General features: G+C 40.3%; 4 protein-coding genes and 2 long non-coding RNA genes across 28 annotated transcripts; 4 read left to right on the top strand and 2 right to left on the bottom strand.

The window, feature by feature from the left end:
- The first annotated feature begins 11697 nt into the window (after window positions 1–11697).
- On the top strand, window positions 11698–48090 carry CREM (cAMP responsive element modulator). 16 transcript variants are annotated; one of them, XM_041122204.1, is made up of 9 exons: window positions 11698–11855; window positions 16844–16956; window positions 17557–17737; window positions 25360–25506; window positions 29422–29513; window positions 29656–29801; window positions 36344–36532; window positions 45120–45276; window positions 46130–46996. In XM_041122204.1, the coding sequence occupies exons 2-9, from the start codon at window positions 16916–16918 to the stop codon at window positions 46329–46331; spliced, it is 1155 nt and encodes a 384-aa protein (XP_040978138.1). In that variant the 5' UTR covers window positions 11698–11855; window positions 16844–16915; the 3' UTR covers window positions 46332–46996. The 16 variants fall into 16 exon arrangements, with proteins under 16 accessions (XP_040978138.1, XP_040978142.1, XP_029864163.1 ...); XM_041122208.1 differs by having other exon boundaries at window positions 11699–11855; window positions 17614–17737; XM_041122207.1 differs by lacking the exon at window positions 46130–46996 and adding an exon at window positions 47371–48090 and having other exon boundaries at window positions 11701–11855.
- An 18914-nt stretch (window positions 48091–67004) lies between these two features.
- LOC115338911 lies at window positions 67005–75090 on the bottom strand. The gene is made up of 2 exons (XR_003922564.2): window positions 74963–75090; window positions 67005–71232 (listed from the first exon to the last, which is right to left on the bottom strand). It is a non-coding gene; the product is annotated as an uncharacterized LOC115338911 (long non-coding RNA).
- Window positions 75091–75801: 711 nt separating this feature from the next.
- On the top strand, window positions 75802–209929 carry CCNY (cyclin Y). 5 transcript variants are annotated; one of them, XM_030007958.2, is made up of 11 exons: window positions 75802–76371; window positions 157290–157364; window positions 162035–162046; window positions 163196–163230; window positions 174194–174294; window positions 177851–177886; window positions 181815–181872; window positions 181973–182092; window positions 196024–196190; window positions 200841–201003; window positions 206918–209929. In XM_030007958.2, exons 1-11 carry the CDS (start codon window positions 76218–76220, stop codon window positions 207032–207034), a joined length of 1038 nt encoding a protein of 345 aa, XP_029863818.1. In that variant the 5' UTR covers window positions 75802–76217; the 3' UTR covers window positions 207035–209929. The 5 variants fall into 5 exon arrangements, with proteins under 5 accessions (XP_029863818.1, XP_029863819.1, XP_029863820.1 ...); XM_030007959.2 differs by having other exon boundaries at window positions 75803–76371; window positions 162038–162046; XM_030007960.2 differs by lacking the exon at window positions 162035–162046 and having other exon boundaries at window positions 75808–76371.
- A 21026-nt stretch (window positions 209930–230955) lies between these two features.
- On the top strand, window positions 230956–238463 carry GJD4 (gap junction protein delta 4). The gene is made up of 3 exons (XM_030009532.2): window positions 230956–231544; window positions 231768–231903; window positions 235348–238463. Exons 2-3 carry the CDS (start codon window positions 231840–231842, stop codon window positions 236529–236531), a joined length of 1248 nt encoding a protein of 415 aa, XP_029865392.1. The 5' UTR covers window positions 230956–231544; window positions 231768–231839; the 3' UTR covers window positions 236532–238463.
- A 16222-nt stretch (window positions 238464–254685) lies between these two features.
- Window positions 254686–258242, bottom strand: FZD8 (frizzled class receptor 8). The gene is given in 2 exon segments (XM_030010353.2): window positions 254686–256785; window positions 256787–258242. Coding segments are annotated over 2 exon segments (2055 nt in total). The 5' UTR covers window positions 257390–258242; the 3' UTR covers window positions 254686–255333.
- A 3568-nt stretch (window positions 258243–261810) lies between these two features.
- On the top strand, window positions 261811–275858 carry LOC115339577. Of its 4 annotated transcripts, none has more exons than XR_005932106.1 (4): window positions 261811–262495; window positions 266327–267082; window positions 267434–272439; window positions 272544–275858. It is a non-coding gene; the product is annotated as an uncharacterized LOC115339577 (long non-coding RNA). The 4 variants fall into 4 exon arrangements; XR_003922763.2 differs by having other exon boundaries at window positions 267434–267499; window positions 269408–275858; XR_005932105.1 differs by having other exon boundaries at window positions 266327–266576; window positions 267002–267082; window positions 267434–275858.
- Window positions 275859–288358: the final 12500 nt, after the last annotated feature.

A 288358-nucleotide genomic window follows, 5' to 3' on the forward strand; every position in this document is an offset into this window, starting at 1 on the left:
AAAGATAGCTATCCAACTTTGTTCCTGTCAAAGTGGAATAGAGTCTACCATTTCATCTTTTAAAATTTGAATTTCAAATTTAAAAAGAATTGGCGGCAGGTTTTCTGGAAGTGCCTAAGTGACATAGAAAAATTAACAAGGGCGAATGGAATGTCAAGGATACGCATGCTTCTACAGCGTTTCACTGAAAAATTAAAAGCATGTTAATGTGGAAAGTGTTACATAAAACCTATGCATGTTAAGGAGGTTTTCCAGAAATGTCTCTGCATTAATATTTATGTTTTATTAAAGCTAAAAAAAGGATCCATTTAGAGTATCTAGTATAAGTATCTACAGAGACACAGTTTTCTGGAAAACAGACATTTATTTCAGAAAGCTCTCCATTGTTCAAATTACTCAAAACTCATGTCAAAATAACTGCTTTTCCTGTTTTCAAATCAAGCCCTTGCACATTTAATTTCCAGTGCTTACAGCTTTTTCATTAAGCCTTAATAATTTTGTCTGTTTTTTAATTAGTTTTATTAACTCCTTCTAGACATGTTAAACACCATTTCAACTTTCTTTATTTTCAACCTAAACCCATTTTTTTAATATATTTTGCTGGTTTAACTCTCTTCTGTTTGCTGGGGGAGGGGGTTGTAACTTTCAGTTTTTGATTGCTTGGGTTTTTTTGGGGGTTTTTTTTTGCAAGTGTTAGATTGTACCTGTGGAACTTTCTCCTTTTTGTAGGACTGAAGGCTTTTCTTTTAGTGGTAGCATTAGCAACAAGCTTGTACAATTAAACTCTTAGGAGTTACGATATATTCTGGCACAATTACACTATTTAATCATTCTGTGCAAATGTATCAATTGTACAAGATCATATTAGGTATCACAAGTTAGACGGCAGTTAATGAAAAGCATCCTTATCTGTACACTGCCCAAACTTTACACAGCACATACTTTCTAAATTTCTGTTGTATGAGGAATTATTGTCCTGAGTTAACTGTTGCGAACTGGGAAGATACGGGAAGAAATGTATTTTCAAATCTAATAATTTTGGGTGTTCAGCATGGGAGAATCACGTGCTGATTTTCTGAGATGACGAATAGTCACAGTTTCCATAGACTTTACGTTAGGTACCAAATCCTTACCTCTTCTGCAAACTCTGTTCTGGAAGACTGCAGCTGAGGAACTACGATTAGGGAAACACAATTAGGAGGAACATGAACATTCATTATTGCTTTTTATGTAAGGTATTTAAAAATTGTTCACAGATTTAAATTTATTTAGGAAATAAGAATTTCTAAGTCCCAAAACTTTGTAAAATCTGGATACGTTTTTCATGAAGTTTCTTTGTCAAGACTGGCCAGAGCATTACTGCCTGAAAATAAACAGTGGGGTATTGCAGGAGTCCAAGATGAGCAAGCTGTGAACTCTACTGCGTGTGCTGCTGAAGTCATCCTGTCACTCCCACAGTGCTGCCTGCATACCCCAAAGAACAAGGAGGTTCTACAGTCCATTAAGAAATAATTCTAATGTATCCACTCAGAACAAGACTAAAACTTGTGTGTATGCACCAATGCTTTACATGAGTGGATACATGATTTATGCATCAGTGAGTTTAATTCAGTGTTAACTCTGCAGTGGGGCTGCTCCTACTTGCTGGAACCCAGATGTTGATCAGGGGAATTAAGCCTGCTGTGCAGACATCCCTAAGAACACTGGCTAAGAAAGTTGCCATTTGACAAAGCTTAATCAATTAATGGAGTGTTCAGCAACCTTAGCCACGTCCTGCCACGTTTCTTGATGACAGCAAATGTCCAGACCTACTTTTAATCCTGCTTAACCTGGTCTCAGTGTTATCTTTTGGCATCTGCAGCTAGTAAAGTCACAGATGGGTGACACAGATGGAAACTGGAAGTTGTCGTAGGATGGTCCTATGGAGAAGTCAACTTCTCAGTAAATTCCTATCAATTCTTTATCAATTGTTGTTTACAGTAGTGAGCTACACAGGTTAATTTGTAGTACATGCATACACCACCTTAAAACTTTGCCACCACGTATACAAATTTAACGTTTCTATGATTACATCTGCTATCAAGTCTGTTCATCGTTCTAACCAGTACTGCAATATTTCCTGAAATCCCCCTGTTGTTTGTGTGCATTTGTTTTCTCTTATCTGATACCTCTGTTTCTCTGTTTGTATTAACTTGTTTTCTTCTCTCTTATATAATAAATTCTTTTGGCAGGAGCTGTCTATTTTGTTTATGTTTATGCTACATCTAACACTGTATTAGTCTGGTCCAAAATTAGGAATCCCACAGGCCTATGATAATACAAACACTCTACAAAATACGCCACTATATGACCTACTGCTTTATTTAAAAGCTGTTTTACAGACTGCAATCGGAACTGACAGTAAATAGCCCACATTCACCACCACCACCATTTCATTTGCAGATGCCTTCCATATTACTATCTGCTCTTTTTGCCTCTGATTTCAAATCCCATTTTTACAGTAACAGATCCTTTAGTCTTTTTCATGTAGAAAAAGAGAATATTTGCTCAATTCTGAGCAAGTTACCTGTCTCTCCTTCCCTTGCAACCACATTCTTTATTTTTTGCACAAGGTTTATGCTGGATTATTCATCGTATATTCATGTTATATTAAATTTTCACTAAATGAGCTACTCGGTCTGCAGTATTGGTGCAGATAATAATATTAAAATAATTTTAAAATAATTTTTTTTTCTAAAAACAAGATAAATGACAGCAGGAATAAACCTTTATTTCATTACAGCTATTTTTAATCTAGACTTCTGTTGTGTCCATTTGTCTTTCACGTGGTGACGTACAAAATACAAGCATAAATTGAGCGTACCTTTTGTGATTATAAAAATACACAGTAATGAAGTATTAATCTTATAGCTTTCATTTTTTTAAGGTTATGAAGAATTTTAAATGTGTGGTTATTTTACCTTAAACCCCTTTAATGCTCGACAAGAAACGGAAGCTCACTGCAATCATGTCCACTAGATGGCAGTGCTGAATATATAAAAAAATAGCAGTTTACGAGTTTAAACTTGCGCAACCTACACTAACAAGATCTACGTCTTTTTCTTCATGAAATAGGAAAATAAACAGAAGTTGAGCTCTCCCAAACAACATTTATTAGTTAGCCATCAACTGCTTAGTTCAACTCCCAGATTTGTTCTGTCCTTCCTCAGGACCTGAGGTTACTTGAAAAAAATTCACAAATGTCATTTTTTCCTTCATAATTAAAAAGGGGCACCAACTTATTTTCATGTCATTGTAGCTAAACAGTTAAATTATCAGTATGTATGAGCAACCCTAGATAATTTTCTTTTCCTATATTTTTTGCCAAAAAATTATTGCTAAAAGAAATTGTTCTGTAACATTATTGACAAGTAAAATCGCGTATTTAGAACTTGTATGTGAAGATCAGTGAGTTGTAAAACTTTTATAATGCAGTAACTCTGAATCCAAATGATTCTACTCAGAGGACTTTTCAGCTTTAAAATAGCTTTATATGTGAGGTATCAAAATAGTAAAAGCTTTTGGAGCTTTCATTTGTTCCATTACAAGGTTGTATATCCTTCCTGTTCAGTGAGTGTATCAAATGCAGGTAGCTCAGGTACTTACTTTTATGGGCTGGGTGGAATTAGATATAATAATTTACTAACAAACAAGTAATCCAGCATTTCAGAGGTTTCAGTGTTCCTATTTACCACATTGCTAATCTAAGCAAACTTGGAAAAAGAATAAAAGAGCTTCTAATGAAGCTTTTATACAACTTTTTTTCTGACTTGCTGAAAACGGAGGACTCCTGGCTGAGTCATTACCTGGCTGGGTTTAAATTAATTATCAGGATTTTGCTTTCAGTGTTTTAATTTGAATATGAAACTACCCCTGAAGCTTAGTATAGTAGTAATAAGCTATTGTTTGCAGTTTTCATGCTTTAGCTTGTATGCATAAAATCCCAAAGATATTAGGTGTTATAAAAGTGCGGTAAGAGAGTTGAGTACACAGAACTGTTAAAACATTATATATCATCTCTGTCTGCTGCATCAGGAAAATGAAAGAGCCACGAGAGGGCACTGTATGCAATAGAAGGAAAGTCAGCAAGTTCCAGAGTATTTTACCTCTACCCATTCACGATTAAGAAATACATTTGTTTACGCTATCAGCAGTGACCCAAACAAAACACTACAACCAGGCCAGTATTATTCTAAACTCCCCTCCTTCTCCTTTAACTCAGAAATTGTGTAATTGCCTTCAGAAAGTGATTCAACCCCCTTTTTTAGCAATATGACCACTTTTTTTTTTATAAAAGCTGCATAGATCATATGCACCCTAGTAAAATCATATTAAAAATCACATAAAAATAATCCTTACAAGGAGATGCTTGTAACACAATGAAAAAGTATTGCTCAACTGATACTGTGAGAGGAAGGATGCTGCTTTTTTTTTTGCTAGGCACAATGTTTTAGAGAACAGTGTCATGCAAATCTTGAGTGGTTCTACCACTATACTAAAAATGTAAACCCCAGCATACTGCTCTTTGACATCTGTGCTGGGGTATGTATAAATACACATAGGTGGAAGAAAAACATTTGAACTCCGTGATTGCACAACCCTTAGTGATGATGAATCTTAGACAATACAACTTAGCTTTGAGACAAGGTTGAATTTGCAGAGCTGTTGTTTCCAGGAAAAAAAAAAAAAAAAAAAAAGGAAAAAAGAGCAAGTCATATCTGTCTTCACTAAAATATAAGAAACATCTAGTGCCCATTTCTAAAACATCATTTTCCAAATTAAACTAGACATCATTCTGAGAGATTCCTCAGGTTTTTCTGAGAAAGTATTTTACAAATATATGTATTTGTCTCTCAAATAGTTTAGTGAAACACATTTTTCATATTTAATGGAGACTGAAACCTCCTGTAATGTGCAAAAGTGGTAGATAAACAGAATGAGAAAAAACATTTCATAAATAAGCCAGCTGGCAAAATAGCATCATCACGGAGCTAGACTAGTTGAGCTAGCATTTGATAGAAGAGATTTCCTCTTCAGAGAAAATATGTTGCTTTAGCCATTTATATGTATTACTGGTAGATTAAGAACTAACAGCTCTTGATAAGAAAAAAATACAAAAGCTCTGTCACATAAACTACACTGTGAATAGCCTGATAATCTTCTGTTATACTGAATACTCTTCCATTTAATTATTTTTCACTTGTATCTCTTTCTTCTCTTTATAGCTCCCAGACACATTTAGTTTGCATCTAGTGAGGTCCATTTATTCAGTTGCTTTTGCTTTTTGTTTTTTAGTCTTTAGTCTTGCTCTTCACCGTCATTTACAGCCATCTACCACCAACAAAAAAAATCTGCTCCCCCATCAAAAACAACCTACAGTTGGCTAGAAAATCTAGTCTACAGCCAGACTGTTAACCAAATGCAAACTCTTCTTAGTATTTTTTTCTTATTTACAGTGCATATTTTCAAATGAATATGAGACTTTATATGCGTTTGTCTTTTACTGCATTATCTGAATGGTTGATGTCACTCACCTTTGTGTGAGGTAGTTTCTCAGTGTCTTATTAGTGCCTGGCACATTACTGCATTGTCTTACCTTGCTTTACAGGATCAATCTTTTGCAAAGTGTGACCATATGCAAACAACTTGTGGTATGCACATTCCCGTGGTACAGTATATTCACATTTAGCTACCTGAGCCTTTCTAAACCTTTCAGGAAAGTTTTCACACTGGCAAATACTGTTTTCTGTGTACTTTTAACACAGCCTGTTCAAAAGACTTTCAATAGTAGAGTTTTATGTATTTAAATTTTAAATAGAACTCAAGCAGTTGTTTGGAAAGTGACTTCAGTTAATATCTATGTTGTACCTACAAAATAATGTTTTATACAAACCTTATACTTTTCAGCAAAGAAGCTCAAGGATCTCTAAAAACAGTAATAAATTGTAAATGGTTAAGAATACTGTGAAGTACGTATTATGTTCATGGTATGAGGAAACTATTACCTAGAGAAAGTTCATTTTTCAGCAGAGGAAATGAGAAAATTTCATGTAATAGATCTCAGTTGCCATCCTTTTTTTCTGCTGCAGCAGAAATACCATCATGCATATATCTTGAACTCACCAGTCAATCCTTTAAACATTTCAGCCACCTTACCCTGTTACCAAGTCAGAATATTATGTTTCCACTATAATCATTTCTCTCATGAAATGAGTAAGCAAAAAATGAGTACACAGGAATTCATAGAATGTCAAGTTATTTGCCAAACTATGGATTTCACCATTTTTTTTATTCATTCTGGCTCCAGTGTGCAGGGAAACAACAGTGCTGGAGACCTGACCTAGGAACAGTAGATGAGAAAACAGACACTGTGAATCGTGTCAATTCTCCTTCTCATAAAGCTTTTCTTACAAACACCACACCAAATATCTAACTACACATTCACAAATCATTTTAGTTGTTTGTGTTGTTGTTCAAGCAGTGATTACTAACGTGACCACATTTTAGCTGCTAGTGTACTCTGGTTTACTTTGGCATGTTTTGGTGCATCAGTAAGTACCCCTCCTTTCAAACTACAGGACATACCGGAGAGTAGTGTACCACTTGTGATTCCTGTTTAGTATTTATAAAATCAGATTTCTGATTACAAATCCTAAAAAAGTAAAAAAAAAAACCAAAAAAACCCAAAAAAAACCCCACAAACAAACCACATTGAAATGTTGTATTTCGGACTGTACATCTGTGCTTTGGGGTGTAAAATATTCTAGCATTACTGCAAGTTATTATCCAAAATAAAATCATTACAAACCCAAGAAAATCAAAGTAATAATATCTTAAAAAATGGAACTGGATTAGTACTTGATACTCCCTTCAACAACAATAAACTCCATGCCTTCCAAATAAAGAAATCCTGTTGTTTACATGATGCAAGGCAGTGTAGATCTAGCTGAGGTACTGCAAAGCCTCACAGCTGTTAGGCCAGACTTCTCGCTAAGCCGTACCTGGGACTCCTCAAGGCTATTGCTTCCTGTGCTTCTGGTTTCTGCAACCTACAAAAGTCAAGGCAGTACCTTAGCACAGCACTAATTTAGGCAGTATCAATTTTCAGAGGTTCCAGTGATGGGTGGTAGCAAAAAATAAAGAGCAAAAGGATCAGTAATTTGCTCTTATACTACTCATACAGTCACTCAGTCTTACTTCCATCTTAACATAGTTTAGGAAGGCTAAATAACTAATAACTAAATAACTAAATAGCTAAATAACTAAATACTTATAATCCTTAAAATACAGATGTATAATGCTTTTTTAAAACCTGTATATATTTGGGGAAAAAAATTACAAAGCTTTTACCTTTTACAATATTGTTCAATATTTGCCTTTTAAGGGTGTGCCATTTCTGTTTCTATTTGTAAGCCAAGAGAAATGCATATTTTTCTTGCATTGCTAGCAGTTTATAAAAAAGAACAGGTAAAATAAATGATTAGTCTTATATTTTATATTCATTACAGTATTTTGTATTTTATACTCATTACAGTGTACTTCTTGCCTAATCTGTTCTCTGTTTCAGACAGATCAGCATTCTATTGCAGCATGAGGGTATTGGTTACTTCTGACTTTCATCACACTTTCAAAATACGTTGTGAAAACAGTGGCTGTGTGTTGACTGCACTTTCCTGTGAGCACTCTATGAGTTCTGCACTTGTCCTTCTATCCCTTTAGAGGCAATGAAAGAGTAGAAGTAGGGTTATTTAATGACCAGCTAAAACTTGAGTGGTCTGCGAAGAGATCTGTGGTGCAATTATTTTATGGTAATTCAGTCACTTCCACGTTCATATACGCAATAAGGAATTAATTTATGACCTGTAACAATAATTATAAACATGCAATCTTTAAGGATACAAAGGTGTAGGCATCAAATACCAGACTGCATAAGTGAAGAAAAACAGAATGGTTTAGAAAAGCCTAACAGTGAGCTTCATTAAGTGTTACGTGAGACTACATTTACTGGACATCTTTTAGCTAAGCATCCAGTGGGAATTATTTCTGGCACAATAAACTACCTATAAGTTATAATTTTCTTCATATAAATAACACTTAGGGCATTTCAGACATAATTTGAATAAAGGTTTTTCTTGAACCTAGAAGTTATATTTCATCATTCCTAAATGTTTAGGATGTGTAGGTGTGGAATGGGCTGGAAAGAGATATATGTAACACACCAAATGGCTCTAGGATGAAAAGAAATCACAGAAAAAACATTTAAACACCAGTCAAGATAGCAATACTGGGATCATTTCTATAATGCATCATCAAAGCAAAATTATTAAATATCAGTATTATTTCAAATAGAATGCCAGCCTATTTTTCTGTCAGTCTAACCTATATTATCTTCAAATGTCTGGATTCTAATTAAAAAGAAATTTACAAACATATAAGTTGCATCTCCCTTTTTCTGTCTTTACTTATGCCATGGCAATCCATGAACTTCTTTACAAGAAGGTGTTTCATAAGATTATAACTGAAATGCACCAAGTTCTTTCAACCCTATTCCTTTAAAAATCTTTTTAAAAGGTAGCTGTGAAGACCTAATACGTAAAAACAGTTGTCTGAAGATTACATAGATGGCATTCATATTGATGTAATAGGCATTGGTGAAGTATTTATGTTCTCTGCAAAGAGTATCATGTTTCTTTCGGTGCCAGTGCCAACTGACTTTGCTCCAACTCCCTGCTCGTATATTACCCCTCCCTCGGTTGAGGTAGTACTTCTCTCTGTGTGATGGTGCAGTGGACCAGACTTAAGAATTGATCCAGGTTGAAAGAAACTTTCTTTCTGGATATGTTCTATCTAACTCAAATTACTTTCCCAGACAGGGTTCTGGGCTGCCCAAGCAGTGCTACCAATGTAACTGAGCAGCTGGGAATGAGACGCCAGAGGCAACTGGGGCTGCTTAAATTGATATTGCTCTTCCAGTTACACTTTTAACTTCTCTTTACAGAAGTTCTGACTTTGCCCACCAAAGCCAAAAAACAATTAAACAGCAACTGCTACTGAATTGTTGATACTTCCTTAAATCTGCAGGACATAGCATCAGGTTGGACATTTCAGGTTAGAGAGAAAAGATGACCCAGGTAGTCATTCTGATGGCAGCAAAGTGCCCGGATTTCAAATTTATGTTCAGAACCTTCTTATGTAAATTATGACAATCATAAAGAATCCTGACTTGTGCAGTCTTCTTATGGATTGCTTTGGGTCTTAGCATTTGAAATTAAATTGGTTCATATCAGGGATTAATACCAATTTAATTACAATCATTTAACTTAAAGTGATGCACTTTTGTAGCAAAGGTCGTTCTGGCCACAGCTAACAAATACAGTGCCCCAACCCTGCCACAGTAAGAATGCAACACTTCCTCTTCATTGCCCTTCTCTTCCAGCGCACCAACCTCAGTAAGCCATATCAAGAACTGAAGCAGGTTAGTCGTTCATCTTTATACCACTGAGGACTAACTCCCCTTGGCAGTTCACCCACTCCTCTGATACACTTCATTAAAATATCAGAGAGAAGAGGTATAAATAGTAATAAATTCTTAGGTAAACATTTCAAAGCTGCTTATAACTTACTTGAAAACTAATAGAAAATAACTACTTTTCCAAATCCACACTGTAAGAGTTCCATGGAAATTCTCAGCTTGTTTATGAATAACTGACTCCAGTGGTTTCCATTATTTAACACACTCATTCGAAATTTCTTCCTGTTTGTAATCAGACTTCTACTCTCAAAAATATTTTTGAGGTGCTACTAGTATCACAACAGGTACTCTTGGCTTCTTAAGTATACTGAGCAAAGACGGAATTTCTTCCAAAGGCTTCAGCAGAGTTATTCTCAGTAGTTTTACACTTGCTGGCTCATCTGATTCTCTTATTATTCTATCAAATATTTTCTAACTGACCAGAGGTTTTCTAGTAAAACACATCTTTTGATGAATGAGCATAACGATATTGTACCTAGTGGGTTACCTGTCAAACCAGAAGGTTATTAATCATGGGAAGAGAAACTCCTATTTAAAAGCCTGAAAAGACACGTGAAATATATGCAACAAATAAAAGGAGGGAAACAGAACTCAAAACAGGAAGGGGGTGGTATTCAATATTTCAACAAAGGAAATGTAGGATGAAAACTGAAAAGTTGCATAAGCAATAGGGGCATTAAAATTTTTGTATTCTTTGCACTGGACTGTGATTTTGATACCTGTGTCAAATAACTTCTGTGAGGAAAATTAACAAACCTAAATGCTTAAAGGCAAAAACCTTTGCAAATAAATATAATTCATCTTTCATGAAGTCAGAGGTAAGAGTTATTTGACTTTTTTTAAACACAGGAAAGCAATACTTAGGTTCTCTTCACTCCAGGAATAAGGCTGAATATTTGACCTGTACAGACATACTACCAATCCTGACACACACATCCTCCAATTCTTCAATCACAATGAGTCATGTGAAATTAACTTAGGTTTTTCATTCTTATTTAGCACACTATTGAATAGTTTCTCACAGAAAAAAAAACTACATAAAAATGGGTAAATATATTATGCAACTTCAGAATACGAGTGATGTATAGACATGTAATTGAAAATGTACTTTAGTAGTCATCCCTTCTGACACTACTTTGTAAAATACTGAACAGCAGTAAGACATAGGATGTTAAAACTCCTCTAGCAACCGAGTTCAGGGCCCAAGAATTTATGGCGCTTTACTATTATTAAAACTGAGAATACGGGCCTTACTCTTCCTGGAACAAGAAACGCTCAAACACACAGCACAAACCAAACATGACTCATGACATTTGAACGTATCCTGTGGCAGCGGGCAGGGAAACACGCACGTAGCTCCCGTTCGTTATCTGCCGGCAGCTGCCGATTTATTTGGCCGAACAAATGCCAAACACGATGCCATACTTCAAAAGGAAAAATACGCACAATTAGGAACAGCTGATGTGAGGGATGTGTTTTTCAGTAAACAGAAGAATTTAAAAACAAGCTGCGGGCACTAGCTCGGCGGGCTGGCTGTCCCACCGGCCGGCTGCCTGCCGGTCCCCCAGCAAGCTTCCTTGTACCTCACCACTCCGGCACCGCCGAGGGGACAACCAGCGCTTTGTGCGGCGACCCCGCTCCCGGGGGACGGCTCGGGGAGAGCGCCAGCGCCAGTCCCGCCTCGGCTGGGCTCTGCGGGGAGGCCGCTCCGCCGAGGCCCAGACCACCACCGCCCTTATCGGCGGAGCCCGGCCGGCCGACGGCGAGAGCGGCCGAGCACCGCGCCCCGGCTATCGCGCACCTCGAGTGCGAACCCCGTCCGGGGAGCGAGGCCAACCCCCGGCCGCCGCTGAGGACACCCCGTCCCGAACCGCAGCAACCCGGCGCCGCCGGCCGTAGCCCGGCTCCACACGACCTGCGCGCCGAGCCATCGCCCCCCCGCCCCCCCCCCCGGCAGTGGTGAGGCCCGCCCCTCCCCCACACCTGCCGGCTCGTCCCGCCCCCTCCGCCCCCAGCCAATGACAGGCGCTGCCGGCAGCCCCGCGGCGGCGGTTGGCCGGCGCGCCGGCCGTTGGGCGCCCCGTAGCCAGTCGGCGGCGCCGCCTAAGCCCCGGCTCCTCCTCCTTCCGCGGCCGCTGGGGCTGGGAGTCGCCGCAGACGCCATTTCCTCAGCGCCCCCGCGGCGGCGCGGCTGCATCAGCGCTGACGTGAGGCCGACGCGCGGCTGCGCCCGGCCCAATCCCCCCCACCCCCTGTGACGGGGGCAGCACGTACAGGGCGGCGGGTGAGTGCGGGAGGGGGCGGGGACACGTGTGCGCGCAGCCCGACCCCCTGCGGGCCGGGAGCGGGGGAGCGCGGAGGGCAGCGGCCGGCCCTGGCAGCGCGGAGGGGAGGGCAGGGCAGGGCAGGGCAGGGGGGCGCTGTGCCGCTCGGCTCAGCCCCTGCCGCCGGGAGCGCGCAGGAGGGGGCGGAGGCGCGTCCCCGCCGGCGGCCGGGAGCGCGCCTCGCTCAGGGAGGGCCGCGCAGGGCTCGCCCGCCCGGCACGGCACGGCTCTGTCGGGCGGCCCCGAGGCGTCTCGGCAGCCCGGCAAGGGGGGCGTGCGGAGCGCCCTGCGCCGTTACAGCCCGGGGGCCGAGGTGCCCGCCGGGCCCTGGCGCGCTGCGGCTCGGGCCCTTCCTCCGGAGCGAGGCTTGGGAGGGAGATCGGCGCGACTCGCCTGTCGGCCGTGCGGCGAGGGAGCAGCGCGCCTTCTCCCGGCAGTCGGAGGGCCCCGGGACGGCAGGGCCCTGGGGCCTCCGGGGTGCTGCCCCCGCTGCCGGCGGGGTGCCCTGGCGGAGGGGACAGCGCTGGCCGTGGGGGGTAGGCCGTGGTGCCTGGTGGTTTTTCCCACTTGGTCCGGTAGGCCTGATTGCATCCTTGCGCACAGGGTTTTCCGAGCTGGGACGGGACAACAGGTGGGAGAGGAGCACGGTGGGCTTCGTGAGTCCTAGGTTTTGCTTAAAAGTTTGAGGGTTTTGTCTGCCTCCACCACTGCCATGAATGACAGCATGTGGCTTGGTGCTGAGTGGTGCCGCATGTTAAATGGTTCCGCAGATACCGATCCTTAAATTATCCTCTTACCTGTTCAGGGACTGGTTGGACTCTTCTTCTAAACGGGGACCATGTGTCCTCTTCACAGCAGACTCAGCACTGTCTTGTCTGGGTTATTGAGGTGGCAGATGCAGAGTGACGGGTAGTATGCTTGTGCTTACAGTAATGGCAGGTTGAGTTTTTAAGGCTTTTTTTTGAGGATTTTGTTAAGATAGCCTAGGAAGAAAAAGGTTGGGGAAGAAAACGAGGAAATGCATTAGAGTTTAGGAGACACAAGAAACTTAGTATCCTGCTGATACTGAAAACTTAATGGAAAGATTACACTTTCAGGATCTGGTTTGTTGCACTGTTACTCATTTTACCTGGCTGAATGCTGTGACCACCTTGCCACCCGGTGTGCTTCACAAAGCAGCGTACTAAAACAGATTATAAACTTGAAAACACAATGCTCTTCTGAAACTAGTGCATTCTGAGTGTTTCCACACTCACCGTGGGGTCATCAATAAATGCAAAATAGGTGTTTGTAAATTCACATCCTTGCTTTCTAGTAACTTCCCTGTGCATAAAAGCCTTCAAAGAGATTTGGAGCAAGGGCTGAAACTTATTTCTTAACCCCTTACAATTTCCTTTGTAATAAGCCACCTTTGTAAACAGTCTCTGATGTATAAAGTATTGTTGAAATAAAGAAGTTGTCTTTAAAATGTCTCTGGGTATTTAATTAGACAGTCACACATTTCCAGTTATGCAAAATGCTGTAGCAATTTGCTTATGCAGTTTAATTTCACCATTAAATATTTATATTAATATTCAGTGATGTAATTGTAAACCAAACAGCAGTATTAGGGGGGAGTGAAAGAATTTTTCGTGCTCTTTGTTACACAAGAGCACATCTTGATAGGGATGCTATCCTTCACCTTTTACCCATGCACAAAAATATAAAAGGTTCACACCTTTAGCTGTAAATGACTTCCAGTTTTCTAGGTCACCTGGGGAATGTTTTCCTTTAGCTGATGCTGTCAATATTGTCCTATCAGGGGTGCTGCTGCTTTCAGCTGAAGAACCTTTTGATTTGCACTGTATGCATCTTCTTAATCAGTGTTTACCTGCTACTGACTTACTGTATATTAGTCTTAGTGACTATAGTAAACAGGTGCTAATATATATTGAAATGTTACTAGCTAGTTAGCAGTTAAACCTCCTGCTAGATCCTGAAGATTTCTTTGCTGTTTTGTAGGAAGAAGCGGGTATCTTTGCCTACATTATGCAAAGCCATTTTTTGCCCCTTTTTATGGGAGGGGAGAGGTATAACTTGTTCATTAATTTAAAAATCCAGACTAATATTTAAAATTACTGTTTAGCAGTGGTAAGAAACCAAAGTGAAAAATGTAAGAAATGAATGTATTAATACTGAATATAAGATTAAAGCTTGTATATAATTAAACATATAGTGAAGAAAAACATTATATAACTTTAAACAGGACCTATGACTGTATACTTTATAACTGCTTGGTTTTCCTTTAAAATAGGAAGAAGGTAATGAAAACTTTAAAGTCTGATGTGTACTCCTACTGATGCACGGTTATAAAGGATTTAAGTGCTTGGCAAATGATTTTCTTTTTTCTTACTTTGAAACTTAAAAGCAATAAATATGTTAGAATTTCATTGCAGTGTAGACTGATTGAGTGTGATACACGTGGAAACTGTTTATGTTGGTAGTTTCTGGGTCGGATTAATAACTGTTTCTTACCACAGTTCATATTACTGATGTTTTAGAAAAAAAACATAGTTATGATTTTGCCCTGTATTTTTCTGTATACTTATTAAAAAGTTTGATGTATTCATGGTAAAATGATATGTGAGATAATACAGGAAATATAAAACCTTTACAACTCAGGTTATAGGAATCTGATTGTTTGAGAGTGCACTAAAGACAGTGATAACCTGGACTGGACTGTGAAATTCAGGAGTTCCTTAGCATGCATGGCCTTGAGCTCTGCACAAGCCCACATGAAGTGACATGGCTCTCCCTGTGTGGCTATACCACTTCTAACGCTGTGGGCTCAGATGACTGCAACTGACCTTCAGCTGCAAATTTAGTAATCCCCTGTGGTTAGGTCTACAGAAGATTCATAATCTTGTAAAGTGTCTGAATTATGATACTAGTGTGCTACATTTTGTCTTTAGTCATCTTTCTCATTGAAGTTTTATGCCAAGATGACTAGTGTATCTTTTAAAATTACTTATGCCCTTTGTTACTTTTGTTTCAGTTTTATAGACTATAGTAATGTACTAGAATTACCAGGTTGTCAAAAATAAGTGGATTTTAGCTTATCTAGAAAGTGTATTTTGCTGTGTTCTGGGGTAACAGTTGCATTTTATGGCAGTCAAAAAAAAAAAAAAGCTAATTAAAAGCAGTATACAAATTTTCAGATGTTACTCCACTTTGCTAAAGATTTAAAATAGGCAATCATTTGCGTTGAGTCGGAATATACACAATTATAGATGGAAAAATCTATTTAAATTCTTGAGTTTTTCCTGTATGTCATATTTGTCATTTCACTGGCATGTATAAAAGTTGCTGTTGTTTTTTTAATTTAATATAGATAATCTAAAAAATACAGTCCTTTGTACTGTATTTCATAAAATACTAGGAATAACTTTTTGTTAGATTTTCTGCTGCACTCATGTTCTTTTCATAGCTATTTGCTAACTCAAGTACTGGAGCACAGCAGATGAAAAGATTTTGGGAGAAAAATCAAGTTAGTAAAAATAAATAGATTTTCTTATAGTATTCTGCAGTCTGTGAGGAATTAAGCTAAAATTTAGAAACTAAATCCTATTTTTTACAACATGAAGAATGGTTCTTTCCAGGTAAAATTTCTGTGGAATGCATTCAGTAGGAGAAAAAAAAAAAAACAACCTTGGGTTTTTTTTCCAGCAGTAGGTTATCTGTGACAGGTGGCTTTGGATAAGAAAATACTTCAGGGCCTGTATAAAGTGAATTAATTCTGACTATATTCCCATCTTTAGGAAGAGATTGCGATGAATATGTTGCCAGTACCTATGCATCATTTAATCTTCCTTGGTGTGTGAGCTGTTCTGAAGCTTATGGAGGCATTCTTACATGAACCAGATAGAGCCTTCATGTTTGAGACTCTATGGATGGTCCTAGTTTACTAAGGAGGAACATTTCCCCCCCCCCCCCCTCTACTTTTTTATTGTCATATTGAATGCATATATAAAACCAGAATGATTTGGTAAGATAAACATCTTGTATGGAATATTATGGTGGAAAGCTTGGTGAAAACATTCTCCCCAGGGCTGCTCAACTTTGGTGAATTTCAGTAGATTTTTAATCAGATTGTATCTAGAGAAAAAGGTAATTAGTGGTAACTAACAAGACAGGAATGTAGAACGATTTTAGGTGTAAAATATCTCCTTACAAATCTAATCTGAACTGATGCTGCCATAGAGTATGTAACCTCTGTTGGCAGAAATACTGTTAACCCATAAAATCTTGAATTGTGTACAGCTTTGCTACCACTAGCTATAGTACTGTTAAGTCTGGTCAGTAGAATACCATTGGAGGAATATAAGCTAGGAATATGCTTCTCTGCATCATTTGACTGGATTCCTTTTCATATTTTCATGCCTTTATTCTAGGCAGAAAAGGTGATTTTTTAAAACAAAACTTGTTTTCCTCAAAGATTGTGGAATATTCTGTAAAATAGTGCCGCAAAAGGAGTTGGGTTTACATTTAATTTGATTTAACATAGTTAACTTTTAACATGCGAGACTAAATTCTGGAGCCACGGAGTCAGGCACGTAGCAGACTTCCTTCCTCATCTCTTCCATCTCTCAATGTAAGACTTGGGAAGAAACTGCAGTAACTATCAGCCAGTTGAAATAGTTGAACTTTCAGTTCAGACAGGCTTGCCATCCCCTAGTTATGGTAGCTGAACCCGAGGAAGCGAGATTTGCTGCCTCTTAAATCCCACAACTATATCACGTCTTCCTTTTGCGGCCTCTATTCCTTGTGTAAGTAAGGTGTAGGTGGGAGCGTGCCTGCAAGGCATCCTGCCTTCCTCTGCCAGACCCTATCCTGTCTCTGTTCTGTTTGTAAACTGACCTGTTGCCATGGCAATGTTTGTGACATCACCTGTTCAATGTTGCACCTTCAGTGCAGGGTTTGGTAGGAGAGAAAGGGAGCCGAAGAGAATCAAGCTCTTGTTTTAAAACACACACCTTCCGTTATGACTAAGTGTGCCAAGAAATATGGAAAAGCAACTGTCAGGTAATTGCATTTTTATATAGCAGATATATTTGGAAGCTTTCTCTATGGAGTTTAAACTCATAGTTTAAATTGAGGGTCAGGGACTTGCTTATTCTTCTATGAAACTTACCCTACTTTTAAACCTGCAAAACGAGAAGAATAGTTGTGAGTCTTGAGCCGCAAGTAGTTTACAGACAATTCAAGCATAGATCCCAGTCGGGGGTCGGTATCTCAGAAGGTTCGAGAGGGCTGTAGCAGCACATGGCTGGTCAGCTTGAGCCTTGTCTGGTGGGAGACGTGAGGCATAAGGGACCTGCTGCAGACAGTGCTGGTGGGCTGCTCCGGAACGCTGTGCTCCCAGCCCCACTGTCAACACTGCATGGGACCCTGGGACTCTGTGCTTGTCCCTCCCCTGAGAAACATTTCCAGAACTGCCCCTCCTTGCAGCTTTCCAAAGTACTTGTTTTAGAGCTCCTAGCTATATGAATGAATATTTTAATATGGGGGAACAGGAAGAAAGGACTTCAGTTAATCTGATAGTTTTGAGAGAAATCCATTCATTTTCTGTTAGTTGTCTGCTCCAAATATAAAATAGTCTGGAATTGCTTTTTTTTTCCCTAGGTGCCTGATATACCTCCCTGTACTGCATTATTTAGATGTGTATGTATTTACTTTTAGACAGATGACCATGGACATGGTTGAATCCCAACAGGATGACAGTGCAGTGGATTCTGTGCCAGAGGGAGATGCTGGTCACCTTCAGAATCAGCCAGGCCAAAGTCAGATTTCCCCAGGATCTGAGGTAAGTTGAAATGTGGAAAGATGAGAAGAATCAATAAAGTGATATTCAGAACTGCTGTGATTTTTTTAAATTATCAATTTGTATGGAGTTCTCATGTTCTATAAGTCTTGTTATTAAATAGGAAAAATATAGCAAAGGTATACTGAAAACTGCCTGTGGTGTTGAATAAAGGGATAGTACAACATCAGGTCTGTTTAAAGGTAACACTTTTAGGAGAACAGGCTTTTCAGAGTGATCAGTAGGCACATTTTGGTTTATTTTATTTTTTTCTTCCCACTTTTCCAAGATGATTATGTTTGTTATGGAGATGGGAATAGGGTCTTAAAGAATTGAGGTGGCCACAAGATCAAACATAGTTAAAACGTGTGTGTATCTTGAAGATGTCCTGTATAACAAAAATGAAAAATTAATAAAAATAACCATGGCTCTTTCCTAGTTCCAGTTGTTGTACAGAATGTGTTTTTTCTTCTTGCAAGTACGTTTTTAATGTATGCTTGTTTTGTTTCATCCCTGTGCATCCGGTGACAGTGTCTGGAGTTGTAATGTATATTTTTAGATGTTCTGTATGGTAGTAGTACCTGGATTCTTCTTTGGTAGTTAATGGATAAAAGATGGCATAGTAATAATGCTCAAACGTTAAAAATATGCACTGAAACATTCAGCACTTGAGAGAAACAAGCACTTGAGTTCTTGCCAGTACTAAGATTTATAGCTTTGGGAAGCTGTATAGACCCGTTAGAAGGATCTTCAAAAAGTCTTTGTGAAATAAAGGAACTGATTTTAAAAAAACATCTTACAGAATTTCTTCATCATCGGAAGTTAGAAGTTACTCGGTAAGATTTGATGCCATGTATTTGGTATGTTAGATACTTGATTTACATGATAGGTGTATTTTCAAGACTGTATGCACCTGCCTTTTGTCAGGTCTTCAGGCACAAAGTAGACTGCAAAATATTTATGAAAGCTTATTTGTTGGTTTTGTTACCTATGGCATTTGTTGTGGGTTTGATATGTGCAGCATGGGGAATACTGTTTGGTTGGGTTTTTTTTCTTTAAGAATGGAGCATGAAACAAAAAATTTTATTTGGTTTGCTGTGCTGATGTCATCCCCTCATTTCTTCTTTCTTTGATAGTTCAGTTCAAATTTTGTGTTTTAACTTCATAGGGCGATTTATGTGTAAAATCTATGGGCTTGTGCAATAGTTTCTGAAGAAAATACCTGTGAATTCTGCCACTTGGGATTTTTAATGTTGATCTGGAGACAAAGCTGTCACTAATGCTGTAGGAGGGCTGCTGCCAGGTCCCCAGGGAAAACACTTTTTATGTTTATCTGCCTATAATGCTTGAGTACTGTGTGTGAAGGTTCAGCCATACTGGGCATGGGCCTCAGGTCTTTCAGTTAAAACTAGTAACTCTGAAGTACTGATGGATCTTGGTCAGTTAGCACTAAAATGAAACACATGCACTTCAGTTTGAAGGCTCAGGATAACAGTCTGGAGTTTACATCTGGGAATCCCTCTTTTTGGTAAGACGGCCCAGAGAGCTGGCCTGGACCTGTCGGAGCTGCTCGGTGCTCATAGCTGGAGTCGATGTCCCTCCCCTGGGCCGTGCAGAAAAGCAGAGTTGATGCAGTTGTGCCACTCTGTGAAAAACAGTGAAGCCGAGAGGCCTCCAGCGGACAGGCCTGTCACCTCAGCCGCCTGGCAGTGCCGCGGGCCTGGCTGGCCGCTGCCCGAGGCCTGCCGGCCGTGCCACCACCCTCCCTGCCTGGGGCAGCTGGGAGTCCGCGCCCACCCCCTTGGCGCCTTGAGGCTGAACTGCCACAGCATTTCTTTTGGAAAAACAGGCCCTGACAGAAAGCTTATTGCTGAGAGGCCTTGTTGTGACATTTCTTTGGCTTAAGATGAGGAGGACTTTCTTAGCTTATGTTCCTACCTGGCCGGCTCAGAAGGTGAGACCCTTTGTCATGGTGAGGGTTAGAGGCGGACGTTGAGACGTTAACCCCTGCGCGAGGCAGGGACCTCTTGTGGGACATCTCCCGTCTGCTTTTGCTGGTATGGGATGGGAAACTTGGGGTGTTTCTGAGGAATTCGTGGCTGTGCTGCTGGTCCAGCGTCTCTGTATTTTGACTGTTACAGAAGGGCACAGATAGCTCCTTCTCCCTCATTGGCCTCTGGAGGAGTGCAGTTAAGACAACCACTTAAAGTGACTGAAATGTACCTTGTGCCAACTTCCAGTCATCTCTCCTACTAATTTTCTTGCAAATGTGCAGAAATATGAGAAAAGAATGACTTGGTTCTTACCAAGAGCTAAAATGCCTGGTCACTGAAACTAAGGGCTCCTTTTCAGACATCTCTGTGGGTTTTTTTGTTTGCTTTTCTTAGCCAAACATTTGTTCAACCTTGGTTTTGTTCAGTCAGAAGTAAAGCATTTTAATACACTATCTTTTAATACTCAATTCGTAGTTTTCTGTGTATTATCAAAGAATCACAGAATGGTTCAGTTTGACAGGGACCTCTTGAGATCATCTTGTCCAACCCTCCTGCACAAGCAGGGTCAGCCAGAGCAGGTTGCCCAGCACTCTGTCCAGTTGGGTTGTGAGTATCTCCAAGGATGAAGTCTTTACAACTGCTCTGGGCTCCTGTGCCAGTATTTGACTGCCCTCACAGTAAAAAAGGTGGGGTTTTTTTTAATGTTCAGATAGATTTTCATGGTTTTTAATTTGCTCTTTTTTTTGTTTAATTATGACTTTGGCCAGGGAATGACTAGCAAAATGCTGAGGGATACAACTGCATGGGAGGTGGGGTTTTTGCGGGTTTGTTTTTCCTTCCTCTGGAGTTCAGGCTTTTTAAAGAAATACCTGCCATTTAGTTTTAAAAAGGTGGACCAGGTATTCAATAAGATGATAATCTCTAGAGGGCAGAAATTGTTTTGGGCTGAAGCATTCTTAATGTCTTCCCCTGTTGGGAGGGAGCGGATACATTAAGAATGTCTGGGCTGGAGCACTATAGTGTGATGGGATAACCTCCAATGCTAAGTAGGACCTATTATACATTATTAATAGAGATAAGATAGTGTCTTGTCTTTTTTTTTTTTTTTTTTTTTTTTTCTTTTCCTCCTAGCTTGTGTAATAGATATTGCTATATACTCCTGCAATTTTCTGGTGATGAAAGTAAAATTACTTTTTTTGCAAAAGCGAAAATTAGTAAATTAGAAACTAGCAAAAATGAGATACATCTTTCATCCATTGAGGCAAAATTGACAATTTCTATCTTGAAAGGGTTGTTTTTTAAATAAAATTAATTAAGCTAGAATAAGATCACGTTTATAGCGTTTCTTGCATCACTCACTTTCAGCCAGTTAATGAATTGACAAGGTATAGTTTTGGTGATCCAGCCACCGAAAGAATTAGGTAAGAAAATACTAATTTGTAAAAATTTGGGTGGTTGTCTTTAGAAGCTGTTAGAGGTGTACAGAACACCTGTACAGAAGCTTGATGCCTTTCTTCAGGGAAGAACAAAGGCGCAAGGTGGAAAACTTCTCAACCTGTTTTGAGATGGGCTCCATGGATTCTGTCTCACATGCACAGATCTTATATTAATACATATAGGGCTGTTCTTAAAAGGAAGTTAATTTGGATTGAAATATTCTGATAATGTTGACAATTGTCAAACTTGTATCTTGGAACAGTTATATCTGCATTTGGCATTCAAAGAGAAAATAAATGTTCCTTTTGCATGATTTCTAGAGGCCATGTTTCATTCTTTGTTGTCCTGTGCTCAGCTACACTAAATATAACTACAAAAATGTAAGAGGAATGTACTGAGACCTTTTTCAGATTTGACAAAATACTTTCAGTTGTGGGGTTTTTTTTCTTTAATCCTACATCTTTGATGGGTTCTTCTTTGAATCACTTTTTGTGAATTTTGTCATGTTCTGTCTATCAGTAGAGCTGTCTGCTGTCTTGATCTGAGATACAATCTGTTGGACTTCTTGGTGCTGGTCCTGAACTTGACATGGGTCAGGATTTATAATGGGAGAACTGCTGTCAGAGAGAGCAGGGGGGCGGTTCTGGAGCCTGGAGTGCATAGCCATTGTAAGCTGGGACTGCTCAGGTTTAGCACTTAAGGTGTATTCTCCTTGTGGGCTCTCAGCATCAAGCTTTGTGTTAAATCTTGCTCCCAACAGATTAAGCCCTGTAGAAGTTTGCCAGGCTGTTGTAAATATGGCTCTAAAACCAGCCTGCCACATGGAAGTCCAGGATATTTAGCAAAGTTGATGTTAGAACATTATAAACCTGTAGCCTTGTCACCATTTTGTGCTTCCTCAAGGGTATGCGGTCACCAAATGGCTGAAATCAGTCTAACCTTGTCTTCCTTAAAACTATGTGCTGCTTTTTTGGCATTAGCTTTGGCATTGACCAGAACTTCACTGTCTTTAGCTTTTCCTTATAGAGGCTGCTTGGTGCCTAAGTGTGGTGAGTCCTTTGCTCTTCTGTTAGGTGAATCCAGAATGGGTTTGCCTTGTTTTTTTCCTTTTCCAGAAGTACTTTTCACTTTACTTCTGAAAACCTTGTAGTGTTCAGATTCTACAGCAGGGACAGAAATCAGATGGAGCTGTGCACTGCGTACTTCATATCAGCGATGTTTGAGGTATGAGGGGTTGAATGTAAATGTAACGCTGTAGTACTACGTAGGGAAAAGTTATCTGACCTTGGGTGATGAGAGTGCATACATCCACAGTATAACTGTTCAGATGGACAAAGCATCTTGAAGTCAGATAACTGATGAGTAACCTCTTTCTCTGAAAGAATGTGTGCCTCAGTATGAAGATAGTTCATAATCTTTTTTTGCTGCCTACTTTTCTCTCCCCTCTTGGAAGAGGGAGCACTTACACTTCTAAACACGAAGTATGGAACCATACTGCTATGACAGAATGCATTGTTGATATTTGTTGAAGCTATTAGACTTGACTGTTGCATACCTAAGAGGATAGAATCCAAAATGACATAACAGCATCTTTGCTATTGCCAGGGACATAACCCTTAGACTGTTTAACCAGCTGCTTAATGTGTTAGGCTTCCCTTCACCTTCTTTGTTCCTGAGTTGCTTCTGTGGATTGTTTTCAGTTGTTGTGCCAGACAGCCCTTGAAGTAATGATGTTAGAGGTAGCATTGCTCATCATTGATGTCAGAAAGTGATTTTTTTGCCAAGTCTGTTTCAGTCAGTATTTATGCATGATCGCGTCAAAAGGTTCTAGTTTTTCAGTTAACACAGGAATTTTCAATTTGAAAACAATGCAAAGGGAAATGTGAATCAAAATTGGTTTAATAATTTCTAATATTTATAAAAGAGATGCAGAATATGAAGTTGGAAAGATATTTTTTTCAGTGTTAGTTATGGAAAACAAACCTAATACAAAAGAATCACAGACGTTTTAAAGTAAAGTTCATACATTACACATTGTGTAACCTTCAGATATTTGTGGAAACTTGGCAAATAGTGATCAAATCAAATTGAGTTGTTTAAAATAGGTATAAACAAACAAAGAATTCACTTTTGGTTTGATCCAGTTTTATCTGAGTTAATGGGAACAAAACAGTTTCTGTTGCAGTATTGTAAACTTTAGTCTAAAAGAGTATTAGCTGAGTGAGGTTGTCTCTTTTTTTTGTGTGTGTGGTCATACTGAACAAGGAGCTTTTAAATTCATGTAGTGTTTTTTAATCTTGAGTACTGGATTACTTCCTGATTGTGTGTGCCTGACCCATTGTGTACTAAAAACAAACTCATAAACTGTTCACCTTGTACTGTTTTGTGAGCATTGTGCTCAGAAAGTTCTTTCTGATAGAGTATTGTATCAGATTGCAGCTCTCACAAAGATAGCAGTAAATCAAAAGGTTTGGTGAAATTCTCTTTGTAATGTTTTGAAAAGTTAGCATGCTTTGTGAACATTTAGACTGTTCCATGCTCTTTCCTTGAAGCTTGGGTTTAGGATGATGTCAGCTTTGACACAAAATAGATCATACTCTTCAGATCTTCGAGACTTTCTAGATCTCAATCTCAAATACCTACTTCTGATGATAATGTTTGTTTTATACATTGGGAAGAAAGTTTGTATGTCCTATTTACGTATTGCCATTTAATGCCCTTTAAGGAATGATTGTTTCCATTTCGGGGTTAGAAGTGCCCTCAATTGTTCTATTTCCTGAACAGTGGTTCAGTTTCCTATAACAATTGAACAATTACATAGTGAATGTTGACAAGATCCTGTCTCTGTTTGCTGGAAACATTGTTTCTTCAAAATAATTCCAAGAAACCTTCAATGTGAATACAGAAAAATACAAAAATTTCTGTAACTTTTTTTTTTAATTCAGCATTCATCATATTTTTCTTCTCACTGTCATCTATTTTACCTTTACTGCTCATACCAGATACCTTTTGGGGCTGAGAACCAAGCTAGCAAGGGAATAATACCTGAATTTTAGATACGAGTCTGGGTTTATTCTTGTACATGCAGAATGTAGCAATAAGTTTTTTCAATGCAGTTTACTTACAAAAACACAATACCTCATTTTATTGTATGATTTATGTTTGTCGTTCTCTTCCGAGTTTAGAGCTGTTTCATCACACAGAACTTGAGAATCAATCATAGTGTTTTCCCTTTGCTTCAGTATTTGTTTCTGTTAATAGACTTAACAGTTATAGCATAAATACTGAACTATTTCTTAGCCCATAGGTATTTGTTTCTTAATCCATTCATCCTCAGTACTGATGGTTGAGAGCCAAGGGCTGGGGAAAGCTGTGTGTGCTCTAAAATGTCATCAGAAAAGGGATCAGGTTATTCCTAAACAGAACACTTTCTTCAGCTGTGCTAGGCTTAAAGAAGATACAGCTGTTCTTTATTATTCTTGTTGTATCGAAGCACTGATACACTTCAACTATATTTTTCTTGATGTATATATATATATATTAAAAGAGGATTTATTAAACTAAAGCAGTTTACAAATCCATGTATGGCTTTATTTAACAAATTTTTTTTTTTTGCTATATGAAAAGTTCTTGCATCTCTTGAGACAGCTATCTGAAAAGCAGAAGTTCAAACTAAACTTCTTGCCCAACAAAGCAAGACCAAAGCAGTTCTGGACTCTTTTTTTTTTTTTTTTTTTTTTTTTTTTTTTTTTTTTTTTTTCCTGAGTAAGAACATTCTGCCCTGGATGTTGTTGCAGCAACATACCACTTCAGTGAATATTGATATTTTTTTGTTACATTTTTAGGTTCTTCCTAACCTTCATGCTAATGACAGTAGATTTAGTGTGTGATGGCTTAGGGTTGTTTTTAATTGAGAACAAAACATGAAGTCTCCAGAGAGGGGGGGGGGGGGGGGAAAACCCAAACCCACAGATTTGCAATTTGATAGGGGACAGTTTTAAGCTTTCCATACCATTTGGAAAGATACACACCAAACTCTTACTAGTAAAACTAGTTTATTTCTGTGTGTGATAATTACACACATCTAAGCTATTTTAGATATGGAATCAAAACCAGTTTCTTTTAGTATCACTTAACGCATCTGCTGACATCTTAAGGCATGTTACTTAAACATGATGATTGTAATTTTTGCAGGTTTCTGTAGCTGCATCAAGTGCTGGAAGAGGATCTCCAGCTGTAACTCTAGTGCAGTTGCCTTCTGGTCAAACTGCTCATGTCAAGGGTGTAATTCAAGCCATACAGCCCTCAGTCATTCAGTCACCACACATGCAAGCTGTTCAGGTTAGCTTTTTTTATTGTTACATTTCCATGAATATTTGGTGCCTTGTAACTCTTCCCCCAAACCCCATCTTCAGTTTCTCTTCATTCCTACCAGTGCTGCAAGATTTACTCACATGGTGCAGGAAATGGGGAGGGAGGGGAAAGTGGCAAACTGCCAACCAGTAGCAGCTCTACAAGCATTGTGTAGTGATTCCTTAATGCTTCCTGTTTATCTTTTAAGAAATTGTGTCTTGGAACCCTGAACTTGCACAACAGCAAATTTGTGTAATAACGTGGCCTTACTTTCGTGTATCTTGCAGTTTTTCTGTTTTGTTAAATTCTATGAACATCATGTTTCTAATGAGACTATGAACTCATAAATTTGCAATTATCTCATACCGTATTTTTGGAGAGCATCTGGATGTAATGGAAGTAAACATGTTGTAGTCAAATGATTCCTTGTTCTTTTTAGCAGGCCCTGTTAGAGCATCTGGTATTGCTTTTTGTTGGTGTGGATATGTAAAGACCAAAAATAAGGGCAGCCTCAAAATAAACATTTATTTTGCAAATCTTCACATGTTTAAAGTTGCTGATGTTGGAAAACAGGGACCGGTGCAAAATGCTTAAGAGTTTTCAGAGCTTTTAAATAGTGAAAAAGACAATAGAGAATGAACTTGCAGTGTTTTGAAAATGACTTGGCCTCCCATTGGTGTTTTTCTTGTAGCTAGGAATGCCTTTCCCCTAGTTTTCTTAAAATCTGATTGTGAAATGTCAAAAAGCAATGAATTGCTTTTTGCAAATAGAATTGGTATCTCTGGTAGGAGAGGCTATATACCTGCTATGTGTAAACTGTTTTACCTGCAGTCATTGAAACATGTTAAGGAAAAGACATGTGTTGTCAGTCTTCTTGAGAAGCCACCTTTAATGTTTGAGACTTATTAGTAGCTTTCAGGTATAATAAATTAAAAGACATATGTAAGTCTGATTTATCTTGGAAATTAGGGAAAAAAATAAAACCTTGGCCAGATATGGAATATTTTCTTTGTAAACAAAAGGTATAGTTGATGGGACCTGGTAAGGTTTTGAAATTCTAGATCACTATTGAAGCAGGTGCAGTAGATGTCAAGAGACTTGGGTTTCATCAAACCTGAAGTAAAATCAGAGTATTCAAAATAAATAACGTTTTTTATGGAATTCTTTCTAACTGTAATTTACCAGAGTGAACTTTATCAGCTAAGCATATTACAATTGTTCCCAGTTTCTGTCACTGCTTTTTTTCAAGCCAGTATAGTCAGGACATACATGCAAAAATAGAGGACTTGCTCCAAAGCTCAGAAGCACGAATTTCTTTGGAATCTCTTGCCAGCTGCTGCTGTGTCATCTTAGGGGAGTGGAAGTTGATTATTTGTTGTATTGAGTGAACTCTGGCTGTCTTCCCTTTCCCAAAGGAGTACAGACAGGAAAGCTGTGTCCTGATTAATACTGACTAGTTCCAGGGTTTTGCTTTGGTTTCATTTGAGCATGCTAATGGCAAATAAGGTGACTCTACAAGAAAGGCTTGAACATGCTGTAGAAGACTCCATTACAGAGGTGGTTCAGCCCTTTTGTGATCCTCTTAAGTACTTTATCCTGCTACCTGGCATTTCCTCCAGATCATTTAGCTTTCACTTGGTATCCTATCTCTGCCAGACAGTGGGGAACTTGGGAAATTATATCAGTTTACTTTAACCAAAAAAAAAAAAAAAAAAAAAAAAAAAGTGTGCCTAAGGTTGATGTTAACGTTTGCATGACCTTTTCCTCAAACACCTGCAGCTTTAAAATAGAAGGGGTTCAAAATTTTTTCTTGTGGTGCTGTTGCTTTTTGGATGAAAAAATGCTTATCTATATCACGTTCACTACTGTTTTGTTCATGCTGTTTTATTTGTAGGAAGATTTGAAGTTCAGATTGTTATTTGACTCTTCTACTTGCTCCCCACTCTGTAATGTATCTGGTATTGGCAAACTAACATGAGCCCGAAGTTAAATTTTTTCAAACGCAGAGTGGTGTGGTAAAGTTGAAGTCTGAATGACGTCCAGGAAAAAATGACAATGGTTTTCACTGGTTAGCATTGTGAACATGGTTGCTTGCTATTAGAACAAACTGAAACATTAAATTTATTTCTTTGTCTTGATGAAAATTAGAACTTTTGAAATTTCTTGCAGAAAATTTCCTCTTCCACATGAAAATGTTTCAATTGTCTTGTGTCTTCCCCAAGTACAGCTGTTCCTGACTTCTTCAGCTACCTTCACAAACTAGGGGTGGCTACTGGTAACCTTTAGTGGAATGGGAAGGTTTAAAGGCACTAAGGTCTTGTTTTCATAGTGTTTGTCCTGGGACAAATAGATTTTTAATTTCTTTTTTCCCTCTTGCAGAATGAGAGTTCTCTTTTGAGGTAGGATGCCCAGGCTTTTGGCTGTGTAATACTGTCTTAGTTTTGAAGGTTTATGCCAGAGGCTTGAAACGTGATCCACAAGCAGATCGCTGTAGGGCACTGGAGAGAAATGCCTTTCAGCAGATCTCTTTGCTGGTCAGCATTGGTCCATTCTGCAGAAGGATGAATACAAACTTCCTGAAGGCTTTGTATCTCTGCCAGTCAGCTCTGAAATCTGGTTTGGAGCTATTACATCTTTAGACATGCAGAAGTACCTCTTGTTATTTCTATGTGGTCTTTTGGTTTTTTAGTTAGGCAGGCATAGAGTTTTAATGATGTTTTTACACAGAACTGGAATGTAATAAAATAAGAGACAATTTCATTCTGCAATAACCTGTACTTCTTTAAAGGTGTAGTTTTATAGGTTTGAGTTGGGGTGACCCAGGCGCATAAATTTCCAGAACCTTCCAGCAGTCATCGTCTGTTGGGGTCATGCAGGTTTTGTTTCTGGAACCGAGCACTCGGGCCTGGCAGCCACATTAGTTCTAGAGCTGTTCCTTGTCTTCCCTGAGCTGCAGGGAAGCCTCCAGTGCACCCAGGTCAAACACTTGAGCTTTCTAGTCACTTAACTCACGTTGGTTCGGTGTTAACTTAACATAGTGCTTAGTCTGAAACTGCAGTCTGGTCTGTCTTTATGTAAAAAGGTTGTTTTCCACACTAACTTTACTGCGCTGTTTCAGTTTGGAAATCTTATGCGCCAATAGCTCTGAGTAGTTAAACGAATCCAGAAAATAGCATGTTTTTCTTGTTCAATAATCACTTTCAGTTCTGTGTAATAAGATAGTTGCTGGTAAAGAGTGTGGCATTTGCATTAAGGCTGCGGGCCTTAATGTCATCTTGGGTAATTTTAAGAGAAAAAGAGCCTGTGAAAATACTACTAATAAAGGTCTGAGAAAATAAGACGTTGTGGACTTGTCAGAGATTTCCAACACTCACACAGTATTGCTAAGCAATGTATTTGTATTTATGAATATGTGTTGGTAAGTGTAATAAATGTGTATATTTAAATAAACTTATTATCTAAGTAGCTTTGGTGTGGTTGTGAAGAGGCTTTTGTATTGTATACTGTTATTTAAGGTGCATTAGTGCAGTATTCTGTATTTTAAATGTTTAATTTCATTTTAAAAGCTAATTAAATTGTATAACATTTTTATATTTAAGGAAATCTTCTGTCTTCAGTACTTTTTCTAGGTGTCATTCACAGAAAAGTAACGTGGATTATTTTGATTTTTTTTTTTTTTTCCCTTTTTCAAATGGAAGATGTCATCTAAGTGGCTATGTGTTGCTAACCTCATAATTTGTAATTTGCTTTGGAAGAGAAGTCCAAGATCACATGATTAGTGATAAATAAGTGCACAAACTTCCTGTATGCAAATATGGAAGGAATTTTTAAAAATAATCTTCTACTCTGTTGCTATCTTTTTTTTTAATGAAGTTATGAATTTCAGAAACTTTGCTATTACAGGTAGCATCGATTGCAGATGAATCTGCTGAATCAGAAGGGATAATTGATTGTCAAAAACGTAGGGAAATACTTTCAAGAAGGCCTTCATACCGGTAAGGACTTTTTATTTTGGTTTTGCTGGTTTTTAAAGGCAGCTGATATATTACAGAAAAACTGTCTGATAAAAGCCAGTGACTTAGTTTTCTCATGGATATGGAATTTCAAATATATAAAATTATTTACATTCTCTTTTAGAAAAATTTTGAATGAACTCTCATCAGATGCTCCTGCAGTACCGAAGATTGAAGAAGAAGAAAAGTCAGAAGATGAAGGAGCGCCTTCTGGAATTTCTGCAATGGCCATGCCAACCAGCCTGTATCATACTAACACAGGGCAATACAGTATGTTTGCAAAGATACTGTGTAATGTTGCAGAACATATATAGGAACAACTTTGTTTCTAAGAGTTCCATAATGAAGTAGAGATGTTGGATTTTGGTGAAGAATGAGAGCTTCTGTACTTCTAAACAATTTCAATTTTTATATTTAATTTTTCCTAACATAGGCATTATAGACTTTTAGTCTGTTTCTTGTAATGTTTGTTGGTTGCTAGATTTAGTCTTTCTAGAACTCCTGTGAATTAAAAAAGTGGAGGTGAAGCTCAGGTGAAATGAAAGATGTTTGCACTTTTATGTGAATGTTCAGTGTTATAAATCATTGCAGTTGCAAATTACTGTGATTTGCTGTGTATTAGTGCTATTCATTACGTGAAATGACAATTAGTTTGACTTTCTTAAAGTGTAAGGTTGGAGTATGAAATTATTTCTCTGAATTTTCTTTCTTAAAAGAACTATGTCTCTTCTTCTCCAATTGTAAAGTATGGATACTTTAACTGCAGAATTAACCTAAATCGTGGTATCCAACATTTGATACTTCATCCAAATGCAAGTTAAAAGTTAGATTCACAGTTCTGTTCTATGGATTTGGTTGGTGGTTTTTTTATTCCTGCATTTATGTTGAAAATGTTGCATAACTTGTTCCCCATAGCTTCTTTGTGCTTAATCATGTATCATCCAAGGTATGACTTTCTAATAACTTTTTTTTCAATTATGTATTGGATAAAGCTTCATTCCTACAGGTTTTTTTTTCATGTCTTTTCATGTGTAGACACACTGAAATGCAGGTATTTTTCCTTCGATATAATGACAGGAAAATTGCAAAAGAAATGTGGCGTTTTTTTCCTGAAACAAGAGAACAGAGGAAGTCTATTAAAACGTTGCAATGGCATATAAGAGAGGATAGAATGGCTCTCTACTTGTATTCTGGTCACCCTTAGAATTCTTCAGTTATTTTTAATTTATGCAACTAAAGTAATTATCAACTCTGAGAAAGCAGAATCTGCCTATAATATTATCTACCCCTTCAGCATAGAAAGTAATTATGCTTGGGCTCCTAACCTGCTTTTCTTAACCTTTTTGTAAGGTACAGACATAAATAAATGTCTGCTTTATGATGTCCAGCATCTGAAGTGCTCTTTTCTGTGGACTTGTGGTCATGTTAAATTACAGTTATCCAGTACAGAATCTGGCAGGTATTGTTGACAAAATTAAATTATTTTCTTCAGCTTTTGAATTATATTTTTGGGTTGGCTTATGTTTAGTTAAAAAAAAAAAAATATATGCAGTTTCAAAGCTTAAAAAGAAGTGCTATAGTGTCTGTACTATGTTCTAGTGAGCCTTCAAACCTTTAGGATTTCTAAGAAATTAGGAGTTTAGGTTTCTTAATCATAGATTCCTCTAGGAAACCAGAGTTGTACTTTTACTAGTAATGACTTGCAGGAGATGATTCTTAATTGAGGATGTTTTAATCTGAACATAGCTATAAATCATAGTGACAGGCAAGTGTATAAAAGAAGAATGAAACTCACAGTTTTTCCTTTCTTATTCAATCAAACATTTACTTCTGAAAAATCAAGCAACAGAAAGCATCACCAACAATGTGCTTGAATTAACAGAGTCCACAAAAATTAATTAAATCTCATTTAGTTTAAACTTGGCTTTTGCATGAGCCAAGCATAGAACATTTCTGTTTTATGCTGCTTTTTCTTTGAATAAGTTATAGTCATAACCTAAAACATGTGCTGTATATTTAAGTTAACTTAACTTGTTAAATAGGTTCTCGGCCATAATGAGGCATTGCTTCAGGATGCAATGTCAGCCTTCATGGACTCTCCTGATTCTGGCTCAAAAACTTTATTTTGAGAGCTTTGTCTTCCTGGAAATGGTTTTTCTTTCCCAACTTTTTAGTTCATTAATTTGAATCCCCCCCACCAGTTTAACTTTGTAAGCTAAAATATCACACATCTTTTGCTTCAGTGAAGTCTGTGTGTTGTCTCTAATTCTGTTTAGGAAAAATTGGTATGAAGTGGTAGCAATGATGGTCATCTCCTTGTAGTAGAGGGAGTCTTAATTTGAAATTTACCAAAGAGAGCTTGACTGTTGACTTCTAGTCCTTAGACATATAAGGCACAGATCTGCAGCATTTCTGAGCAGCTGTCCTGTTGGCTGCCTGTGATCCTCAGAAACTGCTGTTAGCTAAAACCGGGAACACTGTGTGGGAATGCAGCATATCCTGTATTGATTTCAGTCTGGATGTGATGCAAAAGGTAACTACATGTATCTATTTTATCTTCACGTTTCCTGTCAATAGGTCTTTACTTCTGCTTATCATTATTGTATCTGAGTACTCCTGTCTTCTTGGCCAGCATTGGTTGCATGGGTTCTCTTGTGCAGGCATCCAGCAGTTTATGCATTAAGGTTGTACAGTGTCCATGGCAATGAAGAACTGGTCCTGCAGTGTCACTACAGCCATCTGTACTGTGCCCTGGTTTAAAACAGATATTATACATTACTACATTTACTGGTTCCTTATTTTCTCTACTGTTCTCTCTATTCCTGCATAGGAAAGGCAGTTTAGTTGAAAAGATAATTTTGACTGTATGTTGGTGTCTGGACATCTGGGATGACTATTTTTGGAAGAACTTGATAAGTAAACTTTTCTGTAAAACAAATATATCTATATTTTTTTTTTTTCTATTAGCAGTAGCGATGGCTGTTCTTTGCTTACTTTTTAGCAGCCAAAACAGTACGTTGCCATGGTTTCCAAATATCTTTTTCCTCAGAGGTTCTTGGCTTTGGCTTCTGGAAGCAGACAGACTGACAGGCATGACCAGCTAGATAAAATCTCTTTCCCAGTTACCTCCATCAACACATGTGTTATCTTTCTGTAGGGGAATGGATAGTTTTGCATAAGGCAGTGTCTTGCGTATGAGCCTAGTAGCCTGATCTGACTGCAAACCTGCTCTGTGGCTGTAGTTCTGTCATGTTGGTTATTGAATACTGAAAAAAAAATTGGTTTGCCTCACCTGTGGTGGTGGTCTAACCATGCAAGAGTTGTTTGTTCAGTTGGAGTGTGTGAATCAACTGCCCTCCACCCCCCCCTCCCTTTATCTACTTGTGCATATCATGATGTTCTGTCTGAAACGATACAGGGGAAATGAAAATTCCTAGTTCTTTTGCCATCTGTTTGGGTTGCTTGCTGTCTTAGGACAGGTTTTTAACAATTGGAGAATTAAGAAATCTTTTGGGAAAGACAAACTTTAGTTGCTCTTCCCAGTTTTGGAAGGGAGGGAAAGATCTGATTTTTCTGGATTAGAGCTGTTGGTCATACTCAGAGAATGGTATTAGTATCATCTTCAGTCCTAGCTAGAAGAGAAGATGCCGCTTACATCCATTCACCTGCATGGTGTACAACTGAAGGGACTGCTCAGGAAAGTCCTGTACTCTTCATAGAAGGCCCAGTTTTCAGTAGAGCTCCTGTGCAGTGTGCACAGAGTCTGTGCAGTGGTTGAGATCAGGACAGTGAATGGGGTAGGGGCAGCGTGTTGTTCTGGTAATATGTCAGGAATCAATCCTGTAAGGGAGATGGTTACTGGAGGTAATTCACTCTTGTTTATCAAGTACTGGATTGTGATCTGAATGAATAATCGCAGGACAGCTGTGACATAATTGTTTACCCAGGCTCACTGTGGAGCCAAGAACTTTGTATGATTCTATGCTGATGTTTTACTGCTCAGGAACCCAAACTGACTGCTTTTTATGTGGTATGGTACTGTGATGGTGTAGACATACCATTTTTGGTGCTAACTGTGTGGGAGGCAGAATTCAGCTGTGTATAACTTCTCTGGGAGGTAGAGGTGACAAATCTTGCTGGGAAGCTTGCATGCTTCTGGGAACCTGCTCTTGTCCTGGATCTCATGAATAATAGAGGAGACGATTCATTTTTCTAGCTTCTCTCTCTTCCACCCTGCCCCAAAATGGGGTACTTTCTGCTTTGGAGGCCAGACTGAAACATCACCTTGCTCTTTTTTTTTTTTTTTTTTTTTTTTTCCTTCCCCTCCCTTAATGCCTTATGGAGCCTGTGTGCAGCACCCAGGTAGTTCCTACCTTACATATTGCGCATTCTGAGGGTAGGACTGGAGGTCCATGCTGAACCCTGTTTCTAGTATTGCAAATAGGGCTCTATGCTTCATTCAGCATGAGAGGAATTCCCCATTTTCCCCAAAAAGAAGCTAATTTAGCTGCTGGGATTTGGCAATTTTGGTAGCTACTACACTCTGAAAAAATTAGCTGATCTTCTAGTAGATAGTTACTGTTGTCTAATTTTACTAATAACAGTCTACTAACTAGCTGTTAATATCTCAGTGCTCTTTGAAGTGTTATTATCTGATGTTGTACTTTCAAGATAACCTACTACTGTCAGGACAGAACATTTGAAATCAACTGTCTCCAAAATTCACATGGGCATCCAACAAGTCATGTATTCAGATAAGCAGAGCTGAACCTTCAAGAATGTCATCAAAGATTGTGAATCTGACCGTGAAATCAGAGGAATTGGCAATCCTGAATCTGTACTTATATATGACTTTTGTGCCATCTCAGACCACTTCAAATACAATGACAATGACTGTAACTTAAATATCTTTAGGGGGAGAAAGAAGTTTGTTACTTCTTGGGAATTGGGTTCTCATCTAAAAGTTCCAGGAGTATTGTAATTAGCATAAGAGACATGGATTTGATGGGTGGACCACTCGGTGTATAAGGAATTGGCTAGGTGGTCACACTCAAAGAGTTGCAGTCAACGGCTCAATATCCAGTTAGAGACCAGTGATGAGTGGTGTCCCTCAGGGGTCTGTATTGGGACCAGTATTTTTTAACATCTTTGTCAGCAACATGGAGAGTGCACCCTCAGAAAGTTTACCGATGACACCAAGCTGTGTGGTGCAGTCAACACGCTGGAGGGAAGGGGTGCCATCCAGAGGGATCTTGACAGGTTTGAGAGGTGTGCCTGTGCAAACCTCATGAAGTTCAACAAGGCCGGGTGCAAGGTCCTGCACATGGGTTGGGGCAATTCCAAGCACAAATACAGGTTGAGTGATGAGTGGATAGAAGGCAGCCCTGCAGAGAAGGACTTAGGGGTGTTGGTTGACGAGAAGCTCAACATCACCCAGCAATGTATGCTTGCAGCCCAGAAAGGCAACCATATCCTGGGCCACATCAAAAGAAGCATGACCAGCAGGTTGACAGAGGTGATTCTGCCCCTCTACTCTGGTCTTGTAAGACCCCACCTGGAGTACTGTGTTCAGCTCTGGGGCACCCAACATAAGAAAGACACGGACGTGTTGGATTGAGTGCAGAGGAGGGCCACGAAGATGATGAGGGCCGGCTGGAACACCTACCCTATGAGGACAGGCTGAGAGAGTTGGGCTTGTTTAGCCTAGAGAAGAGAAGTCTCTAGGCAGACCTTACAGTGGCCTTCCAATGCTTAAAGGGGGCCTACAGGAAAGGTGTGGAGGCACTCTTTATCAGGGACTGTAACAACAGGATGAGAGATAATGGTTTTAAACTGAAAGGGGGTAGATTTAGATTAGATGTAAGGAAGAAGTTCTTCATTGTGAGAGTGGTGAGGCACTGGAACAGGTTGCCCAGAAAGGCTGTGGATGCCCCGTTCCTGGAAGTGTTCAAGGCCAGGTTGGATGGGGCTTTGAGCAACCTGGTCTAGTGGAAGGTGTCCCTGCCCATGGCAGGGGGGTTGGAACTAGGTGATCTTTAAGGTCCCTTCCAACCCAAACCATTCCATGATATTTCTGCTCTTAGCAAAGACAATGCTAATTTCAAAAGGAATATACAATTAATAACCTCTCTAGGGAATTTGATTTTTGTCTAAATATTAAATTATGGTGAGGAACGCTATGATTTTTTTAATGGGGAAAGTATATTTGCATTTTTCATATTGCTGATTACATGGAGGGGGAGGGGGGAAACTTTGTTCTGTTTCTCTTTTTATGTAAGTATTGGACTCTTTACAGCTTTGTAGAACTTGGAAAAACATTGCTGGGCTCGACTTTCTCTCACACTAAGGAAAGGATTGTGAGTGTCAGAAGACTTGGTCTTCCTTTGTCAGATGTCCTGTTTTTTGTTTTGCGGGAGTTCATAAACATAGCTTTTTTCTGTTTTTTTTTTTAATAACTTTTTTACATTAGTGTTTAAAACAACAATGATTCTGTATGGCTAGGAGCTACTATTTTTCCTTTTATCTTGTATGAAAACTATTTTAGAAGAGTTAATATTTCTGGAAACATAGAGATAAAACGTGTGGAACACTGCTTTTTATCTGTTATACACATGGCATGTACTACACAACAGGCTTTATATTTGTGGAAACCAGTATTAACATTATGTGAGTTTTATTGTACAGTTGATCTTTAAGCAAGGAGAGGACCATGTCCTATCAGACAATGTTTATTTTGAAAAGGGAGATATGCTTTTTAACATGTGTTGTATCTCTTTCTATTGCCTAACTTTTCTTTTTCTTTTTATGTTTAGTTACTATAACTCAAGGTGGTACAATCCAGATTTCTAATCCAGCCTCTGATGGTGTCCATGGACTACAGACATTAGCAATGACAAATTCAGGAACTCCTCAGCCAGGTGCTACCATTGTGCAATATGCAGGACAATCACCTGATGGCACACAACAGTTTTTTGTTCCCGGAAGCCAAGTTGTTGTTCAAGGTATATTTTTATTAGTCTACTGCATCTTAGTTTTTTCATATAAAACAAATTTTTTAAAGGCTTTTTATATTGTGTTGACATTATTGTACTATTAAATAAAATATTTACGTACAAGATGAACGACAGTCTTAGGAGGAGACTCAGTTTCTCTGCTCAGTAAAGCAGCTACTTCTTTTGATTAAAAAAGTTATGAGGAGGAAATAACAGTATAAAATCACTTTCTGCTTTGAATTCTTTTGTCTAAACTTTGAGAGATATGTTTAATTGCAGTAAAGGTGCTGTTACAGATTGACATGAGATGCTGAGGGTGCCTCTCTTTTAATATATTAAAATTAATTTGTTTTTTTTCAGCAGTTAATCAATCTTAATAAAATAGAAGTTCTGAAGTTCTTTGGATATGTTTAGGGCAGAATTTCCTTGCAACTTATGACTCTTGTAGTTATTAGAAAGGAGATCCTTTACTGAAGCTGGTTTTCTCACAGAAGAACACTTTGTAGGTCCTATAAAATGCACATATAGGAATTGAACTGTGAATGGTGAACTCTTGAACCTTACTGTAGTTCATGCAGGATTTTTTTTATCCTTGCACTGTTCCCAGCCTTTTGGAAATGCTGAAGGAGATTGAGAACCAAAGGTATCTTGGATTCTCATCAATACCAGGGAAAGTAGGGTTGGGATTTTGGTTATGCTGAGGAAAACCTTTGAAAAATGGGGAAGAGATTTCTGTATGGAGAGATTAAATTAATGGCTGCCATGGAGGATACAGGGAATTTATTCTCCCCATTTTTTTTTTATCTGTACAGAGAAGTAGGGGGGAAGGGCTGTATGAATGCTCTATTAGGCCAAAACAGCTATCTGAAATAAACCATGAGAAGAGCTAGGAAGACTTTAAATGTGTATTCATGGAGTGGATGAGAGTCATTGACTAAACGTAGACACAGATATCGGAGATAGTTGGTGAAGTCCAGGTTGAGGTGCTTTTTTTGCCCTAATATGGATGTTTGAAATAAGTTCTCTCTTTAAGTGGCTGTTTCTCTCCCTTTGCTGTAAAGGAAGCCCAGGATGTAAATAAAGCTAATAGCCTGTAGATATCTGAACTTGTTGAAACAATGCTAAATAATCATACCAAATTTGAATTCTTCCATTGCCTCTGGTTAATTCTTTGCATACATTGTCCTCCCAAGACTTTTCAGAAGCATTTCAAGGAAGCTCTAAGACTATAATATGAAAAACCCATAGGCAAAATGTTAGTTTTCATCATGCAGAGAGTACTGTTACAACTTCCTTAAATATTACGAATACATTCTTAGCAAACCCTTAACACCCAAATTTGGCTGTCCCCAAACAAATTTCCCACCCTGGTAGTGCATGTTTTCTGATAATGAGTCTAATATGTTTTCTATACACATGCGTACACATCCCTTAATTGGAGGACTTCTCTGTCTTTCTAGGTTGACTGTAGTATTTTGTATGTATTGCTTTGATTCTTCAGAGCTTTGGGGTGGAGGGGGTGGGGGCAGAGAGAGTAGCTTCTCAGTTGTTTCTTAAAACCTCCCCAGTCTGTGAAGAAGCACAGAATGTAGGGATTGTGTCTGGCAGCATTTCAGTCCTTGGGAATTTCATTTGACTGGCTTCCCTTTACAGACTCTTCATTATAGGGTTGTCCTCTGATGAGGCTGTCCTCTAATCTCCCTATTCAGTCTCAGTGATGGGCTTGACTACTTGATGGTATAGCCCATTAAGTGTCTTGCCTGTGATGAAAACTTTCAAAATGGATTCAGAAACAGTTACTGAATACCTGCTATACCCTGTTTCTGGAAGCTTCTAGATACTTTTAACTAAATTGATTTGTTTTCTGTCCATGCTCAGAGAAGTTGACTTCTTGGAATTCTCTGTTCCTTTGGCCCAAACAAAGTCCATTGCTTTAGTGATGCTCATAGCTGTTGACACAAGAAAAATGCTACATAACATATACAGGGAAAAATACAAAGGGAATAGTGAGTGAGCATAAACTCAGAGATGATGAGAAGATAAAAGGTTTCAACTTATTATACATGCTATTGATACTGGAAGATCTTAAAAAAAAAAAAAAATCTTTCATAAAAAGAGTATATAAAAAGAATATGAGAGCACCTGAAGATGTTTATGGTAATACAGATCTCTGATAACAATTGCATATCATCAACAAACCTGAGTTATTCAGGATGAAGCAAGACAATGCAATTAGTTGGATATACAAGTGTCTAATATGTCCTTACTATATGTCATCTTGCCTATGCTAGAAAGTCTGTAGGAATATAGTTTATAAACATTTGTCATTTACATACAGTTTGTAGCTGACTATTCAGCTAATACTGTTATAGCACAGATTATAATAGGAAACCAACATTCTGCTTGGTAATCTTTCCACTTTTCTATATTTTTATAATGATTTTGGGTAGACAGCGTATGTATTATATTTGTAATAATCATAGAAGTAAAAGAAAGAAAAAAAAAATACAACAAATATCAGTCCTAGGGCAGAAAATTCTGTTTCGGAATCTTTCAGATGGCATATGTATTTATATTTTTTTTCTAAAGTATTTGTTGATGAATTTCGTGTAAGAATGGGTGGCATCACATAAACCCTGTGCTTGGTATTTTTTGATAACATGTGATGGGGAAGAAGGATTAATATAAAAGGTGTTGATCCAACTGAGTGATATTTCATTTGCTACAAGTTTAGATTCATAGGCCAAATAAGAGGCAGTTCTGCTGTCCTAACAGTTTCCTAATACAGGTTAAGGGGTTTTTTTGCTAGCTGAAGCAAAAGGAACTGTTTAAATTTTAGTGAAAATGAGTGTAGAGAAGTTGTATCAAAAATCATTCTGTTAGGTTCTATGTGTGTTTTCATAATATGGTCAGTGATATTTGAGATCTGTGGCTTGAATTTCTTGTGTGCTTCAGTTCTGACCTTTTATTCATATGATCCTGAAGTGGCCCTGTAATCACAGGGCGCTCCTTTTTCGCGTTGATGCTTCCATTATTGTTGTCCTTGGCATAGTTTCACAGTTGACGAATTACCAGTCTGAATTTGTTTATTACAAAGGCCTTAGAAGTTTGCTATGCCCTACATACAGACCACTGCCTGGACTGTTGGTCTGAAACTAATTTCATTTAAATTGATGTAAATAAGGAGTGACTGTGTTAGAGCTGAGATTTTTTTAGTTAGTTTTAAAAAATAACAAAGCCAACCAGTTCTCTTGGACTTATTTTGAAAAAGGAGGGAATGGGGGAGAGGTATCCCTTACCCAGAGTTACTGTTTTGTCTGTTACACCATCTGGAATCACTAGCTTTAGGTTGACTTACTTTGTTGGAGCTTTCTTCAATCTTTTCTGAAGCTTTTAACTGAAATTGAGTGGGTTGTGGGTTCCCCACCCAAAGCAAGGAGCTTTAGCCTTTCATTTACCTATTTGTTATAGCTTACTAAGCTTTCCTGTCTTGCATGTCTGCCTGACAAGAGTTCTCTGCCTCTTAGTGGAACTGCTCCAATCAAAACAATTGCATGTCTTTTTAAAATTTCCCTATTTTCTATCCAATCATGACTTTATCGTTCAGATTCATTCATGTATTCTAGAGCCACGTTTTAATTTCTGTCAGTCAGTGCTGTGAATTTTCAAGTCTTGCTTTACAGCCAGCTTTGTGGTGAGTGTTTTCTGTAGCTTTATGAATAATTCAGGGAAAAAGAACAAAGCTAGGCTTATAGAAATATGGAGGGGAAAAAAAAAAAGGTTTACTGGAAAAGGAGTTCTTTGGGTTGCAGTTTCAGTGAGCTGTTCCAGTGACAGAGCATATTAATGACAGTGGTAAGCAAGTGAGGTCACTGTGATGTCAGTGCTGTTGCTTGTAATCCTGCACATGCTTGCTAGTTTGGAACAGTTCATGCTGAGCTCTGGTAGAGGAACAGGAGAACTGTGTGTGCAGAAGCTGATCATGGCTGTAACAGGAGATGAAACAGGTAAAAATTTTGTTAGTCTTTTTACATGATATTTTTGGATGTCTAAGCAGTGTTTAGTTTGTATTTGTGACATTTTCTTTTGAACCTGTTGCTGTAACTCTTTCATCTTTCAAAACTGGTACAAATACCTTCTGGTTATATCTAGTCACTGTAGGATTTCAGGGCAATTTTAACAGTTTCATTTGGGGGAAAACAAATCACTGTTAGTACATGAGTTCTTGCATAGATTCAGTTAACTAGTCTTTACTATTTGTTGCAGGATTTTGCTGAAAAATCCACCACTCTTGTTTTAAATTCTTCTTTATTGTGGATATAGTAATTTATGCTACTATGTTTATAATTCTTTATTTTGTAACAATGACACTGCTTTTTTGTTTAGCAATAAACACTTCAGGTTATATGGCTAAAATAGGCTTAAGCATAGCTGTAAGAGAAAGGTGTGCATTGTTTCAGTAGTGCAAATAAACCCTATGCTTTCATTATTAAAGAAAATACTGAATGCGAACAAATTTGAGAGCAATAATTTTAAGTATTGTTAATGCCTGCTTGTTTTCTCCTCCACTGTTAAAATGGTCTGTTCCTCAGCTAATTGAGTTCAAAAGGCTGACGTCATTAGATTTCCTGGAATCGTGTTGCAGTAGGGAACTGGAAAAGTTAAACTCCAAACAAGATACACATTGACGTCAGCTCCAAGTCATGCTGCGATTTAGTCAGTTCCTTTCTGCTTCGTCAATTGCCTCCGGCAGATCTGTAATGTTAACCAGTTCGCAGCCAGTACCTACGTGCTGCTGCTCATTGCTGGTACATATTGTTTCATTAATCCAAAGATAAGTATCTTCTCCAAGTCGACGTTTTGGGGTTTTTTATGCTCAAAGGGATAATGATTCATGCCTTGTTTAGCCAGTTTAGTGGTGAAGTTAAAAATCCTTTGATAATCTAGTCCCATCATTATGACTCACAGAAGGGGAGAATAGACATACTGATACATAGCATGCACCAGGCTTTTTTTCCTCCTGGATAGTCACTGAAAGAACTCAAGTGCGGGGATGCTCTCTAGTGTTCAGCAAGTTACTTTTTCCAAGAGCCTGCTTATACAAGGTGGTTGACATTTTGCTTTATTTTTTTTCAATTTCTCAAAGCTTAATTTACAAGGTTAGTTGAACTCTTCTGAATGTGGTTTGGTGTTTTTTTTTCTGGTTGGGTGTTTGTTTGTTTGTCTTCCTGTTAATAATTTCCTTTTTGCAAGTCTCAACTCAAAGCTTCAGGTTTTCAGTGACTTTTTACTCCCTTGCAATTTTAAGGAGGGGGAAAAAAAAAAAAAAAAAAAGATGACCTGGGGCAATGTGTTAGGGAAATACACCATGTCCAGGTTTGTTGCTTTGATAACAGTCTCAGTCCTATGTATGTTATGCTCAGTATGGTATGTGAGGACTGACTTTAAACCTCCATGGAGTTTCATTAGAAACAGCCACAGAGGTTTGTCAGTCTGGATCAAGGTGTGTGGGATTTTTGTCTCAGATGCTGAAATGGAAAGTACTCTTCTCTGTAATATGTAGATACATTGCTAGACTTAAACTATGAGTTTTTTCAAGGGTATTTTATCCCCTCTGCTTAAAGCCTGTTTCATCTTTCCTAATATCTTTTTCAGGGAAAACACTATTTTTTTGTAACTTTTTGAGATATTATACACAAAAATTTGCAGACTTTGAAATAATTGATTTGCAATAATGCATCATAAAGCACCTAATGTATCATAAAGCACAACTAAAAGATACTTTGTCAATGCTATGCCTTTTTTTTTTTTTTTTTTTTTTTTTTTTTTTTAACTGAGGTGTCTGTGTTTACAAGGTCTATACCACCAAAATGGTTGTTTATTGCTGTTGCCACCCTGGTAGGTTTGTAAGTGAGCCAACTGTTAGGCAGGGACAGACACTACTGGAACCTGGTCAAACTATTCATGCAACATGTTACTTACAGTGGTGTTTGCTGATCCCAGCTGAGATAGGGACTTGCTTTTGTTAAGCCATGTTGCAGGTACATTGTCACACTGAGTCCTCTTAACAACAGCAGCAGTAAGTCCTGTTAGCTAACATCTGAGTGTAAATCAAAGACAACAAAGTAGTTGGTCTTGCCAGGCTGAGGTGACCTGGGTTATGGGTCTTTCCCCATGACTTGATCTACAAAATCGTTCACTTGGATTTCTAATTAACTGTACCTAATGCAAACTAAGATAACATCTGTTTTTTACCTAGTGATGAGATAGAAAAAGTTAGCTCTTACCATAGAGTCCATAAAATGTATGTAATATGGCCAGCATAAAGGTGAGCCTGAAGAGGTTCTAAAATTCCATTTTTATAAATAGTGAGCTGAAGTATCATCCCATTGACATAACTGGGACTGCTAAGAGGTGTGGAGAACTTAAAAAAAGTGTTAAGTAATTCTCTTGTAGATGTACAAGATAATCAAGCCCTGTGTACATGGTGGCTGCCTGTTAGTGCTCACAGGGCTGTTCTGGGCTGATTCCTCTCTCCCTCCCCCATCCCCAGGGGATTATCCAACCCAGGTCAGTTCACTGGTCCAGTTCATCTTGTAATTCCACAAACACTTTTACCCGCAGGACTGAGAGAGGGGGGAGGTGCAAAGTGTTTAAGCTGATAATGATTTCAGGACATGGCTGTGGAATTGTAGTCTAAACACAGCTCGATCCTATTTTTTGTATTTAATTAGTGAAGCATTAATTTAGGAATAATAGTAATTTTTTTATTAAGTTTAGGTTTAGGGTTTGGTTTTTTCCCCTTGTAGTTGACTGATGTCTCTTTACTGCTTTACCTGCCAGCCTCCCCAAAGTGTTTTTGTCTACGTTTTATTTTTCCAAGTTGTCCTGGTTTTGGCTAGGATAGAGTTAATTTTCTTTCTAGTAGCTGGTATAGTGCTGTTTTAGATTTAGGATGAAAATAACGTTGTTAACATGCTGATGTTTTTAGTTGTTGCTGAGCAGTGCTTACACAGTGTCAAGGCCTTTTCTGCTTCTCAGACCACCCCACCAGCGAGGAGGCTGGGGGGGCACAAGGAGTTGGGAGGGGACACAGCTGGGACAGCTGACCCCCACTGACCAAAGGGATATCCCAGACCATATGACGTCATGCTCAGCATATAAACTAGGGGGAAAGCTGGCCAGGGGGCCACTGCTCGGGAACTGGCTGGGCATCGGTATGTTGGTGGTGAGAAATTGTTTTTCATTTGTATCACTTGGTTTTCTTGGGTTTTATTTCTCCCTCTTTTTGTTATTTTCCTTTTCATTACAATTTATTATTATTATTTTCTTTAAATTATTAAACTGTTCTTATCTCAACCTACAAGTTTTCTTAAATTTACCCTTCTGCTTCTTTCCCCCGTCCCACTGGGGTGGGGGAGTGAGCTAGCAGCTGTGTGGTGCTTAGTTGCCAGCTGGGGTTAAATCACAACAAAAGTAAAGTTTTCCATTATTTGAATATTGCTTTGAAAAATTAAAGTATAAATTAATTATAACATAACAGCTTCTGAAATTTCATGTTTTATATTCAATTGCTTTAATGAAAAAATTTAAAGTTTTGTTCTGTGATAATATAAAATATTTATGGAAAGGGATAGGTAAATACTTTCTTATAATTTGAAGAGGGATACTTTTTTTTTATTCTTGGGGGGGGGGGGGGTTGTTTTGGTTTGGTTTTTTTTCCCCTATGTCAGACAAGACACAAGTACTTAGGACTTTAAAGTTGGGGTACATCTTGTAGGAACAAAGTTCCTCAGAAATACAGAAATGAGGTGAGGCTATCAGAAAGGTATCAGTTCCCAGTAACATGTCAGATTTCAGATCTGTGTTTAGCTTGGGGAGAGCTCAAAACTGGTAGGCTCAGGAGCTGAATCTGAACTTTTGCATTCCGGTTTACTGTGTAGCTACACCGCTTCCTGTGCAACTGCCACTACATCCTCTTGCCCTGCTAATGCTGCAGCATCCTATTTGTGGTCCTCTTGCTCAAGGAACATACTCCTATTCACCATGAGCACTTAGCTGTTCCTTTTCATTTTGACAACAGCAGCTCTCGCTGGTTTTCCAAGGGTTGCCAAACTGCTGCTCTAAAGGGAGGAGAAGCAGTAAGGCTGGTACTGTTGCTATTGCAGGGAAGGAGAAAGTTGACTTCTGAAGCAAATTGATTCCTGAAACCTCTGTTAGAGGACAGGGCTAGCATAAACCTCAGTGGCTGCAACAGCAGGACCATCTTTTCATGGGACTATGCAAACAGGAAATGTGTGGATGCTCTGACAGTGTTTCTCAAACAGCTCTCCCTATGTTGTCTTAAGAGTCATGTGGAAGCTTTCACAGGCTTCAGTCTGGCTGGCTGGTGGGGCCACATGCTAGAACAATTTAGATAACTTATTTTACAGTGTGGAAATAAATGCTAGTAAGATAACAAATTTAGCTGTGACATTACAGGCCTTTGAAATATTTTATGTAGCAGGGATCCTGGAGACATCTGTTATTTCCAGAGAGAGTTTTGCATAGTTCTTTTTTTTTTTTTTTTTTTTTTAAATATGATTCTTTTATACAGCTGCCACTGGAGACATGCCAGCTTACCAGATTCGAACTCCCACTACTACCTTACCTCAGGGAGTAGTAATGGCAGCCTCACCAGGGACTTTGCATAGCCCTCAGCAACTGGCAGAAGAGGCAACACGCAAGAGAGAGCTGAGACTTCTGAAAAATAGGTAAGACTATATAACAATTAATAGTCAGTATTACAAAAAAACCCCAAAACATTCTAATGAAGTTTTCTTCTTAAGGTCATGAGCACTGCCTGTGATTGACGAAGGGAAGGCAAGAAATTCTTTGTCAGTCATCCCATGTCCTTATAGCCTTGAGTAGTGGCTGTTAACTCTGGAAAGTTGGAGTTGACCTTACCACTATGGATTTTTAGTTCTAAAATATTATGGTAATTCAGAAATCAGTATTAGTGTTGTCCCTTTCTGATAATTTTTGTTATGATCTGGAGGTATACTTACTGTTGAATTTTTATCCCCCCCCTCCCCTGACAGTAAAATGACCAGGATGGGTTTGTTAATTTTGAAACATCCCAGCAAAGAATTGTTTGGAAAAATATCTGAGGATCTCATTAGCAGCTGTCCATTAATGATGCTGTGAAGAAGACTTATTCTAGGATGGAATGATAATTACAGACTTTACTAAATACGTGGCTACTGGGATAAGTTATTGTGCAGTGCCCCTGTCATTTTGTGAGGCATATTGTGTGAGATGGCTGTATGTTTTTAATTAGTTGGCATGGACTTGACTGTATGCTGTAAATGCTAGTGTTTCTCTGTGCATTATTCTTGCTATTCTTAGGGGACTCTTTCTTTTTTTAAAATGCGTAGCCACTGCTATCAATGGCAGTTAGATTAATGGAAGAAATAGTCTGCTGTGCAGATGTCTAATACATTGAATAGCCACTTGCCTTATGATTGAATTCATGGTATTGCTTTGCTCTCATGCCTGTCCTTTATTTTAAATTACTCACGAGGATTGCTGCATTGTTGTGCCTCCTTTTGTTTCCTCTCTCTTCAGTTTTAAAACTAGCATCTATGCTATCTCTCATACAACTTGTGGGAAAGTTACACTCTCACAATTGGACAATTTATCATGTTCCAAGATGTTAAAGAAATGGACTCCCAGTACTTCTAAAACTTCTGGAATTGAATGCTTGTTCAGTCACATGCTTCTGAAGATACTACCCAAAGTGTTTAGCTTCAATATAACAGAATTCTGAGCAGAGCTACAAGAATGGCTCCAGACTGCCATTTGCCAGCAACAAAACCCCCAGATACCCGTGGCTGAAATGTGCCCAGGTGGACAGTTCTAAAATGCTAATAAATTGTATTTGTTTGGGCTTAGATTTTACTGTAGATTGTTACATTTAGGTAAAAAATTACAGCAGGTTGTAAGCTTGAAATCTAGCTTTTTATCTGAAGAGAGTAGTGTTATGTTTGTATTTTCTGAAAGTAAATTCTTTGGGTTTGGTTTTAAGATTTTGATTGCAGAAGATAACACTCCTGATAAACACACAAAATGGAATGTGACTGGAAGAAGAAATGCTGCTTTCAGTGTAAATGTTTAGTACAATTCAAGTCATTATCATTTACTCACTGTTTTTCTTAGTTCCTCTGTGTATTAATTCCATCTTTGTATTTGTTGATGCTGAATTTGTTTCAAGTTCTAGTTGAATTGTATTTTCACCATATTACTGCTTATGGCTGTTATCTGCTGTTCTGTTTGTGTAATGCAACAGTTGTTCGTGGTGGTTGTTGTTGTTATTGTGGAACCGCAGGGATTGCAGGTAATTTCATTTATCCAGTCTTTGCCATATTGTGGCTGTTCCTGTAGTCATTTGCCTTGTATTGGTTCCAGGGAAGCTGCCAGAGAATGTCGCAGAAAGAAGAAAGAATATGTCAAATGTCTTGAAAATCGTGTGGCTGTGCTTGAAAACCAAAACAAGACTCTCATTGAGGAACTCAAGGCCCTCAAAGATCTTTATTGTCATAAAGCAGAATAACTGTCTTTCATTTGGACCTCGTTTATTATGAACTTTAATCAAGGCATGAGAGGAAGCAATTCTACAGATTGCCATATGAACTTGAGAAAGAGACACTTGAGGCCCTTGTGGAACCCAGTTTTGCTTAGTGTTTTCAGACTGATTTGGGAGATATTCCAAAATTTGGAATTCTGTCATAGTCTCCATACTCTGCTGAGCTTTCTAATGGCATGCAAATGGCTTTTTTGTTTGCACTTTTTACTTCTGCTTTTTGCAGGGAAGCTGCTAAAGAATGTCGACGTCGGAAGAAAGAATACATAAAATGTCTGGAGAGTCGTGTTGCAGTGCTAGAAGTTCAGAACAAGAAACTTATAGAGGAGCTTGAAACCCTAAAAGACATTTGCTCTTCCAAAACAGATTAGTAAAAATATTTATTATACTGTGAACTGACTAAAATATGTCCAGTTGCTTTATAAGGCAATACATAGCCGACATGAATTATGGCTTTCTCTTTGTGTCATTTATATTATTTTCCAACTCCTAACATTCCTGAAATGCTTTCCTGCTTTTTGTCAATTCATAGCTCTAATTTCAGGTTTTTCATGCTCCTCTCCTCCATCTCCCAAGGAGCCAAATGTTAAAAATATGTAACAAAGTAAAAAAGCGCGTAATTTCTAAGAGCTGTTTCTTTGCCATATATTTACATACTACTTTTTACATGTTACTGAGTGTCCTGCACATACAAAATATTTTACAGTTGTTTTAGATTAATCATAAAGATAATGCATCCAGTAATACAAGAAAATCAAACAACCCAAGGTATCTCAGGAAAGAGTTTATAAAAGAATGTTATGATTACATGTATGTACTAGCATACTAGTCTACAGATGATTTTATGGCATATTTTTATATTAGTTGCTTTGTGGAAAAAAGTATTGTATTGCTGTCACTGAGTGCCATGGTTAAAGATAGTTTTTAATAGAACCATGTTGTTTAACCTGTGTAGTGTCTGATTTCCTTTAAACACCTGGTTATTTGAGATGCTGTAAAACCCATGAGTATCTGGAAGAGGACAAAGGAAAAAAGCCTACCTAAACTTGTGACGTGATGCTAAGTGTATTGTAAATACCTGAAAGAAGCTGTCTGTTATATGGCTGCTATTTACTTAAAACTTTTGTAGTCTGTAGAATATTTGACTTATTAGAGGTCTATATGTAACAATTCAGTTTTGCATCCTGAATACTTCATGTTCTGGATTCTGGACAGTTGTAGGCAGTTGCCTAAGGTGAAGGCTGATGGTGTAGTTCTTTTCACACTTTTTGCAAAGTACTGAGAGGAAGTAAAGGTGACTTAAAGAAGGAAGCTTTCCAATAAACAGTGACCATCTGCTGATTCACAGGGTTCTGGAATAGCCTATAGGTGAGAACTGAAGATTTTTAAAATAAACCCATGCTTAAACCAGATTACAGTTCTGGTAAATGCAGTACGTGCCAACTTTCCATTGTGCTTTGAAAGAAAAATAGTGCTTATGCAAAATTGCTTCTGGGTATTTCTTTAATTCAGGAATGATCTAATTGTTTGTTGGCCAGTAGAGTCTATGAGCAGAGTATTTGGGAGCTTTGCTGTAACCAGCAGCACCATTGCCTTACTGATGTGGTAGGAAGAAAGGCTTAGTTCCTACTTAATTGGCTTTACTGGAGGGAGTGTGTGTGTGTGAAGGCAGGGAGGGATGGAATCATACCATTACTAAAGTCACTGAGACTTCTTCACTTAATTTAAACTGAATTCACATTTAACCCAGTCTTTAACATTGTTGGGGTGGGGTGGGGGTGTGTGTCTTTTTTTAAAAAAAATCTGGTTTTCTTTTAGCTTTCCCAAATTACTTGAAATACACAGGATGACTTTCTCAAATCTTTTGAAAATCCCGCTAGGTACCTAAGTGAGGCCATTTGTAAGAAGAGGTATTATCTGTCACTTTCTACAGCCACATCGGTTGATTTAAAAAGGAAACGGGCTGCCTTTTCATTCTACAGGCTCTGCTGCAGGTCTGAAACAAAAGTAAAGTAAACTTTGAAGTATCTGTTTCACTGTGGAAATACATCTTAAGAGCTAAAGTCAGCAGAAGTCAAAGGTTCTGTTAAAGTTGGACAGGATATGTACAGTCTGCAGGTCTACGTTGCAGCCTCTAGACTGCAACAAAAGTGTCCAGCGAATTGTTTGTTGTGGCTCTGTCACTAGGATATGTTTTCTGTTACAGGTAGGCATTGCTCCTGACTCTCAAGGGATTTGGAAACTTAAGTGGAAAGAAACTTGGGTGCATGGTGGATGTCCCTCCAGTGAAAACTTCTCTTTCTTCCCGATAGTATCTGGTACTAACTGTAGTTAGAAATTTGATAGGAGGAATCCTTGTCTGTTCCACATCTGTGTAGTCTACAGTCATTTCTTTGCTAATACTTTTTAAACATTTGATTAATGTTTATTTTTTATTTAAATAATTATTTGGGGGGTAGGGGGGAGTTTGTTAGTAATGGGAGCTAAACCCAAGTACTCTTGGCGTGTGTTTGGTCATTCTGGAAGACTCCATTTGATCTGTTTATCTGAATCAGAGAAAAGTATCCTGCTTCAGAAGAGTCAGCTGCACAAAACCTGCCTCATTTAGACTAAGACTAGGGAAAAAAAAGTTTATGACATATTATTCTTCCATTGTCAGTAGTTCAGTTTGGTATAGGATCGATTTTGACAGAATTCGCAACACACGTTTCTCTATTTTACAGTGAGAATGAGTTTGTTGGTGAATAAGAACTTTTAAGATTTATGCTCGGTAAATTAGAACCAAGATGCATCTTGTGGTGAAGGAAATAACTTATTTGAAAATGAGCAAAGGCAGGTCTGCACAAATGCCAAGAATCTGTTGTCAAATTACTGCTGCAAAAATTACAACTTAAAACAATAAATCCAGTTCTGAATTGGTTTGAGATATGTACATTGAAAACTTTGTTTCATCTCAAGCAAGTTTCTCACAAAGATTTGAAGGAAAAGTCAGTGTACCACTGGGGTTTGTCAGAGAAATAATAGCAAAATACTGTTGTGAGATGGGACTGCTGGAGCCTGTGTCTCTGTTCAAGCAGTATATAAAAGGATTAAAGTGATAGATAGGATATATGCTAGGATATACAAATTAGTTTAGATTATAAAGGAAAATAAATCATATTAAGTCTTCCTTCAGTTTATTTTTTCTCTTTAAAGTGTCAATATAGCCCTCAAGTTTTAGATTAGTTCTGGGACTCATTTTATTCTACGTCAGTGTTATGTTTCTGAATGTATGTCAGCACTAGAATCCAGAGTAGATGCACACGTGCTATGAATGAGAAGAGAATTTTTCTTTCAACTTGCTGTCCATCAAGCTTGCATTTGTGCATGTAAGTCCTGTGCTTGCTAGTGCTCCTCTCCAAGGGCAGAAAAAGTGAAAATGGCTGGAACTATTCATTGTTACTTCTTACTCTTCATGGAAGAAAATTTGACTGGGGTCTGAATTCATAGCTGCCAGAGTTCTTGGGAGGTGACACTAACACATTTTTTGAGCTGTGCTGCCTAACAGTCCGGGCGAAACTGCCTATGCTTGTATAATGGCACCCATGTTCTGGATACCAGGCCAAGAAAAGGTCAGTTTATAGTGTTTGTGTTGAACTTAGGGTAAATCTTACGGTTTTTATCAAAATCAGTTACCGATCTTTTTCCTGAGGATACATTTTGATGGGAAAGAGGAAACTGCTTTCTGCATTTTGTCTGCCTCTCCACTTTGTGACCACTTTTGGTTCATCCAAAGGCCAAACAGTGTGTTTGCAGAGAATTACCAAGTGGATCAGACACTGAGCTCAAATTATTTTCTTTAGTGATAATGGCTGGAAAAGCTGTCCCTTTGAGTTTCTTCATGTCTCATTCTTTGTGTAAATGATAGATCCATCCCTTTTCCTAAAAGTATTACCATCTAAAATTGAACAGTGCAAGCATGCAAATTAACTGTTGACTTTTTGTGAAAGGTCTGTGATGTGGCTGTTAGTCACATACCTGAGGAAACACAGTATCTGTGGCTCTTGTGGTTTATGTGAGTACCGGGACTTGCCCTCTGTCCTCATTTTACTACTTCAGTTCTCAGTTGAACCAGGCTTTGGGTTCAGTACTCTTTCCAAAGAACTTCTTGACCACAAGACCAAACCCCACCTTCTGTCTTGTAGCATATGTGTGGTGTTAGTTTTAATGCCTTTTCCCACAATTTGATGCTGTTTCTACTCTCAGAGGCTGCTAAGAATGTACAAATAGCAACTGAAGAGATGTTCAATCTTAATTATCTGACTCAATGGCCGTCACTCTCTCATTTGACGAGGCTGGGAAGCACCTACTTCTTTAATAAAAACATAGCTCTGAGCTTTAGATACCAATATAATTTCCACAGGAATCTGATTCCAGTTCAGATTTGTGAAGCAGAATGCATAGTGTGGCACAGGAGAAAGGCCTTTCGAACACAGTATTATTCTTAGTACAGAAACATTAAATGAATCTGAGTTTGTTTATTACAGGAGAATTTGAGCACTGCCCAAGCTTTGATTTATCAGAACCAGGAATTTCATTTTTTTCAGTACCAGAAAAAAAGGCTGAAATAACTGTGATTTTTCTTTCTGTAAGAAAACCACATCCCTATGGTACGAAACTCTTTTCCCTTGCTGAAACCACACAACTGGTTGCAAATTTCTTTGAGACAGATAGCTAGAGGACCTGCCTTTATGGGAAGGTGTACACAAGACTGCCTGGATGGTTTTTTTTTTTTTTTCCCAAATAGAATTTCATGTAGCTCAGGGGAAATGGTCTCTTGAAAAACCGTCTTCACTCTCCTAGGGTTATGGGCAATAAGGACTGCAATAGTCAGCTTCCTCTTAAGGTACAGCTTTGAGTCATAGCTGTTTTCTTCCCCATCTGAATGGAGTGGGGAGCAGAGTTATAAAGAGAAATATCTAGGCTATCCAGGCAGAGCTGTCTCTTGACTGTCTAAAACAGCCTCAGCTGTTGTGACCTGGGAAAAAGGGGATTAAAATAAGTATATTGTGTGAGTAGGTGTGGGCTTGGTTTCTTGGGGGCGTGTGGGGGTGTGATTGTTAGTTCCCATGGATTTTTCTGTTTGCGAGAATAATTGTAGATTTTTCTGCCTGCACTGATACCGTCCTAAGGAGTGCAAGCTCTATTGTCTTCCACTTGGTTCTCCCGGGTTTTCCTTCCATTCTTATCAAATAATTGCTGATCTGTACTGTTATCCTGCAAACATTGCTGTAATAGCTAAATCCAGTGTGATCTTTTTCTGAATGAACTATCACTTCAAAGAAAACAAAGGGGTCTGCTCAGCTTCTGGTTTGGATTGACTCATTTTGCCCACAGTTTTTTTTTTTCCTGTTTTATCCACTTGGTGTTGTGTGTGTGGGTGTGTACTTGACAAGAATGTATTGAATGGTGGGCTATTAAGCAGCTGATAGAAGTAGCTGCATTTTGGTTGTCAGCATTCCTGTATAAAATATTGTCTTCTGGGGAGTGGGTTTAATTTGGTTGGGTTTTTTTTTTTTTTTTAAGGCACTATAAGGCTCTTCTGGATGAGGGATAACAATGTTTTCATTATTCTGACAAAAGTTGCATTAGTTGTAGTATTTGCTTGATTTAAAAACTGAAGAAAATGAGTTAGTTAATTTCTAGGGCAGTTTGATAGTATCTCATGCCGACTGGCAATGGCAGGTAGCAAAAATCAGTTTCTTCTTCTTCTGTCTCTAATGAATCTTTTCTAGTCCATTTTCTCAGGTTTCTGTTTTTTCCTGCTTCTGAGATAGAGCTTCCTTCTTGCAACTTGCTTGTTAGATGTAGTTATGCAGCAGAACCTGTGCATATGCACAAAGTCTTGAAGAGAAATAGGGTAATGTGAGAGTTGAATGCTGTGTGTAGACTAAGGAAAAAAATAACTTCACTGTATTATGTGTGACTTGAATGGAAAAAACAGTGAAGGAAGTGTCTTTGTTACGGTAACTGCTGAGGTTTTTCCTCTCCTTTAATAGCCGTATCAGTGGAATTGGGTGTGATTAATACATCTTGTGAATGGAATTATAACTATAAAAATGTCACAATTCAGAAATCTGGTTACCTAGCCAAGTCATTGTTTTTGTTTTGTGGTTTCAAAAATATAATTTCCAAATGGCCTTGAATGAGGCTTTTAATGGTCTTATTTTCATGATTTTTTTTTTTTTTTTTTTTTTTTTTTTTTACACGTGGTTGTGCTCATACCAGGCAAAAGCTGCAGCAGAGTTGCTTAAAAAGACCAGTCTGGACCATAGGGTCTGCTTCTTCTAAAGTAGTTCTCTTAAAGATTTTTTTTTTTAATAATTTTTTTTATTTCAGCAAAGTATTTATAATGTCTCTAGCTTTCATTAATTCTTACGGAAGTGAGAGAAATGCAAACACATTTTTAAGTTTAATGCACACTGAAGTATTTTCCTTGATGAAATTCTAGACTCTCAAAGATCCTGGTTGTATGAACTAAAGGCTTTCAGAACTTTGTCAGCTGCCATACAAACAAGAAAATGTTCAACTCCTTACACACCTGTGAGGACAGGATGAAAAGCATTAATGTTTCAAAATTGCTTCCAGTTTCTGTTACTGTATCTTGTGTAAATTGTCACCTATAGCTGTCTCCCTCATGCTAACAGATCTGTTCCGTACATCCTGTGTCCTTTCTCATAGATGTTCATTTTCTTGAAATATTAATCTCGTTTCCTGTGAAAAGACAGTTAGGCACTCATGTCTGTGTCTGGTTTCTTCTAGTATGTTTTGAACCTGAGGATCAATTTCAATTAAAGTTGATAGATGTGCCAAAGATCTCTCAAAAGTTCGTGAAAATAGGTGGTTACCAAAGAAGGCATGGACTTACTAAAGGAAAAGCTGCATTGTAAGCTTTGTTAGAGATAAGAAAACTTACTTGGAATTCTCTCTTGTTAGATTCCAGAGAATTAATTCACTGATTACAGGTGAACCATAGAAAATGAGTTGTCATGGTTTAACCCCAGCCAGCAACTAAGCACCACGCAGCCGCTCGCTCCCTTCCCAGCGGGATGGGGGAGAGAATCAAAAAATAAAAAAGTAAAACTCGTGGGTTGAGATAAGAACAGTTTAATAGAACAGAGAGGAAGAAACTAATGATAATAACAACAATAATAAAATGACAGTAATAATAATAGGATTGGAATATACAAAACAAGCGATGTACAATGCAATTGCTCACCACTCGCTAACTGATGCCCAGTTAGTTCCTGAGCAGTGATCCCCCCAGGCCACATCCCCCCAGTTTATATACTGGGCATGACGTCACATGGTATGGAATATTCCTTTGGCCAGTTTGGGTCAGCTGCCCTGGCTGTGTCCCCTCCGAACTTCTTGTGCCCTTCCAGCCTTCTCACTGGCCGGGCATCAGAAGCTGAAAAATCCTTGACTTAGTCTGAACACTACTTAGCAACAACTGAAAACATCAGTGTGTTGTCGACATTATTCTCATACTGAATCCAAGGTATAACACTATATCAGCTACTAGAAAGAAAATTAACTCTATCCTAGCCGAAACCAGGACAAAGTTTTCATTAGTTTTATTGCTGACAACTGTGGTTTTGGGGGGATGTTCAAATTTCTATGGAATACACCATATTTATTTAAAAGGACAACGTGTTTAGAGCCAAAGTGTATTTTATTAAAAAGCTTAAATACCTTGCAGACCTAAGCTGTTGGGTCTGAAGTTGTTGTCTGCCTCTTCACTAAGCTAATAGTAGTTGACTAAAGGGCAATGGAAGGTACCCTGATAAAATACTTGCTGGATGCTGTCCCAGATTTAAAGTTACTGACAATTTTGCACACTTCAGCTAGGCAAATAAGTTAAAAATAGAGTGGTTTTGAAATAATACACTTTTTACAAGAAAAAATACCCACTGCCTTTACTGTTGCATTGTAGAGCGTAGAGTAGAGCGTCTGGTAGTTCACTAAATAAATTTGAAATGTTAGCCATTTCTGACCTTTTGGGTTAAGTTCCAAACAAAAAGACATGGATTTTTTCCAGCTGTTTTAGAGTGACACCTTGTGGAGTATAAATGTCTACACTTTGTTTCCAAACTGATTAAGCAGCCAAAGGATATTACAGAAGTAGAGAATTTCTTCTGTCCCGGGGCATGGGTGGTAGGGGAGATGGGAGGTGGGATGTTCTGTGGCTATTGAGAACACAGACTCATTTTTCCTGCTATCCTGTGTTAACATGTAGGTGGTAATAAAAGTGATTTATAATTTGATAGCCTTCTAACAGGAAAGAAAAATCGTATTGACAAATTTTCATTTTATAGAGTCTTCCTGACTTGTAGTCCCATTTAGTGAAAGACAAAATGAGAATATACTTAATCTTGATTTATATACATTCTAATAATCATAGGATGTTATCTAAATACTTAAAAAATGAGATTACAAATACTGCTATTGAAGTACAGGTCACAAAAATGAAATATAATAAAAAACTTAAGTATCTTTTGAAACAATGGTGTGAAGGGAAAAGGAAATAATGCAATTTTAATCCAGGCATATGGAGATATCGTTTTGGAAATGGGGGGGATAAAAAGTGGGAATACAGAAAACAGGAACAGATAAAGTCACAGTGATGAAGAAAATCCATTCTTCAGGCTAGATATATTTCACTTTTCTAATAAATGGCTCACTTCTGCATTACAACCATGAATATATAGTATTATGTCCAATGGTCACATCTACAAGTGGCTGTCTGTATGCATACATTGTACAGGAATGTGTAGTGTAATGTTTTTCCATAGCTCCTGTGAAGCCTGAACTGAGCACCTAAACAGAATTTGGTTTTCCTCATTCAAGAGAATTAGCCAAATACATGAGATGTGATCTCAAGATCTAGAAGAACAAATGAATTTCCACATGGTAAGTTAATGGGCCTGTTCTATGAAAAATGAAGAGAGACATGGTTTCAGAATTGTTATTGAGTAAGAGATTTATTTAAATATTTATATAATTTAATTAACAGTTAAATTAGTTATTATTACCATGCAATTTCCAGTCATAAATGTAATGGTAACTTGGTCACAGTTTAAAGCTGTTCTTAAAAGTTTGTGTTGTAACGGAGACAGTCTAAAGAGGGTCAGTATCCACTTTCGCTGTAGTGTATGACTGCAAAGCGTATGAAGTTGATTTGCTGTCCCAGCTGTTTTCAACATAGCTGGTTTGGCCAATGTTAGATCTAGTTGTGTGTCTCTTCCCGGACTGGAGCATTCCTAAGGTTAGAAACATTATGCTCAAACAACATTTAACATTAGCTCTTGCTGTTTGAGTAGATCAGTTGGCTTCATGGACAAAGCCCTTCTGTTTCCAGTGCGCTCCCCTGCCTCCCCTTTCTAGAATGAAAGAAATAAATACTACATTTCTTTAGCCAGTATTTTAGCCCTGGAAATGCTTAAGTCTTCTGCTTGGTCTCCTGCATCTGCCATTAGTGCTGTGGGGATCAGAAATGGGTTTTCCCTCATAACACAGCTGAGCTCTTTTCTTTTATTAACAGCAGAGGTCTCACTGTCCAACTTGAAAACATATGCGGGGAGAGGAGGAACAAGTGCAAACACGCACTGCAATATCTGCAGGCCTCAGGTCAGAGCCATCTCATAGTGGCACATTTGTACCAGATCTCCTTAAATGACTGACAACAGGAACCTCTGCTTTCTACTGGATATTTGCCCAAAACCAAGTATAAGGGAACTTGGACAAGTTATTCTTATTTCTGCAACTAACACTTTCTGTAAACTCCTTTTAGTTTGTTTTTGAAAGTCTCTTGGAGTGATGGCTCTTGTAGCAGAGTTTGACCTAGCTGCCTCTAGGTAACAATGTTCAAGTCTGAATTTTTCTCTAGAACAGTTGTCAACTTCCACCTTTAGCAATGGAACTTGTTACTCTTTCTCATACATGCTTCACACTAAGGCAATGGCTACAGAGATGTCAAAGAGCTTTTTCGAGTGTTCTAAGGTAAAATTAAAAAGCATATGCTCAAATTTGAAGGTAGGAAAAGCTTCCTCCCTGCAAGAAGGGCACCCCCATAGTAAAATTGTTAAAGCTGTGCTCTAAAGTTTCGTAACAGACTTTAAATCTGGTCAAAGGGTTTCCTCATCTACTCCTCTGCAAAGGTTTTTAAAATACGAAATTTCAGCTGTATGGCCAGTCTAAAGAGTCTGAAAGAATCAGTTTAGATTATGTAAAAAAATCTGATTCCAATGCCTACCTCTGCTGAAATTCTAAGAAAATAAACCTAGCGCTTACATGGGTTTATTATGCACTGCATAAAGACTATATTTAGGACAGAGGAAAACATGATTAACAGTGTCAACATAAACTCAATTTTTGGTTAGGATACGGGGCAATTTTATCTGTCTGAATTAGTCTTGGAAAAAATCTTCATATACAGAAAAAATGGACTGATGTATAAGGATTTATGCAATTGCACAAGAGAAATTGTGTATAGATCAAACAGAAAATACGAGTCAATTAGTGTCCCTTACAAACAGGCACAATGGTTAAGTATGTAGGTCACTTTTTAGAGATTAGTTATCTGGGATCTTGGACAGATGCCCAGTAAAGTGAAACACACTTAATGGAATTGCTGATATAAATATAATCCTATTAAAATAAAACATTAACTTTGCAGTAATATAGAGAAGTGGTATAACAACAGCAGCACGGTTTTAAAATACATACTTGATAAGGAAATAAACCTATCCAATGAATAAATTCTCTCATAAGCACAATGACTATATACATTTTAAATGTCATTAAAGATTATACTCCTGATTAATTTATCTGCTTTATCTTTAGCAATATAATGCAAGATGAAAGATATTCCAGAATACTGGGAATGTAGCTGATACATGACCAGGTGATACTTGGTATGTGACATTTAGCCCAAATCGGCAGGTTTTGTTTGCTCATGTCAATAATTGTAGTGGAAAGCCTAGCTGGACCTGGCAGCAGCTTTTCCATGTGAACCAACAGACGCTATACTAAAGTTGTCTTTTTTTTTTTTTTTTTTTTTTTTAAAGCCACTTGTCTAAGCACACCCCTCACCCCCAGCCCTAAAACAACCAACCAGCCCTTTCCCAACAACAAAAAAAACCCAAACCCAGTAGGTACCTGAGGCAAAATGAAGAGGTTTACTGGGACAAAGGGGATGGAAAAAATAGTAATGCCTACTGTCTTAGCCAAGTATTCAGTAGGAGTGGTACAAAATGAGTCTGGAGTGCTATGCCTCGTTCTCCTTCAGCACTTGTGAAGCTGAATATGTCCAATGATGAGAGATGCAGAACTGCCTGAAGAACAGAGTGCTTCACATCTGGAACTTGAACTGCAGATTTACTTGTGCCTCATCACTGTGGGGGCTCTAGAGGGGGTGTCACTTTAAAGAGCATCCCATGTTGATGGTACCCAAGAGAACTACAATGGCATTTGTGAACCTATTGTAGGAAATAGTATTACCTTAAGGGCCAGATGTTAGATCGTACAGTGAATTCTGGCACGTCTAAACTCTAGATGTCTGGTCCTGAGTATGATAACTGGGTCTCTCAATGTGCACAAGCTCTCTACACAATACATGACTAATTATGTTAAAATTTGGAAATCTTTATAGGAGTAGACATGGAGAGTCCAAGACTTCTTTCTCCAGACTCTTGGACAAGTTTGTTAATTGTTCGAAGTAATTTTTGTCTTATCTAACAATGGTAATCGAAGACCTAGCTATTCCTCTCTGGTCTAATTCTCTATTTCAGTGGGATAGCAGGCAGGATTTCCACAGCGCAGTCCATGGCTCTCTGAGGATGGAATTATTTGCCCTTGATGAAGTCCTTTTCCTTCCACTGAACATACAAGCAGTTCAGAGAAGAGCTAGGAAGAGAGGGCTAACTTTTCAGTAGCTAAAGTTAGTCAAGATACACCCAACACCAAGGTTATAAATTCCTGACCTTTCTCAAGACAGATCAACTTTTATCTTGAAGAAAAAATTCTGAGAGGAACAGTTATGGTAAGGAAGTGGAGATTGTATTATCAGAACAATGATGTACAGATGGCAGATCCTGACTAGTGTGGTAGTTAAAGACTCTTTCCATGAGAGGTAAGGTTGAATGTTCCGGGGCAGAGGAGGACTTGAATGCAGGTCCCAGGCATCTGTGAGAGTGATACTGATTCTGTGCCACAGAAGAGACTCCATAAACATCCCGGGTGTGGATTATGTCATTTTAAAGGGTAGTAACAGCTTTGTTGGCTCCATATGTCAAGCTTGATCTGAAAGCATGAAGTAGGTTTTGCAGCTTTGAAGCTAATTGAAATCTCTAACGGTATCAGGCCTGCATTCTGGATTCTGGTTAGGTTGAGTGTAAGCAGCCCTATGAGGACTGAAAAAATTGTAGCTGTTAACAGGAGCAAAACTGTAGTCATGTCAGGAGCTCTTAAGAACTGAGATATCCAAGTTCATGCATATCCCATTTTAGACAGCAAAACCTTTCTTTACATCTGATCTTGTTGCAGTATGTTTAGTCAAGTATATCATCATGTTCTCATTAATTTTTCTACCGTGGTGAATGTGGATATAAATACTTTGGTAAGTCTAAAGCACAAAGATATCCGTGACCATTAAATACTAGATAACGATTTATTTTATTTCTCTTTCTCTTCCTTATCAGCTAGCATATTTTACCCTATTTAGCATAACCCGTGGTTTAGTAAAAACTTAATTATTTATGAGTAGCTTCTAACTTTTTGAATGTATCCTGTAAATATCCATAAAACATTTCTAGAGTTGAACAATTGCATAAGAATACAAACAAGGCTTAAACTAATTTGTGACTCTGCAACTCTTGGGAATGAGTGAAATGTGCATTTGGAATTGAAAATACCTAATCCCAGGAGAAGATTCTAAAGTGTTGTCAAGCTATTTTGTTAAAATGTATTGGATTTTTGTCAATAATTAATTGCCAGCAATGGTATGTAAATGAGAATTCACTGTTACCTGTGAAACAGTCTCACAATAAAAACCCTAAACTCTTCACAAGAATTTTTTTTTTTTTTTGTCAGGGAGGAAGGTTTAAAATTGAACATTGTACAATGTACAAATTGTATATTGCAGTAAAGTTCCTCAACCCATATCTCTAGTCTAACCTAGATAGTTATTTAGTTTATGTGGATTCCAGATGTCAACTTGAAAAGTTATGTTATTCAGATGAACAACATAAATTAATAATCAGTGCAGATCTGAAAATGTTTGAAGTTATTTTTGTCTTCATTTGCAGTACCACTTGCCACTGATGCTGGCAGCTTTAGGACATGTGTGATTATTTCTCTGTGCAGACAGAAACCTATTTGTTATCCTGTATTTAAGCGTATGCTTTCAGTCTTGCCCGTACCTCACAAAAAATTCTTGACTTAGAGCTGAGTTAGGGATCTTGCTTCTACAATTCTGTATGCCTACGACCTATTCAATCCCATCTGGAATCCAGTGGTTGTTTTATGGTCTTGCAGTTTCTGTGCATTATCCTCTGCACCTCACCATTCTGTTTACTTATATAATCTGGCAGATTGGAATGAAATTGATTTGCATTAGTAGGTAGGATATCAAAGTCTTTTAATTGGTGATGCCCAGTACATATGGATACAGAAATACAGATCAGCTTGTTGAAGTAAGACTGTTACGGAAGTTTTCCCTAAAAATGGGTGTTATTTTGGTCCATATAGTTAAATTACAAACATAATAGGGTCCAATACATATCTGCAGTAACTATAGGATGTCAGGATACTCAGTAAGATCAATAGTGGAGGTAACAGTGGTGTGAAGAGTTACAAAACTGAGGTCCTTAGTTGCCAGAGATGGGTATGTACACTCCTTCTCACTCTGAAAATCCTACAGAGTCCGAGTTAGTCTCTACTGGCAACCTATCAGCACCTCAATATTTTCTTCAGCAGTGTTTTTACTTTTATTATGTAAAGGAAATTGGTTAGTGACAAAGGCAGCTGCCTCCTGCTATGGCTGGCTAAAAATACTTGGTTTGTGATGGAATAATGTTTCATATCCTTTCTTAAAAAAACCAAACCCCCACCCACCCAAAACCAACCAAAAAACCCAACAAACAAACAACAACAAAAACACCACACAAGAAACCAAACATACAATGCCAGTGAAGGCTTCTGACTTGACAGCCCAGGTATATGAAACCCGAGAATGGATATAACGACATTAAACTTTCCTGTGATACCTTCCATTGGCCTCTTTTCACCTGAAGAGACCAGCGGTGTGATGAAGATGCCATCTGCTTTATGGCTTTTCATAAAAATGAACTCTGGAAAGTATAAAATGAGGTGAAGAGGGTACTCTTTTGTTGGAAACTGGCTTGATACCATGAATGCTATTTAACTTGCATCCGATGTCCGTAATGCAGGAAGTGAAGGCGTGTGGTTACAGTGCCTGCTCTGTTATAACAATGCCTACATTCCACTTGGATATATAGTGAAAGAATAGGGCTGTGCAATTAAGATGCATTTCAAAATAAGAGATTGAGCAGAACAGAATATCTTGTGTGCACTTGCTGTGCTACATTCATTAAATGCTGGGAATTGAAGCAAAAGCTTAGTGTAAATGTGTACTTGATAATGCTTAGTTAATGGCATACATGCATCTCTCAGTGTGATGTTTACTTATGTGATTTCAGAATCTCAAATCTGTGAACCTGTAACCTAATTCCTATTCTTACTATATCCAACAAGTTCCTGGATGGATCACGAATAATCTCTAAACGCTACACCAGTAGTGAAATCCTGATGCTTTAGTTTGTTGCCTAAGCTTCCTGTACAATGCGTAGGGATGATAGTCTTGCAAAGAAAATTCTCTAAATCGCATTGGAGTTCTGCTGAGTTTGGTGGCTAGTGAAGGCAGCACTTCTTTATGTGCAGAAGCTGGAGCTGAAAATGGTGTTCTACTGTTAGTCCCACATCTTATATATGTATATCACATGAAAAATGCTAATCCAAGTTGTGCAACGCTTCTCTGTTCCAGGTCTTATTAGAGAGCTGGGGTTTGTGTTTATTCAGGCCAAGTGTTTGAATCCACTTGTTCTACGGTCAGGTTAGGTTTTGTACCACCAGAGTCTGAGGGCTTGCATTCTATCCCTTATTTGTAAAAAATGCATTTTTGTTTTGTAGGAGAGTGACTCAATTGTGTTTCCTTTGACTTTGTGCTGGTTTTGGCTGGGACAGAGTTAATTTTCTTCATAGTAGCTAGTATGGGGCTATGTTTTGGATCTGTGCTGGAAACTGTTGATAACACAGAGATGTTTTCATTACTGCTGAGCAGTGGTCACACAGAGCCAAGGCCTTTTCTGCTTCTCACCCCACCCCACCAGCGAGGAGGCTGGGGGGGCACAAGGAGTTGGGAGGGGACACAGCTGGGACAGCTGACCCCCACTGACCAAAGGGATACCCCAGACCATATGGCGTCACGCTCAGCATGTAAAGCTGGGGGAAGAAGGAGGAAGGGGGGACGTTCGGAGTGATGGCGTTTGTCTTCCCAAGTCACCGTTACGGGTGATGGAGCCCTGCTTTCCTGGGGATGGCTGAACACCTGCCTGCCCATGGGAAGCAGTGAATGAATTCCTTGTTTTGCTTTGCTTGTGTTCACAGCTTTTGCTTTACCTATTAAACTGTCTTTATCTCAGCCCACGAGTTTTCTCACTTTTGCTCTTCCGATTCTCTCCCCCATCCCACTGTGAGGGGAGTGAGTGAGTGGCTGCGTGGGGCTTAGTTGCCACCTGGGGTTAAACCATGACAGATTTCATAGCTAATTACACAAATGAGGCAAGGTTCACTTCTAATGTGAACCTTGTATTCCCCAGAGATCTCCCCTAGAAACTGGATGAAGACTGGGGTGGTGGACTCCTGTGCATACACAAGGATGGGGGTATGCCTGTGTTGGGAATTATGTCCCAATTATGTTGGCCAACCTGTGCCTTAGGCAGCATCCAAGTTCTGCAGCAGAAGCTTGACTGTGAAGGCAGGAATTGTTTTTTTATTAAGTTACATTTATATATTCCAAAATTGCACTGTGGATGGACAATTTTGTTGTAACTTTTTTTTCTAAATAATATTTTTTACTCTATTTTTCTTAGTCTTTATAATTTTTCATGTGCATATAGGTATGGTAACCAAGACAGCCACTACTCAGCACTGTATATGTACTATGGGTGAGAGAAGCTTCAAAGATGTGAATGATACTAAGATAAATAAAATAGAGGTACGAAAGCGGGCCTGTTTCCCACCCATGTAAAATGAAAAGAATAACTGGAATGCCTTGACAGAGAGAAGAAAGTAGGGTTTCCCAGATCTCACGGGCAAGAAGAAGCAAGTATACTTGGTATACACACCTGTGAATGCTGTGAGTATACAATGCTTTGAAACTTTTTAGGAAATGTGAAAAATCAATGCCTGTAGAGTTGATAGGTAGATGACATGGACAATGCAGTAGTGCAATCTGGACATATCTGGGTCTAGAAATCTTGGACAAAATCTGAAAGACCTTGACCTCTGCCCATAAAAATATTTCCAGAGCAAGTCCCAGATGTGCAAGTATGTTTGTAAATAAAAGCATTAATGAGATACTTGAGACAATACAGAAGTATCCTTATCTCAGAAATGCCCAGAAGTAAAACTGCCTACTCTTAACCTAGACTTCCAGAACTGAAGGATTAATTTTTCTCTTCTTTCAGTTGGAATTCAGTAAACTTGGAGACAACTGCAAGGAAGCTAAGGTTTAATTCTTCCAGGCTATACTTGTTCTACAAGTGTGTGAAAATTATTTTTCTAGGACTCTCATGCCAACGCTTCTCATAAAAATAATACTGTATAATCTGAAAGGCGTTAGTAAGAACTGAGAGTGCTTTGCATTTGTAGGCCTTTCCTCAAAGGGTAGATAATCTCAAATTTATTATAATTGGTTATATCCTGATGTAATATATTTTTGTTGTTTTTGTGTAGGGAGCAGCTAGATAATGTGGTTCTCAATCTTCTCTATTGCATCACCTCCTCTAACACTCAAGTAGATTGCTAGAAGTCAAGACTAGCATGACATCACAGCTTTGGAAGTAGAATCCAATAGCTTGCAATTTCCACATGTCTAACCGATAGTAAGCTGGAGTGGGTGGGTGATTGATTGTGCAGTAGCTGTTAATATTTTCTTTCTCAGAAGTGGCATGAAAAGAGATTAAGTTTCACTTCATTACATCGCCTCTTATTTTCAGCTGAACTTTTTTCTGTTGTCAAAAATATGTAACTCCTTCTCTGACAGAACATTACGATTCTAATTTTCCTTCAGCACAGCAGAAAGCATTGCACCTTTTACTTAAAAATACATTTCCAAAATTACACAAGCAGAGGTCCAGCAGCTCTGCTTGTGAAATGAGGTAATTCAGAATTATGATTTCCAGCATGACAAGTAAAGATAAGAGGATTAACAAAAAGCCAGTGCTTGTTTCAATATCCATATTGTATATTTCTGATTCTTAGTCTGCTCAGCAATGCTGTCTGATGTTCCAGGTTCTTGAAGTGGAAGCAAATGATATAACCAATATAGAGAGAACAGCACGGTGGACGATTTCAAATAAACTGCTGAAGCTACAGTTGTCTGGCACTAAATTCACTTGATTAAAAGTCAAATTCACTTGATTAAAAATACTGTCCTGCTTTTATTTCAGCAACTTACTTAGAAAAGGCATTGAAATGTCCTGGAAAAGGAAATGGCAGTGTAGGAGTAGTAATAAAATGAGAGGATTGATGAGAATACATTTGCTCTCAGACATGATTCCCAAATTTAGGCTGCTGTCTCAGTCACTTAAGCTCCTCAAGTGAGACCATGACCCAGAAAAAACAGTCCTATCTTTCCCCAGTTGCGTATTTCCACTGCTTCTCTTGAGCTAGTAATAACGTTGACACAGCTACAGGGTAAGCTGAGTTAGAAACTGGCAGAAAACTGTTTTGGCTGATTTAGCTTCAACCAGAACAGGCTCCTGATGTAGCTTCCTATAGGGCCACACAAATAATAACATTGGCAGAGGGGAACAGACATGATCATGCATATGAGAGATCAGGACAGCCAGTTTTATAACAGTGAACACTTATGATTTAGAGTGAATTTCAGATAGTGTATTTTGGCTTTTGGGGGAGGTCAGTGTAAAGGTTAGGAAACTCCATCACTGGGGGCAGCTAAAGTTCCCAACTCGCATGTGTGTGCAAGAGGAAATAACATGCAATGGTTTTCCTTCTTCTGGTTATGTACTATGCTTTGTCCCAGGGAAAGGAAAGAGGGACAGTTTTGTGTATTTTGTTGTTTGCCATTTTGAAATAATTTGTGTACCATTAGTAGGATCTAGAAGTTCTGTATCTTGGAAATGTCTGTTGTAGGGTGAGATTTTCAATGGTGCAAATGAAAGTTAGGCCTTTGGTTCTTGTTTACTTTCACTGGAAAGGAGGCATTTACCTCCAAAGTTCAGGGTGGCAAATCTCCCTTCTGAAATGACCCTCTTAGAAACATGCAAGTGGTGCTGTCATTGGGCCCGAGTGATTTGATGCAGTGTCAGTGGAAATACACTCTTTACAACGTGACCTATTGTCGTGGTTTCAGCCCAGCCGGTAACAAAGGACCACGCAGCCGCTCGCTCACTCCTCCCGCCCCACTCCGGTGCGATAGGGAGGAGACGGAGGAGAGAAAAGAAAAAAAAAAAACCAAACCCTGGAATCTCGAGGGTTCAGATAAGGGCAGTTTACTGGGACAACACAAAAAAAAAAGGTTACAACAACAACAACGGTACTAATGAAAGAGTATACAAAAAGAGCGATGCACAGTGCAACTGCTCACCACCCAGAACCCAATGCTCAGCCTGTTCCCAAGCTACGATTCCTCAACCCCCCCCGCCAGCTCCCCAGTTATATACTGAGCATGATGGCACATGGTATGGAATAGCTCCTTGGCTAGTGCAGGTCACCTGCCCCGGCTATGCCCCCCCACCTCCCGGGTTCCTGTAAAAAATTAACTCTATCCCAGCTGAACCCAGGACACCTATCCTCTATGAAAAAAAAGGAATGTTCTTGATAGCTATGGACTTGCTAAAATGAGCAGTGATTGGTAGAGTGAGGATGAAGGAGCGATTAGGCTAAGGCTTCGAGTTGTTGGGACTCTCCCTATGACTGACCCTACCATTCAGTTTTTATTCTACAGGGAACCCTGACACATTTACTGCTTTGATGGCATCTGCAGATTTGCACACGAAGTTTAAACATGTGTAAAAGCAGGATATTTGGGGGAGTGAGTGCTTGCAGTGAGACAGTTAACTTGGTGGTTGTATTTCTGTTTCTTCCAGTGGTTGCTTCTGGGGAGTTTTGTTCTCCAAACCTGGTTTTGGTTTTGTTTTTTCTTTTCTTTTTTTTTTTAACTCTTGCCGACAGGATTGTGCATGATTAAGGTTATAGATCAAACTCAAAGAGTCTGTGAGCCCTAACACTCTAGATGAATGGTAGAAAATGTATTTTGCATTACTTTCATGTATAATTTTTTCTCCTTTTGTTGGCTACACTGTGGCCAGCAGCATGATTAATCCTAAACGCTTTACCAACACTTATTTGATGAGAAATATTAGCCACCACCAAGACACATATTTTAGCTATGTAGGCTGTCCCATACCAGCTGTGAATTCTTAACATATCTCAGTCTGAACAACTGGGAAAATTATGAAACTGGTTAACAGACTCAGAGAAAATACTGTATTATCATGATGGATAAACCACTGTATTTAAACAATGAGATGTATCTTTAGCAACTTTATTATGGACAAAGACAACGAAGGTTGAGGTTAGAGACTTTGTATAACTTGAATACGTTAATAAAGTCCAAAGGCTGGATTTCATCGGCTTTAAAGCTTTAAGGGGTAACTGTGAACATCTGACGTGAATTGCCTAAGCATGCCAAAGAAAGAATTTTGCTTTGTAATCTTGTACCAAATTTTGCAATTCATGTAATTCACCCAGTGTTAGAAATTATTTTAACTTAGAGATTGCAGAAACAAAAAAAAGTCTTTTTTTATTATGCTTTTGCTATTTATTGGAAAGATCTTGCTGCTGTTTTAGAAGTTTTATAATAAAATTTGAAGAAAACATGCATATGCTTATAGACAGATATTCTGTCCTGTATTATACAAGATACCTTTCTGTTTTGAAAAATGAATTTGAGGAGGCCTGTCTTCTCAGTTTGGAGCCAAGTGTATCTAGGAGGGTTGCAATTTATAGTCATATGTTGTAATATGCTTTTATGTTATTTATTAGAACTTAATTGTCAAAATATGTGGCAGTTCAAAGTCCCTGGAATGTAAAAATCTAAATCCTGTGTCTCTAAATCCTTTCCAGTTAAGTAGCTTTAAAGTAAAGGGACACTCATCACCAAATTAGTCAGTGTGTTTGAAGTGTCACACTCCTGAGTGCAACAAAATTATGCTACAATAAACCTGGCGATGCAGTGAACTGGGCTTAAGAAAATACCTGTTCTAATGCACATATTTTATCTCCTGTAGCGCTCCTGAAGGGGCATTTTATGAGTGACAGAGGTCTATCAGGAGAGGACACTTTGGTAAAGTGTTAGCTGAAGAGTTCCAGCAGTGCAGGGCAGCATTAACTTAGAAGGAAAAAACAACAAGCTAGATCCTTATTTGAGACAAAAATGTCTTTGTTAATTATATTCTTTTCAATTTGAAGTATAATTCAAATTGACTAGATTCTTCCCAATGTTAGTCAGCAGAAATTGCTGTGCTGAGTTCCCTGTTTAACCACACATTGCTAGATGCAGTGGCAGATCACAAGGCCTTCTGGCTGGCCAGCTGCCAAAATTCCAGACCTGCCACAAGGACTGCAGGATAGTGAAAATATATAGTAATTTCCTCATTAAGAGTTTAGATTCCCTGATTTTTATTTTTATTAAAAAGTAGCTTTAAATGGGTCATTTTGCCTTTTGATTACTTAGAATAATTGCACAATAGTATTAATGTATTTTTATTACTTGTACTTCTTGGTTTCATTTTCATGTTTGCTAGGACACTCTATTCTTTACTGTACCATATGGTCCTGCTTCTTCATCTGCTTTAGTTCTTGTCACTTTTAACCGTGTGAAATGGATTCACAGACATCCAGTGGGAAGTGTTTGTAGGTCAGTGACTAATTTTCCCAGGCCCATTTTGCAAACTCTGGTGATTTATACCAAGTCCTTTTATAGAGAATAGATGACTTTTTTTAACCTATGAACTTACTATTCTCACGTTGGCATTTCTTCTATCAACTGATGTATTTGCTTGTTGAGTGATGATGACAGCAAAGTTAATAAGCTACACAAGTGGCAAAATGCATTACAACAGCCAAGAATTTGTTTCACATGTAATGACAGGTACAGGCACTGTCTGCATCGAGCAATGTTAGCGTGCACATCATAAGTACCATGATAGGATAGCATATCTACAATTACAGAGTAATCTAGCTATTTTATTTATTTGATCCCCTTTCCTGTAACCCATGAACAACTTGCTGTTTTAAAGATTTTAGTCTTAAAAATACCCTTTCATATAGTGAGATTATATTATTCCCATTTCACTGAAAGGGATCTGAGAAACAGGAACGAAGGGGTTTTCAAAAGTCTCGCACAGTCTGCAGCGGAGCAGAAAACTGAATTTTGGTTCTGTGACTGCGTGCAAATCAGTGGGTGGTTATTCTCAAAAATAAAGCAAGCAGTAATACTATCTCTGTGATTATGTAATTTAAAACATAGTAAATGAACAAGAAGAAAGAGTTCAAGCTTTCCCTTCAGATGACTTACAATGTGTCTGACTGAAGGCTTGCTGAGAGCAACTGAAGGAAAAAAGCGAGCTTCACCTGGTCAAAGGCTAAAGCCTTCTCTTCCTTTTTTTGCCAAAATAGAGGAAACTGATTCTAACAATCGTGCCACCTTTTGCTGTATTTGAGGGGAAATTTTTAAATGTTCATACGAGACCCTCAATTTTAATTCTGTAGGCTTGCTTATGTCCTGGGTACTTTTTCATTGAGAGGGAAAGGACTTTGGAAATCATACAAAGAGGTTAATGTTTTTAGTAATTTTGTAGGCCAGCCTTTCTACTCAAAGGACATTGATATCAATGCCCATTGATAGTGGATGGAATTCACTGTTCAAATAGAAAACAAAGAAAAACTTTTGGCCCATCTAGGTGCATAGTTTTCAATCTTACATTATTTTTCAAAGGAAAGGGTACTGCTTAATACAATATAGGACCTGAGGAAGCGGAACAAAATCTTTAAGAAGCACGCACTCAAAATTATATATCTGCTGTTCATTTGTTAAGTGCATTAATTAATTTTTGCTTCTCTACCTCTAAGATCCATATTTCCATTTTCTGTATTTTGCAGGCATATACACAGGGGATTTGTCTTGAGAAGGGTGATTTTTGGCCTCTCTGCAATTCTAAATGAGTTCCTACAGGTATTTACAATTGTAATACCTTGCTAAAAATCAACAAGGTTCATGCCTGGACACTTCTCTGTTGAAAACTTGGACACTACAGGAGCTTTAATTTTCATACTGAGAATTTCCTCACTTTTTCATTTCACCTCTTGATTTGAAAATTAACTGAGGAAAGTCTATTTTCACTCAACATAGATGTTAATACTTAGCAGAACTTTACTCAGTTTGAGAATGTGTTTCACAGGAACAGTTCTTGAAATGAGTCTGTACAGTTCACCATATTTATCTTGATTCCCTGTCTCTGAAACCTTTAATTTCTTCAAATCTATTCTTTAAACAAAGCCCTCTATTATTACGGTTAAAAAGGCTGGTGTTCCAGGGAGCTGTAGGCTGAAGTACTAAACTTCCCTCATGCTCTTCTTCATACAGAGGGCTCAGCCTGAGCAAATGTATGTAGAGACATGTGCTTTTCTGGTGAGCTATGTTTCTGAATACTTGAATCCCTTGCATATTAACCTATATTAGCTCATATTACAGGACTTGTAAGCTCACACTACACATAAATGTTTCTACTGCGAGCTGCCATGACTGCTACTCAAAATTGCTAGGTATTGAGAGTTGGGTGAAAGTGGTTTATTTTATTTTCTTAAGATGAATTTGAGAGAAAACAGTTCTGTCTGAACATGCTCTCCCATACTGCTGGGCCTGGTTCAGATCTCATTCTTAGTGTAAATTAGAACTAGCTTCATTGAAACTAAAGAAGTTATACTTGCCTAGACTTGTATGAAATCAGAGGAGATTAACAGATAGCTCTTTATAGAATGGGACCTTTCACAAGCAGAAAGGACTAAAACACAGTAGGCTCTTATTCATACTCCATATAGACTCTCTAGCTGGCAAAGTGCTTTGTGGCAGCACTGCCTGTTTTTACACATTATTTTGTTTTGTTTAGTTAGGGTTTTCTCTACAAGGGCTTTTATTGTTCAAGAGGGGGCACTCCCACCCTTGCTCGTAGTCATCAAGCCATACTATTAGGTAATTATTGCTCCTTACGTGCCAAGATCTCGGACCAAGAAAAGGCAGCCAATCCTGATATGGGAAGACACACACTGGCACAAAAAAACTAACTAGGGAGACAATGAAGGGAGAAAAACAGAGAGAGAGACTGTATGGGATTGTGCTCTATCTGCCTACGACAGTAGCATCAGGGGCAATGTTGGTTTTCCCCAGTAGCTTTCCAATATAGTTACTCCATTCACTGATGAATTAAAGAGTATGTGAAACTGTGCCAAAGCTAATCCAATCAAATTCCACCCAGCTGGTTAAATCCAATTGCCTGTGCCTTCCTCCACAATGCAAGAGCATCCATGGTACAATTTGCTGAAGTGACTCCTCCCCTCCCAATTCTCATTGCAGATCTGTGCTGTATGGGTGATCTTCCCTCATATGCATAATACGTGGGTTTCTGGCTGCTTCCAAGTGCAGATCGTATCTTGTTCCATCCTTGAAGAAATAAAAAGAAAATATTATGAACAGTTATATTTATATATTTTAATATTCCAGCATAGTTGTTCTTGAAGTGCTTCACCTAAAACAATTAACAATCTTTCCCTAGTTGAGTGGAAACTGCCTCTTTGTGCAGTGATTTCAAGCTGGTCAATAATAGAGCAATAATAAAAATTATAATAATATCAGATACACTTATCTGGGCTATGTACATTTAGGGAAGTATTCTAACACCTGCTCTCCAGTGTATCACCTTCATTCTTGAATCACCTATTTACTCCTTCAAAAGAAATCTTGATTTACTCTTCACGTGTTTCTCTCTGATTCAAATAAGGTACTTGATTTCTGAGGAACAAGAGTGCCATTCACCAAAGGACTAACTTCACTGATACCACTTGAGTATTTTTAAGCTAGGTAACTCTAAGCAATAACTCCCGTCTCTTAAACACTTCTCGTTAGGTCTTGATGTCTTTCCTGTGAACAGTAGCTGCAGCTATCTGCTAAGTACCACGGAAACCTCCAAGTATCTGCTCTGATGCTCTGATGACAGCACAATGGTTGGGGTAGGGATGGAAAGGGCTTCAGATAACTTGTGACAAGTCTGAAAGGGTGGGTTTTGGCAAGCACTGGATTTCTCCCTCCAAGAAAGAGAAGACTGCCTTAATCCTAGAAGAATCAACACCTTAAGCAAAGGGGAAATCTGCCACAGCAGCAGTCCATTCAGATCCATAGGGGTGGGAATCTAAGACATGACCCACGAATGCATTCTCTCAAGGAGCACAATGAAAGGCTTTGCCATACGGGTTGGGTCAGAATCAAGTATGATGCATTCTGAACTTGCCTGGAGGAAGAAAGTCTTTTACTGCTACTGAATTTAGGGTTGTAACAGTAAACATAAGTAATAACAAATAGAATTATCAGAGGGATAATAATTAACATTCCTCAGGTGTGTTCATCGCTGTGGTTTTAGTTGATTTGGAATTTAATATTATAGTCAGAAGAAATTTAGCTATTACAGTCAACAGAGTTTAGGGTATGATTCAGTTCACCAGCCAGATCACTTTTTACATAGGCATGTTCATGTTAAGCTTTTGCTTAAACTCCACACAACGATTAGCTCTGTGATAAATTTGACAATATGGCATTTTAGAGTGAATGTATGCCCAAATTGCCAGTAGGACTCTTATTAAACATTAGATGGCGGTGTGGGGAAGGTATTGTGTGACACAAATTTCTCACACTGTATTTGAAAGATGAGCAGAATCAAAAGATCTGGTTGTCATCAATCTTAAGGATTTTTTGTAAAACCTGTGCTTCCCATATTGTTTATTTTGCAAGAAGAAAGCAGTTTTGGATTAAATAATATTTATCATTTTTATCTACTCAAAATAGATAAAAATCTTATCTAAGCAAAACAGTGACCTACATCTGCTGGCTTGAAACACAGATTTTTCGATAATGTTCCAGGAAGATTTCAAGCACAAAATTTAATGGGTCACATCATTAATATTTAACCTGTTAAAATTCATTGTCTTCCATATAGTGGAGATGCTACAGATTCAAAAGTATCTTTGTGCAGGGACAAGCCCTTTATAAACAGATGTACCTCAGCGTTGACCAGTCTTGAAAGCCTTAGCCTTAGGTTAAGGAGGTTTATGGTGTTCCTCCACTGATGCATGAAGTTGCTCAGGAGAGCAAACTTCTTAAAATACATAATTTTAAACCTCAAGAACAGAATGATCTCTGATCAAAGAAAGGCACAAATGATCTTCTTGTGACATACATGACATCTAAGCATGTCAATAAGGTACAGTGAACTGTTCTTGCTGTACCAATATTTATCAAATAATACAACTACATTTGCATTACACTCTTGATATAGCTGAAATAATCATAATTGAAAACCAAACATGCTTTCCTGACATAGGTTTCACCTATGTACTTTTCTCAGCTCTTAGATACCAGCAGGAGACCATTACCCTAGAGCAGCGTTCCTTTTCTTTGACTTTAAATATGTATTGTAGCACCTTTGTCATTATAATGTACTTCAGCAAGCTCTTAGGGTGAGAGGAGGAGGAATAAAGGTATATGAAAAATTCAGAACAAAAGACTGGAAGTAAGAAAATAGGTAGCTACAGGGTGATTACATGGTCACAACTGATGATCACAAGTTTTAAATACTTTATATTTAAAACCATTTTAAATGTTTACTTTTAGAATACTAGTTTTAAATATAGACCAAAGTGTAAATCATTCCTTCTTAATGAAGAAAATATGTCTTTCTGAGCTCTGCTTATCTTAGAGAAGCAGACTTTGAAATTAACCTATCTCCATCATTATGTCGTTGCCTGTTTTGTTTCAAAGCTTATGAAAATTGTGGAATAAGCATAAATTGCAAAATCTGACTAAGGATTTGCTACAATAGATTTAGCGCTGTTAAAGAGTTTCTAAATAATTAGAGGTTTTGAAATGTTTCCTGCATGCCTAAAAAATTTAGTGGGATTGCTACAGCAAGGCATGGCAACACAACAGCTTCCCAGTTAACGTTATCCAAGTGTGTACTTACGAGTCAATGGCACTGGCTCCCTAGGAGTAGTCATGTTGGGAGACTACAGGTCAAAAAAGCCAGAAATGGCTAAGTGTCCCTGATTCCTACAGGAAGGTAGAATTTAACAGGGCAGGGCAGGTCAGAAAGCCATGGCAGGCAGGCAGACAGATAATTCTTCCACAGAGGTGGCTCTAGCTCTGTTGAGGTCCTCCTGTGAGATGTGGTAAGCTAGGTATTTCAGTAACGTTTTATTATTCTATTGTATCTATGCCAAGATGATTTGATTCTTACAAAATTGTGTTTGAAATTTTCTGATTGCTGCTTATGCCCATTTGAGATTTAATCAACCCTGCCGACAAGAGCCCAGTTGATGCCCAGGCCTGGTCTGATCAGAAGAGCGGGCTGCGAGCAGGCTCAGCTGGCAGCCGAAGGGCTCGAAGGACAAGCCCGTGGTGCCCTCAGCAAGCAACGACCTGCCTGGTGGTGGACAGCGCTAGTGTTAGTGTGACATCCTACAAGGTAACATTTCTAAACCAGAGCGCCAGCAAGTATTTAATCTCCTTTTGTTCGGATGCCGGCTACTGAAGACACTAATACACAAAAGATGCTAAACGTATTCTTACTCATCTTGAGTTACTCAAACACAAAGGGACAACGTAACTCACAAACCGCTGCCCATCCATGCTTTGGGGGTGGTGGTGGTGTGTGTCTTAGTTACAGAAAACATCCTCAAAATAATTTTTTTTTTAAAAAAACAATGTTCTTTTTCTTTCTTGTTGTTTCTTTGTACCCCACGAGGGTACGTTTGCATCAAATAAACATTCAAAGATAGCTGAAAATTAAAAATGAATTTTTCTTTGCAATGAGTGGTCTGAAGAAAAACGTAGGATGAAAACTCAGAAGTCTTTCATGTCATCATCTGACTTGAGCGGATCTTGTGAAAACATCAGGTATCACGAGATGCCTGGTGGAATAACAAGTAATGGTTCCCCGGACACGGGGCTGTAAGTCAAAGCATTTTTTATAAACACACATATGTGTTTTTCTGTTATCAAGTTATCAGGGTAACCATTCAACTGCCATGACTCAAACCTCCAGTAGTCACAATATTTGCTTAGATTACAGAGACTGTAGAAATGAAAAAAAAAAACCCTAATGAAAAACACGCATGATCCCCACCTTTAGCATTAGACAGATACCAAAAAAGCGGCTCTGAAGATGGGGAAAGCGGTACGCAGGGGCACGTTACCCGCCCTCCCTCCTCCTCTGACACCGCCAGTCTAAAGGAGAGCTTAACAGCAAGTTCTCAAAGAATCTGTGCATTCGCCACCGAGCTAAGAGACGCGGGTGTAAATTTCCTTCGGGTAGCTGCGTGCAGGCTTCTCGGCCGCGGGGCTGGCGGGCGGTGGGTCCGGCCACCGTGCTGTTCGGGCCTAGATCGGGGGCGAAACCGCGACCAGGCCGGCCGCCACGCAGGCTTCCCGCGGGGATGCGGAAAGGCGGCCGGGGGTTTCCCGAGGCACGGCTCCCCGCCGGGCCAGCACCACCCCGGGGGCACCGGCCGGTGCGGTTCCCGGCCCTGCGCCTCCTCCCCCTCGGAGAGGGAAGCGCCCAGCCAGGCAGCAGCCGCTGCCGCGACCCCCTCGCCTCCCCCAGCCCACACCGCGCCTTCCTCTCGGACTGCGTAAAAATACAGCTGTCCGATTGCGCGCAGGGCGACCGGGGACGCCCAGAGCAGGAGGACCGGCTTCCCGCCGCCTTCCCGCCGGCGGGCCGCAGCCCCCTCAGCGCGGCGGGCGACCCAACGGCCAGCGCGCCGGGCGCCCCCCGGGGGGGGGGGGGCCGCTGCTGAAGGCGGGCTCCGCCGGCCGCCGGGGCAGCCCCCTCCGCCCAGCCGGGCAGCGCCGCGTCCCCCCGATCCCCCGTCCCACGCCCCCCCAGCCCCGGAGCTCTCGCAGCCCGCCCGGCGGGAGGCGTCACCGCCCGCTTGAACCGGAACCGGTTAGCGGGGGCCGCCCGGGGCGGCTGCTGCTGCTGCGGCTGCCGCTGCTGCCGCGGAGGCTGCGGCGCTGCCGCGTGGGTGCGTGCGTGGAGCGGGCCCGGCGGCTGCGCGGGGGCGGGGGAGGAGCGCGGCGGCCCCGCCGCCGGCGATGGGGCTGTGCTTCGGCGGGCCCTGCGCTGCCTGCCCGCGGAGGAGGGCTTAGCTGCCGCAGCCCACGCCGGCGGGCCGCGCTGCGGGGCTGCCTCCGCGGATGAGCCGCCGGGGGGATCCGCCGGCGAGTGCAGCCGCAGGGCGCCGCAGCCGCCGCCTCTTCCCCCGCCGCTCCCCCTCGCCGCCGCCGCCGCTGCCGCCCATGGCTTCCCGCCGCCCCTGCTGACCGGCCGCCCCTCGCCTCCTCCCGAGCCGGGCCGGGGCCGGGGCCGGGCCGAGAAGATGGGGAACACCACCTCCTGCTGCGTCTCCTCCAGCCCCAAGCTGCGCAGGAATGCCCACTCCCGGCTGGAGTCCTACCGCCCCGAGGCCGAGCTGAGCCGGGAGGACACGGGCTGCAACCTGCAGCACATCAGCGACCGGGAGAACATCGACGGTGAGGGCGGCCCGGCGAGAGCCCCCGCTTCCCTTCCCCTCCTTTCCTCCTCCTCCCTGCGGCGGGGCCACGGCTCTGCCCCGGGCGGCTCCCCCCGCGGGTGGGGCCGGTCGGTCCCGCCGCCCCGCCCGGGCGCTGAGCCCGCCGCCCTGACGCCCTGCCCGGTCTTGGTCCCCACGGCCGCCCCTGTGGGGCTCACGGGGCGGTCGCCGTGCATCTGCGCGGGGCTCAGCCTCCGGAGCCGCTCCTTTCCCCGGGGAGAGGTGCGCGGGGTCCTTCCAGCCGGGGCCGGCTGGCGTCCCCCGCCGCATCCTCTGGCAAGGCGCAGCCCTCTGGTCCCGGGTCTGCGCGGCCCCAGACCCTTCTCCCCCCCCCCCCAGGGTGGCGAGAGGCGGCACTACGGACAGCCGCCCGCAGCGGGGGGGGTCCGGCGGGCTCCGGCACCGGCCTCTCTCGGGGCTGGGTTCCGGCGCAGGGAAGCGTTCTGCTCCGTCCCTGTTGCTCGCAGGGCTGGGCAGCGCAGTCCCCGCGGTACCGAGCCAGCGTCACCTGCCGCCGTGTCACCTGCCAGGCCTCTGCGGGGCTGGGGCTTCAAAGGACGAACCCAGGCAGCGGTGAAAGTGGGAGAAGTGTTTCCCCTGACAGCCCTCTCTTCCAGTGACTTTTTCTTCCCCCGTGGCTGCCGCGATGAGGCAGCGCTCTGCGAAATCACGAGTACCTCCTTTCCCTCTCCCTCTCTTTCTCTGCAGTGGTGTTCCGAAAAGCCGTATTCCGCTTGGTTTGGTGACGACTGAACGTGCTGCTGTTTTGGCTGACCAGGATACAGCTTAATTTTAAAGATGTGGTTTAACGTGTATGTGTAATTGAGGTTTTGATTAGCTGAAGTATTTAGTCCTAAAAGTTTACTTGGTAAAAGGTCAGCTATCTCATGGATTAGTTTACGTGAACTGCCTTTGGTAGAAAGCCAGAAAGAGTGACTTTGGCGCGCTTCAATTCGCCTTCCACATCTTTTTGGTAGCTTATTCGATGGCCATTTTATTGCAGAGTTTTATGTTAAGTCAGTTCTTTGACACTGGCAAAGTTATGAAGCCCATAGAAGCAGATGGGTTCCCCCTCTGGTTAAGATTATTTCTTTTAACGAGATACATTCTGGAAATATGAATGTTTTTCAACTGTCTTCGCTACATGCGGCTGCAGAATTGGAGCATAACATGATCAGTAGGTGGAAAAAAATACATAATGGTCTGGTCTGAGAAAGCCAGGGAGATGAAAGAACCAATTGTTGATCTATGAATGATTAATTCTTCCAGCACCAGGGTTGTCCAGCATAGCAGCATGCAGCTCTCTCTGATGGTACGGATTTCTCCATCTATATCAACACAGAGTTTTTGGTCAGAGATGTGCGGGTTTTGTGCCTTCTTCTTGACGTAGTTTTTTTTCAGGATGGGAAGAAGGGCATAGGTGGAAATAGTAAGTGCATGTGTGCTTGTTAAAATGCGCATGTAATGCAGATAAATTCCTGCATCTTGGGTAGTTACTTGCAAAAAAAAAAAAAATCTTTATTGGTCGTTTCATTTGTTGGATCAAGGCACGTGTGTATTCTGTCTCTCTTCTCCTTTAAACTGTGGCATGTTTCAAGCCTAGAGTTGTAACCTGTTGTTAGAACACAGAGAATACCTTTTGTATTATTTGTTTTTAAATTTTGTTGGTTTTGATCTGGGACTATTGTCAGTGCAGTGTCACATTTTCAAATGGGCAAGCTGTCTTTAATTCTGAAAAAGAGCAAACAATTTTGGCTTCCCTTTCTGTGCCTTACTGTAGTCTTGCCCCTTTTTATGGCTAGAGTCTGAGAAATAAGTTTTCACTGGGGAGACTGATGGACAATAAATGTGTGTACACACAAAACAACTGGAGATACTTTGGGTAAAGCAGCTTTTTGAAGCGTGCTTTGTTGCAGGTCTGTTACCCTGGAGTCATATTCACTGAAGGTCTTTTGGTGAAAGATGATAGGCTGATTACTAAATGTAATGAGATGATACTGTGTTTTTCAAATTTTATTTCCTATTAGACTAGCTGTTATGTTTTTGTTGTTGGATTGTTTGACGTTGTACGGCATACAGATGTTTACAGATGAGACACTGGGGTGGGAAAAAACTTCACAATAGAGAACTCTAATGATATTTTTATCATATTACAATGATGTTCTTTACAATGAAAGAACAATAGTCTGGTTATCTGTGTCGTGAAGAGAAAATGCTGGGTATTGATTCCTTAGTGTTCCTGCAGGTCGTAAAGTATTTCCAAGAGTTTCTCAAATTGGTAGTGGTGCCAAATGTACTTTTTTTTTCTTTCTTTTTTTTTTAAATAAGTGATACCAAAGACTGATACACTGAAAAAAAACTTTTTTGACACTTCAAATTTATGTTTCTTGCTGTTCTTCAAGCTTGCCCTTCCATCCAGCTCAGTACATGTGGCAGTGACAGCCAGGCTCCCAAAGCGCAAATTTGTGTCCCTAGCAAGCAATTACCTTGTGAGTGGTACTTTCGGGGACTGTGACAAATGACGACATGCAGTGTCTGAGTTAATGTGTTTCATGTGGAGGTTGCTCTCATGCTTATATTCATGGAAATTCATGAAACATTTTATTTTTTGAAGTGGGTGAAGCTTCTTGAATAAAACAAGAACTTCTGGAACCTTTAGATCGGCTGTGGGCTGCTTAAGGTTTTAAGAGATGAGTGGTTTTCACAGTTGCAGACCTCGTTTCTGGCAGGATGAGAAGGAGAAAGAAAAATAGGGAGGGATGTCAAACCTTTGAGTGATTTAACTGGAAGTTTTAGTATTTGTAGAACTGTTTGACATTTGCCAGTCTTATATACTTCATAAGGAAACATTTGTCAAATCTGCCTTCAAGATCGTGCCTTTGAATTGTCTCCTATAATTCAAGTACAATACCCAATCCAGTAGCAGTTTTTCAAAGAATGGTTGTAGGAATTCTGCTTCAGTAGGAATGGGTTTTATAGCAAGATTTTACCTCTATGTCATTGGTACCTTGTCAGAAAATCCCAATTTCTCTAATATTTTACAACTGTTTATAAGGTGGTATCTGAAAGAGAAAGGAATTTTGAAAGAGATTTGATTAGGAGGAATTTATCAAATGACTTATTCTGGAGAAAGATAATGGTGAATTTCTCTTTCTTCCTTTTTCCTCCCCCCCCAAATTTCTAAGAAGGTAATGGATTTCTATAAAAATCCACACATATGCAAAATTGCCTCTCTGAATATTATGCAGTCACCAGAATGCTTTTTTTTTCCTTTTTTTTTCTTTTTTATTTTGTTTGTGCAGGCTCATGATAAAGAAGAACACCTGACAGATTTTTACTTCTGTTTTTTTTGAGAAAGAGCAAGAGAATAATTGTAACATACAGAGGTTACCGTCTGTTTTTGATGATTTATTGCTAAGGGGGAGCTTCAACATTTTTCAGTGCTTCACATTTAAAAATTTACTTTAAGAAAATTATGGCAGTGGATTCAAGACTTGCAGATTCCTGGCTCTATCTGTTTGTCATCAAGACATTTTTTTACAGCAGCGTTAATTGCAACAATAAGTAAAAATGGTAGAAACCTTAACGTATCAGATTCTGTATCTCATTTGCATATAAACTTTTGTCTGTGCAAGCCGTGTAAGCATCTCGGTGTATGCATTGTTTAAATCCTGGCTAGCTGGACTGACCATAGTCTGGACTCCACTTACTCTTTATTTACATCAGCAGGTCACACAGTCAGACCCACTGTTGGTTTAACTTGAGAAAAAGCAGTGTGTGGTGATGTGCTCAAATGTGATTGTTTGAAGCATGATTTCTGTAGTAAGCTTTTCAAGTATGGAGCTGTAGGGAGGGGGTGAAGGGTTGTCTTACCACAGATATGATGGCATGAGGCAAAGCTGATACCCTATAATGAAATTGGCCAAAAGGCTGTTCTTGAAATAGAGACTAGATGGAGAGTTCCTAGGCTATTTGAAGGAAAGACAGTTCTTAATGATTAGCCCCTCTCCTGTCTCATCCTCCATCCCCCCCATCGCCCCCAGCCCCACAAAATTCAGATTTTCTTCTCCCCTCTTTGTAAACTCCTGCTAATGTCACTAGGTCATTTTTCATTGCTAGCTCAGATAATGTCATCCTGTGCAACTGTGCATCACTGATCAACCTCTTCAGCCCTTTTCATGATGGGCCAATCATGTTAATTTTTTGCTGCATAATGTACAGGCTCCTAAGAATGGACTGCTTTTTAAAAAGCCATTTATTTGTTCATTTACATATTTTTTTCCCCACCTTCTTGAAACTGGCACATAGGAGTCTCTGAAATGAGATTAGTTAGTATTTGTGTATATCTGTCTACTGCATTTTATAAGAATTATGAGATTTTAGCAAAATACAGGAAAGTTTTAAAATGTCTGCCCCACATACCTCATGAAATTTTGCTGAAAGGGAATACTGGTGTTTTCAAGAGCTAGGGCATGATGGGTTGCACGTTGTGAAGGAACTGACCTACATTCACAAAAGTCAAGATACAAGCACTTCAGAAGCAAATTAAAGATCTAATATGTTGCACACAGACATTCCTGCTAACACCTGGATCATAAAAGGATAGCCATTCTTTAAAAAAAAGAAAATAGTCTCTTTCAAAAATTTTCTTGTTCCCTTAGCCAGAATCCCTGCACAGAGGTGATCTATATGCTTTTCACTACTGTTGTTTGCGTTACCTACCTAAGCATTTGTCAGAGGACACGTATCAAGGTACCACTGCAATCTTGTGCATCAAAAAATTAAAAATGGAGCCTGCTGTGGCCTGCATCACTGAACTTAGCCCTATACTGCATGCTGCTAGTGATGCATACCTCACAGCTTTCTTTTTTATTTCCGCTATCAGCTTCATCTGTTTATTCTGTGCTGTGCCCTGTTTCTCAGAGGCACCATCATGTTGTACAAAGCCTTCCTAAAACCTCACTTTCACATTGTTCACATCAAATCACTAAATTTACACCCTTTATGAAGTCAGTATTTTTATATTTAGCTGTAGAAGCTTTCAGGTGCACACATGCTAAGACTAATCATATTTGAACTTACTTCTAACGAATTTTATTGGTGTACTGCCATCTGATTAAGAATTTTTTGAAAGTGAGTTAAACAAGATCAGTGGTCTTGGCTGCTGAATTGGTACTCGGAACAGAATGACAAGACTTAAAATTATAGGTCTCTGAAAATGGAAGGTCTACTGTATTTTGAGGTAGGTTTTTTCCCTTAGATTTTACATGTAATAGGAATAATATGTTTAAAAGGAATGAAGACCTCTCCACTGTGTGGTCATAGCTCTTTTACCTAATTTTATGTGCATACTGAAGGTTTTTCAGACTTTCAGGGTATGTTTACTACGTCTTCAGGCCTTGCTCAAGGACGGATGGTACAAAAGGCAGTCCTGAAGTTTGGCACCCACATGGTGGGACAGCATTTTCTGAAACGAGGTGCTGTTTGCTGTGCACATATAGCAACTTACTGACACTGTGAATGCCTTTTTCTAGCTGCTCTCTGTATCATGAGGTTGGAAGAAGAATAAGTGAGCAGTGCCTAGCGCTACCTAATAGCTGCCCTTGTCCTGCCAGCCAGCTGCAGATCAGGCATAGTCTAAATAACTTCCTTGTTTAATATCTTTGCCAGAATATGAAGTACACTTTACAAACTGAAAATATAAACAATGTATAGGCTTTCTCTGAGCTTTCTATGTAGAAATGGATCGGCATTACTTTTGCTTCTTTACTTTTCCTTTGAACTGGGATAACTAGAGCTTTTAAAATCTATTAATTTTCTATGTGCATTCTGACATATGGAGTGATCTTTTTTACTTCATCCTGCAGAATATTTAATATATGTGTGTGATGGGTTGACCCTGGCTGATTGCCAGGTGCCCACCAAAGCCGTTCTATCACTCCCCCTCCTCAGCTGGACAGGGGAGAGAAAATATAACAAAGAGCTTGTGGGTCGAGATAAGGACAGGAGAGATATCACTCATCACTTACCGTCACGGGCAAAACAGACTCAACTTAGGGAAATTAACTCACTTTATTACAAATCAACCAGAGTAGGGTAATGAGAAATAAAACCGAATCTCAGAACACCTTCCCTCCACCCCTCCCTTCTTCCCGGGCACAACTTCACTCCCGGCTTCTCTACCAACCCCCCCAGCGGCACAGGGGGACGGGGATGGGGTTTACGGTCAGTTCATCACACGTTGTTTTCTGCCGCTTCATCCTCCTCAGGGGGAGGACTCATCACACTCTTCCCTGCTCCAACGTGGGGTCCCACCCACGGGAGACAGTCCTCCACGAACTTCTCCAACGTGGGCCCTTCCCACGGGCTGCAGTTCTTCACGAACTGCTCCAGCATGGGTCCTTTCCACGGTGTGCAGTCCTTCAGGCACAGACTGCTCCAGCGTGGGTCCCCCACGGGGTCACAAGTCCTGCCAGAAAACCTGCTCCGTGGGCTCCTCTCTCCACAGATCCGCAGGTCCTGCCAGGAACCTGCTCCAGCGCAGGGTTCCCACGGTGTCACAGCCTCCTTCGGGAAACCCACCTGCTCCGGCGTGGGGTCCTCCACGGGCTACAGGTGGATATCTGCTCCACCGTGGACCTCCATGGACTGCAGGGGGACAGCCTGCCTCACCATGGTCTTCACCACGGGCCGCAGGGGAATCTCTGCTCCGGCGCCTGGAGCATCTCCTCCCCTCCTTCTGCACTGACCTTGGTGTCCGCAGAGTTGTTTCTCTTACATGTTCTCACTCCTCTCTCCGGCTGCCGAATCTGCCTGTCCCAACTTTTTTTTCCTTCTTAAAAATGTTATCACAGAGGCGTTACCACTATCGCTGATTGGCTCGGCCTTGGCCGGCGGCAGGTCCATCTTAGAGCCGGCTGGTATTGGCTCTCTCTCGAACACAGGGGAAACTTCCAGCAACTTCTTACAGAAGCCACCCCTGTAACCCCCCCCGCTACCAAAACCTTGCCAGCAAAACCAATACATTCCACCCCTCGCCTCTGTGAATCACATTTTTAAGAACTATCATTAAAATCTACATTCATCACACAAAATCTTCACTCACATCAACAAAAAGAATTCCCACACCGAAATCAGAATAATATCATCACAAAACCGACAAAAGGTGAGCAATTTACACACAATCCACCCCTCGTCCCTTCACCACAATTACAACAATAAAATTCCCCACTCGTCATGCAGCTCTTAACTCTCTAGCTGCGTTCAGTCCATGTTTTGCCCGTAACCTCTCTCAGTTACTATCCTTATCTCGAATTCCTCACACTGCCCGCATTCTCCACCAAAAAGACTGTGATGGGTTGACCCTGGCTGATTGCCAGGTGCCCACCAAAGCCGTTCTATCACTCCCCCTCCTCAGCTGGACAGGGGAGAGAAAATATAACAAAGAGCTTGTGGGTCGAGATAAGGACAGGAGAGATATCACTCATCACTTACCGTCACGGGCAAAACAGACTCAACTTAGGGAAATTAACTCACTTTATTACAAATCAACCAGAGTAGGGTAATGAGAAATAAAACCGAATCTCAGAACACCTTCCCTCCACCCCTCCCTTCTTCCCGGGCACAACTTCACTCCCGGCTTCTCTACCAACCCCCCCAGCGGCACAGGGGGACGGGGATGGGGTTTACGGTCAGTTCATCACACGTTGTTTTCTGCCGCTTCATCCTCCTCAGGGGGAGGACTCATCACACTCTTCCCTGCTCCAACGTGGGGTCCCACCCACGGGAGACAGTCCTCCACGAACTTCTCCAACGTGGGCCCTTCCCACGGGCTGCAGTTCTTCACGAACTGCTCCAGCATGGGTCCTTTCCACGGTGTGCAGTCCTTCAGGAGCACACTGCTCCAGCGTGGGTCCCCCACGGGGTCACAAGTCCTGCCAGAAAACCTGCTCCGTGGGCTCCTCTCTCCACAGATCCGCAGGTCCTGCCAGGAACCTGCTCCAGCGCAGGGTTCCCACGGTGTCACAGCCTCCTTCGGGAAACCCACCTGCTCCGGCGTGGGGTCCTCCACGGGCTACAGGTGGATATCTGCTCCACCGTGGACCTCCATGGACTGCAGGGGGACAGCCTGCCTCACCATGGTCTTCACCACGGGCCGCAGGGGAATCTCTGCTCCGGCGCCTGGAGCATCTCCTCCCCCTCCTTCTTCACTGACCTGGGTGTCCGCAGGGTTGTTTCTCTTACATGTTCTCACTCCTCTCTCCGGCTGCCGAATCTGCCTGTCCCAACTTTTTTTTCCTTCTTAAAAATGTTATCACAGAGGCGTTACCACTATCGCTGATTGGCTCGGCCTTGGCCGGCGGCAGGTCCATCTTAGAGCCGGCTGGTATTGGCTCTCTCTCGAACACAGGGGAAACTTCCAGCAACTTCTTACAGAAGCCACCCCTGTAACCCCCCCCGCTACCAAAACCTTGCCAGCAAAACCAATACAATGTGCTATACATCTCTGAAAAGTATGTGACGAGCTAGTAAATGTTAATAAACTTTTTAAATTTAGCAATTTGTTATTTAGATAGAATACTCCCAGCAGTATGCTTAGGTGGTGCCTTCAATGAGTAGTTACCACTTCCTCCCTATCTTCCGTAACAGTTTTGTTTCCTTACAATCCAACTTTAAAAGCAAATATTCCAGAATTGCTGAAATGTACCCTTGGGATTTTCATGTTTACCAAGCTGAAACTTTTTGCAGAAGTTGACCAAAATTCAGAGATGGTTTGACTGACCTCAACTTAAACTGCTGCTTGTGTAGACCCCAGATGTCATCATAAGCCATGCCCCCAGCCAGTCCAGTTTGAGCATCAGCAGCTTCTGAGCTTCTTCTGGGAGGACTAGCTTAAATTTAGAGTGCTCACTAGCCTGAACTAGATGGAGAAAGAGTGCAGCAGCAGCAGCAGCAGCAGTATTGTCTTGAAGACTAGTCCTCAGCTAGTATAGAAGCTGGCCAAGGAGCTGTGATTGGCGTTACTGAGAAATTACTAGTGAAAGCTGGTTGGAGAATTTGCATGAAAACCTTTTTTTTTTTTTTTTTTTTTTCCTCCTTATTTTCCTTTTGTTTTTTTGTTTCCTTTCTCACCATGCTTGTAACATTTTAGGCCTGCAAACTCTAAAGGGTTTATTAGACCGACTATCATTCAGCTAAGACAAGTTTCTCAGATCAGCAAGAGTGTACGTTTTCCAGTAACTGGTGTTATTTCTTTGCAAAATAATTCTATTTCTGTTAAGTCAGGCCAATGTTGTAACCATTTTGCTGAAATATCTTTGCTGTGCTCTCATAGATGCAGTTTGCACTGCAGAAGTTGTGCTCTTGTCCTATAGCTTATGATGGTTTGAACAAAATTTATTGATAAAAGCAATGTTTTTGTCACTGTGAGTGGCACTTTATTACTATCTTTGTTGGTGCAAAAATGTTGCAGAAAACTCTAATATTTGAACGCTAAGACAAGTTTATGGAGTAGAGCTAATCCTAAGATTAAAAGTGTATTGTCATCTACCTCGTGTAACACTTCTGACATTCTTCTCCACTGTGCTTCTTAGAGGGGAAGAGCATCTGCACTGGTACCTGCATGATATCCTTCTCACTTTGCAAGGAGAATTTTATTTTTAAAAGAAAAACAACCCAGCTTTAGTTAAAAAAAATTGTATCTCAGGCTTTTTGCTTGCTTGTTTCTTTGTCTGCAAAATTATTCTTATACTCCTGTGGCAGAGGTCCAGAAGAAATCAGATGGGAAGTGAAAAGATTTAGTTTCAACAGAATGGAAACCAATATGAGACTGTGTTGAAATTTTAAAAGCTTCTTTTCTTTGCTGTATTTGTATTTCATTAAGAGTGGGAATTGATGAGTTATTCCTGAACCCAAAAGTTGGATTGTAAGGAGACAAAACTGTTACAGAAGATATAGAGGAAGTGGTAACCACTCCAGGTTTTTATAAAGCCAGGCTACCAAAAATGTCATGATAAGGTGCATTGTTACTAAATGAAGATGTGAGACTGGTGGTACAGGGATCCTTTTCTAGATTTGGAGCAAAATTAGTGGATTATTGGTGTACTTAAAATTGTTTCCTGTATGCATTATATTCCAGCACATTAGTATTCTGGGAAATGGTACCTTTTTGTTGCTGTGTTGTTATTTGTGTTATGACATCTTACTGAATGTTTCCAACTGATAAAGAAACTTATTACCATCTTTGTTCCTGGAAAGAATGTGTTGATTTCAGATATTGAAAGTAATACTGCATGAGAAAGAAGCTGTACTTGATCAGCAAAGATATTTTGAAATACTATCCTACACTTTGTCGCTTCTATGTGAACTCTCTAAGGAGAGGTAGTTTAGGAATTGTGAGTATATGTGAGGATGTACATGTGAAATGACTGGCAGCAGTTATGCCTCTGTGTTGTAGTTATTTAGGGTTTTTTTAGTGTTTATGAATAGTTCTATTTTACACCTAAATATACTGTGGTTTCTTTCTCCTCTTTTCTGACCTTCCTAAGGAAGGAGACTGCATTAGTCGAAGATCCAAAGTTTGGGAATCGTAACTGGTCCTGAACAAGGCAGGACATGCTTCCCTGCTTCGGCTGAAAGAAACTTTCAGGTTGTGGTCAGTGAGCTCTACAAGCAGTAATTACATGTCTGAACTGCTTTGTGAGCTGTGTTATTTTGTAAAATGATACAAGTGATGTAAAGACCTTGAAGAAGGCCTTTCAGCATTTGAAATTAATTAGAGCTCTTGATTCCTAGGCTGATGTTCAGAGTTTTAGATCTCATCTGTTTTTGTAGCTTGAAAAAAGTTGTCTGTATGTTATAGTATCATATATACAGTATATTCAGTAAGCTGTAGTCTCTATTAATTTGGTGTCTGTCCCCCCCACTTCCTCCTCCTCAAAGAATTCTGTTAAAATAACCAGTGTGAAATACAGGTTAGAAGAAGAAAAAGTTATGACTGAGAACATGCAGATAATTGTAATAGAAATTTTTATTTCTAGACAGTTGGTTTGGTCGTTATAGGATTGCAGTCTCCTGTGTGTCTGGGAGATAGTATCACAGCTGTTATGAATCAGGATCTTTATAATCTATTCTGATACCTGTTTGTTTTGTTTGCTTTTCATTTTGGAGGACTTGAAAGGACTCGTTTTGGTTTTATTAATTAAGTTTATGAAACTATATAACTGAAATCAACAGAGATAAAATTAATAATGGTAAGTCCAGTTATTGCAGAATGTTTTGCCTAACCATTCAGCGCATTATTCTACTGTGTCTGTACTTAGGAAAAAACCCACAGTTTCAGATCTTATTAGAAATAATTTTATTTCTAGTTGCTAACACAGTTTCAACTACAGCTATAGGCAGGATCTTAAACTTATTGGATCCCCAAACTCAGTAAAGTCTCTGGAGGATGCTCTTGCTTTCATTTGAAATTCTCTGCCATTATCACTATTAAAATAGGGAATGTGATTAACCTCGACATAGTTGTTCAGATATATGGTTTGAAATTCTAGTATTTCAAATATTAAATAGTCATCAGTGAATAGATTTATCTGTATTTGGAATGAACATTTACTGAAAAGGGATTCTGAAATGAAGATACAGGAGTTTTCTTCTGATTAGTGTTTTGGTATTTCTTGCTATGGGGTCATATGTAGTAGATTTGAAGTTCAGACATTAAAATAAACATCAAGATACAATCCAGCTTCACGACTGAATGACAGGATTTTTTATATGTGCCCCTACTATAAGCTATGTGTCAGTCCCGCCTGATGATGTGTTCATAGGGAGCTATGAACACATAGCTCTCAGTGGCACTTTGTTCTCAAAGCTTTTTGTTGTGACTGTTCCTACCTGGCAGAAATCCATATGCATTTTATTCAGTCAGTCAGTGGAGGTGGAAGGGGTGTGAAGAGTTTGGAAATGCAATTTTATTTCAAGCTTTCAAATCATGCTTCCTGCAGCTAAATGTCCTCCTCCTTTTTTGGATAATTCATTTGAGATGGTAAGTGTCTCGTATATTGCATTGACAGTATACAGTTATCCTCTCTGTGTCCAACACAGAAAGAAAGAAGTTGGAACTGTAATTTTACTGAGCCATATGTGTACTTTTTCAGGGGTTGAGGTAGGAGAAGGGTTCCTCTTGCTGAGGTGGTCCTGGAGATCCAGTCTGTGATAAAAATAATATGCAGTAGGAGGGATCTAACTGGTTGTTTTGTGGAGAAAAACAAACCAATACTGCCTTTGAAAGCTAAAGCAAACAAAAACAATATTTAAAATTCCATATATAAGCAGTGATGTAAATTCTACATCTAGGAACTTGTTTCCCCTTGGCAAAATGGATATTTAAGTGAAAGGGACGTTGCCAAGTTAAATTTAACTGGAAATGAATGTTTTGTGAAAAGTAAGCTCTTGACCTTAAGTCACATTTCTTTAAAAAATGTTATAGTAAACAGTTATTTTTATAACAAGTATTTGAATCACAGTTTATGCAATCCAAACACTGAAGCTTTATGTTACTACATGAGAACCTGAACTTACATTGAACAACTGATCTTATATTTTCACATATCTGGTTATGTGGGGTTTTTTTGTTGTTTTTTTTTCTTCTTTTCCTTACTGCATGCTTTAATTTTTGAATATAAATTTGCAGTTCAGCAGCAGTGAAGTTATGCATGGGCGTGGGCAGAAAAGGAGAAGAGATCTTAAGGGAGCCATCAATAGTTCTTTTGTCTCAATGATTTTGTGTGGATTATCTCAAAATGGGTTCACACGGATATCAATGTATTTGTTATTCTAGAAAAAAATTGTGTATTAGTACTGGCTCATACACAGTGGTTATTCAAGTGAAGTATGGTACTTTTTGAGATTGTGACTTCTGCCAAGTATTGGATGCTAAAGAAAAGGTAGTCGCTCACTGTGGGCAAGCCACTGCATGATGGAACTGGCACGTGCAGTGAGGTCCTGGGCATGCCACTGATGTCTCTGTTTCCTTCTGTTCCTGGTGGCCACGGTTAGCTGAGGGCCTCTTCTGTTACTGGGTTGCTAGATAACTGTCTGATGTAAACCCAGCATGGCAGTTGTCCTTGGGATATTTGTGAGCTTCAGGAATCTCTGGAAGTGAAGGCTAGACCTCCTGGCTTTGTTGGAAATACAGGCTAGGGTTAGGTAGCAGACTCTTCCCCTCTCGGTCCAACTTTTTTGCGTGTGTGTGTTCTTGAATGAAATATTTGTACCTCAGATATTATATGTAACAAATGTTTTGGAAAATAGTATTTTTAAAGTAAAATGTTATTTTCTCTTTTTTTGTCATGTTGCCAGTATAATGTTAAAACTAGCTTTCAGCTGAAAGATACTGCTTTTTGATCATTGCCCTCCTCCATACCTGTAGCTTTAGCAAGATTGTCTGAGTTTTATCTCCTCCCCCCCCCCTTTTTTGTGTGTATCTCTGTCGTAGCCTGCCTTACTTGCCTCCTGCCTGTGCTTCTCAGCCCAACCTTTTCTACCCACAACATACAGAAGTTCCTGTCTCTGATCTCATCACCTCTTATTTGATCCCTTACATTTTGCTGTGCTTTTTGAGTGGTGAGAAGTACACAATACATAGTATATTCTAGAGCAGGGTCTGTGTGATGACTCCAGAATGGCGTCATAGCTTTCAGTGTTAATTTCAAACTCCTGTTCTAGATTACATCATGTTTGCATGTCAACATTTGCTGCACATTGCTAGTTTCCTACCCCTTCTGCATGTTTTACAGTCAAGCAAATAAAATAATCCTTGTTCTCTCAGATCTGTGTGATAGTTATCCACATGTTGCTAAGATTTCTGTATTTCCCCCCTGTGTCTTTGGACTTTTAAGTAGCATTGAACGTGTTTTTTGATCTCTGTAATTTTCTTAATGAGTTCTGGAAATGTGTGCTTTATGATGAATTTATGTTCTGAATTACAGTTTGGGATTACAAATAAACTGTGGTGCATGAGTTGTAATTCTTTAAACAGGTTCTGAGGCTGTGTAGGTTTTTTCTTTTTAAAGGGTAGTGGAATGCATATGCACTGCTTTCTTCTAAATAAAAGGCTGAAAAGAGATTTAGTTAGTAGCAATGTTAAGATTTGCAATTCGTGGAAGAAATTTCTTGGTAATCACCATCTCTGTAATTGGTAGTCTGCCTGTGCTTCAATGTGTCCAGCTGTATGTAAATCTTCTCTAACTACATATTTTTGCATTTCTTTCCTCATGTAAATGAGGAATCTCCTTGGTTTCTATCTGGGGACTGTCAAGGTTTAACCCCAGCCAACCCCAGGCGACAACTAAGCCCCACGCAGCCGCTCGCTCACTCTCCCCCCGCCGGCCCCGCTGCGCGGTGGGGTGGGGGAGAGAATCAGAAGAGCAAAAGTGAGAAAACTTGTGGGTTGAGATAATGACAGTTTAATAGGGAAAGCAAAAGCCGCACGCGCAAGCAAAGCAAAACAAGGAATTCATTCACTGCTTCCCATGGGCAGGCAGGTGTTCAGCCATCTCCAGGAAAGCAGGGCTCCATCACCCATAACGGTGACTTGGGAAGACAAACGCCATCACTCCGAACATCCCCCCTTCCTTCTCCTTCCCCCAGCTTTACATGCTGAGCGTGACGCCATATGGTCTGGGGCATCCCTTTGGTCAGTGGGGGTCAGCTGTCCCAGCTGTGTCCCCTCCCAACTCCTTGTGCCCCCCCAGCCTCCTCGCTGGTGGGTTGGGGTGAGAAGCAGAAAAGGCCTTGGCTCTGTGTGTGAGCACTGCTCAGCAGTAAGGAAAACATCTCGGCATTATCAACACTGTTTTCAGCACAGATCCAAAACATAGCCCCATACTAGCTACTATGAAGAAAATTAACTCTATCCCAGCCAAAACCACCAGGGACTCAAATCTGATTAATTTGGCATCGCCTAATTGAAAGGCAGGATCTGTTGCTGAAATAGGTTTTTCCTTCTATTGCGGGAGTGGGAATGTGTGACTCCTGGGCTCAGAGGCGGCTGATGGGGCTGGCAACTGGCCTGTTCTGGTCGCGGTTACCTGGCAAACCAGGTGGCAAACCCTGGGGTTAGCAGGGCAAGAGGGGCTGTCACGCTGTCACTGTTGGGTTGCTGGTGTCTGGCTGCACGTTCAGCCTGGCCAGACTGTCCGGCGGGGGAACGGTGGGACCAAGAGCGAGTTTTCACCTCCCATTTGTGGCCCATGTCTGGTACTCTTCCTTCCCTTGGTTTTGTTGGTCTGTGGCTCTCGTCCATGTGAAGGTTTTACTTTGTGGCTCTGTAGGTCAGAAAGGCTCTCCAGCCCTGTTGTCTACTTCTTCTCTTAAAAATTGTTTTCAGAAAGTTGCTTAAATGGTCGTGAGCACTTCCTGTGCTCTACTTGCTGGCCATGCCATCATCTCCACAAGCAGCTCCTTCAGTCTAATCATGCTGCGCTAATCAAACCTGTAGGGAATGTCACATGTTGAGTCAGCACACTGCCAAATGTTGCTGTAGCTGTATGACTTGACTTGTCTTATTTATGTGACAAAAATGATAGGAGGTACCTAGACCTCAAGAGAATGTGCTGACTTGCTTGAACCGTTGTCAGTTCTTACATGGGGGTTTTAATCCTGTTTTTCATCGAGGCAAAATAGTTTTGATGCAGGTGTACCAGAAATAAGCTGTTAAAGGTAACCTGTCAAATAAGGCAGGGGGCGGGGGGGGACATAACTTCTGATATGACTGCTTTGGCAAGGGTGCAGCAGTATATAATTAAGTGTTGAGAAGCTTCAGTTCAGCAGTGCACATAAACTGTATACTCAAGTCCATTGCTAGCTGTAAAGCACTGATATTTGCAATGATATTAAAGCATCTGAGCTTGTTGTTATCTTGCAGTTAAGTCCTATGATGAGTTTGCTAAACAGGGCCTGAGTGAGAATAACAGTTGTTAAAATAATTCAGAACCTGGAGCTTGCTCTTACAAGATGCTTAGCATGCAGGTGTCGGTTCAGGAAAGCACTTGTTGAGACAGGATATTGCATCTGATCTATAAATAGTCCCGTTAACTTCCTACTGCTTGCTACAGTTCTCTTTCCTCAGGTAACTCAGGTAGGTGGGGTTTTTTTAATATCTGTTAGAAAATAATAGGAAAGTATGTGCTGATAAAGTTTTATTGTTGATGTCTTCTAGAGGGTTGGTAATATCTAGCTGTAATCTGGAAAATAATTTGACCCAGGAGCCTGTTTGATCTCTGGAAAGATCTCTGCAGCATCTTTCAAGTAAGAGTCTTGACAGTATTTACTTAGTGTTTGGAGGGAAACTCAAGACTTCGTTCAAAAAAGCAGTTGTGTGTCATTGCTAAATGGCATTACCTCTGTCTGTCTTGCTGTCTGCATCTCATTTCTTTGTTCACCCACTATATTTTCATTGGATCCTTCTCTTTTGTCTTCTGTTTATCTTCTTTTGTCTTCTGTTTTGTAGCGGGTTTATTGTTTTGCAACGAGTAAGCTTTCTTATCCTAGCAGGCTGAAGTTACTATCCAGGACTGGGTCATGATAGCATTTTTTGATCCCATAAATAAACTCCTGGTTGGTATATTTCCTTAATGGAGCTTAAAGCAGATGGGAGGAAAAAGTCACAGTTTCCTTGTGATAATATATAGTAGTTGGCCCAAGGCAAATGCCTATGTATCTTAAATAAATAGCTAATACATTGGTAGTTACCGTTAATTATTTCCATTAGCTTCATTCCTTTGATTAAAAGGGATCATTATCATCTCCATGGTGGTACATTGACCTAGTAAACAAGGCAGAATCAGAAATTACTTGCAAATGAAGGTTGTTATGATGAACAACACTCTTTATGTGTTCATGCCCCTGCTTACTAATATAATATATTAATAATGGGTGACTTACTGTGTTTTCAAGCTCAGACAGCAGTAATGTCCTCAGCTCTCTGTTTACCAGAAAGATGGAACTAAACAAAAAGGATTGATGAGAAATAACAGTAGGCATTTTTCAAGCAAACCAATCTCCATTTCAACAAGTCATATTTGTGAGCGAATTAAAAGCCCTTGAAACAGATTAGAAGACATACGGTGAATGGGTAGGGAAATACTGTTTTATTAAGTGGTGCTACAGACTGTAGTAGGAATTTCAGCATCTCTAAATTGCTCGCTTAAATACCCTTCTCTCAGCTCTAAAACTCGCGTAGGGTTACATACTAATCTGTTGTAAATAAGCTTAACTGAACTCAGTGGAATAACATTTAAGAAAATTTATCTCTCTATTTTCCAAGGTGATGTATCAATGCAGCTCTTAAAGTTAAATCCAAGTTTTGGGAGTTCCTTCAGCGTGTGTCAGTTTTCTGAGGACTGTAAGAAAAAGAGAGGTTTTCTGCCAGTTTAGACCAAGTAAAAAGTTAATCTAGTTCTTGTAGTAAAATTGCTTCCTTGAATAATGCTGTAAGATTTATGGAATAGATTTGGTTTTAGTTGTGGGGTTGGTAGGGTTGTTTGTTTGTTTGGGGTTGTTTTGTGTGTTTGTGTGTGTGTGTGTGTATTTATGTATGTATATACAAAAAACCCCACAACTAAAACCTTTCTGTAACGAAAATCATGGCTTCTGTGTGAATGTAGAAACCATTGGGACATAGGTTTCTGCCAGGAACATGTAAATCAAATAGAGCTGATAACAGCGAAAGACTTTACTAATTTCTTTACGCCTCTGTACACTGTACAATAGGTCATCTTGACTTTTATTGTTTGTTCTCAAAAAAAAAAAAAAAAAGTTGAAAAATAACCTTCCTGTTTGCAGTCAGAAACTAGGTATCCTTCTGGGTTTTGGTCCTTAGCTCATGGCTCACATAGGAGTTTTTTATTCTCACCAGTCCTGGCTGAAAACTTTTCTTCTGTGCTTACTGTTAAGGTGTGAAGGACATGTACTGAGAAGTAAGTGCCTTACTTGCAAGGTGAACAGCATGTGGTATGCTTGTTAGGGTGGTTGGTTGGTACGTATGTAAGACAAGATCAGCTCCTGTGGAAGATGAATTTAGCATTAAATGATACATTTGACTTGCTGTTTTCTTTGAGTGAGATTCAGCACTGTCTCTACTTAGTTTAATTTATAGTTGCCTTGACAGTAGTTACAACCTTGAGCTATGGAAATCCTTTCTCATCTTTCCAATCCCCTTGTGGGTTTTAGCAAAGGACAGATTTTTTTCCTGTCTCAAATATTTTCTCTGTGAAAGTGTATTTAAAAGGTAGCTGACCAACTGCTCTTCTGTCTCCCTGTCTTCCTTCAGACTAAGGATCTGTTACTACCTACATTATTTTGTGATGAGTATTTGCTGTGTATATAGTATGCTAAGATATTCACTGTATAAGACTGACTTTCAGAAAGGCAAACCACTTGATTATTCTGTAAGGTTAAAAAACAAATGCAAAATAAGCCTTTACTAAATTTTATCTCCTTCCAAAAAGTGCCTTACATGTTTGTTTTCAAGTGTTGTATTGGCATGTAGCAGAGAATTTGAGAAATCCCACAGTTGGTCAAGCCAATGTCTCTGACAGCAGTGGCTGCTCAGAGAGTGTGCATAGAAACATCTGCACTGTGCTATATTAGAAGAAGAGCCTTACACAACTGAAGAATACCTGTAAACATGTAAAAGATGGAGACAAGAAATAGAACTGTCTTTGGATGTGACCTTATTTTTAAAGGAAGGGTAGTACTAGCCTTAAAAAAATTAATAAAAAATTACATTGCTTGTTTATAAACTGCTGTATTAGATTTGGATTGCTTCTTCTGGTACAGGAAAGTAAGTTTGTCCATGGGATTGTTTTGGAGTACAATCCTGTATTTCCCAGGCATTAGGACACATGCTAGGTTCCTACAGAAATACGCTGGTACGTGAGCAGCAGACACCCTTAGATATTTGGCACTTTAATTTAGCTGGGCCTAGGCTGCATTGAGGGTCTATGAGCACACTATGACAAGTTTTCAGAGTCAACTAGAATGTTGAAAAACACTAATTATTTTTTATTGGCTTAATTTTTTTCTTAACAAAAAATGTAATTCTGGAAGACAATTATCACATACTGATAAGTTTTATAAGGACATGCAAATCAGTTTAGATTTTCAATGCAAAATATGATTTTAGTGCTTGTGCAGTAAAATTGCATGCCCTTACAGACTGATGTTTGCTTTTGGCCTTAAAGGGAAGAGCAAGGGGTTGACTTTCTCAGAGTCAGCTATGGAAATGGCATAGGCTTTCCAAAACCAAGTTATTAGTTTATTTCAGTCCTGGCCCCCTAATTTCTGGGGGAGCTATAGGTCAGCCTTATGGTGTCTGCAGTTCTTTTTTTGCATAGAATGCTGGGGGTGATTTGGGTATTACATGGCCTATAAATACTGTTTGGTGGGAATGCAGTGAAACCATCAGCTGTGCTTCATAGTTTGGGTTTTCCTTGCCTAATAGCAGTGTGCGAAGGGTAAAAGAAACTAGAAACATGAAACTTCTGTTAACAGATTTTTGCTGCTCTGCGTATTGGAGAGCATTGTTAGCACACTGAGAAGAAAACTGGATTTATATCAGGGAATGCATTGCTACTGGTGGATAAAAGGAAGTGTTTTCCTCTAGAAAAAGGTGTCTTCCAGAATATACCGCACTTGATTATATAGGCAGCTTTAGTAATTGCAAAAATTATGTACTTGAAAAGTAAGTAAAATTCAGAGGTAAAACTAAAGCTGAGGACTAGCCACGTGGTGAAAGTGGATGGCATATTGAATCTGGTGGTGCCTTAAACAATATATTAGGGGGAAAAAATTTCTAACATTCCCCCCCACCCTCCCCACCTCATACTGCATTTATTTACAAGATAGATATTCAAAGAGGAAGCAATATTGCAATTTGAGACCGCAGTCAAGTGTTCATGCATTTGTGGTGTTATTGTTTCAGTTCCCTTTCATTTCCAATGAACAGAAGAACCTTTTCAAAGATTGCATTTCACAAAAGATTATTGTTCAGAATACTCAGTTTAGTATAGTCAACAGGTGACATTCTAGACCATAATTTTTACGTATTTTATTTAAAGCCTATCCAGAACACTGATGAAGAAAATACTTTTACTTTGACCTTCTACCCCAGCAACTTTGGGCTGGTTAAAACAAAGAAAATGCTTAATTTCTCTACGTGTCTATTAGCATATCTTGATTTGAAGTCTAATGAGGAACTGAACAGATAAAACCTACAAAATGTTACTCTGTCAGTACTTTTGAAACTGCCCCTTATCGAGCTCAAATTCTGAGGTTTTAAATCTTGTCCATTTTTAATACAGCTTCTATCACCATTTTAAAGCCCTCACCAGTCATTTATGAAATTGGAGTAAGGTTCTACATTGTCTGATGCTAGTTTACAAAGTCTGGATATGAAAGTAAATAGACAGAAAGTGATATTATTCTGTCATCTCTCTGTTACTGCTTTCTGTTACCTACTTCTAGCCACTGCCTGTGACTTCACTGGTGTCTCAGATGCTCCTTTCTGCTTGTTTCCTGAAAGTAAAAGTTTTATACACACGTAATAAACAACCCTTTGGCATTCTGCAGTTTCTTGTATTTAAAGATAAGAGAAAACCAGCTGATAAGTGCCTCCAGTGCAAGTGTACAGTGTGACATGGAATATTATATGCAAAATGGGCATTTTAGCAGAGTATCCCCTGCGCAGTGTTGTTCTCTCAGTTGCATTCTGTATCTTACATTCATTAGATATGTTCAGCAGCGGTAGCTGTGTCAGGGCAAGGTACAGCAAACACATGTTGTGTTTCTGCTCGGAGGTGGCTATATTTAATTGGTGGGTGAACAGTCAGGGTTCATTACCAGCTTTAATCCTGCTATTGTTTTTTAACTGGAAATTGTTCAGTGATGGGCACTGAAACTCCAGAAAGGCAGATGGAAAGGCAGCAGAAGGCTTTTACATTTAACAAAATGAAAGTCTTTGCTTTGGCATTTACTATCTCAGTTCTTTCTTCTGTTTTAACTTTGTCGTTAGGGAGTGGAAGAATGTTGCTCTAATCAAAAATAATTGCAAGCAGGTGTTAATATTGTTAATTCTGGTTTGTGTTTATCCTTTCAACTGTATCTGCTAACCAAGATGCATAAGCATTTTCTTTGTGAGGCTGCTTTTCTGTCATTTTGATAAGATTAAGTTAGCTGTTAGTAAGTAATTCCAGTTTTATTTGTATTGCCATTGAAATATTCTTTATGCATTCATTACAGATTTTCATGCTTAAAAGAAAATTTTCTGTTATTCACGAACACTGCTTATTTTCTGATTCAGTTGGGACTTCCTTACCTCATGCTGATTGATGTGTAGAAATCCCTATAGACCACTGAAGAATTCTCTACTTTCTAGATGACTTTTCTTGCTTTTTCCTTGTTCTGAATAGTTAAATATTCTGGTTTTGAAACAAATATATTTTCAGAAGCTTCTTGTTACAGTGGAAATCCTACCAATTTACCTCCAGTGTTTTCTATTTCAAGTGATCCTCTTGACTATTTTCTGCTCTTCTCTTTTCTCTGTTGCTACGTGAAAAATGTCCTTTTGCATAGGGTAAATTCACTGTTTGCTGATGTGCTCAGCTATGTTATAATATGCTTGTTCTTAATTTATTTTAAATTTGAATAATCCTTCTAGTAAGAATGACAATTCCCTCATCCACCTATTTGCATATAAATGTATATATACTTAAAATCATGGAGAATGGTTTGGGACTTCTGATTGTTTATACACTGCAGGATATCGAGAACTGAAGGATACATGCAAAACATAGGAAAGTGGTGCAGAAGCCAAAAATACTGTTGTGGAGATTCTAAGCAAATACAGTGTCTCTGTCCCTCTCTCTCTTTCCCTTCCTCTCTGTTTATGTATTACCCATTTCTTATTAAATGCTTGATATAGAAAGTTAACATGGATGAATATTTACAAAATAGATGAATCACCTTGAAATGTAAGTGTGCTGGAAAGTGAGATGAACAATGTTTAAATGTCATATTAAGAAACTGATCCAAACGAAGAAATAAATATTTTTATTTTAATTTTGATTAAAGAATTGATGCCTAATCATGCAAATTAACTTTTTTACAACTATGAATCTGCTATTTTCATTATCATAATTTTGATGTGATTAGTAATCTGAAATTAAAACTTTTTAAAATAGTTTCATTATATTTCAAGTTTAGAATGGGGACCTCTCACACAGTTAGGAGAGGCCAGGTACGTGTGCCATTTGTAATAAGTGCTAAATCAGACTAATGGGGGTCTCCTTTTTTCAAATAGAGTTTTGTCATTTTCTTCTGTTGTGCTTCTTAGTTCATTAAGTAGATGTCCACAAAGAGAGGAATCAAAATCTCCCTGTAACGAGTGCAACTCAGTATATCAGCGAGAACAATACAAGTCTGTATTATTCTCAGAAGTTGGAGACAACCCGTTATCTTAAGAGACATGCTTATTTTTCAGTTTAAGTAACTTGCTGGGATGGCACTGTGAAATTAAGGTGCAGGCACTCAATCTTTAAAACCTCTGTTATAGCATTTGAGTGTGTGAAAGATTTGACCGGGTTATTTTCCTGTCCCCTTTGAAGCAAGCAAATGATTCAGTAGGCTTCAAGCATGTAATTGAATGGCCTTTTTTCCAAGGAATTTCAGGTATGTTCTTTTTAGGGAAACACTTAGCAAATCACATCTGTATGCCTTAGCATTTAAGTATTTAAAATACTAGTTTTGTATTGATTAACAATATTGCTGGAAAGTATTTTTCCCATCACAAAGAAGCGGAGTTTCTCTTTTTCTCTTTAGGGCTGCTTTAGCCCCTTGCTTGATGCTGTAATGCAGAGATTGTTCATTTCCTAGCAAAACAGAAGTCAGAACAGAGTTGCAAGTGTGTTGAGAGCAAAAAAGCTTCAGGGTTGACCCTGGTCTCTGTGGACACATTAATCCCTTGGAAGGAATATCTTTGTGTGTTTTGTCTAGCTCTAATCTTTGCTTCTGTGGTGGAGAAACTTAACCCCCGAGTAATGAAGTTCTTTAACAGATTATTTTCCTTCACTAAATTAATTTATTTACAGACTTTTAAACATTCTGAATTCTTGAAAGTCCCAAATTCTGATGCTAATTCCAGATAAACCAGTGACACCTGTGCTCATTTATCTCAACACTGTAATCGCTTTTAAGGGCTTGAATTTTCCTTTTCAGTCTGCAGGCTCATGTCAGTGTCTCCTTTCACAGCCACTCATGTGTGCACTGAAGTTGATCGCTGATTTCATCTGAGGCCATGGCAGGCTGAAGCCCGATGGGTTTTATCTGTCTGCCATAGTAGGCGAAATTCTGGTATAATCATTTTACATTTGTATTCTAAAAATACTGTGCCAGTCAGTCATTTTATGTGGAACCAATACAAATAACCAATAAGTAACCAATACAAAACCATAATTTTAAAATAAAGTTTCTTGTGCAGCTGATACAAAGCTGCCATGTAAGTACTGGACTTCAGAAATGTGTGAAAGACTTCAAATTTTATAGTATTTGTGAAATGACTATGGTGTTTATCAAGCAGTGGTACTGTGGGGCATAAAAGGTACAGCACGCTTTGGTTTTGCCTTGGAGAGTGCTTGGCAGATTCAGGTTGTGTATTTGTTCCCGGAGTTTTACGAGGCGAATGAGACAGTGGGCCTGGAGTCTGCTGCTCCATGGAGAATTCCCTGCCCCAAACCCAGTAGGATAGAAACACAGCAAATTTGCATCGCCTCTCTCTGTGTTGGTCCTACTTCTTGGAGATGTAAGGGTCTTTTAGTCCCTAGAAGTATGAGCAATCAGAGCTGGCCTTAAGATCTTAGCAGAATGGAAAGAGAACTCTGGCATGCTCTAGGACAGAAATTGGATAGCCGTTCCTTACTTTGCAGTCGAAAGCTCCTTTAGTTTGTCTGTGAAGTCACTGTGTTGCTGTTGTAGGAAAAGAGCAATTATTTTCTGCCCCCCCCCTCCGAATGTTGAGTTATTGTTTCTTCCCTTTTGGGAATCAGTTGGGGGTGGACTTGAAGTGGAGACACTGTGAAGGTTCGCCTTTAGGGTTCCCCATATTTGAGTCTTTATCAGAAAGGAACTATATAGGTTCTAAAGTTCATGTAAAACAAGAGCAAATCCTAAACCAGTTATGTCTTTTCAGAAAGGTGAATGGATAACCAGTAGAGGCTGTATTTTATGTTGTAAAGCAATACCCTTGTCTAACAGAGGGTGAATAAATAATTTCTAACAGGTATACAGTTTCCTGATAGAGAGGAATTGCAGTGTCCTGCTTAGGGGCAAAAGTAGATACCAACCATTAAAATATATGGCAGATACGATAACCAAAGTGTTAAAAATTCTTAAAACATTACATTAGGTTTGGGTTTTTTTTATTTGTTCTTTTTTTTTTCTGTTTTTTTGTTTTGTTTTGTGAGATGTAAAAACAAACAGAGGGATCCTAAAACCTTAGTATGTGGCTGGCCTCTGAATGAGTAGTGTGTGTGCTTTTTCTTAAGAGGAGATCTGTTTTGCATTTAGTCATCTATGTTTGTTTTCCGTGTGTTAGAGAAGTATTTTCAGAGGCCTTTTCCAGAACTATGTAACACCTGCAATTTTTTTCCCCAGAACAATAAATACTGTTTAAGATAAGCAGCGAACTGAATTTGGAGTTCCTGTAATCTCCAATCTGACTTGTGGAGTTAGCTTGTTTCATGCCAGAACTTGTTTAATTCTGAGATACTTCAGGAGTAGGACCCCATTAATCTTTCAGTTTCAACATCAATGAAATTTTAAATGGTTGGTTTGATCATGCATATATTATGGCATGTTACACACTGAGAGGGCTGAAAACTGCCATTAGAGAATTCACTATGAGAAGGAGGTTTTTGAAGTAATTCTTGTTACGGCTGAGACTGCTGCAAAATAGACCTGAGTTTAGCTGGCACTAAATGGAAATGTTGGAGCTCTGTAACAATCTGTTTTTCAGCTTTGTGCAAATAAGCATGGGCAACTACTGAACGAGTGGCAAGAAGACTGTCTCAATCACAAACCTCTTGCACAAGTGTAATATTTTGTCTTACCTGATAGTAATGAATTTAATGTTGCTTTTACTTAATCTTCCTAACACTTATCTTCTGATTTGAGGGTTTTAACTTATTTTTGTACTTTTCTTGGTCATTGATTTGCGGACATCAGAGGTGCATAACTCATGCCTGTCAAGTTACATCAGGCCTGACAGGACAGTTCATATTCACTTGTGGTTTGCCTTTGGCTGCCCTCTTTTTCTGAGGACTTTGCAAAGTCCCTGCAAGATTTTGACCTGTTTAAATATGTAGTGGTTAAGGCCACGTGAGTTGTGTGTGCTCTTGAGTTCCTCAGGGTGTTCCTATATATAGGAACATTTTGCTGCAGCTGGGTAGAGAAATAGGAAATACTGTATGTGTCCTCAGTGATTTGAAACTGAGATTTTGTTACACACCTGATGCTTAAAATCAAATTATGTTGCTCTAACATATTTATTTACTCATTGAGTTGTGCTCAAAATTAAGAACATTTAATATTCTCTGAACTAATTTGGTTGACGAGAGTTCTTTCTCCTTTTTTTCACTGAAGTAAAAAAACTCACCCTGATTCTTTTGCTGTTGCATTGATATGTAACCAATGCACTGGAAATACCTTTAAATTCTGATTCTGAATCACATTTATATTGTAATGTTTTAGTTTACATTATTTTCCCCCAGTCATTCTGTCTTCTGGAAACAGAAGTGCTACATAATTGGACTTCAGGAGTCATCCAATGAAGAACTCCGTGCAGCTTATTCTTTAAATTTGACAAGGTGGTTATAATTTTCAAGAATGAGCAATTTGAAGCTAGGATCTGTTTCCCATAGGCTGGTAATGTTGGGAGGAAAGTGACCCAATTCCAGCCTCTTTGTTGAATATATATTTCCTACATGTGTATATCACTAGGGAAGAATAATTTAAACTTACTTTCTGGTTGCAGAAATGTTTATCTTCTTTCTGTAAATTAGTTTAGCTTTTTACTAAATTACTTTGAATAGGCTTCCTCGTTCTCTCCCCTGTCCCCAAATAACCCCTCTTCCAAATTTAGTGCATTTTAACTTCCTTTTTTATATCAAGGTTTGTAAGAAATAATATTCATTTCAATGCTACAGTGGCAGTTGTATTTTAACTTATGGGTCATGCTTCCCTTGGCTGAGCACTTTGTGATGGGAAAGAAAACCTTTGTGTTTGTGCCTGGCTGATCAAGCGTGCTTAACCGAAGTGGACCCGTAGCCTGAGCAAGCCATGTTCTTCTCCTGTTTCTTAGGGATGTGCTCAGAGCTGATGCAAACCTGGGAGACTTCTGTTATGGGCTAACTTTTGGTAACATCATAAGAATATATCAGGTGCCCAGTGGCATGTTACGTACGCTTTGAAGGTTGTAAATGTATTGTGTTTTCATGGGGGAAGGTGTCTTGTAAGTGGGAAGACGTTTGCCAAAAGGAAGCATTTGTCTGGAGAGCTCCCCTGCTCCAGCAAGTTTGTTCAGATGTCTGACCCTTTTTGCCTGCAAATGGTCACCCTTCCCAGTGTTTGTGCTTCCCTGTGTTGAAGTTTGTTTTTCTTTTGGGTTGAAATAAAGCCAAGTGTTGATTTGGCCTTGGCTGTCTTTTTGTTAGAAGTTTTTTTGAATTTGTCCTCTCCTCTGGTTTTTGTATACAATTTCAGCAGTAGTATGATGTTGGAGGAAAAAGAGAAAAACAAAACATTTCTTGCATTTTTGTCTGAAAGATTACAGCTTGGATTCCTGTATCTGAAGCACCCATCTCTCCTTGGCCTTCTCTTTTGTCCTTTGGTTCTCTGGTTAAACTGTTGACAATGGATGAAGAACTTTTTCCTCCTGTATCAGGGTAGCTTGACAAAATAGAGGAACAGAAATGAAAAAACTAAAATTTTACCATTTTCTAGTATGATAAAGTTGAAAACAAAGGAGGAATAAATTTATACTAAGCAGTGGAAGTGAAGGACTTACATCCTTATAGATGACGTAAGATAACTTACTGATAAGCAGAGAAGTATGCCTGTAGCTTGAGGGCTGTATATAGCGTAATTCAACATATATACATTTTTCAATGGATGCCAACTAGTGTAAATCACTGTCACACAACATCCAAAGTAGAATGTTTAATGTGTAATACATAAAGCAGGGTCTTCTGTTTCTTGCTTTGTCATACCTAAAGCAGTCTTTGGGATAATTTTGGTTCAAGCATGGCCCCACTGCATGCAGACGTTCTCCCGTGGGCCAACTACTTTTTATTTTTCGTGGCTAAACCACAAAGTGTGTGGTAAACTGAACTATTATCTTGGTTTCCTTCATACTTAGAGAAATGTACTGTGAATATTTTACTGCATAAAAAGTAGCCTGCAAATTAAGAGATGTGTTGGCTCCCCAAACCTTTCCTGTTCCCTGAAAACAGCCCTCAAATGGGAAGTGTCTTGTAGCATTGTGTTTAAATCCTGTCTGGTAAATAGTGATTTCTATAAATCACTACAAATGTGAATGTCTCCTGCCCCATCTTGAGTGTGAAAACGGAACAAACTTGAAGTCTTGTTGTTTATCGTGCTGTCTGAGATGGAATGAAAAATGTTAAAAGCAAGTCAAAGCCTTGTAACTGCAGTCACAGAGATAATGGCAAGTATTCATAGCTTGTTGCAATATTTTTCCTTCTGACAGGAGTTTTGGTATTTACTCTTAAATTCCTGCTGCTTTCCCGTATGAAGTTTAACTGAAATGGCATTAATTATGACACTAGATAATAAACATCCTGAAGGCAAGGAGGTGGTTGTTCTCCATTCCTTAAACCAATGCAGATGGAGACCTTCTCTACGGCCGTTAGCTGTGCTGTAAAGTTGTCGGTGCTTTGTTTTTCCTATCGCCAGTCTTGTTCAGAGAAACACAATTTCTTCTCACGCGTCCTACCAGGAAGTCAGCTGGTCCAGATTAAATGACATGAGTTTTAGTGGCGTTTGGAGGGACCTGGGCCAAGACCACCACGCTTACTCTATTTTAGACTTTAAAGTAGACTCTCAAAAGTGAAATATCTTTCAACCCACACAGCTCCAGCCATATGGATCAATACCATTGGGCTTTTTGATTATTGAGTTAATCCAGAGGAGCTAATTCCAATTATTTTTCTCTTTCAAATGGCTGACCACTTTGTTTCTGTACTCAGGATTGCAAAGTGAGTACTGACATGTTTTCACATCACCGACTGTTCTTCATACTTGAAGGTGCTTTTATAACATTTACTTCCGTAAACTTAGAATTTGGTGTTAGTAACTCAAAGTTACCTAAGGTGGGTATATGCTCTTTAGTGACCTCTTCCTTTTTGTATTCCTCAGCAGCAAATACGGTAAGTACAGAGTGTTAGTGTCCTTCAGAAAAATAGAAAACCTATTGTATGTTTTAAAATCTCCCATGAGTTACATATATATAATGAATGGTTTAATTCAATTTTTTTTTTGTAACAAGAGTCTTCCCTCTCCTCCTCCTGTTTTAATTCCTTCTTTTCCACAAGTTTCTGTTGTTGTCAGATCCTGTATTTGTTTTTAGTGTTGCTTTTGCTTGTATATGAGAGAAGCCAGTTTGGAATCTTGTCATATAAATTGAGATTGATGCTCTCAGGGCCAAGTGCTTGAAATTAATCTTTTAAATAAAAGAAGCCCAGTTATTAACGGTGTGCTGAGTGTACGTTGTTTCTGTGGAAGCTGCATATGACCAGTATGTTATCCCTCTTTGATTTAGGATACTAATCTTGGGAAAGTATTCAACTTTGAAGTGGCTTGTTATGTTTATGTTTTAATGATACTGAACAGTAAACATATTTTTGTTCTGATTTTTAAAATGCTATAAAATTTTTTAAATACTACAAAGGCTATGCTTTTAAGTCATTTAAAGCGCTCTCTGTGATGAAGCCTTTAATCGTTTCCCTTACTTTTACCTAGATTTGATAATGAATCTCTGGGGTGTTTGGTGGAATCTGCTTAAATGTTAATGTGCAGCAGCAGTAATATATGTAAACTTTTACAAATGATAATTTGTGGGCTAAGTCAGGGAAGTGTAGACACCTGCTTCTGCTGAATGGGACCAGGATGTCACCTCCTGTTCTTAGTCGGCTGTTTCTTTGTGTCAGGTGGCTGTTAATGTCTTTGGTAAGTGGTCTGCCTTCAAGATTGCAACATAAATAACTCCATTAAGACAAAGGGAGGAATAGAATTACAGCATCTTCCGTCTATTCAGAGTAACATAATTTGGCTGTTACAGTTCTTTCTTAATGTACAGTCAACTAGGAAAGTCTCCTAATGCCCTCTGCAGCCTGGGAATTTTATCTCCTGTCCTTTCTCATGATAGATTAATGGAAATAGGCTTTCCAAGAGCTGTGAAACAGATGTCAAAAATGCAGCTAAGAACAGTGACAAACTCTGCCTTTTGTGTTTCTTGTTATCGTTGGATCTCAGCATGGTTTCAAATCGGGATGAAAGAAACCACGTCAATATAACAATTCCTTTTGCTCGTGGTGGGTGTTTATTGTAAGTGTTGCCTTCAGAATATTTTTGGTACGTTCAGAAATATGTCTGTTAGAACAGCAGGAGAGAGCTGGTTTGGGTGCGTAGCTGCAGTGCGCTGAGGGAGTCTCTTGCCTTACAATTGCTAATGTGCATGGTAGTGTATAAAAAACCAAAGTGTTGCCTGCAGTTCTCCAGCCTTCCTTTCTCCTTGACTCTGTGGAAATGAAAAAAGTTTTGGGATCTTTTTAAAAGAAATTAGTTCTAAATTAGCTTACACTTGTAACGTTTATTCAAAGCTGTCATATACAAAAACCTGAAGATAGAGCTCAGATCTTAAGGGATTTGTTAGTCTGGGAGTTTGCAGTTTGGAAAACATATGCAAAGTTAAAAAAGTACACTGCAAGTTTGTCTCACTATTAGAGGACACTTTTTCCTTACATCCTCTTCGGTCTAGTTTGTTCTTTACATATTATTCTGAAGCTAATGTTTTTAGGGCTTGGGGAAGAGGAAAATATCCATCACCACACAAAGGCTGTGAAATAAAAACAGCCTTAAAAAGTATTCATAAAGTGTGTTCTGTTATGAATAGCCTGAATTTGTACAGTGTCTTGATTTGTGGAACATTTACATATACATTACAGTTATGGGCTAGATCATTGAAAGATATTTTTATCCTTAGAGTCAATATTTAGTGTCTTGTTTCTTTTAATAGTATTAGAATGGGTGAGTTGTTATACTGCAGTATATCTAAATAGAGAATTCCTGCAGTTGCTCAGTTGCTTTATTATGTTCCAGCTAAAAACAGCTCCATTATAAATTCATTTCTTGCCATGACTCTGTTCTCATTTACAAATTTTTTTCTTTATTTTTAATTAAGATGCAAGTTTTTCTGAGCCTATACAGTTTGAGTGGCATTTTTGCTATTTGTATCAGTCTGAGCAGGCACAGGCTTTAAGGTAGTGTTATGTTTGATGGAGATTAGATTGATATTAATTTACCAAGAAGAAAAAAAATGCTACAGAATTTACCACCCATGTTGACTCTCCGTAGCCTTTAACTGAAACAGAACGATGCTACAAATAGGTTTGCAAAGATTTTCAGAGAGCCTGCAGATAAATATTGGATTATTAAACAGGTTGTTACTTGTGTCATGGAAGTCAGTGGCTGTAGTCCTATATTGGTACTAAGGGATGTGCCCTGTTTCTCCAAATAAAATAAAACAAAACAAAACATGAGTTTGAATTTATAGTATAAAGGATTTTTTTATATCCATTACTTGAAATTTTTTTTTTAAATTAGTTTCTAAATTCCTACCTTAAGAAATAAGGTTTTGAATGCATGTGGCACAGTGAAATATGTCAGTGGTGAGTACATGGGAAGGAACCTCCTGAAAGTGTCTGCTGACTTCTTACTGTTGTATTTCTAAAATCATAGAACCAGAGAATCATAGAATGGTTTGGGTTGGAAGGGACCTTAAAGATCATCTAGTTGCAGCCCCCCTGCCTTGGGCAGGGACACCTTCCACTAGACCAGGTTGCTCAAAGCCCCATCCAACCTGGCCTTGAACACTTCCAGGGATGGGGCATCCGCAACCTCTTCCAGTGCCTCACCACCCTCACAGTGAAGAATTCCTTCCTTCTATCTAGTCTAAATCTACCCTCTTTCAGTTAAAAGCCATTACCCCTGGTCCTATCACTACATGCCCTTGTAAAAAGTTCCTCTCCAGCTAGAAAGCTAGAAGGGCCCCCTTTAGATACTGGAAGGCTGCTATAAGGTCATCCCGAAGCCTTCTCTTCTCCAGGCTGAACAACCCCAACTCTCTCAGCCTGTCTTCATAGGAGAGGTGCTTCAGCTCTCTGATCATCTTCGTGGCCCTCCTCTGGACTCGCTCCAACAGGTCCATGTCCTTCTTATGTTGAGGGCCCCAGAGCTGAACGCAGTACTCCAGGTGGGGTCTCATGAGAGTGGAGTAGAGGGGAAGAATCACCTCCGTTGACCTGCTTGTCACGCTTCTTTTGATGTGGCCCAGGATACGGTTGGCTTTCTCCACTGCAAGTGCACGTTGCTGGCTCATATTCAGTTTTTCATCCACCAATACCCCCAAGTCCTTCTCCTCAGGGCTGCTCTCAATCCACTCATCGCCCAGCCTGTATTTGTGCTTGGGATCGCCCCAACCCATGTGCAGGACCTTGCACTTGGCCTTCTTGAACTTCATGAGGTTTGCACAGGCCCACCTCTCAAACCTGTCAAGGTCCCTTTGGATGGTATCCCTTCCCTCCAGCATGTCTACTGCACCACACAGCTTGGTGTCATCAGCAAACTTGCTGAGGGTGCACTCAATCCCACTGTCCATGTCGTTAAATAGCACTAGTCCCAGTACTGACCCCTGAAGAACGCCATTCATCACTGCTCTCCCCTTGGACCTTGAGCTGTTGACCACAACTCTTTGAGTGCGACCATCCAGCCAATTCCTTATCCACCGAGTGGTCCATCTGTCAAATCCATGTCTCTCCAATTTAGAGACAAGGATGTCATGTGGGACAGCATTAAATGCTTTGCACAAGTCCAGGTAGATGATGTCCATTGCTCTTCCCTTGTCCACCAATGCAGTAACCCCATCGTAGAAGGCCACCAGATTTGTCTGGCATGATTTGCCCTTAGTGAACCCGTGTTAGCTGTCACCAATCACCTCCTTATTTTCCATGGGCTTTAGCATAGTTTCTGGAAGGATCTGCTCCATGATCTTTCTGGGCACAGAGGTGAGACTGGCTGGCCTGTAGTTCCCCAAGTCTTCCTTTTTTCCCTTTTTAAAAATGGGGATTATGTTCCCCCTTTCCAGACAGGAACTGGAAGTCCGGTGGGAACTTCCCCAGACTGCCACAACTTCTCAAATATGATGGGTAGTGGCTTAGCCACTTCATCCGCCAGTTCCCTCAGGACCTGCGGATACATCTCATCAGGTCCCATGGACTTGCGCACCTTCAGGGTCCTTAGATGGTCTCACACCTGATCTTCGGTGGGCAGTTCTTCATTCTCCCAGTCCCTGCCTTTGTCTTCTGCAACTTGGGCAGTGTGGCTGGAGCACTTGCCGATGAAGACTGAGGCAAAAAAGTTGTTGAGTACCTCAGCCTTCCCCATGTCCCGGGTAAATAGGTCTCCCATTTCCTTCTGGAGAGGGCCCACATTTTCCCTAGTCTTCCTTTTATCACAGACATACCTATAGAAGCTTTTCTTGTTGTCCTTGATGTCCCTGGCCAGATTTAATTCTATCAGGGCTTTAGCTTTCCTAACCTGATCCCTAGCTGCTCAGACAATTTCTCTGTATTCCTCCCAGGCTACCTGTCCTTGCTTCCCTGCTTTGTAGGCTTCCTTTCCGTGTTTGAGTTTGTCCAGGAGCTCCTTATTCATCCATGAAGGCCTCCTGGTGTTTTTGCCTGACTTCTTCTTTGTTGGGACGCATCGCTCCTGAGCTTGGATGAAGTGATCCTTGAATATTAACCAGCTTTCTTGGGCCCCTCTTCCCTCCGGAGCTTTATCCCATGGTACTCTACCAAACAGGTCCCTGAAGAGGCCAAAGTCTGCTCTCCTGAAGTCCAGGGTGAAGAGCTTGCTGTGCACCCTCCTCGCTGCCCTAAGGATCTTGAACTCCACCATTTCATGCTCACTGCAGGCAAGGCTGCCCTTGAGCTTCACATTCCCCATCAGCCCCTCCTTGTTGCTGAGAACAAAGTCCAGCATAGCACCTCTCCTCGTTGGTTCCTCTATCACTTGGAGAAGGAATTTATCATTAGCACATTCCAGGAACCTCCTGGATTCTTATGCCCTGCTGTGTTGTCCCTCCAACAGATATCAGGGTGGTTGAAATCCCCCATGAGGACCAGGGCTTGTGAAAATACAAAAAAAATCTTGAAGCCTGGATATAGGACCCAGCCCTGCTTAATCTTTCCTGTCAGGGATTTGACATAGAGGTGACTCGCTGGAAATTATTTAATGATTCACTGTTGCAATGCCAATGGCTCATGTATTTTGAGGTGCTTTTTCTTCAGGCATCCCATACCATGTGGCAGGCTCATATGTTTTGAGGCAGTGTAGGAAATCCCTCCATCAGCTGAGAGGTCAGAAATGCCTATGTTGTCTCCAGGTATACTGCTGTAACATGCAGTTGCAATTACAGTACAGAAAAATACTTCTAAGTTCACATTACTTGATGGAGAAAGATTTTGTGGAAACACTGTGTTCAGGTGAGTCCAGAGCAAGAATCTTGCTCAGATAGAATGATTTATTTTGGTACTGTGCAAATACTAGCATGTATCCTCATATATTCCCTTTTTTCTTTGTTGTAGCAAACTGAAACTGAAGAAAGTGTTTCCCCTTAAGACATATTTGGAGACATTCAGCTTTTTAATTTGAACACTTAGAAGAATCACCATATCAATAAATAAATTGTTAAAGGTTAATTATTCTCACAGTTAAATCTAAGTTTTATCAATATGTGTTTGTCACTGCTTCCAGCTGTTAGGTTTTACTATGGCTTTAATAACACATTATATTACATCTGCTATGTACTTATGTGCCCCTGCAATTTCCACTTAATTTTTTTCTTTTCTGAAGAATTTAGTGCCCATCAAAATACTGCTGTCAGTGGTTCTCAGGCACTGTGCTTTCTCACATACCAACTCTGACTGGTATATGTAATCATTACCAGAGTGGTAAATTATATTTTTATTTCCTAGTCTTTTATTCCATTAAACAATCAGTAATCGGTTTTAAATGCAATCAGTAATCTTCTCCATCCAGCCCATTTATTCAGCTGCTGGTTTTCCCCACTCTTCCAGAAGGAGCTGGCTGTCTTCTGCTCTTTTTCTGTCCTCTTTGTGCGCTGCTCTGATGGTAATAGAGGGAGGTTGTCTGTCACATAGCCTCTGGGACGCAATTTAGCCACGGTAAGGCTTGTCTGCACTGCAGCTCGTGGCAGCCTGCGCTTCGCGTCGGTGCACTACGTCTGCCAGATGTGCCATAAACCAACAAAACCTGCGAGAGCCTCGACGGCAAGAAGCCAGACCAATTTATTACTTTCTAGTTCTTACGTAAAGGGAGCCGGGGACGGTTTTCTAGAAGAACGCTTGTCAGCGTCTTCGGAGGGCTCGTGGGGACGAGTGGAAAGCCGTGCGCGGGGCGCGGGCGCGAGCGGCGGCGGGAGGGAGCAGCCCGCGTGCTGCCGGCACGGCTGCCGCACGGCACGGCTGGGAGGGCCGGCGCTGCGCCGAGAGGTTCGCCTTTTGGTGTCCGAGTCCTGTTTGCCGTGCGGAGAACTGTCGTCTGCCAGGAAACGCCTCGCTCCACGCGTGGTGCGCCTTCGGCAGCGGGGTCTGCTCGGCAGCCGTGGGGCAGCGGTCAGGGCGCGAAGGGCTGCGGCTCGCCGTGCCTTGGGGAGCCGTGGGCTCGGTTCAAGCAGTAAACGCCAACGTTTCAAATGACTTGGTAAGGCAAGCTGCCAAAGATAAGCTGGGGGTCAGTCGTACCTCTCAAGAACGCCTGAAGCCATCCCCGGTGTTTCCCGTTTGCTCCATTTTCAGCAGCAGTCAGGGTGTCGGGGCGCGCGAGGACGCCGCGCAGCGCGTTTCCTCTGCTGTGTTCTGCACGCCCGTGCTCCGCGGTCCCGAGCGGGGAGTACGGGGGCAGCGGGCTCTTCCTCTGATGTTACGCGTTCACATGGTTGGGAAGAAGTCCAGGCGTTCGGATCTGTTTCCTGACAAATTGCCCAGCGGGGAAGTTTGGTATTTTAACAGTGTTTCTGCCTTGGTCTGGAGGGAGGTTGTATTTTAACTGCACTTCTGATCAGGTGGGAATTATTGCACAATTAAATGCAGCGATATTGACGTTACACAGGTTTTAAAAAAAGGAATAAAAAAGTTGAAGACACATGCAATGCTAATTTGGCCTTATTTTTTAATTTTCTCGGGTGTAGGGTTTTTTTGTTTGTTATTTGTTTGAGATGCTTTCTTTTTTTTATTTTTTATTTCCTAATGAACTTTGGTATATGAAGAGTATGCAGCATAGACAAGCTCAAAGCTTCTTGCTTTTCCTAACCCTGTACAAGCTTATAGTAAGCTTCGATAGAGCTTTGGGATTAATTAGTCTTCTTCAAGAAAAACTTAGCTATGCTTATTACACTAGGTTTGAATTTTGCACTGAGGTTTCATTTTAATAAGGTGAGTGAGGTGTAGGAGGAAAACATCTCTGACGTCTGTCCCAGCTATGTTTTCTGTAAATACAGTTTTTACAACAGGGCTAAGCTGTAGATCAAGGCAATATGCAAGTTGGATCCGCTGTATCAGCTATATCTTTTTCATTTAAAAAAAGAATTTAAACAAAAGCTATGTTTTTCTTGGAAGTTAAAGCAAACTTCTGCATTCTGAACATGCTTTCATTTTTCTGTTTAATTTTGATAGTTTTTAAGTGTCTTTGTTGGCTGTATATTGATTTTACTTTGGAAGACCACGGTACATAAATAAATGATGCTTCACTGTTCTGTGATTCTGTGATCTCTCTAATATGATGCTAATTTGTGGCCCACGACGATGCTGTTTTTAAGATGTACATTAACTGCAAATGGCGGTTGGTAATTGTGTTTTCTGTTACTTTCCTTGCAAATGTCACCTGAATTGGGGGTGCTTTCTTCTGATTTCTTGGTGTCACCGTTTGTTGCACTGCAGATGAGAAGGGTGAGGAATACTACCCCTCTCACGCTGTGAATTTCTGTCCTGCTTTGTTGAGTATGCCTGAGACTAAGGAAGTACTTAATTTTTGATAAATGTTTGTCTCCTCTTCTGAAAATGTTAGACCCTAATACATAGTGTTCTAGCAGCAGTTCCCTTTCTGGTAAAGATAGATAAAATGGGCAGTGATTCCTGAGGAGGACAAAAGCTATCGTAAATTCCATTAAGACCTGAACAAATGCTTCTAAGGGTTCTTGGAAATGAAAAAAAAAAAGAAATAAAAATCCCCCATTACTTACCATATGGCATTGTTTTAGATCTTGCTGGGAGGTCTTAACTGTTTTATTTCAATGATTTTTATAACGCCTCACTTCAGATGTTTTTTCACATTAATAGCTGGCTAAGGAAAGGATGGACCTTTATCTGCTTTAGGATATATAGACTTTAGATTTTAGCTTTAATGGGATTCACAGCAAGAATTCAAAATAGCTTTCCTTCTCAGCTTTGTTGCTGGAAGCAGGGGGACTCTTCATCTGGGTAAGCAATAGTTGATTTCTCTCTCTCTCTCTCTCTCCCCCCCCCCCCCCCCCCCCCCAATAAACTGTGGATTGGTGTGAGAGTATTTTAAGAAAAATTCAGGGTCTAAGTCTTCAAATTTTTTTTTTTTTTTTTTTAAAGTGGGATGACTTATATGGAGAATAGTTGACATCAGGAATGGTTGACAGCCTCTGGTGGTTGAAGTTTATCTAAAAGGATGAGAGATCAAAATGGCTTTTGTAGAATTACTACCTGCTAATTGTCTACTTTGCATGGTTTTGGATTATATATGATATACAGCCTAATATTAGCTTTTTTACAAGAACTGCTAATAAAGAGGGGTTTGGTTTTTTTCCCCAAACTTCTCCAGTTCAGGATGTTAAATCTTTCAGGCACTGGTATGCTTATCATCTTCTTAAAGTTTCCCCCCCAACATCTTTCTCCAGCTTTCCCTCTGCACACATCTTCTATAACTTAAATAGTGTTAGGAATTGTCCTCACGATTTTTTGGGGCTCATTGTAGGAGGAAATGAATTCCTGCAAATAACCACATAACTATATGCCTTAATGGTACAGGAAGTATTGTGGGATGTTATTTCAGAGTCTGAGAAGACACTACACTAATTGTTGCATTGTTTGCTTTTAGATTGATTGGTCCTGTGAAATGTAGACAATGTGATCGGGGATGGGGAGTTGTGGGGTGGGTTGAGTGGGCGTGATTTGTTCTTAGGTGACATTTAGTATAATTTCTTTTTTGTTCAGGGAAGAAGTCTTTGCTTCCATAACACAGATGCATATCAAAGCACCATTCTTGTTAGAAGTATACTTATGGTATTCTTGACTCACTGGAGATTTTTTTTTTTGTTGGATTTTTTTTTAATAAAATATTTAGCAGTGTAGATATATAATACATTTTTTACTTTGCAGTGTTGATAAATCTGCCACTGACTCTTTTGAATAATTTACTTTCTCCATAAGTGTAACTTTTTTATTTAGTTTATAGAGTTTATTTGGTAGAAATACTTGCACAGTAAGATACTTTTGAACATGATTAAACTTGAAAAAATAAATCCAATGGCATATTAGATGCACTCTTTTATTATATGAGGAAAATATTTCTTACAGTTCCTCCCCTACTATCACACCTGCTTTTATTATTGTAATTTATCAATTTCTGTAATGCAGTTTCATGATTCAAAGTGTTATGGAGTTACACTCTGTCAGTAGGGATCTCTTTACCTCAATCACTGCCAGCTACTGCAAGCCTTTTCCTAGGTGAAAAATACTAGCCATTGCATGAACACCAGTAATGAAGCAGTTTAAAGGTTTGGGTGGCTGTACCATGGGCTTCTAAGGTTGTGTGACTGGAATTTTTAGCCTAATGCTAAATCTGTGCTTCTGTCTATGTCTAGTAACAAATTATATTATAATCCTCATTGGCCACCATCTTAGACCTAGCTTTAATGCAGAAGCTTGTGTGGGTGAAAGCTTGATTTTGAAAATTAATTTAAGTGGGCTTGACCACTACAAAATGAGACCAAATAAACAGTATATTACTTGCTTATGTCTTGGGACTAAAATCTGTATTTACTTCCCTAGCAAGCTTCATGCTTCCTGCTTCTTCAGGCCTGGATTATTTGAGCTCCTAGTGTGTACAGCATTAATGTGTCTGCTTTTGTATCTTGTGTTGGGAGAAGCTATTTGCCAACACCAAAATACGGGCTTGTGGTTGAATCGATTTCTCTTAGCAGAGGTTCCACTTAGCATGTTGTGTTTCCTAATGCTTTGGGGTTGATGCTATTTATAGTTAGTGACGGATGAAAGAGACAGAGATTACAGTTAGTGGGAATCTTTCTGATGTAATAGTACACAACAGCGTTGTTATAGCCATCCTTTTGTGGTGTCCTGTCTGCTCTGTAAAAGAGCCATAGCCTTTTATAGCGGCTTTACATCGGACCCTGACATCTGCTCATCAAGTCTCAATCTGTGAATATGGCCATTGTATTTGTTTTAGGCCACCAAGAATATTAAGTCACCTAAGTAATCCTAATGTGGAGATTTTATCTATTTTAGCTGGGTTACACAAAATCTTGAATAAGCCTTCGTCCTAAGGAAGCTGCTTTTCTTTTAAAATACTGAATTGTGGAGAAAAACCAACCTGAGGCAACCAAATATGCCAGCATCACATCTCATAGACCAGGATGATTCTTCAAAACACTCAGTGTTCTTCTTTAAATTTCCATATGCCTTTAATGAGATCTTTAAACCATCTTTAAAACTGGTAAGGTTGTGTGGCTTCCTGTGCTTCAGAATAAAGTATAGGTAAGTATATGAACATTGTATTTGTTTTTGTAAGATAAAGCTTTGTTCTGTATTCTACAGTCTGATTATCTTCCCCTTCTGAAAGGATTATTCAGGTAACTAATCTTCCTTTCCTTCTCCCTCCTCCAAAATGAATCTAATACTGGGTGGAATGGACAGTGTAATGGGCTGCCCGTGCATCCTGGGACTTGAACTCACTTTTCTCACTGTCTAGTTGCTATTATTCCTATTCTAAAGAAAGAACAAGAATTGGAGGGTTGGAAACATATACTTATTTGGTTATGGAATCTGCTACTCTAAAGAAAATTGACCTAATAGCAAGATAACTGTATTAAATCCTTGATATTTAGAAATAATTATTTACAGTGGAAACAATTGAAATAATCTTTTTTTTTTTCTCTTTGCAATACCTTTTTGGGGCAGTTAAGTTCAAAGTTATTAATTTGTTTGTATTTATGTTCTAATTTTATGTTTCTAATTATTTTCATTATCAGTTTCTCCCTAAGTCACTTTTTGAACTTGTGCTTTCCCCAAAGCAACTGTGATTTTTACTTGACATCCATAAATAAATATTTTATATATTAATTATGGGCCAGTTCCATTAGCTTTTCTGTATTCTTGGTAATTTGGCAGTGGTATTGATGGTTAGCTTCAGCACACTGCCAATGGATAAAGTGGACCTGGGGGCCCCTGAACTTATCTGAACTTGCATAATTTTTCTTGTGAACTGCTGCTTTCTGTGCTTTAATGAAAGTATTTATAGGTGAAGTCTTGTTGCAAAAAACTCATGGAAAAAGAACAAAGTGAGAGGACTCAGTGGGTTTCGTGAACGTTTACTTCTGTCCTTCAGTTGTCAAGAAAATGTTGTTGTTAATGGACAGAGGAGTGGGCTGTACAGTAGCGTGTTGTGCGTACGTAATGCCTTGCGTTGGAGCCAGCGTGTGCTGGCACGCACTGCTTTATTCATCTGGCTTTGGCAGCAGTGGCGGAAGGGGTGTTGTACGTTCTCCAGTAATGGGGTTTGGGGTTTTGGGTGTGGGTTTGTTGGGGTTTTGGGGTTTTTTTTGGTTTTGGTTTTTTTTTTGGCCTCCAGCTCCTCTCTGGAGAGAGGTGCGCCTGTTGTGGGTTTCCAACAACTATTTCCTATAAATACGTGAAAAATGTTTTGTGCAATCAGTGGCCTTTTTATAGCTGCTCTTCATTCTCTGGCTGTGACAAAAACCTGCCAATCTGTTTTGGCTTTGTTTTGTCATTTGTCCCCATATCTTCTGAGTCTTCTTGAAAAATTAATTAAATGGTTTCGATAGAATTGGATAGTCTGTGCCTTGGGGTTATGGATTTGGGGTGCTAGAGATGATGTATATGTTTCCCTTCAGCGTGGGTTCCTTGTAGGAGAAGTGTGTGTTTGTCTAGGGAGATGTCCTCCTGGAGAGGCTGTGTTTGGGCACTGCCGCAGAAGGTGCTCTGCTTCAGCAAGAAGCTACACAATTTGATAACTAACTGTGCTGGTAGAATGAGACAAAACACTGAGGTTCCCTTTCGATGCCAATTATTATTTGAAAATTTTTAAACAAAACAAAAAAAAACCCAACACCCAAAAACCCCCCAAAACCAAACCACCCACAGTGTTTTTGCCATTGTTGTTCTGAAGTCTTCGAGTCTATTTATCTTCATTTCCACCAGCAGAAGACCACAGATGGAAGTGTTCCTGTAGGGAGGGCAGCACAAAGCCTCTGAAACATCAGTCTCCAATTGCCTGTCTGTGCTCACATCTCCCAGCAGTTCCAGAAGGGGTGTCTGTGATCTGACCCCCCCCCCCCCCCCCCCTTTTTTTTCCCTGACTGCTTTTCCCTTATATCTGTATGTGTGGACTGTTCTTTCTGTCTACATTCTCTGTTTTTTCACTGGTGCTTCCTGCTCTGTGGAGCAGGGCTCAGCAGAGCTGGCTGGAGAGAACCGTGTGGGTGTTGGCTCTCTGCAGCTTCTGGCCAGAAATACTTTTTGAAACGTTTGCTTTCTGCCGCATTACGGGTTCGCTTCCCTTGGGCATTTTTCCATTATTAGAATGTTAATGGGAAACAGTTCATGTCCTTTCCTGGTGAAATTGGTGTATCTGGAAGCTATACATGTCTTTCCTTCTCCAGGTTTTAATAATAAAAGATTTAAACTCTCTTATACTGTGCTGCTCAACAAAATTTTCTGTGCTGCCTTTCTCTGCTTTTCCTTAGATTTCCCATTGCTACCGTTTGCTCCTTTGTTTTGGTAACGTAGCTCCATTTAAGAAAGAAAGTGATCTCTCCTACCAGTAGCCCCAGACATTTTCATCTACCTTTCTTTCCTTGAGAAAGGGATCTTTAATTTTGCATGAAGATTATTCCTAAAATAAGCACCACATTTCTGCGGATGAATTTGTTTGATTTCTTGCTATCACTATTAATTCTACTTGCGTAAGATGTGAAATGGCATGTTGTAGTTTTGTTCTTCTGTTTTGTTACATTTTATAATTTCAGCTGTGCAAGGCTCAATATTTTACTTTAAAAATCTATCAAGAGAATGTTCTGTATCGCATCTGTCTTATTCTTATATTCAGAGGTGCTTTTCTTCTTATTCCGAGTCTCTTAAGTAGAGGAAAATTACCTTAAATAAGTATCTCTGACAAAGGTCTTGTGCCTGTTTGCTTTATGCAAGCTGTAGCATCCTATAGAATGGGCCATGGTGCTTGTCAGGTGGCAGAGGCCTATAGAGGTTCAGTGATACTTAAGATGAGATGTATTTAAAAAAAAAAAAAGCTTCTGCTCATAGGAAGGAAAATGATAGAGTTAGAACAAGAGGAATTGCTGGTGGGGAAGTCTTGCTTTTTCCTCAGTTTGCCTCATCGAAGCAAGGGTTTGTCCTAGGAGTTTGTGCCTGCTGTATGAAGTGCATGTTACATATACCTTAGGTCTGGTTTGATTTTTGCCTTCTATTTGGTCAGTATAGATCTAACCAAAGTCAGTGCGTCCTGCAAAGTACTGCAGAGGGACAGGTCTATTTAGTAATTTTAAATTTGTTGTCTCCCTTTTTGCATCTGGTATGAGTTGTTTCCTTCCTGTCTTTTAAAATCAGTGTCTAATCTGTGTGTAAGTATATTCCATTTTCAGCTGAAAAACTTTCAAAGTCCCTTTTGACATCGTGAAATAACTGAGCTAATTAAATTTGTTTTCTCCCAACTTCAGAGGCACTCTTAGCTCATTAGGGATATTTTTCAGTGGTTTAACATAGTGGTTCATTTTGCTCTCTTACCTGTTTTAAGCAGCCAGCATACAGAGTGTGCATTTGGAGTAACATTGGTTCTTATGTCCGTAGAAGAGCATGTTTTGTGGTTCAGCAGTTAGTGTCGGAAGAATAACGAATTTGCCATTTCAAGTATAAGCGAAGCTTGGTATAAAGACTAAGTTAAAAGAGTAGATTAAATGAGATAAAACCACTTTTTTGTTTGTTTAATGCAGCAGTAGAAATGATTTTTAAAAAAATGCTTCAAAAAGGACTTGCCTGAACTTCAGTACACTCAAAGCTTGAGCCTCCAAAGATGAGCTCTCTAAAGCAGTAAATTTGTCCCCTCTGTTCAAGTTTTTCACTACTGGGTGACCACTGAGAGCAGGCAAGCCTGGCTTTAGTAAGGAAGACTAAAGATTAAAGCAATTAGTGACATGTGCAAAGTAGTAACAGAAGATGGATAGAATTAAGTCAGAGCAGTATAAACCAAAAATATTAATAGAAACTGTTTTTTTAACATGGTCTGCAAAATGCCTTCTCTCAAGGCTTCTGTTTTTCAAGTCCAGGACTATGTTTATTGTAACTTATCTTCATGAAGTGTTTTGTGAGATGAAGTTTTTAGCTCTGTGTATGCTGTCACTGAAGTGTTTTGTCACCCCAAGCGGAGAGGTAACATTATTTAATCTTAGCAGGTTGCCTTGCTGCTCTGGAAGGTAAAAAGTTGAATTGAAATTGCTGAAAAACGTATTTGGTTCTGCAAAATAGTATTCTGTGTCAGGTGGAAATCCCTGCAGAACTAGGTAACCTTTTGATCAATTTATTAAAATGTCATTGGGCACCATTCAAGGCAAACTACAACAGTAACCTAGCTTATTACAGTAGTGGATACTAGCTTAGAGCATCATATTTTCATTTTCTTAAGGTAGGCTACTGCCTTTATCCAGTATTTGCTCTCCCATTCTGACTTTCATCTGCCCTGTGAGGGGTTTTCCTTGCCTTTTTCCCTGCCTTCACCCTCTTTTTGTGGAAGTTCCCAGCTGCGGCTATGCACCCGTGCATGCCCGTCTGCAGCGTGCGGGGTGGTGGAGTGGTGTTGACGGGGGGTCCCTACCCGTCCTTCTGGGTTTGTGTACGGGCTGTGTCTGTAATCCGGTTGGCAGACCGATTGCTGGTTTATGGACCTTGCTGAACGTGCACGTTTTTCCTTCTCTAAGTAGAAGTCTGGTTTGATTTCAGCGTGTGGGCCCCAGGGTGTCCTCCTGCGGTTGGCAGTAGGAGGTGCTGCTGGTGCCCGTCTCTGCCTGCGGGACCGGGACCGGGACCGGGACTGGGACCAGCCCCAGTGGCTGGGTGGCACAGCCGGGTTGGTAGTTCCCTGGGGGGCATTAGTCTTCTGCTGAGCTTCCTTCCTGTTGTAGGGAGTATTTATTGCAGGCCAAGTCTGCGTGTGTGCTGCCTCCTATTTAAATAAAAATGCAATTTTAAATGTCTTTTAAATCATTTTGCCGGATTGCAACTCCCTCCAGAAGCAGAGACTAAGAGTGGCTTATGGAAGGGTCTTCTGCACCCGGTGCTGTTGAAGGGAATGGTTAAAACCGCCTTGCTAGGCATGAGAAGAAGGACTGGGATATTTCCTTTGCCTTATTTGGCATGATAACCTGTTAATGGATTTAATTTGTCTGCCAACAAGCTGTTATACAGTGACATTTTTAGTTTTCTTTATTTCCTGAGCAGTATGTGTTCTGGATACACTTGAGTCTGGGTCCAGGTTTACAGTGCCTTGAACTTCTGTGGGATATTTGGGTCTGAGGTTTCCAGCTCGTGTTTTCTTTTTGCGGTTTTCCACCAGGGAAGCTGTCCAGGTGAGGTCTAGTGGTGAAAAGCGGTTTGGGAAGGCATCATGTGAGCTGACATGCTGTTTGTATGCCTTTCGAGGACAGTTATGTAAAATCCCTAAATGAGCAGGCATGACTTCGCACGCAGCCTTTTGCAGCCCAGGAGGAAGAATGTAGAATAAAGATGGATCTTAGGCTTCTGGAGGTACATTATAAAATACATAAATATACCTCTAGCAAAAAAATAGCAGAGGCACTCGAGCTGTCAGCTCTTCATCACAGTCACAGGGTCACTTTCGGGCTTGCTCTGAGTTTTTCCCACTGGCCCATGATGGATTCCACCTCTCTACATAGGCGAATACCTGTGGGACAGCACTGTCACTCACTCGCCACCTCTTGTCAGTGACCTGGTAGCAGGGGTGACAGTTCAGGGTAGCCGCTCTGTGATAGGAATGTTCAATCTGTCCAGAACTGGCCTGACATGGAGGGCTAATTTCATGGCTACTTCTGCGATCCTTTTGGTAGGGATGCTTTGCTCTTGTAGTTCCCTGTGCCACTCCATTTTAACCCTTCTGCTGAGTAAACAGGCTTCTTTGCTGTATATATGGCATAGTAGTGGTCCTGCTGGTATTAATGCTCTAGTTTCATCAAAGCAGCTGGCCAGCCACTACAGAGCTAAGAATTGGGACTGAATGTGAATGAAAGCCAAATCTTTATTTCCCTCATAAATGGGACCCCCTCCCCCCCCAACAACCCAACCAAAAAACCCCAAGCTTTTATTTTTAGAGGAAAGTCTGTAAAGGCTGGATTTTGGGGGGTTTGTTTGTTTGTTTGTTTTCTTTATAGCCAAAGTTTTGCCCTATTTAGTGCAAAAATGCAGTTGACATTTATGTGCCTGAACATATTTTTTTAAACTTATTATTTTGAAACCAATGGCAGGTAGATCTCCAGCTTTTATGCCTGTATTACACACCATAATGCAAAACTTGCCCATCCCTTGGCCAGCAACATGAGAGATTCATAGGACAAAAATGGTTTAGAACAGTAATTCTTCTTACAGGTCTGAAGCTTCCGTCTTTTAATACAGTGTTAAACATTGTTTCATCCACTCTTCCGTATACAGAAGGCAATTATCATATTGTGTTGAGCTCAAAATTCATAACTGTCTCTTAAAAATAAATTGTGGAAAATATCCTTGCAAGACATCATCAGGCCTGAATTCATCCCACCTAATGAGGTTGCACGAGTGCTTCTGTCATCCCTAGTGTTATTTATTTTTATTTTATTTATTTTTATTTTTTTCTTTTTTTTTTTATTTTATTTTTTTTCTTATGTTATTGTCCTAGTTTCAGCTGGGATAGAGTTAACTGTCTTCCTAGTAGCTGGTACCGTGCTATGTTTTGAGTTCAGTATGTGAAGAATGTTGATAACACTGATGTTTTCAGTTGTTGCTAAGTAGTGTTTAGTCTAAAGTCAAGGATTTTTCAGCTTCTCATGCCCAGCCAGCGAGAAAGCTGGAGGGGCACAAGAAGTTGGCACAGGACACAGCCAGGGCAGCTGACCCAAACTGGCCGACAGGGTATTCCATACCATGTGACGTCCCATCTAGTATAGGAACTGGGAAGTGCGGGGGGGAATCGCCGCTTGGGGACTAGCTGGGTGCTGGTCGGCGGGTGGTGAGCAGTTGCACTGCGCATCATTTGTACATTCCAATCCTTTCATTATTGCTGTTGTCATTTTATTAGTGTTATCATTATCATTATTAGTTTCTTCTTTTCTGTTCTATTAAACTGTTCTTATCTCAACCCGTGGGTTTTCCTTCTTTTTCCCAATTTTCTCCCCCATCCCACTGGGTGGGGGTGAAGTGAGTGAGCGGCTGCGTGGTGCTTAGTTGCTGGCTGGGGTTAAACCACGACAGTTATTTGTTTTTAAATGCACCTCTGTCTTGTTCAGAGAAGTTTTCTCACCTTCCTTTATAATGGTTAGCAAACATTTCAGTCTGCAGAACCTTTGCCCTTTTTATCGGTAACAAAGAATTATGTGGCATCTACATATATCTCTTAAAAATTTAACTACTAATTTAATAACAAAAATTGCCTTACAAAGATGGGTACCTTTTCTAATAAAGGTATTGTGACCCACTGTAGTCATTTGGAGGAATGTCAGTGTAGTCTTAAAGAGAAAATAGTATTTGAACTATGTATTTCAGTATTGCAGTGGTTATTTCATCAGGGTTAGTAGGGTCTGTCTGCAGCAGAGCTTTAAACTTCGCTAAGGTGTTTTTTCTTCTTTCTTCATAGTAATGTTTAACAAGCTTCTGTAAATGTTTTGGGGTTTTTTTTGTTTGTTTTTTTTTTTTTTACTAGCAAACACATTACAGAGTAGTTGTGAGTTCATAGATGGCATGTGCGGTGCTTACTTCCCTTGTGGTAAACATGGATGATGCACGTGTTAGCATGCAGAAGAGATGGCAAAAGACTCATCCCCAAGACTTGTGTTTCTTAATTTTTTTTTCTGAGTGAAGATTTTGGCGTTATATGATACAGCTGTAATATTCTGCCCAAGCATAAGTTTTAATTCTGCATATGTTTTGTGGTACAGAACAGGAGAAAGTTTTTGGAGCTTTGTAATAACCTTAGGCCTGTCATAATTCAGGGCTGAGTGTTACTTGCCCTACAATTAGTTTAGAATCCTCGTAGGTGTAACACTGTACTGTTTTCTTTCCCAAAGCAATTAGTTGTTGAGTACATGCCTTTTCAAATGTGCCCCTGATGAGTTCACAGGCTGTCTGCTGTGTCCATGTGATTCTGTCTTGTTTGTACCCGTCATTTGTGCACAAAGCAGAGAAGAAATCGGTAACAGAATGTGGGACCTGCAGGATTTTTCTCCGCCTGCATTTATGTGGCAATTTATTTTTTTTTCCACCTTCTGTTCAGTGTGTTCCAGTACTGAAGAAGAAAGTCTTTGGAGACTTAAATAGAACAAAGCTTTTTTGTCAGAAGATCCTACAGTGATAGATGCCTTAGAAATGTAGGTAGGTATTCTGCAAAAGTACCTATCACTCAGAAAACCATTTAGTTCTGCTCATTCGGTGGTGTATAAACACCCTTAATTTAGCCTGATGTTTAGGCTTGCATCTTGAATATAGAACACTGGGAAATACTATTGCTTCATCCTAGCACTAAGAAAATTGGGAGGCTTCTAATAAGATGACAAAATAGCAGCGAGTTGATAACTGACAAACTTTTGGACAGGAGAAAAGATCTAGTGCTTTGGTGTTTGACATCATTTGTAACTTGAGTGATGCCTGTGGAGGTGAAAGCCTACATCTGCCTGCTCTTTTATTTATTTCTTCTCTCTTTTGTCTGCCTCTTTTTTCACTTTCCCCTGAAATTTTTAATGCTAGTATCTACAAGATGAAAGTCTTGGTGTAAGTGGGCAGTGTATCTGATTGTGTATAGCAGCTCCCATCTGTAGGCTCAGATATGTAGGGAGGAGAAAGGCACATGAAACGTTTCCTGAACCATCTGTGTGAAGTTCTTACCAAGCCAGGAGACCAATAATAAAATTTATATTATCGGGTTGTAGTCATTTTGATGCCTGTCTCCATTTGTGTGAGATTTATGAATTATATAAAGTATATATGCATAATATACACACTCTTAAATCAGATATGCAGCATACCATCATATTTTGTAAATGAAACATCCTTGTGTCCCTTTCTTTCTCATATATATATATATTTATTTTTATTTTTTAAATGTACTCATGCACTTTTGTTTGAGTTACGGTGCAGAACATGTGAAAGGGATACACACATTTGGTGGGTGCGTGCTCCTAACTTGCCAGGTATCCATGGTAAGAGTGCAGGCAGTGTGGGAAAACTGGGAGCTTGCTAGAGAAATCAGAGACAGGGAGGAGGCGAGGATCAGTCAGATCTGCTGGGAAGAAAAGCAAAGATGCTGCCAGTTGTCTAGGAGGAATAAAACCATCTGAAGGGCGGTGAGCATGGGGAGATCGGAGAAGCTGCAGACCACGTGTGAGAGAGAACAATACGCTTAGAAAAGTGGAGAGCAAATCCCATTTCCAGCCCCACACTATTTCAGTTCTAAACACGCTTTTAAAAATTTATGCGCTGTCTTTTTGCCGTTCTACAAGCACACCGAAAGAATGTAGTAGTTTAACTGCATGTTAATGGATTTTTTTGGTGTTGGTGTGGGTTTTTTCAGGTAATTCTTCTCCAAATGGAGTCAATTTCTGTTTTGTATCTCCATGCTGAAATGTGCAGAGAATAACACATAGGCGTTAGATTAATCTCTGTCAGCTGTGCAAGGAGGCTGAGGTGATTAGCCCGTAATTTAGGCTTTATTTAGCAAGGTCGGTTGAGTGTGAGCCAAGCAAAGGGATATTTTTCTTTGGGGGGAAAATTAGTGATATTTAAGTGCAATTTAGTATTATAGTGTGTTCTCTGTTCTCATGCATGTTCTTACTGTTCTCATGCAAACCCCTTTAATCTTCCATTTTTCTAGGCCACAACCCTCCTTTAAGCTGCTTTATGCTTTCAGCACACTTCCCCTACACAGCAATCTTCTATTTTAGCAACTGCATCTCTTTTATTGAAAACATAAATGTAGCATGGCCTTTCCTCATGAAAGAATTGATAAGGCTTCCCTTGTGCCACCCAGCTTCGGCACCTATGTGTCTCTCCAAAGTTACAGATGCTCCTGTCTTTCAGGGTCAATCATGGTGTGCTGGGTCATCCCTCCTTCACCCTGGCCATTTTTGGCTACCTGAAGCCATGTGGCCCTTGTAGTAAAGGCATTGCCTGTAGACTGAGTGAGCACGTCAGTGCCTAAGAAATCATTGCCACTTCACCTCTTGCATACTGTGACTGTTCCTGCCATTCTTCTCAGCGTTGAAGTTTATTTCAGACTCTGATTTTGGTGCTGGAATAATGGAGATCCAGGTAGCTCAGCTGCTGTAGAGTGGGCAGGTGCTGATGCAGCCCCTTCATGTTTGTTCATTGCTACATGTATTTCTGGATGGATGGAAGTGGGTAAAGAAAACATAGGAAGTAAGTGAACCTAGTGAAGAAACAACTAATGAATGCTCAATGTTGATGTTAGAGGAGTAGAGAGAAGTAAAGTTGTCTCCAGTTTCTCTTCTGCTAAAGAAGAGGAAAGAGAGAAAATGTAGTAAACATAAAAACAAAGCCCTGCGGCAAGAGAAGTAAATACAGAAGAGGGAGAAGATAAATAACATAACTTCGAAAAAATACATCGGGAGGGGAAAAAATGGAACTCTGTGACTACAGGGCAGGAAACCTAAATTCAGGAAAAGAGAAGACGTATGAATAGACATGCTAGATGTTGCTGTAACATTAGAGTTTGTTGTGGAAGAAAATAGAACATCTGGAAGGAGAAGGAATATTAGCACCAGGGACAGATTAATTGGAGTAGACACATGGTGGTGTGACTTCCTAGTTGATGATACAAAAGGAATTTATGGTGGTAACCAGCAATAAGGCCACTGACACAGAGGAAAACCGGATGCCGTTAGTTAAGTTCTCTCGTCTTTGCTTCTCATTGTACCTGGAGATTTTGTTAAGACAGATCATTTTTATGTCCTTGTTCCTACAGGATATGAGAATAAACACATAACTGCTGTTCAGAATGAACATTTGTATTAAATAGCCTAATGCAGTTTACCTCAATTTTTTTAATTTGATCTGAACGTAATTTAGCCTTCATCATAAAATTATTAGTGCAAAGGGACATGTTGTAAATATTGTGAGGAGCACTTTGGATCATTTTAATCAGGGATGGATAACTCCCATTAAACAATTGAGCTAATCTTCCTGCCAAGACAGAGTGTAGCATGCTTTATGCAGATGTATATATGGCGTTTCATGAGCAGCAAGTTTAACGAAGTCTCTCTCTCTCTCTTCCCCCTGCCCTTTCCTTCTTTCGTTAATAGGTGCTAGTTACTTGTACCCTGTGCTGCTGTGCCCCATCTTCCTCCCATTTTCCTATCTCTTTGATTGGACACGAGTGCTGTCCCTGGGCTGGAGGTGGCAGGGTGATGGCCAGCCACCCCCCCTTGGAGTGAACCATCATTCCCTCCTGCCTTTTAACAAGGTCTTTAATACACTGCCTTTCCTACACCTGCCTGCCAGCTTTCCCAAAATATTCAGGCAGGTTGTACGTTTTGAGATATTTAGCCTTTTATCAAAATTTGTTGAAGTTGGTTGTGGGTTCAGAAAATATTAGGAGAGAGAGCTGAGTGTTAACACAGTTGCATACGCCTGATTTCCTTAGGAAGTTAGCTAAAAATAGTATTATGCTTTAATATTTATCTACAAGCCAAGAAGCTGACATCATCTATTGTCTGTGAGCCCTGTTTGCGGACAACAAAAATAAGCAAGTATGGCACTTTTCTGTGTGTCAATTTAGAAAAGAGATAGCTGAAATTTCCTAACCTAGGTACTAAGACTCTGAGTACTTTCATACTTAGTATTTTACCCAAATACATCCTATCTTTTCTTGCCTTTTTTGCCCTTCTTTCTTATTTTTCCTTTTTTTTTCCCTTTCTTTCTCTTTTTAATAGATGATAACTGTTTTGATATAGTTGACTACCTACGATGTGATTTGTATAGTAAAAATATGTTAATGCATGATCTGTATGTGCAGAAATTATGTGAGAACTGATTTAAATACATACCCAATTAGAACCACATCTAGAATATAGTAAACCAGCTTGCATAGTGAAATTGTTGCATATATAAAATACCCTGTTGACATTATTTTATATTTTGGTATGCTGCTTGGGCCTTTGTATTACTTTGCCAAGTGGCCTGAGTTTCACTAAGTTTTGATGAAAGTCTCCCTACGGCAGCCAGTTTTAGCAGCATAATAATAATGAAAACTCTGTCTGCAGGAGCTCATACCTCTCCCTGTTTGTGTTGCCCAAATCCAGAGCCTCTTTATGTGTATGTACATGCTTTATTGCCAAGATGGATGAAGACAGTTGCTGTTCGAGCAACGGCTCTCATACAAATGCTTAGATTTCCCTGTAATTAGGCTATATTGTCTAATATCCTCTATTAAATACCTGCTAGTTCACAAACAGTGGGAAAATTGGTCTCTTCAAGGGCAGCTCTACTAGTGTGAAATGTAGCACTTACTGGCACAAGCAATAACAAATTATTGTGTCATAGACAGATTTGTAATTCGAGTACATATTTTTATGCCCTGAATATTACTTGCGTTTGTTGTTCCAATTTTCCTCTGTTGTCAGTGTCTTTTTAGATGATTGTAAAAAAACATTTTTAAAATAGCCACATATTTGGGGTTTAAGTTTTAAAAGAAGGCTGCTTTTTACCAATTTGATAATAGCGTTTTGTGATTTGAAGTGTCATTCCACATTGAAATCTGCAGAAATAATAGCACCTGTTTTCTCAGAAGAACAACTTAGTTGTTTATTAGGTCACTCTTCTGATGTCAGTCTTTTTCTTATAAATTCTAGCTGCTATTAATAAAGCTTAACTGTAAGCATAGGACAAATCAGTTTTAGCTGTTTAACCCCATTACAGGCAACATTTCTAATTTGATTAGAAATATTTGCAGTAGAACTGGAAGATGCATTTAAAGCCCTGCATGTTGCTGTTCAATCTGGCACTCACCACAAAGATGCAAAACAGAATAGTAATGATCTTGGTAGGCTTACAGGTGTGTTTACACTGTGTAATATTAGCAACGTAGCAGGCTCTGCTGTGCTGAGTGGATGGGATGCTAACATAGTCATAAGGCCCCTGGAGATGAGGTTGAACAATCCTGCATCTGCCTAAAATATTCTATGTATGTAAGCACAATTTTTAGTGGGAACAAAACTCACAGGGAAACAAGCGCTGCTTGATATTTAATGAAGAACTGGAGATTAATGAGACCAACAGCTTAGCTACTTTATTTACTTGGTAAACACACAGTAGTATAAGAGCCCACACATTAACGGATTTGAAAATACAGCATTAAAAACTGTTCTGACAGCTTCATGGTTTTTGTTTTGTTGCACACCAAATGACACTGGGCAAACATTTGCCTGTCTCAGTTGATGCTAAGACCTGATTTACTTAGTGTTTATTCAGAATAAGGATCTGTGTAGTTACTAGCATAGTATGTTTTATCATTTACAAAAAAGTAGTTCACAGACTTTTTAAAGGACTCTGTCATTTATTGGATGCCTGGGAAGCTGACAGCCAAATAGCTTTTATTGTGATGTTCTACCCTCAAATTCTAGAGCAGGAACCATTCCTTCTCTTGAACATCTTATTGCAGCGGACAATAAAAAATATATATTTATCTCCTAATTCTTACCTTCTGGAGAGAATAAATAGATAATCTAGAATGAAATAAAATTTAAAACTTCTTTCAGGGTTGCACTTGTAATGAAAGATCTCGAATTCACAGTAACTATTAGACAAATTATTTAAATTATTTGTTAGTAGTATAGGCTCCATTTTTTTCATAATGCAGTGGGGAAATAATTAGTTATTTATTTTCATTTTGGACTAAGAGTTTTTTATTTCAGGTGGATACTAGAAGAAGTTGCTCAGCCAGAAAAACAAAAGAGAAGAACCTGCTTTTAAAATTATATAGTGGTCAGTTATGAAGCACAGTTCCTGTTCCTCTAAATTTTTTGTGTAAAGCAAATACAGTATAACATTTCTTGAACATGTTATGAAGCAGATGGGCAGTGGGCATTCTCTGTATGAATTGTGTTATAAATTGTGCTTTCAAAGAATATTAAGATCCCCAAATTGAACAGTTGAAAAATAGGAAATGTGAGGAGTTAAAGCTGCCTTTCAAACCTAATTCATCTTGCTATTCCCCTCTTGTTATGCAAATTCCAGAACCACGGGCTCTTTCCTGCCTTATTCAATAGCACTGGTCACATAACGACAGCTTTTCAGTGTCTTTTTCATCCATTGTTCACTTTGTGGGCCCAGGTCTTCTAGTCTTCAAATCTTCCGAGGTACCTTACACAGTGGTCACAAGTGTTTTTCCTGGTCTTTCAGGAGTTTTATCAGGTTTATCCTTACACTGCAGAGTTGATACACAAAGTAGTTCTGGAAAGGCCTGCTAATTTAGTGCTCATTTTTAAGTGCCTAGGTACTAATTTTTCCAGGTACTAAGCATGATGTAGCTAGTGGTTCATGTTCTTAGTAAAGCTGCCATTGTTGGTTGAGGGTTGTAACTCTTGATTCCTCTGACAGTCTTTTAATCAGACCATAGGACGAGTTGCACATGCAGAATATGAGGAACGTGCAGCTGAGGATTGCCTCTGTAAAGTTTGGGGTTTGCCTAGCAGCAAACGAGCACTGCCTGGAGGCAGAGGAACCATTTTTTTCCGCCATCATGAGAGACTGGTTTCTCTTCTTACAGTCCACCGCACACCTGGTTTTCTGTGATGAGAGGAAGAGATCCTTCAAATAACTGTTATCTTCATCCAGCGCTGCAGATTTGTTCCTACAGCTGGCGTATTTTGTGCATTGTGTCTAGTGCCCCTGTAACCACTGGGGAGAGGGAAGTTTATGCTTGCGGTAAGTAAAGGCCGTCAAAATGAAGGAGGCCTGATTAAAGTTGCACATAGACCAGACTGTTTTGGCTGAACTTCCCAAAGTGTGAGAACTGTGCTGAAAGCTTTCTGATCACTTAAGTTTTCCAAAGTTGTAAGTAATAGGTCAAAGTCTGCATACTGGAAACATAAGCTGATCAGCTGAAAGTGATGGGGAGGCTACTAGCCTAGCCAAATATAAATTTTTCAGAATACAATACATACAAAAATTCATACATAAAACAATACCTTGTGTATTGATTTCAGTTGTGAGACCGTACCTTCAGTTGAACGAGTGGTGAAAGTTCCCTTAGTGCAACAAATGGGAGATGCCAGGATATCTCAAGATATTTAGGGTAATAATTTAGCATATAATAATTGGGATGTTTCAGGATAATAGAAATCAACTGGGAGCTCATGCTACATACTTTACACCTTTCACTTGTAGTGTCACATGCCAATTATTTCTAATCCCATTACTGTACATTTTCTTGGCTCCCTTCAGGGAGAGGAGCCTGTTGTGCCATGTGTCCTGATCTGCAAATGCACAGAAGAACCACTTGAGGACAACCTCAGAGAGGTAGTTCATGAAATCCCCCTTGTCTGTGGCGTGGGAGTTAACGCCTGAATTCTTGAGAATCACATGCGAGTGGTGAGTTGTGTATTAACCATCCCAACTCCAAAATGCCTTTCCTGTCAACTGTCAACAAGCAGACCAAGCAGACCAACCATTAATTCTGTAGTCACAGAATGACAGAGTTTGGCTATGTTGGACTTTCCTCTGGCCTGGTAAGAATTAGTTTCTAGGTTCCTTCTCTTAATATATCATATAAAGAAAATAGTAATTTCAGTATGGGAATATGGGGAAGCGTGATAGGAAGTAGGTAAAGAAATGGTGAAGGGAAAGCAGAATGGAAAGGAGCATTTCTGAGTTTTGGACATGCCCCTAGTGCAGAACCTGGTTTTAGTAACAAAAGCATTCATAAGAAAGTTACACTCAGCAGTGTAATATCCCTTCTTGATAGTGTCCCTATTGTGGAACAGAAGTCTTGACTGGGGTGGTGTAGACCTCTAAGTGATGACCTCTTCAGACTTCATTAGCATATCATTGCCCCTGACCGGCACGTTTGAGAGCAAAATTTGCTGTACCGCATCCATGCCATCAGTCTGCCAGCTTGGGAACCCTTCTTCCACAGCATTGGCTTAGTACTTCAGGGTTCAGAGCGAAACGAATAAATGGTCTTCTCGCTAGAATATCTGACAAGTCAAGGGGAACGCTCTCCTGAATTTATGTCCTGTAGCACGGCGCTTACATTTCCAGCATAGCATTTGTAACTGAATGGTATCAGCCTTCAGAGTATTCCATCCACCTGAGCTGTGCTGCATTATGTACTTTAAATAGAAAATATGTCCATGTAGTGATTATGTCATGCATTAGGAGGATAAATTGTGTTTGAAATTTTGTTACAGTAGCAGATATTAAATGTGATTGTGAAATGACCCTTACAGGCTGTATAAAATGACAAACTGACTTTTTTCTTTTTTGACCAGTGTTATTAGTAGAGTGTGCTAATACTTACTCAGAACAAACACAGACTATATCTGGAGACATCTCAGATAATACTATAGGTATTTCTGTTTCTAAAGGCAAAAAGGATCCAGGTTCTCTCTCTATAAAATGTGGGGAAAATTAAAAAATAAAATTAATAAATTCCTTTAATGTATCAACTATATCTCCCATTTTAGAACAGAACTTTGTATTGTATTACACTCTTTTGAAGAAATGTATGTGGTTTGGCTGAGTCTGATGTGCTCTACCAGTAGCGTTTACTTTATTATGGAATACCAAAAAAAATACAGTTTGCCCTGCTTTATGCAAAGCATATTAAGGCACTAAAAATATTCTTAATATTCATTACGAGTTTACGTTGCCTTAAAATATTTTAGCAATAAGGAGAAAAAAAATATGAGTTTTTATTAAAAATATTTTTAAGTCAAGCTGTTAAAGTTTAACTCTCCTATGGAGATAAAAATTACAGAGAGAATAGTGACATATTGTATCTCTGTGTAATCTAGAAAGTTGTTTCAGCTTATGTGTTCAAGGAGTATTTTCCTCGTTTGTCATGAAGGAAAAAGTGTTGCTGCCTGCCTTACAGTTAAAAGTAGAAGGGTAACAGCTAAAAGAAACAAAAGAACCAAGCTACTTTTAAAGCAGCCAAACCAGCTGACTGACTTTTTATTAATTATGCATGAAGAATACATTCATGTGAAGGCCTTCATTGTCTGAAGTGTCAGACTTCCTGCTATTTCAAAATGAAATATAATAAACCTCTTGGTGAAAAGTTTCTATTTATATACATTCAAGCTCCAGAAAGGATGATTGTGGTAAGTAAGACTCAGTATCTTTTTGAATGCCTGATTTGTTATTTTTCTGAAATCTGGTGTGTAATTGTTTTCCCTGATGTACTTTTAGTCTTTTGATCTTCCAACTAATCAACCAAATCTGTATAAACCTGGAATGACTGTGCTGAGATTGTTATTTAGGGTAAAATTTTTCCCCGGTGGCCAAAGGCTTTTTTTTGTTCTCTATTAAAAACAGACAACCAACCTCACTACAAGAAAGTGAAATCGTATTGTGTTTTTTGTGTTATGTCAAAAAGACTTTGTCCATTAGAATGGTAATTTGCAAGACTTTTTCCTCTCATTTTTGTCATACCTTATTTCTTTATTAGCATCTTCAACATTTTTACTTCTTTTAATCCTGAAAATAATTAGGTTTATTCAGCTTTGTTAGATCTATCTGTCACCATATTGTGTAAAAAAAGGTCAAGGAAGAAAGGATAGAAGGGAGGAAGGGAGGGAATGTTGATGGACCTCCAGGTTTACCCCTTTCCTCAGTGACTGACTGTTCTAATTGCTAAGTTACCTGTAAATTCTACTGTCTTGGTCCTCTGATACTACTTCTGTGGTGCCCAATTTGCTGTCTTTCACTGTCTAAAATGGGAGGGGAGAGAAACAAAAAGGGTGAGAATTGGTCAAGTAATGCTTTCTTTGAATTTGCGTTCCGGATTCCAAGGTTGCATTTTCTTAGAAGCAGAGCTACAGGATGCAAGATTTTCTCAGCCTTCCTGAAAAAAAGGGGAAGTTTTAATTTTCATGGCACTGAGTAGACGCATGGCAATCTTTAAATGTAGTGAGACGTGTAGTGAGAGTCGTTGGCAGAGCTGAGAGGATGACTCAGGAGTAGTCCAATGCTCTGTCCCGTGGGGAGTCTTTCTATCTTTGCGTTGCTGTTCGACCTACCAGAGAGTGGGCCAAGAGCAAAGCTTTTAATTGAATCAGGAGAATGGGCAACATTTTTTCATTTGCATTTTCAGTCATTGCAGCCTATTACCAGCTATCAGGATGATGCTAAAAATCAATTATTAGAGAAATGCTTGATGAGAGGTACAAATGAACCTCTCTTTTCTCTCTTTTTCCCTTTTCCTTCACATGTTCCAGTTAGTCTCCGCTCCCTGTTGATTTTGTTCCTCCTGCTGTTTCTGTACATTGCAGGCACTTGTTGTCTAATTTTTCTCTTGAGCTGTCTTTGCATGCTCCTTGTGAAAAATAAAACAGAATGGAGAAAGCCCTTTCCGTGCCTTTTTTTTTTCTTTCTTTTTAATTTAATATGCTGTTGTTCCTCAGAGCTAATAGACTTGTGGGAATTCAAGCAAGATTAAAAAGAGAACACCTAACAGAAAGACTATGTCATTTTTAATTGAAGAATCTTCCTGAACTAACTCCAAGATCTAAAGATAGTCCCATTAAAAAAACCCCAAAGAGTAAGGACCATCTTTCACCAATACTTAAAGGGTCTAAAACATTTTGGCGAGGAAAAAAATAAACACAGATCAAGGTACCAAAGCTGGAAAGTGAGAGAGCCAAATATTCCTATTTGCTTTCAGTAATGATTGGTGACATCTCCCTATGAAATAATAAATTCACAACATATGTTTTTGTGATTTAAAAATAGAACTATTTGCCAGTCTGCTGACATAGTCATTCATGCCATTGATCATTGTAGATTAAAAATAACTGCCTGTTCTCTAGCCAGTGTTATAGTATGGCAGAGTGATAGTAGAATATCAGTTCATTTGATGCAAATTAAAATTAACAGGAAATTTAACTGTGCAGTACTAGTTGTAATGCATGATAAATTTCAAAGGTGCAGTACAAGAAATGAGGTTCTAAATGGCAAGCTTCACTTTATATTTTCAACTGTTTATTAATGGAAACTTGATTTTGGAGCAGTTTTGCAGCAAAATGTCTTTTCTGGTAGCAACCGTAGATAGCGGTATAAATGTTTGAATATGCTTTTCTGTGGTAGTTCTGAAGAAGGGTGTTGTGATCATTGAAGCTGTGTTGCAATGAGCTTCTTCAAAGCTTGAACAAAGTGTAGAAGGGAGTAATAAAAAAATTGGATGCTATTTTGAGTAAGACTGTATCTTAATCCTTATTCAAATAAGAAGATAGGAAACTTGGATTTAGCTTCATGTTTTACATTTTCAGTTTTCTAAGGGAGAATAGGTTGAAACTGGTTTATGTAGTAATTCTTTTTGTTGACCAGAGAAGAAAGGTCTACAGGTTACATAAGCAACTGTACAGTTTAATCTTTAATTTTTTACATAGATTAATCTTTATATTTCTGTTAGAAGATACTAAATGATATTTTTTTAATTTACATGAGAATAAGGTTCCCTAAACTATATGTATCACTAACAATATGCACACGACTTCGGAATGATAAGCTGTCTGATGTATAGCAAAGATAACTACTAGTGATATTTCATGCTGTCTTTCGAGGTGTCAGTAGGGATAGTTGTGCTGGATAAAAATAAAAATATATACTTGAAACACTGTGGTAACACATAACTCACTTTTAAATGCGGTGTATGTCAGGCTCTATTTGCAAGGGGTTTAGGATTTAAAAGAAATGCACAAAACCAGTTAAAACTGTCTTACTGGATAAAGTAGCCCATATAGTAAGAATGGCAAGAAAGGGAAGGTATTAATGTATTTCTTAAACGAACTTGTTAAGGAGGAAGATGTAGCAACTACTGTTGTACTATTTCTAGTCTCTTTATCCTTTTGAATTTTAGAACTAATGATTTCATCTCTACTGGTTTTATTCATACAGTAAGCAAAAATAGAATTTGACTTCTTCACTCAGTTACATTATTGAAAATAGCTGGTGCGCTTGCAGAAGAAGCCATTGTTGACACAAATTGGTTGAACATTTGGCCAGCAACTTGGATCAATCGAACCTTTTTAAAGCATCGGTTGAAAATGTAAGGGAAAACTTAAGCAAACACCCTGAGGCCTAAGCCTAGGACAGACAAAGCTTCCAAGTTATTTAATGGTTAGTTTTTAGAAAGGGAAAATTTTAATTTAAATACCTTCCTTTTTACCCTTACTTCCTCTCCCATTCATCTTGCATAGATTTATGCCTCAGCTTTGACTGAGAACAGCAGGACAGGAGTTTATTGTGGAACAGACCTTTGGCAGTCAGAGGAGACTGTAGGATAATATTATTCACAGGCTTTTAGAAATGGAAGTATGAAATTTGTCCTCACCAAACACCAGTCCCTGGCTGTAGAGCTGTATTAACAGCTGCATTTCTAGACTTCTATCTAGCACTGGACAGGAGTAGTTTTATGTTTTGCTTAGATTTTTTTCCTTTCTAGTCTCATTCGCACCTCACCTTGAATTTGTAGGAGGATCATGGACCTTTTTTCTGAGTCTGTTCTTTGCAGGAGGTCTTTGTGAGGGCCTGTGCTACAGCCTCCCATCTTGCAAGCAGCCCTTTTGCAGAACCATGAGTGCTTCCCCACAGCAGCTGAGTAGAAATTCCTGGAGAAACCTCCAGGATGCAGCTGCTAGTGTAACGTACACTGAATTTGTTCCAAATACAGTCATCTGCTGTTGTTTGGCACCCTCTGACCATCTTGAAAATGTATTTTCTGCCAACTTGTAACTGTTGACGGGTTTATTTTTCTCAGGTTTTTCCCCTATACAATTATGTCTGAAGTTGAGGCATGGGGACTTGCAAAGTGCACATGTTCCTCTTTTCAATACAGAGAGTGGAATCTTCTGGCTAAGATTCTCTAGCCCATCGTGGTCTAGACAGTGTTTAGAGAGACATTCTCCAAATGTTTTGTTAGCTAGTAAGAGGTGATCAGAAAAAACATTCAAAGCCTGGCAGCATTGGAAACTATTGTGAAAGGATGTACTAGAGCACATGCTTGGATGGAATGGGACATGCATAAGCGGGGAGAATAGTAAAATAAGTGTTTGGCTGAAGCAATAGGGTAGCAAGTGATGGATGATCACCAGCTGCTACTAATTAGACAAACTTAGTTGTACTTGGAGATGGGGTAATTACCATATCGGTTGGAGAAGGGGTTACTTTTGATGACTTGGATAAGATCATCCTTTTTCAATTTTTTGTTTGGTTTAGTGAAGACCAAGTAATAATGGTACAGCCTGGATTACTGTTAAGTGTCATTTATGTAAATTGACAGTATTAGCTGTCTTAAGGCTTCTGCACCTCATTTGCTGATGTGTTCATTTGAAATTTTTTAAAACTTTTGTTGAGAGTTTTGTTCAACAGAAAAGCATACATCTTAAGGAAAATTAATATGCAATCAATCATCTGTCTGTAAATGGTGAAATTCATAATGCTGCAGAGGTTATACATAGCTGGCAAAAACTTGCATTCACATGCTTTTTTTCATTCCAGGGAATATGAAGTTGGCTTTAAAAATGCTGTTGGTGGTGCTAATTTTTTTTTTTTTCTTGGAGAAATCCAATAAGAAAAATTGATGTTGGTACAAGAAAGGGAGGTAAATAAAGATATTTTGCAAGCTCCTGTTCTGTTCTAATAATTCCTTTTTTTTCTGTTGCTTATTGCTTTCTGTAGTGGATTGAAGGGAACGATTTTCCACATGATTGTATACGTGTTACTGTATGACAGTTGGAGACATAGTAATTTATTACAGAACGGATATGAAATTTTTCTAGTGACGAGAAGTGGGAGGGAGAGCATAGAGAAAGATTTTCCTATGATGGTTAAAAATAATTAGAAAAATTTGCTTGGGAGAAACTGTTTCAGCAGAACTTTCTTACAGCTATTTTGAGAGACCAGCTTCTCTTCTCTTTGCTAGAATGTTTGTTAAGGTCACCTTGGAGTTGGAAGTGAACAAAGTGGTGGCTTGGAAGAGATGCCCTCTGTTAATAAAAATATGATTCTTCTGACACTAACGTGACAAACTCAGAACAAAAGTGCAAAAAATAGTTTATGGCTTATCAGAAGAAAAAGGTGTAATCCTGTTAGATTTTCAGGGAAATATGGAACAGTTTTCTGCTGTGTTCAGGTCTCACAAGTTTAAAAAAATGGGAGTAGGCCAGCATGGACTGCCTGTATAGTTACTGAAACCATGAAAGTAGCTCTTTGCAGAGTGTCAGCAAAATAGAAAGTGGAAATTTACTCATGTAATGATGGATACACCCAATGGCAGAAATGCAGAAATTTATAGTGTCCTATCTTTTCTGGAGCTTATCTGACTGATCAGATTTGTGGAGCTGACACCGATCTATTTGAACATTCCTCAGCCTGCTCCCAGTCTCAGGGTCTCAGCAGTGCTGGGACATCTGCTATGCTTTCTGTGTCTCAGTACGCCACGGTATTGTTTCTTTCTTGGCATGTCTGAAAGATTTCCTGGTTTTAGGCTTATTGTTACCCTGTCACAAAATGGAGCTTTACATCTGACTGCCTTAGCCTCTCAGATCTGTGCCAACTTCCAGGGTATTTGGGGGCTTAAACACTACAGCGTCCCAGATCTCCATCCATATTGGCTTTCTGGGGCATCCACTGCATGTATAGATGTGTGCTATGTGTCACCCTGTACTTTTAAAGTATTTCAGGACATCATTGCTGTTTACTTAGTAATATAAAATACACACAGATCAGGCAAAAGTGTATACGCTCTGCTCTGTTTCCTCTTCTGGAACACTGTTTCGGCTCAGGAGGAAGACCCAGGATTCTTTTGTAAGAGCACCCATGTTCATCCCTTCATCTCGAACCTGCCCAAAGCCTGCCTGTGTCAGCTCTGTCCTCATGCCTTATTTGATATCTTCCAGTCCCCAGGCTCATTTTCTTAGACAGCTAAGAAAAGTAGCTTTTTCAGCCATTCTCATTAGTCCTTCAAATATTTGGTTTAAGCGCAGATGTTTTAGTCAGCCATCTTAATTTGGTGGGTACATGCTAAGGTCCTCTTTAGAAAGGGTAGACTAAGGCACTCCAAGATACAGCAGCTTTCTTAGTAGCAACTTCTTAAAATCTGAAAGTTTTCATAAGCTCCATGTAAACTCTTACCCTGAATCATTATACATGGCTATTGATTTGAAATTAATTTGTGTTGCTTTAGTGCAGACAGTCTCTTACAGACTGCTCGATGAGCCTTGAGGTGCTATGTGGCATACTTGCAGCAAGAAACAACCATTCTTCTAAAAGGTTTAGAATTGTGAGTGAGTCAATACACCAAGGTTAGTAATCCAGGAGAATTACTTATGCAAATTCACATAGTAAATTTGTGGCAGAGTTGAATGCTTACCCTGAATCTCAGGAGTCCCAGCCTTTTGCCTCAACTGTAACACCAACATTCCCTTTATCGTGCGGAAGAAAAGGCAATGCCAGAAATACTGGTAGCTGATGGCCTGCGGGTGCCGTGGAATACAATGTATATACCCAAAGCCAGCGCCTGAAGCACATGGCAAACCTTTGAGATGGGTGTCTCAAAAACTGCTTCTGTTTCTTCAGTCATCCTGGTATTTTGAAGAAATTAAGTACTGTGAACTTGCAGAATATATTTCCATATTCAATTGATCAAAATAATTTAGGGCATCTGTTGTCAGCATTGGTGAAAAGTGACTAAAATCTTAAAATGACTTCAGGAATAGATTAGTTATTTTCCACTTATTTATATGGGAGCAAATTGGTGTCCAGTTGTGGAATTTTCATCTACACATCTCAAAGAAGAAATATAAGGTAAAAACCATCAAAATTAAAAACACTCATAAAGTGATTTTCAGTATGCAGATATAATCGTATCGAAGACAAATAATTTTTTGCTTTTGAAGTCAGACAGATTGGAGACAGCATCAAGTTTTAAAGGCTGAAAAAGAGAAAACAAAGATGATGCTAATGATTTTTCAAAGGCTGATACCTTTCAGCTAGGTTCACCTTGCTAGTACTTGTGCTGTAAAAACATGTCAAGTTGAACCTTGTTTTTTCAGTTCTGTGAGTCTCCAAATAGAATAATTGGAACTTTCCTTAACATTGCAAAAATGAATTTTAAAGCATTTTTCTGTGGTGTTTTTGAAAATCTTAGCCTGTTGCTGGTAAATGAAAACAGACTGACTTCATTGATACCTGGAAGACTTCTAGTTGCCTTAAGGCCAAGGCACACTGAAGAGTGATAGATAAAGGGAACAGAAAGACCTGCCTAGCACTGCTGTCACTGGAACTACTGATGTGTTACGTGCCTGAGTGTTTATTGAAAAAAGGCTAAGGTTCAGTCAGTCCACAGATTCTCAGAAAAAGCTGCCAACAACAGTGACGTCAATGTCAATTCTGGTGGCTGTATTTTACAGTGACTGATCTGCTGGTATTTGGACTGAAACCACTGAGGTTATTGGATAGTATAAATTGGTGTAAATCCATTAACTTCTTTGGAGCTCTTCTCATTTACGACAGGACCAAGGCCAGGTTATTGAATAGATGTCCTGTGTATTTTTAATTTTTTTATTTTACCCTCTTGCCTGTGTGGCTTTTGGGTTTTTGGTAATGTTTTAGATGATATAGAGCGAAGGAACTCGGTTGTGATTTCAGCTACATGGATGTGTACTTTGGAAAAACATGCTGTTGAGCTTTTGAATGCATAAAAAGTGTCAGGTTTTCAGGCAAGCCTCCAAATCCCTCCCACATATCTGGAGATTATATAATCAAATCCTGTGTGTGTTTCATGTTGCTAGGACAAAGTACAAACAGCAAAGTGAAATTAATTCTTCTTCTTATATAAAAGGAAGCTGTGAGCTGCCAGATTTTGCAGCATTATTACAGCAAAAGTAGCAGGGAATTTTTGTGGAGTGTGGTGAGGATGAAGTACAGATTGGATCCAAAGTGAACACAGGCAGTAGGTGAAACTGGTCGGTCAAGTCATTTTTCTGCTCAACTAGGATGCGAATGAGGGGCTGGCAGAGAAAGACAGCTCTGTTGTCTTTTTGCAGGTGGTCAGAGGCCAGTTGGATCTTCACATCGTAAGACAACATTGTACCTTCACACATTTTTGAAGAAATTTAAGGCAGTGAGGGAACATTTAAACATCATAGTTTCAGAGGATCTTTTTGTTTACTTGTTTTGTTACGTTCCATTTGTGATTTGTCTCTCTAGCTGGCAATGGTCATGATTTACAGTGTGGGAAATCTGTATTTTAAAAAGTGTGTGTCAGAATGAAAATGCTACATTGAACATTTCTCTGCATCCAAAACCTGTTAATTTTTAGAAATGTGCATGTGTGGTATTTTGAAAAATATTGACAAAAAATAACTCCACCAAGGTCTTGGAGTGTATAAAAAGCAGTAGCAGTTTTGATCTGTGGTTACTGAAATGTTAAAAGTTTCTCTGGCTCTCGCTGAGCAGTGATGTGCTTCTGGTGTGACAGGCAGCCTGGTGTAGGCACTTCGGTGGACTCAGGATTCAGTCCCTCCGTACAGCCAAGGCTTTTTCAAAACCTCACTTCATTGTACAAATGTGTTATAAGCTATGTGTTGAGTAACATGTTTAATAAATATCAGTCAAAAGTGTTCAACAAAAGCTGTTAGATGCTAACTCATGAGCTATTGCTTTGCCATCCCGTGGTTTGGTTGTTTCCCCTGCCTGTTTCTGAGTAGGCTTTCGCATTTTAGGTATTTTCTTTTACTAGCTGTTGCAGCTTTTCTTTTCCCTTTGCTTTACACAGTATTGCCTGTCCAGTATAGTACCTCTTTTTCTTCCCATTCCTGATTTTATGTTTCTCTTCTTTAGTTTATTTCATACGCTGTTTTCCTGTTTCTCTTGCTATTCCACATATCTGAAGCATCTGCCCGCTGCAAAATGTAGGGACCGTAATAAGCAAAGCAACCCAGATGAAAGCTGAAATCCCTCTTGTGTTCCTTTCACAGATAGCAAGGGCCTACAAAATCCATTAATTAATAATGTTTAATCCATTTTCCAAGAGGCATGTGGAAGAAAACAAAACACCAAACCCAAAACCTAAAGCCTCTGTTTCTCTCTACCCAAAAGTACTGTAAATTTTTCCTGCAGAACTAGCAACTCTAGTCATTGTTTTACAAATCAGAGATGTATGGTTTTTAATATGTGGCTTCAGTCTAGATGTATACCAGTAGGAAAAAGAAGGTTAAGGACCAATTCTTCCTGGGATGGTCCAGATCCTTAGGCAATTTTCAGTGGATCGACATGTATGTAGTGTTAGATGGGACATGAGCATTATTCCAACCAGAAAAACTGCAACACAGCAATCCACTGAGCTGAGAGTTAACTGGAGCAGTAGCATGGCCCGTAGCAGATGAATAATTGGGCCCTTACTGAAAGTTTGGTTTGGACTTGTGTCACTTCTGACTCATCTGTATTTTGGTACCTGTGGTTGATGGACAAGGCATGCAGTACCTCCCTTTCCCACTGCTTTCCAGAACATCAGGTACCAGAAAGATAAATGCATGTCTGGTTGTGCTCTCTGATGATGAAAGTCCATATGCTGCAATAAATCTGATGCTGGAAAGTTGACAAAACTGCAGCAGTGGAGAAAAGTTAGTTAATGTTAAACTACTAGGCAATGGCAGCTTTTCTCCTTGCTTAAAAAGTACATGCTGGTCTAGTAAATTCCCTGCTTTGGATTTAGTTAATTCAGATATTTTAGTAGCTCTCAAAGACCAAGGACCTATTTGGTTTATTTTAAGCTGTTTAATATGCCAGTGTATCAGATTACAATATAACAGGATTTTAATGTGGGCAGTGTTGGTTATACCAGAGTTCTGCCTAGCCCTTTCTCCTGTGTCCTGCAGGAGCCAATGCCAGAATATAAAACAGAGAAAGATAACAATATTTCTTCAGAATACTTAGTTGCCCTAAAATTGCACCCTGGGAACTTCCTGAGCAGTTACTATGTACTTTGCAATTCTTAGTGAATTTGTCTTCGAAGAACCTGTCTAATCCCTTTTGAACTGTTTTAAACCATAGGAACTTCAGCATTATGTAGAAAGTAGTTCGACAGCGTTAATGTTGCTGAAGAGCCTCCTCCGTTTGCGTGGTTTGAATCTGTCTGTACTAGTTGCATTTGTTCCTAATTCCTACAACATATTTCCTAAGTGGGAATATTCAAAGCTTATAATTTTGAAGATGAATTTAGAATTGTTTTTGCTATGTGCCCCAGTTTTTTGCATTTATCTACATCTGCCATTTTGTTGACCAGTAACTAAGACATTCTTCATGACTGATGCTAGTTTGCTGTGTTATATCCTATCCTCTGCAAACTTTGCCATCTTACTAAATTCACTTCATGGTTTTGAATGTGTCGAAAAATGACCATTTCATCCTGTGCTTCATTTCCCATCTTTTAAGCAATTTGTGCCTGGCCTTTCTGAGCACTGAATGTTTGTTTAGTTTCAGAAGCAGGTGACCTTGTTAAAGCCTTTTGGAAGTCCTGGCACGCCTTATCTACCAGATTTCGCTTACACAAATGTTTGTTATTCCTTTAAGGAACTTCAGAAAGTCTGAGAGACATAACATCCCATTACAAAAACCTGCTCGACCTTCCCTCTGAGTATCCAGGTACTTTAAATATCAGGACACTCTTGTTAAAAACAGGTTCTTCAGAAGAATAAGACCTTCAGGTAAATACCACATGTTAATTTTATGTGGTGATTCCTGAATGTATGAAATTGTTTGGGTTTTTTTTTCACTTTTAAAGGGCAGTCAGAGTTTGATTGGATATCTGCTTCTGTACGTACAACACTTGCCAGTAAAACCTCTCCTGTGATGTCAACTGTCTGTCACATTTTAATGAAAAAACCTCTAATGAGATTGGAAGTGAGGAACTGCCGTCCTGAGTGAAATGACTCACTGTATTTAATTTTTTATTGGCAGATTAGACATAGGCCTTCCAATTGGAAAATTTCACGTCTGCTTAGCAATTGTTTAAACGTTTAATCTATGGTGTGACTAAATGCATTCCCGACAAGACTACAAATTGCTAATGGAGTGGTTATTCTTCCCTGTCAGTAGATTCCCTCAGTAGATTTTCTTGGAGGAGACAATGAAATAATTCTGATTAGCGTACTGCATTAGGTATTATCTTTTCTGATTTAATATATTGTTTTTCTGATTCTCTTTTGTCATAGCAACTCTGAAAGCAGTATTGTAGACTGACATGACGTGATTTTAACTGTTCTGTGGTCGCAGTTCACTGTTGTTGCTTTCAGTGTATCTACCTAATGGGTTGAGCACAGGTCTGAATTTAGCAATGAATATTTGAAAGTGTTGAGCAATTTAGGGCAAAGAAAACTCAAAGGAATTGAACTTGGTGAGTTAAATGAGCGTTTCTCTGCCAGACAGTAATACGAAGTGTTTGTCCAAAACTGTTACATTACATATGGTCTGACGTTTGCATGTGTCTTTCCAGTAGCCTTGGTACATGGAACAATTCCCATAGTCTGGAAATAAGCTACTGCTTAATAAATAAGCAGCACATAGTGTCATGTGAATTATTAGAAGCAGACTATAGCAAACTATGACTGGGTTAGTGTAGTGCTTTATTTTCTGTATATTTTGAATTAATTCCCTGGTACCTTTGTCAAGAAATGTATCAGGAAAGGTAAGGGGAGTCCTAACGTGTCCATCTCTGACATGCCTGAGGAGCAGCAGAGACCAAACTGTCTGATGATACTACTTGGCACTTTAGGTCCTCTGCTGAATCTGGTCTGAGACTACAGCTTCTCAGGGCAGCAGGTTTTCCTAAGAAAAGGATCCAGATGTTCAAGCAAGCTTAATGTGTACTCATGGTTTTGAGAAAAGGCTTAGAAGATTAAGGAAGAAAAACTTATTCTGGAACTTTCAAGATTAGACAGAATTGAGGAAATCTACTTTGCCTTTCGCAGTTTTCTTATATATGACCATACGCTATTTTTCAATAGGACTCCTGCCTCATCCTGTCCCAAGAATGAACTGGTCCAAGTAATGCATCGGACAGTGCAGTGAAGGAGAGATTGTCTGTAGGAATCCAGACTGATTTGTTGGTAAAATGAAAGATTGCGTATGGAGGATGTCAAGGGAGAGTGGGATGTGAGGGCAAGGAGTCCAGATTAATTCCAATGCATGGTGACTAGTCAACAGCTGTCCTGGGTGACACAGTCAAGTCAGAAATTTCATAACCAAAAGATTAATATGGTTTAACTTTAGGTGACTGAATCTTGGTTTAGTCTGAGTTTGTCACCAGTGGTTCAATGTACAGACAGTGGAAAAGAGTCAGCATGTCCAGAGTATGACGTATCTGTTCTATCCCAAACGTTTGTTTTATGATTAGACAAATAGCCACTAAACAAATGCACTTCTAAAAGTGCGTACTTTTTTGATTGTAGGGCAACTGGATGTGACTAGCTCTGAATTAGGCATCTAAAAGTAACAGTATTAAGATTGTGGCCCCTAAGTATGTGCTTTTCTCTTTCTGGCTGTCTAGATCAAGGCTTGGAGCCTGATCTGCAGAGCTGTGGAGTAAGCGTAAAATGGCACTGGGATTTTAATGATGCATTGACTTTATTCCTTTGCCTCAGTTCCTCATCTGTAATGGAAATACCAGTACCCCCTTCAACTTTTTGTCTGTACTGTACAGAATTTAACCTTGCGTGTGTTCTCTGTGCCATGTCTTTGGATTGCAGTTTCATAGTTTCCCCCTTCTTACTGATAGCACAGGTATCCCTGTTCTGGGTTCGATCTGGTAAGTTTTATCTGGCTGAATATAGAATGGCTGCATTACTTGTGGCTGATCCGGTCAGCCTCAAGACTTGAATATTATATGCAGTGGCTGTGTCTACATAACTGGGAAGAAAAGAAATAGGAAGTCGCTTTTATCCCTTTTTCAGTTGCCCAGAGCTCATATTAAGAGCTAGAGAGTTGTAAGATACTGGATCTGAAACTAATTACTGCTCTGGGACTGTTACTTGTGCTGGGCATTGAGCCAATGTAATTTTGGGAATAAGTCCACGTTTGGGACAAGAATAAAACATTTCCGTATGATTTTGATTTAAAAGTAAATTTAAGACTTTTCTGTGGCTGGTTAGAGCTATTCACATATTCAGATTAATATGGTAAATCACAATGAAGATGGGTGGCAGTGTTTTAGATCATTATAAATTCACAGCAAATAACAAGATATCGATATACTGCTTTCTTTCGCTCTGGAAATGGTACCTTCTATAGTTACAATTTTGCAACATACTCAGTTTTTATAAGGTGCTTCTCCAAGAGTCTGAGCTGACTCTTCTGAGAGCAAATGTCAATTAACAAAGTCAAAGGCTGAGAATAAATGTCAGTTGAAGTTCTGCAGTTGTTTACTTCAAAATTTAATGTATCCTTTTCCCTCTTCTTGCTCCTTTTTCTTTGCCTGGTATATAGGATGTGGGAGTTAAGGGGTTTTTGAGGACAGACAATACCTGGAGGTCACAGGTTTTCAGGTTTCAGAAGCTATAGTGTCTGGCGTCTGGGCAAGAATTACATGGCTGCATCTGAAGTGGATATATGTTGAGCAAGCTATATTGTATGCATTCTGCCATAAGACTTTAAGGAGGCTGAGCCTCCTGGGCTTAGGGACAGCACTATAATTCAGTAATGGAAGTGCTCAGTGGCTCAGATGTGTGTATATACATGCACATGTGCTTTAGCTGTATGTGTTTATGGGCTTTGCATGCATGCACAAATGCAGAATTTCAGTGATGAGAGAGGTTTTTAATGTGAGTCGCTTTTCAGTTTTAGGTGGCAATCTGCATGTAGTACTGATTTTAACACTGTACCTTGGTAGCATGGTGATTTGGTTGCCATGTGAATACAAATCTGCAGGGGAAAAATTGAAAGCCTATTATTGTAGTTTACCAAGTATCCTGTGGTGTTCCTCAGAAAAGATTGCAAATTATATTTTTGCATATTAAAAAAGCAGCTGCTGCCCTTGAAGTCACATATGTACCCTTATAAGTGTTTTATAATACACTTGCACTAAATTTTCTGAGAAACCAGGGTAGGTTTGGGTTTTTTTCATGTTTGTATTTCATGGATTACCTATTAGCTGTTTAATAAATACTTTAACTCTGGTCACACAGCTCAGTAGGGAAGCAAAAGGAAAAAAGAAGAGATCCTGGGAAGATGTCATTTTCACTGGCATTTATTAAAATCATTTCTGTAAGGGAATGAGGAAGGGTAAGCTCGTCCTGCTCTGCGGGGCTGGTGTGTGGGCTCCTCAGAACTTGAGTCACTACTATGAAGTTACTTTTTTCCACATGAAGAGGCGAGCTACAGCTCAAGCTCCTGTGACCTGATTTGCAGAACATAACGCATCCTTAAGGTCATTCCATTTCTTATCAGTTTGCATGGCAGTAATGTCTGTGTTTTGAGGAATGGTGAAGTGCATACACCTTGTTGCAAAGCTGCAGATAATGCTTCAATCTAAGATTAAAGTTTATGATGTCAGCTCACCTGTGAAATTATGATTATTACGCTGCTGACTTTGTATTGATCTGTGTCTTCAAGTAAAATTGGTTCACTTTGCTGTAGGTTAACCCAACAGTTCTGCTGACTGGTATTGTGTGTTTGACTCAGTGACAAATAATTCCCTGCCAGCTGCTAACCTCTGAGTTATATTTGTGGCAAGGGTGGCTAGGATCACAGCCAGCCTCACCTGGGGCATCGATGGCTTGATGCCTCTTTTGGTGGAGAGCATGGTAGTACTGTTTGAATATTTTGAAATGACAGCTAAAATAATTTGGTATGGCAACAGCTGGTATCATTTGTTTAGGTCTGTAATGGTACTGTGTTTATATTTGTAAAAGATTTTACATGTATCATGTTAAATGATTATTAATGAGTGGTAAGTGAATCATAATGTAGTTTTTTCTGATACATTTATGGGAAGAAAAATAAGATTTTATTTTGAATTATTATTAATTTTTTAAAAGTCTTTCACAACTGTTTATATTCCATTCTGTCTACCTTTGGATGTAATAGGGCAGAGTAAATTCATTTTAAAGTGGTGTATATGTTAAGTAAAAAATGTGTTAGGGAAAAAGCGTTTGTGGTGCTCAGTGTCACTGGGGCATTAGAGAAATGCATAAATTTCAGTTTGAGGTTAATAGGACAGTGGCTTTGTTCCTTTTGTTGCTCTGTGTGCCATAAGTGGGGCATGAGTGATACTGACAAAAGCAGGCAATAAGTAGTGAGGGTGTTAATAAAACCCACTGGAAACAGGTGGCGAAGCAGTCCAGGTGGTGACATTCTGCCACCTTACGTAGAAATGCACTTGGAATGGAGAGATGCCAGCCCGTGTTTCTGAAGGCATGTGTACCGATACGATCACATCTAGTGTGCATTAGCTGGCTCTGTGTCAGTTAATAGAGGAAGGTTATTAAGAGAGAAGGTGGAACTTGGGAAACTTGAAGTACTGTGTTCTCAAGTGCCAAAAAGTGGTGTTTAGTAACAAAATGGAAAGGTCAGCAGTGAGAAAATGAGCAATGATGGGAGATGCACAGCAAAGTGCAGAAGTCCAAAGCAAGATACTCTTTTTAAAAGTGTGCACTGTAGTTCCTCTCTCCATCTTGCATTACTCGAGAGCAACCGTATCACACGTGATTATTGAAAAAAAGGTTTTGTGGGGACTATGTCTTCATGTTATTGTTTATATTACTTACAATGTTCAGAGCAGACCATGCTTCTGAAAAAATGATGGCAAGCCTTGCCCCACCTTTGTATTGCAACAGCAGAACTGAAATGTCATGTGCCTTTCCTTGCCTTTTGGTGGGAAGCATTAGGCCAGCTTTGCTTGGCTTCAGCTCTGTTTGCCTGAGAGCGTGTTCCACCGGCTGAGCTGAGGCAGGTGGTTGGTTGCAGAACTGAGAGTTCTGAGGGAGGCTGCTGGGTCTGCTGGGGTTTGCTCTGGCTACCTGAATCTGCTGGACTGAAACCTGCTTCCTACTTGATGCCAAGGAGTCAGAAGCAATGTGAGCTCTTACGTGTGATGGACTCGCAGGGCGCCACTTGCTGTCCCAATGTAATTTTTTCATTCTAAAAGTCTGGTTGTGCTCTCAGTATAATGAAAATGGTGTTTCAGAATGAATTTTTGCCCATGAAAACCAGTAATGTCATAAGGGATGTTGTCCCTCGTCTCTGGAGTCAGTTTATCTGTATTTCGGCACATGCCTGGTGGATATCCCTGGATATCCTGCATATGAACAAGTTTTGGGTCCAGTCGTGATTCTGGGGCTAGATTCTGTTGAACGCGTCATAAAAAAGAATTTAATTCTCTTTAAAACATTGGTGGGGGGCTTTCTGGGAGGACAGGTTTCAACTGAATATTTGTTAGTGTCCTTTGTGCTGTAGCATGTCTTAAGCACACTGGCAGGAAGGAAGGGAGGTGTGCTCGTGTGCGTGCTTGTCATCACTCTTGCTGATTTTAACAGGAAACTGGAAAATCTTAAAGGTACCATATTTGAGAAGTTGTTCCTCTTTGCTGGCCTTAGATTTCCATTCAGATAAGTGAAGGGAGAGTGACATTCTTTATGTTAAGATACTTTGACATAAAGAACTGACTTTTAGAGTAGACCATGTTCTGCATTACATTATTGTATTGTATTTTATTTACACTTCAGGTGTTTTAGGGTACTGTAATGAAGAATCATGCTTTGTGTTATACTCAAAAGCCAGGGAAGCAGTATTTGAGTATGATGTAAATATATATATATATGTATATATATGCAGAGCCATATATTTTGCGTTAGGCACTTCTTACAGTTTACAGTTCTCTTTAAGGGTGGGGATGCTCCTGAATTAATAATAGCACAGAATTGTTACTCTCTAAGTCCATACTGAATTCTTCATGTAATGTGGAGACATTGTCTTTTCCCCTGTTTTCCGGGGGGGGGGGGGGGGGGGCACGGCGGAGAGGGGAATGGATATGTGTTTGCATATTTTTTTTTCTTATCTTCTGCTATCTTAAATATCAGTAAAACTTTTAAACTTCATTTTGGTTACAGTTAAAGCAAAAACTAATAAATGCAGTATTGGAATACCTGGGAGACATTCATGAGATGAACTTGAGAGGGAGAAGTTTTGTTAATTGGTATATTTTCTGTTTTAAATATAAGGAGACATTGAAAAAGAGACTTGCCTATCACATAATGTCAGATGATTTAATTTGCTCTTGAGATGTGTCTGGTTAGTTGGGAGAGACTGCTGTGAAAGGGAATGCAAATGCTGAAAAATGATACAAAACTAAAAATCCTGGATACAAACCTTGTTCTGTGAAAAGTTATATATGTGATTTTCCTTCTAGAAGAGAACATAAATACAGCTGTGTCCATGAGCACTGGTCTATGTTGTAACTTGGCTTGACTGGTCAGGAACAACCGTACAGAAACGAGCATTATTTGCCACAGAGGGCTCCTTTTATTGATGAACTATCTCTGCGTCTCCCTTGAAGACCAAGATCAGAGCAGAGCCTGGAACAGAGTCACCATGTAATTGGAGCCTGCTGAGAAATGTCGTGGCTGTCGTTTGCTTGGAATAGTACGCAGAGAATACCATAGCTCCAGGGTAGCAAAGATCACATCCAAGTTTTTCCAGCGACCTAGCCAAACCTGAAGGAGTTTACCCTTCCAGCCAATTGCCTCTTGAAAGCCTTCCAACTCCCAACTTTCTTTTCTTTTCATAATCACTGTTAAAGTGTACTGGAACATCATCATTAACATTCATTCTTACAAGAATACTGCAGGCAGTAACACAGCTGGCATTTTCATTTGGGGTAGGTTAGTTGCTGCTATACTAGACGTGAAGTACTGCAAAAAGGTACAGATAAATCTTGTGGTCTGATACTGACAAATCTTCATGCTGTGATTGTGTGATGTTTGAATGGCATGAACTGAAACTTCTAGTAGCGGATCTCACATCTTGGAAGCTCTAGTGTAAAAGCAGATGCAGTTATTGTTATTACCCAGTGAAATCAGCCTATACAATTCAGTCTTATTTTGGCTTGAAAGCTATAAAAACTTCTGAACAGAAAGCACCCCAGTGCTTTATTTATTTATTCATCCCAGTGTATTATTTCAGTCCCAGTGCTTGGCACATCCCATGTTTTAGAGACATTAATGTACAGAAGTCTCTAATGGAAACTTTAGTACTAGATTTAGTCATATGGTTTTCCAAATGTAAGATTGTATTGTGGATCCTTTGCATAAATTATGGTGATTTAAAATAAAGTCTAAGAAAATGGATAATAATGGTGAAAGATTGCTTTCTTCTGTCTTGTTTCTTTGCTCTCTGTTCTTTTTTAATTTTTTTTTTTCTTCATTTGACTAGAGACAGATGAGGAAGACGCTCTTAGCTGAGGTATCCATTTAACTCTTACCAGCTCCTGAGGGAATTATAGTAACATAATAATGTTTAAGGGAATATTTTCATTACTGTACATTTAAACGGCTAATTGCTCTTAATAGCAGCCCACCAGAGTAAAAGAGAAGCAGAAAGGTTTAAGGTGTGATGAGACTTTTGAAATTTATTTCAGCAGTTTTTTCTGGGTTCAGTGTTGGAGAAACTTATCTCCCAGTCTGCGCCTGGAGAATACTGTTTCCATTCCCACAGATGACATCAGCTCATTCGTACGGGCTGGTACACTGAAAGCTGGAGCAACAACTTTGCTCTTTCTGCCAGCCAGCTGGAGAAATAACACCTGAGGTCCCGCTGGTACCACGGAGGTGGTGTAGGCAAGGGAGGCACGGCTGCGCTGTTCCTCGCCCGCATCAGGGCACACTGAAAGCCCTGCCCTTGGCATCTCTGTGAAAGCCTTTCCCTTCCCTCCGGTGACCTGTGCTTCCCTTTCCCTCTGCTCCCATGGCGATTATTTTCTCTTCTCTTTCGACACGCTTCCTGGAAACGTGTAGGGCTTAAACATTGCTCGTTGCTTGCATTCTTTTAATTTCTTGATAAGCACCTTTGTGCGGTTTTTGTTGTTTCCCACCCATCAGGCCATACCAGGCGGTTCCTCTGTAATGTAAGGTAGTGGGTGGAGAAAAGATGGCAAAGAAGTTAAGTAATTTGTGTAGTGCCTGGTCAGCTGCAGTTTCCTCTGTGACATGCCCTGGATGGGTCTGTTCTTTTCCTACCTGAAGTCCCTTTAAATAACTAAAAAAAAAAAAAAAAAAAAAAAAAGAGAGAATATTCTGGGATGAAGAGACATGGTTTGATTTCATTTTTAAGTCATTAAACTAGTATGTGGCGCTATCTCTTTCCTTAATGATAGTGGTGGTTGTGCAGTGGCAGTGGTGGCTTATGGTCCCAGGTGTGCAGGGAAGGAAGGAAAGTAATTTCACCAGATTATTTCAGAACTGTTTAAGTCTAAAACAAATGTTTTACTCAGTTTAGACTTTAGTCTGTTATTGAATCAGAATCAGAGCTTTGGCAGTCCAAACTTACCCGACTTTCATTGTTCAAAAGGAAGGAAATAACATCTTTTCTGATAGAGTAAACACATTTTGAGACCTGCTCCCTGTGCTGCAGCCCACGTGCACTGTTATAAAAGCAGTGACTGTGTTGGTTTTTCCTGTTTGTGTCACTGCAGAAGCTTTGATGCGTGTTGCTCAGAAGTTACTTGCTACAGCACCCATCCTTCATCCTCTTGTGGTCCCTGTTTCTATCTCAACAGACTCATGAGTTGAAGAAATGGTTCGGGTTTTTTTGTTAAAATTTTACCATGAAAGATCTAGTCTCATCCTTTTCTGTTTTTATCTTGCATAATGTATTCTGACCACAAGTCTGAAAATGTAGCTCTTTCTAAAGGATTGTTTGGTGCAGTTTTAGAAGGTTTACGGATGTGCCACTGGGATTTGCTGTGGTTTTGTGCTTAATAATTTAAATATTGCTATTTCTGAAGATTTTATAGAACTTAAGCTAGAGGCCCCCGGGATCATCTGATCTGACCTGACCTGCATATGAATCATAAGCCAGTAACTTGCATGTAGTTGCTCTTAAATTGAGCCTAAATACTCATGCTGGACTAAAGCCTAAAGATGTTTGGCTGAAGCAATCTTCTAGAAAGAGAAAACATCAAAATAAGTTGAGTGCACATTCCTTGGGTGTGGAGCTTGAGTGCCTAATTATCCTCCCTTTTTTTTCCTCCCGGTTCATAATTAAGATCTTTCTGCTCTCATTTTCCACCGTTTTTGTTATGTTGTGTGCTAGATTAGAGAGAGCTTTTAGTACTTATTCTTCTACCCCTGTGAAGGTACATGTGAACTGCAGACACCTCCTAGTTTTCCTTTTTCATCAGCTAAATGGTTTGAACTCAGACTCTCATTTGAAGGCATTTTCTGCAGTCCTTCAGTCATTCTCGTAGGTCTCTTCCACACTTATCTGAACTTTATTCTTATCCTTTTAAAAAATGCAAATTGAGGCTGTATTCAATATTTTTGGTCTCAGTAATGCTTTTTAAGATCTTGTTTTGAGATTTAAAATCTTGCCTGGGCTTTAGCCCAAGTCTGAAACTGAACTATTTTACAGTTCGCTACTTTTTATGGCCATATTTGAATGCAGCTACTATGGCTTTAAGGACTAAGTTTCTCACAGTGTACAGGGTGAATCTCATTGTGGTCTTCTGGTTGTTGTCTTAAACTTAGCACAGTTATGTACTGAATTAAGTTATATGCAAAAATCTCTGTTTTTTAAAAATTTTTTTTTTCCTTGGACAGTGAGTGAATTTGTTTTGACATGATAAATCTGAATGCCCATTATAATAAAAGCTATTTTGGCATGCTACTAAGCAAGGAAGAGAATGCAATCTTAAGTATATTTGCATACATTTGTAACTCTGGTCTTGCCCAAATCCTCCAAAATTGTGTGTGTGAATTCTGTTAGACACATGATCTCTTAGCTGAAGTGTACTTGAGGCTGACTTTGCTTTGGCTAACCAAAAATTAGATTTGATTTAAATATACATCTATAGATATAGATATATGCGTGTGTATGTATACATGTGTTTATAGACATACACCTTTGGTTCCTAATCCTGAGAAGACCAAACCCCCAAATTTTCATGGGGTATCCCACTGTTTAGGTGTTTACAGGATGGGAGTTATGTTTTGCATAACTGAACAGTCCTTTAGTATTGAAAAAAAGAAAACACAACCTTCAAACTATGAAAACTATGAACTATGTAGGAAAATATTCCACATCTGTTTAACTGGAAAGACCATCTACAGTGAAAGATTTTTGATTTGGACTGTCTGTGAGACAGTGACCTTATCTTGAAAGCTGATTTTGGAGTGCAGGGTAACTGTTGGAAGAAGTACCCACTTTAAATCTTTCCTTTGTAAGGCTATGATGAGTCACAGAGCAGACTGCTAGCAATGGAGAAAATTTTTGTGCAGATTTCAATAATTGAAATTCTGTCTCTCATTTTCCTCTCTTTTGAATAGTAGAGTATTGTTTGTGTGAGTTTAAATCTCTCTTTGACTATTCCATTACAAAACAGGTAAACCTTTCATATTATGGCTGGTTTTCATGATACTTTTCAAAGATTAGAACTACTGGTGATGCTAAAGCAGTATGAATATATTATTTTCTTCAGGATGCAGGTGACCTTTTGATGGATAATGCCCTTTGGTGGTGAGTTACTAGCTTCAGATATTTGTATATCAGTTGATCTCTTTCTTCTGTATCACAGTTTCTAGTGACAGATTTGTAAGAATTTGTTGCCAATTCAAAAAGGCATTTGTTTTCAAGTTGTACAATAAATTAAGACATCTAAGATCAACCAGAGACTGAAATCTTACTCGAGTGTTGTGAAACTTCATCCTGTACGCCAGCAGTGGTGGCCTGGAGTGATGTGGTCCCACAGGTGGCCTGAGGGATGCTCGGATTTGCCTGATGCTTTTCCCTGGAGGAGCTGTGAGTGATCGAGTTGCAGGTACACACCAAACAGCACTTTCTTCTGCCTGCAAGCCCACGAGACCCATGCTGTTCCTCAAAGGGAGGTTGTGAGCCAGCCTCTCAGCAGCACTTGTCTTCTTCTGGCCAACTTCTGCTGGGTAACCTGCCCTGGCAGGCTTTGCCCTTCCCCATACCCGTGTTCTCCTCTGATTTTTGTGCATGCCGTTTGAGAAAGACAGATGGGTGTGTTTGATGGCTGCTGTTGGCTGGGGAGGATGTGAGAGAAGGGATGTGGAGAGAAGAGGACGCGTGGTGCTTTGTGGGTTCAGCGGTGGGAAGGAGCCACGGCCACCGCCTGGCAGTGGGTAGCTGCCTCTGCCAAGATGGTTCCAAATCCCTGGTCTGGCCTCTGCAGCTGTGGAGATTGGATTTTGCAGGCTTGCTTTCAGCTCCTCTCAGAAGAATAACAGTTTATCTGAGAGCCAGTGCTTTTTGGTAGTCTGTGCTTTTTTTCAGAAAGACTTTAAGTCCTCTCTTGGTTTACTGCTGCTGCATAGTACAGCCTTTTAGAACACAGGAATCTTAAAAAGTTGCAACTTGACTGCAAGATGTGGTAATTGGTTTTCCTTTCTTTTCAGCCCTGCAAGCAGACTGTAAGCCTCTACCGAGTTGTTATTACTCCCCGAGCAGTTAATTTTCTAGGGCTGAAGGAAAGGAATGCTTGTTTGTTTGGGGGCAGTGTTTTGTAAGTTGAGTTCAGTTTCATGTTGCTGGTCCTATTTTGTTGACTGAATTTGCATTGCTGTACTTTAAGAGATTTGTAGAAAAATTATCTGTAGTGGTTTAAAAAAAAAGGCATTTTTTGTTTATGGTGATGTATTGCGCTGTTTGATAAAAGATGAAGAGGATGATAAAAGACAGTGTATTTTGCCATTTTAAAATGCTGATTACTCTTTACTTAATGAATTGCATCTTGAATTCATCTTAATGGAAAAACTATCCTGAAATAGAAAACAATCTTAACACTAACACTATCTATCTCAATGGATGATTTTTTTTTTTCTTCTTCTCTATGTCTGAATAAGATGCAGAAAGTAACAGGAAAACATTCTTTCTAATTTACAGCTGTCCTTTCAAGTCAGAACTCCTAGTAGTAAGATGACATTCCTAGAGTCTTCTCCAAACTTGGCTGCAAACTGTGGTTTCTGGGAGAATCAAAATGACTTTCCCTCGAAATTCCTAGATTTCTTTTACTTTGTGGGTTTGATAATAATAATAAGCCCCCTTTCCAATTGAGGAATTGCTCTTCTGTGTTTCTGGGTTCTTCCTTTTAAGTAAGATTATGTTTATTCCAGAAGTTGTGTCCAGGTACCAGCAGCATGTACCAGCTCATCTCATGGGCTACAGAATGCAGGGAGATGAAAAGGAAACCGAGAGAGCATAAAGGGGAAAACTACAAATAGAAAATACATTTGTAGAGAGGTATGTGGTCAGGAGAAGAAAGCAGGGAAGTGGGAGACCTAGTAAATTAGTAAATAAAAAGGAAAGGGAGAAGACAGTATGGTGATGGATGGTGAAGGAACAGGGAAAGCTGTAGACAGGAGAACTTGACCCCTGGGCAAAAAGACTTTGTTTTGTTTTCATAAGATGTGGGGCTTAATTTCTAGTTTTGCTGAGCTTTCACAGAGGTATGAAAGGGGAGTTAGAGAAATGTAGAAAGCCTGGGATAATCGCAGAAGATAAATGTATCACTGCTCATATGTAGTTTTGCATAAATGCCTGCATCAAATGCAAGAGAATATGTATCTAGAGATCAAAAGAATGTAAGAGAACTAAGATTGAGATAGCCATACTGAGAGAGCAAGAAAATGATAAGAAATGTGTGATATTTAATAGCATGCTTTCAAGTGGATGCAGTCATATGAGTTTTGACAAATTGGTAATGGAGTGGAATTTGGGAACAAGTAAATTCAATGGATTTTAACCTTGATAGGGAAAATAACATTCATAGAAATTTGTGTAAGCTGTGATAGATTCGAATCTTTAACCTGGTAAATGTTTTTTAGGACTGGTTTGGTTTCTGGGGTTTTTTTTAGAAGTTGTCACAGATGGGAATATGTTCATCTGTGAAGTACCGGGAAAGTTCCAAGTTTTTGTAGTCTTGACCATTTAAAACACTCTGGCCTAGACTTAACTTGTTTATGTTCAGCTGCAACAACAACTTATTTTAGTCACATGTAATCCTGGAAACCCATCTATCTACAGAGGGTTGCATATTTGTTTTATAGTACTTAATTCTTCTATAATTACACGTAACAAGCCGTGTTCCTGTGCTTAGCAATGACTTTGGGGCATGGTGGGAAGAAACTGATGGTAAACGGATAATTCCTGACTTCTTGTGTACAAACTTCTTGAGCTGCTTTATCTGTTTTAATCTGAAAGCAGCCCTTAGAACTGAAGTCTAATCCCAAAGCTGTGTTGATGCAAATGATTTGCATGCCAAAAAGAGCCGCTTGTGTGAAGAAGGATAAAAAACTGGGCCTCAAGATGGACTTTGTTTTACAATAGCTGCTGAAGTATGTAAACTTAGTCTTATTAAAAAGAATGAGAAAATCTGTGTATATCGTTGGATAATCATAATGTTTTTGTGCTATTCTTTTTTTCTTTCCAGATTTGAACATGGAATTCAACCCATCAGATCATCCACGAGCCAGTACGATATTTCTCAGTAAATCACAAACAGATGGTAGGTTACTGAATTTATTACAGTATTTGCTGTTGCAGTTATGTCTAAACCCTTTGTTAGAATGTATGTGATAGTCTTTTAATATATAATTCCTCTCCCCTCAAAAGAGGCTTTTATAGGTATCATGTTAGAGTTGAAAGAAGTCACACCTTTAGTTATTTTGTCAGACCAGTAGTAGAAGGTACAGGTTTGAGTCCTGTCATGTCCTGAAATTGTCAGTTCCAAGTAGTCGTTGTATCAGAACTACAAATATGGATAAAGCATAATACAATTATATTTAAAAAATACTTTCCCTAAATCCAAAATTTTCTCTCTAACTGTTTGTTGGTTTTTTTTTAAACTCTGAACATTAGGCCAAGCTTCTGGGAAATATGTGGGGAGTATTTTCTTGACAAAATGGCAGTTTACATTAGCTAAGACAGTCCAGAGTTTCCTCCAATACAGCTGCTACTGTACATGAACTCAGTACTAGATTTTAATAACAAAACAACCCCCATCCCACCCAAACATTGTCTCCTCTTCTCCAATTATGGATTTGATGTAATCATATATTTGTCTGGAGTATTTTTTTATTCATAGACAAAATGATCCTGCTGGAATTGTATCTTTTAAGCAAGCCTCTTGATAGAGTTAGTAGAATAGAGGCCATTTATTCTGGCTCTTTCATTCCCTGTTGAACATGTATGACATGTTGTTTTAGAAGTAGATGAATAATCAATGCAAAACACATTATTTTCTACCAAGACTTTCAAAGCAGTTTCCACATTATAATTCTGACTGTTCAGTATGAATTCTTTCTCCTTCTTCCTGCTGCCTATAAATGCTGTTTTTGATTTACATAGTAAATTGCAGTTTCAAACACATCACTTAAAAATAATGTAGTTTTCACTTACTATATATTTTTTGCTAATTTTTGAGCATGACTAGAACAAAGAGGATATACATTTAGGCCCTAATTGAAGAGTTGATTATGTGAGTACCTCTTTTGCCCTTCAGATAGTCCTTCTGAATTCAGCCCTGGTTCTGTCAATGCCTTATTATGTGGTTTTGGATGTGATTTACCATTTTAATCTGGTTTGGTAGTCTGTAAAATGAATATGATAATATTTCCATAGTACACTGTATTATGAAGATTGATGTCTATTTTATAGTGTTTCTTTAATGGTTTGAGACTGTATAATCCTGTATGGATGCTACCTGTTTCTTGTTACAGCTTGTTGAAAGAAAGGACAAAAAAAAAATCCGAAGTCCAACAGCTAAAATTTTGACCAGACCTGATGAATATTCTTACTTGTAGTAATAATGGTTAATTTATTGCAGCATGGAGTTAACTGTAAGCATTTTTTAAAATGACAGTTTACACCCATGCTGAAGTTGGTCTGTGAAACTTTGTTCTAGTTTAAGTAATACGAAGCACGTATTTTTGAGTAAGAACAATATAGAAAATTTATCAACAGGAGTGTAAGATCTGTTCAGCTATCCTTGATCACTGTGGAAAAAATCCAAAGGCTGTTTTGCTTGTGCAAGAGAAAAAAGATTCTGCAAACATTTATCTACTGACGTATTGCCAAGAACCATCCCATTCTGGTGGGACAACTCACAGTAGTAAGCATTTTGCTTGGCTGCACTTTGGGCCCCTTGTGGAACCAAGTGAGCTGTAGGGGTTATCACACTATTCAAGGATGTTGCCTAACACCAAAATGCAATAAAATGCTTGTTAAGGGGAAAATACAAGGGGTTTTTAGGGTGTGTAGGGTTGTATTCTGACAGCCTGCTGTGGAGTGTAGGGAACCCCAGGACTTCTTAAGACAATGTAGGAGGGGAGAGCTGAGCTGGCAACATTGAAAACACTAACTTGGGCATGTAACTACCTCTCCCCATTACTTGTATAGTGTTGGGCTGGCAAACCTTCCTGCTGACTGTAAGTGAAAAATATTTCTAAAGATAAAACCTGCACACATTTAAAATACACTTATTGGGGAGTTGAGGGGCATCAGGACTCAAGGTTTCATCTAGAATCTGGCTGTGACTCTTGAGTGTACATCACATGTTTGTACAGTGGGAAACGGCCGAGTCCATCACTATGTGCTAGAGTGACTTGGCAACGTTACCTTCAGGCAGTTCCATGTTTGGCTTTCTAGTAGCCCTGTACTCTTTCATCCTCACTGGTAATCTTGTAGTACTGTCCTGGCATAGGAGCTGTGCTTGAGCTGCTTGTGATCAACATGTGAATGAAGAGCAACAAGCCGACTACCCCAAATATAATGACACAGGACATGGTATCTCTGGATATTATGTGGTCTGAATTTCCCATTGGTTTGTGAAGCTTGGATGCCACGCTAAGCATCTAAATCTGTCCTGTCCCTCTTAGTCGGTAGTCTGAATGCATCCTTAATTACCTGAGAGTTCAATGAATCTGTAGAAAAGTTGAAGACACAATAAATACTAATTTGATTCCCAACTAAGGTAGCTTTTCTAAATGTTTCCAACTCTTTGTGGGACTTTTCTAGGTTCTGAATCTTACATAAGTAATGCTCCCTGTTTAGGGAGGTAGTAAAGAATATCACCTTTTATGTCTTTAACTTCTGAGAGTGCTTTATGCAAGTTCTCCCTTGTTTTCTGAGTTTGGCCTGTAAGCAGGATGGTCTAGGTGACTGAAAAGCTATGCGCTATTTAGTGTGTGGTTGTGGTTAAGCCAGGGTTTCCAAATCTCAGCAGTCCAATAATGTAACTTCCTTTCCTTATAATAGCAAGGGGGCAGTGGTTGCTACTTCAGGGTGCTGGTAATGGTCTTTCCTCTAAGTGGGTTACAGCTGTCCACCTCTCCTAACTTACATTAGGCTTTACACATACAATGTACTGGCTAAATTTTGCAGTATCAGTGCAACAATGGGATTCAGACAAAGAAAATTTTGAAATTGTATTTATATAGTGGATAGAAGTGAAGTAAGCTGCACTTGCTCTTTAACGTTAACTAGGACCAGTTTCCTGTCTCAGATAAAACAAAAAGAAATGATCTATAAACTCCCCAAAATGCAATGTAATCCTTATTGATGTAATCCTCAAGGAATTTGTCTTTGATCCTGATATGGGTAACATTAAGATGGTTTATAGAAATTGCACAAGGGAAGTTTCTACTACAGCTCAATGAAAAAAACAGACATACATACATATAAACACACACTTACATATATGTGTGTATGTGTGTGTGTGTATTTCCTTACTCCCTTTTATTTCAGGGTGATATATTTTCCTACTATTGTGAAAGTTCAACATTAACAGTTGAAAGTGCCTGCAGAAATAGGAACAGGTCATTGACCTTAAAATGAGGAAAACTTTGATAATTTGGCAGCATCTCAGCCTCCACTTGAAGAGTTCCATTCCAACTTTCAAGTTTTAAAATGTTAGAAAGAAAGTAGAAGTTTAATTGTTTAAACTGACTCTAAATCTGTTCAGCTTCATTTCATCAAAACCCAATGCTTGAAAGCCAAAAGCTTGGAGTTGCGGTTAGGAGTTTATGCTACAAAATGACGGCTAATTATAACGCTACGGTCTGGTCTGCTGAAGACCATACTGTGCTATGTGAGCAGTGCAAAGCATCTTTAAACTGACTGAAGCCAAGTGATGGAATTACCTCTTTACAGTCATTTTAGCTTGGCAGAAGTGGCCTTTTGCCTTGTGCAATAGTTGTTTTTCCCTTGTTTAAAGGGAGGGTTGTGATCACAAAAGAGAGCGGTTGTGCCAAAATGGGTTTCTGCTGTGCCCAGTTCCTGATAGGCATATGTTCTGGAAAGAGTTGAGCCTTACGCTATGGCAGAGTGGGCCAGAAGCACAAGAGCACAGCTGCCGCCTTGTAGTCCCTCACCGGAGAATCCAGGCTAACTGAATTTCTGCTATATGGGGAAAATAGGGGAAAGGAGGTCAACGTGGTGCTTAGAAGAATGTGCAGCTCAAGCGGTGCTTGAGCAGGGAGAAGTGAGGGGTGTGTGTAAATACATTAATGTATTCTTCCAGAGACTGGAAATAGCAAATGGGAATGAGCTGTGAGTGATATTGTTGCTTTGGTGAATAGATGATTGTACTTCCATGGGGAATTGAATAATGGATACAAGGGAAAATACAGAAGAGAAAAACTAAGGTAGGGAAAAAAAGGTGATTAAAATGGAATTTGGAGTGTATGTGCAGGCTGTCTTTATAGGATTTTTGTCCATAAGAACTTTGTATGCAGTATAATTGTTTGTGATTAAAATACTGTTAAATACTTAACTGTGTTCAAAATTTCACAGTTCATAGGTGTTAATTTTCAGTTACGTATTCTATTAGGTTTACATGCAGCTTATCAGAATTGTTTACTGCCTGTATGTTGCAATATGCAATACTATACAAATACTTTGGCTATTCTTAGAAGTGAGTATCTACCATCATTTTGTTGTTTCCTTTTAGATTACTTATGTCCCTTGCTGGTGATAAATGCAGTGTGTGGAACTTAAGTGTAGTGCAGTGTTTTAGCAAGATTTCAAGCATTTTAACTATTTACTAGACGATCAGAATTTTCCTGCTGTTCCTGTTTAATTCTGTTTCTTATACAATGTCCGTAATTGTGGATCTGAGCATGTACTAAGTGACATGGCTAACATCTGTCATGTGTGATTCTCCTTTCTGCTCCCTGGGAGGAAAATTATGTAAGGATTTTTAAAAGTTTTTTCTTATTTTCTTTTCATTATGTCTGCATTAAACACAATTATTTCACACTATTCACACATACAGCCTTGTTTATGTGAGATTGCTTGCTTATAAAAAATCACAAATAATGGCTTCTCATCCAACAGGGAATGGACAGGCTATCCCACCATTATGAACACTCTTATTTTGCTAAGTGCATTGGGTTGCATAGCTTTCAGATCATGGTGCACCAAAGTGCATTTAATCACCTACAGCATGAAACCATTATTATTTTAATCCTGCGGTTTGATTTATGTGTTAGTTGCCTCCAGACTTGTATCCTAAATGCTGTGGTATTTTCACTGGAACAGAGCTCCACAGGCTCTCTATGGGGTGAGTTAATTGGGAAAGTGCTTTAAAAAAATTACATAGAGTATATTTAATCAGCTGTAATGAGCATTTGCCTGACAATTAAGACTCTATACATCTATCTCCCTTGTTGTTGCTGTTTACTTTCTGAATATTTTGGCTAATTGTGGCTTTGACTTGCAACCCTTGCTTGTGATGACTGGTTCATACTCACCAGAGTAACGTATTTTCATTGTTATATCCCACATGAGTAATAGTTTCAGGCTTGCACCTGATCATTATAGAAGGCAGTGGTGTAATGCATATGGTTTCAAGGCTCCTCCATGGGAGTTAGTGCACAGTAAGCTATGATGAGAATTTGCTAACTCCATGGTGTAGCTATTTAGGTGCTTTCATACCTGCAAGGTAGTGTAGGCCACTTTGCAGCAAGGTACCTTGCATGAAGGCACTGGTGGCTCAGGAGTGCCCACACAGAGAACTGGTGAAGGATGGCTAATCCATTGCTAACTTGGACTGTAGCTTACTGCATATTAACTTTCCCATGCGGACCAACGCCTGGTGAATTACCCAAATGGATGAGAATTTTAATCCATCACCACACTAGTGAGCATAAATGCCTTTATGCATACAGATACATGTTCCTTCTGTGTTTGATATATAAATATACTTGGTTAGTGCAAAAGCAATTATAATGTTGCACTTAGATAGCCTCCTGTTCTTTTTATTATAAATGGTATATAAGAAGCTGAATCGGGAAAAATAGTCATGTAATATTTCTATCATATTTTGTGTTTTTGCAGTGAGAGAAAAACGCAAGAGTCTCTATATAAACCACGTAAGTGAAAATGCCTCGCTATGCAGCTTTCTCCTTGTTGTCTATATTATACAGTAAATAAGAGTTATCACACATGATTTCCATGTTGGTGAGAGGGTGCTGATGCTTTAGATGTCTGTTCTGCATCAGGATCCAGAAGTATAGGTCTTGGCTATTGAGTTAGTGGAATGGATCTGTTTGGTTTGAAGACAGTGTCATGCTCACAACCAGTGTATGTAGGTACCTGGTACTTGGAACAAAGAGCTGCACGCATTAGTATGATTTTTAAAATTAATACAAAAACTCTCAAAGCTTTAAATTACATTTGTATGCAAGTTTGCTTTGGCAGAGAGCTGCAGCATTTGATATTTGCACAGAAGTTCTGAAGTGCCTGACCAGTGTTGATGCAATGTAAATGTGGATTGACATGTGGTACATACCGAGTATGAAGATGGGGTTTTGATACACTTGTGTACCCTGGGCATTTTTCAGTTGTCTTCTCTTTGAATCAAATTCTTGGTGAAGCTGAGAGCAAATCTCCTATAGCCTGCTTTCGGTACAGGACCAGGCTCTTTGCCCCAGTTACTATTGTTTGTACTGCTGAAGCACCTGGAACCAGTGCGGTTCCCAGTATGTTAAGCCTTGTGCTGAAATGTCTGGAGTCACGCCTCAGTAAAACTGAGGAGGGAAAGAACTGTCTCCCTAATGGTATTTGCCTTTAGGGTGAAATGGGGAGAAGTTCTCAAACTTTTCTCTGTCTGGAAATATAGGCCATCATTTCATGAATCATTTTTAAGCCAACACAGCTGCTGAAAGAAGCGGATGTGGTTTATAGCCTCTGCATCCCTTTGTGCTGGGGCAAATGTTTGTGCAGCATGAGGTAAACTGGATTGGGGCAGGAATGCAGGTAGATTCAGCAAGGCCAAAAGCTAAAATGGATCTGCTCCTAAATGTGATTCACTTCAGGGCTTGCACGCGCAGAAAGGGAGGGAGCTGCTGAATGGGGTGAGAAGGCAGGACTGCTTCATTGGTTGGCAGAACTGGTTTGTGCTGAGTGTTTCTGAAACTACTGCCTGGCTTCAAAAGCAAGCTGAGATTTTCAGTTTCCCAAGAGTTAAGATTTTGAGAAGTCATGACATACTGTGAGGCTTATAAAAGCCTTAAAGTTGGCCACACAAGGTTAGCAGGTATTCTCGGTGCTTCTCACCTTCTATTCCCCTGTAAAAACATTTCCATTGCTTACAGTGCATGTGAGGGTGGTTTGCAGTGCAATTGTGTTGCTACAAAATTACTTGTAAAGCTAATGCACAGGGTTCCTGTAAACTTAATAATGTGTGCTCAGTAACTTCCAGCATGCTTTTTAGCCTCAAACTTGGAGGGTTCAATGCAAAAAAAAAACCCGAATATTTAGACACTGCAAAGCAAGTTATTAACTGAGTTTCTGTGACAGTCCACCTTGTGTCATGGATAAAATTCTCACATGTCCTGAATCATTTCACGTCATGTAAAAGATGTGTTCTGCATTAGGCAGACTGCGAGTGGATTCCTCTGGCAGACTGAACAAAGATGACTGTTACAAATGCTGCTGGAAGCACACTATTGCAAACCCTGGTATAAAATATTTTTAGGCAATGCTGGACTTATTGCAGAAAAGGGAAGGGCGATCATACCACTGAGGAGTTGCATTGTTGGGAGCTCAATGTAGCAGATTATGCAGTCAATACCCTAAGCACTATACCTCTTTCTAATTTCTTATTTTTTCAAGTATCATTCAAAGCATTGGCTGAGGTTGCAGCAATGTAAACTTCCCTCAGTAGCCTGGTTTATTGCTACCTTAAGTCTGACTTCTTTGTACTTATAAAATACTTCTTCCGAATTAGAAAGCTAAAATTAATCTTTATGAAGCTGAAATCCTTACCATGGCTTTCTCTGCATGTGTCCTTACAATCAGTTAAGTTTTTTAGCCAATACTCATAGATAAGCTATATTTTCAAATGTGGCCTGTGATATTTAAGTTGTTACTTCAGAACACCTGTGAGTATTCATTCAGCACCTCCTAAATATTCAGTCTGCTAAAGCTGACGCACAAACTGGTGATCATTTTTGAAGTGGTTGCTGTGGCCTTTAACTGGCAACTGTGTTTAGGTTTGTAGACTGCAGGGAACCATTGTAATTTTCCTAGACCACCTCGTTTGAAGAAATTTGAGGAAATAGTTAGATTTGACAATTGTATGTGACAAATGATGGGTAGTATTTACATGATAAGCAACTTTTTGCTACACCCTATTGGTTGATCGGTTCTTTTCCACCATTTTTCAGTGTGTGCTAAGTGCATTTCTAACAGGTGAGCTATTGCTACTCACCTGTTTCCTTGTTGATGTGAAGTGCTGGGTCCCCACATCTGCGCTGGAGGAAACAAGCCAGTGGAAAGAAATTTTGGAGTATTGTTTTGTCTTCCTTTTACAAGAACTCCTCACCATAATGCAGCTCTCTTCTCTTTTGTGGTTTTTCCACAACGTCATCTTTTTTTTTTTTTAATAAGTCTTTCATACTTATTCTCCTTTTGTGACAAATAACCAAGATGAGCAACAAAATATTTTTATCCCTTTGTGCAGTATCTTATTAGTTATTTTGCAGGCAGAGTTACACATCTCCCAAGTGACCAGGGTGGCTGGCTAGCAAGAGAAGTATCAAGGAAAGTTGTGCTTTTTCTTTTTTAACTGTTTGTCTAGTTCTCAGTAGTAACAGATGAGAATAGTAGTTTATACAAACACAGTTTCAAAATGTTACCTATGAAAAAAATTAATATTGACTCTTCCTTGTTTAAAAATGCACTTTCTCAGTATGATCACACCATTGTTCTTTTCCTTTCTTGTTTGCTTTTGTTTGTAGAATATTTTAATTGGTTGAATAGTTTCCTTTGATCTCCAAATACAAATAGTGGGTTCCTGCTTTGATTTATTGTGCTTTGTCAAGGGCTGGCAGTTGCCACATTTCAGATTCGCCTTGTCAGTAGGTATGATAGAAGAAGCCAGCAGCTGTTCTTTTCCTGGGGTGGGGAAGGCAAGGGGGAAGGAATGAGCGTGGGGGGTGACAGAGGTGCTGTGGAGAAGCTGTCATCTCTGTCTTCTCACAGAGCCCAGGGAGACGGACAACAGGTTGAGGATGGTGCTGGATCCTTTGCATCCTTGTAGGTGCTGGAAGTTACCTACCTACACTGTACCTGGCGTGTTTGCTTTCTTCCAGCCTATTTTAATTTCTAAGCAGTTGCAGTGGATCCTACTTCCCTTTCCCGTTGAACTGACAGTTGTTGTTTTTTGTTGTGGCTATAATGCTGCTTCAGTGTGCACTTGTCTTTTCTTTTAATCTGCTTAGTCAAGCTGCTGAGGGGGATAAAGATGCAGACTGAGATAGAGGCGTTTCCTTTTTCAGAGAGGAGAGATTGCATCAGTATCTCTGCCTGTACAAGGAAAGCAAACAGGAAGACATGTTTTATGGGTTTGGGGAGGGGGGGGGAGAAAAAGTGAATTTTTTACTATTGTTTCCAATTGCTAGTTCTTTGTACTGGGTGATTATTTTTTTGCGGGGGAAAGGAACAGGGCTGGGGAGGGAAAAGTTGTTTTCTCCATCAAGTTTTTCTAGAAATTTTCCCTTTCAGACAAGATGGGAATGCTCTGTTTGCCAAAGTACTTACTTCTTGACAAGATACGGTCTTAAACTTGAATCTGTGTTTATGAGCAGTAATATCCAGTAAAAATGAGGGATATTTTTTGCATATTGGAATATTTCTGAAGGCACATAAAAGGAGGGAAAAGAGAAGGAAGATAAAGGGAAGTAATATCTCTCTTCTGCATACTTTTTTTTTTTTTTTCATTCTGGAGACCCTTCATCAGCCTTGTAGCAACAGCTTCCTTTCAGCATCATCTTGTTTAGGGATCTGGACATGACTGCCACTGTCTGCTACCTGGCAACTGGATGTTCAAATCCCAGCAGACTAATACTGTTTTTATCATTCCAAGTAGAAAAACTAACATCTGTGTATAGACCAAAGTTTTTTCAGCATCCTGAGGAAAAGTTCCTGGACATCATTCCTGTCAGAACCCCGGTCCCTATAAGTGACCCTGTAGCGATTCACATCACGGGAAGCTTCTTCTCAGCAGCAGTCCTGCTGATGGGGACTAGTGGAGAACAGAGAGGTCCTTTCCTGTACGTGGTGTGGCACAAGCAATTTCTGTGAGCTTTTTTGCATGCTTGAAATGATGTATGGTATTTGCTCCTATGTAGCCCACAAATTTTCTTGTCAGATTGGATAAAGAGGCTGTTCTGCTTCCCTATTGTAAAACTAATAGCCATGTGACTGGTAATCAAACACTTTCAGCTAGTGATTATAAGAGTAAATAAGATACATGCTGAAATGGGGACATAGTCTGAAAAGGAGTTTAATCCGTGAAAAATGCAAAGCACAACATAAAATTTGAAACGTTGTTTTTAAGTGGGCTGCCTGAGGCTGGCTATTGTAAAAGTTTATAACTGCTGTCCAGATTCCTTAAGATATTTTAATTAACATTCCTTACTCAAAGAGAACAACATCATAAACTGGAAGATAGATTAGAGGTTTCTCAGGTGCTCTTGAAGCTCTCCTAGAGATTGCTTAATGTGGTCTTTGCTCTTCTCCGTTGCAAGATCACAAAAAACAGGTCTAGGGGGGGCCTTTATAGGCCATCTGGCCCATCTTGCAGATTCCCTATACTGATGCCATTCCTAACAGATGCTGTTTAAGATGCTTTTTCAGGCTTCCAATAAGTTAGAATGAACAGGTTTTCTTTAATGGCTTACTTAAACTTACTCTTTGAAATGTTTTTTTTCTAGTATCTTTCAGCCCTTTGCTTCTTTTCCTGTCCTCTAGGGTGAAGAATTTTACCTCTTCTATCAGCCTCAAGGCATTAAGTTATATGAAGTGACAAACTTTTGTAGGGGGAGAAACAAAAGATAAATTTTAAAGTAGAAGGAGAGTACACAGGAGAGTTCTTTTACAAGGTTGCTATACAATACTTGCTGTGCTGGGAGCCTAGTAAAGTCCCTCTGGTCAAATTGCACAACACCAGCAATTATACGCTATGTAAATATAAGCCTTTGAGCTGCTTTTAGTGTTCAAAGAAATGTTTAATCTTTCAGGTTTGTAAAGCAGGGTGCTTTATCAGTGGTTAAGTAGGGCCTGTGTGTGCTGCAGAAGAGTTTCCCAATGGTTGCTGAGCCCCCCAAGAGCTCAGTGGCATGCTGACATAGTTTTCTATAGTTGACATGAGTAAGGACAAGCTTTGAGAGCAAAAAACTTGCAAGTACAGATCTAGTCTAAGGCATCAGTTTTGGACATTATCAAACATTGGTGAAACTAATCAACAGAGGTCAAGGTTGAATCATGTCATAGACTGATGAGGTACAATGGGTATTACTTAAGAGTGGTTGGACTGGATCTTTTTTTTTTTTATGGTAGAAGTTGGCAGAGAAGTGTAAGCATACAATGGTGTGGTTTCCTATAGCTTTTGTTCAGGTGAATATATCCATATCTAGCCACTGAATGTAGACAATTGTGCTGTAGTATCAAACTGTGCAAGATGAAAGTAAAAGCAGAGCTTTGCAGAGCCATGCAGAGAACTGTGTTGCATGGCTTGCTTGATTTTGGAAGCGCTTTGTTGACCTGTAAAATCATGTTTCTTCTGTGAAAAATGTTGTCAGAACTAAATCATGTCCTGAAGCAATAGAAGATCCCCAAGATAGGAACCTCCCTTTTCCAAGAGAGAAGCAGTCCTGGTATTTTTGCTTGCTGTTGTAATTTGGCTTCATGTGTACTTTTACATGCCAGTTTTGCCTATTAGCGTTTTGGCCAGCCTCTACTGCCTGGAAGCTAATGGGCATGTCTCCACAGACGGGTGCAAGCAGGCCTCAATTTTTCCATGGGGGGAAATACTATTTAATAGTACCTTTTAAAATCATGCAATAACTTACACCTGGTTTGATGGAAGAGGAGACAGTACTATCATTATTTAGGACAGAAGCTGCAAATTATCTTTTGATGGACAAGTGCAAAAGAACGCTGAAAAAGGCTGAAGCTCCTCTGCCAAACTGGAAGCTGCCTGGCTGAAGGCCAGCTCTGGTACAAAAGCTGTATAGCTTCATTAGGGAAGTGCTGCGCCCAAATGAACAAATCCTGCTGAGCATCAGGGCACAATGCCATACTAGTGTTGCTAAAGAGCTTTCCAGGACAGAGCTGGCTGGTACCCATTCTGGTCAATTCTGAGTGTGGGTTTTGGTCAGTATGCACCCACCCGTCTGTTAGATGTTTCTACCTGAAAACACCCTGAAATGACTATTTTAACAGAAGAAATAGTAACACTTTCCCTTTCCCAACAAATTTAGGTTTAATTTCTGAGTGATGCTAAAATGAAGGCTGAGAGAAGTTCATCCTTTTGTGTATTCTCATTGTAAATTAATTAGGAATTTGTTGTGATTCCTTTCATAGCAGGTACATAGAAGCAGTTCTGCAGAACTTGTAGGATTTTGACGGCAAACTAAGCCATTCTAGTTCTGATAAGGTGTATTTTATGTAAGCTTCAAGTAAATCCTATTGTTCAAATATCTTAAAACAAACGTGATTTGGAAAGTTGGAAAGTTTCAGGATGAAGCTGGGAGAAAAATAAAGCACTGATATTTCCTTAGTATTAGCTCTGCAAGAAGGAAAAACTGCTGGTTTTAAGAGCTAGAAACACCTGGCATTAATGGAAGTACATTGAATCTTGATCTCTTAGAGCTTGTTCTGTAACACATGTAAAAGCTTAGCAAGTTATAAAGCAATTTTTTCAGTTATACATCGTATAGACATCATAAAGAAAGAAATTCCACGAAACAGCTATTACGTATTTGTTGTAACCTATAATGTCAGCATTTCTTAATTAACATCTTTGGTTGAAATGAGAAAAATAACAACTGCTCCTGGAGTAAAAAGCTACAAATCCTCTCCACCAAAAGACATCATAAAATTGTAGAAAATTGGTCCAGAATTCATCTCAAGAGGTTGTTCAGTCTGTTTTCTTGCCTAAGCAGAATCCTGCATCTAAGCTATTCCTGACATATGTTTGATTTACCTCTTCTTTACAACTTTCAGTGATGGAGATTGTATACACTGCTCAAGTCACTGACACTATCCCTGCTATTAGACAAAGGTGGTGGTTTGGGTGGGTGTTTTTTGCCATCACCTCGTCTCACACTTTCATGGCCAATCATAATTTTCCCTAGTTCAGTATAAGCCTGCTCTTTCTTATCTCATCCACAATGGTCATGGAGAACAATGTTCTCTTCTTTGGAACTCCCTTCAACATAACTTAAGGCCATTATTGTCTTTGTTCCTGGAGAAAACCTCTCCAGTCTTTCCGTTTTTCCTTCTAAATCACGGGTTTCAAACCTCTGATTAATCTTGCTGCCCTCTTCTCCTGACTCTCTGAAATCAATTCATCTTTCTTGAAATACAGCGGTGAAAACTGGACATAAAATTCCAACTGAGCAGAGTGGAAGGGTGCTCTACCCTGTTGTATAGATGGTAACTCTATAAATCCTATATGATATTTTCCTTTTTTTTATAAAAGAGTCCTCTGCAAGTTAATGCAATCTGCAAATTCAGTAAAAAATGCCTTGATGCTGTTATCAAAGTTATTGCTCAATATTTTACACTGAGCAGACCAGACCTCTGTGGAATGTTCCTTACTTCAACCTTCCAGTTTGAAAGTGATCCCTGGGTAACCAGAGTGTAGTTTTCCAAGTAGTTTTTACCTGCCATGTTTTCCTTGATTTGCCCTTCGGGAATTTTATATGAGATAAAGTCAGAAGTTTTGCTGAAGTTGAGAAGCATGACATCTACTGAATCTCACCTTGGGTACAAAAGCAGTACTACTGCAAGTTAAAGTACATTTAAAGTGAATCCCACGTCATGTTAATGGAAGTGCTTTTAATTTGTAAATATTGGTAATAGCAGAGATTGTCAAGGCTCCACATGTGTCCTGTACTCAGAGTCATGTTTCCATATGAAGATTTACAAAAGGAGCTATACAAGTCCTTTATTTCCCTGTGTCAGCCTTAATGGTGGGACAGAAGCTGAGGATCCCATGAATGTTAGAGGGTTTGTCTAATTTCTTCAAAGGCTCTATATTCTTTCTCAGCTCTTTTGATTTTTCTGGCTTAGAGCCTCTCTGACTTGTCTAAATGGAAGATTTTTGTGGTCAGACGTGACGGCTTTGAAATGTGCAGGCGTTAAGCTCTTGTACAGTTTTGGGTGGACTTATTCCATTGAAATGGACACAGAAGAGGGTTTCTGGATAGGACAGTGCTGAATACTGACGTGATGCTCAGTAACCTCTTCTGCCCTTGGCAAGGATGAAGAAGGTTCCTGTGCAGCATTTTATGGAGGTTCAGAAAAGCCTGCCTGATGGAACTGCGGGACTTTAGATGTCTTCCAGCTTAGTCAAGCTGGAATATGCAACTGATGGTGTTTTCCAGTAGTTTGGAAAAGGCAAAAAATCTGTAACCTGGCATACCATATGGCTGCAGTTGGACGTCAGAGTAGAAGCTGGGAATATTGATCTACCGATAGGTTAGTTATTCACATGGCACAAATGTGTATATATACCCAAGATAGTAAGTTTATACTTGGCACCATTCTTCAGTCTGGGAGAGGTACCCCTTCCTGCCAAGTTGTTATGAACAGAAAGTGAAGCATGAGACGCCACATAAATTTCTGAAGTGCAAAAAGTTCTAAGCCTAACAAAGTGTGAAGTGGGCTAAAAACCATGGAGAGTTCTGTGATGTGGTAGTTTCAGAAATAAGGTGCGTGGCTCTAATTATTGACATGTATCAAATGTTAGAGTGCTGTTTACATAAGAAAATTTAAATCTGATAGTGGTGTTGCTACGGAGTTGTTTTCTGGTTTTTACTCAGGCTTGCCTTGAATGAATCCAGTCCATTTATCTTAAATTTTATCTAAACCTTTAAAACATGTTGACACTTCAAATGTAGAATTAAAACTTTCCATGTGCCTTTTTTTTTTTTTTTTTAATGATGCTGAAATGTATGTGCCTCTCCCTTTTTTTCAACCACTAGACAGTCTCATTTTCAGCTGGTTTTAAGTTGCTTTGCCTTTATCATGCCTGTGGAAGGTACTCAACAGTCTAATCCAGAAATTTGAACTAAACTGTGGTAGAATAAAAGCTATGAATCACCAGTCCCCTAGTCACTCTCTCTGTATACATCAACGCTAGATGATACATTTTATGGCATTAATGCTTCCAGTGCGTCTAAATTTTCTGTTTGTTGCCTTGCTTAACATATAATAGCTTGGAAGGTAGATGGATTGTGAGCTTCCAAAGTATTACTAAGTACCTTTCCAAGCTCCTGGAGAATTTTTGAGAGGGGTTAATTTTCACTTTCTCAGTAAACTTTTTCACTTCTAAGAAAAGCGGTTCAGCCTACGACTTTATTGGTCAAGTGAGGGACCTTGATAGAATTTGTTGGTGAGCTTTCAAATCACTTGAACATAATGTTTCTACAGTTGTAACAGCTTCAGAAAATGATTTTTTTCAATTAACAGAAGACTTTGAATGCACTTTCACTCATAGCTGGGAAAAATAGAAAGATGACTCAGATGCATGTAGGTTTTACCAGGAGTCTGGCTGTTCTGTATCTAATGAATGCTGCTAAGAAGTCTGCTGCCTATGGAAAAGGAAACATTAGTTAGAAGATGGAGTGCTGACACTTGTAATAATATATGTTTTGGAAGTCAGGCAGGGGAAGATGTACTGAGGTAGGAGTCACAGGACTGTAGCCTAGATACTCAGTTGCTCTGAGCTGGTAAATGCCTGTGGATTCCACCGGTGGTATTGACATTGATCTCTCCACTGAAATGCTGGAAACAACATTCATTGTAAAGCAAATGAAAATTTCCATGTCGATGTGCCAACTGAATTTTAAAACTATTTTATTGTAAGTTAAACATGTAATTTGACTAGTCTTAACTTTCCTGACACAGGTTCTTGGTCAAGTTATTCACTAGCGTAGGTAGAACAAGCAAGGATAAAATGAAAGAGCATTAATGACTGCGGTTAGCTATTAGCTGATATGATGAAACTATTCTTTTTAGACCAGTGGAGTGCTGACTGCTCTAAACAGCTGAAGGAGAAGCCCTCTCAACAAAAACATCTTCGGAAATAGGAAGTGTTGTCAAATGTCATTTTGTGGCTGAGCTTTCCAGTGTTTTCCTACGGTAGTGCAGAAATAGGGTTGAAATCTGTTGAAAACTTTTTCTATTAAGAGATATGTTTCTTTTTTATTTGCATATCTGCTTTCTCTTACATCCTTTGATCAATCTTCTTCCTGTCAAATAACAAACTATTCTTGATGAATTGATTTTTCTGAATTTGCCATATTAATTTTTAGCGGTTTTAGTCGTTCTACTGTAAAGACCTCTTTCCCCTACTTCATTCTGTTAGGGTTTTTTTTTTTTTTTTTTAATTCTCTTTTCTCCAGGCATAGTTTTATATCTGTTTCTAAATCAGTCTTCACGTTAACACAGTTTCTTTTTCACTCTTCCACTTACTTTTGGAACGAGGACAGAAACATAGGTCTTGTTCATCTTTGATTTCCAAATGTATGTATGTATGTGAGTAATTCTGCACAAAAATTTTTGCATGGCTTTGGGAAAGGAGGGATGGAGGGGAGATTGGGACTTGAAAGCATTAGTCAAGGCTCAGGCAAGGATTTTTGTGACTTTTGCACTGGTAATTATTTCTGAACTTTCTGAACTGCTTCAAAACATGATCACATTACTGTGTGCGTCATTGTGAGAGACAGAGAAATTTGTTTTTTCTAAATTCTTACATCTCCTCAGAAAAATGCTTTGGTATTACATAATTGCCATTGTTCTTTTGCATGTTTTTCATAGCATCCTCCTGGGCAATTGAGAAGGAAGTACAGTTCCTGCTCCACTATTTTCCTGGATGACAGCACAGTCAGTCAACCAAACCTCAAGTATACCATCAAATGGTGGGTTTTATAGTTTGTTTTTTTTCTAGAACCTACATTTTATATATATATATGTATTTATGTATACATATTTCTGAACCATTGCTAAGCAAGCTTCAAAGGTTTTAGTTTTTGAAGTAGTAAATTTATTTAATCCAGTCACACTTCAGAGGCAGTGAATAGGATGAGCAAAGGGTATTACTCTTATTTTAGGTCTGTGCAGAATCAACCTCCCAATACTGCGTATTTCAACAGAAGGCAGCAATTAAGGATCTCAGATTCCAGCAGCTGAAATCCTTGTGCTTCAGCGTTCAACTGGGTGCCTGCTTTGGATGAGTCCTCAAAACTTACTTGGTACTTGTCTATTCAGAATTTCAGAATTATCTGAAATGGAAGAGCTCTTTTCTGTTCATGAGAAAATGCTCATTTGCTAAGCTTTCCTTCCAGTTTTCTGTTCGAAATGAAAATTAATTGCCTCCAGATTCATTTCCTTATTCAGTACAAGGGCACTGACAGTTTATTACACAGCAGTGGGGAGCTTTGTATGTGGTGCGCACATGGGCTTACCCTTGGGTGATGTCTCAGATGATCATTTCAGGTTTCACTGGTGCCTTTTTACATTTGGAGAGAAATGAAATTGGTATTTATAGAGTATTGTTCTTTACATTTTGTACAGTAAGAGGAAAAAATGAGAGAACAAATGCTCAGGCATTTTATGCTGTTTGTTTATTATGATTGCTGATACATTCTCTTGAGTTGTTTGTAGGACGATTACCTTGGTGTACTCAAATGCAAACATTTATTAAGGCAAAATCTGTGCTACAGAGATACTTACATGAGAGACAAATATATTAAGACTCACACTTCCAAAGGAATTTTTAATGTTGGTGGTCACTAAAACTTGTTCTTAATTTTTCTGTTTAAGGAAAAAAAGAGGGGAGTGGAGAAGGGCTTTGCAGTCAGACTGACACCTAATTCCTCATCAGCTGTTTCTGCCTGAAATACAGTCTTGCTTTCCCTCACCTTTCTTTAATTAGTAACTTAAAAATAATTCAGATGAACACTGGAAAAAGATTTTTTGTTTTTGAGGGTTTTTTTTCCTCCTGGAATCTCATACTCTTGCTCTAAAATCCTTTGCATGCAGATTTTTGTAAGTGCAGCCTTTTGGGTGGGTTTCGGGTCCCTTTTTGCATGAGAACTGAGACTGCTCGTGGAAAGAAGAGGTGGGTTCAGGTGGCCGCAGCAGCTGAGAAGTGTTTTCAGCGAGCCGCAGTGGCCAGCGGCAGCCTTGTGAAAGAGGGGACAGAGGGGCAAGCTGGGGAGGTGGGGGAGCAAGGTGGTGATGTTTGGGAGAGACGTGGGGTGCGTGGCGGGGGTCAGAGCCGAAGGGAGGAGAGGGTGAGCGTCAGGCTGGAAGCGCCGGCGCTGGGTCCGGCCGGGATTTGTCGTGCAGGGCTGGGGCCAGGCTGCCGGCGTGGGAAGGGTTGGAAGCTGCAGGGGGTCAGAGGGTTTGAAAAGGGGTTATGTGGAGTGAGAAACCAGACTCTGGCTCATGAGGCCTCTGGGTGAGGACGCTTTTCCTCCCCTTGTCTCCTGTCTGGCTGCACATTTAACAGATTTAAGGGTGTGGAGATTGCAGGATTATTGCTTTTGTAGTACAACTTCGTTTCTTGCCCCCGTCCTGGCAGTCTCTGCAGATAAATGACTTGCACGTAGGTAAATCTATAAGGGATGTATCCTGGCCAGCTCACGTACTTCTTCTGGGTCATGTTATGCACTGGTGTATTTAAAATATTAGTGCATCTACTGGAGATCTGCAGCATCGGTGGGGTGGCCAGGGTAGGGTGATGGAAAGCTCCGTAAGCTTCTTTCCTGCGCAGTGAGTAGTAGCTGAACCAGCTTATGAAAAGCGGAATGAAGCTTGGATCTGAGTTAATATATTACAGCTCTGAAAGCCTTTCAGATTCTGATACGGATTTCTAAACAGTAAATATTTTCTAAACTTAATTTGACATTTTGTTGCAGAAGAAACCATATGGGCACCAAGCAGAGCTCTGCACATGGATTCTTGCATCTGCTTTCATAAAGTGAACTGCAGCTGCAAGTGTGTTCCTAGGGGTATAATTTAAAACTGAATTTTTAGGACTAATTCATTTTGTGAATAGCTTTCAGTCAAATGAAATTCATTCATAAATGTGTTTTTTGTGTTCATTGAGGACTGTGTCCCTTAAATGTCCACAGTACGCAGTATCTCTTTAATTCCTTAAATATATATCTGTAGAAAAAAAAAAAAAAATCTAAAAAGCATTTATGATCTAAAAACTTCTAATGCAGCCAGGTAAAAGCTATAATACTCATACAAAGTTAGTAAAATATATTTACTTTCAACTAAGAAAAAATATTTTCCACTACATGGCTGTTCAAAAAAAAAAGCCCCAACCAAACCTGAAATAATTGAAAATTCTACTAATGGGGTGGGTCCAACATATTGTTTTCCTAACATGCAGTATGTCAGTTTTCATGTAAAAATTCTGGAATAAAATTACAGAGCAACCAATTGACTCTTCTAAAAGGCCTTTTACGGAAAAGGAAAGGGGGGGGGAATTTTGCATCGGTATGACACATAAGCATCTTACAGTGAATCACTGACAAGACCAATTGTTGACAAATAGAATCGGTGAACTCCCTCCTTCCACTTTAGCTTTGACTGGGTTTTATGCTGCTGGAACAAGTAGGGAGGGTGCTGGTTCTGCTTTATCCTTTAGTAAAGCTCTATTATGAGTAAAGCATGTGACCTTCGATAAAGCTGGAGTTGTGAATTGGAAACTGGAGAATAACCATGAGAAGCCATGTCTTAATTTTCTTCAGTCTCAAATGTGAACGAGATCAGTTAGTTGTATACGTAATTAAAATCGTAGCTTTCTGTGAATAAAAGGACACCTTTTGTCTTTGCACAGAATATAAACAAAGGTACTTTGGTATGTGGTTGAGAACATGGGAAATGCATAATGCAGTAAGTTATTCAGGGAGTCGTCTTCCTGAGTTAAAATAAGTAACTTGATGCCATAAGACTGTAGGAGCCTGGTATTTGAGTCTGGTGTGTGAGTAACTACATAGAAAGACAGCCAAAAGTTAATAGATTTAAATATAAAATCATAAGCCAATGGTGATTAAAACATTTCATGTTAGCCTGGCAGCATTAGCAAACAATAAAGGAGAATGTCCAATGCCTGTGATGCTCATATCTTCAACCTTGGAAGTCAGTAGGAGTTTTATTACTAACTTTAGTGGAGTAGGACATTAAATGGAAGGTTATGTGCAACTTCGTATGTGGAATGTGAGTATTTTTGTAAGGTACTTCATTGCTAGTGAAAAGGAGGCACTTGGAGTGTGCTGAACAAATATAAAATTGTCTCTTTACAGCAGTTTTCCTGGTATCTAACAGTGAACAGAAGAAAACAGGCTGTTGAGCGTACTTTTTGTCATGCATTGTGCTAGGTTTTAAATTTACATGTTAATATGACAAATAATATAATTTGACAGTCCTGAGATATTAACTCTGTATTTTTCTTTACAGTGTAGCTCTTGCAATATATTACCACATCAAGAACAGGTATGTGAATAATGAAATCTTGTACTGAAGATATCCTTAATCAAAACAAATGAACTGCCTAAACCCTAAAAATCCATGCTCTGTTCCTTTCAAAATGTTTTTGGGTACTAGTTTTCTTATTTCCCATGCTAGAAATGAGAAACATACTCCTTTGTATTTTTATATATATTATTTTGCTTAGAAAAATAAAAAATAAGGATTATGTACCACAAAAATCTGGAAGTACAGTTCAGCATTGAAAAACTTTGATTCATTGTTCGGTTTTATGTGCACTGGGCACTTCTGCATTGTTGCGTATGTTGCAATTACATACAGAGAAATCTGAATAGTGTCTTTCAGATTTATTTTTTTAGCTACATCTTTGTAAAGTTAACTGTGTAAATCGATGATCAGTTAATTTTAATGGATTTTGAAATAAAAACCATTAATTATACAGTAAGAGTGACATTGTGAATAGAAGTAATTCAAGATGCCTCAGAAACAGAGCAGGTCCTGGCTTATCTCTTTTGGTGTAGAATGTTTTAGATCTCTGCTCAGTCAAGTTGATTGAAATTGAATAGAAAATAGCTTCTCTAGAAAGTAACTTGGTACATAAATTAGCTTTCTTCATGCTGAATTGTGCTTTTGTATCTTAAATTCCCCTGTCCTCATGATATGTCACAGTATCATAAAATAGTATTTCCTGACATTTCTAAGGAAAGATTGTATAAATACTTAAAGTGACTTTTGTGTCCATGGCTTTTCAATGTGTCTTTTCAGAGAACTTGGTTTAGGTCTTGATCTAACAGGCCACTTACATGGTTTTTTTCTTCTGGACTGTAAGAAGTCGGACTAGAACAAAAGGAATTACTCCTAAGTTTAAAGTTAAGCTGATACGTCATTCGGGACCATGTTTCAGGTCACTGGAACCCATCACACTTCTTGAAACAAGGCTGACATCTAAAGAGAAACCTTCAGAAGTGCACAAGGGCAGAAATGCTTAGGGCTTGATCCCTGCTGAAAGCTCTTAGAAGATTTTCCAAGACGTCAGTGGGCCTTGGACTGAAATATGGCAATATGTAAAGCAAAAGTTGGAGTGGAATCTTCTCGCAAACTTTTAATCTCATTTCCCAGAAAATGAGGCGTTAGTGATCATGCTTGGATTACTTGTTTATCCATCTGTGGTTCCCTTTTCCCCCTTTCCTCCATCGTCCCTCGGTTAGTTTGGCTAACTAGTCAATTTTTACTGTGCTTGACTAAAGAATAGAGATCTCAGAGATAATCAGACTCTAAAGTTTTGTGGAAATAAGTTATTCTTAAGTGCTCTCTTAAGTGTCATGCCAGCTGAGTAAAAGGCTCAGGAGAATGGGGCACATTCAGGACTAGAGAGGGTGAGAAACTTCAGTAAGAGCTCACAGTTGAGCAGGAGGAATCCAGAGTCAAAGGTATCCAGAGCCAAAGTACACCAGACTTGCTTTGTGCCGACTGCCACGGAGCTGATTTCTGTTCACAGTAAAATATGCCCATTCGTGGTTTTACAGCACTTGATGCAAATTTGACCTACAACTAGTAGACAGAGAGGCTAAAACTTCATAAAATTGAGTCCCGTGTCAGCATCTTGAAAACAAGTACATTCTGAATGTTATCTTCTTGGGAAGCTTGCTATCTGTCCTTTCCCTTTTGGGATGGAGAGGTGATTTATTCAGGATGAACTGGTTGCTGCTTCTCCCTCCGGAAGGAGCCCGGGGGGGTGCGTGCTGTGAACGTGCCCTCTGCCGCACTCGGGACAGATGGTCTCAGCAGTGATGCCGGAGCAGGCTTGCGTACGTCAATTAACGACTCTGAAATGAAGGATGTGAAACGACTGTTCTGTCTTTGGTCGTCTCTGATTTAGGAACAGAGGGACAACGTGGTAACGGCATTCAGTTGTACTTGCTGCTGAAACAGCAATAGCAAAACATATGTTCTGTTTCCTGGCATTATAGGCGAAAAGGAAGTTGTTGATGTCTGTGGTAGATTTTAATTCATTACGAGGGGTGGGGAGTAAGAAACCGCTGTAACTCTTATGTAGAGTCAAGGTTGGTTTTGACAGAAAACGAATCAAGCATCTGCTTTGCCAGAGAAGAATTCAGACAGTATTTAGTTGTTCCTTTTCTCCTGGAGAGTAGACTTAAAACTAAATTGCTTCCTAATACTCCAAACTCTCACCAGTCCTGGTTTTTTGAGAAACTATACATGAAATAGAATATTCCTTCATATGTTTCCCACATTTCATTTGATTGTAACATTCTAGTTATCATTCCTTCTTTTCCCAGTGTCCCCCATCATTGTTGTATTGATTGGCTTTCTGCAGCTTTTGTTGTGCTTACTTGTTCAACAAGTGGTGAAAGACTACACCTTTGGAGGAATGCATAACTGTTGGTGAATTTGGTAAATAAATAAATTTGCTAAATAAATAAACAAAATAAAATAAACCCCAACAAACTAACCATGAAAAATGCTTAGATCAGTTAGTAGATTGTTCATTTTTGAAAGATAACAATGTGAATTTGTTCTAGTGAAGACAAAAACCTCTCAACTCTCTTTTTTTTTTTTTTTTTTTTTTTTGGTGTAGTACGTTTTTTAAGGGCAATCAAATGTGCCTTCATACCATGCAGCAGCTACAGCATGAAGAAATAAAACAGGAAATTCTTTCTTTCTCTCTTCTCATTGTGAAGGTCCACAGTTTACTGTAGCACATTAATGATTCCAGTGACACTACTTCTGCATTAAGATACTAGACTTTTTATGTAGGGGTGAAAGAGTCTGGCCTAAAATCCTTGCTTATTAGGAATTTTCTAGTAATTATCTCAGTCTGGTTTTTTGTATTAATTTAGGTACTCCTTTTTAAAAACAAAACAAAACAAAGTTTTTATTTCCAGTGGTAGCAGGCTTTATAGCAGAAAAAATGTCATCTTCAGATGTTGAATTTTAAATGTTAGCTGCTAATAAGTACATTTTGTAGACGTGAATCCACTGTGAAACTCATGTTTGCATGCTCTGAGAGACACGTACGGTTGAGTAAAGATAGAAAACATATTCAGTGGTTTTTCTCTTAAGAACTCTATGACCAGAGTACCAGGGATGCTATAAATAAAGATGGGATTGTAATAAGTAGGTCACATGGATGCATCTGTCCAGAAAGTGTCCAGTTCTAACTGGTACTGTTATACCACTTGCTTTTGTGATTGTTAGTGTTCCTGCCAAGATTACACACAGCAAAAATCTTATATTGCATGCTGGATGTTAGGCTTGTGAAGTTGCATCAACTTGTATGCTGATCTTGAGCAACAGGGATCTGAGAGAGAAATAGCAAATAAAACCAACGAATAGGAATATTATTTTGTCTGAATTTTTTGTTGTATGTACTCCTTTTTGCTTACAGAAATCATGAGTAGGCTAGCGTTTTCCAAATAAATAAAAAGTGAATTACGTATGTATTAACTGAAGGATAACTAAAAATAGCGTTGCATATCTCTAAATGTTTATGATGTTGTCAATCAAGGAGGAAGAGGAATTAGGAGATTGCAAGGATTAACATCATGAAGTGAAGAAAAGGAGAGTCTGTCCTCAGAAATTCATGCCCTCAGAAAAGGCCTCATTTTATTTTAAGTTTATAGTAGTACTTCTTAGGCTGTGAAGAAGCCTTACAGTAGAGAGCACAAAAGCTGTGTATCTTGGACATTGAAAGCTGAAAATTTTAGCATACTTTGTCATATGGATTTCATGTTACACGTGAACCTTATGGCAGAATAGGTCCAACTTCTATTTGAAAATCACATTTCTGCAGTGTTTCTAAGCACCCCACAGCATGAGGAGTATTGGAGTTTTAACGATACACTTGTGTCTACAAGAGCTGCATGCTGTCATGTTCAGATAATGACACTACTTTGGTTTTAATGCTTTTTAGGGACACAGACGGAAGAATGCTCTTAGATATTTTTGATGAAAACCTTCATCCCCTTTCGGTAAGTTCATCTGCCTCTTCTTCCCTTTCATGCGAACTGTCTTTCTTTCTGTCTGCTTCGTTTTGTTTCAGTCACCTATTTGGAAGTATTTCTTCCTTAGAAATCCGAAGTGCCACCAGACTATGACAAACATGACCCAGAGCAGAAACAGATTTACCGCTTTGTTCGGACGTTGTTCAGTGCTGCTCAACTGACTGCTGAATGTGCCATTGTCACCCTGGTGAGTGTCTGAGAGATGACATAAACCATCTGACAGACCCAGTTTTGTTCTCAAAGCTTGGCTTGGTATGATTTAATAAATCTAGGTGCTACCGGGGATTTTTTTCTCACCATGGAGACCAAGGAAGTTTCTTGATGGGAAGAGATACTTACAGTTCGTTTTCTTGGGGAGACTAAGTGATGGAAGAAGAGATTGGGTAACATGCAGCACAAAAGCTGGGGTTACATCCTGCCCTCACAGAGTGATAATGTTACAGGCTACCAAGGAGACTAATAGAAAATGCAGGTGGCATTAGTGGTCTGAACAGGAGGGAATGTTAAAAGCAGAAAGGCTTCCACTTTTGGGGGGTTTGCTGTGTATCATTGTAGCTCCCAGCAGAGACTCAGGAACAGCTGTAGGTAATTTGATAGCACTAATAAGAATTGACAGGCACATGAAGGATTTGGTGAGTGACTGGGACATGTTGGTGATGGCTTTTTTTTACTTGCACTGTACTTGTCTTTCAGGACCACATCATAGGATTGAACAATTGTACTCAAGGCTGAAGTTTAGCTACTTAAAAATAGTATGGCACAAAAGAAGGTTCAGATTTTCAGCTGGTGTGGATCAGCATAGCAATGTGGATTAAAGGAGCTAAAGTAATCTCCACCAGCTGAGAATTTCTTAATTTTCCTGAAGTTTTTATCCTGCCAACTCTGACAAGCCTCTTCAGCTTTCAGGCACGATTTTGGCCATGTTCTTGACTCAGAGATTTTAAAAGAACAAAATGTTTTTTTACCACTACAACATGTGGTTTCATAACAGCTTTGTTATGCACTTCAGATGGAAGAAGGGGAAATTGGAGAAGGTGGATTTTGAAGCCCAGACCTACTCATTTCCTCTGTTAATCTCTCTGCCTTAGCTTCTAAGATTAGTTGGCAGGCTTTTCTCCTTCGGACAGTCAGAATGAATTGCACTAGCCAGTACAGAACAGGAATATGAGAGAAATAGGGCAAGAAACACCCTGCAGTGCTCCACCCTTACATTTTAAACTCTCTACCTAGTTCCTTGACCCAGCCATTACTTGTTTTCTGAAATGACATTTTGTCTGTCTCTTTTACATAATTGCACTAAGTACTTGTCCTTCTCCCTTCCTAAGTGTTTTCTGCTGGAGGCAAGATATGTTGTGTGAATCAGTATGTTCTTCTGTAATTTAATTAATCTACTGTCAAATACAGTGGAACCTTGTTGTAGTTATCTGTTGTTTGATCTTAGGTTATTTGATCAACGAGGACACTGTTTAGTAGAAAGGAAGAGGGCTTTTTTTTTTAATAACAATATCTTCCTGTTATTGCAATGCATGGAAAGTTCTTCCGCAGAAATCTTGGTCACCCAGGCATATATTTCAATATCTTTCATTTGTAACTACTTCCTTGCCTCTTCTGGTTCTCAGGTAATTTCTCTGCAAGTAACTTTTTTGGTGTGATCTGCAATGAAGTATAAATGTTTTTAACTCATTTGTTATATTGCAGAGGCAGTTTCCATAGTTGTTAGTGCTTGAAAATTTAGGTGGCTTGGGTTTTTTACCCCACACGATGATAACAGATGAACTGTTTTATAGCCTAGTTCTCAAAGCCTAGTTCTCATCAGCTGTGCGGATGTTTGCGGACAGATTTGGTGCGGGTCATCAGTGTTACTGTTCTGCTATTCTTGCCCATGTTTTCAGGATAATAACACCTGCCTGACCCCTCTTTCCAGAAAGCTTCAGAGTTTTTGGATAAATAGCGTTTTACAAGTATAAAATGGTGCTGCTGCTGTTCTCAGTTTCCTCTGTACTTCTAGATCCCATTTCTTTATTTCTTAGTGTCATCAGGAGGGGCCCCAGAGGCAGATCGTGTTGTTTCTGAAATGTTCAAATGTGGCGATTAATCCGTTAAAAAGCAATCAACCCTTTCCCCCTCCCCACACTCCTGAAATCTTAATAGTGTTGATATTGCTATTTATGAACCCTCCAAGTGCTTTCAATTTTGATATCCTGTCTGGAGAAGAAGAGAGCAGCGTTCCCTGCTGGAGCTTATGTTTTGCCTTAGTCTGGCTGTCCATCAGAGAGCAATCTGATAGCCCTGTCTGCCACTTGTTCCTCCTGGGAGGGTTGCCAGAAGGCACAAAGTAGATCTCTGGAGATCACAGTACATTTTGAGCAAGATGCTACAACTACTATCTTTCTTTCACTCACTCTAATTATTTTTAAATGGTCCTAACCACCTCTTTTTACTGCCCAAGTTATTAACATAGTCTAAGGTGTGTAGTTGAATGCACTCGCTGTTTGTCTTTTTACATGCCATTAGCCAGGTAGAAGCAGCAGTTACAGTTGGTTATATAGCAGTCTGTATGTTCAGCACAGGAGCTAAGTAAATGTGAAACTCCAGACTGTTAGATAAGCTAGTCTCCAGCAAAAAGCCGGCATTGTGTTGCTTCAAGCACTTAATTAAAATATTTCAATTAAAGGCTCCACTATTACAGCAAAACCAATTTATAATTAAACAAAAAATTTAATTTTCACACAGCCTCCAGAGCTGCCAAGAGATTTCCCATACTGATATGTGAAAAATTAAAATCTCTGGTTGAAACAATTAAATACTAATTCACAATATTTATTTATAAAATAATACCATAAGAATAAAATTAGTTTTAAGAATTGTGTTGCTAATTTAAAGTCTTGCAAATAATGTTTTTGTCCCAGTGAACAGCTGAACTATACTCTGTGACCTGCCTTTGTGAGAAGAATAATACACGTGCTTCTCCCTTGACCCAGAGTATTCCCACCCTTGCTAAAACTGAGAAGTGCCTGCCTCATCTTCACTGTCTCCTCAAGCGCAGAGGTGGCAAGTTGTACTTATGTTAATCTACTAATTGGATAGCAAATAGAAATGTGAACAGGAGCATTATCCATACCAACAGGAAGAAAATACAGTGTTTGCATGTCATGAGAATTAAATATTTATGCATTGTTCTTTTGTTCTGTAAAAACAATCCTATTAACTAGACCTGAAGAGGAGAATGTTCCAAGTGTTCTGCTTTGCCTTGGCATGACTTTCTGGCCTATTTTGCAAATAGGCCAAATCTAAGGCTCTTAATATACTCCTGTGTCCATAGTAGTTTCAGAGAGGATACATTTTGCATTTGCAAATAGGCAAATATGCTAGGTCTATGCTATAGACTGATCAGATACGGTGATATGTAAATACATACAATCCATGAGCTGACTTATTTCTGTGATGTTTAGAGGGGCATGCTTTTGAAATATGTTACAAAGTTCATACTGTGGCTGAGAGGATTTGATACTGGGAAATTTGAAATTTGAAGTACGTAAGAATAAATTCTCCTTATGAAAAACAGGGATTTAATTAATCCAGCCAGATGTTCCTGAGTTCTTATTGTACTTTTCACCAACTAGGTAGTGAGAGAATATTCTTGAACTGTGTTTTGAAAATTGTAGTTATTTGAGGAGAATTTTTTTTTCTGTGTGTTTGGAGGAGATGAGAAACCTTTTAATTGATTTCCTTTCACGGGGATATTTTTACTTTTAAATGCTGATAAAATACCTTTTTTCTTTTTTTCATATTTCAATTGAAGTATCAAAAATCTGATACTTGTTTAAAAGAAAACAAAAACACAAAAGAAAGTGATCAGAGTCCGTAGAGGCACTTGAGCTGCAGCAGAGGTCCTTTTCAGCTGGCCCAGTATAACTACTGATCCTTATGCAGCTAATGGAAGATGCAGGTTCCTCTGAAGACCTCAGAGTACAATGCAAAGTACTGTTTATTGCCTGTTTTGACGCTGTCACTCACCATCCAGTGACCGTAAGGGTGTGGTTGGGTGAACAAGGCAAAGCATGGAAGCTGGGCTCCACCTCGTGCAAGAAACCCATGAGAGGAGTTGTCTGTATCCAGTATTGTTGGTGTCCACCTTTGTCCTGGGCTTCAAGCGTTCCCTGGGAGATGGCCGAAGCCCACCGCTTTGCCACGTCTGAAGAAGGTCTCCCAGGCGCAGAGGGAAGGTCTCTCCGCCTGTGCTGTGGATCCCGAGCCCCTTGGTAGCTGACCGTGTGTCAGGGTACACTCTGGAGAAGGCCAAGAGGAACGGGGCCTTCGTACCTGTGCTCCGGGCACTGGCGGGAGCAGAAGACTCAGGTTCTGGTCCCTGGTTTTAGGGCTGTTCTCATCTTTTGACTACAGTCTTAACATACAACACGTGAATGATTATCGTTTAATACTCATACGCCTCTCAGTCAAGTCTTGCTTTAGGCCTGCTGGGATATACGCTTCATAAAAAGAGAACATTCAAGCTGGGGGTTGGGAGGGAATTTTTTTTAAATCCCCAAGAGAAGAGGACATTCAGTCAAAGAATGAGTGTCTGTTTCCTGATGCATCTCTAAGGGCTTCTGCGTGGGCAAGGAATGAATACTGATCCCAGTTTTAGACTGGAAAGTCGATGTTGCCTAACAGTGTGAGTGCATTTTATGTGTATTATAGATCTTTGGCTTAAAATGAGTAAATTAGGGGGCAAACCTGGGGACGTGTGACTTTCCTCTCAGTTCCGTTAGTGCTTCCTATAAATATCTACAATGGTACTTTGCAGTTGTTCACATTTTCAGAGTTTTGTGACTGCGTTTGTTATTCTTTTTCAACATTTGGTCTGAGAAATAAAAATCGGGTGAGTTTGCAAGGACCATGGTGATGTGATGTCCTTTTCCACCAAATGGATGGCTCCAGACCTTTATGGAACATTTCAAATGCCCAGCTGGGCAATTGCAAAGCACAGTTATTTCTGGAGAGTCGTGGTAGGGAACTGGCTGATTGCTTGGAACAGAGCATATGGCAATTTAGTGATTGGATTAGAGCCGTAATTTGTCTATATGGGACCCACTACTGATTATATTTTTTTCCATACAAATATCTTTTTAGTTTCAAGGCATTGTGACACACTGAAGTTTTCTTGTTAAAGAGAGAGAACTGTGATGTGTTGAGATGGAAGCTGTCTTCGTTAGTTATTCTGTGCTCCTGCAACTTATAATGTGGGTTACCTAGTGAGTTCATGTGGAGTTTAAATGGGAGAGGGAGGGAATGAGGTTTTTGGAAATACATATTCATTTGTAGATTCTCAATTATGGTAATTAAAATACCAAAAACATAGTCTCCTTTCTGTTAGTGTAAATCAAGTGAGAAATAATTAAAGATACTAGAGTTTTCTTGGTAAAATAGAGATAGAATTTGACATAAAGCAATATAAAAACGGCATTAGAAAAGATAATGCTTTGCTTTTGCTGCTGCTCCAAATTCAGAATTATTCTGGTAATGTCAGTGACATTCCTCAGTGATTGCCTCTTTCTTTAGCGTGCTGAGACTCCCGCTCAGCCTCCTTGGAGGCAGTGCACAACTTCTGACCTCTCCATGTTGCACCACAGGAAACTCTAGTGCTGCAGACAGATATAATCACAGAATAATTTAGGTTGGAAGGGACCTCTGGAGGTCACGTCTGGTCTGGACTCTTCTCAAAGCACGGCCAGCTGGATCAGGCTGATCAAGGCCTGACCAGTTGAGTTCTGAGTTTCTCTGAGGATGGAAATTTCATAACCTCCATAGAAAACCTGCTCCATTTAAAAAAAGAATTACAGTATTTTGGGTGGTTAGACTACAACTCCAGTGTGATAAGAAGTGTCAGTGGAGTATTGGAAGTTAATGTTGAACAGCTTCAAAATGAAGTAAAAAAGAGAAACAAAACTTCTATAAGAAGCCATAGTAAGATTTTAATACAATTTGAGTGTTCTTTTGGATTATGAAATATTAAAATGAAATTGACACGTTCATATTTGGTATATATCCTCCTGAAGGGGGAAAAAAAAAAAAGAAGAAATAAACCTCCTCTGGTATTTTAACTTTTCTTTCTACTTGAGAATATTATATAATATACAAAGTACGCTACAACGTCCTCTGAGATGGAAAAAATGAGATGCTGTTTTGCACTAATTAAAACTGAACTCTTCAGTGCTGTCTTTAGTTTCCTGTTTCTTCGAACGGATTTATGTTCTGTTGATTGGGATGTTGTGTAACCAATTCTCTGCTATCCAGGATCATGGGGAGCAGGACATCCTAGATAACTGGGACAACATTGGATGCTGTGGTTATTATCAGGCACTCGAGAAGTCCAGGGTAGATTCACCCAACTGCAAATAATCACCCCAGGGATTAGTTCTGGCTCAGCAGTGGCCCTGATGGAGCAGCACTGCTGGAGCTTGGATGCTATTGCTGATCCTGTTGGTTTGTGCCATGTTACAGTTCTGTGTCTGGATAAAAAAAGCCCCCCAGGACTAGCGGTGGTAATGGATGGCTAAATGCTTCTCCACTGTGCTATTACAAGTCCAAGTCCTGAGAGTTAAGATCAGAGGCATCCAAACTAGGCCAGCATGGAGTCATTTTGGGTCTGGCAGATTTATGAGCTTGAGATATGTGCTGAAACAAATCGGTTCTGTACCTCTGCTGGACCTGAAATGGCTTTGGAAGCCATTTAACTACATTCCTGTTGTGCTCTATCTAAGCTAATGAACCTCGCTAGAGTTCATTGAACTCGAAGCCAATTTAGGATTATCTATACCCACGGAGTGGTAATTTTATTTAATTAATAGAATTAAATTCTTTTTAATTCAGATAAATGAATTCTTAACAAAGGAAAATCACCCAATTGGTTTCATTTATGATTAAATAATTTGCTGATACTCCAAGTGTAAAGGTCAATCATTGCAAAATATTGGTGCAAGTCTGTGGAAAGAGGTGGAAAATAATGATCCAATATTGCTCTTCTGAAATCTTAACTCTGTGCAGTGTATCTTCTGATGTGTGCTCAAGTTAGTAAAATGTCTCCAATGAGGTGCAAGTGTTATCCATCAAAGCTGGTTAGACTGACAGTCATGTAAAACCATGTGGTTCATTCCCAAACAGAGTCTGATACCTCCATTATTAGCCTACTGAGGTGTTGAGTTTGTAAGTAAAAATGTATTGATGGACCAATGTTCATTGGTATTTTCCAGATCAGAATTGCATTTTCATTTCAGCTAGTAATTGAATTACGTTACAAATGAGTTTTGAAGATGGTAGTGTTGTTGGTATTAAACCTGAGTTATATTTGTTCTTTGCAAGCTGGGAAAAATTCACAATGATGTGTTGTTTGAAGCCACTGAGAGTTTCTGCTAATGTCACATCAGTAACTTTATTTAAGACTATTTAAATAGTCTTGTTATCGTTCTGTAAAAAATCTAAAAACATACAGTCATAGAACTAAGTGGGTAATGATGGGTGTGATGAAGATGGCTCTTGGAAGCTATTAAAGTGTTTGAGGAGAACTAGGTGTTGAATTAAGGCAGAATAAATCTGTTGTCTTTTTGGAATTCAACTTCTGAATGTTTAGTAGAGAAGTGCTCAAAAGTTTTGCCACAAAAGCTTACTTTGAGAAGAGGCACTGCAAAGGATGAATTTAATTGAAAAGTAACATTGGTATAACAGCTTCAATTTGTTTTAAGCTTTAGTTCCATTCTTAAGCATGGATACAGCTGTTAAAAGTGGGTGGAGGCAAATCATGGCATTTATGTTAATTTATGTCTTCTAGATACTAAAAGCTCATTTTACCTTTTATTAGTTCTGTTTCTATAAAGGAAGGCCTGCTGAAATAATGCAGAGAAGATGAGGTTTTTCAGACTTCTGTTTAAAAAAACAAAAAAAAGGCGTTTCTCATATTGTTTCTTCTGCATTTTTTGGTCTTTTGGCATAGAAGTAAATTTCTTCCAGCATTCTGGGATGCGAGTTACAATATTCTTTTCTACAATGAGCTTTTAAAATTCAGCTTTATAATATGACTTTGCAGCAGCTAGTCCTAAAAAACATGTAGAAATTGTTTTGCTTTTGAAAATTAAGCCAGTGAAATCCATTGCAACGCACAAATATACTGAACCGCATAGAGCACAGTCTGATACAAACCCCATATTTAAGAAAATGACCTGTGTTTAAGACACTGTTCAATGTATAGGCATAATTGCATACAAATGGCTGTTCCATATGTCACACTTACCATTACAGGGTCAACATTTTCAGTGATGTATTTTATTTTCTATTTTTTTAAATGAGGTGGAGCATGCCTGCCTGCGTGTGGGAAGACTCGCTTGCTTTTGCCAGCAAAAGCAGGTGGTGTTCTCCCACCAGCCACGAGTTTGTTTGGGATGAGTAGCATAGTCACTAACTACCCACCAGCCTTCTTCAAACGGGCTGAGAGCCACCTGGCCCTTCTCCAAAAGTCTGTACTGATTCAGCACATCTTTGCAGCAGCCAGAAGCGTCCCCCTTCAGTAGTGTAGGCTGCCGAGTGCATGGCAGACTCTACCTCCCCTTTTTACACTGATGTCCCATCAAAGTCAAAATCTTGGTCCTTGGGCTGTTACCATGGCCTAGGCCTAATATATTGAAGTGCTCTGAGATGAAAACAGTGGTCAAGAGCTCTATTTGTGAGGAATAATGAACTTTCTCACGTTTGCATAGGAGACAGAGCTCACTTGGCTCTGTGTATACTGCTGTTGGGATGCTCTACATCAGCAGGGCAAGAGCTCAGGTATGTACCAGCCTAAATTTCACAATCTGCAGTCACCTGGTTCTCTCCAAACTAGAGCTAGAGAGAGTGAGCTAGAACAAAGACTCTGTGTGTGACTGAGTGGGCTTGATTGAAAGTTGAAGAGCTACACTAATGTGACAGCATAGGCATATTTTTGGGTGACAAGTCCTAAATTACAGTGAATTTCCCCATTAGCTGAGGACCTCGAGAAACTTTTACAGATGTTTGCTGCAAGAAGTCATCTTGTTCTTCTTCTGTCTTCTCTTACTTGAACACATACACTTAAAACCCAAGACTGAGTCAGGGAGGCCACAGCAAGTGAACAAACAAAATGCTCTCTTTTAAGGCATTTTCAAGAAAGGAGCCAGAAGCCACACTAAGCACCTTTCTCCTGGCAAGGTATTTATCATCTTTAGTTTTATCAGAAGATGATACAGAACCTCACTCCAACAAACCTTATGTCTGGAATTAAGCCCAAGTTATCACCAAGGACTCAACAGTGATTCATTATTCATGTCCTTCAACATGCTATTGGAAGATGCTCAAATATGGTAATGAAGGTAGTATAAGAATAGTGTCTTATCAAGCTCCTATTTAATTTTTAAAGCTGATTTCTCAAGTATGTGCTGGTGGGCAGGTACTAGCAAGTTTATGCTCCCTTTTTACTTAGATGTAAATTCATCTGCTCAAGGTGTAAGTTCATCTGTCATGAATTATTCTCCTTTATGTCTTTCCTTGCAATATCATTCTTATCTGTTCTTATCAGTTTACTTTTTCTTCTCTGAACGCCTTTGCATTTGAGCCCACAACAGAATCCTTACTTGGTTTTCTTTTATTTTTCTTTTTTCTCTCTCTAAGCTAGAGCTGCACATAAGAAAGGGTACTATTTTCTGATTTTTATATGCTTTGTGTATCTATAGCTGTGGAGTATTCATTCAAAACTACTAAAACTGTGTGTGGGAAGTTGAAATTTAAGAGGTTTTCATTAGCAGTTGAGGGTCAAATTCAGCACTGATGTAAAGCAAATGAAGTTCATTTCATAATTTGAGTGGCATGGTACTATGGCTTCCATACGCTTTCTGCTTATAAAGCTCCCTGCATTAGCAAGGTGTGTTACTTTAAAGAAGTCTTCTGCTTCCCGGGGACAATTCCAGGGAATGCTGTTTGTTCATAATTCAAGGAGCAGTTTTGCTTGTTAAGTTGAACAAGTTTGTGCAATATAGTGCGTAAGGGCGTTGTTTACACAGGCTGCCTGGAAAGCAAAAGGCAGCCTTTTAAATAGAACCATCAGGTAGTACAAACTCTGGTGAGATCCATATGCCACCTTTTTACTGAGCTTTGTGTTTCTGTGGTTTTATAAGTATTACTGGGCCACTTAGAGGAGAGGTGAGTCCTTTGAGTCTCCACCACTCTTCCCACCTCACCCACTTAGACACTTTTTTTTCAGTTTCTGTCTTGAACCCTTGCCTTGGAGTGACCACTTGCTTATTTTTAGGGACTTAATTTTAGTTTCTCAGAGCATTTAAACGGTGCTGTTTATTTTGGACTCATACACCACTTGGAAAGCCTTCATAGGCAAAACTCCCAATACCAAATTTTATACATCAAAATCTTTCAGAGTGATGCTCTAACTAAAAAGTCAAAACTCTGTTTTTAATAATGGGCTTGACACATAATTTGGGATTTGTGATTTTGTACTTAAATACTGGTTTGCCTTCCTTATGAAGGAAAATAAATTTTTGAACAATTAGTGATATTTTGTTTTACAGTATTATAAGATAATGTTATGGTTTTCTTCAGCATTAGAATGGCAGATGGGCAAATCATAGCTAAAGAAGAAAAGGTGTTTTCAGGAGCCTGGCATCTGGCCTCTTGAAAAAGTCAGCTTTAGTTTTATGATATCTTGCTACCTATACATTTCTTATTTTTTAAGAAAAAAACTGAAAAATCAATGGTTTTATCTGAAGGTCTCTTGCTGTAAATATTCTGACTTTACAGCTGAGTATAAGTTTGTTTTCACAGAGATTTTTTAATGTTTATTATGCCTGTCTTTTTGTGCCTAATGACGTAGATTGAGTTCAACAAAGTGTCTAAAACAAGATTAAGGTTAATTCCCCATTAACACAAGAAAAATAGAGAACCCTTTGGGGAGTGAGAAAGCCAAAGGTCTTTTTACTGAGACTTTTTTTTTTAATTTGACGAGTCTGTAATATCCAACATACTGTAACTATTCAGACTCTTTGAATATACTATAATTTAAAAAAATCATTTAAACCATTTTGGCATTGGTAGCATCAATGAGATGGTGCTTTTCCAAATAAGATTTCTATTCATCTACCATTTTGTATGTACCCTCCTCTTATAAGTTAGTTGTTACTTGTTTAAAGTTAGTCCAGTATTTATTTGAAGGTAAGATATCCCTAAAACTTGGGATAAATATTTACTAAATGTTTTGTGGGTTTTGGTAATAATCTATAAATCAGTCATAATCCCTCTTAAAAAAATGTTTTAAATTGGTAAGTAAAAAACTTCAACATTATTTTAAAACATATATATCTTAAAGGAATGTTTTCAGTTTTCTCTAGCGGCCACGTATTTCTTCTGTTAGAACAGAAGTAATTTTCATTCAGCATCTGTAGAAGAATATCTTTAGGTATTTAAAAGAAAATGCTGGTCCTTCAGAGTCTCAAGCAGTGTTCTGTTTTTATAAAATATGCAGCCTTTCAGGTAGGTATAATATTTTGCATGTTTATTGTACTTTCTTCAGAGTACCTCATAAAGTCTCCTGCTAGTTTCTGTCAGTCAATGTAGACTCTTGTAAGAGTACTAGCAACCTGAATAACCACCTAATTGCTTTTTATCACGATGCAGTGAAGAGGGTTTTATAAGATCTATTACAAGATACAAGGAATAGGTTATTCTTCAGTAAATGCAAACCTGTATTCTTGTAGAGTAGCTTATCAGGACTAATTGTTGGTTGCAGTAAATGTGTCTGTTTTGTCATGCTGAAGCACTTCCAGTTTCATGTTCTGCTCCTTCACGCACAGCAAATGGTTCCACAGGTGAGAAACGAAATTGCAGAACAAGTTGACTTCCTTCCTGCTAGTGAAGGCAGTAAAAAATTCTGTTTCTGAATCAGAGCAGAATTTACTAACTTAATAAATGACTGCATCTGATTTTCCTTAAATCATTGCCAGAAGAGTGCAGTGAAACCTGTTTGAAATAACCTCACAGTGGACTGAGAAATCTGTTGCTTGGGAGAGGTGGTCTGTTGAGAAGAGGAAATTTTCTACTTTTTACACATAAATTCATTGTAATATGACTGTTAGTGACCATTACAGACACTGCAAGTCGAGTTTTATTTTCTTTCAGTAAGAGTAGGAAGCAGAAAACTTATACTTTGTAGTGGCCACTTTGAACAAAAGTTGTCTAATATTGTGCGGTTTGTATTTTTTCCCATGATTTTCTTAATCAGTATGCCATTTATACTGCAGAGTATGTGAAACAGTTCATTTTGTGGGCTGAATATCCATGTACATGTATTCAGATATTTTCTCTTTTTTTCATAAAATGTATTTTTTTTCTGTAAAACTTTAAATTATACAACAGCTGTCTACTGTTTTCAGTAATCTTGCTGCCAAGCTCTAATTACTTGTACATATCATAATTATGAAAATTAATGAACAAAACTATATGAAGGATGTAATCAGCCTTGATGTTATTGGTGACTCATAAAAATACACGCGCTTCAAAATACATGAATTATTATTTTTTAAGTAGTAGTATTTTCTGCTAATGCTAGATCTTTCCAGAAGCACAAATCACTGAAGGTCCTCTGTGTGCTTTTAAGAGTGCACGTCTTTACAGAAAATCACAAGTGAGCTATTACGGGTTTTAAAGTTTTCCCCCTACGTTCCCCCTTTCCCCTTCCCCTCAAATCCTTACCAGCAGGTATCCTACATTGAATTTTGGATATTTTAGCTATTCTTTGGGTATTATTTGATCAGGTGCTAATAAACATTAACTTAGTCAAACTGCAGGAGGTTTATTATGTGTCTTCTCAGCTAGTATATAAATGGTGTAACTTGCGGATTGCAGAAGTATTCAGTTTTGTTCATCTCTCATGTAAATATTCATAATTGTTGTCATTTCCCTGTTCTAACAGGGGATAGAGTAGGGGGGGCACACAGATCACCCACACCCAGTATTTCTTAGAACGCGTTCTGTTTAGCAGTCTGTTATTGATGTAATTGAGCTGCTGTTACCAATAGCAGGTAGCTATTCACACAGCATGTTGAATTATTCGCTCCCGTGGATCCCTCCCGTATTCACCCATAGTTCCCTGGCTGGAGCATCAGCTGGGGGGTGAGGTGGGGGTGGGCAACGTAGCTCTGTGTTTGGAAACAGAGGGTCATAGTGCGCACACACACCCTCCAGCCTTCCCCAGCAGCTTTTTGGTACGTGTTCAGAAAGTCCCTCCGGGTCCCTTGTTTCATCGGTGGTGCGTATATAATCCTGTAGTGTTGGTAAGTAGTACCCACCACCCTCTTGGATGAGGTCTGGGTCCTATGAGCTCTGGATGATGCTAGCCCGTGTTGGTGGCCTTGGGCAGTTGGGGCCAGACTGTGGTGTCCCGAGTTCGTCAGTTCTTGGGGCTCCAGCAGGATTACTGTTACTCATCTCCAGAGCTTATCAGTCCAGAGGAAACTGTTATGAATTACCTTCTTAGCACATACTTTTCCTCTCTGTTCAGCTTGCTGTTTCTGTGGTATCTTCCTCCGTCCATCCTATAGGTGCCTATAGAATCTCTTCACACAGGCTCGCCAGAGGAGCCTGGCATGACGTGATGCCTTATCTGATAAATGATTGCCCGTGAATTACAGCTATAGTTGTTTGTATGATAGCTAGTAACTATTATTGATAGCGTACCCTTGCCTTCCTTGTTAGTAATTAGCATTTTATTTATTTATATTATTATTTTAATAATTTATTTAAGCTATCATTTGAATTCATTCCAACGTGTGACTATATTACTGACAGTTACAGATAGAAAAATAACAGGGTTTTTTCTGGTAATATGATCAGAAGGCAAAGGTCAACTAAAATATGAATTGTCACATCCAGTCTTGAGCTTGGTATAAATGTATGTATTTAAACCTACATTTTTTATCAAAGAATCTTCTTGAGAGCAGATTACTGTTTTAAAATCGCTGGAGTGGATTTATGAGAATAGTTTTCTTTTTCATTTCTACTTAATAGCAAAATAGTTTCAGTTTTGATTTTAATATGTTTCCACAGGTATATCTTGAAAGACTTTTAACTTATGCAGAGATAGATATTTGTCCAGCAAACTGGAAGCGAATTGTACTGGGTGCAATTCTACTGGCATCCAAAGTTTGGGACGACCAGGCAGTGTGGAACGTGGATTACTGCCAGATCCTGAAAGATATCACGGTCGAAGACATGTGAGTGCAGTATGTTTATCTTCGTCAATGAATGCCAAGATCTGCATGTATGAGGGGGATGGGAAGTTCTCTCATAAATTACATAAAGTTTGTATATCTGCATTGTATCTAAACACGGTGGATGTCGATAGATGGCATGAGGTCTACTTGACAGTTGCTTACATAGAAGACATGAATTATCTTTGTTTCCTGGTTGAAGTGTATTTTACCACTGGATGTTCATGCACGGTGCTGAAAACAGACCTGCAGAATATTTAAATGTATGACTTGACAAAAAACCCCACATCCAATGAGTCTGCATGTATTCACTTCAGCAACATTTACTGTCGTGCTAGTTCTTCCTACAGATAGTAGACTAACATGTAAGGCAGGAAGAAAATTTGTTGTGATCCTAATGACCCTTAGATGATCACCCACTTATTTATTACCATTATCCAAAATCAGTGCTTTTGGGTTTTTGGGTTTTTTTTCCCTGTGTATCCTGCTGAGTTCATTTCCAAGAAGGTAAAAATCTAGTATTTGAACTTGCAAAGAGAAATTTTCCATTTTTCCACTTTTTTTATCTGATGGCATTCTTAAGAAGTGCATATTGTAACAGCATAGAGAGTTGTGGTATCTGGCTGGATACTCCTGAGTCATATTAAGAGTATATTCCAACAGCGATAAAAAGAACTGTAATAAGAATAAACGCAATTAAGATCTTAATGTTTACAAATACTAAAATGAATGCTCATTTCACTAAATAGCCTAGTGCTTTTTTTTGTTTGGTTGGTTAGCAGCTATTACATATACTGGCTGAAGTGCCTGGGGTTTGTATCATCTGTACATTCAGGGCTGAGTCACATACCACGCGTGCTTTCCGAGGTGCCCTTACCTGAGCTGGCACGCGTGCGACAGCGTCCCTGGAAGGGCTGCAGGTGGAATTGGCGCTGGGATGGTGCCAGGGGACGGATGCCCTGACGGGCCGCTGCGGCTCTTGCGTTCAGAGAGTGACGTTTTTAGTCTACTGGTGCACCCCTTTTTTAATAAGAACTGATAGCAATAACATTATTAAAAAGATGGTTTAGTACAGTATCTGTGTGTTTCAGAGCTCTTTTAAGCAGAGCTAAGTATCTGTAGTGAGAAGTATAGAGACTCGTCTCTGCTTTAACTCACTTAAGTCAGGATTGCAGCCACTGAAGAGTTTGTTGTGGATAACCACTCTGGGAGGAGGGAAGAGGGAAGGAGGGAAGTAGATGAGAAGAAACGTTTATACAGACAGAATGTTTTTTGAATCTCGGTTTGCAATCTCAAAGCAGTGAAAGGCCAAGCGTTTTTGCTAAAGCAGCCCTAATTTAGTTTCTTAATAGTTCGCTGTTTGTCAGATTTATAGCAGGTCTAAAAATGATCTGCAAGGGAAAGGTTGAATGTTAGGAGTCAGCTGATTGCTTTAAATTAAGCATGCTCATACACTGCTAGATAAGACTTATAAATTGTGAGTAGCTGTCATTGCTCAAGTATTAGAGAAGTTAGCTCTAAATCTTGTATTAACAAGCAGTTTGTAATAAGGTGGGGTTTTTATCCTGAGTCAAAGTGAAAAACACAAAGCTTGCATTGCTGTTTTATGCTGTAGGTACTTTCATTAGTTTGGGGAAAACTCTTGTTTCAAAATAGAGGTGGGAAATACCACATAATGCCATTTCCGTATCTGTTTTAAAATATGTAAGCTACTTTAAGGGTGGTTGATGTTACTTCTTTTCCAATATAATCCAGACAGAATGAGATTTCGAAAATCAAAGGGGGAAGGTAGAAGGGGCAAGAAGCTAAAATCAGGCCCTTCACATTTCTGTGTGCAATATTATTCCATGCAGAACAATTTGATAATGCTTCCTTGACTGTTTTGAGTGTTCCCTGAATGATTTTGCTAAGCTGCTTCTCCCTTGATCCTTTTCTCATGCTTTCAGGTATTCAGTGGCAGTAAGGGCCTCCCTCCATTCACTCCTCCTCTAAGGCAAATCTAGGAGCTTTTAAAGTATTTCTGAAGCTGGGACACGAGCTGAAGTAGAGTGTTGAACAGCTTGATGCAGACTGACAGGTCTGACTGTGCCGTATGACAGTATTAAGCAGGAATGGTTATAAATAGGAGTTTCGAAACTGCTGATTCTCAGGGCTTTTTTTGAAGGCAGGTGATGAGGCATACTGTGATGGTGTGAAAGGAAACAAAAAAAAGATGTTATTGTTTTTGACAAACACATGTGATGGTGCTACTGTTAGAAGTTGCACTTGAGCTATATAACACCACTACTCATGTGGTGGACCTGTGCTTCCATGCTAACGTCGGCCCTCTTTCTGCCCTGCACATTACCTGAGCCAAACTGTGATGAGTCCTTGTCCTCAAAAGTTTTTAGCTTCTTAACCTCTTCTTAAAGATTTTAAGGTTCTTGCAAACTGCAAAACCAGAAGTCTTTGGGGAGCCTATGCTCTCTATATGGTACTTGGTGATCTGGCTCATGGACTGTGTGTTTGCTGGAGGAGTCACAAGGAGCCCCAAAGATTTTGGTGCTTGTTGACTGGCTGTTTATATTCCTGCTGCCAGTTTTTCTATATTTTTTTTTCCCTCCTATTCCTAGTCTGGTGGATTATTTTTTTTTCTTTCTTTCTTTCTTATTTTTCAGGTAGTTGGGACAGTACAGTGTTATGATTTTGAAGTGTAGTTCTATGCAAGATGGGGGCTTTCATTGTTTATATTAATAAAGCAGAAAAACTCTAGGTGAAAATCATCAACTGCTGTGAGTCATTCAGCATAAGTGTATCTTGTAAAACATCATGCAGACTTTTCAGTGTTTTATAAGTCACCATCAGTACCTTGAACTGTGCCTAAAAGCTAACAGAGGACTTGGGAGGACTGAAGTGCAGTGTGTATCTGTGGTCGTGTACGTAGCATTACCTTGAATTTCTGTGCGAATTTGAGGAGCGGCCACAGGAAAGCATATGCTAAAGCAGTCTAATGTAGATTTATGGGGGAAGGAGGGTATGGTGGTTAGTTAAATTACATTAGTTCAAATAAGAAATACCTGTATTTTTTTTGATCTTTCTCAGCTGTAGTTAGTGTGCTGATCTGGCCTTTAAATCTGGGAGCTAGAGGATAGTAAGAATCTGAGGCTATGGTTTTTTCTTAAAGATTTCAGGATGCTCTTCAAAAGCGGTACAACCAATGTCTTTCTCCATTAAAGTAGGCTTTATATTATCCATTAACATAGACCTTTAAGCATAGCTTGCAGAAAGTAAAATCTTGGCAGTAAAAAAGGACATTTAAAGATAATCTTCTGTATTTATTGATAGCTGTCTTAAATGTAGGTTTTTTAATTTGGATTTTTTTAAAAGCTAGAATCTTCAACAGTGTGAATTCATGCCAAAGAGTCCATATCCAGCTTTTAGATAGTCTTTTAATGTAAGTTAATATTTATCATTATGTAAACATAGAATTTTGGTGCAGAGAGAGTGACGGTAAGAAAGGACAATGATTATGATGTTGAGTGATGTAAGAGTAAAGAGTGAGAAGAAGAAAAATCATTCAGTGTCGAAAAACTACTGTACCAGTACTTTTTCTTTTTATCCTCAGATCCTTCCTCTTATATTGCCAACTGCCTGCAGATTCCCTGCACACTTATACTGCAGTCAAAATGTAACTTAAATGCAATATCGTAGTCAGTCAATACCTGCTAGTAACACAGCTGTGCAGTCCCTATACTCTTCAGCAAACATGTACAGCTTTTACCACCCATTTATTCTTTTATTTCTCATATCTTGAAATCACTGTTTTGAAGATATCATATGTTCCTGCGTAAGTATTATGTAGGATGTCTAGTTACCGTGCAATTTATGAATTTTTCCAGTGCTTAATTTTGTTGATTTGCTTATTTCTTAACATGCTTTTTCATGTACTGGTATAGGCAATAAAGTATTGCTATACCAAAGTTTTCATGGGGTGGGAGCTCAAATAGGACCTCCGTTCCTATCAGGTATTTTGACAAACACATTTGGCTTAGGTACTGAAAAACAAACGATCACCACTGAATTTTGCTTGCACATCCTAGGGAAAAAAATTTCTTCATTCTGTTTGTAAAGATAAGACAGTACGCTGAAAAAGTCAGGTTTCCCATGACTAGTTCTAAATGATTGATTATGAAAGGCTGAAGAGAGTAAATAAGTTCTCCAGTAATTTAGGTGTTAGAGTAATTTGCAGCATTTATGAGAGATGTCTGACAAATTTAGGACGTCTGCATTTTGTGTTTGCATAGCTGTGTGTGCAGATCCACCTAGTGGAGGTACAGCAGAAACTGCAAGCATTTTTTTTTTTCCTGCTAGCTTTTCTTTCCCAGATTGTATTAGCTAAACTGATGAAGGTGCCCTTCCACTAGCAAAAGTTTGTGCCTGGATTTGATTGCCACTGCAGCAGCAGCCGCAAGGTGCAGCATCTTTCATATTCCTCATTGGCTCATATTCCTCATGCTGGTAGAACTTGGTAGACTAGGTCAGACCTTAGGCTTGGATAATTGCATCTAGCAAGACTGAGAAATGAACTTGGTTTATACCATTTGCAATTTAAAGTAAATTACATTCAGAATGCACAGTCTGAAATATGTTTTCACATTTATCTTCTTTCTACAGGAATGAGCTGGAACGCCAATTTCTTGAGCTGTTGCAGTTCAATATTAATGTTCCCTCCAGTGTTTATGCCAAGTATTATTTTGATTTGCGTTACCTGGCAGAAGCGAATAACCTGAGTTTTCCTTTGGAGCCCCTCAGCAGGGACAGGGCATATAAACTTGAGGTAAGATACTTTCTTTTTATATTGCTCGAGTTGAATATATAGGGGGATTTGGAACTTTTGTGTTGTTTCTTCCTTCTTCCATCTCTTCCCAAGTAATCCCCGTGAGATACTAGAATATCATGTGCCCCGATTTTCATAAGTGTTTTGTTTGTGCTTTGGGTATTCATGGATATGGGGACAGCTTTTTGGCCCAATTTGCTTCATACCTTGTCTTGCTTTCCATTTCTTTTTCAGTTCCAGTTGTCTGAATTGGCCTTGTAAAAGTACCCCCAAGTTTTACAATGACTCTGTTCACAGTCTGGCTTTGTGTGTTAATCAGTTTCAAGAAACCAAGTGATCTACCTTAAAGGACAGAATATTAACAAGTATTGCTGAAAATAACTATTCCATGTGCTTGTTATCTGCTACTGCTCCACTTCACGTGGATCCAAGTCTGTTATCCCCCGTGGTGTTTTTCTTAGTAATGGGAAGACAGAAATGAGCACACATCTTTAGTGAATAAATCATGAATGCTTATGAGACCTGAATGTACCATGTGCAGAAAGCACTGTGTCAGATGGTCTGGACCTGGGAAATGCAGGGCACTATGAATTCCCACAGACACAGGAGGAATTTAAAACCACCAGCCAATTGTGGGCACTCTGCAAGACTGAAATCTATCTTCCCTGAGCTTTCTGATATGAAGTTTTTCAAATAAGGGCATTATTGCATGAGTGTGTACACATTTTGTTACTAATTTTGAAATTTGTTGTTAGATGCTAGCTGCTTTTAACATCATAGGTCTTTAATTATATAACAGCTTTGCACTAGAAGTTGTTTGCCTGTGGGTTAGAGTCAGCTTTGCATGTTCTGAAACTCCTAGTGCTCCTGTGAAACAGGCAAGCAGTATTATACGCGTTTTTGTGCGGTGAAATGGTGCGTGGGAAGGTTAATTGACTTGTTTGTGACTGTAATGGGAACAAAAGGTGGTGGAGAAGGAATCAAAGCAGATTTCACTAAAGTTGTATTTTCTCATTCTTTCTAAATTTCACAGATAGCTCCAATAAGAATGTAACTTAATTCTGTGTATGGAGTGCAATGTAAATTTGCATCAGATTTTGTTTCCATTGAAGAGAGTTAAAAAAAAAATGAAAATTCATTGGGATTGTAATCTTAAATGAAAAGAGGTAGTTTACTAAGTTATTAGATGCTGGGTCTTGATAATAAGTGCCATTAGATATATTAAAATTGAGTGAATTACTGTTTGAAGAGAATTTAGTACAGTGTTTCCCAACACTGCCACTCTGTATCGCACGCAATGTATAACAGCTGGTTACAAATGAAGGTAACAATGATAGCTCCTAAAACCTTGGAAGAAAAGAAAATAGGAAATGACTGTAAACACTCAGAGAATACTGGTGGTTCTTCTGTACTAACTAAAGAGAAGGCATATTTAAAAAGAAGTAATGGGATAGTTTCTTCAATAAATCCATATTACGAAAAATTTTCCCAAGTTGGGGATGCTTTGTGCTGCTAGCAGAAGTCGGCTCTAAAGTAAACCTGCTAGCCAAAGAGGATGTCTTCAGGGAAGAGTATCTGCTGTGAAACCAGCTTGGTCTACCAGCTCCTTGCCTCTGTTCTGTGGCCAGAAGGAAGGGAACATGATGGGAACTGCCTTGTTCCCTGGCAATACTTGGTTGTCATTAGTGTGCCCTTGAAACTAGTTGACAGCATAATTTATAGCCTAGTTCCTTGAGCACAGTTAAGCATTTAGCTTGCCAAGAGTTATCAAAATGCATTTGCAGCACTTTTCTAGGTCTCTCATGTGCTGTTCAGCCAGAGTTCTCTGGTTTTAAATCAATCGCCTGGATTGTCAAGTGGAGTAGATGTAGTACCACACAGGCTGTGGTATTTTTGATACTGAGAGAAAAGCTGCAGTCTGTGATGAAAGACAACAGACTCGTAGCGAACGTACGTATGTAGTGGAAGGATTTGCCTTGTCTGGTAAACTGAAAGGAGCTGGCTCAGTCCTAAGATTTAAAACAACTTATTTACTGACATTTGAGATCACGAAAGGTCTTGCATAGAGAAATGGTTATATTATAACACACTTTTACTACTTTGGTGTTTTCAAGCTATTTTATGTATCTAAAGCAGGAGTATTAGATCTGGCATGGCAGAATCTGTGTTGCTATTTCTGCAAATATCATGAGGTTGACATACCTGTGATGAAAAAAAACAAACAAACAAAAAAAACCAAAACCAAGAAGACCAAGGACAAGGCTAGTAAATACTGTTCCTCATCAAATGGAAATGCTGGACAAGATCCATCAGCTTAGAGGTGTTATAAGGGCTTATAGTACTTGTTAAAAATGACATCGCTTTCTGGAGCATCTGCAGTGGATGTTTTTCCTATTTAATGTTCCCACAGTTGACACTTAAGAAGCAGCTTTGTCTTTTAAATGACTAGATGAAAGTAATTTTTTCTTACTTTTTATCAGTCTGTGGCCTAAAAGTGTCCTGAATTTGCTACACCAGTCTACCTGGTAGCCAGAAACCATTTTCATGACCCCTCCTTTTATTTTTTCCCGTTGTATGGAATCATGCAAGTTAAAAATGGCAAATAACCTTTCATTACATCATCCAGTCTGTCCACATGCCAATGCTGTTCGTTCCAACCAGCATATGTTGTAGCGTGTTTTCTCCTTCCTTTTAATTATGTCAAATGTCAAGGCTTCCTTTGCTTCTCCTGAGAACTATTTTCTAATATGGGAGATTTTTCTGCCAAGAAGATTGTTGGATATCCAACCTTAATGCACTACTTTGTAATTTCCTACTCTTGCACCTGGTTATTCTCCTATGAACTGAGCTAAATATGAGTCAGATTCTGCTCTTCGGGGTAAATACACAAGACGTGCCTACCCTATTTCCGCTTGTGATCTTAGCGTTGTGCTCATTTCAAGGCTAGATTTTGTAAGAGCATTCATTAGTGCACTCCCATTTTAACTGACTGTATGTTGTGTCTGAGCTTTTTATTGTTAGGATAATGCTTGAGCACACAGTTGAAACCCTTAGAACTACGTGCTGTATTTTCTTGACCCTAAAGAGGTACAGTCCCATAGGTCAAACAGACAAAAAAGAGGAGAAAAGTATCTAAGTTACAAGTAAAGAAGTGTCTTTGTATCCCTCCAGCTTCCCACTGTCACAGTGATTGATCGGAATCCTGCATGTTTTGTATGTTTAGAACCCTCTTAGCCAAGAAGCGGAGAGAAAGCAAAACTCCCCTGCTCTTTTGTCAGGAGTAACCCGATAGCTCTTCTTTTCATCCTCCATAAATTAAGGCGAACCCCCATCATCACAACTTCTAGTTGCTCTAGTGATTATTTTTTTTTTATTAACATTTTCCTTATATATAACCCTTCCAGACTTTGTGCTGTCTGTCCCTGCTAAGTTCTCTCTGGTTTGTCGATTTTTTGGAGGTGTTGCAGCACTCACAGTTGCGTGCCTTTGTGCATTCTCATCAGCGAAGCCACAGCCATCCCTGCTGCTTTCCTGCCCTGCACAAACACGTGCATGCAGCTAAAATTTATACTACTACTACTACTGCCTTTCTCCCCCCTCCTTTCTCCTTACCCACCTTCTTCACCAGTGACGAAGTCTCATCTAGAGTCTTATAACTTAGCAGAGGAAGTGACTTCTAGTTCTGTGTGCATATATATAATGGAAGACTATATATGTATGCGTTTTTCTAGCTGATTACAGATATTACAATCAAGTCCAACAAAATTTCACGATTGAATAGTGTTCCTGTTTTTAAGAATGTTTGATTTCATATGAGAAACGGTTCCTTGCAACTGTGAAAAATTGGTTTCTTTTTCCAGCAATAAAAGCAACAGAAATATCAGGTGACAGAAGGGTGTTTATAAGCTGTTTGGATTTATTTTAACTGAAGGACAATAATAAATATTTACAAGTTTCTGCTTTTGTTTTGTCTCCCCATATGTTATGCTAAAGTTGACTAACTTGCCAAACAGGCTCCAAATGTCAATTTTGTAAATTATTTGCAAATGAAGAGGCATCTTTAGATATAGGATTGCTTTAAACAGTAGTTGATGTTTTTCTTATCCATATGATTAATCACCAGAGCCTAGAGATGCCAAATATTAAGTGCCACTTCCAAGCAAAATTTCATTTTGTCTGACTAAGTGCCAGAACAGAAATTTTCCTGTGAAACAGGCAATTTTGAAGTGATTACCTTCTCTAGCTGTTTGATGCCTAAGGTAATAGCCTGATTTGGCAGCTGAAAAAAGCTGAGCTCCACCTCAGTACACCTATTTGCCAAGCCGTGCCTTGGCACATTATTTCATGATTAGATGTTTTTCATCTATTGGATTTTAAATCCGAGTGAATTGCATAAACTTTCTTAGTCCATTGAGTTCCTGGTTAAATTAAATAAAATGTTATTAAGCAGTTTTAAGTGAGTTAAGTTGTGGTCTACAAAGCAAAGGGAATATTTGCTTTATTTTATTCTATTCTCTTCATGTGCACCAAGAAAGCAAACTGTGTTCAAGAATGCTCTTAACAAAAGGAAATTCAGGGTCCAACTAAAAAGTAGCAACTGGTTTCTTGGTGGTGGTGGTAGGTTTTGTGTTGTTTTGGTTTTGCTTTTTTTAATTTAGCCATGTTTTGTGGCTGGCTTGACCAAAGCATTAGGTGAACTTGCTCTCAGATGTATGAGTTGTGTGCTTCTGTCATACCTGCCTCTGGTCTTTGCACGACTATTAAAATTAAAGGGCTGTTCACTGCTACAACTTCCTGTGCTGTAGAAGTTAAGATGAAGAAAGAAAATGATCAGCAGAGTCAGGCTGTTTATTTGTATTGCCTTGTTTTATAATCAAACACTTGTACTGGGTTTGTTTGTACAGTACTTTTTATTAAACATCGTATCTTAAGACATCACTTACAAGCATTCCTGAGTACACAAAAATACTGGTTTAGTTCATCTTATTTTTTAATTTGACCTTGAGTACTCCTTGCAGTGAACTTTGCAGTTCTGCGCATCTGATCGCCGGAGTTAACATCCCTACTGATGCCATGCATAGCTTGTCCCAACCATATGAACTCTAATAGACATGCTGTTTTAGGACACAGAATATTTGTGCATATGAGGTCCATAATAAATATTTGTTTTAGACTTGGCAAAAAACAATAGAAGAAACAGAAATGTTAACTCCAGTGCAGTATGATCGGAGTCAACATTGGAATGATGGTTGTCTCTCTCTTTAACAGGTTTTTAACATTTCTATGTATTTTTAATGCAAATTAGATTATTCTGAATATGACTTACATTTCCCACTGACACCATATAAGGTAGCCAGATCACATAGAAATCACCACCTCCTTCCAAAAGGCAGTAAACATCAGCTCTGTAAGCAAGGCAGGGCGAGTATTCTGCCAGACCATTTATCAGTAGAGAAAAATATAATTACTACAAGACTTTTTAGAAAATAAAAAAATTATGAGCGATCCTCTTTATAAACTCTCCAAAATACTTACAATTTCTATAATTTTTTTATTAAGTTTTCCACGATTTTTCACCAATGAAGTGCTATATATGTTACCATATAGCAGTGGGTAAGCATTGTCAGCTACCTCAATGAGATTTGTAATGGTTAACCTGTAAAGAAAGGGCTTGGAATATGCTCAGAGTCCTTCAAAAGGAGCCGTGGTGGGCAATGCAATGTCAGTGTGTTTGTTTCTTTTAAGATTAATAAAATGAGAAAGAGGATTTGGGGAGAAGCTCTTCATGTGTTTTGCCAAATGAAGTGACTTTTCGTAATTCTACCTATGTATACAAAACTGCATTTAGTTTTATTTTACCTGTACAGCTGTGGTCAATGCAATTGAGGTTTTTTTTCATTATCCTGTCTTACAGGCCATTTCCCGCTTGTGTGAAGATAAATATAAGGACTTCAGGAAAGCCGCAAAGAAACGGTCAGTCAGTGCTGACAATCTGACTGTGGTTAGATGGTCCCCTGCTATTATCTCCTAACAGAGGAGACTGGAATATTCCTATGGACATACTGTTTCATCCATCCATTTTTTTGGGGGGTGGGCTGGGGGCGAGGGGATAAAGAAAAAAGACTTTTGATTTTTTTATTTTTAAATCTGTCGAGCTGCCTTTACAGTGCCTCCCCGTTGTGTAGCACACGAGTAAAATACCTAGTGGAAGGAGAAATGGAGAAATCGGTGTTTGGGAGAGAAGATGGGCAACAATTTTTTTCACTTTCGCTAACAGCTTTACCCTTTTTGTGAGGGAGGAAACAGCAAATCAGGTGCTTGGAAGAAGAAACAAAAAATGAAGTAGAGGCAGAAAAATATTTAAGAACTGTGCCATTTTCTAATACGCTGTACTCATGAAGAGAAATGGCAGTATGAAAACAAACCATGTAGTCAGATGACTGTGCACTAGAGGAATGAAGTTGGGAGAGTTCCATCTTAAAGGTTTCTCTTAATATCTGTTTTATTTTTGTTGGTTTTTGTGTTCCTCATTGCTGCTTCCCAGGATAAATTCTTCCCCTTGCACAGCAGCAAATATGAAGTCTGTATTTACAGTAGCACAAGCCCCTGAATAAATAGCGTTGGGTTTTTTCACTGCACTTTTCTCTGTAAGCTGTCTTATTAGCATTATTCTTCATAATTATTATGCATATGTTATATTTCTTGTATGCCTTTAATTGTATTTCAAAAGAGAGAACTTGACCATAGTGCTGAACCAAAAGAGTGTACAGGGATCAGAAGATCTTCGTAATTTCATGATGTGTTTTATTTATAGTATACTTAGGTGCGTGTGCCTTCCTGAGTTCTTGGAATCATTTATTTTTCCTTAATATAAAGATACAGTTATTAAAGTATTCAGATGATGATGATAAGACTTGGGCCAAATCTCTGAAATTTGCAACAGATCTTGTGATCCTTTTTGCAGATTTTCATAGCATTAGAAGTTTAGCAGAATTCATTTTGAGAGAGATTTTTTTTTTGTATGGCCTGACTAGTTCATTCCTTCACCTCCAGGTCCATTGTTGCAAGCAATATTCTCAATTTTTATATGTTTACTTTAAATCAAAGTGAGTCTGTTTGTATAAAATAAAAAATAATAAAAAAAATTGTTCCAGTGAGAAGGCCTGTAGAAGAGCAGAATGGAAATCTTAACAAGGTATTTGTCACAAGTAGATTCGGTTTTGAAGCTAAAATATAAACCCTCGTGTTTTTCAGCGTAGGTGCTTACAGAAATTAAAAGTAACCGAACTGTGAACATAATTTTCGACTCTGATTATTAAGCTCTTCTGTTGTTGTTACTAGTTCCCTCTTACTGTAGCTGTTGCCACCTTACAATTTGTAAGAACCTTTTCTAGAAAATAACTTGTCAGTATAAGCGTATTTGCTTTACAATGCCCCAGGGTGATTTTTTTTTTCCCCCCTTTTTTTTTTTTTTGCACAGTTTAGAAAGATATAGCTGAAAACTCTCAGTTCCCTGAAATACTTTCTTTGCGACTATCACTGAAATGAATGGCAACAGACGTCCCTGATTTATGCACTGCTGTGATAAACCATAAAGATTCTGTATTTGTTTTATTAAGCCCTATGGGCTTGTAGCAAACCCAGGGGCCCAGAGATGCACACTTGACTTCCAGTGCAATGCTGATCGGATGCCTCTGGGCGGAGAGGCACTGACAGGATTGAAGTAGTAATACCAAACAGTTTTCTGTTAACTTTCTAATGTGATTTGTGTAGTTTGAGACATGAAGGTTTTGTCCATAAATTCACCTGATGTCCTTTGGGCCTTTAAAATAATTTAATTCTCATCACTTCTTGTTGTGCCAATGCATCAGAACTGTGAGTATCCAAGTCCATTTTTCCCTTGAACATGGAATGTAAGGAAAGTGTTTATAACAATACAAATGCAAGTTACAGCATTTGAAACCTCTTTACAGATAGTATCAAAACAAACATTTTCAGAGCATTTGAAATTCATCCTTTATAAGCATAAATTTAGGCTTTAAAATATGTAAAATATTTTGATTTATCCACACTTTGCTAAACTATTTTCCATTTAACTTGATATCAGGAATATTGGTTTTATCCATTTCTGGGTGATAGAGATATGAACTTTGGATTATGTAAAGATCTCAATGCATCTACTATAATTTTTGTGAAGTTTATTAAACTACTTTAAAGATTGTATAGTCTATTTATTGTATGTATGTACATACAGTCTGATACTTTAAAAAGTGGATTCCGTAATACCTGGCTCAGTCTTGTTTAGACTATTGAATATCGTTTTAGCCTTGTGCACTGGACTCTACCTCTGTATAGGAGAATTTTCCATATTCTTAATTAGTACTGATTCTGTGATTAACTTGGTTATGTTTCTTGCACTAAGAATTAAAAAAAAAATCTGCTGTAAGTGTGGATTTTTTCTTTAGTTTAAGTTTTGTTGTAAGAATCCTCTACATTTAGATGGATGTTTCTTTCCCTCATGGTTATAGGATAATTCTTTGCTTTTTCTTCTAGTTTGTTCCAGGGTTGCCAAAAAATACAATACCTGTCAGTAAATCTTAATGAGTGTCTTTTGTTTGCAAGGTATTCTATACCATGTAATTAAAAATGAATTATTATTTAGGATTATATTGTGTTTAGTGTAGTTTTTTAAGCAATACTGTATGGAAAATGCCATTGCAAGGTTAGAGAATCACCCGGGGTGTGAGAAGGGAGGAGAACCAAATGGTGTTTTAATTAACAGCACAAATACATTGTGTTTTCATTTCAGAACCTGAAACTAAATTTGCTGTAAATGTTTTCTGGATTAAGGTTTTCATTATTGCTTTGGTCACCGGCTCAGAAATGAAAAGGTGTAGGAGATGTAATAAACCTGTCCCTTCAAGCATTATTGTCTTAATGAATTATTTTTATATGTTGAGCCAGTGGGCCATTCATTTGGTCATTTATGCATTGGTAATTGGATAAATATTTGAAAAAGGCGTCTTGTAAGGGCTTTTATTCATGCATCCCTCTGCAGCCCAGAGATGTTTCCCTAATTCCTCTTTCCATCTGCACACTTGTTTATATTTAATTTTTTGTCAGTGATATATATCATTCTGACAGACACTGTTCTTTGGGACTGAGAATACTGGAGTCGGTGATAAAGTGCAAAAAGAAGAAAAAAGTCAAATCACCTTTTCCGCCTTCCACAAACCCTATCAGTCTTTCAAATGATACATGTTTTCTATTGCTAAAAGCATACAAGATCCTTTCCCATAGTAGGATAACAGCATCCTTCTCAATAATTGTATTTTTTTTTGAGAGAGAGAGGGATCAGCATATATGGCTTGGTTTCCCTTAGCTTATTTATCTTAGTTTATCATGTAAACTAAAAACAGGATGCAAGCACTGTTTACATTTACAGAGTCTTGGTTTAGACTTTGTTTTTCAACACCTCTTTCTCTACTTCCTAGCTTTCCTAATGCCAGAAACCTTAGCTATTACCTAAAGATTAGAAGTAGCAAAAACCTCACCAGAAAAGGGTGATGGTGTATTGGTGGCAGATGACAAAGTGACATCTGGTAGTGTTGGCTATATATAAAAATAGCAGTATGTGGGAGGGGATAGAGGAATTGAAAGGACAGAACCAGAAAAAAACCAAAGCCTTAACAGCTGAAGCAACAAATTATTTACAGTCATCCTTTGTTGGTAATGAACATTGCATTTTCCAATGACGTGTTTAAATTACTAACCGAAGTGTTGCACATCCACTCCAGACTCATATTGCTCGCTGCTTCTATGTGGTCATCATAAGGAATTCACTCAACCTAGCTTTTAGCACTTTCCTCACTTCTGTTTCGAACACATTTCTGTAATCAGAATTTTAAATTTTTTTTTTAACTTGAATTGACAGTTGTTGAAAACATCTGCCTACCTCTGCAGTGGAGTGCCCACTTAAGTGTCTGTAACAGGTTCTGAGAAAACAAATATAAACACAAACGTACCTGTGTGAATGTGACCTAGATGTATATGGAAATGTTAGTATCTATGCCCAAAGTGCAGTAAGTGTCTTTCTGCTGTTTCTGTTTTTTCTCTTCAACTGAACTACATCTTGAGGAAAACACAGGACTGATGGCAGTCTGAATCGTGTAAACTAAAGGTAATGACATACATAGTGACCACTGTTAGGAGAAAATGCTTTAAAAAAGGAAACGAGATTTAGAAGAAAAGCTGCTGATCATAAGGAAACCAAAAGCGATAGCAGACATAGATTATGATGCTGAAAATTACTGTTTCATACTATGTATGAACTTGCTTTTCTGGGTCCTCTTATGAGAATTCACAAAAAGTGACTGGTGAATCGCAGAACCGCAGCTTGAAAAGGACTGAACGCGTTAGCCAAGAAAGCCATGCTTGAGTTTGCTTCTGCTGCCTGGGCTGGGTCATCAGGCTCTTCCCATTAAAGAAAGAAGCAACAGGATGGCAGATTGAAGAAAGGCAGGCGACAGAGCAGTACAAATCGACTGTATTTCTTGTGTTCCTTCTAGAGTGGTTGGTCTGATGCAATTTGATGTGGAAAAAAAAAAAAGTTGGTATTTTCATGCCCTTTACACTATGTGTAATGTGTTTCAGCATTATTGGTGGAGACTTTGAACTGTTACTGCTGGAGGTACTCTTCAGTGTTGATATGCTAAGCAAGCTTCTTGGTGTGATGATACGGGACAGTATACTTACGTTTCCCCTATGAGTTGTCCAGAATCTCTCTAAAGAGTTTGTAAAGTTCACTCAAGGCACTGGACAGTATCTTTTGTGAAGATGTCAATGGTATCTACAGATCGAGAGCAGCAAATAACAACAAAATGTCAAAAATTGTATTTGTGAAATACAGTTTCACCAGGTACTTAGATAATTTAGTTTCAGACCTTTTTTCCTTGCATCTCTGCCACTTGGACTGGGGTGCTGTGGTAACTACTGAAGTAAAACTTTGAAGCTGGAGAATCTTTGGAACTAGCACTGCTGCCCCCTTTGAATTCGCTGGCAGCGAAGCACATCCTCAAAAGGCAGGTGAAGACTTACACGTGTGACATCAGGGCTTTACTAACCAGGCGTTAGAGGAAGACACCTCCTTCACATGAGAGATTCTGCAGCACGCTTAAGTCTAGAGCTCATTCTTCTCTTATCTGTATGTTTTCTTGCTTCGTTGCCTCTGGGTTTTCATGCCCCTTTATTTTAGACATTGGTAAAATTATTCTCCATGGAAACGGTATCTTGGGAACTGGCAGCTGTGATATACTTGCTGCCTTATATTTAAACAATACAGATCATCCTGTGACCACATACTTCTCCTTCATGTATTTCAGACAAGCTAAGCATTCTTCTGTGGAAAAAGGAGAGGCCAAAAAGATGGAGATTGGTATGCTAGAAGGGTTATGAGGCAGAATTAGGTGTGCCTAGCTTTAAAATAAATCAGGAAATAAAGACGGACAAATGTGTTTATATCTTCTGTGGTGGTAATACCAAAAGGCATCGATGATACTTTCAAGTAGCGTGATGATTTTAAATTTCTTGGGCAAGGAGTTTGAGGGATAATTGACTCCCTTCAGGATATGCAGACTATTGCCATAAATCCTAGGAGGAGGAAGACTGGGTTACACTGAGCAAAATGGCACAAAAGCAACACATAAAATACATACACCAAATAATCTTGAATATCGTGCATTAGAATTGCAGGACTATCTTGGTGTTAATACACAATCTAGCAGTGTTTGGAAAGTATTGGTGGTCACATTACTTAAATAATTACATCCTCTTCCTTTTGTGGCCTTAAAGTAAAAGGTCATCATGTGTGTGCAAAAGGTTAGCACACTTTATCAAGTACTAGAATATAATCAATAATATTTGGAGGTAGACTTTACCAAAAAAAAAAAAAAAAAAAAAAAGTAGAAGAGTTCCTGTTAAGAACAAAAGCTGCTGGGGTTAATTTGGCGGTGCTGTGGGGCTTCGTCAGTATGAACATTGTGTAAAGAGAGGGGTAAAGGGAGTTGCCTGCTTGTGACACCTCCCAATATGTGTCAATGAGACTTTTGAAGTCACAGGGTGGGAGGGAGGGTGAAAAGAATTGCAGACACCCCCTTCCCCCCAAAAAAAACCAACCCCAAGTCCATTGTCGTAGTTACAGTAATTCTGCATTAGCACTAGCAGAGCTGTGAAGAGATGGAAAATTATCTTCCAATTTCTTTATGTAGTTGCTTTGCACAAAAGTGAAAATGGTTTAAATATCCAAATCACCACCAGCATTTTTAACGTTAAATATTTAACTTACTTATTACTGCCAACAAGTATGCACCTTACATTTTACCATAAGAATGTGTCCACAGTATGAATGTGTACTTTAATGGTGCTTTATAGGGCAGCAATTCTAAATCTGTCCTCTGAGAAACTAGAGGAATGACACTTGTAACTTAGCGAAATGGGTATATCTTGGCATTTTTTAATACTGTCAGGTAAAGTGATCTTCCAGCTCTGCTTGGATTTAAGACTTCTTCTGTTCAGCTGAACAGAAATAAATACTACAAAGCATAAAGGGGCAGTATTGGCTTCATCTAGAGAAATTATGGTCATGTCACCCTGACACCGAGCTTCGGTGAATAAAGGACTGGCCTGATTCTTCTGCTTCCCTGTTTAATAATGAATCTACTCCTGAATTTCAGTGAAGACATTTTCAGTGTTTCTGACCTGTGAGAAATCTAGACCATGGAATCATTACTTTTCTGTGATGGCGTGTCATTACGGTACATCAGAAAGGCTTTTGTTGTTCTGCTCTGTTTTGCTGGCATGTGGCAGAACAAAGTTGCTCTGCTCCTTAAAGCGTGCAGATAGCTAAAGCGTGCATTAGCTAGATTTGTGTGCTTAGATATCTGACTCCTAGCTGCAACATTTTCCCTTTAACTTTTCTAAAAGAATTTTCTTTTGTAAAAAGAAACAGGGCAAGAAATCAGTTGTGAATTTTCTCTGAAATACATAGATTGCAAATCAGCATCTAATTTTTCCATTTGGGGGGGGGGGGGGCATATCATTTCAGACTTGAGCTGAATTGTCCTTGACAATTTCAGTATGTGAGTGTGCGTGCGAGCATTTATTTTTGGTATTAATTGCATTAAATAAGGAATTTCTATGGCAGTTGCTAATAGAAAAGGCAATTATTTTAAATGTCATTTGAACCTGTTGTTTGCCTCCCGAGGAATGCATTTGTCTGGATTCTTTGACTTACTAAGAATAGGTAAATCCAGTGATACAAGATTGCAGGTTTTGGCACTGTCCCCTTCATATTGTAACATGAACAATGAACTTTTTACAAATTACTGTATAAACCGAAAGTTTCGGAGGATTGGGGGGACAAGGAACAGAAGAAACCTGGAACTTTGATTTCTTCAGCAGACTCTAATATCTGTCTCCCTCAGCTTTTCTTCTTCATAAAATGTCCTTAAAAACAGCTTCAGCATCTATCGCTGGATGTACTGTATTGTCCTGAATGCAGAATTGCTGAGGATTTGAACGCAAATCCCCAACGCCATCAGCCCCTTTTAAGACGTGAGGTGCGCTCCCAGGGAAGTCGGGCTGCACTGCAGTATAAAGTGGAGATTCGGGGAAGCGGGGCAAGAGGACCTCTCGGGGCAGTGGAAGGGGCCGGCGGGCTGAGCACCAGCACCCGGGCTGAGGAAGCAGGCGAGGAGGTCGAGCTTCCCGCAGCGGCCCCCCACAGATTCCTCACCCTCGGCCTCGTAGCTGAAATCCCGAGCCGCCCCCCAGCTCCCTCTCCCGAGCATTGAAACATCAAATGCTGCAGACCTGGGCACTGAAAACATCAAATTCCGCAGGTCCGCGCTGGTTTGTGTTGTCAGCTTATGTGCGCGGTGCGTTTACGCCTGTATAATTTCGGCGGCCCCCGGACATCTCTAACCTAACGCGTATTTGCAGCCGTTTCTGCCTGCGTCGGTCTGCAGCGATCCTCCCGTGCGTGCCTGGCCTCCTCCTCCTGTGCCGCCATAGCGGTCACCGCACGCTGTGCTGGGTCTCGGGACCCTGCGTGCTGGCCGGAGCTCCTGGCTTTTTTTTAAGCAGACCTAATCTGGTCTCCTCCCTGCTCCAGTAGCTAATACCTGCATTAGCAGCAGTGCTGCTCTAAAGGTTAGGTTACGCAGATCGTCGGTAATGCTGAATTTGGAGGTTACATCAGGATTTACGAAACCTTTCTTTTGCATTTCAGAGCAGAGCAGGATTGTTAGCCAGTGGGTTTTCTTTGGCTTATTCATCTGCACATACTTCAACAGTGTATACGGTGGGTTTTGCGCATTAAATCGGTGAAAGTCCAGGGGAGATGGAAGTCTCGTCAAGTACAATTGTGTAACAACCACCTGCCCCAAGAACAGAGGGAGAGCTGAACTGAAACACCGAGCTCACATCAGGCACCGTTGGGCGCGTACAGTTACTTATCAACGTTAGAGGAGTTGAAACCTCTAAACCTGAGGGATGAATCACAAAATTGCTGAAGGTAGGAAGAGTAAGAGGGGCACGTTACTTGAAGTGAAAATCACCGTTGCCTACTTCTGAGCATCGCAATCTGGGACAGGAATTCTGCAGATCAGAAATAGGTGTCTAGGGCATTCTGCCACAAACCACTAAATGGAGCATTAGTCAATATGTAAGTAACCGTAACATTAAACAGTAAGTGAAAAACTTTTAAGTCCTCCTGACTATCTTCAGTGTGGAGAAGCAACAGTATTGCTGTGGGGAATGCAGTTTAAACATGTCCTGAAGGACTTGTGCTGATTTTCAAATCCATAAGATGTTATAACCATCCACAGTTCTCTATTTTTGCAGATGAATGAATTTGATCATTGAAGGAAAGATTAATTGTCTAGATATACATAAACACGACATAACTTCATTGGTCATGTACATAAGAAAATACAGTTATATTCAGAAATGCAGGTATCTGGTAATTTATAGGATTGGTTTCCCAAAAATGAAAACATCATGGGCAAATTGAGTGGGTTAAAGTACTTAAACAAGTGTTCTTTAAGATGTTTTGTAAGACTTTTTGGATACCCTAAATATTTTTTTTCCCATGAAGGGAAATAAAGGCAGCAAAAAGAGAAAACAATAAAAAAAAATCAAAAAAGAGAAACTGAAATGGTACCAGCAGTTAGGAGGCACAATGTAGTTCACAAGAGAATACACCCATAAATATCTGTGGCCAGTTAAAATAACTAATACAGTTTTTAAAGATGTCAGGAACACTGTAGCTGGTAGCAATTTTGTAGCTTAGACTGAAATGGCAAAGTATCTGTCATAATGCAGAAAAGGCAGAAAATTGAGCTGAAAGTCCTGTTTTGTCTTTTGTCCTAGTTTCAGCTGGGATAGAGTTAACTGTCTTCCTAGTAGCTGGTACGGTGCTATGTTTTGAGTTCAGTATGAGAAGAATGTTGATAACACTGATGTTTTCAGTTGCTGCTAGTAGTGTTTAGACTAATGTCAAGGATTTTTCAGCTTCTCATGCCCAGCCAGCGAGAAAGCTGGAGGGGCACAAGAAGTTGGCACAGGACACAGCCAGGGCACCTGACCCAAACTGGCCAACAGGGTATTCCATACCATATGACGTCCCATCTAGTATAGGAACTGGGAAGTGGGGGCGGGGAATCGCCGCTCGGGGGACTAGCTGGGTGCCGGTCGGCGGGTGGTGAGCAATTGCACTGCGCATCATTTGTACATTCCAATCCTTTCATTATTGCTGTTGTCATTTTATTAGTGTTATCATTATCATTATCCGTTTCTTCTTTTCTGTTCTATTAAACTGTTCTTATCTCAACCCGTGGGTTTTGCTTCTTTTTCCCGATTTTCTCCCCCATCCCACTGGGTGGGGGGGGGAGTGAGTGAGCGGCTGCGTGGTGCTTAGTTGCTGGCTGGGGTTAAACCACGACAGTCCATTTTGGCGCCCAACGTGGGGCCCGAAGGGTTGAGATAACGACAAACCTGACCAGAGCTCGTTAAAACAAATTTGTTATAAGCATTCATTATATTGGTCTTATAGTCGCTGGTCATTATGTTGATTTATGTGTTCTTAGAGTTGTTGCTCTGGTTTTTAAAGTTCTGTTATGCATCACCTCGCTTGCTGTATGTAGTCCCTCTTCTCCTGCTTATCATCCGTGGGAGGTGGATTAAGGTTTTTGCTTTGATGTATTGTATAACACTGGTTTATGGTATGATAAAGTCATCAGTTGTGGAATTAATCCGGTATTTGCACTCAGCATTGTCACCTTTATACTGCGGGAGCCATCTGTGGGAAACTATTAATAATTATACCATTTACCTTTCCTCCTTGGAAAACCAGTCTATGAGTGGGATACCTTTTTTCCCCTCTCCTTTCTCCTTCAGTCCAGTTACAATGGTGTTTGGGAATTTTGAAAAATTTGAATACTCTTGGGATGTTGATACCAGCACGGTCCTAGCCCTACTGCTGGGAATTAGCATGCTTCTGAATGTGGTTCAGCTCTTGTTTAAGGTTAAACAACTATTTAAGAAGATCACCCAGAGGTCTGCCCCGAGGCTGGATAATTATGAGTGGCAGGGTGTGTGGGGTAGTATGGGCAAGTACCTAGAAAAGTGGGCACCTCCAGTGTTTTGGAAATTCACCCCTGAACAAATGCAGAATCCAGAAGAACTAGTAAAATATTTGGAAAAGGTATGCTGTCACCCCGGCAGCTCCAGAGAGATACAAATCACTGCAACGTGCTGGGGCCTGGCCCATGCCTATCGAGCCCTGTTCGACACAACTCGGCACCCCCAAGGGGAAGAGAAGGTCTCTGGACCTAACAACAAAGCAATGAGCACTGCGGTCACCCAAACCCCGGCAATGGGCGCTGCGGCCCCTCCAGCCCCGGCGACGAGCATTGCGGCCACCCAGACCTTGGTGACAGGTACCGTGACCCCTCCAGCCCTGGCAATGAGAACTGTGGCTACCCAAACCTCAGCAACAGGCACTGCAGCCCCTCCAGCCGCAGCAACGAGCACAGCAGCTACCCAAACCCTGGCAACAGGCACTGCGGTCCCTCCAGCCCCAGCGACGAGCACTGCTGCTACCCAAACCTTGGCAACAGATGCTGCTACCCAAACCTTGGCGACAGACGCTGCGGATATCCAAAACCCGGCGAGTGATACTGCAACTGAACCAGCGGATCAACCTGCACCAGTATCAGTTGCCCCCGTACAGAAAAAGAAATATAAAAAATCAGCTCGCTTAGCAAAGGATGAAGGTGAACCAGGGCCATCACGGGAACAGGAGGAAGAGGCAGAACCAGAGGTAATAACCCGGTCCCTATCCTTGAGTGAGCTGCGAGATATGCAAAAAGATTTTGGCCGCCGTATAGGTGAGCATATTATCACCTGGCTCCTCCGATGCTGGGACAATGGGGCTAATAGCTTGGAATTAGAAGGTAGGGAAGCCAAGCAGCTGGGATCGCTTGCCAGGGAAGGTGGCATTGACAAGGCAATTGGAAGAGGAACACAAGCCATCAGCCTCTGGAGGCGACTCTTGTCAAGTGTGAAGGAAAGGTACCCCTTTAAGGAAGATGTTATATGTCAATCAAGCAAGTGGACCACCATGGAAAAAGGTATCCAATATCTGAGGGAATTAGCTGTGCTAGAGACGATTCATCATGACCCGGACAACCCACAATTACCCAAAGATCCAGACGAAGTCCAATGCACACGACCCATGTGGCGGAAATTTGTACGGAGCGCACCATCGTCCTATGCCAACTCACTGGCAATAATGACCTGGAAAGACGAAGAGGCACCGACAGTGGATGAAGTGGCTCGCCAACTCCGTCAATACGAAGAAAATCTCTCCTCCTCCCTACAAGCCTGCATTTCGGCTGTGGAGAAGCTGTCCGAGGATTTCCAACAATTCAAAGAGGATATGTCCTATTGCCCACCTGTAAGGACCAATGTCTCAGCTATTAGGAGTGAGCGCTCCTCTGCCCAAGAGAGAGAATATAGAAGGTACACACCGCGAGGTGCCCTGTGGTTTTACCTATGTGATCATGGAGAGGACATGAGGAAATGGGATGGAAAACCTACCTCGGTCCTAAATGCACGGGTACGTGAGCTGCGAGGAAAAACCACCACAAAAGGGGATTCTACTAGGAAAAATGCCGCTCCAGTTTCCAAACAGAGCAGAAGGGCTGATCTTATTTCTGATCCTCTTGAAGGGACTTCTGAGCCAATTTTACGAGAAGTGAATACCGGATACTCTGGCCAGAATTAGAGGGGCCCTGCCTCCAGCCAGGTGGAGGAAAGGGATAACCGGGTCTATTGGACTGTGTGGATTCGATGGCCTGGCACGTTAGACCCACAGGAGTACAAGGCTCTAGTAGACACCGGCGCACAGTGCACTCTAATGCCATCAAGTTATAAAGGGGCAGAACCCATCTGTATTTCTGGTGTGACAGGGGGATCCCAAGAGTTAACTGTATTGGAAGCTGAAGTAAGCCTAACTGGGAATGAATGGCAGAAACACCCCATTGTGACTGGTCCGGAGGCTCCGTGTATCCTTGGCATAGACTATCTCAGGAGAGGGTATTTTAAGGATCCGAAGGGGTATCGATGGGCTTTTGGTATAGCTGCCTTGGAGACGGAGGGCACTGAACAGCTGTCTACCCTGCCTGGTCTCTCTCAAGACCCTTCGATTGTGGGGTTGCTGAGGGTTGAAGAACAACAAGTGCCAATTGCTACCACGACGGTGCACCGGCGGCAATATCGCACCAACCGAGACTCTCTGATTCCCATCCACAAGTTGATTCGCCAACTGGAGAGCCAAGGAGTGATCAGCAAAACTCGCTCACCCTTTAATAGTCCCATATGGCCAGTGCGAAAGTCTAATGGGGAGTGGAGACTAACAGTTGACTATCGTGGCCTGAATGAAGTTACGCCACCGCTGAGTGCTGCCGTTCCAGATATGCTAGAACTTCAATACGAACTAGAGTCAAAGGCAGCCAAGTGGTATGCTACAATTGACATTGCTAATGCGTTTTTCTCAATCCCTCTGGCAGCAGAGTGTCGTCCACAGTTTGCCTTTACTTGGAGGGGTGTCCAGTACACTTGGAATCGATTGCCCCAGGGGGGGAAACACAGCCCCACCATTTGCCATGGACTAATCCAGACTGCACTGGAAAAAGGTGAAGCTCCGGAACACCTGCAATACATTGATGACATCATTGTATGGGGCAACACGGCAGAAGAAGTCTTTGAGAAAGGGAAGAAGATAATCCAAATCCTTCTGAAAGCCGGTTTTGCCATAAAAGAAAGTAAGGTCAAGGGACCTGCACAGGAGATCCAGTTTTTAGGAATAAAATGGCAAGATGGACGTCGTCAGATCCCAATGGATGTGATCAACAAAATAGCAGCTATGTCTCCACCGACTAATAAAAGGAAACACAGGCTTTCTTAGGTGTTGTGGGTTTTTGGAGAATGCATATTCCAAATTACAGTCTGATTGTAAGCCCTCTCTATCAAGTGACCCGGAAGAAGAATGATTTTAAATGGGGCCCTGAGCAACAGCAAGCCTTTGAACAAATTAAACGGGAGATTGTCCATGCAGTAGCCCTTGGACCAGTCCGGGCAGGACAAGATGTTAAAAATGTGCTTTATACTGCAGCCGGGGAGAATGGCCCTACCTGGAGCCTCTGGCAGAAAGCACCCGGGGAGACCCGAGGTCGACCCCTGGGGTTTTGGAGTCGAGGATATCGAGGATCCGAGGCTCGCTATACTCCAACTGAAAAAGAGATATTGGCAGCATATGAAGGAGTTCGAGCTGCCTCAGAAGTGGTTGGTACTGAAACACAGCTCCTCTTAGCACCCCGACTGCCAGTGCTGGGCTGGATGTTCAAAGGGAGGGTCTCCTCTACACATCACGCGACTGATGCCACGTGGAGTAAGTGGATTGCACTGATCACACAACGGGCTCGCATAGGAAACCCCAGTTGCCCAGGAATTTTAGAAGTGATCACGGACTGGCCAGAAGGCAAAGATTTTGGAATGTCGCCAGAGGAGGAGGTAACGCGTGCTGAAGAAGCCCCGCTGTATAATAAACTGCCAGAAAATGAGAAGCAATATGCTCTGTTCACTGATGGGTCCTGTCGCATTGTGGGAAAGCATCGGAGGTGGAAGGCTGCTGTATGGAGTCCTACACGACAAGTCGCAGAAACTGCTGAAGGAGAAGGTGAATCGAGTCAGTTTGCAGAGGTGAAAGCCATCCAGCTAGCGTTAGACATTGCTGAAAGAGAAAAGTGGCCAGTGCTCTATCTCTATACTGACTCATGGATGGTGGCAAATGCCCTGTGGGGGTGGTTACAGCAGTGGAAGCAGAGCAACTGGCAGCGCAGAGGTAAACCCATTTGGGCTGCCGCACTGTGGCAAGATATCGCATCCCGGCTAGAGAATCTGGTTGTAAAAGTACGTCACGTAGATGCTCACGTACCCAAGAGTCGGGCCACTGAAGAACATCAAAATAACCAACAGGTGGATCAGGCTGCCAAGATTGAAGTGGCTCAGGTGGACTTGGACTGGCAACATAAGGGTGAGCTATTTATGGCTCGATGGGCCCATGATGCTTCAGGCCATCAGGGAAGAGATGCAACATATAGATGGGCTCGTGACCGAGGGGTGGACTTGAGCATGGACACTATTGCACAGGTTATCCATGAATGTGAAACATGTGCTGCAATTAAGCAAGCCAAACGGTTAAAACCCCTGTGGTATGGAGGACGATGGCTGAAATATAAATTTGGGGAAGCCTGGCAGATTGACTATATCACACTTCCACAAACTCGCCAAGGCAAGCGCTATGTGCTCACAATGGTGGAAACAACCACCGGATGGCTGGAAACATATTCTGTACCCCATGCCACTGCCCAGAACACTATCCTGGGCCTTGAAAAACAGGTCTTGTGGCGACATGGCACCCCAGAGAGAATTGAGTCAGACAACGGGACTCATTTCCGAAACCACCTCATAGACACCTGGGCCAAAGAGCATGGCATTGAGTGGGTGTATCACATCCCCTATCATGCACCAGCCTCTGGGAAAATTGAGCGACACAATGGACTGTTAAAGACTACATTGAGAGCAATGGGGGGTGGAACTTTCAAACATTGGGATACACATTTAGCAAAAGCCACCTGGTTAGTCAACACCAGAGGATCTGCCAATCGGGGTGGCCCTGCCCAGTCAGAATTTTTACGTACTGTAGAAGGGGATAAAGTCCCTGTAGTGCACACAAAAAATATGTTAGGGAAGACAGTCTGGGTTACTCCTGCCTCAGGCAAAGGTAAACCCATTCGTGGGATTGCTTTTGCTCAAGGGCCTGGGTGCACTTGGTGGGTGATGCGAAAAGATGGGGAAGTCCGATGTGTGCCTCAAGGGGATTTAATTTTAGGTGAGAATAGCCAGAATTAAACTGTATGATACTAGTTGCTATATAACCCTGCTACTGTATGTTATCATTACTATAATTGTTATATGCTATATCCATAGTACTATAGTAAGAATCACTTAGATCAAGCAAGAAAAACTGTGATAAAACTGAGCGAAGCGCAGTAGTGATGGAACCAGAACTGACTCCAGCATGCAACAATCCAACGGTGCACACCATCCTCCTGCTGCGTCCAATGTCAACTGCTCGTCACACTGCACTGAAGCCCAACTCTGCTCTACCGACTGAGAGGACTTTGCACCATCCCTCCTGCCCAGAAAGACTGGTATGACGGATGGAGCCCAGAGTCAGGAACTAAATGAACTCAATGAACATTTAATGAACATAGCCCATAAACTGAAGGAATGATATCTCTGTATATGTATATATCTATCTATATATCATTGTTCATATGTCTCAAAGTGATAGATAAGGTGTTGATGATTGACCAGGATGTAACTAAAGGTATGGGAACTGAGCATGACGTCAATGGTATAGAATAAGGGGTGGATACTGTCCTAGTTTCAGCTGGGATAGAGTTAACTGTCTTCCTAGTAGCTGGTACGGTGCTATGTTTTGAGTTCAGTATGAGAAGAATGTTGATAACACTGATGTTTTCAGTTGCTGCTAGTAGTGTTTAGACTAATGTCAAGGATTTTTCAGCTTCTCATGCCCAGCCAGCGAGAAAGCTGGAGGGGCACAAGAAGTTGGCACAGGACACAGCCAGGGCACCTGACCCAAACTGGCCAACAGGGTATTCCATACCATATGACGTCCCATCTAGTATAGGAACTGGGAAGTGGGGGCGGGGAATCGCCGCTCGGGGGACTAGCTGGGTGCCGGTCGGCGGGTGGTGAGCAATTGCACTGCGCATCATTTGTACATTCCAATCCTTTCATTATTGCTGTTGTCATTTTATTAGTGTTATCATTATCATTATCCGTTTCTTCTTTTCTGTTCTATTAAACTGTTCTTATCTCAACCCGTGGGTTTTGCTTCTTTTTCCCGATTTTCTCCCCCATCCCACTGGGTGGGGGGGGGAGTGAGTGAGCGGCTGCGTGGTGCTTAGTTGCTGGCTGGGGTTAAACCACGACATCTTTGCACGCTGTGTTCTTGCCACAGTAATCAAATTTCATTATCGGTACTAAAAGAGTTTTCACTAGAAGCTATTTGTTAACTTTGAGTGGGCAAAATCACTTTACCCAAGCAAACTGAAACATTTTGCTGAGGCAAATCTTGGTTGGCTGGAGATGTTTCTCAGGTCTGGCAGGAAGCTGCCTTTGGAACGAAGCTTAAGGAGTGTAAGTCTAGAAATGCAAGGCTGTTCGGTCTGCGTTTGTACTGGGCACAGCTAATGGGAAGGCTGAAGTGCCATGCGAGTAGTGGGTAAGTAAACGGAGCATAATCAGTAGTCCTGCTTCATGGAAAATGGACTGTCGAACTATCATTTAAAAACAAAACAAAATACGTTATTAATAGGGATGGTAGAGAAAGACTTCTTACACACTTCTATGGGTAAGGCTACCAATATATTCTGTTGACTCAAATTCAATGTATTTGCTGTATGTTTTCTTGCATGTTATAGCCCAGACTGTGTCTCCAGAAGCTGTAATGTTTCTTGGCCTCCTCCAGTACCATGAACTGTGTAGGACTTGAGGAATCCCTCTCTTTTCCACTCAACTGTCCAGTAATCAGCTAGCGGGAGATGTCTACAGACAGCAGTGAGTTCCCAAGAGCTTTGATAGCTAAAAGCTAAATAGCTGCAGTACGAAGCCAACAGTTACGTGTTTCAGCAGTATCGATCAGCAGCTCGGTGGCGGGCTGAACACAAGAATGGGGCAGGCTGTATTTCATCTCCCCCTGCCTAAACAGCACCTGAAACAGGACCTAAATTGTCCTCCTTATCCATTTATGCCGTGGTTTACCTTCCTGGCAAAAATCTCCTTACTGCTCTCTGCTTTGGCCCGAATACGACGTACCTACCACGTGAGATTTCCCTGCCCTGGACCACGCCGGGAGCTGGCCCCGGGGAGGTGAGCGGTGCCGGTGGGCTCCCAGCTGCCGCCTGCCTTGGGGATGGGGTCCTGCAGGGAAATCCACTCTTGGTGATTCTCGTCTGTTTTCTTTCGCTTTCTAAAACATCAGAATAAATCCTTCAGGATCCACATTACCCTTTTGGGGTTATGGTAAAAAATTTTCAATGGCATAAACAAGTCAGATACGAACTCATATTAATTTTATGAAGGACTGAGCCATCAAGCTGAAGTTTATGATGCTTTTCTCTTTAAAACAAAAAATCCTGGTTGATATAATACATTAAGTACAAGTACCACTGCAGTTTAACAGGGGAATTCCTTGTGTCCTGCCCAGTATGTTCTGCGTTCATCAATGATAGTTATTAAAAACACTCTTTGAGAGAAAACAAAACAGAAACCATGGAAACTGTAGGCACTTGGCAAAGCTGATGTGGGTTGTAAAGCAAAGGTTGGGCGGGGGAATTAAAATCCTGAAATTATAATTTGGGTTTTTTTCCCAATGTTGTGGAAGTTGGCCTAGCTACAGTTTGTTTAAAGTACTTCTTACAAGGCCACTTTAAACTTTAATAAACAGACTATTGGCAAGTCACAGATTAAGGTCAAAACAAATCTTGTAAAATCAAGATGAGGTTCAAAAACTCATTTGTCTATTGTTCTGTAGATGATATCCTATGGCTAGATGTATGTACATCAACTTGTACATCCTGATATTGATGCAAGAAATCTAATTTTTTTCACTAGTAAGTTGTGAGTAGCAACTATAAGGAATATTGGATTTTTTCTTCATTATTCTTAAAACGCAGCTGAAGATCAAAGCCTCTTACTGTGAAACAGTATGATAAATGATATGCTTTTTGGACGGAAATACTCTTCTGGATAAGGATCTTATTATGTACAGGACACAGCTTTTGGGGGGGGATTTAAAGTCATATTTTCAAGATGAGGATGAGTTTTAAAAGAATGTACCTTTTGACTTCTGCATAGGAATAAATTTAGCTTGAAAATGACATTTCTTCACATGCAAGAAGAAATCCACACTCAGTACTGCCTGCAGTGATTCCTGAGGTTTAAACTGTATGTGAAATAGAGGAAACCCCATCACATTTCTCTTTTCAGCTTCCTTCTTTAAGTTTTGTGTTGGTTTAGCCTTTCCTCTGTGGTGCTTAGTGCTTTGTTTGAATGACCATGTAGTTACAATTCATCTGTCCCTAGTGAAGGAAAAAGCAGTGTCAGCATTCAATAACAGAGACAACAGTATAGGTTTTGTTTCTTAAAATGATCAGCCATGAAACACAAGAACGTGTAAAGAACTCTTATTTTAATTCCACAGCGGCTGCCTATATGTTAAATCTGAGATGACAGATTTATTTACTGGTATTCCAGAACGGACACAATAACCCCTTTTGTTGTGCATGTTGAAAACAGGGATCTATTTGCTCTCCACAAAACTAGCAATGTTCATACTGAGAAGCGACAGCATAGAAGTACTAAATTTAAAGCATAGTCAGCCAAAGATATTCTAGCCATCCTCTGTTTATTGTGAAATCTATTTCCCAATTACTTAAGGCATTTTTCTTATTTAAAGAATTTCCACGATATCAGCACACCATACTCTTTGCCTGCCTGACCGTTGTTAGGTTTGGACCTGCTTGAGCGAAGAACTCAGCCTCTCATTAATGTCAGGTGTTGGGCACTAATGAAATATGTGTTCACTAGCTTCATCATAAAATACAGGATCCCCAAACTTTCCAAACCTTCAGATCTGCACTGTGCAAAAATGTAAGTGTAAAACTTGGTGTCAAATGTTAAGTGCAGAATTAAAAAAAATAGATGGAACCTCTTTTATACTAGATTTTCTTTTGAGTTACAGCAGAGCAACTTTCAGTAATAATGTCATGTGCTGGTGTAGCTACCTGTTTCAGTGGGAGTTAAGCAGATATTAATAATGTGCTTTTGAAAATCCCATGGACTCACTTTGTACTTTTACTACTTAGTAAAATTAAATACTTTTGAAGAAATTGGCCCTGAGCTCCTGAATGAGAATATACTTCCCATTACTTAATTTCCCTTCATAGTAGTCTTGAACTGTTTAAAGTTCTCGGCTGAATAGCTTTGAGGTTGCTGAACCAAAGTCTGAAGGAGAGCTGCTTTTTCCATTTGTTGTCCTCTTAGAAGCAGGTTCCCTTCAGAAAGATGACCTTTCTGAACCTTCAAATATTTATAGTAAGGGGGTCTGTTTGAGGCAAAGTAAAAGAATAGTCTAAATTCTTAAGAGCATTCAGTAAAACACAGTCTTTTTTTAGATTTACTAAATTAGCAGAGGAAGAAGGAGACAACAAGACACATGTGAGGCACTGTAGGCACCAGGCGTAAGTATCTGAGATAACCGAGCTAGTGTGGAAGTTAGCAACTTCAAGTCCAACCAATATGAGCAGTTAAAATGAGCTGAACTCCTCTATTCTGAATGTCCCTCTGGGCTGTTCCATACATACATGCATAGGCATTTATATATATTTGAGCACATGTGTATGTATCTCCTTCTTGGGAGTGGAAGGTAGACAGAAAGGGATGGGGAAGATGGACACATTCTTTGAAAGTTTCCTAAAAGACCTTCTGCATAATGCCACTTCTGGGGACCGATGGGTTTGAGGCTGAGCAGTGGGGAGTAGGAGCACGTTGTTTAAGCTCCCCATTGAATAGGTCATGATGGAGAACATTCACCACTCCACTGCCTCAGTGTGTGTAAGCTCCATAGCCCTAATGCTGGAGTTTTAATTTTCTTGCTTTCTCCATGTCTGTATAGCTACAATAGCTGCTCTGGGGAGAGGCTACTTTTGAATGTATTCTGCCTGCAGTGATTATCCTAGTGGCAGACGGACAGAGGTTCCAGGGAATGCAAAGTGTGCAGCGCTGCATATGCCTGCATAAACCAAGGGCTTTCCGTGCTATGTTGGCTCCTTTGCTATGTTTATGCTATAGTAGGCTTTTACATGCATTGTGGCATTACTTTGAAGTTTGTCTGACATGTTTATGTGCATGCATATGCACTATGTATGTCTTAAAAAGAACATTTGTTTTGGGCAGCTTTTCCTACTACTTCTTTGCTATTGTCCTTCGTGACTAGCTTGTTTTCCTTCTCTCACCCTTCTGCTGTATTACACAAATTTTAAAAATAAGGCCATTATTTTTTTTCCCTGAATTTATGGATCACCTTCTGAAGAGCTAGATTTACTGCAAAATTGGTCACTACTACATCATTTTTTGCTAACTAGAAAAATTCTAAATAGATTTTAAAATTAGACTTTAAAATATTAGCTATGCATCTGTGTTTTTTCTTTCTTAAATAATAATCTGCCAAAGAACTTGGACTGAAATGCCAGATCCCTTTCTGTATCAGGGAAGCTGCTATGCTGACCCATTTTGCCTTAACATTAATTAAATAGGTAGAGGGAGGTTGCTTTATTGTCAGGTGCTGCGTAGGGTGCAATCTCCTGTAGTAACTCCCACTTCACTGCATTTACATGTCGTTAGTGTAGGTGTTGACTGGACGAGACAGATGTGGTTGGGATTTGCTATGCCAGGGGAATGCCTCTAGTTTCTGGAGTTTGGGGGCATGTAATGTAGACTGTGGCACCCTTCGGGTGACTGATTTGATCCTGGATTGGGAAGCCCCGAAGTGGCTTCGAGCTAACTGTGCCTTACCTCTGGGTGTCATTCTGAGCCACGGTCTAGGTGAAGTGTCTTTGCTGGGCTTTGTGCCAAGTAACCCAGGTCTTAGCCTAGGGACGTGACACAGGTCCACAGTGAGCTGAAGTTCCGGTGGTTCAGAAAGTTTCAGTGGGTCACTCACAGTGACGGAGTCACATCTGTGAATTTTTGCAGGATCAAGCCTGGATCTGTGGTAAGGGGTTAGAAATGTGGACAGCAGTTGTGAATTTTAAAATAGATTTAATTGCACCTTCTTATGTTTCATTGTTCATCTCTGAAAGTTTTCCAGTGGCTTTTAGGATGCCTCCTAAAATCAGATGTGATGAGATACCACCAGGTTTCAAAGTTTAGCTTTACCTAAAACTATGTCAGTGTTTTCTACCTGCCTCCCTTGTTTAACTAGAATTCAGTGCAAGTTCACAAGTTTGACAACTTTATAGCCTGGGAATAGTTGTCTGTGAGATTCTAGTACCGGAGTGTGTATGGAGGGATGGGGCTGCGCACCACGTGCCTGTCCCCTGATGTGGAAGACGGTGACAACCAACTAGTGGCACTGCGGAGCCAGAGTCCCTCTGCTGCTATATCCGTGTCTGTAATATCGCTCTCCCTATTTCTAATGGTCTTTACAGACAAACAGGGAATAGCTAAAGATAAATAATAAACAAGGGGAACTGTATGCTGTGTATCTTCAGATACAATATTGAGTATCTTCAGATGGGAACCCTGGCCTGAAAGACAGTGCTGAGTCAAGGGATGAAGAAACTATAGTTTATGCTTTTGCAGAGACTAAACACTTAATAACGACCACCTCAGCCTGTAGCCCAAAGTTGGACTGATGACAGGGACTTGCAGAGCAGAGCAGGCCCATGGCCTGTGGTTTTGTCCTTCTACAGACACATTGGTGCTTCAAAGGCAGTTTTTGTCACTGCAGTGCCCCTGAGGGCCATGCCCTGACATTGCCGTGTTTATGTGCCCTGCCTTTCTTTTACCAAACTGCCCCAGGTCACAGCCAAAGGAGGCCTCGAGGTGCAATAAATCAAAGTTGGCTCTGAGGTGTCCTGGATTGCTAGACAGACTGCGTCTCTTCCCAGTTTGAACTTGGGAAGAGGACACACCACAAAAAGAAGTGTTGGTTTGAAGTAAGATACGAGCTGTCCGGAAAAGCTAAAATAAAAAAGCTAAAGTTGTCTGGAAAAGCTAAAATAGAATTTAGGCTTTCTGACGTAAATCTAGCCCTAAGTTAGGCTGCACAGTAAGTCTGGAGGGTGATGTTGCTTGCTTTCTTTTAGAAGAAAATGGGCCATCCTACCTCAGCGCATCCATGCTGTGGGATCAGATGTTGTCACCTGGTATAGTTCTGCAGGCAAGAGTTTGGGTGCTTAAATCCCTAGCTGTCATCCTTCTTTCACAAATGGTAGAGGTTTGACAGCAACGACGAGCAAGGATATTTTAACTGGCAATATTGACAGAGACAATTTATAGTCTATTGTGTGGATGCAGCTGTTAAGCATTCATATCCTGCCACCATCTTGGCATTCCTGACTCTATTTTTGACAAAGGATGTTTAACCAGGAATGCCTTCATATCTGAGCATAATTTATATCTTGGCCATTTGCATCTTTTCTCTGTTCCCCTCCTCCAGCTTTCCCTCCTTCCCATACTTCTCCTCACACACACACATCTCTGAAAAAAGAAAAAAGTGGGGGGGGGAATGAAGCTACAATCATCATCACGCCATAAATACAACTCGGTAACAGAAGAAATGGTTGTTTGGCAAATATTTTACATAAATCAATTCTGAAACCAAGAAAACTCCTGTATTTACTACTGCAATTAAAAACCTCTGTATGCAGTTAATGGATAAAGAGTTTTTAAGTGCCATCCTTTTGAACTGCACTTGTAGGGTTTCCTTAGGATGGGGCTCGCTACAGAAAGGATGCTCAGTGTGTTCTGCCAAGGCATTGCACGCCCTGTGAGCAGGGAGCTGGGGAGAAATTCTTTGTACAGCTACATTGTAGTTCACTAAATGATTAGTTTTACCTTTTTTCCAGGTAAGATTTTTTCAGTCATAAAGCTTAGCCTAGTCACGCTGACCGAAAGTAATTCGTGCAGTATCAGCACACAGCTCCCTGTGTGAGCCGACTCACCTTGCTGCCCCAGGAACAGTTGTGGGCTGAAGCACATGAGCAGGGTTGCAGTGACAAGCCTGTGCCTGGGCTCCCAGCAGCCCTCAGGTGTCAGGTTGTCACAACATCACTTTTCTCCCGTGGTATATCACACGCAGACTCCTTTTCAGCTGTTTTTCTAGTTACTGATACTACTTCCTGACAGTAAGTGTCCACATTATGTTTCTATTTAGACTAAGAAGCACAGAGTAACCCATAAGTAGTTGAACAGTGGGTGGAAAATGGCAGTAGATTATTTTCCCCAAGGGAATTGGGCATGGTGGGGGTGAGGAAAGAAAAGCTGAGAGTCTTATTTCCATCTATGCTTTTTTTCCTGGGGTACAGCACAGTCACACAGTGTCAAGGACATGCTGTGCAATTGCACCTAGCAGTCAAGGAGCGTTCACCCCGAGGGCTGTCCTGCTCCAAGGGGACAGCTCACTCCATCATTGCTGCAGTGGTTTACTGGGGTTTCAGAATGCTGGGCAATCAGCCCTAGGATCTTTTGAGTGATGTCCAGAGTGCCAAGCAGTTTAGGCAGAAAGAACTGATATAAATTACAAGTGACTTGTGGCATCTTGGAAACCAGCCCCCACTCTTGGTTTTCTTATTTTTTTAAAGCTTCCCCTGTTTTATTTCATGTCTGCAGGGAGGCTCAGCCTGCTTGCTGGCTCAGCACACAGGAGAAAATTTGGTGTGGCTGTGATTGACAGGACCATGATGTCCTGTCAGGAAGGCTGTGTTTTAGAAACAAAATTGCTTTGGGAAATTGCAACGGGATAGGTTCCAGTGAGCTAAACTGAAAGTGCCTTTCAAACATAGGGATGCTCATCCTTCTGTACCCTCTTTCCTTCTATTATCCATCTGCAATTCTTGTGGGGAGACAGAGAGGTGTCTGTTATTTCTTGGTCTGTGCTTTTCTTCCCTCTCTCCCCTCTCCTTGTCCTTCACTGCTGAAATATCTCAGCAATGCCAGGAGGCTGGTATGCCCCGGGAGGGTAAGAATAGTCTACAATGGCAGAGATCACTCCTGTTGTTGTTTGTCTACTTGCAGTTGTCTGGACAGAAGATCCACACAAGAGGTAAGAGCAATTGGATCTGAGAAGCTAGAGCTTTTGCAAGACAAACTGTTAAAGCCTTAAGAAGATTTGTTCCAACATCCAAAACTAACAGTCCTGTTCAAATCATCAAAATAGTCCTTCATCAGTCCATTGCTGTGGCTGGGTTTCTCATTTCCATCCTTGAACCTCACCAAAAATTCCCCCCCCTTTTTTTCCTCCCCCTCCCCCTTTCTTCCTTTCCCAGGTCTAATCTCCTTTGGAAATGCCAAAATTGTTAGGACATCAGGAGCTGGAAGTATTGTGAGCCTGTTCAAACATGGAGCGCTGGGACTCGCTGGGATTTTTGATTGTCACACTCAACTATAATGTGACGATTGTAGGTAAGTACTTTAAAAAAGCTCTCTTCTTTCTTTTGCTGCTCCATATCCTGAAGCCACCCAAGTGTCCTACTGATAATTGACTTTAATTTCTAGCTATGCCTCTGTGATACAATGCCTCTCTTACAATGAGAAGTTGTTATTTAGATACATGATATGAGTGGTTAATGTATTTCCATTCTTGTTAAACAGATTCCTACTCCCTCTCTGGTAGATATTTTTTTAACTTTATGTAAAAAAATCTAGCAAGGTTTTCACAGTTGTCTCTTTTTGGTGCCTAAGCTTCCAGTCAGCTCTAATGGCTGTTGTAGGGATCATGGTGAAAACACACAGAAGTAACACTTTATTTATACCACATAAAGTGAACAGTAGAATGTATGCAATAGCTTTAGTGATTAATGAAAAAGTTTAAAGAAGAGAAAAAAACCCCCTCTCTTTTACAGGAGGAAGTCTGTGGTTTATTACCATTGTGGTTAATTACCATTGCTTTTCATTCTTTATTTTTATAAACAAATATCACATGTATTGTTAAAAAACCCAACAAAATACAGTTGGTTTTTCCTCAACTAACAGTCATCTGAGTGCTTTTTTTTTCTTATTATTTAAGACACTGTTCCTTTTTCATGGGCTACTTTGAGTAAAGTGTGAGCCAGATGATAAAAACTTTCAAGGGCCTTCCAAATACCCTTTGCCTCCAGCCACAGACAGTTGCTGTAGTTCGTGCTGTGCATTGCAGGGAGTATCCAACTAAGCCCCAGGGGTTTGGGTGAAGGGGCTTGTTCTGGTATGTTTAATCAAGACTGAGTCATTAAGGAAGGTGATGCGTGGAGGGGTTATCTCTAAAATGTATGTCATACTAAACTACTTCCTAAGGAGCCATTGATTTTTCTTAAGCAGCACTCCCTGTTGTACATGTTCTAATTAAAAATTGATAGTGAAATAGCATGTAGTATTTTGAGCTTAATTAACTAATGTGCTTCAAACACTCTGAGGTCCTCACAGGGAAAAAAATGCTACCTAAGTATGAAACATTGCTTGCTAAAGATGACTGATTCAATACAGCTGGTGTTTTCTATTGACCGACACTATGTCAAGAAGAGAGTAACAGTACAGCCTGTCACCAAAATGCAGGAAGCTGAAAACACAGCAAAACCACCACTAAAGTTCAGGTGATTAAAGGTAAAATGGAAAGGCCTCAATTTATTTATGATTAGATAACACATTATTTTGCCAGGAGCAGCAGGTTTCTCTGATGATCTCTCATACAGCTTATATATCCCTCACCTTTTTTCAGCTGAAATTTTTCTACTTCAGAGTGCGGTTTTACTGTTCTAGCCCATAATCAGTCTACTAGCCACAAAGAGTTTATATGGGGCATTTGAACTGCATGTTCAGTACAATAATAGGTATACAATGTTGCAGAAATATTTGAATATTTAAAACTCACACCAACTACAGGGAAATAGCTTTATGGGAAATAGAAAAGAATGTTGTTCAAGACAATACCTGTAAATAATTGTATATTTTGTAGAAAAAATTCTTTGGGATCTGGATTTTTTAAAAGCCTTTAGACTGTGTATTGGTGTTATCTCACACACTATCTTTAAAACCTTGTGTGGTTGTGAGATATGCAAATACTATTAATGACTTGAGGTTTTCAGTGCATTTCTCAACCATTAACTCCGTATAACATGCTTCTCTTTAGTCACTGACTCTTGCTGTTTGTCTGTCTACGACTACAACTGGTTTCTTAATCATTCCTTAAAGGACAGAATTAATCTTATCACTCTTTTCTGTTTTGGTTTTTTTTTTTCTTTTTGTTCCTAAGTGTTTTGTTTTTTTCTCCTTTCTTGGCATGTTTTAAAAATACGTGAAATTAAAGCAGGGGATTATTAAGTTAAATTACTTTTTCAAAACCATGCAGGGAACTAGTGACAGGACTCAAAAGGAGACTTGAGAAATTCAAATGCTAAACTTAACCTCAAATGTTGAATTTTTCCATATGTTTGTACAGAATATATTTTTAATTTTTGACAACATAACAGTATAACCTTAGGCCTTCCTATCCTACCCAGGAAAAGGATTTCTTTTTTCTTTTCTTCTTTTTCTCTCTCTTTTTTTTTTTTTTTTAATAAATAACTTTGTCAGTAATACAGCAGTGTGTGTAACTTTACAAAAAACTTTTAATAAAAACCTACCCCATCCAAAAGTCCTCCAAGAAACTATCATGAACAATACAGTCTGATTCAAAAGATATGATACGTAGGGTATCAATGCCTGAACTTTCACTGCTATTGGTGTAATCGGTTAAGGTTAAGGCCTAATCTTTCCAACCAAAGTGGATGAGACCAAGCCCTACCTAAAGCAATCATATGAAAGAATTCAGGGAAAGATGAAGTAAGCAATATATGAAAATACCAAACTTGTAAGGCTTCACTTGGTGTTGTATCAAGACAGAAGGGAGCTTTTGATCTGAATGGAGAGAGAAGCTGCGCAGCAAGGTGAACGAAGGTTGGAAGACATGATCAAGATGGGGCAACCAAAGAAGCAGCAGAGAGAAATGACTGGGGTACACATATGCACATGCAAATGTACATGTGTAGAACATTTTGCATAAGTTTGCTAATAGCACTTGTTAACTAGCTCACTTGTAAATACCAGTCTAGTCACAACAGAGAGATTTTGTTGGCTATAGTAAACTTTACATACAACTTCATGGCCAAGACTAAGAACAAATACTGTGTCATGGAACAATCTTTTGTATCTAGAAGAGTTTCATACTGTGTTAGCTGATCTATATTATTGAAATAGGACAAAATTCAGGTGCAGAGGTATGAACCCAACAGCAAGGAAAAACTGTAAGTGAAATGGGATTATTAACTCAATTGTGAACTCTCTTTATCAGATTTGGACATGTTCAGAGTGTTTTCGTTAGGCTGAGATTTCAGTTGGCATGGCTTATTGTACGTCCAACTCCTACATACTCCTACAAGTTGCGGCAGAGGAGGTTTACATTGGATATTAGGAAAAATTTCTTTACTGAAAGGGTTGTCAGGCATTGGAACAGGCTGCCCAGGGAAGTGGTTGAGTCACCATCCCTGGAGCTATTCAAAAAGCACGTAGACAAGGCACTTTAGGACATGGTTTAGTGGGCATGGTTGTTGGTTGGACTTGGTGATCTTAAAGGTCTTTTCCAACCTAAATGATTCTATGATTCTACACTGGCAAGTCTAGATGAAGGTTATGGAATGTGTCAACTAACACATTTTCACACAAGTTTCAGTCCCAGTCAAAACAAAGCCAAAGAGGAGCTTTTAAGAGGGGAGACTGATCTGTAGATGCTATTTCTTCCAATATCTTGGGTGTAGAGAGAGCATCACTACATCACCTGCCTTCCCTTCCTTCTCAGTGCTCTGACTCTTTTTCTTTCCTTTTCTTCTCTTCTAGGAAAGATCTGGCTAATGTTAATAATTCTGCTGAGGATGGCAGTGGTAGTGTTAGCAGGCTATCCACTCTACCAAGATGAGCAGGAGCGCTTCGTCTGCAACACCCTGCAACCAGGATGCTCCAACGTTTGCTATGACTTGTTCTCTCCTGTATCTCACTTTAGATTCTGGCTCATTCAGACTGTGTCTATTCTGCTACCTTATGCTGCATTCAGCATTTATGTTTTGCACAAGGTAGCTATGTACATTGTAAGAATGCACTGTTTGGTGCATGGATGCAAAGGGAATAAGGGTTTGTCAAGCCCCAAAGACCTGAAGGAGCTCTGTAGAAGTGCTGTTGTCAATAGATTAGATTGTGGTGCAGACAACCTAAGTGTTCTTAATTTTTCTGGGGCATATATTGTTCATCTTTTTTTTAGGACACTACTTGAGGCTGCCTTTGCAGCTGTGCAATATTTTCTTTTTGGATTTTTTGTTCCTGAGCGCTTTTCCTGCTACCATTCACCTTGTACAAGCACAGTTGACTGTTATATCTCCCGGCCCACTGAGAAATCCATCATGATGATTTTCATCTGGGGGGTCAGCAGCCTATCCTTTCTGCTTAGCCTTGCTGATCTTGTCTGTGCTCTCCAGAGAATGACAGCAAGAAACCAAAAGAACAAGCTGGCAAACCTCCACGTAGAGAATGAGTGCATTTTAAATCTTCCCCCAGTACAGCATGGTAGCTCTTCTCCACCTCAAAATCAAGACTGTCCAGTATCAAATAGCAGCCAGACCAGTGATGGCTCCTGCTCACTTCTCTCTGAAGAGGAAGAAGAGGCTGTTCTTCATCCTGAAGTGGTCTCTCAGCAAACTGCCAGCACTAACCTTAACAGCAACAGCAATAAGCCCTGTATATTAGGAGAACTTGCTGTTAAGCAAGACAGCGCTGAAGAGCCCATGTGTGCCGGTGACCACCAAGGAACTACATGCAGGCACGGGAGACCCAAGCTTCAGCAAGACTTCATTAAAGATACTGCCCTGACTTTGAGACCTCAGATCAAGTCTCACCTTGGTGTTTCTTCCTCTGTAGTTCAGAGCAAGCTTTTAGGATACTACCCTTCAGCTGAGCTAAAAAACCCTGATGCACAATCAAATTATAGCAGTACTAGTTGCTTGAGGTCAAAAAAGTCAGAATGGGTATAGAGCCCTGAGGTAACACTACCCTATGACCTTGTCAGGACACATCATTGCATCACTGAGGAGGTTTCAGGTAGTTTCAGCTGGATCCCTTGACTGGGTTATGCCGCAGAGACACAATGATGCTGTGTTCCTCCATTGAAGAAGAAGCAAAAACCTTGGATAACAGTTTGAAGGATATTACATTAAGGGAACTATTCTTTGGAAAATGTAAAACTTTAATGTTTTTCTGAGTGTAAATGACTTTAAAAAGCTGTGGACTGTCACTGGTGTGACTGACCTGGTTTTCCAGGAGTACATGTGAACACTTGTTTACCCTAACCTAGTTTTATTGCAAAAGATTGAGCTTAGGAAAGACCTGACTTTTAAACACAGTTGTACATTGTCTACTGTCAGAAGGTTAATTTATCTCCTCATACTAAATTCTCTAAGCCCACTCTAAGAAAGGATGTTCAAGCAAGAAGAGTAGACAGTGAATAAAATAAAAATACATGTTTTGTAGCAAAGTATTAATGTGTAAAAAAACCCTTGGATCTTACTGATTGAAGGCTACACCCATCCTAGTTAGCAATGCCATGGCAGTACCTTTCTCTGACCCTGAGGTCAACTGGTACAGTCTGACCATGTCTGAGTTATTCAACTCAATTAGCCTCCAAAACAGGGTGGCTGCATCCAGATTAGCTGTTGGGAATGGTCCTATGCTCGAGAATTGCTCAGGAGATAACTGGGAAGTGTGGGTCAGAGGTGTGTCAGGGAGTGCTCCAGCAGCTTGACAGTGCAGGGGACTGAGCTCCAGTGCCCATGCCCTGGCACAGCTGACTCTGCTCTGGTGTAGATGTACTACTGACATGTCTACAAGGTGTTACGTGTCTCGATCTGAAATAGTCACACTAGGCTCTTGATTTCAGTAGGGGGAATGAGTCACCTGACCTGTTTTAGGCATCTCTGAAGGTAAGATTAGTCACTTTCTAGATATACCTATCTCTCCCACAATGTGATTATCTCAGACCTGGGCTTTAGGGAAGATGGTTTCTACCCCGAGAGAAGGATATTGTGGCAATGTCTATATCAAAGTGCTCACCTTCTTTGTCTGACAGACTTCTGATGCTAATAATTTGAAAATGTGTCTAAATTGAGTGAATCACAGAAGATTTTATTACTGTCATGCTTTGTGCTTTCCATCAGTGTTAACTCTCTTGCATTTACATAAGCGTGGTCCAGCACTGAAGCACAGCGGTGCGTGAGTTGAATTTTCTTTTAGCTACGAGTCAGTGGGGGTTGAAGGTTGCATATACCTGCAGATCATCAGTGGGAGTGGATGTGGAGGAGCATGTACTCAGAGAAATGTACTGGTGGTAGTGTCTTACAAAACAGACTATTCAGAGGGTGGCAAGAGCTGGTATTTGTAGATGCTGCTTGGAGCTGGAGTAGCTCCCTCCATTTAGACCCATGCAAAGGAGAAAACAGGCACAGATCCAGTCTTGCTCTTACTCTGCTATATAACAACTTTCTGTAATGACTTAATGGCTGGCTCCTCTGTGCAGAATATCAAGGGACAACAGCTTTCACATTGTCCTTTTTCTCTCCTGTCGGTGTGGAAGTCATTAAGACAGTTTGGCTCATAGTGTCTGTGTATCATTTCCTCACATACGCAAGGTAAAGACTAGCACTTAATTATCCCTCATCTTCTGCATCCCCTCAGAAATTAGGTAGCTTAATAGATGGACAGAACTGCTCTTTGGGTCGGGAGGCAGAACTTCTGCCTGTGAAGTACTTTGGGATCCTGAGGCATGCTACAGAGATTTTTAATTACTACCTTCTGAGTAAAGTTTTCCTCTCTATTAGCTGTGTTTGTTTCTTTTATCATGTATGCTTGTTGTATGATTTGTCATTTCCAGGGTAGGAGCAGCATTAATTATTAAACTTATCATAGGCAGAAAAACATTAAATATTTAAACTTCTCATCCTCCAAAGCCTCTTTAATGGGGTCTGTGCTGATTACACATACCATGACAAAACATTGCAACAATGAAACCTTTTATGATTCATTGCATCTCCTCAGCTGTGAGATGGAATGCAAGGAACAAATGTGGATTCAGTCTATCATGTACATCCCTCAGTGCGAGATATAAATAGGGTAGGATAAATAATAAATGCGTTGTGGCTGGACACAGTTTGCTTTTTTGTGTCTCTAGTTAGACATCTTTTAACGACTGAGGAGTGTCATTTCAAATCAGAAGGATCCTGTTTGTGTTTGAAATGGCAAGTGAAATTAGTGAACTTCTTCCTTATTCAGTTTGCAGTTTCTTCTTGTGAGATTGTGGCCTTTGGTTTGTGTCACTCAGCTGCAGACCTGGCTGCTTTTAGGACTTGTGGGCCCTTTGACTCATAATTTGGAGTCAGTGTAATAAGCACTTAATGAGTTTATAAAAACTGCATATTAAAACAGCAGGATTTGTATGGGCTTTTCACTGGGGAGTGAATAGAAGCTTCTGGCATCAACAACCTGCTCCTAAGGGAATGCCTCCAAGTCTCTTCTAATAACTATTTCCAAGTCACATTTAGTAATTACAAAGACACAATTTTACAAACTGGGTGGATCTACTGGCAAGGGAAGACCAAGGGAAGATGTGCAAATGTGTTTGAACTATTCTGAGCTTCCACAGCTCAAGCAAATTAAAAGTGATCATTGGTAGGAGCATCTGTAATGGCGAGGAGAAAATGGGAAAGATCTGTTTGAAAGAACAAAGAGGATCATCTCTAATTTCTCCTTATATTCAATATCACTGAATGTTAAGGTACTGTGAAGATGTCTAGATGTCCGAGAAAGAGTGAGTGAAAGAAGCAATAGAGGTGGAGCAAGGAAGCAACATGATTTTCTGCTGTTTAAGCAAAGGTTTAGCCTTTTAAATTTGTGAATTGGTTTCATAAGTCCTTCCAGAACATATTTCATACTCAGAAAAGTGTTACAAAAGCTGCTTGTTACGTTTGCCACTGTGTCTTTAAATCTTTTCTTAACCCATCTACTTCAGAAAAGCATTTCAGAAGATGGGTTGAAAACACAGTACTCCTAATACTGCCCTCAGGGAGCTTTGTCTTGTGTTCAGACAAGGCTGCCATAGCTGCAGCGCAGGTACCACTTGCACCCTGAGGTGGGTTTATGGAACAATACGTAAGATACATATATTGCTCATCCAGTCTTATGTGGTACTGAACATGAGACTATACAGAAAGGAATTGAGCTCCATGGAAATAAGAGTTAGAATTGATCAGGAAATCTGTGATAAAATAGTTTTCACCTGGGAAATAAAATTTTTATTGGAAAATTATAAAATGCCTAAAAAAAAATATTGTTTTCTTAGTATTTTCAACTGCATCATAGCACTGTTCTTGCTAAATAAGTATCTAGTAGGTTGCTGGAGACCCAGAATTTCCGTGTTTTCCATGCAGCAAAATCAAATATCACTGGGAGTTTCTGCAGTATCAGCATGTTTAAAGAAAAAAAAATCAAATTTTTTTACCTCTAAATAAGATAGATTTTAAAAAACTTTTTTCTAAACAAATTTTTTCAATTTCTTTTGTTTTTTTTTAGTTTCGAATTTTTTTTTTTAATACCAAAATAGAAGCCAAATGCAAGTTTCAATCAGTTATAATCACTTTATCCTCTTTCCTCACACTCTAGGTTGGGTCACTTTGATTTACTCTCATCAGCGTAATGGAAAGCTGTGACTCTTCTCTTGTGAAATACACTGTAGACAGGTGTCTAGGGAATGCATAATTTCCCATTAGCAGCAGTTGTTCTCCATGAATCTCTCAGTTCAGACCAGAATAAGTATTAAATCTGAAGTTAACAATGTAGAGAGATCCTCAGTGTATTCTTTCAAGTTATTAAAATTATCTGCCCTTATGTGATACATTGTTACTGCAGTGATTATCTTTCTAGCAGGGATCATTAAAGAGGATATTAATTGCACATTATTTTATTTTAATGTCACGATTACAATGGAAAACAGATAAATTATTACTGCTTGTAGTATTTTAGGATAATAAAGAAACGCATCTCCAAAAATAGGATAGTAGAGTAGTTGAAAAGGCTGTTCTTTAACTTGTCTTTTGTACTACTTCTAATAGCCTGATGTTCAACTGATAGAGAAGTAATTTTACAATGTAATGCTCTTACATTGTAATTGAGTTGCTAAAATGTTCTGCACATTAGATGGTCTCTGTTCAAAGCCATAGCATGAACTCTCGGCCTGTGATGCACAGCAATGCCGGTTCTGAAAAATGAGTTCACCAAGGCAGAAATCTGATTGGAAAGTATGAATTGTATCTCTACAATTAAAATAATCCAGCATCCATGTAGCTAGATTACAATCACAATCTACTTCACTAGCTTTTGCCTTCTCCCACTTTCCCCTCTGTTTTCTTCCATTTGGGTTTCACAGGCAGGATGTCCCAGGCCATGCCCACAACTATAATTTAATTATGGGACTACTCACAGAGTGCTAACTCCAAGGACTGTTTTATGATCCTGTGCCTTTCACAACATGGAAATACCAGGATACAGAGAGCTGTCTCTAATTCAGGTTCTGCAGCTAACACTTTAGGTTGAGTAGTGGATTAGCTTTGAAAAGCTTTCACTGATAAACAATTTACTGAGTGAAGATGATGGCAGATTCCGAGCTTTTCTTTAGAAACTGAAGTTTATATACGGTGCTCTCAAGAAAGATGGAGGATTTGGGGTCAGCAATCAGAAGTAAATCCTTTGACTTCTGGCTTTCCTATGTGTAACATTTATTTTGCCTGTGAGACTTTAGGCTCCACACACTGGAGTGTGTTTGGAGATTTTCTTTCACTGAACATGTCAATTTTGGCAAAGAAATAACAATAATGGAAAGAAAAAGAAGATTTTGACCTAGCAGAATGAATTTTTGCATTTTCCTCTCTGATTTCCTGCCTTTTCCTCATACAGAAGATAGGAGATATTTTTTAATTATTTTTTTAAGAGAAACCAGAATAAGATACTTTTAGAGCCCTGCTAAGCTCGTTAAGCAATGCCTTCCTTGTTCTGACAAATTAGACACCCACTTAGACACCCACTCCTTCTGCTCATTTCTCTAGAAGTTAGTGTGAGTGATTCTTTCTTCTAACAGACCATATACAGTGCAATTAGCTCCTTCTTTCTGGTACCTGCTTTTTTCCCAAACCTCTGTGCTGTCCTTGAAGGCCTAGTGGAGATATTCAAAGGTAAGCAGATGGACAACTCATGTACACATTGGCTAACAAAGCCAAGCTTTTTTTCTGCTTCAACAAGCCTCTTTCTAAAGCATTTTTCTGAAACATAAACATGGAATACCTATAACACCGTTTAACAAATGTGATGCATTGATAGATACCTGTTTGCACAGGTTCACCAGAGACTTTCACGTAAGTCTTGGTACACCATCTGGAAAGGATCCTGATCTTTGAATGACTGGAGAAAACTGCAGAATTTGCATTGCAGCCCCACTCCTGTCTCCTACCAGTCACTCAGAACTGATCCCACAGAGCACAAACCCACATGAAATTCAAAAGATGACCCTAAATTAAGGAATGATCTAAACACAGATTTTTTTTTTTTGTAATGTAGATAGATAGATGGATAGCTAGAGGTGGTAACAATTATCCGCCTCATTACCTGGAGTTATGTGAAACACAGAGCTACTTCAATTTAGAAGAAATGCATCTCAATTTTCAGAGTCTACCGCAATAGACTCTGAAATGTGCAGATAAATAGGAAATAATTTCTCCAAATTACCTGTGTCTGAGAAACATATTTCATGACTTTTGGACAGAAATATTGACAATCCCTTAAAACAGCAGTGTCATGTTTCCTATTTAGTTAGCTTTCTGTACTTCAGCAAAAAACCTTAAAATGGTACCAGTCTGGTTTAAACTTGGCAGCTGACATTTCGTTTCTCCTCAGGACAGTACTTCTCTCACACAAAAAAGGATTTGATTAAAACATCCAAGCAGATGATTTATTCTTACATGAGATTCCTAAAATATTCCTACAAAGCTCACTTCCAGAAACAATTTGGCTCAGCACACTTTACCTTTTGAGAAGTATTGCTGGTATAACCCAAAGACCCTACAAATTAAAGACAAAGGCTTCAGCAAAACATTTAAGTTGTTCGTTTCTCTTGAAACGCTTGTTGATACCAGTGGGTAATATTCTTGTTGCGCAGGACCTGGGGTCCAGCCTACTAGAAGCTAGGCACCAGCTCAGTTTAAATATTGTCCCTGACTGCTTCTGACACCAAATTCTATAAATTTTTTGCCCTGGTTTTGGAGTTTATGCACAGACATCGTAAGAACAGTTCACCTGGGGCACCAAAATACACCTTTCAGTACTTTCCAGTCCCTACAGAGCTGCCCACTGCATCCCTGCAGGCAGCCTGCAGGCCCCTACCAATACAGACTGAACACTTTAAACATGGAGTACTTTGTCTGTTGATTCACCAGAAATGAGTAGATTAGTTGAAACGAATCCTGTGCTATAGAGTTACATTGAGAAACTGTTGCAAAGCTAAGGCCACTTTGCAGGGAAACCCTTTAGTAGATATGTAATACAATTGTATGCAGATCTCTGTGTCTGCAAAGTTAACTGTAGATAAACTTATTTGGACTGGAGAATCAGCAGGATCTTCCTTGGAACCAGACTATATGGAGAATGTCATGAGGATATGGATGCCTCAGTCAGACCTGACAGAAGACCTCACCGACCATCTCAGTGAGGACTGAGCTCCCTTGGTTGAGTCTTCCCTGCAATTTGGCACACCACCATGCAATGTGCATGTAAGCGTTTGCAGGAACTAGTTTGTAAAGAGAAAGTGCTAGTGAGCATCAGCTTCTTCCAGTTTTGCCAGTGTCTTTATATTCTGTCTGCTTCAATACCAAGTGGGGTCTCATGGTGCAGAAAGCTGTAGTTTTTCCAGTACACTGGCTGTACCCCACATGGGGCTGCCCCAGATGCCAGCATGCATCCCAAAAAGCAGCAATGTACAGCCTCCATCACCCACCCTGGAGTACCACTTCCACCATTTTCAGGATCTTCGGCAAAGAGTGTTTCCAAAAATGAGGCAGAACTTGCTTACCAGACCACCTATGTTGCTGTACTAGTTGTATCTGACTGTGTCAGCCTTTACTTTCCAGCCTACCAGCAGAAGCTAGCCAGTGCCATGCAGTTACTGAAGAGACAGGATCCTGGTATGAAAGATGACCCAGGAATAGAGAAAACGTAGTGATAAACATGGTCTTTAGCTACATACGGTGCATTCCTTCTTGCTGTATTTCCCCTATTTGCCAGCCTTGAGCCCTTTCTCCTGCACTGCGCTAGTGTGCCAGGACGAGGTGAGCATCATCCTTGAGGCAAGCAATGGAAGATGCATATAGGCCCTATCCACTTCCCGGCTCTTCCAGCCCCCTCTGGCTTTGTCACAGGCCAGCCCGTCTGTACCCCGGCCTAGCACCCTGTATGCCCCAACCCGCGGCAAGTCCATTTTCCAGAAGGGATTTCAGCCCCTTGCTTCAGTGTGGCCTTGGCAGTAGCTCTTACACTGGCAATGTTTTCTGTCCATCCAGAGCCATCTCTTGGAGCCCTTCGCGTTTACCAGAGCTCCAGGTGGTTATCTTGGGGAAGGCAGTTCCCATTTGTACTTTTGTACCCGGTAATTTGAAGCGAATGCCACCAGGAGGGGTGGTAGTGGTGATGATACGTGGTGTGGGTCACAGAAAACTGTGAGGAAAAGCTGCTCTGCTTGCAGCCATAGGCCTTCTGCAGACCTGGGGTTACTTAAGTTGACTTAATTGGCCAGGTTTATATCTGAGAGTAAAACCTCTGCAAAAGCTGCTTTAGACAGTCGATATAAACTGGAGCCAGCTTTACTGGCAGAAAACCTTACTGGAGACAAGCCTGCAAATACAAGTGTGTTTTTGAAAGCTCTTTTTTATGGGTTTTCTCATTAGAATGAGTTTGCCTTGCTGTTAGGTCTGTGTCAGCTGTGTGAGTCCTTAGGCAGGCAGCTGTCAATCTTGCTTTGGAGACTGATCTTAAAGAACAGAGGGACCTTTGTCCTTCTTTTGAAGATTTATGTATTATTTAGGTCCAAAACACTTGGTGGTGTTAGTCTGAAGAGGTCTACAGCTGGGAAGACTTTTCATTACTTTGACTATTTTTCTTTAAAAAAAATAATTGTGGTTCGCTGCCAGGTGCCAAGTTCCCTTAAACCCTAGTGCACACCAGGAGACAGAGCCCCATCTGTCAAACGCCCACTGATGGCCATGAGGAATGGAGAACTTGTGGGTGTTTTTCACAAAGGGAGTCCTTCCTCTTGGCTGACAGTCCTGTGTGAGTAAGGACGGGAAGCTTTACAGCCCACGGATCTGGTGGGCATCCAAGACTGGTCCCTGGCTCAAGCTGCACCTCCATTGCCTTCCTTCTCCCCTCTGCCATAAGATATTGGTGAGTTGGGGTTGGGCTCAAGCAGGGCTTTTAGGGAGGGTAGGGGACTGCATCCACACTAAGTGCCAGGGCTAGGACAGTTCTCAGACGATGTCTGAAAATACCAGACATGGGTATAGGACCTCCATTCCTCGTAGTTCTTTGCTCTTTATCAGTACTTAACTAGCTTAGTTAATAAAGATTGTGTTTCAGGGAACATTAGGTTGAAGCATGTCACTATTTTATTTGAACATATTTGCTGCTCTCTAGAGGAGCTGATGAAACTTGCATGGTTTAAGAATACATGGTTATCCACGTTTAAGCCGTCCTAAAATCTGGATAAATGAAGAAAACTGAAGAAAGGAAGCAAACCAAAGTAAACAATAGCCTCCCTAAAATGTTGCCAGGAAATGAAGCAGCAGCAAAATAAATTTTGGAGTATAAAGTAAAGAACAGAGAAGTTAATATACCGCAAAGAGGTGGAAGAAGCACTTAGGTATCATTACAGGTGAGGGGACTGCCAGAAAAAGGTGATACTAAAATAACACCTTTTCCATAAATTATGATTATACCAATCAAAGGTCTTATCGAGAATAACCCCTCCCAAATCCTTAGCAGACAATGTGCAGAGTGCTTTTAAGGGGGTCAAAGAGGCCAGACCAGTAGCTAAGAAACAACCTCTCTATTGAACAATCAAAACCATAAATTGTACCAGCTTGTACAAAGACATGATAGAGCCCAGCGAAAAGTGTAAAACTTGAGCAGTCAGCAATTAAAGAATCCACCACCGAGAAAATACTGAAATCTTGCAACAGAGTTGTGACTGATGATAAAAAGAATCACCAGATTCTCTTGGCAGCGTTCAGCTCAGGATTAAGTCACCTACATTTTGTCGCATAGCTGTGAGGTAGGTGTCCAAACTCCCACTACTCTCCAAGGAGACCTGATCAAATCCAAATCTGGGCTCCAATCAGTTGTCCACAAAAGGTATTCCATGTCATCAGAGTCGCCAGAGGGTAACTGAGATGTTCACCTGAGGCTTTCCAACATGACAGAAAACTACAGGAGACCCATGCTCTTTTGGAGAGGCAGGTAGAAACTGGATAGGAATCTCCAGGACCACCTGCAGCCTGTGTCTGAGAAATTAAATTAAGGCCCACAGGTTTACCTTAGAGGGAATGAACTCACCTTCCGGGACCCACTGACTATGTTACTAACACTCTATTGACCACAACAGGAGTTTATGTAATAGCTTACATTTAAAAAGAAACATATTTAAATACTTATCTGCATTTAGATGTCTTAGCCTTGAGCTGAACCTCAGCCTTCACCTAAACATGGCACTTGCAAAGGGGGAAAAAAAGAAGAAAGAAAGGATGGAAGTATGAAAATATCAAGAAATATATAAGCAATGATCACAGCTGGAGAAGTACTACTGTAGAGGATGTTACCTTTCACCAAATGTGATATTGGTTTTGCTCAACAAAAGAGACAGAGAAAGCAAAGTCAGGAGAATAGTATTGCTATTGACCTGGACTATCATATGATGTCGAACATTTTCACAGTAGAATTATTTAGAAAAAGAGCAGGAAAAACAAAACCACACTGGTCATACCTTTCATAGATTTCAAAAAGACATCTTGCAAGTCACCACTGCAACACTCTGAATTCTTCTAAAATGCCAAAAGAAAAATTGACACTGAAGTCTGACTTTCACAAGTACAGTCAATATGGCCACACAGCTGTAGACTGAGCTTTTTTAATTCTCTTGTATGTTATCGCTAAAGATTTACTTGAGAGAAGTGCATAAAAAGAAGCGCTGTAGTGCCACAGGAATATGCTAGGAGATGTAAATACACAGCTGGACCAATGCTTCAATAGAAACAAAAAGATTGTCCAGTGTTGACCGAGATATATGATCTCTATATTATCAGAAAACACAGCATATCAGAATCTGCCACCTCAGCCACTGCTTCAAAAGACAAGATATTTAGAGGCAGATGCATTGCTTTTTAGGAGACATTAAATAAAAGTTTGTTCTGCCCAGTGTTTGTGACAACTGGCTGGACACAAAAAACAGCAGGAGTTTCTTAAAAGCAATTCTCTTACTTTTCTCAAAGACAGAATATAATATCACTTAATGTAAAATAACATATCCCTTTTCTTCCAAGAGACAGCCATTATCTATATAATACCTTATATTAAAAATCTTCCATAATTTCGTTGGGATGAAACCAGCAAAGGGTCTATAGAAGTTGCTCTATGAACATTATTCACTTTCAACTTCCACAGATTTTTCACTGTTGGCTTTTGTACCTTTCAGAAAATTCTACCCTGAATAATTCTACACAAAATAATTCTCCATTACCTTCTTTTAAGACATGCAGAAATATATAATTTTTTAAAATTATTATTATTCTCATCTATCCTATTTTCCCAGAAGGAATTATGTTTGAAAGCACTGTGTAAATTCATGAGTTAAACCCTAATTCAGAAAAGCACTCTTGTTCAGGAAAACTTTTACGCATATTCTTACTTTAAGCATCTTATAAAATCTCACTGAAGTCAATAGGACTTTGGCATGCACTTAAATAGTCCTTGCCACCCTACACGCTTATGATCCACTTCTATTCAAGAAAGCAATCAAGCACAAGTTTCTGAATCAGGATCTAAAGGTATTCTGTGAAAACCATTTCTATTCCAAGCTCTAATAAATTAGGTTTTTTGTGATTTTGCTTTTTTTTTTTCATTAAGAATGTATAACGTGAATGTGCTTTGCTTCATTTTAAGCTGCAAAGGCCCATTTTATATACTGCTTGTTAAATCAGATTCTAATGATTCTTTCCCTCATGCAAATCTTTCCTCTCATTCATGGATTGTATTTAAATTCTGCTCAGCTTGCATTCATGATGCCTTGTCAGTGATTTGCATTGCTCTGATGCGTTTGCCCTGGTTGCACCCCTCACTCACTTTGGCTTGAGAACATAGAAGCCATAAATAACTCTTTAGCTGCTAAAAACAACACACACAATTCTTGTACACTAATGAGCTAGAGGATGGCAGCAATGAAGCTCCTTGTGGGTCTCTGTGGTTTCCTGGTCTGACTATTCCTAATGCCCTGCTCCGTACCCTGGAAAACTGGGATTTTCCAAATTGTTATAGGCAAAATATCGCTTCCCTAGAGCTTTGCAAAAAAGTAACTTCAACTTAAAAATCACAATGGTAAATGTGTCTTCTGCCCAGCAGGTTTGGGGAAACCTGCTGAGTGACTGGTCTCCCCTCTCTGCATGCTGGGAGGCTGGAGCTCCAGATGGCAGCAATGTACAGAACATGGGCCGCCCCAAAGCTGCAGGTTCTGTAGCGGGATGGGAAACTTTTTCCCTTCCCTCCCAAAAAGTCAGATTTAATTTTATTCCCACCCTACACTTGGAACGAAAGCCAAAGCCAGTCATTTGTTTCATAAGCCAGATTGCTACATTTTCTGATTTACATTGAAAGAGGCCATTTAGATTTCAACCACTGAGAAATGATGAGGGTATAATGTCTAACATACATTTCGAATCAAGTCAGTTCATAGCATGAAGATTATTCTTTCTAATTTCAGAAGATGTGAAAATGGGGTATTCTAGTCATAGGTTCATTTTCTGGAAAAAAAATCAAGTAGAAAAAATAATCGAGACTAATTCTTTGTGAAAAAAGTTAGGTATAATTTAGCAACGACAAATGTTTGGGGGAAAGCACATCTAGCTAACGCATTTAAAACATACGTGAAAGCATCTAACAAGTCACACATAAGGCAAAAATGAATGGAAAAGAACCGTTTTTTTTTCTGCAACATATTATAAAATCAGGTAGTATCCAAGACAAAGAGAGTCCAGCTTTCTCCTTTATGATATATTGGGTATGTATAGTAATTTGCCCACATCTTTCGGACTAAATTTGTAATTTCTTGGAAAGCTGTGTTTTCAAAAAGGCCATCAGCATTCTTTCTTTTTCTCCGCTGGTTGCGGTGACAGCCTCCTCTGCCCGGCGGGCTGCAGCAATAGGTTACGTGCGAGGTCGGCGGGCAGCGGGCAGGTCCCCCGGGGGCCGCGCTGCCCTCCCAGCCCGCACGCCCACGGGGAAGGTGGCATCGCCCGCGCCGCGGCCTCCGCCGGGCCCCGCGGGGAGAGGGGAAGCTGAGGAAAAGGTGGCAAACGTTAGCCGCGGAGCCCTGCGAGGGCAGGGACCGGCGGAAGGGCCTCGGGGTGAAATTCCCGGTCTCTCCCAGGTGAGGGCACTGCCGGATGGCGAGCGCAGCGGCGTGCCCCCTCCCGCCGCCCCGCCGCGGCTTCTGCTGCACACCGGTTCCCACCGCAGTTCCGCCGTTTGCCGGGATTTCTTGCCCGATCCAACTCCAAAACGGTTGTAAGCCCGCCGTGCCGTACCTGCCTGCTTTAGAGAATGGGAAGAATGAGTCATTTTTCTCTAGTCTTTTAAAAGCCGATTTAACTTTAGCCCTTCAGCGTACATAGCCCAGATTTGGCTTGGTAAGCCTGACGGGATGGCCCCACGCTGGTCTGTTTCTTTTCACCTAACTCCCTCAGATTTCTTCGTGTCTTCCAGATGAAGAGGATCACATCTCTCACCCAGGCCCCATGCGAGGGCTAGGGTACTTTGTAAGCTGTAAAGGCAGCAGTGGGATCGGTGTTTGAGAGCGCCAGCTTCACTGCAAAACGGTGATAGATTTGGTGCTGTGCCTGGGAAACTGCGTACACTCGGGGCGTAGGGGACTACGGCCTTTGGGGGGGTTACTGGGGGGAAAATGGTGGGGAGGGCATAGGTGCGAGGATGTGCTTGTAAAATGGAGCATTACTGAAATAACAGAAGAGTCAGGAAATCCGGGTTCTTCCCCTAGACTTGAACTTAAGTTTCGTTAGCCTGGGTATTATTACTGCAATTTTTGTCTCCCAAGAAGAAATTTGACTATTAATTCACTAGTGAATATAAAGTGTTTTGAGATCATAGATAAGAGACTTGTAGGAGTTAAAAAGTATTATCTCAGCCTTCAAAATGCTTGGTTCAGCATTTGACCTTAGGTACTAGTTTCTGAAGTGATTTGACTATCCTTAGTCACCTGAGATTGTGGCTCCACATTTTAATACCAGACACTAGTTATTTCCATACCACCATAGCATTTATGATGTGTGATCCTTTCTGCTGAACTAGTGAAATTCATATACCTGATTACAGTAATGATGAGCATTTAGAAAAGCTTACATAAATAGCACTGTCTGAACATTTCTAATTGAATTCTCTTAAAGGCTGCCTAGAACTCATCACCACCACATGCAGGGAGTCTGCTCTGTTCAACATTTCTTCCTTGGACGATCATCTGTAAATCACTTTCTTTACTCTTCTTAGGCTCATCCTGTTGCTTTCAGGAAGACCTTTGTTGCCCAGCCTTTTTAATTCTAGGAAGAGGTGTGCTATCTTTTCCATACCATCCAGTTTAGTTTTGGTAGGCAAGGCAAAAAGAGAGGGAACATGGCCAGGATGGGCAAGGGAGAGAGATTGTTCCTCACTTGCTTCCCTGTTGGGCCAGAAGCTGGGTTGGCCACAGCGGTGAAAGAAGTGTGTGCCTAGAGAAACACAGGCCATGTGGCTCTGGAAACGGGGTGCAGGAGCAGGGCATGCTACAGGCAGGTTGTAACACGCACTTTGGAAACTGGTTGTGATTCTACAAGCTGGTTTGACTGGCCCACATTGAGCCTTCTTGCAGCATGATCTTGACTGTAGGTGAGCTTTCACTCCAGGAACATCTTTTGTAATTCTTCAATGTTCATTATCACCAGTTCGCTTTTTGCCCATATTAGGTGCCCTGTCTATACCATGTAAAATTCCACATCTTTATTGGTTAAGAAGGTTAACTTACTGGGCAGGCTAGGTTTGGCTTTTGCCCTGTAGGTAATGCTTGTGAAAGAAGTATGTTGGGCCCAGTCACTGGGATCAAACAGTGGTCTTACTTGTACTGAAGTTTTTATATAGACCTGGGATTCTCCCAGGGACTCTGGTATTTCTTTCTCAGCTACTGATTCCTTTTTAAATTTGGGCATTCCACTTCGGGTCCCAGTACTGGTTTCCTCTTGTGAAGAACTGTTGTGGTTTTTTTCCTACAAGCCACCTTCAGGTGTCTAGCGAGGTGTCCGCCTGAGTGAATCTGGAAAGAATCTGGGCTCTGAAGCCAGGGTGAAGCATGCTGTAGGTAGTGTGCGCACAGAGATGCCTCCGTCTCCAGCTTTCCTACCCCACCTGGGAGACCTTTTAGTACTAGTAAAGCACATTTCAAGAACTCTTTAATGCGTGAGCACCCCAATACTTTAATTTTAAAATGTTGCATAAGAAAGAAGGAAAAACGACTCCTTGTGTGCCAGTCTTAGTCTTCCTAGCCTTCCCAGAAAGCCTGGCCACATTCGTATTATTTCAATACATAAGAATTTCCCAATTCCTCCCTGTCTGAAGTCCCTTCCCTTCCATGACTGATTATCAAAGCTCCATGGAAGCCTCCCCTGCACAGGGAAAACTTTGGAGCAGGTTGCAGGACACTTCCAGGTAGCTCCTAGGGACTCAGCAGCAGGGCCCAGGGGAGGTGTGGTGTCCCTCCTGAGGCCCTACAGCACACCTGCACTGCCCTGACCCTTTTAGAAAGGCCCACTGGCAGCTGGGCCACCTCCTTCAGGGGCTGCAGGATTATTTGGTCATTACAGCAGGAGAAGAATAATCCATAGGATTTCCTTTTGAAGCAGAAACATGTAAAGCAGGGAGGGGTCCTGGAAAGAAAAGGAACACTCTGAAGGTATGTTGCTTCCTAGAGAAGAAAAATAATCCAAAACCGTGTTTCTCTGCTGGTTTACTCAACTCTCCTGAACAGAGAGCAGTTAGACCTTTCCTTGAGCTGCAGGAGGCTCTTAGTTGCCATTTATCCAGCTCTCCAAATGTTGCTATACAAGTTGTGCTATGGAGCCACATCCGTGATAATAAAGCTTTCCCTTAGCTCCCCAGAGCCAGTGTGGCTGCCGGGGTGCGTGGGTGCTGCCCCTGCCCACGGGTGAGCCTATGCCAGCAGGGATGCTGAGGGCACTCCTGCTCCACAGGCAAGGACTTGGGCCACAGGTCTGCTGGGGCTATATTTAGTCATTCTCCAGCAAATTTAGGGAGAAGGCAGTTTATCATCAGACCTTGAAAGTTAACATGTAACTCCTACCACCTCACTGATATTTTTTTGGATCTTCATAGCAAATTTATCTTTAAAGTCTGATAAAAGGTATCATAATAATGTGAATTTCCGTGTAGCTGTGGATTTTTATTTCTAGTATACCTAAATGCCTTGCTGTTGGTTTTTCTGATTTTTGTTTTTCCCCTTAGACACAAATTTCATGTTGATTCACAAAAATCTGCACTTGTAAATTAATTTCTCTAGCACCATTTCCCCAGGTCTGTGTTTCTAGTGATTTGAATTTTGTCTCATTTTTATTTCTTTAACCTTTGCATTATTACTCAGTCACTTCCAAAGCAGGCATCTTGTTAACCTAACTAGCTCTGAGACTGCTTTGCTGACTAAGTCCACCTGCAGCACCTCTTAGCTCATTCCAGGGTAGGTTAAGCCATAGGGCTACTTCCTATCTTTCACTAGAAATGCTTTTACCTCAGCACTAGCAACCTGTACCAGCAGTCTGCGAGCGACCTATCTGAACAAATTCTCACAGAATAGTTGTGGCTGTACGTCCCCTTGGTCTTCCTTGCTAGAATGTGCTGGAGGGGAAGGAACACAGATTTTTGTCTGAAGAAGTGATTGTGCTTCCATATGTGGGGCTTCCCCAGCACAAAGACCTCTACCTTAGCCCCACTGACAGCAGAGAAAATTGCCACGTTGATTTGTATGTTTCAACAACTGTTTAAGAAATGTTTCCAGCAATACAGGGAAATACTGGGGCCTTCTCAATTTACAGGTATGTCAATATTCTGATCTTGGTCAATTGGTGTATAAATAGGCACCATGCATAAATCCCAGTGGAACATCCTTTACATTTGAGAAGTTAAAATTATTTTTCCCTCCAAGGAGTTACAGATCGGCATTTTTAAATTCCTCCTTTTCATGATCCCGGTAACTTTATGGAAGTAGAGGAGTCTATTAAGTTACGGGATCTTTGAAAGGGACACCAATAATCAAGTCAGTGCTCAATGGAACAAGGTTTTTCCCACAAATCATGACTGATATCTGGGTCATTAGTAGGGTAGCTGCCCATCTCTTATCATGATTGACAGGTTAATAAGGGACCTGGGGCTATCTTTTCACTGCTAGCACGCAACCTAACCAATTGCTTTTAAATGATTGCTAATTTGACAGAATATAAGCAGAAGGCATAAAAATATCTGGAATAATGTCTAATGCAGCTTTTACTCCTGGTATTCCGAGTGCTCCCATTTTAGAAAACAGATTAGAATGTAGTTAATAGATTTTAATTTTTTTTTTAGACACTCAGTTTTTAAGGAAAATCTTGTAGTTGTTCTTTGGTTCAATTAGGAGCAAAAGAGAAGGGAGTTTTGTAATGCAATTGTCCCGTAAAGGAAAATGTTTTAAATTGGGGAGATTATGTGAGCAGACCACCTGTAGGGCATTCATAGCTCTTTTCTATAATGCTCCAAGCCGTGCCTTGCTGCCTGCAGTCTGGCTAACAATGCAGGGAAAAGCTGTTTAAAAGGCTGTTCTCCCTTTTCCCTCTGGTGTTCACTAACTGTTACAAGTCTTCCTCTTTAAAAAAAAAAAAGTCCCAAGTCCCTTTAATTGAAGAACTTTAAGGCTCCATGGTGGCCAATTGGTCTGCAACAAGAGGAACCAGGCAGCAGGGAAAGAAACTTCAGACTATACATCACGTTTGGTGAAGAGAAAAGATCAAAGTTTTCCCAAACTCAAAAGAAACCAAGTTCCCTACAGATTAACCCTATTCATTTAGCTCCTCTTAAAGGAATGATGTTCTGAGCCACTGGGCAGACAGGTAAAAAGTTCAACAATTGCCAAAGCATTCTTCTGTTAATTCAACAGCCTTCTGCTCAAATAAATTAGCTTAGTCCTGACAGAAGAACAATACCTTTTCTGCTGAAAAAGGACCATATTTGATATACAAAAGTTAAGATGTTAGTTTAATCTGTTAAGAAGAGATTGATCTAACAAATCTCAACTCGCTGTTCCACCGTAGTACGTGATCTATGAATTTAAAACGTTAACCTTTTACACTTCAGCATGCATCCCCGGAAAGGCAGGTGCTTACAGAAGTGCAGACAACCGATATGAGAGGCGTGTGTGCACATTCCTAAAATAACACCCATTTTAAAAGGATACTTAACATGCCATGTGAGATGACTCTTTTGTAAAGGCTCAGTTTAAAGACACTGTCGTCTTTCAAAAAGCAGGGGAGAACTATGGTAAGGCACCTCCCCGTTTTGGCAAACACTTTTTCAGAACAACTTGTTGAATGACTTGTTTTCCTTGTGTCTGCGTATCTCACCGCTTTAACAGAGGCAGCCATCTATTACAGGGTTAGCGACTGGAGCATGAATGCAGTTCATAGTTTACAGAATCACCTAAAGACATAGCAGCTGGAAAAACCAGGGCAGGAGTAGGGGGAAAGCTTGAAAAAGTCATTTATCAAAAGTCATTTTATTGACAAAATAGAATACTCATATTTGTTCTTACAGGGGTAGCCTCTAAACTTTTTTACAAAAAAAATTTACAGACTGTATAGCTTTGGATATATACATATTTTACACATCTGTACAAGGTAACAAATAATTATATAAATACATCCTTTAATGTAGGAAACCCGTATTTAGCTGGGGTGTATAATTAAGACATGTTTTGATTCAGTCTGTATTGTAAGGCATTTGCCTGGTCATCAAGATCCCAAAAACCTGTAGTCCCAGCACACTCGCACCTCAGGACGGGGAGGGGGGGAAGGAAGACCCTCCCTCCCACGAGCAGAGAGCTGCTATTAGTCCGGAGCGAATCAGAAGCCGCTGCGCCTTGCCCTCTGCAAGACACGGGTGAGCCTCTACCCTCCTCTGCCAGCAAAATAATAAGCTGGCTCCTTGAAGTACATGCTCCCTGCATATGAATGGAGGGGAAGGAGGAGGGGGCTGGAGCCTGGGGCCTCTGCCAGCTGCATTGTTCTATACAAGCTGTGGCTAATAAGGACCATTAGGGGTTCATTAATGGCACCAAACAGTGAGGGGGCATTTTAGGCAGGCCGGTGTCCCTCCTTCCCTAACCTTTGGCCTCTTTCCCCCTCCTCACACTTGAGAGAGGGGCATCTGCTTGGGGTAGGAGACAGAGCTGGCGGTGCCCGATCTCCACGTCAGGCCGGTGCTGACATCGCTGTAGAGGGAGCCACCGCCTCCGGCGCCAAGTCCTCCCGCTGCGGCGATTGCCGCCTGCCCGCCTGCTCCCGCCCCCGTGCCCCCGGCCACGGCAGCACCTTTGCTGGCCCAGCAGCAGCGGGTGCAGAGGGCCCTCCAGGACTCGAGGGTCTTGCCGGACCAGACCCAGACACCGGAGGTGATGCCCACCACCAGGCACATGAAGTACTTGAGCATGAAGACAGCGTAGTCGGGGCGGCGGGCCTGATCGGGCTGCTGGTCGCGCAGGCAGGGGCAGTTGTGCGTGGCCTCCCAGCGGGGCCGGTTGTGCTGCTCATAGAAGAGGCAGGCGACCACGCTGGCGGCTGGCACGGTGTAGAGCACGGTGAAGAGCCCCAGGCGTATCATCAGCTTCTCCAGCTTGTGGGTCTTGGTGGGGCCGCCCTGCTGCTTGATGACGCTGCGGATGCGGAAGAGCGAGACGAAGCCGGCAAGCAGGAACATGGAGCCGATGGCCAAGTAGATGAGCAGGGGCGCCAGCACAAAGCCCCGCAAGTTCTCCAGGCTCTGGTTGCCCACGTAGCAGATGCCGGCCACGGGGTCCCCGTCCACGGAGCTGAGGGCCAGCACGGCGATGGACTTGACGCTGGGCAGCAGCCAGGCGGCCAGGTGGAAGTACTGCGCGTAGCCGGCGATGGCCTCGTTGCCCCACTTCATGCCGGCGGCGAGGAACCAGGTGAGGGAGAGGATGACCCACCAGATGGAGCTGGCCATGCCGAAGAAGTAGACGAGCAGGAAGACCACGGTGCACAGCGCCGGGCCGGTGCTCTCGTACCGCACGTGCTCGGCCCCCGCCAGCTCGGGCTGCAGCTCGGCCGCGCCGCCCGCCGCGCCGCGCCCCCCCGCCGCCGCCGCCGCCCCCGCCGCCGCGCCGCCGCCGGCCCCCGCCGCCCCGGCCCCCGCGCCGCCCGCCCCCGCCCCGCCGCTGCACGCCACCTTCTCGTGGCCGGCCACCAGGCGCACCAGGTAGCCGAGGGAGACGAAGAGGTAGCAGGCGGCCAGGAAGATGATGGGGCGCTCGGGGTACTTGAAGCGCTCCATGTCGATGAGGAAGGTGGAGACGGTGGCGAAGGTGGAGAGGAAGCAGAGCACGGACCAGAGCCCGATCCAGAAGGCGGTGAAGGCGCGCTCGTCGGGGCTGAAGTAGGGGTTGTGGCAGGGCAGGGCGCAGTTGGCGATCTGCCCCGTCTTGACGCGGTTGTAGAGCGGGTGCCGCTCGCTGGACACCGACACCATGGGCGCCCGGCACTGGCAGCCCGGCTCGCAGGGCGGCGGCGGCCGCGGCTTGCGCGGGGCCTCGGCCGGCGGAGCGGCGGCGGCGGGGGGGGGCGGCCTTGGCGGGGCCGCCGCCGGGCCTGGCGCCGCGGAGCGGGGGCTTGGCGGGCGGCGGGGCGGCCGTGGTGAGGTCCGTGCGGTTGTAGTCCATGCAGAGCGTGTCCGGGCTGCCCTGCTCGGGGAGGCGGTCGCAGCGCATCCTGTCGGGCCAGGCGAAGCCGTACTGGCGCATGAGCGGGGCGCAGCCGGCCTTGGCCCGCTCGCAGACGCTGCGGCAGGGCGGCAGCGGCTTCTTGTAGTCCTCCAGGCAGATGGGGGTGTACATGCTGCAGAGGAAGAAGCGCAGGTCGCTGGAGCACTGGATCTCCACCAGCGGCCAGAACTGGTGCACCTCCAGCCCGGCCTCGTCCTGCGTGTCGTGGTTGAACTGGTTGGGCATGTAGGTGTAGTTGTAGCCGATGCCTTTGCAGAGGGGCACGGTGATCTCCTGGCACGACAGCTCCTTGGCCGAGGAGGAGGAGGACGACGACGACGAGGAGGAGGAGGAGGAGGAGGACGCGGCGGCGGCGGCCGAGGCGGCGGCGCAGCCGGCGCGCTGCAGCAGGGACAGGGCGGCGAGCAGCGAGGCGATTTCCAACAGGTAACTCCACTCCATGCTCGGCGGCGGGCGGCGGCCCCGGCTCCTCTCCCGTCCCGCTCAGCAGCCGCGGGGAGCGCGGCGCCGCAGCAGCCCCCCGCCCCGGCTACCCCTCTGCGGGGCGGAGGGCGGCCCCCTCCGTGCACGGCCGCAGGTGAGAGGGCTCGCAGCCCCCGCGGGGCTCCGTCGCCCGGGAGGAGCGAGAGGGGGGAGCGGGGGGGGAGCCGCCGGCCGGCCGGCCGGCCCCCGCGCGGCGCCGGCGGAGGGGGGGTCCGCTCAAGGAAGGCCCCTCAGCCGCCGTCGCATCGCTCCTCGCGGGGCTGGCTGCGCAGGGCGGGGGGGTCGCCGCTTCTCTCGCCGCTGCTCCAGCGCCGGCCGGGAGCGGAGCGGCGGCAGAGAAGTTTCGCCGTCAGCCCCCGCGCGGCGCGGTCAAGATGGCTGAGGCGTCCCGGGGACCGGGCGCTGCGCCCCGCGGCGCCGGGCTCCCACCGCCCCGAGCGAGCGGGCGGTGGCGGGGCCGGTGCTGGGGCGGCCGGAGCGGCTCCTCCCGCCGCCCGGCTCTGCGGGTGACCGCCAGCCGGCCGGCCGGTCCTCGCTCTTCGCCGCCGGCGGGGCGAGCCGGCCGCCGGCGCCCCCGGCCGCGATCGCGCCACCTGAGCCGCGGGGCGAGCGCGGCAGCGCCTCCGCGCAACTTCTCGCTCTCCGGCCCCGGCAGCGCCACTCCGGCCGCCGCGCTCTCATGAATATTTATAGCGAGCGCCGCCGGGCCCCGCCTCCGTCGCCTCGGCCGCCTATCAGTCGTGGCCGGGCGGGGGGCGGGGGGGCCGGCCCCGGCCCTCCTTAAGGTGGAGCCGGCGCCCCGACCGCGGCGCGGCGGGCGCTGCTCGGTGCCCCTCAGCCGGCGGCGGGGGGACGTGGCGGTGGGGCTTTTTTTTTTTTTTTCTTTTTTTCTTTCTTTTCTTCCCCCTCTCCTGCGGTGTACGGGCTGCTGCTGTCCGTACGTAGAGGTGCGGCTCTGCGCCCGGGCACGCTCCCTGCCGGGTGCGTGGTGTGCCACAGGGTGCTGCTTTCCCCTCGCAAGGAGTCCCGGCCAAGCCGGGCTCGCTGCGGGAGCGGCAGCAGTTCAGTAACCGCCCGGGGTCTCCTCGGGAGCGGGGTTCCGTCGCGTCTTTGGGGTGCGCGGGAGTCCTCAGCCTGTGCCGGCCGGCGCACCGCGAACGCCGGTCGGCCCGTGCTGGCCGTCTCGCACCCGGGTGCGAAGGCCGCGCTCGGACCGGCTGTCGCCCGTCCTAGCGAAGGAGGTGGGAGCGCGGCCAAGCCGGGGAGCCGGCGGCACCGAGCGGTGCCTCGGCCGGCACCCGGCCTGGCCTCTTCGGGCTTCCCGCGTCTCCGGAGTCGCCCACTGCACAGCCGTCGGTACCCGCGCCTACAGCGCACAGCCCGACCTGCGGCATCGGTGGTTTCCTACTAGGGGTCGGGGCTACGGCTAGGTACCGGGCAGGAAGCCTAACACCAGTAAGACCGGCAGTCCCCACGCGCGGGCAGATGCGCGTAAAAGCGCGCTTGCCGGGCAAGACGGGTCCCTCAGCGGGTGCGGGCGGGCGGGCGTCCGCACCAGCCGTGCGCCCACGCCGGGCAGCGGCCGGCGGCTGACGGTCCCCCGTGGGACTGCGGGGAGCGGCCCCGCGCCCCGGCGGGCACGACGGTTCCGCGCGGGGGGCCGGCGCGACCGCCGACAGGGCAGCTCCCGCCGCAGGGGTGCGCGGCCGGTCGGCTGGAGCTGGTGGCCCTCCAAGCCGGGGCGGCACCGAGGTGCAGCCCGGCGGCCTGCGGTGGGCGCCCCTGGCTACTGACCTGCGGCCCAGCCGGAGCCCCGGGAGCCGGTTCCGGCCGGGCCGCGGCCCCCGCACCCCCGAGCTTTCGCGTCAGCCCGGCGCCGGAGGCGGTGACTCGCCGAGGGCTGCGTGACCCGCCGGGGCCGGCTTCTGAGGGAGCAACGCCGGTCCCTGGCGGGGGCGCAGCGCGGCGCGGCGGCTCCCGCCGGCCGCCCGCGGGGATCCGCCGCTGCCGGCGGTGGGGCCGCGCCGCGGGCGGCCGTGAGGGCCGGAGGGGGCCGAGGCGCCACGCGCGCGCCTCGCTCCCCCCGCAAGGCCGCGGGGGCCGCACGGCGGGCGGAGGCCGCTGCCCGCCGCCCTCCTCTCCCGGGAGGGGGCCGCGGGGCGGCTCGGAGGGGACTTGCCGCTTTCCCTCGGCCGCTCCGGGGAAGGCGGGGGGGGAAGCTTCGGCGGCCCCTCGGTAGCCGGACCACCTTAAGGGGAGCGGCGGCGGAGCGCGGGTTCTGTGCGCGGCGGGGCCGTCCCGGGGGGTTGTCGTCCTCCCAGGACGGGGCGTTTGTTTGTTAATTGACGCGCTGTTGCGCTTCGCGCTTGTGTGGAGCTCACGCTGGGGCTGTAATGACTGTAATCTCGGGAACACGCCGCTCGGGGAGCCGGCGGGGTGGCGGCGCGGCGGGGTTTGTCTCCTGGCGGCGTGCGATTTTGCGATTCGCCGGGTTTCAAACCGGGAGAAGCGGAGCCGGGGCGGGGGGGAGCGAGCCCGCCCCGGGGGGCGGTGCGGGAGCGGCGGGGCGGGCGCCGGGAGGAAATCAAACGCGTGAGGCAAAACAAAAAAGCGATCCCGAGTTTGTTGGCTGTGCTAACAGGATCCTCTGCGCTCCCGTCTGTGTATTTCAATGAACGCACAGATTACCCCGTTAGGAGGAAATGGGCAATAATGGGGCAATAAACACGTTTACTGTGTAATCATTGTGGTAATTTGCAAACTTCCCCCCCCCCCCCACCACCACCCGACCCCAGCGCCCACCTGAGGGAAGGTTTTGCGTTCAGACGTGACAGAGAAGTGCTTGGAGGACCTGGCCGTGCTCCTCCCTGTTTCACATCCCGGGCTGTGAAATCGGTCCCACTACTACACATGTAGTATTCTTTCTGGTCAAAATCCGAACTTCTCCGAAAGTAGCAGAAGGTTATTTTAGCGCTAATTTAGTTAATATCCTACTGAAAAGCGCGAGGAGATTGAACAATGCCCAGTGAAGAAAACGGAATGAAAAATTTGTCATCTGGCTGAGATCTCCGTGACTGACAGAGGTTTAAAAAGTCTCTTTCCAGTCCTGGATGTGATGTTCCATTTTAAGAAGTGACTGTTATGCCGGTGACTGCTTGAAGAGTACCTTATTTAAAAATCTCTACAGAATGTAAAAACGAGTGAGTCTAGTCAGGAGACCTGGGTGAGTCTGTAAATTACCGCTCTGTCAGGATTCCTATTGCCTATTACAAAGTACCTTTTTACGCTGAACTTAAGCTCTACACTACAGAGACAGCAGATGTGAGGTGATGGCTTCCAAAAGCAACACAGATGCTGTAAAATTTCCATTGCAGCATTTCAGCAAGGAAACTCAGGAGACATGCTGAATGCTACAGTTTAGAATTACACTATAACTCTCCTAGAAATAAGAGAATGCAAACTTTCTCAACAGTACACTTGGCTTCATTTTTACTGTCGTTCATATGCTGTCGTTTCCTTACAGCCTGAAAAGAGATGCGGCACAAAGATACTGTGTGTCTTGAAGCGGTTCAGTAATGACAAAATTGGTAATATGGGAACTTTATGGCAATTTAGTAATGACTGCTTATCCAAATTCTCTCGTAAGACCATGATAATTTTTTAAATTGTCTTTCAGGTATATAAAACAGCACAGCTGTGGGGAGGCTGCTTTACTTCATGTGACTGAAAAGAAGCAGCCTGGATAGCTCAAGGCTGTGGAATCACAGCCCATTGTGTGTTCCTCCTATACTGAGACTTCCCTGAAGTTAGTAGAAGTACTGAGATGAAGGAATCAAGGGTCAAGTCTTTAAAATGGTTTGTGTGTTTATTCCAGAATATACAGCAGCTGCTTTTTCTGAAAAGCTGAGCTTTGCAATAGCAATACAGATTACTTTAGAGCACTTTTTTCAGGGATTTCAAAACAGATGTCTAGTCATCAAGTCATGCAGAAATATAAAGCCGGCAAGAATGTTACAGATACTACAACCTTTTGCAAACCTATAGATTTGACAAAAAGTAGATAATACTTCTACAAGTCTTTGTCGCCACAGATATTCATGCCTCTTTTATTCAAACATTTAGGTTTGTCACTGGCCCCTCTAACATAAGCTTAATTTTTGTCTGCATCTAAGGCTTTGCATTTGGAATTATATGGATCACACCAAAGCAGGTAATGGTAACTACAGGGCATTTTAGTTCGAGATTAGTAAATTGGTGCTTGATTTTTTACTGGATTTTTTAACTTGATTTTTTACTTTTTTTTTTTTACTGGAAAGAAAAATACCACATAAAATCTAAAATTTAAAATGGTATTTTGTTTATTTAAAAATACAGATGTTTGGTTTATAAGATTGAAAAATTGCTTTTTAATTCCCACCTAATGTTTTCCAGTAAATTTTAGTGTGGCATTGTCTGCGTTGGATAGGTCAATGAATGGTGCTTTTATAAAAATGTTTGAGAAGAAGAACTCAGTCCCTGGAAATTGTTCAAATAATCTTGTTAGAATGAAGCCTTGACTGAAGGCAGTAATTTCATGGATTAAACCCAGAAGGGGCTGTCTAGGCTGATCTCCTTCCTATCGCAGGCTACGGAGCTTTTATCCAGAGACTGTCTAGGCAAATACTGGCTAGCTACAAGACATAGGGGATTTTGCATGGCCAGTACATTGAACAACACCATGAAACTAGAAACTGTGGAACTTTTTGATGACGGGGTAAGTGGGAGCAGGAAGAAAGAGTATTTTTACAGGCAAGGTAGTAGACAGCATAAGGTGGAGTTGTGGCATCTTACTATGTTCAGCTTTTCCCTAAAAAGTACCAATTAAAAGTAAGAGAAAGAGTTTTTTCCAATCCATCCTTTTATCTTGCATGCTACATGTAGTCCAGAACAGAGCGACATGATGGGCAGTCCACGTATGGGAAGGAACATGTTGATCTCTACTTCTGCAAGTCTGCAAAGCAGAAATTATGAGGAAAAACCCAGCACTGTGAAACCTGCAAAGAAAGAGGGATGGGGGCGTACAGCGTGCGTATATATCTTATATTTTGATAGATATTTCTCCTTTCACAAAAATATTAAATGGCATTGACATGGCTTCTGAGGCAGCCTGTATTTTATTGTGATCCATGAGAACTTTTCGTAGAGAAGAAGTGTTCTCCATACATCTTTTCAGGGATGTCAGATCTGATCGTGGATGGGCACAGTAGTGTGATGCTACTGTCGGTCAGTGAGATGTGAGAGAGCCTTTCGGCAAAAAGAAAATAGGCTGAATACCATCTGCTGCAGTAGCTACTTCTGGAGTGCAGTGAGCAGGTGGCAGAGAAGGAGGAGAAACTGCTGGAAGAGTACTTTGCTGTCCCTTTACCATAAAGGAAGATGACGAAGTGATTGATCAGTGCTGTGTTCTGAGGATTGCTCCAACAGGGAAGCTGCAGGTTGTAGCCCTCAATGTGGCTGGAGGATTTTCTGCTCAACGTAGGAGCAGACCATGATTAGGCTTTCTTCCTGAGGCTGCTTTGGATGTGTAGGCTTCGCTAGAGAAGCAGCACGAGCAGCAGAATGAGCATAAGAAGTCGGGGGAACAGCAGTTTAGCATGAGGGCAACATAAGATCAACGTGTATCAGAGGGCTTAACTTTATTCTCCCACACTAGGCAGATGATGATTGGGCTGCAACGTACTGGCACACTCGGTGTAATTGTATATTGCTTCATTTCTCATTAGTGAAACGATGCAGGAAGAAGGAATGCAAGAATGCAAGAAAATAGAAATTATAAGGATTATGAAAGAAAATAAGTATTCTTGAGGGCAATCTTTTTAATTTTCCTTAATATTATTTTTTTATTTTTGCCCAAGCTTTATTTATAATCTACCTCTGCTACAGATTGTAATACCTCACGGTGGGATGTTTCACACATGATAAATCACGTGACTTTTGAAGACAAATTGTTCTGAGTTAAACAGTCCATTGATTCATTGTCACTGTATTTGGAGAATAATACAAATAACACGCAGTTAAATTGCTAGCCATATTAAGTATGTATGGGCATAATGAGTAGCGTTGTCTTCCTCTGCCCAGGTAACCGTTAATTTACTTTCTGGAAACTGCTAGAACGTTAGTATGTAAATGCACTCTTGAATCTCGGGAAGGTTATCTGGGGACAATATGAGAGTATACACATGCACCACTCTCTCCTAAAAGTCAAAGCTTGTCCCGACCTCTAGTGTGCCAGTGACTTCTGCAGTCATATTTGTGATTCTCTGTCCATGCTCCATCAAAAGGTTGTTAATGCTTACATATGCACAAATGGCACATGCACCATCATTACTCCCAGCATGGGTTGGTAAGTCCATTTGGTCGGTTGTCAGTTTTGGAAACCTCAGGTTTAACAACTTGGGTATAAACCCCTGCAAAGCTTCTGGTAAATATCCACTGCTACTGCATTGCCACCTGGCTTACCTGACTGAGCCGTAGCCATCAGGGGTGGGCAGCTTCCAAATAAAAATTACAATCTGGCCTTAAGATGGTATGGCATGCATGTATCTGGTCTTTGATGTCAGATCTGCTGGAGGAATTAAGGGGGCTCTATCTATTAACTTGATGTACTTAACTTTGTGGCATCTATATTTAGGTTAGGTGACAGGGGACAGGGTGCAAGGAAGAACCGTAACAGAGAAGCTGGGGAGTGCAGGGTTCTCCCTCGTATACTGTAAATCTCAGTTGGAGTGGCTCAGTTGCCACACTGCAGGGAGCTGTGGGACTCCTGGCAAGAAGTCTAGCCCAGCCTGTGCACAGCTCTCTACTAGCTGATCCAGCCTGGTGGCAGTAGACATGAGAGAAGTAGATATGAAAGGCTTGGAGCTAAGGATGCCCCATCTGCAGTAGGCTAGTCTGGGCTATCTGAGCTGATGTAGAGGCAAGATTAGGCAGTGTAGTCCACTTTGACTTACTAACTTTTGCATAAGCTATATGGAGATATTAACTGACGTGTATGCCCTCTCACATGCTGTAAATTAAATGAGAAATTAATGAGGTGATGCACTTATGAGTAAGAAGTGAACTGAATTAAAAATGACACTGTGTTGAAAGGCATGGATAAGGATAAAACCCAGATAGGAGAAAGCAGAACTTTGTATAACTGATTTGAAGAGGAACACGTCATTAAATCCTTGTACAATACAAATTTGTTCATAAATTCTGACACTACTTTTTGCACCTCATAAGTCAGTATTAGCATAATTTAAGGGAATAATGTTTTGCATACGTGTTTGAAGTGGACATTTTTAAAGTTTCACTGTTGCCAATCCCAACTTTTGATGGAGGATGCACAGTAGTAATTTTTAAAATATTGAATGATAAAAATCACACTGAGAAATTCTTACTGAAATTACTCATTGCCCTGGAGTTAAAATGGAAATAGCAAACGTGTCTTTCATCACTCATTTTGAATATTTATTCTTTGTATTTCACTTACTCTAAACAAATTTTTTATCTCTAGGGTTAGATCCTGACTAATTCTTCACCGTGCTAATTTTGCTGGGACAACACTTAAGTGGCTGGTGATTCCAAATATGAATAAGGACAGCAGGCTTGGGCTTGTGCTAATTTTGATGAATAAATTGGCTTCGAGAATGACAAGTCGTATTAGCACTTTTCACTTTATAACATTAGGCAGTCAAAGATGTTAACTCTGTGCAGGGAATCAGCATTAGGCAGTGTTTGGAACAGCTCATAGGGAAATCTCAGGTGCCTAGTCTCAGCAGAAGCCTGCTCTTAAAAACCTTTCTCTATTTTTATTTTAGTAAAAGAATGGTGTGATTGAAAAGCAAAGTGTTGAGAGGAATTTCACTGTAATAGCAAAATGTCCTTCCTTTTGTTTTACCCACTGAGTTTTTAATAAAGTTATTCCTTTGCCAGTTCCTTTGAATTTTTTTGGTTCTTAGTTGGTGCTAATGATGGCAGTAATAGTCCTCTGTGAGTGTTGAGGAGGAAAATAAAATAATACCCCACTGGTATGAGATTTTTTCCAGTTGTCTTTTGTGGGCTCACAACAGTGTTACAAAAGATGCAGTCTTGATTGATTTCTTGTCTTTTATTTCTTTTATTTATACATTTATTGTGCATTTGGGGTGGGAGATGCAATTGTATGGCAGGAAACAGCCACAAGGGAAGAGATGGATATTAGAAATTTAGTTCTAACATTGTCCCTGGTAGTATTAGTTGGGTGCTTCTCTGTCTTGGTCTGGTCAGGGCCTATTGCTGGAGGCATTCAATTCTTCCAGTGGATTGTGGGGTTCCAAGAAAAGCGGTGATAACAGCCATAATGGGATAGCTGTTACTTTCAGTTTTTATTGCATTAGCCTTATCAATTTGTTCCTTCTGGTTAATCCACTGAATTAGAGAGCCCTGAAAGGAAATAATAAATGGAATATCTCATTTTTCTTGCCACTTTGCCAATTTTGCTATACAGATTTTTTGTATTACAGATTTCTTACCCAGTAAGTGTAACCATTGTTTGAATCTTATCTTCATCCTTTGCTTTTGCATGTTAGGCTAGTTGAACTTTTATAACTTAGGGCTCATACACTAAGTTATTCCATCTAATGAGCCCATATTCGTTTTGTTTGGTTTTAGCTCCTCGGCGTTTGAATGGTCCTGCTAACAGGACTGTTATGGAAAATTTGAAACATTTTACTGCTGTTAAAAGTTTTTCTGATTTGTGTATGGATGGACCCAGATGCTAAGTTTGAATCTGCAGGTTAATGAATAAGACCTTGCTAGACCCATGAAATTTCCTGCATGAATTTTTGATAAAAAAAATAAAAAGCTTTTTTCATTTTTGCCTTAATTTTCCAGGAGAAACTACATGCTTTGACAGAAGTCAGAGGACTGGAATACTTTGTCTGAAAACTAAAACTTCTTGATTTGAAAAAGGTTACTGTAGTCTTCCTCCAACATTATAATCTGGGTGCCTGCTGGTCCTATTCTGCAAGGCTGAGGCTGCCTACCACCTTCGACACTGTGCCATGATCTTTCCTCTTTGAAGGGAGTGCTAGAAGTAGGGAAACCCTCAAAGTGATCTGTTATTAGAGTTGTCATTTAAATGGTAAGTCTTGTTGATAAAGGAGATCTGCCACGTAAAGCAGGTAAGCCGCACATTTAATGAGATGCTACACTAGCATTTCTTAATAACACTTTTTGTTTTCAATCAAAATATTTTGGTTTGTAAGTTTGGCTTTTTGGTAAGAAAAGTGTATTTGCAGAAGCACATACTTAGACATGCCAAAAAAAAAAAAAAAATCCAACCAAAAAGTGTTTAGCTGAAAGCCTCGTTTCCCATCAAAAATAGATGCAGTGGAAAATTTTCAAGCAGCCCTATATTTAACCTCCTTGGATCAAAATTCAGTTGTTGGACTGAGGGAGGCTCACAGAGGGTTTTTTGCTGCTTTTGTTAGGGTGTCTGTTTTTTCACTCATGACATCTGCCTGCTTTTCCAGCTATATTCAACCTTGTCAATTCTTGCTATTGCAGCATTTTACTGTGCTCAGAATGCTAGTTCCCACTGGACTCAACTTGCTGGGATATGTGCAAACTGAAAGTTTCTTTCAAGGGGTGCGTCAATCTTGCTTTTTGATTTTGGCTGGGTTTTAATAAGCAAATGTGAATAGCTGTATCCACTGAACACACGGAAAACGTAGCATCACCGTGATGATACAGTTCTTAGTTCTTTGCCCAGGGTAGCCTTGCTTTGGGATGCTGTGGGTGCAAACAGTATATGTGGGTTTAGGGGGTAATGGGCTAAATGCTTGAAAGAGAAGACCCGTTGGGCAAGCTAAACAGATAAATCACATCAGTCTCAGGAATTCCTGGGTGGAATATAGTTGAAGGTTGGGGAGTTATTCTGGGAAAATACTGTGTTTGATTTCTTTGCTCATGCTTTCTTCTCTTGATTCTGACTTGTAGCTGCTTTTGGAAGCAGGATACTGAGCTAAACGGACCTTTGATCTGAATTGGCATAGCCATCCTTGGGTAAGGAGAAGTACACTGATAAATGAGTAAGTCTGGGCTTTGGCAATCTGGAATTCAGCAATGTTTATCAGAAATGAAACTCCTTCCTCCAAAAAAAGTGTAAGCCAATCTCAAAAGATAAGAGCTTGGGGACAGAGAATTTAATCTGAATAGGTTGTGATTCTGAAGTATCAAGCTCTCTGTTGGTTTTTTTAATTGTTTTTGCAGCTTCCATTTCGCTTTCACATCTTGTAGCAGTAAGTATTTGCTACAACTGTGTCTTAAATACAACTGTGAGCCTTTTTGGGTGTTCTTCTAAAGTTGGTGAATAGAACATTAGTATAAGACTCCTGCAGAGCTCACTGGACTTTGTATTAAGACAAGAAGAGAAAACAAAATGAATATTGAAATTCAGGGAGGAAAGTTGTTAATATGACCTACATTAGTTTTAGTATGTGTTGTGTTCTGTCATTAGTTCAGTGTTAGAATGCAGTTTGTAGCCAGAATCTATCAGCAACTGGCAACATGTGGTATTTCTTAAGCAAAAGTTGATAGTTATTCTTTATTACTTGTTTTGCATCTTAGCACTCTTACAGAAATACCTTTCCAGATATTTTAAACTTTGTTTTCATGGCACTTTAATTTAGATCGCTTCATGACTGCTAAGCAATACTATGCATTTTTTAGCCTTCACATGCATTAATGATCAAATCTGTAAATGAGCATATGCTTAGTTTTGTAAGACAGCAGCTAATTTTTTTCTATATTTTTAATAAGCTCTTTAGAAGTTTTACGATTACCTGAAAGTAGATATATCTAGTTATACTCCTGTGTACTTAAGTTTATTTAGTAGTTACACTGACCAAAATAGATGGGGTGTCTTTTATTTCTTTTCCTGACAGGGTATACATTTTTCCTTCAAATTTGTGTCAGCAGAATTTGATTATAGTACATTGTCAGTAGATGACCATAATTTCGCTCTTCCCTGTTATTATTTTAAAGAAATATTTGCAAGAAAAGATAGTAGCCAGACAACATTGGAAAGGAAGAAATAGTTTCAGTATTGTTGAGAAAGAGATTCATTATTCTAATACCAAAATTGTGGTGGGAAAGTGGATGGAGAAAGGAAAGCACAATATTGGAGTATAAGAGTGAGGTCCTATGGTACCACCTTCCAGCTGTTCATGTGTGGAATCCAAATACTTTTTGAAGCATAGTGCTACACAGTCAATTAGCTTTACTTCAAGTAATCATTGTATAGGGAAGAAATTTTAGTACATTAGAATTCATGAGTTGGAAAAAGTAGCAAAAAAAATTACGTCCATGTTTTCCTAAAAATGCAGTGAAAATATGTAAATTCTTTTAAAATTAACTTAGAAATCTCATGAAGTGAAAGAAGAGATTGTAATCCTCTCCCTAAAGTGTGTCAAGAATGGCGAGAACAGTGCAACCTCTCTCACATCATTTATTTGCCTTAATCTGAATCTTAATGATAGTGTCAAGAAGTGAGAAGCAAGTAGAGTTGCCAAATATGTCCACTCTTTTGAAACTGGAAGAATTGTGGGAAGTAATTGGGTGTGAAATAAACGTGTTCACAAGTAATTGGACTGAGACTATTAAATTTCTTTCATTTAAGTGGTAGGTAGTAACTACTTAAACTTCGAGGAAGAGAGCAGATTACATCCTGCAAAACTTTCTCATGCAAAATAGTATATCCTCATGTCAGTGATCCTGGTTACCTTTAAGTGTCTGCTTAGTTGAGAAAAGTTTTGTCAAATCAGGTCTTTAAATGGGAGAGGGGATTAGGAAACAACAAACAAAATCCAGCTTGCAGTGGGATTTAACTTTTGGGGGTGTGGGGCAGAGAATGGACAATGAATATCATCATCTTTTCAATGTTCAGTACTATCAAAACTGTTTTTCTTACAGGTAACCCTTTATTGGCAGAAAATTTGTGAAAGAGTCAGTGAAGGAAAATGCTGTGGTAAAACACATATAAAGAATCTCATGCCAAAACCTGGAGGGTTGAGGGATATATCTTCTACAGGTTTAGGAAATGATAAGGGTAGATTGAAAAAGTGTTACTGTGCTTAAAAAGCCTAATTGTTGTTGTGTATATCAGTCTCGTGTCTGTTTTATACAGCTGTTTGTGCTATCTCACTGGTGGTTTTGAAACAGTATTTTTCAAGGGTCACTAATTTGGATTGGAATATAAGAAATAGTTATTTTTATGGGTAGTAAAGCCGAATGTCATAATTTGCACTTTTAAATAAGCTGCTTCATTCTGTATGTAAAACAAAATAACTTCAACATGCTTGGGTTTGTAATTAAAAAATGTAGAGTTGATGAGAAATATCTTCCCTAGTATGATGCATGGAGATTAGGTTAGACTGTGTTACAGAATAATGTAATAATAATGATTTCCTTAAGAGAGTACAAAAGCAGCATCTAAGTTTCAGTTGATGTTTACTGACACACAGCATCAGTTGGGAGCCCTATCAAACTTCCTATTCTTTTCTGCTTACCACCTCCTGCTTTTATTTACAGTCAGCATATCTGTTAATTAGCCTCAGGTAGAGCCAGTTCTTCTAAGAAGATCTCTTGTCTTCCTGGTGATGGCCCCATGAGGTGACCTTGTACACACAGTCTGTGAGTGAATTAATCTTTAACTCATTAATTTCAGTGCCTGATTCTGACATGTTTAACTGCTGCCTCGGTTTCCTACTCAGCAATTAGTATTTGGAGAATTGTGGGCCTTGACTCCCATTGACTTCAATGTCATGAACACATCCCAGTGAGCTCTCAGCATCTCGTGGTTACCTCACTGGAAGTCATGTTTTCTTGTAGTTTTTTGGTTTGCTATGATTAGACCAGAATGCAGATAGCTCGTTGGTGACTTCCAGGTAAATGCTCTGTATCACAGGTTATTTACCTAGTTTTCATTGCACTTTTGCAGAATAAAATAACTCCTCCACTTCCTCAGCTATCTCTGTCACACAATATCTGAATGCAACATTGCGCAAAAAATCTGATGTAACGGTGCAACGCCTGGATCTCACAAGGGGGTACTCTGTAGGGAACCGTACTATTTTATAGAGTGTCACCAACCTCAGTTAGACCTAGTGATGATACGAAGCTGTTTATAACCACAGCCTGAATGCTAGAGGTGGTTGTAGTGCACTTCTCTCACAGCATGGCTTGTTTATTAGAAAAGAAAAAAGTTGCAGTTATATTTGCAGGAAAAATTCAGGAGCATGATTCAGAGATCTCCTGCCCAAATCTACAAGGTATGCTGGAAGTGCTCTGAGAGGTGTGAGCTGATCTGTGCCTCTCACTGGGGTGTTAGAAATCTTGTCCTTTCAGTGTTAATGGTTGTGTTTGTTTCATCTGAAACCTAAGAAAAGAAAGACTGGGCCACTTACCTGCCCAGTCAACTGTAGGTAATGTCTTAAAGTGATGTCCAAATTCCTCACTTTTGCCAGAATGCCATTTATTCCTTCTCCATCTTCCAGTTGAGGAGTAGCTAAACTCTAAAGACCTAAGCATAAGTTACAGGTGCCCTTGAAATCCTGCTCGGAGCAAGTGCAAGTATGGAAAGGCATGAAGTACACACTGTGGTAGTGTGAGCATTTTCACAATTTGATGAGAGCTTTACTGATAAAAATTTACTGCTTCAGTTTAAAAAAAAGCAATAACAACAACGACAACAACAACAATAATAATAATAATAATGCACACACCCCCCTCAACCAACCAACAGTATAATCCCTGGAATACATCCAACTTTTATACTGGAAAAATACCTCAAAGTAGTATGACTTTCTCTCTTCAGTGTAGAAGTATTTGAGCTGATCTAAAACACTTGATGCTGGCACAGTTGCATCCCAATGTCTAATTTTTGTGGATAGGCAGACCTACATGAAGTAACTTGGTTTTAAAGGAATTAGAAACCCTAATTCCTTTAAATCAAATTCCTAAGACATCCAGGTGTCCAGGATGCTGTGAAAAGAGACATAAAAATCAAAAAAGAGGTGGTGAATATTTCCTACTGATGGCTCATGGCTTTGGAAGGTTAGTGGTGATGCAGTGTTGTGACAAAAAATCAGTGAAAAAGTATCAGTGAAAGTTTCCACCATCTTTAATTGTAAGAAGCCAATGCTGACTGATCTGTTAAAGTTTCATGGGGAAAGTCAACACTGAGGGAAAAAAAGGTGGGTGATATTTCTTCAAAACATGTTAACTGCTTCTATGTATTTTATGGTTGAACAACAAAAAAGATAAGAGATGCTGGAAATGGTTTCTAGAATTCAGTGGCCCTTCATCAGTATTTTATAGGTACTGTTTAAGCCATCTTTGTTAAGGAGAAGCTCTTTTACTATTAGTATGCTGTCATCTTTCAAATCTCATCAAGGCAGCACCAGGATTTTTTTTGCACAGATTTCCTTTGACACACAGCCTCAGTAAGTATGGAAATTACAACTTAAATCTCATTTTTTTTGCTTGCAAAGCAGTGCAGTGCCCAAATTCAATGAATTTCAACTTTTATTTTTTCTTAATGTTGAAAGACAGATATGCAAATTTTACTAACAATATGCATGGTTAAATTTAGCTGTAAATTCCAGTAAGGGATTTCTGCTTTGTTTATTGTCCAAGTCAATATATCTGTGGAGAAAACCTCCCACTGTGCAGGAATACATAGTCAGCTACTTGGAAAAGTGGAAAGTTTAATTATGAGAGTTTATTCTGGAAAAAGGTAGAGTAAAACAAGCACTGGTTTTTTTGTTTGGTTTTTTTTATCATGACTTCAGCTAACAGAAATACAACATATATGGTTTGTTTTGACACTAACTGTTATCAGACAAACCACTTGATTTTTCTTTAACCTGGTCATCTGTGTAACTGAGGGGGTCTGAAAGGAAGTAGAGGTCATGAATAAATGATGTATTTCTTAAACTTGCAAGGTAGATCGTGACATAAATGAAATAAAATAGAAGTGTGAAGAAAAAAAAAGTGTAAATATGTACTGCTGAGAATATCTTCATTAAAATATAGTTACCCTATGAAGATATTAGTATCAGGTTGCCTGAAAGATGCAAATTTACTTTGTTGATGTCTCATAACTTATTTTGATTTTTGTGCGTGGTAACAGTGAAGTATCTTTACACAAGGTTTCTGAGTGGAAGGGTAAATTATTGCTGGGGAATATGTGTTATAAACGATATACAAACATGTTTATAACAGAAAGCTCTCCAAGATTTTAATTACAGGAGTGGTTCCCATTTCTTCAGTTTTTATAAGTAATTTACATGGAATACATTTTATCTAGCTATCTATTTAAACAAAACACTGCAATGCAAAGAAGGCATTTCTCCTGCCTGCCTAGCGTATATGTAATACTGTAAAAATCTGTATTCCTCCTTGTGGTTCAATGCCTATTTCTCCTTTCTAAGCCTGTTCAACTGTAACATGAAGAATGTTTTTATGATATTTCTACAACGGATGATAGTAATTAGATTTACTCTAAGCAATAAAATTTTTAGAAAGCGTTATGGCTAATATTTGGGTTGCATGACTTTCGTCAGATGTGTAGGCATATTCCTTTTTTCTTTGCATCTGTGTAGGACCGATCCACAACCTGAGCTTGTAGGTTCTACAGTAATACAAATAGTACATGATAATTGTGTGTGAAGAAAGGCTGGCAGCTTTACAGAGGAAATTTCTGAACCTGTAGGTAGGTTCAGGATAGCAATTGCCTGTAACTTCCCTTCCCCCATACTCTGCATTTCTACAATACAGCTGCTCTTCTAATGCTTTTACTGAGTCTCATTAAATGGTCCTATGTGTAGGACATTAAATGTATTTATGGTAGAGTGGGAGTTTTGTTCTGAGTCACTGGTGCATCAAGAGTTTCTTCATAATATTCTTCTGGTTGCCTAATACAGGGAGACAGGCACCAGAGAGGCATGTACACTGATGCCTTATGGTAGCGATCCTTGAGCCCGAATCCTAAGAGATGTGGGGGTGGCTAATTTCCTGGAGAACTGAGTGGGAGTTTAAGTTCCTAAGTAGGATTTAGGAGCCTAAATACCTTGGAATTCTCCATGAATAAAGCTTAGTTGCAATATAGCCCCTTAGTTCTCCACACATCCCTGCATTCTTCCATACATGTTCCTCATTGGCTATTTACTGTTAATTGGCAATTTGGATGCTTAATTATGCTTCTGTTTTGGGATATGTTTCTTCCTAGTCTTATCCTGTATTTCTTTGGACTGTCTGTTTCTTTTCAGCTCTTTCCACTCTTATATTTTGTGTACCTAATAAAGGCACTTGCACACTTAATTTCCAGTGACTAGCTACCCTCTCACATTGGCATGTATGAAACATAAGACCTTTGGTATTAATAGAGCTAGCTACCTTGTAAAGATGCTATAAAAGGGATCATTAAGTCTCAAAATTGATAGGGATCTGACTATTTTGTCCACTCATTCTGTTTTTTGATCAATGTATGCCCAATATGCAAGTTGTGTATTAGCCAAATTCTACGTCGTTTGACTGACAAAAAGGGTGGGCTAGGGGTGCTTGCCACAGGTAGTTAAATAATGCAAAACCTTGTCAGTCTAATGCTTTTGTCACTGAAATGACTATGCTGGTTGCTCTTCTGAAACTAGTAATAGTAAATCAGGGCATAAATCAATCTTTCCTCTGGCTGTGTATGATCCAACTTCTCTATTCTCTAGTTCGCTACACAGGTTATCTGGAACTGAAGTGCACAATGAGAGCATAACGCTTTCTTCCTGTGCTAGACTTTTAACTTCCACAGTACAATTTTCCTTAAAGTGTAGCAGAGGTTGAAAGGAATGAAAACAGATGTAAACAAGGACTCTAGTGTTAAAGAATGCTCTGTAAAATCTACCATCCTTCAATCGCAGTGCATCTTTTTTCATGTGATCATGAGCCAAATTTTCCTCAGGACCACAGTGGTGGTCAGCAAGAGGGATCCCTTGCCCTGTGTCCTGGCAAATAACCTACAGATGTTGGCTTCTGCTGCAGCCCAAATGATGAGCTAGACAAGTGTCCGTAGCTGCTGTAGGGGGATGATGAGGGAAAGAGAAAGCTTCTAGGCCTAGGAGGAGTAGGGAAAGGGTGAATGAGTAGAGGTGGGGGGGTCCCAATTCTTTCAACACAGTTGGTATTGTACCACACTCCTTTTTTAAAAGGTGAGTAAAGTTATACCAGGGGAATGAGAATGGAAGAAGTGTATTCCAGCCCCTGAGTGGGGTGACAGCATTGTCTTATCTGTGGGGCTTAGGGACTTTGACAGAGAAAGTCTAAGGGCATGCAATGCTGAGGGTACATAGGCCAGCAAGCACACAGGAAAGAGGATATTGTCCTGTCAAGGACTGGTGTCCAGGGTGATTGGATTTTTGGACAGTAGTGCTAAATGGATGGAAGAAAGAGTGTTGGAAGGGCAGTGAATAAGGTGTGGATGGAAGGGGGCATGTGCTCTGTGTTGCTGTTGCCTCATTGCAAAATTGTTCCCCTTCAGTGTTGTTTGCAAGAATAAAGCTGATTTATGAGAGTAAATTGGTTTCTGGACTAATACCAGTGTTTTTCTCAGCTAGTGGTATGTGAACAGTTTTCCTACAGTCCCAGTTTTGCCACAGTTCTGGCTATGAGTACACTTAGTGGATTATAAAAAATGCTAAAATAGTTTTAAAAAAAAAATTAGGAGTAGGATACAGTTTGCAGTAGTGCTACAGACTGCTTTTTGCTTGTGAAACTTGTTTTCTTTATATTCAATAAAGAAACTTTCATTAATTAATTAAATTAATGTGATTGACTGTTTCTTGTAGCTCAGAGATTCATGCTGCTTGGCTAATCAATGGCCATGAGTGTTGCATGTGTAAGTAGTTAGAAACACTTCGTTGTATTCATGCTGATTTTTATCATAAGGCATCATCGCTTGTACTGAGGAACACCCCAGGTGGACCGTGGCCCTTGCACTCCACCTCAGTGAGGGGTGCTTTCAAAAGGCCTTATCTACTGCCACATCAGTGCAAGGCCTAAACGTATTCCATAAATAATCTCATAGCATCAGAAAGCAACTGAACTGGAGATGATGAGAATACGGTAAACTAGGTTAGGAACACGTACAACGTTGGTGATCCTTGAGGGACACTCTGCAACTCTGCCTGTGGCAGCATGGCTTCTTCCAATCTTCTCTTCAGCTGTGGGGTTGTTGCCTAATGCCATATGCTAGGTCTATGTAGTTAACTATGAACCTTGTATATGAAAGCTATCTAGCTGCTCTCAAACCAGTATTGTTAACTTTCTACCTAATGATGCTGATTGATTAAAATGAAAGATGTTTGTACTTGGTTATGTTGTTTCATGATCAGATGCATCTGGGAACTCAATCTATAGAATATCTTCTTAGAATCATCTAAATCTTTCTGAATGCCAAATGCAAGCAATGCAAGCAACTGAAATGTTCAGAGAGTAATAGATTTAAAATGATTTTTAGTCTAATCTAAAAATCACAGCACATTTTTACACGGAAGTGTTGCTGCATCCCATGCACTGGAATTTTTGTGGCTTTAATGTAGTGTAAATAAACACTTTTTAGATGGGAATGCAGACTATAAGTGGCTTGTCGACTGATACGCTATTTTCACCTACTCTGTATGTGTTAATATAGTACCATATTAGTACTGTATTAATCAGTGCTCGTGAGGGATTATGCTGGTGGAAAACATGATCATGGGATTTGACCTCCTTGGAAGCAAGGGCTTTTCCAGGTCATGAAAGGCTACATATTCAGCTCATGACTAGTGTAGAACTCTTTCTGTCATAACAGAAATACTGACACCTGGTTTGCACTTAAAAGTGTTATCAAGGAGGCCTGTCAGGGAGGGATATGAATTTTTTGCTGACATAGGTATGCCAGCAAAAACCGTAGTGCAGAAGCTGTGTAAGAAGTTCTTTTACCTGTACATTTTACTTCTCTTCAGGGATAGGTGTAAGTTGCTTGGGAAGAGGAGTCTTGTTAGTATAATTTCTATATTAACCTTTCTAGTGTAAATCAACTGTAGGCCTCATCCTGTAGGGACTCATATGCAAGTTTATTACTGCACACAGAGATGATGTATCATAGCCTATGCTTACGTTGCTCTGAAGAATGACCTCCAGAGCAACTCTAAGAATGGTATGTGATCTCTGTGTCCTGTTCATCTTCTGTCTACAGGGTTGTTTTACAGCTGGAAGTTGCATGAATAATGCCTGGCAATGCATGAATTTTCATGTTTAGCACCTGTCCTGTTGGTGGTTCCAGTCTCGAAGATAGTTTTGGGGCCACACTTGGGAGACAGTATAGGCATAACTATTGTTCAACTGAACTACTTGCAGGAAGAAAGGAGTTTGGATGCAGATACAACAATGAAAAGGAAGGAAGGAAACTCCCTAGCAGTGAAGCTTGTGATGTGCAACACACAAACTAAAGAATGAGAAGTACAAAAGTGGAAGGAAGCTTCCTTGGGTGAATCAGTTCCAGAAAAAATAAGCACGTGGAAGCACTTGATGGATCAGGATTGTCCTTCGCTGATCCTACATGCAGCACCATAAATCACAAGTAGTTCTAAAGAAATTGGTAGTGGAACAGGAGAGTAGAAAGAGTGTGAGTGAACTCAGATTATGACTTGAAACCTTCCCTTGTCTCTTAAGAAGCAGTTCCTGTATGCCTCTAATTATCTTTCACTTAGATGTTCTACCTTAGTTGGAACTGATGACCTAAAGAGCGGGCCCTTAGTGTTTGTCTGCAGGAAGGACTCCCTTTTCTCTTATGCAGAGAGAGTCCCTAACTAGAGATTACAGCTAGCCTCAAGCGTATGCATATTTTGTATTTGTTCAAGTTACTTCATAACATCAGAAATGAAAGCTGGACCAGATACCAGAATACACTATTTGCACTAGCAGAAATAATTTCACATCACGCTCTGCAGGAATTTGGACTTGTTCTATTTTTGGGCTTGAAACAGTAATAGCTTGAACAAGCTAGGTGATGTTTTATTTGAGACAAAGGTTTCCTTTTTCCTCAAAGGTTTTTTCAAGAGATGTGGAAAGCCCATTTCAAATTATACTGCCAGAGCCAAAGCTGCATATGTAAGCTCTGTGGTCCTGCACTGAGCTTGATTAATCAGCCAAGGTTAATGGAAATCAGTATTTTCACGTCAAGTCCTAGAGACTTACTTTGGAAAAGCATGAATTTGTAGGCTTGCAGTCTCCCTGACAGTTGAATCTAGTCTTGAGGTGGGTAAGTAGATATAACTATGGCATTGGATGCAATCATAATCATAAAAGGGAGATATTTTGAGATACAGAAATTGCAAATTCAATCCCTGCTGTTACCAGTCCAGCCACAGGGGCCATTTAACAAAAGATCCCCTAGTTAATGATTGCTGTTCTATGACAGGGATATTGGACTTATTATACACTGAACACAAAGGTCTCTGATCCATATTCGTGCCTTGTTTCCTGCTTGGGATTCAGCACCACATGGTGGTAACTGTCTGCTTCATGCGGGAAAGCGTTCTGCTGTGATATCAGTGAGCGATAGTATCAGAAGAACATCCATTTTCCATGAATTTAAACTATTACCGCAGTTAGGTGCAATTATTGAGAATCCCTGTAGAGTCATACAAAAAATGTTGTCTCTGTCCAAAGATGTTGATTCTGGAATGTAGCAGTGCCAGTCTATAACATTCATAGTTTGGGGTCTCAGTGGCTGCTATAAATTGTACCCTGGAAAATGGTTACTGGGACTATAAAGTATAGTGCTGCATTTCAAGCTCTATTTTAAGTATCAGTGGCTTTGTCAAACTATACATGTAATTTAAATCAAATTTATATGGTGAAAATATGTTGAAGATGAACCGATGGAAGAAGATGACTTCATAACAAAGAATATTGACTTTGCATATTAACTTCATTAACTTAATGCTGTCTCTTGTGTATTGGAAAATTGTTCAAGTGAGAATAATAGCTTTTGAACTACTTACAGGCTAATAGGTAGTGATTGTAGTCAGTAAGACTTTGAATAGCTGTGGCTGTTGATTACACAGATTAAATGTGAGTGCAGTTTTCAATATGGCTGATTTTCAAAAAACTCATTTTCTGTCCTTCCTTTTGACTTTCATGGCTAATGACACTGACTTCTAATGCATATTAAATTCCGGGAGTGGGAAATTAAAATCCTCTTCCTCCATCTCATGGTAGAGACATGAGTGCAGAAGCCTGCCATATGCTTATTTTAAATTGTTCCAGATTGAAGCTATATTAGTCAAATATAAGATTGCATTAGTGGTAATTTCCATACAGTGGGACATGCTCTGTTTAAACAGCTGATTGGTTATAGATGTTTGTAGTAGTCATAGCACTAATTTTTCATGCACTCCATCCCTTATGTTTTTTTCTCCTCATATCTGAACTGTCTGCGTGTCTCTCTGCATCCACTGTGATTTCTCAGTGAATGCTGGTTCCCAAGTTCTTTCTCTATTCTCTCCTTTTTTTTTTTTTTTTTCTCCAGGGCCTAATTATGAAACAGCTTCAAATAAATACAATTTTTTAACAAAAAACATTCTGCTTCCTGTGAACAATGGGCTGAATTTTTCTCTTTATTCTTGGGGAGTTCTTATTCAGTTGGAGTGCTTTGCAGTTGGCTAGGCCTGAGATTTCTGGGAGCTGTAATTGTGTCTCATTAATTCTTACAGTAATGTAGGGTAACTATAAGGAGCATGCAATTAGTGGTCTGGTCAATGAATAGAGCAGTTAATCAGCAGACAAAGGATGGGGCTCAGGACCTATTAGGCTGAAAGGAAGTGTTACTATTGTCACAGGCAGTAGGAATGCATGCAGACATGCCTTAAAGTTGAACTGTTTAAGGGAACTGTGTATGTCTTTTTGCTAAACCAGTTTTCCTACCTATTCCACTACTTGAGAGAGCTCCATTTAAGGTTGCCTGTTAGAAGTCAGAGACCATATCAGAGGTTTTGACAGACTGTAGGGACTGCTTGGTGCATTCTCTCACCTTAACAGAGGCAGCCCCGGGGTTTATCAAAAATAAAAAGTGGCCAAAGAGAGGTGAGGCATCCTTAGCTATTCCTCCTCGTCAGAAAAATGGTCCGTGAATGGAGGAGACCGATAAAGTTTAAATCAGCCATTGTGTAGATTGTCACTCAGTCATACTCTGCATGTTTGTCTTCATAATGAACCTCGTTTGTTCTGAATGGCTGTGCTTTCAGTGCATGTAAATGTATGCAAATACTCATAACAGTTTGAATATGGTAGCTCTTACGGTAACAAATAACCTTTCCTACTTTTATGAAGCCCTGTCTTTTACTATATCTAGGGTTTAAAATGCAAAAAATTACTCCAACTCTAGACAGTGCTTTGGGGTTTTTTGTTAGCTCCAGATCAGAACTTCCAGTTGTTTCTGCCTTTGAAAAAATATGAACCTCATGAATCCTGTGAAATGTTATGACATATGATGATTATAAAGAAAAAGGCTTTATCAATAAAACACTGCCCTTGAGTAACTCTTATTTCTAGTAGGCATTGCTTCAAATAGAAAGTCATTTCTTCTCTTAAGTAAAACAGACACTTGGCATAAAAAAGCAGTAATTAAAATAACTTTTTTGGGGGGGAAAAAAGGGAATTGACTTTTAATAATTAACTTATATCCAGAGCCTAGTGTTTTTCTCAAAACTGAAAGTAATTTTTTACTGTCTTCTTTCTATTAACAGGTCTGTAGCTTTATCTCTTCTCATGGTTTTCACATCAGCAGCAAGTAACGTTAGAAGAATAAAGTCTCTCAGGCTTTATATTAAGGATTCAATTATTCTGTATAATTAGCCCTGATTTGTTAAATATTTGAAACATTTTCTACTCTTAGGTATGGAACAGCATACTGGAGTGATCAGAACCACAAATGACTTGTACCTTTACTCAGAAAATGCTTCTTATCAAATAATAAGGAAGATTAAGCCTAAGTCTCTCTCTCTCTTTTTCTGTTTGGATTTTATTCCCACAAGAAATATCAGTTTTGTCCACAATATCTCATGTATTTCTATTCCCTTGAAATACAAAGAAGCAACGGATTCTGGTATAAATTAGGTAGATTTAATGAAATTTATGAGTTGTAACTTGTGCCTTGAATGTAAAATACTTGAGTGAGGCATAAGTTGTTTTGCTGATGCCATCATTGTCACCCATCTGTTTTTTCATTCTTCTGTGCTTGGTTTTGAAACACTTAGGGGCTGTGGAGTCTTGGGAATAACCATTTTTGTATGCCATACATAGCAAATCTTTTCCAAGGTCACATTTTCCTTTACGGTGTCTTTTTTTGAGGAAGCAGGGCAGACTTACCCTGCAAAATGAGAAAATGGTACTACTTCTACACTCAGAAGCTGGCTCTTACCTCATATATATGCTACTTTTCCATTTAATTGTAAAGTCATTTCCCATCTGGTGTAAGACAGCATCAAAAAAGTTGTTGCTCAGTATCACTGATAAGCATTACAGGTTCAACAGAAATTACCCTATTTTTCCCCCAGTGAAGTTTTTCTTGTTGAAACACAGGTTCAGTCATGGGGGCTATTGATTTGGAAGGGGTCTTAAATAATTCTAAAGTCACTGAAATATTAGTTGGGGAGGTAACAGATTAATTGTGGTCTTCCATAAGAGCACAATGTTATGACTGGAGCGGGTGTTATGATAGAAATATAAACACTCCTTAATATGTAAAGATTGATTAAAGGTCTTTAACCTTCTTTCAAGTTAACAGAATATCCATCTCTGTATCTTTCTTTACTTAGACACACCTACATTTTTACTTAGCAATAAGAACTAATGTTACTCTGATGGACAGTGTAGCGTACGGTACATTAAAGAACTCTGTTGCTGTTTTGAGAACTTCTCTTTCTCTTTCATAGTATAGTGTGAATCTTATCTGGTATACCTGGCCTGTTGCACAAGTCTCAACTCTGCAGGAATCCTGGAGCAGAAAAAGTTTATAGCTGCTAACTAAAAATGTAATATCACTGTATTTTAAAGTGCATTAGCTTTAAATAAATCCTTCTGCATATGTCCTGTTTCTTCTGGTACAAGATGACATTGACTATCATAAACACATGGACCTTGCTCTCTATTTTAAGTTAGTTGTCTATGCTTCTTCATCTGTTGTCAGAATGGAGAGAAAGTATTGCTCTCTGGCTGGTTGTCCTTAAACTTGTTCATGACTATTTTTATTCTTTAAGTGGCACGTCTGATCTTGTTGAAGTTGCTGCTTAAGCTGGTACTGTCACCAAATCACCTTCCCATTATGAAAGAGGCCCTAGATAATTAATTAAGAAAATACTGGTTTTTAAAAGATGGCTGAAATGAAGTGAGGTGAATACCTCGTGAAAATCATTCCATTATAACTATTTTAATGTATTACTAATACAGCATTTCTATCCCAAAGACTCATCTTAGGGATCAAGCTGTTGTGCACACAACCACTAAGTAATTTTCTCAATCAGTTGAGGAATAAATTTGTAGACTGTACAATACTGCTGAGAGAAATAGATCACTGAAATGTCGTCCATCCCTGCCCCCCCCCCCCCCTTTTTTTTTTTTCCTAAAATGAGATTTGGAAGTGTAAGCTATTTCGGTCCAAAACTGTGACTGTGAGAGTGCCTCCTTAACTGCAGCCTAGCCCTGGAGATACCTGAGCTCTGTGAGCACCTTCACCAACTTCACCCTTCCATGGTGCCTGGCATGCTGTTGCAGCTGAGGTCGAAAACAGCCCTGTTTCAGCAGACCTCATTGCCCTGCTCCTTAAGCTTGGCTGGGATCCAGGAAGCAGATGTTCTGGGATCAGAATTACCTGGGAGAGCTGATCTGGTAAATGTTCCCAGAGCACACAATATCGTTGGAGAGCTTCATCTCCTCATGTGACAGCTGCTATCTCTGGGAGAAAGATGGTACAGCTCCCTTTTATATAACATTATAGTGGCTAGATAGTCATCCAAGAAATGTCCGAGTGGGCTTTCATCCATGTTGCATGTTGCCTTGCAGACTACCCTAGCTCCTGGAGTAGAGGCTAGTCTGAGCTAGCAAAAGAAAATAGTTCTAGTCCTTTAGTGGCTTTGCATATGAAATGGTTTGTCTGGAATTTGAACCAGAATCAATTCGGTGACCCAGAAGAGAATATGGAGTATTGGTGTGTGGCATGCTATGTGCAATTTGTCACAGCAAATAAGCTGCTGTATAGGCTACTTGCTGCAACTGTTGTATAACATTTTCTATATACAGTTTCTTTAGCAAGCCTGCTTGACTATAACAAGAGCATGAATTAAAATGGCTAGGAGCAAGGAAAGGTAGTCTTTCTGATGGCCGTGCTGAAAGAAAATTTCTTGTGACTGTTGCTCATCATTTTGCTGTAGTCTGTACTAAAGTAGGAAATAAAACCCTTCCTGACCAATTGTTCCAGCTGTGTTTGACCTGTGATGATTTGGGGCATCTATGTACAATGGAGAAATTATGGTTGACATCATGACATTGTTATTATATTGCAAAATATCTCTGCATATCTGCTTTTGCTCCCAAGCGCCTGCTGGAGGGATAATGGACACTGTACTTAGTGAATATGTTTTGACATGCCTGTGAGAAGGACTGGTGGCACTGGGAAGATTTGCTTTCTTGCAAAGACCTAGAAAATGCAGTGCAGAAAATATCCACAGTGGCAGTAGAATGATGACAGATGTTAATTCACAGAGAGAGGAAAGAGATGTTTCTTTTTTTTTTAAAAGAATGAAATATTTAATGAAGGACCAGAGGAGGGTCGGGGAAGTGGTTTGACTACAAAGGTGCCCCATGTCTTAAAGACAAGCCCTGAAATGTATGAGAAGGATTTTGGACAGTATGGACTTCTCCCAAGGGGAAACTTCATAGTGATCAGAATTTGCCCAGAATTGACACGCCTCAGTTTGATCCCCTCACTGTCGGCAGCTACGCCTGCATCAACTTCAAGTTTCATGTGATCCCCCTGAGTTGCACATAACTTTCTTCCTATCCACATTTATGTCTTACTATCACAAAGTAAGAACAGTCATACAGGATCAGACTAAACATCTGTCTAGCCGGGTATCCTGTTTCTGACAGCAGCCTGGGGGAGCGTGTAAGAAAATGTCAAGCATGTAATGATCCTTTCTTGGTGTACTTTCTCCTACTTTCTACTGAATCATGGCTTTGGGACTTTCTGAGCCAGAGATAATACTAACATTTTTCATCCCTGCTCTCAATTCCATTAGTGGTGCAAGCCTTGGAGACTTACTTTCTATTTTGTTTAAAACCATTTTCTTATATGCAGTATCTTATGCAAGTGCTCGCTCTTATGTAAAGCTCATACATCTTTTTCCCTGTTTAAATTCCTCTTTGGGGTACTCTTCTTCCTTGACATCTACCAGGATAAGTTAGTTGCTAATTTATTTCTATTTACTTTGTTAGTTAGCCACTCATTAATGTGAGGGGAAGGGTGTGGGGGTCCCTAGGGAAGGTGCTGGCTGTACAGGCTCGAGCAGGATGGCTCCATTTTAGCTGCTGTGCTGGAGATCAGGGAGGAGTTAAGGTGCTCAGTCCAAGACAAAATAATTGAAAACGAACAGTTCCAGGAGAACTCAGAAACCTATGTTTCTTTGCAAGACAAACTTGTTGTGCAACCCAGGTCCCGGTATGACAGGAAGCAAGCCAATTGCCACTTACACTGTTTTTGAATGATGTGGATAATCAAACAGTAAAATCATTTATTTGGCTTCTGGTACCCAGCAAGTTCTGGCTGGTTCTCTTCTAAATCAAACTTTGTCTGAAAAGGATAAATGGTGCTCCACTGCACACTGCCTCCCTCCCCGTTCTTTGCAGCAGGAAGTAAATGCCTCTGTGGAAGAACTGTGGTGTGAGCAAACACAATATTGAGCCAGGAAATGTTTATGCAGGAGCATGTGAAAACCTGAAGGAAAATGTAGATCTAAAAAAATCCCATACCCAACAACTACTTCCCCCTCCCCACCAAATGTAAGGGAGTTTAAAATTACTTGGTATTTCAGTGCACGTGGATTTTCGTAAAATAAATTCTAGTAGTACTATAATTCTGAGTTAGATCTGTTATTTCCAACTTCAGTACTTGCTTTGTCTCTTGGAGAACTCGATAGGCCAGTGTTGGTATCAGCAGGAAGAGTGGATCCATATCCTTTGTAGCTGTAGATGTATAAGTCTCTAAGCTCCTAAATTTGAAATAATTGCCCCTACTACTAAAGTGTTACAATGGTAACAATTCCGACTACTGAAATTCTTATCTTAATATTAGACAGGAAGGAATAAGAAGAGAGGAGGTAATCTCTAAAAACTTCATACATAGGAAAGAAGCAAGAAGTATTACCAAGTCATTCTTTGTCACCGTCTCCAGCTATGACAAAGAGTTTATAATTTTTTTCTGTTGCTACTTTTACATGCTGATAGGTTTAAGTCAAGCGATGAAGCCACTGGAACACCAGATGCAGTCTATGTGTCAGCTAATCCAGTGCTGACCCCTACTTTCTAGTCTCTGCGGGAAGGTTCTCTTCTGCTTGAGCATCTTGTCAGCTACTTTGAATGCTCTTAATCCTACTCACATTTTGTGGTATACGCCAGACTGAAAATGTGTCCTCATAATTCAGTCCAGGCAAATCAGAAGATATTAAGGCCCATGTTGAAAGGGTTTGCCTTCTAGGCAAACTCATGATTTTATTGCTCAAATGTTTCACTCTGCTCTGTGTCATAGCAAAAATAGGCTGAAATCACCTGCTTTTCCATCTTGCCCTTCACTTCCAGCTCTCAATAATTTTTGATGCCGTGCAGCTCTCTTTATGTACCTCTATTTTTCAGATCAATCCCCCTCCTCCTTCAATTTACCCTCAAATTTAGAATCCTCCTATTCTTGTTGCCACATGGCCTTCCTGTTGCCAGCTATCTCTCAAAGTCAGTCAAATGTTGCTGTTCTTGTTCTTAACAAATAGATAAAAGAATCTGGTGAGCAACCTGGCTATAATACATGGAAAAAAGGTCTTTCTATCATAAGTGAGTTACGTCCTGCTTTTGAATTCTGCTGCTAAACTCTTGCTTGTTGAGACCAATTTTCAACAGATTGATCATAAGTTATTTTCACATTTTCTGGATCTGAGCTACTTTTGGGTACCATAGGTTGGAAGCCACTTGTTAGAGCCCTAGCAGCAATGCTAATTGTTCTGTTCTCTTTTCAGGTTTTCAGTCGTACAAGGTGATATACCGGTTAAAAAAGTGTGTTCTAAATTTCAGGGATGGGATTTTTTGCTTATGCCAAGGAAACCTTCCTGTGCTTTGGAACAGAAAACCTGGTAATAAGCTAGGATTTGAAGGTGAGAACTTTTCATAGGTAAAAGGTTTGTTTTATCCTCATGGACTAGACTAATATCCTATCAACAAAGCAGCTGCTGTGCTGGTGGCAGGGTCTGAGCTTTAGGCATAATTTTATGAGTTACTATTTTGGGGAAATAAAACCATACACATTCTAACTTTTACATGAATGTGTCTGACTTACTTAAAACTACTGCACTCAGATGCAGTACAGTACTCCTCCTTTTCGTCCACTTGTTTTCATTTTGATTTATTTGAATGGAGGTGGGTATTGAGCTAGAGGACACAAACATAGACAATGCACACATGCCAGAACCTCAGCTAGGATTATAGACTAAAATTAAAATAAAAATTATAAGTGCATGCAGCTGTGGTTACATGCCAGCTGGCATGTTTTCTCTGCTGGTCTGCCATTAATCTTTAAAAATTTTTTTTGTAATAATGACAAAAGTAGCATTGGCCTCCAACTGTTGAATCTTTCCCTGCATTTCTGGTTTGGAAAACTTGCACTGTCCTTCTTCCTCCTCCTCTTACTACTACTACTACTTCTATTATTGTTAATTTTTGTTAAGTAGTGTTTAAGTTGCTAACTACTACAAGAATACACCAAGGAGATGGCTCTTGCTTTGGAGAACTTACTTACCCTCTGACACAAGAGATGTACTGAGCTACACAGATGGAAACTGCAATGAAACTCTGTATTCAGTAGTACAGCATATGGAAGCTGAGGATATCATTAGCATTATTGTTACTGAGGTTTTTGAAGGCCTCAAGTGAAAGGAGAGGATGAAGCTACACTTGAAGAATAATAAAGTTGCCATATAGTTATTTATGGGGGTTTCCTACCTCTGAGGGAGAACATTGCAGAAAGCACCAACACAGTTACTTAAAAACAAGTAGGCATGGGAGGTATCATGGGTGAATTAGGGGCTTAAGTCAGTCTCTTGATATACAAAATAGATATGAGGGTCTGAGGAATGGGCTACAAATGCAAGTAAAGATGAAGGTAAGTATCTTATGTTTCGTGTAGTAGAGAGGGCTTTATGACAAGTGATACCCAGATTAAAGTGAAGGAAGGGCATAGGTCCCGTGAGTCATGGATGAACTAGTCTCTAAGGCTAGGTTCAGCGCTCTTGGGCATTGCCTTTCTGTGCTGATGGTCTGGAGAGGTGGGGCTGTGTCTTGTAGACATCGAGATTCTGAATCCACTCCTCCACTCCTGCTTTATCTTCATAAGGTGGAGTGGCTGTTGAAATATGACATTGTGTGGGTGCTAATCATCACCTGATTCACTATGAAACTATTTCTAGCTTTTCAGTAGCCCTATCTGAGCTACTCTATCCCATCCCTGCTGTATTGCCAAGACTGCACAGTTTCTATCCAGCCATGGATTAGCTGTTGCTTTGTACAATGTAGTGTTGTTGGTGCTGCTGAAGTTGTGGTTGAAGTCCACATTCTGGAACTGTATGATGATGTTCACGTGCCCATTAATGGATGCCCCTGGTACTTTGAATTGTTCAGGTATTGATGTTCTGTTGTGCCAAACACAGAAATTGAGGAGGCTGCGAGTAACTATAAGCAGGATGGACAGTGGCTACTATACTCCAGAGCACCTTTTAATGGAAGTAGAGGCAGGCTGTTGGCAAGGTGTCTGTCATACAGGAATGGCTGAAAACTTAATGGGTTCTAAGCAAAATTTAAGACATTTAAAAACATTTTTTTAAAATAGTAAATTTATCTGCCTGTGTGTTGAGAATTCACTGCAGCCTCACCATTCATCCCTCTGGCAGATTAATTGTGCTGTAACTCCTTCACTTACCATGCTTCCTACCTCCCAAACCAAGACTTTGATCCTGCTTGCCTCCTCTTCCTCACCCTTCCGCATGAAACTTCCCCTGCCCCTGACAGGCATTGAAAGGACTTGGTGGTGGCAAGTGTTCTATGTGTTGAATTAGAATGGTGACAATGAAAGACTGGGTAATTCAGCCATTTTGCTGTCCTTTTCACTTCAGTTATTACGAATTTTAAATCACAGTTATTCACTGAAATGATATCTATGTTGTACTTACTGTGTAGTTTACCATTGGGCTTATTTGCTATATTTTTAAAACTTAATGCCTGCTATCTTATCCATTGTTTTATAGATGCGTAAAGGGCTCTGAAAGCAGTTACATAGTGGAATTTAGCAGTGCATGGTGTATTTTAGTGGGATTAAGAGCTTGTAAATTAATATAGTAGTTCTGAGAGCTTCAGGATATACCTGCCTGAAAAAATAGCAATAGTAACTTGATATGATATTTGTATGTTTGCTTTTAGTTTGCAGAATGTCTCTGATAGACAAGCTTCCTGCTAGCCAATTTATTTTTTAGATAACAGGGACTGTCTAGAAGTACGTTCAGAAGGAAAACACAGTAATTA

Source organism: Aquila chrysaetos, chromosome 3, assembly GCF_900496995.4.
Source record: "Aquila chrysaetos chrysaetos chromosome 3, bAquChr1.4, whole genome shotgun sequence".
NCBI lineage: Eukaryota > Metazoa > Chordata > Aves > Accipitriformes > Accipitridae > Aquila > Aquila chrysaetos.

What these genes read in the sequence shown, in the direction of transcription:
- CREM (XM_041122204.1), top strand. Translation starts at nt 16,916, where the DNA reads ATGACTAAGTGTGCCAAGAAATATGGAAAAGCAACTGTCAG. An exon ending in TATGGAAAAGCAACTGTCAG is followed by an intron (nt 16,957 to 17,556) that starts GTAATTGCATTT and finishes TTTTTTCCCTAG; the next exon opens with GTGCCTGATATACCTCCCTG. An exon ending in TACTAACACAGGGCAATACA is followed by an intron (nt 29,802 to 36,343) that starts GTATGTTTGCAA and finishes TTTTATGTTTAG; the next exon opens with TTACTATAACTCAAGGTGGT.
- CCNY (XM_030007958.2), top strand. Translation starts at nt 76,218, where the DNA reads ATGGGGAACACCACCTCCTGCTGCGTCTCCTCCAGCCCCAAGCTGCGC. An exon ending in AAAACCTTCATCCCCTTTCG is followed by an intron (nt 181,873 to 181,972) that starts GTAAGTTCATCT and finishes TTTCTTCCTTAG; the next exon opens with AAATCCGAAGTGCCACCAGA. An exon ending in AATGTGCCATTGTCACCCTG is followed by an intron (nt 182,093 to 196,023) that starts GTGAGTGTCTGA and finishes ATGTTTCCACAG; the next exon opens with GTATATCTTGAAAGACTTTT.
- GJD4 (XM_030009532.2), top strand. Translation starts at nt 231,840, where the DNA reads ATGGAGCGCTGGGACTCGCTGGGATTTTTGATTGTCACACTCAACTAT. An exon ending in CTATAATGTGACGATTGTAG is followed by an intron (nt 231,904 to 235,347) that starts GTAAGTACTTTA and finishes CTTCTCTTCTAG; the next exon opens with GAAAGATCTGGCTAATGTTA.